General features: G+C 57.2%; 9 protein-coding genes across 13 annotated transcripts; 7 read left to right on the plus strand and 2 right to left on the minus strand.

Moving 5' to 3' along the window:
- The first annotated feature begins 8,667 nt into the window (after positions 1–8,667).
- On the plus strand, positions 8,668–18,180 carry TMED2 (transmembrane p24 trafficking protein 2). Its single transcript, XM_056131394.1, has 4 exons — positions 8,668–8,928; positions 10,523–10,715; positions 14,081–14,188; positions 16,686–18,180. Exons 1-4 carry the CDS (start codon positions 8,749–8,751, stop codon positions 16,808–16,810), a joined length of 606 nt encoding a protein of 201 aa, XP_055987369.1. The 5' UTR covers positions 8,668–8,748; the 3' UTR covers positions 16,811–18,180.
- Positions 18,181–19,285: 1,105 nt separating this feature from the next.
- Positions 19,286–27,013, plus strand: DDX55 (DEAD-box helicase 55). 2 transcript variants are annotated; one of them, XM_056131384.1, is made up of 14 exons: positions 19,286–19,393; positions 19,692–19,742; positions 19,829–19,915; positions 20,630–20,721; positions 20,843–20,905; positions 21,277–21,426; positions 21,802–21,991; positions 22,237–22,319; positions 23,779–23,910; positions 24,453–24,545; positions 25,165–25,279; positions 25,589–25,757; positions 25,940–26,229; positions 26,659–27,013. In XM_056131384.1, exons 1-14 carry the CDS (start codon positions 19,286–19,288, stop codon positions 26,830–26,832), a joined length of 1,797 nt encoding a protein of 598 aa, XP_055987359.1. In that variant the 3' UTR covers positions 26,833–27,013. The 2 variants fall into 2 exon arrangements, with proteins under 2 accessions (XP_055987359.1, XP_055987360.1); XM_056131385.1 differs by having other exon boundaries at positions 25,601–25,757.
- On the minus strand, positions 26,801–32,826 carry EIF2B1 (eukaryotic translation initiation factor 2B subunit alpha). Its single transcript, XM_056131391.1, has 9 exons — positions 32,725–32,826; positions 32,263–32,364; positions 31,498–31,634; positions 31,292–31,408; positions 29,951–30,063; positions 29,554–29,622; positions 29,259–29,334; positions 28,405–28,530; positions 26,801–27,970 (listed from the first exon to the last, which is right to left on the minus strand). The coding sequence occupies exons 1-9, from the start codon at positions 32,735–32,737 to the stop codon at positions 27,806–27,808; spliced, it is 918 nt and encodes a 305-aa protein (XP_055987366.1). The 5' UTR covers positions 32,738–32,826; the 3' UTR covers positions 26,801–27,805.
- A 350-nt stretch (positions 32,827–33,176) lies between these two features.
- Positions 33,177–43,131, plus strand: GTF2H3 (general transcription factor IIH subunit 3). Its single transcript, XM_056131389.1, has 13 exons — positions 33,177–33,210; positions 34,428–34,507; positions 35,505–35,611; positions 37,186–37,352; positions 37,927–37,989; positions 38,828–38,857; positions 38,987–39,015; positions 40,067–40,141; positions 40,274–40,327; positions 41,038–41,106; positions 41,397–41,532; positions 41,632–41,668; positions 41,759–43,131. Exons 1-13 carry the CDS (start codon positions 33,198–33,200, stop codon positions 41,826–41,828), a joined length of 930 nt encoding a protein of 309 aa, XP_055987364.1. The 5' UTR covers positions 33,177–33,197; the 3' UTR covers positions 41,829–43,131.
- Positions 43,132–44,883: 1,752 nt separating this feature from the next.
- On the plus strand, positions 44,884–61,834 carry TCTN2 (tectonic family member 2). The gene is made up of 18 exons (XM_056131395.1): positions 44,884–45,069; positions 45,165–45,272; positions 45,556–45,632; positions 46,547–46,742; positions 48,053–48,153; positions 48,717–48,904; positions 49,626–49,755; positions 51,840–51,981; positions 53,787–53,852; positions 54,154–54,288; positions 54,723–54,800; positions 56,229–56,309; positions 56,789–56,906; positions 58,024–58,130; positions 59,322–59,466; positions 60,863–60,988; positions 61,208–61,296; positions 61,670–61,834. Exons 1-18 carry the CDS (start codon positions 44,988–44,990, stop codon positions 61,789–61,791), a joined length of 2,091 nt encoding a protein of 696 aa, XP_055987370.1. The 5' UTR covers positions 44,884–44,987; the 3' UTR covers positions 61,792–61,834.
- An 813-nt stretch (positions 61,835–62,647) lies between these two features.
- Positions 62,648–88,913, plus strand: ATP6V0A2 (ATPase H+ transporting V0 subunit a2). The gene is made up of 20 exons (XM_056131405.1): positions 62,648–62,802; positions 68,788–68,866; positions 70,515–70,612; positions 72,369–72,506; positions 74,103–74,191; positions 75,520–75,646; positions 76,835–76,917; positions 78,597–78,690; positions 79,238–79,450; positions 79,817–79,967; positions 80,124–80,260; positions 80,662–80,849; positions 80,925–81,015; positions 82,558–82,676; positions 83,239–83,449; positions 83,567–83,686; positions 84,374–84,493; positions 85,308–85,425; positions 86,231–86,402; positions 86,841–88,913. The coding sequence occupies exons 1-20, from the start codon at positions 62,686–62,688 to the stop codon at positions 86,941–86,943; spliced, it is 2,568 nt and encodes an 855-aa protein (XP_055987380.1). The 5' UTR covers positions 62,648–62,685; the 3' UTR covers positions 86,944–88,913.
- Positions 88,914–89,558: 645 nt separating this feature from the next.
- On the plus strand, positions 89,559–168,527 carry DNAH10 (dynein axonemal heavy chain 10). The gene is made up of 79 exons (XM_056131426.1): positions 89,559–89,772; positions 92,533–92,613; positions 93,040–93,218; positions 94,012–94,120; positions 95,746–95,861; positions 97,424–97,640; positions 98,521–98,678; positions 99,143–99,373; positions 100,833–101,023; positions 101,914–102,112; positions 103,103–103,297; positions 105,378–105,548; positions 105,932–106,108; positions 106,644–106,769; positions 107,538–107,710; positions 108,149–108,300; positions 110,772–110,936; positions 112,475–112,682; positions 113,800–113,956; positions 114,080–114,556; positions 114,648–114,806; positions 117,745–117,861; positions 117,936–118,038; positions 119,968–120,146; positions 121,656–121,867; positions 122,384–122,537; positions 123,346–123,579; positions 125,024–125,146; positions 126,561–126,794; positions 127,439–127,662; positions 128,741–129,010; positions 129,361–129,544; positions 130,332–130,466; positions 130,924–131,076; positions 131,985–132,173; positions 132,690–132,836; positions 133,127–133,318; positions 134,313–134,431; positions 135,051–135,209; positions 135,546–135,687; positions 136,527–136,649; positions 137,755–137,889; positions 138,074–138,290; positions 139,100–139,219; positions 139,853–139,998; positions 140,379–140,531; positions 141,594–141,854; positions 143,252–143,424; positions 145,052–145,145; positions 145,372–145,539; positions 146,134–146,322; positions 147,003–147,174; positions 147,606–147,809; positions 148,252–148,332; positions 150,007–150,204; positions 150,676–150,837; positions 150,989–151,163; positions 151,661–151,842; positions 152,478–152,614; positions 153,166–153,383; positions 154,237–154,458; positions 154,532–154,679; positions 156,045–156,324; positions 156,800–157,029; positions 157,392–157,665; positions 160,649–160,753; positions 160,876–161,030; positions 161,356–161,510; positions 162,104–162,287; positions 162,813–163,013; positions 163,574–163,783; positions 163,985–164,080; positions 164,566–164,737; positions 165,643–165,774; positions 165,844–166,055; positions 166,148–166,315; positions 167,326–167,506; positions 168,090–168,235; positions 168,381–168,527. Exons 1-79 carry the CDS (start codon positions 89,559–89,561, stop codon positions 168,525–168,527), a joined length of 13,851 nt encoding a protein of 4,616 aa, XP_055987401.1.
- Positions 168,528–169,582: 1,055 nt separating this feature from the next.
- On the minus strand, positions 169,583–187,965 carry CCDC92 (coiled-coil domain containing 92). 2 transcript variants are annotated; one of them, XM_056131375.1, is made up of 4 exons: positions 187,951–187,965; positions 172,754–172,900; positions 172,063–172,104; positions 169,583–170,746 (listed from the first exon to the last, which is right to left on the minus strand). In XM_056131375.1, exons 2-4 carry the CDS (start codon positions 172,881–172,883, stop codon positions 169,971–169,973), a joined length of 948 nt encoding a protein of 315 aa, XP_055987350.1. In that variant the 5' UTR covers positions 172,884–172,900; positions 187,951–187,965; the 3' UTR covers positions 169,583–169,970. The 2 variants fall into 2 exon arrangements, with proteins under 2 accessions (XP_055987350.1, XP_055987349.1); XM_056131374.1 differs by lacking the exon at positions 187,951–187,965 and adding an exon at positions 187,670–187,733.
- A 234-nt stretch (positions 187,966–188,199) lies between these two features.
- Positions 188,200–218,681, plus strand: ZNF664 (zinc finger protein 664). Of its 3 annotated transcripts, XM_056131402.1 has the most exons (4): positions 188,200–188,355; positions 188,879–188,991; positions 208,259–208,477; positions 214,818–218,681. In XM_056131402.1, the coding sequence occupies exon 4, from the start codon at positions 215,527–215,529 to the stop codon at positions 216,310–216,312; it is 786 nt and encodes a 261-aa protein (XP_055987377.1). In that variant the 5' UTR covers positions 188,200–188,355; positions 188,879–188,991; positions 208,259–208,477; positions 214,818–215,526; the 3' UTR covers positions 216,313–218,681. The 3 variants fall into 3 exon arrangements, with proteins under 3 accessions (XP_055987377.1, XP_055987378.1, XP_055987379.1); XM_056131403.1 differs by lacking the exon at positions 188,879–188,991 and having other exon boundaries at positions 188,217–188,355; XM_056131404.1 differs by lacking the exons at positions 188,879–188,991; positions 208,259–208,477 and having other exon boundaries at positions 188,217–188,355.
- Positions 218,682–259,695: the final 41,014 nt, after the last annotated feature.

Below are 259,695 nucleotides of genomic sequence, written 5' to 3' on the forward strand. Positions count from 1 at the left end.
TCCCCCGTCCCCCGCCCCAGGAGGGTCTCTCCCGACCGCGCCCGGGGTCCGGGCCCGCGCAGACACCGAGTTTGAACCCCCGGTGTGGCTGTGTGGCCCCGCATCGGGCTGTGAGCCCCGAGGCAGAGCGATCGCGTCCGCCTCGTGGCCTAGGGCCCACCGTGGGAGGAAGGAGCGAACGGGAATCCAGCGCTCCTTTTCCCTTTCCTTAAAAGTAGAAGCCGGAGGCCTGAGCCACAGCGCACGGGGTAGGCGCCTGCCCTGCACACGCCAGACCCAGATTCCTTCCCCCGCACTGCCCACGGTCCCTTGAGTGCAGCGAGGAGTGATCCCTGAATACTGAGCCAGGATAAGCCCTGAGCATAGCCAGGAGTGGCACCTGAGCACTGAGCCAGGAGTAAGCCCTAAGCGCCGCCAGGAGTGATCCCTGAGGACTGCCAGGAATAAGCCCTCGGCACAGCTAGGAGTAAGCCCTGAATGCTGCCAAGAGTGATTCCTGAGCACTGAGCCAGGAGTAAGCCCTGAGCACCGCCAGGAGTGGTTCTTGCTCCCCAGCACTGAGTCCTCGGGCCTGATGCAGCTCGGATGCGTGTATACACACACGTAGAGGTCACAGTGTAGCAGGCCCTGTTTAATCACTTACGAGTATTTCTGGAGACCTGCACATAGGACAGCAGGGAGGCGCTGGACTTGCCCCTGGCCAGCCTGGGTTTGATTTCCAACAATTGACGTGGCCCCCAGCCCCACTGGGGGTGATCCCTGGACAGAGACAGGAGTAAGAGCTGAGCACTGCCAGGTGTGGTCTCACATCTTCCCCCAAACCTCTGCAAAAAAAAAAAAAAGATTAATAAAATGGCTTGCGACTTACTTTCAAATCACCCACAGGGAGCCTGGCTGGGCCCTGGTGAGAGGCTTGCCCTCCCGCTCAGGCCTTACCCCTGGCTCTGTGATCAGGGATTCCTTCCTTCTGGTGGGGCTCAGGAGCCCCTGTGTGGTGTCCAGAATCAGACCTGGTTGGCAGAGTGCGAGACAGGTCCCCTGTCCACTGTACTCTATTCTGCACTCCTTAAAAATATTACTTAAAAGTTTCTCGATTTGACTTTCAGGTTTTCTATCAAAATGCTCTTTAATACTATGAGATCAAGGGCTGGAGCGATAGCACAGCAGGTAGGGCGTTTGCCTTGCACACAGCCAACCCACTTTTGATCCCCATCATCCCATATGGTCCCCTAAGCACTGCTAGGAGTAATTCCTGAGTGCAGAACCAGGAGTAACCCCTGAGCATTGCCGGGTGTGGCCCAAAAAGCAAAAACAAAAACAAAAAAAAAGACTATGAGGTCAGAGGGGGGCCCAAACCACATGGTCCCCTAAGCTTCACGAGGAGCAGCCCCTAAGCACTGCTGGGTGAGCACCCCTGGTCAGGGCCAGAGACAGATGCTTTTTCACCGGGGAGCTGAGATTGCGGAGAAGTCTCTGCTTCCTGGAAACGCAGCCACAGAGCTGGGGAACCACAGGGCAGCTTCTCCCTTGGCTTACGGAGGTGGCGGGTGCTGCTGAGGTCCCCAGAGGCCTGCACTGAAGTCCTGGCCCTCAGGAGGATGGTGGTGCTGGATGGGGACCCCTGGAGGAGACTCAGGTCTCGGGGGGTGGGGAGGGCCTCCGCTTGCCCCTGCAGGTCCTGGAGGGCCCCCAGGACACAGATGGATGATGCCTGCTGGTGAAGGCAGCTCCTCGTCCTGCCACCCACCCACGGAGCTGGGAGCTGTGTGCATTTGGGGGCTCCTGCACCCCACTCCCACTGGCTCTTTCTTCCTCCTCATCCTGCTCTGACCCAAGAGGCTGGCGGTGGTCGTGGTCATGGTCTGGCTTCTGCTTCCTGTCTTTGGACACCAACGGCCTGTTCTTTTTTTTTTTAAGTTACATAGATTTATTTTATTTATTTTATTTTTATAAAATCGTTCACAAAATTTATTACATTCAATATTGCAACACCAATCCCACCACCATTATACCTTCCCACCACCATTTTTAGAATTTCTCCATCCCCCCCAAACCTGCCCCTAAAGCAGAACCCAAATAATTTCTTCTGTATTGCTTGTTATGAATAATCTGCTAAAATGATCCAAAAATATTTTCTTAGAGGAAATTGTGTGGAGATTGTTGTATCTCACTCTGGAGCCATTAAGTCTTTGTGTAAGAGATTATTAAAATGTTGTTACAGGTTGAGCCTTGTGTGCATATATATATATATATATATATATATTTGAGATTGGTTGCTTTCTACTTTATACCCCCTCAGATATGGTGTGCTACTATTGGTATTAGGGGTGTAGAGTATGACATGTTGTTCCAGGAATTCTAAAATTTTAAATAGGGTGATACAGCTGGAGTCAAGTTTTTTTTTTAAAGATTTATTTGAGACCCTCCTATGCAGCAAGATACCACTTTGATTTTCTTTTTGCTTGTTTTTGTTTTTGTTTTGCTTTTTGGGTCACACCCAGCGATGCACAGGGGTTACTCCTGGCTCTGCACTCAGGAATTACTCTTGGTGGTGCTGGGGGACCATATGGGATGCTGGGACTTGAACCTGGGTGGGCTGCGTGCAAGGCAAACACCTTACCCGCTGTGCTATCACTCCAGCCCCTGGAGTCAAGTTTTTAACTGGATAAAGATCTCTGCAGCGTGTTGGTCTCTTCTGAGATGCGACTCATGGCCTGCTCTGCACCAGCGCCTGGCACAGTCACCCTCCCTGCCTGGGTATCGAACCCAGGAGGCTGCACATGCTTCTAGAATCTTCCCAGTCCTGCAGCACCCGGCCGGAGCAGCAGCCTGAGACTGCACGTACTTAGAATGACTCTTGACTTGGATTTTCCAGGATTTGCCATTTTCCCTGATGGTGGGGCTAGAGAGATAGCCCAGGGTTTAAGGTGCTTGCCTAGTACCCCCCAAACACAAACACAGTCGTTCAAAAAGACAGATGCCACACTTGTATTTATGGCAGCACTTAGCACTGCCCGGAAGACAGGAGTGACCCAGGTGGCAGGGACAGGGAGCAGATCGTGAAGCTGTCTTTTTTTTTGGGGGGGGGAAGGGGTCATACCTGACTATGCTCAGGGGTCACTCCTAGCTCTGCACTCAGGAAGTACTCTTGTGGTGCTCAGGAGACCCTATGGGATGCCGGCAATTGAACCCGGGTTGGGTGCGTGAAAGGCAAACACCCTCCCTGCTGTGCTCTCCCTCCGGCCCTTGAAGCTGTCTCTACACTCGGTGGCTCATCACTCGAACGTGGATGGAACTGCAGGGTGTCACGTGAAGTCAAACAAGTCCAGGAATAAGAACAAATTCCAGGTAATCCTGCAGATCTGTGGACTAACAGGAGACAAACTAGGAGACAGATGATGAACCCTCAGACTTCGGTTACACAGCAGATGCCCCCGTGGTAGGGGAGATGGCATTAGAGGTGACTGAGGTATTGTCTTGGTGTGCAGTAACTTTGCACATCAGCGGCCAGAACTATTAACACTGTTGCAACCACGTAACCTAATGCAAACTCCTACTAAAGGTGTTCACTTGCCTTGCAAGTGGCTGACCCCAGTTACACCCTATCCACCTTTCTCTTTTTAATACTTCAACACTGAGTCTGACCTTCCTTTCACTGAGTCTGTGTTGGTACCTCCTGCTCCAGACACCCTCCCTCCCACTCTGATCCTCAGCGGCCTACTGACGCCACTGCGTTGGTGTCTGAGTTCGGCAAGTCCGTAATGAATGACTTCCAGGCATTGTTCCCTGTGACCTCGGAACCCATCACGGGGCTTGGGGCATGTGACCAAGATCCACTACAGTAACAGCCATGGCTGGAGATCTTTCCAGATGCTCACAGACTCCGTACTGCCGACGCTGAGTGGGGCACCTCTCTCTGTATGTTCCATGACCAGGCTGTCCTGCCTGGAATATAAGGAGAATTGCCATGATTTTCTTTTCTGTTTGGCTTTTTGGGCTACCCCTGGTGGCGCTCGGGGCTTCCCTCCCAGCTCTGCATGCAAGAATCACTCCTTCGGGCTCAGAGGACCACATGGGATGCCAGAGATCAAACCCAGCTTGGCCGCATGCAAAGCAAGTGCCCCATGGTACAAACGCTCCAGCCCCATTTTTAAAACACCCTTATTATTTTTCGCTTCTGTGCCACATCTGGCAGTTCTCAGGACTTACTCCTAGCTCTGTGCACGGGGATCACTCCTGACAGACTTGGGGGACCATATGAGGTACCGAGGATTGAACTGGATCAGCTGCATGCAGGCAAGCACCTTACTAGCTGTGCTCTCCGCAGCCCCTTTGAGATGTAATTTCTAGGTCAACTACTGATAAAAAACAAAACCCCACATTACTTCCAGCCCCACGGTGCAGTTCCACACTGGAGCTTGCCTTGCACTGGGGAAGAGCCAGGCTGTGTGCCAGGCTGCTGGGGAGCCCTGGGTCGGATCCCTGGCATCACTTCTGCTGCCCTGCTCTGGGAAACCCCCTCTGAGAAGGAACCCAAAGCAGAGAGTGTGAGGCCTGATGAGACCATGGCGCCTGGATTCAGCCGGACCTGATTCCCTTCCCTTTGCGGCTTAAGGCAGGAGAGCCTTCACCCTTCTGCTGTCCTGCTCAGCCTGAGAGGTCCTGTTTCCTCAGAACTCTGGCTCCCTCTAGCATGCTGATGCTGCTCTGTTACCATCAGGTCTTGTCTGGACAGTAAGGATTTCATGCCGCATTTTAAGCGCAGACTCTTTTTTTTTTTTCTTTTTGGGTCACACCCGGCCATGCACAGGGTTTACTCCTGGCTCTGCACTCAGGAGTTACTCCTGGCGGTGCTCAGGGGACCATATGGGATGCTGGGAATTGAACCCGGCTCGGCCGCGTGCAAGGCAAACGCCCTACCCAATGTGCCATCTCTCCAGCCCCATTAAGCGCAGACTCTTGAAACCAAGTTTACCAACCTTCATCAGCCACAATCTCCAACAGTCGCTTATTAATGAATCATGATGAAAAAAATTCGTTGCTGGTTTTTGGCCCCAGTGGGTGGTGCTCAGAGCTTACTCCTTACATTGTCCGCTGTAAAGGGTGAAATGGGGTGGCTGCTTTTCAGGGGTCAAACAGGAATTGTCTGCCTACAGATTATTCTCCTTACCTCTGTATCACTCTAGCACTGTCATGATGAAATTTGACTTAAAAAATGTTAGGGTCACTCTCAGCAGTACTCAGGGGTCACTCCTGACAGGGTCAGGGGGTGTCGAAGATGGAACCCGGGATAGAACCTGGGTCAGCTGTGTGCAAGGCCAGCGCTCTCTCCGCTACACTACTGGTCGCCTCCCATCATGAATGTTTGAGCCTTCACTTTCCTTGTTCTTCTATTTCTCACGCGGTTGAAAATTCAGGATAGAAGTTTATTTCAGCCGTAATATAGAAGCCGCTTCTCACTGTTGAGAGCACAGTAGCCGCTAACAGCCGGGGAACAAGCAGGCCCTGAATCCAGTATCTTAAATCCACACAGCCGTGATGAGGAGGAGTTGTCTTCCACGCCACTAGGCCCAGGATCCCTGCCAGGAGTGGGTGACCCTCGAGCACAGAGCCAGGAGTCGTCGGGGCTGCGCGGGTTCGACTAGGTCTCTGTCCAGTCCTCTGTGGGGGCTGCCCCTGGTCTTGACACCCTGAGGGTTCCTGGGGTGGGGGTGCCTATCTCTCCAGTGCTGCTGAGTGCCCTCTGGACTGTGCTCGTGTCGGGGGAACCCCGCGCCCCCACCCTATAGCCCATCCCCAGGAAGACAGGAGTGACGATGCCTCTTCTGGTTCCGGTCAGAAGTCACATGCCGTGTCTCTGCTGCACCACGCTGCCTGTTCTGGGGGTCCTGGGAGAGGACTGATGTTCCCACATGTGAAGGGAGGAGGAACAAGAGGTTTGCAGGTCATTTCTGAAACCTCAGCAGTGGGGACACATTACCCCCCCCTTCTCTCTTCCTCCGCCCCTGGGGTCCATGAGCACTGGGACTGGAGCACTATTGAGAACCAGGGTGCCTGGGAGACACACAGGTGGGGAGACTGAGCTCAGATGGCCCAAGGATAAGCCCAGCGCTCCCACCCTCACGTAGGATGGGTCAGGATGGGATATTGTGGCATGTCTATCCTGGCATCTGCTCTCAACAGTGTGACCTCTAAAATCTGGAACTGGAAACAATGAAAGAAAATAGCAAATTCCTGACTCAGGAGCACCCCCTCCCCCCCCAGGGACCACAGGCCGGGCCCAAGTTTCTGACTCCCTCCCCCGCCCCCCTCCCCTTTGCCCCCCTACAGATGGGAGGAATCAGAGGGAAAGAAAGCCCAAGGCCCAGGCAGAAGACGGCCCTGGCTGTTCTTGGACAAAGACCCTGGGCACAGGCCCATGAGTGTGACCAAGTCCCCTAGGCCGACCCCAGAGCCTCCTGCTCCTCGGAGCTGCTCATTTACTGCCGGGCTGACTGTTGGAGGGTGGGTATCCTACTCTCCATTCGGGGATCACTCCTGCTGAGAGGGAGGGAACCGAGGGCTGCTAACCTGGGCCAGCTCATGCAAGGCAAGCACGCCCCTCCTGCCATATCCCCCCAACCCCCAAATAGAAGAATTCCAAGGCTGCCCCAAGGACTCGGTCTCAGACCATCCTTCCATAGTTCTGACCCTTGTCCTTACGACGGGGCTGATGGGGGGCGCCGCAGGCACCCAGATGCAATCTGACATGGTTGTGACTTTCTGCCCCGTGTCATGAGGGTGTTATCTGCTCCCCAAGACCCTGGATCAGAGCCAGCATGCTGCTCTCAGGAGTGAGGTGCCCAGGGTTCAGGACTCCGAACAGTTTGAGGCTCTTCCCCAGAAACTTCTGGAAGACTGAGTGGGAGTCCATACCCCATTTCTCCCTAAGGCCATGCAGTTGCGGGAGGTCATAGTCTTTGGGTGACCAGACAGTGACTTGAATGTCCCATTCCACCCACAGGTCAGATTTCATTATCTGGTCCTTGAATGTCTGTGCCAGCTGAAACACTGGCAGATCCCAGTAAGTCCACCTTGCCTGTTCTGCGGCCTCCTCTGCCTTTGGAGTCGGCCCTGGGCCCTCTATGAAGCCTCCCTAGCCTTTCCGTATGCTCCTTGGGCACCCGGCTCTAGCATGTGCCCCGAGTTCACATGCCCTGCCACGTGTGATGTCTGGAGCCTCCCTCACACTCTGAGGAACTTAAGCCTGACTGTACAGCTGCAGGAAGGACAGTGTTCAAAGCTGCTGCCACCAGCCCTGCACCGCCTATCTTCTCTGAATCACCCTCAACTCTGGCAGCTGTGTTCCTAACTCTCCTAGCGCTGCAGTCAGGGATCATTCCTGGCAGGGACCAGGGAACCACATGTGGTGCTGGGGATCAAACCCGGCTTGGCTTCGTACCAGGCAAGGGTCTCTTCTGTAAGGACCAGATCTCCAGTTCCCTGTCGGTTTTGTATTTCTCAGTCCAAACTTACAGAAGGAGACCAGGTGTCCCTCCTTTCCTGAATTCCTTGGCTTTCTTCTTAGAGACTCAAAGCTTTCTGCTACATCAGGCTCACATCCATGGGCCTTTCTGTTCCTCTCTTCCACCCTTCTCCATCTTTTTTTTTTTTCGCTATTTATTTATTTTTGGACACACCCAGCGATGCTCAGGGGTTACTCCAGTCTCTGCACTCAGGAATTACTCCTGGCAGTGCTTGGGGGACCCTGTGGGATGCCAGGGATTGAACCTGGGCTGCATGCAAGGCAAACGCCCTACCCACTGTACTGTTGCTCCGGCCCCAGCCCTTCTCCATCCTAACCAAGCACATTTCACGAAACATGGCAGCAGTTTTTGCAGTCCGAGCTTCAAAAGCCGCAGAACTACAGATTTCCTTTCCCTTCTTCACAACTGCATACAATTGATTGGTTCACAATCAATTTCCTTTCCCTTCTTCACAACTGCATGCGCAATTGATCGGTTCTTCTGGTGGAGCCAGGCAAGCCCAGCTAGAATTCTCCCCGCTTCCTCACTAAGCCGAGAACTTTGGCTTTTTCACCTAAAGGAAGCTTCTCATGGCCCCTCCATAGGAGACGTCAGTGCCCAGTCCCGCTGCTCTCGCGCCCTGCTTGGGGCGGGGGGTGGGTGTCCCGCAGCGATCGCTGGGACCCGGTCATCGCGGGAAACCGGCTGCGCGGGGCCGCTGGACAGCGGTCGGGCCCACGCCCGGGCTGCAGCGCCAAGTCTCCGCGCAGCGCGCGCGATTCAAACCTCGCTCTCCCCAAACTTCCTATCTAGTGTTTCCGAGCTCCGGGGAGTCCGCAGCACGGCCGACCCCGGGCCCCCCCGCTTTCCCCTGCGAGGAGAACGACAGCAGCATCAGAGCCCCGAGCGCCAGCCCTGGCCGCACCCCCGTCGGCTCGGGATGACGCTCAGCCCACCCGGCGCAGGGAGGAAGCAGCACTTGGATCCTGGCCCGCGGCGGCGCGCTCACGGAGCGGCGGGGTTTGGTCCTCGCGAGCCACCGTGGCGCGCTCCAGGCGCGCGGAGCCAGCTTGTCCCTCGGCGGCCGCCGTGCGTCCGTTACGTGGCAGCGGGCGGCGCCGGCCAATCGGCGGCGCCCGCATCAGCCCCCGCGGGTGGCGCCGCCGGAAGGGGCGGGGCGGCGGCGGTGGCGGCGGCGGCGGCGGCGGCGGCTCCGGAGGCCGCACTCCCGCTCGGGCCCACCATGGTGACGCTCGCCGAGCTGCTGGTGCTGCTGGCCGCGCTGCTGGCCACGGCCTCCGGCTACTTCGTGAGCATCGACGCGCACGCCGAGGAGTGCTTCTTCGAGCGGGTCACCTCGGGCACCAAGATGGGCCTCATCTTCGAGGTGGCCGAGGGCGGCTTCCTGGACATCGACGTGGAGGTGCGGGCGCGCTGCCCGCGGCGGGCGGGGACGGGACGGGACGGGACGGGACGCGCCGCCGCCGCCCGCTGCCCTCCGCCCGCTGCCCTCCGCCTCCTGCCCCCTGACCCCTGCCAGCCGCTGCCGTCCTCCGCTCGCTGCCCTCCGCCCCGCGTTGCCCCTTGCCCGCCGCCGCCCGCCGCCCCGCGCTGCCCGCTGCCCCGCGCTGCCCCCTGCCCCGCGCTGCCCCCTGCCCCCAGCCCCCCCTGCCTGTCGCCCCGCTGCTCCGCGCTGCCCGCTGCCCCCTGTCCCGCGCTGCCCCCTGTCCGCCGTCACCCACCGCCCCGCGCTGCCCGCTGCCCTCTGCCTGCCGCGCGCTGCCCCCGTCCCGAGCTGCTCGTTGCCCGCCGCCCACTGCCCCGAGGTGCCTGCTTCCCCTTGCCCCGCGCTGCCCACCTCTGCCCGCCGCTGCCCCGTGTTGCCCGCTGCCCCCTGCCCGCCGCAGCCCGCTGCCTCCTGCCCCGTGCTGCTCACTGCCCCGCGCTGCCCCGAGCGGCTCATTGGTGGCGGCCCTGTGCCCAGGCTTTGGACCCCGCACAGGTGGCCGGAGTGTCACAGACTTTCTGGGGCGGGCCGGGGTGCCGGGGTGGGTCCGATTCTAGGCATCGGATCCGGAGCCTCCCGGAATGTCACCGCTGAGACCCCAGGAGTACACCTGCCCGAGGCCCATTCCCCCCCCCCCCCCAGGGGCGGTGATTGAGGCGCCCAGAGCAAGGGACAAACTGACCCGTACCCTTCAAGATCGTCTCCCCCTTGCTAATTTTAATTCAAAAAAATAATTCTTTTTTTTTTAGGAAACCAGGTGTAATGATATATGACAGTCACGCGTTAGTGTGATGCAGTTGAAGCGTTTCTGTTTGGCCAGAAGTATCGGTTGATTTGGGCCAAATTATACCACGGGAAGCCAACACTGAGGAGTGACTTTAGATGGGCTGGAAGGAGGGCGGGGGCACACGGTGGCCTTTCACTAGACACCGACTTGAGCCTCTTGACTAGTGGGATCGGCCTGGTCCATCTCGTCCAGTTCTTTCCCGTGTCCAGCACACCCTCCCCCAGCTCACAGTTGGTGGCCAGAGTAACTTAGGACTGCAGCTTGAGCAAGGGTCTTGGCACCCAGGGGCTCCTCTCCCTGGGGTTTTGCAGTGACCAGCCACGAGCGCCCACGGTGGTGGTGCTGGTGGTAAGGAGGCAGCGTGGGCACTCCCTGTGGAGGCCTAGTTCCTGTTTCATTTTTCTTTTTTTTTGCTTTTGGGGTCCACCCAGCGATGCTCAGGTTCCTCCTGGCTCTGCACTCAGGAATTACTCCTGGTGGTGCTCGGGGACCATATGGGATGCTGGGGATCAAAGCCGGGTCGGCCGCGTGCAAGGCAAATGCCCTACCTGCTATGCTATTGCTCCAGTTCCCAGTTCCTGTTTCTGAGGGGTGTTCGCCTAAGGCCGACCAGCAAGACCTTCCTGGTTCCCAGGCGCTTCCCAGTGCGCCACCTGCGGCCTTCGCGCTCAGAGCTGAGGCCGGTCTTCTGGGGTCCCTTAACACGTCTCTCTCCTGCTGCAGATCACGGGGCCGGATAATAATGGGATTTACAAAGGAGACCGGGAATCCAGTGGGAAGTACACATTCGCTGCTCACATGGACGGGACGTACAGGTTCTGCTTTAGCAACAGGATGTCCACCATGACTCCCAAAATAGTCATGTTCACCATCGACATCGGGGAGGCCCCCAAAGGCCAGGACATGGAGACGGAAGGTGAGCGGGTCAGGCCAGCGGCCCACTCTGAATTCCTGTTCCAGAGTCACCCGCTCTCCGTGACCACGACCCTTTCATGGATGATATACTTTTATTTGTCCAGATCTTTCGGTTTCTGCAAGATTATGTTCGTGTTTTAGTCCTTTAGTTTACAGGCCTTTTCTGGCAACCAGTGTTATCTCAACTTTACCTCATAAGCATGTAGGTTGTGTGTGACCCAGCAGTAGCGTGAGTCTGCTGACCTTGGTGTGTATAGGTGTGTTGGGCCCTATAGATGACCCGCCAAGCTCCTTTCAATTTCTGTGTGTTTGTTTTCCGTTTTCCCTTAGGTGGAGGCGACAGCTGGGATGGTATGTGGACTGCTCTCCTGGATTTTTGCAGACTTGTTTGATTCTAATTCTTGCTTTCCTTCTAACCTGAGTTTGTAGCATGAGAGTGGTTTTTTTCCTCTGGAAAGAAAAATGCAACTAATTGGAGTTTTAAAGGCATTGTTCTTATTTGATCACCAGAGAGCTAGGCTAGGTCACTTTAGATTAATAGCCTTGGCAACACACTCATTGACTTTGTAATAGTAATTCGTTGTTTGACATGAGGCCCTGAAGGGTCAAAAGGACCCAGCGTAATTGTGGTCTGAGCAAACAGGGTGTTGACTGTGTAGGAAGCAGGTTCGTTTGCCATTATTCCATGTTTCTAAGGTGGGATTTGGAAACACAGGCTGGCCGTGCCAGGACCGAGTGTTGTGCCTAAGCCCGTCAGCTATATGTTTGGTCATGTTTAATTTTTATTCTTCACCTGACCAGTGGTGAACCCTGAATTGATTTTTCTGGATAAATTACAAGGAGTCTCTTGGGTCTCTCTCCCTCCTGACCCCCGTCTCCCTCTCTGCACCTGCCCACCTGGCCCCTGCAGTCTGGCAGCTCAATAATTTTGTGATAATATATTAGCCCTAGATGTTTGAATAATTTGAGCACTTGCATGATAAAGAAGGTGGCTGTGTGGCTGTGTTAGATTTTGAAATTGGAAAGTTTAGGGAATTTGTACTAGTTAGTGATTCATGGTTTTCTTTTTCCTTTTTTTTTTTTTTTTGTGGGGGGCATACCTGGTACTGTTCAGGGCTTATTCCTGGCTCTGCTCAGGGATCACTCCTGGCAGTGCTTGTGTACCATATGGGGTGCCAGGGATTGAACCTGGGTCTGCTGCATTAGTAATTCTTTTTTTGTTTTTGGACCGCACCTGGCGGTGCTCAGGGCTTACTCCTGGCTCTTTGCTCAGGGATCACTTCTCCTAGGACTTGGGAAACATACGTGGTACTGGGGATCAAACCTGGGTTAGCTGCGTGCAAGGCCAGTGCCTGACCTACTGTACTCTGACTTTTAGTAACCCAGTGAGGGTTTTGATGAGTTTCGTGTTTATTTAGTGGAGGTCAGACTTCCCTAAAGTGAGGCGCGTCTTTTTGTCTTTTTGGGTCACACCCAGCGATGCTCAGGAGTTTCTCTGGCTCTGCACTCAGGAATTACTCCTGGCAGTGCTCGGAGGACCATATGGGATGCTGGGAATCGAACCCAGGTCAGCCGCGTGCAAGGCAAATGCCCTCTCCGCTGTACTATCATTCCTCTCCTCTTTTTTCATTTTTTTAAAAACAAATTTTGGGGGGATTTGGGCCACACTCAGCAATGCTCAGGGTTTACTCCTGACTATACACTCAGAAATTATTCCTGACGGGGCTTAGGGAACCATATGGGATGCCCGGGATTGAAGCCGGCTCTGCCCTCCCCGCTGTGCTCTCTCTGGCCATCTTATAAGTCTCAGGGACGCTCTTCAGGGTCATGTCCAGGGTCACGCTTGGCTGATTCTCCGGAAAGTGAGGGTTTTGATGAGTTTCGTGTTTATTTAGTGGAGGTCAGACTTCCCTAAAGTGAGGCGCGTTGGCTTGGGAGTATTGAGCGCTGCCTTTTGGATCTTCTAACTGCTTTTGCTTCTTTATGTTGCTGAATGGCAGCCGCCGGTCACGCTTCCCTGATAGCAGTGGTTCTAGAGTCAGCCGTGCCTTCTTGCGTTTCTTCCCCCAGCCCGTGGGAGGCACTGCAGTGAGCCCTGCTGTGATACCCCCACTGGTGCTTGGCCTGCGAGGGTCACCGGGAAGTGCCCACCTGGCCTCTGGTGGCCGGGCTCCTGTGCTCTCTTAGGAAATTCAGAATTCTGCCTTGTGTGAGGCCTGGGTCCCACCCCCTCACTGCAAAGTCCCCTGAGCCCCACTGGGACTGACTCCTGAGCATGGCTGTGGCCCAGAGAGAGAAGAATCTGGCAGTTCAGGATTCCAGACGGGGCCTCATCTTGGCAGTGACGGAAGAGACCCTTCTTTGGGTTTTCGATTTTGGGAACAGTCCCTGTGGTCCTCGGGACCATGTGCGGTGCCAAGGATAGACCCTGGGTCAGCCGTGGACAAGGCCGGCACCCTCCCGGCTGTGCTCTCTCAGCCCTGAGGAGACCGTTTCCTGGCCGTTTTGTGTCAGCACTGCCGTAGCGGGCTTGGGCAGCATGGCTCAGTGCTGAGAGCCGGGCTCACCGCCCCTCCTTGATGTTGGAAGTAGCTTGTGTGGCTGCGTCTGATCTGTTGGGTTTGGCTCGCATCTGGTGTGCTTCGGGTCTGCACCTGCCTTGGTGCTCAGGGTCACTCCTGGCTTGCTTAGGTCACCGGTGGGACTAGGGGTTGGAAGCAGGGCTGCTCTCAGCAAAGCCTTTGCACCGCCCTCTCAGCCATTTCTCAGCCTTCTGACATGTTTCGTTTATTGTATTTTGTTTTGGGGCCACACCCAGAGTTGCTCAGACACCACTCCTGGCAGGGCTCAGGGAGCCATATGGGGTGCTGGGGACGGAACCCCAGTTAACCATGTGTGAGGCCAGCACCCTCCCCGCTGAACTGTCTCTCCAGGGTTAGGGTTGTTGTTGCTGCGGTTGGTGGTAAACATTGTGTGTTCCCTAAAAGAGGAAAGTTGAGACTTTTAATTACCTTAAAATTAAATTGTCATTAGCCTTTCAAAGTACCGTTTCAGGGCTGGAGTCCAGCGAGGAGGGCGTTTGTCTTGCATGAGGCCGACCCAGGTTCAATTCCCAGCATCCTAGATGGTCCCCGAGCACCACCAGGAGTAATTCTTGAGCACAGAGTCAGGAGCAACCCCTGAGCATCGCTGGGTGTGACCCTCTCCCCCAAAACAAAACAAAACACCCAAAGTACCGTTTCAGCCATTTCTAAAAATAATTTTCTTAGAGTGCCTTCTCTGAGGTATATTCTTGCTGCTTTCTAAATATTTTTTCAAAAAGAAATGACCAAGTGTGTGCCAATCTGTTCTGAAATTCCTCCGCAGCTCACCAGAACAAACTGGAAGAAATGATCAATGAGCTGGCGGTGGCCATGACGGCGGTGAAGCACGAGCAGGAGTACATGGAGGTTCGGGAGCGGATCCACAGAGCAAGTAAGTCGGCCCGCATCCGCGCTGGCGCGTGTGGTCTGCACTGGGGGCTTCGTGGACAAAATCAAATGAAAGCTTTACAAATGACGCAGCTCCTAGTAGATGCTAGTGGGGTTTTTCACTGGACGGTTTAGTGGGGGGTCTCTTAGTTTCCCTCGCACCTTCTCTAAGGGCTGGAGGGAAGTGAAGTGGGTGAAGCACTTTCCCTGCCTGTGCCAGTCCTGGCTCCATCTCGGCTGTTCGTTCCCCTGAACACGCGGGGGTGGTCCCTGAGTACAGAGGAATAGGCTCTGAGCGTCACTGAGCAGCGCCCCAAAGCCAGGCCAGAAGATTCTGTCTATGGGCTCCCTTCCGCTCTGTGGGGGACGGAGGGCTGCATGGCCCAGGCCTGAGGACATGCAGCATGTAGGCCGCGACGGCCAGCTCTCTCTGCCCCGGTGTCATCCTAGTCCGGCGTTTCTGGGGGTGTGCTGGGGGTTTGGACCTTCCTCTTGTGCTCAGTGGTTGTGCTCGGAGCAGCTCCTGGGTTGCTGCGTGGACCTTGGGCTCGGCCCCCTGCTCGGTGAGCCATGGCGCCACATCCAGGCCCAGAGTCTGGCCCTGCGGCCTCTCTCCAGCTGCCCCGAGCTGGCCCTCCCGCTGCCAGGGCTCAGGGTGTGGACGGGCACAAGCACACGTGCCTTGACCTTGCTTCTTCCTCCCGGCCCTGGACGGGGCCGCAGACCTCACTGTGCCCCGAGAAGACGGGTCACGTCACCTGGCAGGAGATAGTCGCTCTCCTGTGGGGATGAGCCGCACTGGCGACCACAATTCCCCCCGCCTCGAGTGGGTCCCTCCTGGGCCACTGCTCTTCTGTGGGGGAATGGCATAGAAATGGCACCTCCAGCTGGGCCCGAGGCTGTTCCTGGGGTCGAATCCAGATGAATGCCTTGCGGGCAAATGCTTTAAGCCTGTTCTGTCCCGGCCCAAGTCTCTCGATCTCCTCTGAACCTGCTCGCCATGGGCGTCTTGGGCACCAAGCACGCAGCAGGAAGGGCCGCAGCACACCCAGGCCACTAGACTGCTGTTAGTGGGGTGCTCTTAGGTTTCTCAGCCTTCCTTAAAGGACTGGAGGGACCCCCTTAGGAGGGAAGGGTGCAGCCCTCCTGGTGGTGGTGATGGTGGTCGTGCAGTGCCAGGACTCAGTCCAGGTCCCGGGATTAAGACTGTGCTCGAACCCCTGAACCACTTCCCAGCTCAGGAGAAGGAGGGCTTCTTTCTGCAAGTGTCAGGGGATATGTTTTTGTTTTTGTTTTTTTTTGCTAAACAAAGTTTTATTTTAAGAGCTTAAAGAAATACTAGGGGAGAGAAAGGAAGAGAGATATACTTGTTTACGAGAGAACACGGGCTTCTCGAGGGAGAAAAAAACCGAGATAAATAAATATTTTTTTACATAGTTGCTTAATCTTTTGACACACTTCTCACCAGTTTTTCTTTCAGACAATCCTGAAAGGCTAGAAATTGGTACTAAATATAGCAAAAGTTAACTCCATGTTATAATTCGCCTTAAATTTCAATGTTGATAGCATTCTGGTTACTCTTTCTGGGCATTCTTGTTCAAAAAAAATTTTATTAAAATTTACTTGGTGTGTGGGTGGTGGGGGGGCAAGAGAGGCATACTTGGCCTCTGCAGAGACTCCGGTGCTCAAGGACTCTGCATCACAGTGCTCAGGCCGACCTGTGAAGCCTGTGCTCCCGTCTGTGGGGGACTCGGACCCACACTCAGCTCTTCTAGCTCTCTCTTTGCCCCCCAAATCTTTTTCATTTTGGCTGTTATTTTGGAAATAATATTTGAGTCCTATCTGTCCAGTAGCTAGTGCATGTGTTTTTGCACAGATTGTATGTGCAAACCTATGAAAATAATGGTAAGCATTTGGCTGATAAATATTGTCACTCTATTGCTGATTATTGTTTTGGTTATTTGCAGAAGTATTAGACACGACCTATAATTTGGGGGCTCAGGGGCAGGGAGTTGACAGGGGGCTGGTGCGCCGGCAAGGAAAGGCACTGATGTTTCTGGCTGGTGTAGGTTATGCTGTGTGTATAATTCTGATCTTGAAGTAATCTCTCATTTTTTCAGTCACTTTTCAGGTTTAACAAAAAAGCATCATGATGGGGTTACGGGCACTGCAGTGTTGGAGGTGGAAGAATGGGTAGCGTTTTAGTTCTAAAGCGGGGCCTTGGCACCTCGCACTTCATTGTGCTTGGGAAGGGGGATTCCGGATCCATCCTCAAAGTTCCACTGAAGGGGCCAGAATGTGGCTCATGAGAAAGCCTGCGGCCTGGGTTGGATTCCTGGCGCTTGTAAAAATAACGGCCCATGTACATCTAGAGTTCTCTGCCGTCTCCTCACTTTGCGTTGTTTGGAAGCGAATGAACGTGTGTAGTCCTGCGCCCCTGTAGACGGGGCGTGACGCCTGTGCTTTCCTGGTTGTTAAATTGTGTTTATTTGTCCTCACAGTCAACGACAACACAAACAGCAGAGTGGTCCTCTGGTCCTTCTTTGAAGCTCTTGTTCTAGTTGCCATGACATTGGGACAGATCTACTACCTGAAGAGATTCTTTGAAGTCCGGAGGGTTGTTTGAGAAGCCGCCTCCTCGGGTCCCAAACTCAGTTCACTGTTTACCAGACATCTTGGTTAGAGTAATGCCATTAGTTTCTCTGTTTTAATTTTCTGAACTGTACATTCACAGCTTACTTTTTTTTTTGTGATTAATAGATACTGGGGAAAAACACCTTTTTAGGAAAGTTACGGTGAAAAATTGAGATTTGATTGGCATCATTTCTTATTTGAATTCTGCTTCCATTATACAGAGCCTTTCAGAACGCCAACAACACAGATGAAATGCAGGCATATAGTCCTCACTGCTTTTCTCCTTTAACGACAGCACATGCAGTTTGGTGAGGATAGTACTTGATCCATGGTACTTTACTAAGATGGCTGCATTCTTTGGATCCTTTCCCTTGTTATTCAAGTCATTCAAGATTCGTCTTGTTGAGTCCCTAGAGAAAGAACAGTCTGAATCTTGACCTTTTCTTCCCAGCCCGATGGCATATATCTTTGAAATTTGCTAGCAGGCTGGAACTTTTCTACTTCATCTATTTTCTTTTTGCCTTAGATAAGACCACGGCTCAGCATTTTCCCCTAAATTTTAATTTTGAACTTTAGGACTCAATCACCTCCATTTAAATTGATGACCCAAGCAGGTCATAACCGTGTTTCGGTTCTAACCATCGTACCAGTCTCTGCTGAAGCCTGTTCTTGGGTGTCCAGCGGCCAGGGGCTCTGTGTGCTAGTCCTGCCACCCCGTCCTCTCCACTTGCCGGCGGGAGGTCTGCCTTCGTGATGTTGGAAAAATCTGGATTTCTGATGCCAAAGGGTTAAAGCCTCTAGGATTTAATTGCAGTGATACACAGCCACTATTTTATTTTTCATCAGTGGCATTTTGGCCACTGTTCAGTTAAGGTACTGAGCAAGCACTATCAGTACTAGGGGGTTTGTTTTTGTTTTATTTCTTGGGTCTTTCTTTTTTGGCACATGTGAATTTTGTTTTGTATAAGACAGAACGAGTTTCTTTTGATCTCTGATGATGGGTTTAAAATTTAAGGTGTAGCTGGTTTCGGTGTGGGGTGATCCAGGATTATGTTGTGACTGATGTATATTAGTTACTTGTACATTTTTTTTGGATCTTTGCAAGGGGAAAACTACAAGTAACGAGTTTTATATAATTAATTTAAATTTGTTACAGGTTTTCATGTTCAGGATAAACAATTTTTCAACCTTGGGTGAAATCCTTGCAACAGTTTAAGGTGATCGTTTTTACCTCTGGACAACTGTTGCATGCCAATTTGTGTGTGTGAAACACTTCAAAATTGAATAAAAAGATGTAAATTTAAAATTGGTTGTAATCTAATCTGCCCCAGGTTCAGTAAATAAACAGTTCTTTTAAAAAAGTCTTAGTATTGTGTTTTGTTTTAACAGTTAATTCACGTTTGTTGTTAAATATCAACATCTCTATTTTTTTTTTAACATTTCTAATTTTTGAGATCTGCCCAGGTTTCCTGCGTGTCATAAATGTCTTGGCTTTTTTATGCCAGTTTGCGGATTGTGACAAGGAGCACCCATGTCTTGGGCTATTCCCCGGACGTTTTTTTGCTAAGCCATGGAGAACATCTTAGTGTTAGTGTTCATTTGGGAGAAGCCCTCGTTCCTTCCTTCCCATCAATTGGGTCAAGGGTGTGGGAGGGGTAGAGGGCCCCCCTGCTTCCGGATGGGATGGGGAGCAGCCAGGCTCCCATCCTGCTCCCCGCCACTCGGGTGCTGCTTCACCCTCATTCTAAACCTAAGACAGGGTTGGGCACGGCATCAGGGAGCCGGAGCAGAGCCCGGGAGCAGGCGCGGTCAGCTGCCAGCACTCCCCGGTTGGCGGCTACTGACCTGTCCCCTCGTGCTGCATGCAGTGTGAGCTCAGGAGAACGATCCTGCCAGCCCCAGGTACTGGGCACCGTGTGAGCGACCGTCTGTAGCTGCCGGGGTGCGGGTGAATAGGATGCCCCGCAGCGGACACCCCTGGGTGGGGAGACAGGCCTGAGTGCAGAGTCGGCAGGGGGGCGGCCAGGGGGAGTGGGCAGCGACAGGGAAGGCGGGCTGGTTCCTAACTGCATTGGCTTCGCACGCCCCCGCCCGAGCGACCCCTGCACCCCGGGGTGACCCTCGCCCCAGCAGCCGGGGGTGACTCCGGCCCGTGGGTGTCCCTGTGCCCGTCCACGTGGCCAGCTGGGCCCCGTCCTTTGCTCTGGTCGCAGGGTGGTGCGGCCACCGTCTGTGGCGAGCAACGTGTGCCCCGGGCCCGGCTGTTGCCCAGCGGCCCGCTCGGGGTGGTCCTGCGTCCGGGCGGGGCGGGGCGACCACCCGGCAGCCCCCGCCGCTGCTCCCCCGGAATCGGTCGCCGCAGCCCGGTTTCCGCCGGGCCCCGGGGCCGCCGGACCCGCCCGACCCGCCGGAGCCGCGGCGCTGCCGGACCTGCCGGAAACGGAAGTGCGCGCCGGCAGCCCCAGCCATGGAGCACGTCACGGAGGGGGCCTGGGAGTCGCTGCCCGTAGCGCTGCACCCACGGGTGCTGGGCGCGCTGCGCGAGCTGGGCTTCCCGTGCATGACGCCGGTGCAGGTGCGGGGCCGGGGGCGCGACTGTGCCCCGCCCCCAGGCCGTGTGGCCAAGGGGAGGGAGGGGAGCCGGCACGGGAGCGGACGGGACTCGGGGCGGCCGGGCGGGCAGGGCGCAGGGCAGACGCCCCCGCGGCGCCGCTGGGCTGGGGGGAGCCCCGAGACGAGGGTGCCGCGCGACCCTGCAGGAGGACACGGCCACGGGGCCAGCAGGGCTAGACCCGCCCTCCCCGGGGCGGCGTGCGGCCGGTGTCGGCGCCGTGGCAGGGGCCCTGGCTGACCACTCCCCGCCGTGTCCCCAGGCAGCGACCATCCCCCTGTTTATGAAGAACAAGGACGTGGCCGCGGAGGCGGTGAGTGCCCGGGGCTGGGGCTGGTGCCCGCCCCGCCTTCCCGGGGATGGCCAGCGAGACGCAGCCGGGCCTTCTCCACCCCCCAGGTCACGGGCAGTGGCAAAACGCTGGCCTTCGTCATCCCCATCCTGGAGATCCTTCTGAGGCGGGAGGAGAAGCTAAAGAAGAGTCAGGTGAGGGGAGCCGGGGACGTGGTCTCACTGCCAGGGGCGGCAGGTCCTCTGTGTGACCTGGGCACTGCCTGGGAGCGGACACTGCAGCCCGTCCTCTTCGTTATGGTCCCACGTGTGACGTGGTCACTGCCCCGGGAGCGGACACGGCAGCCCTGTCGCTGCTGTCCTATACGCAACTTTGCTTTCCCTTGATGTTGGTATCCCCAAAGCCATGCTCCCACGCTGGCCATCCGTGCTGTCCCTCCCAGCTCTCCCTGTTGTCCTGAGCATGACTTCCTTTTGGGGTGTAGGGGGCCTGCCCAGCAGCAGTACCTGGTTTGGGGGGTGCTTGGGGGCCCAGTAATGTGATGCTCAGGCCCAGTGGGACAGAGGGTCACTAGGGCCCATTCAGTGGTGCTCAGGGGGCCTCCAGCCCTTGGTGCTCTCTGCTCGGCCTGTTTTCTGTGCTTCTGTTGGCGCTTTCACAGTTTGCAGTGGCCCAGGCAAAATGCTGAGGCCTGTGTGGCCACCCGGGCCCAGAAGGTGTGATGGTTTCCCGGGGGGGGGGGGGGGGGGGGGGGGGGGGGGGAGTGGCAGATGCAGTGCCACTGGCAAAAGCCTGGTGTCCCTTAGTAGCCCAGGAGCCTAGGGGGCCCTTTTGCCAGAAGGGGATTCTGTAGGGCGCGGGGCCCAGCATCAGGGGCTGCATCAGCGCGTCTCATGGGGCCCTGGCAGGTGGGGGCTATCATCATCACGCCCACGCGGGAGCTGGCCACGCAGATCCATGAGGTCCTGGCACACTTCACCAAGCACTTCCCACAGCTCAGGTAACCCGGGCGGCCCTGCCTTCCTCCCCCCTCCCGAAAGGTCCTGGCACTTCCCACCCAGCCCCTCGCACCCTCCTCCCCCTGGTGACCCGCCACGCTCAGCACCCATTTCTGGTTGCAGCCAGATTCTCTGGATCGGAGGCACCAACCCTGCTGAGGATGTGGCCAGATTCAAGGAGCATGGGTAGGTCGCCCCCAGAGCCCCTCCCCGCCCACGTGACTTTGCACACGCACAGATGCCCCCTCTGCTGGTACCTGCCCAGGGATCCCATGACCTGGGCCTTGGGGTTTTACCCCTAACCTTGCTCCTCCTCCACATTTTTCCTTTTGTCTTTCCACCCTGTGGTGTTTCTGAAGCGGGGGGGGGGGGGGGGGGGGGGCTTCCGTGCCCCCCTCTGCTCAGCGCAGCAGCTCCTGTGCACGTTCCCCTCACCCGCTTCCCCCTGCTCCTGCCCGCCCCCTCCCCCTCTGCCCGAGCTCCTCATTTCCTTCTCGGGGACTCTCGGGACACAGACTCGGTCTTCGGGACATTGAGGCAGGCGGCTTCTTCCCCAGGGGCCACATCGTGGTGGCCACTCCAGGCCGCCTGGAGGACATGTTCCGCAGGAAGGCCGAGGGCCTGGACCTGGCCAGCTGCGTGCGGTCCCTGGAGGTGCTGGTGCTGGACGAAGCCGACAGACTCCTGGACATGGGCTTCGAGGCGAGGTGCGGGAGCGGGGTAGGGAAGCCCGTGCAGTTCCTCTGGCTGCTGGGCGCTGGTGGGCCGCCCCAGGCTCTGTGCTCGGGCCGTGTCCCGGGCATTAGTTGTGGGGACCGGGTGGTGCCAGGGCTTGGACTTGGGGCTCCCCCACGCACAGTTGTGCTCCCGCCCTGTGGTTCCTCTCCGCAGCCCTGTTTTGTGGTTTTGAGTTTCACAGTTGTTAGGTCTTAATTTCTCTCGTGTAAAACAAAATTATGTGCCTGGATGGGGGAGGCCTAGGAAGTGGGAGGGTGACAGCGGTGACTTGCCGCTTGTCCCTCTTGAGGAACCCTGTGGTCTGGCGGGTTGATACGGGGGTGCTGAGCTATCCCCCCTTCCAGCATAAACACCATCCTGGAGCTGCTCCCCAGGCAGAGGAGAACGGGCCTTTTCTCGGCCACGCAGACGCAGGAGGTGGAGAACCTGGTGCGTGCCGGGCTCCGGAACCCCGTCCGCATCTCAGTGAAGGAGAAGGGCGTGGCGGCCAGCAGTACCCAGAAAACCCCATCCCGCCTGGACAACTACTACATGGTGAGAGCCGGGCCCCCTGCACCCCCTGACCTTCAGCAGTGCCCGCTGCCCACCTGGTGTCAGCGCTGAAGCCGTTTCTTTTCTGTTTCATTTTTTCGGTCACACCTCGTGATGATCAGGGCTTACTCCTGGCTCTGTGCTCAGGGCTCACTCTGGGTAGCACCCGGGGGACCTCTGGGGCGCGTGGCAAACATCTTACCTGCTGTACTGTTGCTCTGGCATCATTTAAAGTCATCCTTTTGTAGGTCTGCAAGGCGCATGAGAAATTTAATCAGTTGGTACACTTTCTTCGAAATCATAAGCGTGAAAAACACCTGGTCTTCTTCAGGTAACGACCCTCCAGGACCCCGGGGAGGTGGGGGTGCTCTTAGCCCACCCAGAATGTGCAGATGCATTTGGAATCTTTTCTGGTTGGTTTCTCAGTAAAATGCATGCTTGTAACCACAAACCTGAGAACCCAACATCTGTGGCTGGTTTTCATTTAATAGTAATTTTTTTGTGCGTTTTGTGTTTTTGGGTTACACCGGGTGATGCTCAGGGCTTTCCTTCTGGCTCTGCACTTAGGAATTATTCCTGTTGGTGCTCGGGGGACCGTATGGGATGCTGGGGATCGAGCCGGGGTCAGCCGGGTGCAAGGCAAACGCTCTCGCGCTGTCCTTTCCTCCCAGACCCTGGGGCTGTGTTTAAAGTCTGGCATGCATCGGGGTCAGTTTTTCTGCCCCTGACCTGACCTTCCTCAACAGTTTTCTCGTGATGCCAAGGTGACGCAGTAGCTGTTGTCATGGTTGTGGTGGGACGTGAAGGAGGAAAAGTGGGAGGGAGATGGCAGAGCAGGTGCTATGGCTTGCGGGGCAGCGTGCACGAAGAGCGCTTCTTCAGCTCCTCCTCCCCCTCCTCCCCCCCCTCCTCCTGTCCTTTCCTCCTTTTCCCCCTCCTCCCCCCCTCCCCCTCTTCCTCCTCCTCGTTTGAGTCACACGCAGCTGTACTCAGGGCTTATTCCTGGCTCTGATCCCTCCTGGTGGACTGCGGGAGTCCTGTGGCGTGCCAGGGATCGAACCCAGGTCAGCCCCATACACATGCCTTAAATGCTGTCCTGTCTTTCAGTCCCAGAGAGGACTTTTTTTTTTTTCTGTTTTGGTTTTTGGGCCACACCTGGCGGTGCTCAGGGAACCATAGGATCACACCTGTGTCATTGCATTCAAGGCGAGCGCCCTCCCAGCTGTGTTGTCTCTGGCCCCGGGAAGAACATTCTTTACTTCAGCTTCACTTGTGTTGGGTTTGTTTCTTATTTAGTTTCTTTTGAAATAGCAAAAGAATGTTTGGGGTGCAGGGAGATACACAGATACTCAGATACCCTGAGCACCAGCTGGGACAGCTTCGAGCTCTTTGAGGCTGTCCTTATGGGGTGACCCCACTCTGCTGCTTAGAGAGGTACGGCCTGAGGGTCATGTCCTGAGCCCTGCCCTCATGCATTCGGGGAGGAAGCTCTTCCCTAAGGTACGTTGGGCAGCTTCTAGAATTTATTTGTTTCTGCACCACGCCTGGATGAGGGCCACTTAGCCTGGTGGGTGTGTTCTGGGCCTTATGGAGCCTGGAGCCCGGGTTCACAGCCAGAGCGCGGCTGTGGGTTCTGGCCACCCTCCTCCTAGCTCTGGGTGGGAGGCCCATGCTAGCCAGCGATTGCCCTGTGTCCCCACCACGGCCCTCCATCCCCCTCAACACCCTCCATCCTTGCCACAGTGCTCTTTCCCTGTCACACGCTCCGTGTCCTGCTCTTCCTGTCGCAGCACCTGCGCGTGTGTCGAGTACTACGGGAAGGCCCTGGAGGGGCTGGTGAAGAACGTGCGGATCCTGTGCATCCACGGCAAGATGAAGTACAGGCGCAACAAGATCTTCATGGAGTTCCGCCAGCTGCAGAGGTGAGGGGTGGCCTCCCGGCAGGTTCCCCTGTCTGGAAGCTTCTTCCCCGTCTGGCCCTCAGCGCCTCTTCTCTGCATGAAACACCCTGCGCCCACCTCGGCCCTGACTCACCTCTGGCTCTGCCCGAGTCCTCAGAGCAGGCCTGCCTGCCGCTGCCGCCTCCTGCCCCTGTGTGCCCCCTCACGCCCCCTATTCTCCCTGCCTCCCCCCATCCATCACCAGGGCTCTGACAACACCTGGAGGTTTCCAGGACGAAAAACTCAGTGTTGTCCAGCTCTCACACTGGGCGGGTCTGGAAGCCACCCTCTGGATGATTTGTGGTGGCCCCTTCTACAGTATTGTTTTTTGTCTTTTTTTTTGGGGGGGGGGAACGCGGGTCACACCCAGCAATGCTCAGGGGTTACTCCTGGCTCTGCGCACAGGTACCACTCCTGGCAGTGCTCAGGGGACAGTATGGGATGCTGGGGATCGAACCAGGTCAGCCGCGTGCCAGGAGATGCCCTCCCCGCTGTGCTGTCATTCTGGCTCATTTGCTTTCTAGTGGGATTCTTGTGTGCACGGATGTGATGGCCCGGGGCATCGATATTCCTGAGGTGAACTGGGTTCTGCAGTACGACCCCCCTAGCAGTGCCAGGTACATGAGTAGGTGCCGGAGTCGGCAGGAAGAGGCGGTTGGGCAGCCAGGGCGCAGCTGGCAGGGGTGTCTGCAGGGGTTCTGCTGTGGGAGGGGCTTGGGCATCACTTGGGGGCAGCTCCTGGTGGTATTCGGGGTATCATATGGGGCTGGAGATTGTGCCCGATTGGCATTTGGAAAGCAAGTGCCTTACCCTTGTACTGTTCTTGTTTGGTTTTTGGTTTTGTTTTTTTGGGTTACACCCAGCGATGCACAGGAATTACTCCTGGCAGGGCTCGGGGTACCATGTAGGGTGCTGGTGATCGAACCCGGGTCAGCTACAAGGTGAGCACCTTCTGGTGTGCTATTTCTTCAACCCCTTCTGCATTTTCTTGAGTTTTTTTTTCTCCTTTGTTTTGTGTTTGTTCCATAGCCAAGGTGCTTGGCTGCTCCTGGCTTGGTGCTCAGGAGTCCCTGCAGTGCCGGGGATGGAACCCGGGGTGCCCTGCTGGATATCCTGCTAGGATGCGTCTCCTAGGCACTGGCTGATTCCTATGACCCCAGTGCCTGCTGAGTGGGGTCAGACTGGGCTGCGCTCGGGAGGGTCTCTCCCTGACAATGCCACCGGCGTCGCCCACAGTGCCTTTGTACATCGCTGTGGCCGCACGGCCCGCATCGGCCACAGAGGCAGCGCGCTGGTGTTCCTCCTCCCCATGGAAGAGTCCTACGTCAGCTTCCTGGCCATCAACCAAAAAGTGAGCGTCCATCCCTGCAGGAGCTCAGGCAAGGGCCGGGACCCCAGCACTGGGAGGGCGTCCCTGCTCCCTCCACTTTCTCCACCTCCCACCTGGTTTCCTCCGTGAACCCCGATCTCTTGTTGTGGCCCTGCCCCCGCATTTCCAGTCTTCTCCTGTGGCCCCCCCTGGGATATCCTGGACACCCACAGGGGCCAGAGCCCCACTGGAGAATTTAAAATACTTTTTCGATCCAGGAAAACACTTGGGGTGGAGGGGGCCTGAGGCCTAGGGCACAGGGGGATCCTGAGGTGACTGGTGGCCCGGCAGTGCCCCCTGCAGGAGATGGCGCAGCAGCAGCAACCGGCCGATGTCCTTCCGAAGCTGCAGGCCATGGCGTGTGCGGATAGGGCCGTGTTCGAGAAGGGTGTGAGGGCCTTCGTGTCCTTCGTGCAGGCCTATGCGAAGCACGAGTGTGGCCTCATCTTCCGGCTGAAGGGTGAGTGCCCGGCACCGTGTGCCCCAATGGCCGGGATCTCAGCTGGTGTCCAGCTGTGCTCAGGGACCATAGGGTGCTGGGACTGAGCCCAGGTCAGCAGCATCAAGCTGGCATCCTCCCCACTGTTTGGGCCCGTTGGCCTAAAGCCACATTCCCAGGACGCGTCGCTGCTCTGCTTCCAGATCTTGACCTGGCCAGCCTTGCCCGAGGCTTCGCCCTGCTGAGGATGCCCAGGATGCCAGAGCTGAGGGGGAAGCAGTTCCCCGACTTCGTGCCCGTGGACATTGATACAGACACCATCCCATTCAAAGACAAAGCCAGAGAGAAGCAGAGGCAGAAACTGTTGCAAGAGCAGAGAGAGAAAACAGAAACTGAAGGGAAACGAAAATTCATCAAAAATAAAGCGTGGTCAAAACAGAAGGCCAAGAAGGAAAAGAGGAAAAAAATAAACAAGAAAAGGAACCGGGAGGAGGTAAGGATCATGGTTTTATTACTCAAATTCTCAGCTGTTTGTGCTCGGCAGGAACCTGGGCCTGGCTGGGCTGTACCCCTACCCCTTGGACTCCTGAGCAGTTTTTGCTTGGGGGCCACCTGGCGACATTCAGGGGTTACTTGAGGCCCTGCACTAAGGAATTCCTCCTGGCAGGCTTGGGGACCATCTGGGGTCCTGGAGATTGAATACACGTCAGCCGCGTGTAAGACCGACACCTCCCTGCCATGCTATTGCAACGGCACTGAACCCGTTGTATTCTGAGTATCTCTGCTGGGGGCGTTGCAGGTCTTTGTCTCATCTGGGTGGTGGTGAGGGTGGGTTGTGGCAACTGATGGGAGCAGGTGTTGGGGGAGGAGACAGCGCTTGCCTCCACAGGGCCTCGGCAACGTTTCGTCCCTCTGCACTCAGGGCTCAGACATGGATGATGAGGACATGGAGGAACTTCTCAACGACACCAGGCTCTTGAGGAAGTTCAAGAAAGGCAGAATCACAGAGGCAGAGTTTGAGAAGGGACTGCTGAGTGGTGGCAAAGGCAGCTGCACACCTGTGGGCTGTGGGACCTCAGACTTGGAGGGCGAATGAGGAGGAACAGAGGGCTGGCCTGAAGACCAGCTTGCCCTGTTGGCCACCAAGGCTGAGTGAGAGACTGGGGGTGTCTCGTGCTGGACGCAGCGCTGCCCACAGCGCACACAACCCAACAGGACACGGACAGTGACTGGCAGGAACAGATAGCAGTATTTTTCTAATTAAAGGATTTGGTTTTACTGTGGCTCTTTCTACTTCTTGGGCCACCCCAGCAGTGCTCAGGACTTATTCCTGGCCCTGTATTCAAGGGTCACTCCTGGTGGGCTGGGTTGCATGAGCAATCAAACCCAGTTCAGCCACATGCAGGATAAGCGCCCTCCCCACCGTGCACTCTGACCTTTCTCATTGGTATTTAGGCCACAGCCAGTGATTCTCAGGGCAGTCTCGGAGACCATATGGGATGCCAGGGATTGAACATGGGTCGGTCTGAGCAAGGCAAACGCTGTGGCTGCTGTACTGTCACTCTGGTCCCTGACCCCAAGGCACCAAAGACATTTCCCCATTCCCGTGTGTTCTGAGCTTCCAGTGTGGCTTCTGGCCCACCAGACTCCACAGCACCGTGGCCCTTTTACAGAGGCAACATTCTCAGATACTCTGGAAGGTGCACTGTCCCGGGGGAGCTGATGCCTGCTGCCCGCCTTGGGCCTGTGCCATCAAGCACAGATGGGAGCCCTGCAGGACACTGGAACTGAGTGCCACGGTGCCTGCAAAGTGGCTGCACTGGGAGACGGCTTCCCCAGGTGCGTCTCCCCTGAGGCTTCTGAAGGCAGTCCAGAGCTCGGGCAGTAGGGACGTACTCAGTCATTTGTGAACCAGGCGAGTCCTGAAATGGGAGTTTCTGGAAACCGTGAGCAAGATTCAGCTTTAAGGGCAACCATGAACACATTCGATGACGATGAACAGAAAATTCTCCTGACGTCTTTCCTGTAAACCTCCACGTGAGGAAACTGGCTGCTTGTCCGGGCTCAGGTCAGAGGTAGAGCTTGATGAGCTCATCGCTGACGGCTGAGGGCGTCAGCACCCCCAGGTCCGTGAAGAGCAGAGTGATGAGCGCAGGCGAGGTGTAGTCCACCCACGGATGCTCCTCCCGGAGGTCCTGGCCCGTCTGCACAGACTTCAGCGTGTCGGCCTTGTACTGTGGAAACAGGAGTGGCCTAAGCCTCAGCCCCAGCCCAGGGACCCCAAGCACACTCGGGGTAATTGAGCTTTACACTGTGAGGAGCCAGTGCCACCAGGGCCATGGCATGAGGAAGCCTGGGTGCAGTGCGCGGCAGGACTGTTCCCCACCTGCTGCGTTCCAGTGACTGGAACGTCCCATCTTGGAAGAATGAACCTGCCTGAGTCAGTGGGGGCTAGTGGGAGCAGGCAGGGCTATGCCTGGGCAGAGTTGCCAACCCTTAGATGGGTGACCTGTCTCCCTTCTGACAAGGTGACAAGAGGTGGAAGGAGAAACGAACACATCAGCTATGGAGCCTAACTTGGTCACCACCCATGTCCCTATTGTGAAGGGAACAGCCCTACAGCAAAAGGCTGACCCAAACATCCCCCGCAAGCACGTGAAACTCTTGCCTTGAACTCATCTGGGACGTCCTGCTGGTTTAGCGGGAAGAGCCGAACAAACTTGAAACTTTCTGCCACCACATAAAAAGGCTTATTCTGTGCTTTGGCGCACACAGCCATCTGGTTGGTTCCGATCTGGAAAGTCAAGAGAAGGAAGATGAGCTGGGCTTGGGAAAGTGAGCAACAAATGGGGCACCTAAACTCTGAAGAGCCCAAGCTGCCTCCCTGTTCAGTTCAGGGATGGTTCTGTGCCCACGTCACTCCGGGCTCGAACTTGGCCTCTCGCATGCAAAGCATAGGCTCAGCCCACTGAGCTCAGATGAGACAGTTCTCCAGAGGCAAATGTCACTCAACACATGAAAAGCTCAAGGTTCCCGTCATCACAGAGGAGCAGCCAAAGCCAGGAAGAGACATAGGGCCAGAGTGATAGTACAGTGGGTAGGGCGTGTGCCTGCACGTAGCTGACCTGAGTTTGATCCCCGGCACCCCTAAGTCCCCCAAACACCATCAGCAGGGATCCTCGAGTTGCAGAGCCAGGAGTAACCCCTGAGCATTGCAGGGTGTGGCCCAAAACCAAGAAGCAAAGAAAATAACATGACTTCTGTCAAAGATGTTAATGTAAACTTTGTCACGTTAGTTTCTTTTATCCACACCCAGTTGTGCTCAGGGATCACTCCTGGCAGGATTAAGGAGCCACAGAGGTTCCCAGGGATTCAGCTGTGTGCAAGGCAAACACCCTAATCTATCTGCTATCCTATAACTCCGGCCCCTTGATAAAGCAACTTCTGAGGAAACCGGGAAACAGACAAATCAGCACTTGGTCCTGACCCTGCAGGAACGCGGCCATTCACCCGCACCCCTACCTTGTTAATGATCCCGCCGTTTTCAACAACGCCTTCAGCCCCGACAATGACAAGATCGACTTTCTCCATGATGTAGCTGGGAAAATGGCAAACAAACAGTCTTTGGCCATTGGCTCCTGTATGCGTAGTGTCAGCGTTCCTCTTCCGCCTCCAGTGCGCTCCTTCCTCTCAAGGGCGGGTGGCCTGCGCAGGTTCCTCACCCTGTCCCCGAGTGCACAGCCTGCAGGACTGGGGCAGTAATCTCTGCATACCGCCACCTGCCCCGCGCCCACCCACACCAGCATGGCGCGCTTACCCCACGGCCGCATCCAAGACCACAGTAACCGGGACGTTGAGTTGGCAGAGGGCTTTGGCCATTTTCTTGCTGAAAACGACATTGGGAAAACGTCAAGAGTCAGAAGCAGCCCTGTGATGGGGCATGGGGAGTCCCATGACTCACATTAGGGGGTGTCAGCAGAGAGGCAGAACACAATACTCGGGGCTGTGGAAGCAGGAGTTGGGATTCGATTTCAGGGAAACCAGGTCAAGATACAGTGACCTCCAAACTCTGGCTGTTCCTCTGGGCTAACTCCCTGGATCAAGCCCGAGTCCGGCTGGGTTTGCTGCCAGGAGGCAGAACTGACCGGCAAAGCCAGGGGTGCTTTCGGCGGGCTGTGAAGACCCCCCCGCACCTCACCACACGAGACACTTGCCCGGAGAGATCCGGCTGGGACTCCGTGATGTAGACGCTGAAACGCTTCTTGGCCGCCACGGCCGCCCCCAAGACACGCAGGACCACTCTGGAGTAGGCGTGAGTCAGGATGCGCTGCAGGCAGAGCGCGCATCAGGGGGCCCTGCTCTGGGGCTTCTGGGGGCCCCTCAATTCACCCCCAATACTGGGGTGCTTCTGGGAGCCCCTTGCACCTCCACAGCAAAAGGCATCCTGATGAGCAGTGCTTTGAGCCTGCACACAGCCTAAAATGGTTCTGGGACTCCCTTTCCCTGCCCAGTGGTGCAGGGCACCTTTAGGCTGTGGCAAGCTGGAAGCTTCTGTCTGAGCTGGGTGTGGAGATGGAGAACGGCAGCCCAGTGGAAAGCAAAGGGTCCCCACGGCCCGTCCTCTGTGAGGCCAAGCCAGAGGCACCATGTGAGCTGGCCTCTGCTGGTCCCAAATGGCTTTGCTTACAACTGGCTTTTATACGAGTTCAGCTCCCAGCCAGTAAGTCATGGGTTTAATGACACACTTCCCAGGGTGGCGAGAAGTAATAAAACAGAGGAGAAGGCTTGAGCATCAAAGTGAGAATAAACAAGGTCCTGCTTGGCGGAGGAGGCACGCTGGCACTGGCCCAAGAGGCCCTTCAAGGTTTTATTGACCCTTTACCAGGGTGGCAGCCCTGGCCTTTCTTTGCTTGATCTAGAACCACGGGGCAGCGTGGCTGCTCTATAAAACGGTTTGAACCAAAGACCGAGAGAAGATCTCGGAGCTGGAGGGAGAGCACACGGGAAGGGCATTTTGCCTTGCATGTGGGTGACCTGGGTCCAATTCCCGGCATCCCATAAGATCCCTGAGCACTCCCAGGAGTAACCCCTGAGCATCGCTGGGTGTGACTCGAAAAGAAAAAAAAAAGTGCCCATTCCTGGTTCAATCCCCAGCACCCCATATGGTCACTACCAGAAGTGATCCTTTAGCGCAGAGCCAGGGGGAAGGCCCGAGCCCTGACTAGTGTGGCCAAAAAACGAAGAAGAAAAAGAAAAAAAAACACCCATCCTGAGCTCATTGTCACAGAGAAGTGGTTCCAGGTGCTGCTCTGCTGGGACTTAGCTGAGTCTACGGCACGGACAGTCAAGGGGGGCAGGGCACTGCGAGGCGAGTCTTCAGGGTCATGCCTGGGGTGGCCCATAGTTACAGCAACGACACCCACTGGTGTGCAGATGCTCCTGCCCGTGCCCTGCTCCCGCCAGCTCTTCCACACAGCCCCCTCCTTTAGGTGGCAGGCGGGACCCTCCCGGACTCGTCGTCGCTCCCAAAGACCATCTGACGAGTCTCCACTCACCGCCCCGTCTTTGATGAAAGTATGGCACAGATCTGCGATCTTATCTCTCGACAGCGAGATTCTCTGGGTAAACAGCTCTCCCCGCTCGATCATGATCTTTTTACACTTGGAATAATCCTAGGGGAGGAGGGAGAAGCCAAATGACGTGCAGGGAAACCCCAGGCCGGGCCATGGGCATGCGCAGCCAACAAGCTTGGTGGCCGTACCGAGTACTCCAGGGAGGTAAGGCTGATGAAACGCAGGAAGAGCTCCCCACCGGAAGACACAGCCACAGATGAGTCCACACCACACAGCGTTTCTATGGCGCTCGTGAGATTCGCTCGCAGGCCCTGGATGGTCTCCCCTGAAGATCGCATGAGGAAAGTGAGGGGTCACCCCCTGGTGGGGGTCTGGCCTCACTCATGCACCCAACACTGCCTGGATGCATTACAGGTACCATGCGCTCTCAGCAAACGGGAGACGGGCTCAGCTCTGGTGGAGCCGACACTAGGTCCCGCCAGAAGCAAGCTGATGGCAGGACTGCATGAGGACAGAGAGCAGCAGGATAGGGGGAAGCCGGCTTCTGAGCCAGGGCCATGTAGAACGAATCAGGAGCCCTCAGTGAGGCACTAGGCATACACCACCGCAGGAATGAAGCCAGCACGACAGGCCAGCACGGTGACCGGTTCAGGGAGGACCACACAGCGGTAAAGAGCCACAGGGGCAGGTGGGAGACTCTGCTGGGTGGCAGCCCTGGGCCATGTGTCCTCAGTTCAAGGGGACGCAGCGGGAGGAGCCGGCTAAATGGCGAAAGGTGTGTTCTTATATCTTACACGAGGCACCACACTCTGCTCACATGCAGGGTTCGGACGCCAAATCGAAGGAATCACAAGGGCTGACAACGCTAGTGTTTTCTCCAGTCTCCGGAGAAAGGGGTCCAGAGCTTGCCCTGGGTGGGCGCCCACCACCTCCCGCACGCACTGCCCGCTTACCTTTGTCCCTCTTCAGGAACTCCAGCAGAGTCCGGATGGCGGCCACGGCCGAGGCGGTGTCGGAGTCCGCTTTCATCTGAGACTTAAAGTAGCCGATGAGCTCTGGGAAGGCGCAGGGGCGCGTCAGGCTCCTGGGGCAGGGCGGAAGCCGGGGCGCGCGGGGCCTGATCTGGTCTGATCTGCCCCCCTGGCGCCTGGGCCCGAGCACCCGAGGGTGGGAGCAAACGACCCCACTCGAAGGAGCTTCCTAGAGACCCTTCGCCCGGGGCGTTTGGCTTGGGGCACACCGACGGGGGCGCGAGAAGACCCCCCTCGCTATCTGCGAGCTCAGGTCCCGGGAGCCGACGGCCGCGGCACGGACGCCAGCCCGCGGCGGGGGGAGTCGCGCCCGGGGCCCGCCGCCCGGAGCCCCTCGGGGAAGGCGGCGCCCGCGGACACGGGGACCGGCCCGGCCCTACGTACCTTTGTTGTCCATGGTGCCCGGGGCCGCCCGCACCGCCCGGACCCGCGCCGCAACCGCGCCGCCGCCGAGCCCAGAGACTGACAGCGCGCCGCGCGGCTCCCCTCGCTACTTCCGGCGCTTGGGGCGGGGCCAGCTACGGGGCGCGGCCTGACCCAGAGGCGCGTCATCCGTCAGCACCGGAAATGGGGGCGCTCCGCCGCGCTTCAGTGTGCGTCATCTTTCGGTGCCGGAAGTAAGGGAGCACAGCTGGGCCCGAGCAGTAGGGTATCTGTCGGCGCCGGAAGTCGGGACCTGCAGACCGCCCTGAGCGGCGTGTCATCTGTCGGCGCCGGAAGTAGGGGCGCGCAGACTGGCTCAAGCTATGAGTCATCTGTCGGCGCCGGCAGTTGGGGCGCGCAGATTCGTTTAAGCGTTGCGTCATTTGTCGGCGCCGGAAGTCTTGGCGCGCAGATCCGGGCGAGGCGGAGTCGTCATGGTGTCAGACGGTGAGCACCTCCCGTGGCCCCATCCGGGGCGAGGCGGACTCGTCCCCGCCAGGACGGCCAGTGGGAGCCTGTGCCCTGGCTGCCGGCCTCGGGGGCTTCCGGGGAGAAGCTCGTGCGCGCGCCGTTCATTCGTTCTTTCATCCTGCGGCGGTGGCTTGCGTCCCCGCGGGCGTCGGGCCACCCGCAGCGGGCACCGAAGATCGTTCGTTCGGAAGCGCCTTTCCTGCAGTGTAGCTCTCTGGCTCCCCGTGCCAACGTTTTCGTGAAGGGATTTGGAAAGAGGAAAAAGAGGATGCACAGAGTCTCACGAACCTTGAGACTGGCAAAAAACCCGGCAAACGAAAGTTGCTGTTTTTGTTTCAGGCACCCCGTGCCTTGCTCAGTGCAGGCCAGAACTTGCCGCGTTGTGTGTTCAAGTGACGTGCTCGGTCTCCTTGAGCTTCATGTGCGCCGTTCCCCGGGGGGGGGGGGGGAGCTCAGTAAAGAAATGTTATGATCTCATCACTATCTCTGTATCACTGGCATCCCGTTATTCATCGATTTGCTCGAGCGCGCACCAGTAACATCTGCATTCGTCCCAGCCCTGAGATTTTGGCAGCCTCTCCTTACTCCTCCTTCCCAACGGTGCTGCATTGGAGGCTCTTTCAGGGTCAGGGGAATGAGACACATCATTGTTACTGTTTTTGGCATGTCGAATATGCCAAGGGAGCTTGCCAGGCTCTGCTGTGCAGGCAGGATACTCTCGGTAGCTTGCCGGTTTCTGAGAAGGAGACCTAGACTATAAGAGGTTATGATCTCATACCCAGGTTAAAACTAACACTGGTTATCTGGAAAGTGGACGCTGAGGATGAGGTTGAGGGCGGGGAGAGGCATCAGGACTGACTCCCTGGGTTCTGTGCAGATAGATCCTTTCAGGTGCTTCACAGGTGTGAGGATGGATGTGTGGCTCTGTTAGCCTGCCTGGGGGACCTTCTGCTGACTTTTATAACTGTGGGTCGTGATCACTGCAACTCTTCTGGGCTTATTGAGGACAAGCAGTGAAAAGCAAACAAAATCCAGCATGCCCCCTTCACCAGGAAGGTTTATTCTGGTGCCAGACTCAAGGAGGCAGGAGCTTGTTAGGAATCCAGAGCTTCACATCTCTGGTTTTACAGCGTGAACATTAGCCTTGGTTCATTTGTACAAGACTAATGTGTTTTTTCAATTAACATTTCCAGAAGATGAATTGAATCTGCTGGTCATCATAGTTGATACCAACCCAATTTGGTGGGGAAAGCAAGCACTGAAGGAGTCTCAGGTAAGCGCGCTGGAGGGGTCTGTGGGTGGCCGAGCCGCCCTGTGAAGGCACAGCTCACACAGAGTTCCTTTGCCGAGGGGCTGGCCTGACTTCTCGGTGGGGACCCACAGCCGACTTTAGCTCTTGCCGCAGCTCCGCCTCGGGAGGTTTCTGCTGCGCAGAAAGTTCCCTGGCTCCTGTCTGCACGCCATTGCTGTTCCCCCCTCCTTCCCACAGGTGGTTCTCTTTCGGTGATTCGTGGCCATGTTACACCTGGCCATGCTCAGGCACAGGGATTGCTCCCTGCAGAGTCGGGGACCCCGTGATGCTTGACCCTTCCCCCATGCAAAACATCTGCGCCAGCCCTTTGAGCCTCATTCCTGGCCCCTCTCAGCAGAGTCTGGGTTGTCTCCCCCCCCCCCCCGCCCCCCCCCAGTTTTATTGGTTTTAGGGCCACACCCACTGGCGCTCAGGACTTACTCCTGGCTCTGCACTCAGGAATCAGTCCCGGTGGTGGCGCTTGGAGGACCAGATGGGGTGCCGGGGATTGAACCCAGGTTGAATGTAAGGCAGGCTGCCTCCCGGCGGTGCTGTTGCTCTGGTCCAGGGCCCCATTTTCTTGCCTATGGATGCTTGGTGCTGCCGACTAAACAGTACGGTCCCTTTGCCACTGAGTTGCTATGGCGTTATGGCACAGCCAGGCACCAGCGCGGGCTGGTTTCTCGTATCTCACCGCCCTGTCATTGCTGCGTCTGTCCCCTGGCCCCAGTTCCACTTAGGAAGGCTGTAACTCTCCGGAAAGTCTTTGCCCCCGTCCACTGTGGTTGCGCAGGCAGTGTCTGGGCACCTCAGCTGCCACAGGCGAGCTGGGGAAGTGGCTGCAGAGCATCACTGTGCTCATGGCCTTGGGGGAAGCAGCAGCATGCCGTAGTCTGAGGTCGGACGAAGCTTCCCTCAGATCAGGGCTGGGCCCAGCGTGGGGCAGCTTACGCGCAGCCTGTTCTCTCTCTCCCAACAGTTTACTCTGTCAAAATGCATCGACGCTGTCATGGTGCTGGGGAATTCGCACTTGTTCATGAACCGCTCCAACAAGCTCGCCGTGATAGCCAGTCATATCCAGGAGAGGTACGGCCACAGGCAGCACTGGGCTTGCGCGCTTTGCGGGTTAGGGATAAAAAACGCCCAAGGCATGAGAGACACACTTAACCGGTGCAGATTCAGCTACAGAGCGAATTGGCCAACAGTGAATCCTGTGAGGGAATAGGCAGCCGTCACCCTTTCTGCTCCTAGTGGGTAGAATTGCCTCCTGGAACCTTCCATGGTGTGATACCATCCTTCTCTGTGTGATTCTGGTGTGTAGAATTAAGGCTCATTCTGGAACTCGGGTTCCTAAAGCCAAACCAGTTCCTTGCTCTGCCAGGTGAGCTCCTCCTGGCATGAGTGTGGAGGCGTGCTGGTCACAGTCCTAGTGACAGCACCCAGGTGGTAGTACACACCCCATGGCTTGGCTGTTCATCACCCTGACTATAGAGTCCGTGGTTGTGTTATGCTCTTCTGTCACGTTAAATGTCATAGCATGGTAGAAGAGCCTCTTACATGCCAGCATTTCCGTGTAAGCTCAGGGCTGTTTCTCATGTTTGCTTGGTTCCTTTTTATTTGTTTTTCCCTGTGCTGGGGATCAGAGCTGGGGCCTCATATGTGCAAGGGAAGTACTCCTGCTGAGCCACTTCCCTGGCTGTTTTTGGTCCTAGGGTCACGGCTTTAAGTGTCACCAAAGGTCCCTTGAGCCACCCAGTAAAGGTGCCTCTTACAGTTTTTCAGAATTGGATGAAGAAGGCGTTGCTTTGGCTAAGATATCAGTAAAAGCCATTATAAACTTTTTTTTTCCTTTTTGGGTCATACCCAGCAATGCTTAGGGGTTATTACTGGCTTTGTACTCACAAATTACTCCTGGCAGTGCTCAGGGGACCATAGAGATGCCAGGGATCGAACCCGGGTCAGCTGCGAGCAAGGCAAACGCCCTACTGTTTGTGCTATCGCTCTGGCCTGTATTATAAACATTTTTAATATTTGAGGAATCAATACTATTTTATACAAATGAAATTGACGAGGCTGGAGAAAGAGAAAGAGGTGAGGCGCTTGCCCTGACCTCAATTTGAATTCCCGACATGACACTTGTTACCCCAAACACTCCAGGGTGTGGTCTGTTCCTCCCCCACCCCCCCAACAAAGAAAATCTATGGACTGGTGCATGGCCAAAGGGTAAGAGTGGCGGCCGGGGTGCAAAGGCGGGTTCTGTTTCTGCCCACACATGCACCTTCCGATCGCTGTGGGCTCCAAGCAGAACTGGCTGAGTGATTGTCACCAGGACTGGCCCTGGGGGCTCCTCTCCAAAAAAAAACCAACAAACCCAAGAAGAAAAGGCATTTGTGGGGCTGGAGACGTGACATGGTAGCACACTTGCACTGCCTGTGTAAGGCCCAGGTTTGATCCCCAGAGCAGCTCTGGGAACCACACCTGTGTACTGAGCCAGGAGCCGTTCCCCACCACCACTGGATACGGCCCTGGTCACCCCCCAAACGAATGAAACTTCACGGAGGCTGTTCCAGGGCCTTGTGAGCTGAGACTTGGGCTGTCCTGCTTACTGCCACCCGCATCAGGCCCTGCAAGTCCTGCTGTGTCCGGTTTCTCTCTTCCAGCCGATTCTTGTACCCTGGGAAGAACGGAGCCCTCGGCGACCTGCTGGGCGACCCTGGCAACCCACCTTCAGAGTTCAATCCCTCAGGGAGTAAAGACGGGAAGTATGAGCTGCTAACAGCAGCCAACGAAGTCATTGTTGAGGAAGTTAAAGACCTAATGACCAAGAGTAAGCACTTTTTAAGTTTCCTTGTTGTTACTTTGCCAACAGCTGAGACCGTCCTTATCTTTTAAGGTTCTTGAGATTCTATTTGCATATTCTTTGCTCTTCAAAAGCCTTTCAATAAAATTGTAGCCCAGGGAGTCAGGGAGATAGTACAGCCGGCAGGGCGCTTGCCTGGCACACCACTGACCCGGGCTTGATGCCCACCACCCCATCAGGCTCCCCAAGCCCTGCTATAAGTGACCCCTGAGCGTAGAATAAGCCTGGAGCACTGCCAGGTATGGCCTACAAAAAAAAAAATCATTGCTTTGGGGGCCAGAGAGAGAGAAGTGGGGATTGAACCCTGCGAGCACTGAGCCACGAGTCAGCCTTGAGCATTGCTGGATATGCCTTCAAAGCAAGTGTTGATTTCCGGTACCCCCATCCCCCAAAAAAGCTAAGCATTAATCTGTGTTTTTAAACCCAGTTGTAAAATATCTATGATTTCATTATTTGTCTGAAGCTGGCTTTGCTCTAAAATGATTTCACTTCACGAAAAGAACCTGAAAACTCCCTTTTAAGTGTTCGTTTTTATTTGCAGGTGACATAAAGGGTCAGCACACGGAAACGCTGCTGGCGGGGTCCCTCGCCAAAGCTCTCTGCTGTATCCTTGGTTGGGCTTCAGTCGCGCACGTGGTGCTCTCTCTGATGTTCCTCCGAGCTGGGGTCCGCGGGCATGGAAGTGTGTGTACCCTAACATGGTTTATTCCAAGTCCCTAAGATTTGAAAGGGAAGAATGCGAACGGTTCTCGGCAGCAGATGATTCCCTAGATGCTTCCAGGCGCCTTACTGTGAGCAGTCGGGGAGGTTTTTCCTTACCATGTTTCATCTTGCAGAAGGGTTTGTTTTCTTCTGTGGGGTAGGGACAGTGCACTCCTGGCATTGCTTCAGGGCTTACTCCTGGCTCTGCTCAGGTATTACTCCTGGTGGGCTGAGGGCCAGATGAGATGTTGGGGTTTGCGCCTGGGTTGACCTCCCTGTTGTCCTGTCTCTCTGGCCCCTCTAATGGTGTTTTGAAAGCCATTTGTTGGTGCAGAATTGGTGACCGTGTCATCTGGTGTTTCACTGTCCCCGTCAGTCCATTGGTTTGATGGTTGGTTGGTTCGGGATGGTTCCAAGGCCTGGGCTCCGACTGGGCTCCTGCCCATCTGTGTGGTTTCCAGTTCATCTTGTTGCTTGGGGCTGCATTGTCGAATGCTAGGTAACATTGAATGATGGCACAAGAGCTCAGTGACGCATTTAATTTTCTGGGGTGGAGATCACTTGTGGTCAGCCCATAGCTCTGGGTGGCCCAGCTGACGGCAGGCAGCTCCATGGCTGCTGTGAAGAGGCATTTCCTCCCGCAGCCACGAGACACTGCTTAATGGAGTTCTGCAGCTTCTCTGTTTACAATAAGCATTCATGAATCAATACTTTGTATTCCTTAATGCTAAAAAAAAAAGACATTCATAGAATGAATAAAGAAGTAAAAGGTAGGAACCTGCATTTTTCTACGAAAACGAATTCTTACTAATGTGAGTTTGGTGGCTGTTAAAAACTGTGAATAACACGTGATGTTTGACTGGATCCAGTGAAATTGTCATTTGTTTTTATTTTCATAGATAATCAAGAAATGAAATCCAGGATATTGGTAAGATGTTAAAAATCAAACCGGTGTTTACCTGCCAAATGAAAGCTAGTGGGAAATTTAAACGGGGGCTGTCTCAGTAAAGCGTATCACACTGGCCAGACATTGTTCCTGTGAAATAAGTTTGTGAGGATGGGGCTGGAGAAGTAGTCCAGTGGGTAGGGGCCTTGTCTTGCATGCGGCTGAACCCAATGCTTGGCATCCCGTAGGTCCCCCAAGCCTGCTAGGAGTGAGCCCTGAGTGCAGAGCCAGGAGTCAAGCTGAGCATCACTGGCTGTGACCTTAAAGCCAAAATAGGAGTGTGTGAGGGTTGGTCCACGGGGCTGCAGCACAGGCTCAGCATGCAGCGCCCATTCCGGCTCCTGCACTGTGTAGTCCCTCATTGTCCCCCAAAATGCCTCCAGGAGTCACCCCCAGGCACCTCCAATGTGGCCCAAACTTCCGCCCCCAGCCCACCAAAACGAAAGCAGTCCATTAGCGTTCTAGAAGAGAGTAATCAGCAACTTGCTCTGATAGGCATTAAGGCACTTTTACAAAGGTGCTTTGGGACTGCACCCACTGGTCTCAGGGCTGACTCCTGGCCCTCTGCTCGGGAGTTACTCTTGGCAGAGGTGCCCGGGATTAAACCCAGGTTGGCCGAGTGCGGAAAGGAACCTTAGCGCTGGCCCTCTCCTCTCTTGAAGCATGTTTTCAAGTCAAGCTTCATTTTAGAAAAACAGAAAGCAAGTGGTGTGCAGAGGAAGAGATGGAGGTGGTTCCTCAGCATTGGGGGCCAGGCGGCTGTCCTGGGTGTCTGTCCCTCTGTCCTGGGCCTCAGTAGCCAGAGGATTAGCAGTAGCTCCTTTCTGCCCAGGAGATGGCGGTGGTCGAGGCTGCTGTCCACGTTGCTCCGCTCCTGGGCCTGGTGTCGGGGCAGGCTCACGTCCCTGCCTAGACAGCACAGCCTGCCCAGCAGTGATAAGACAGTTGAGTGTCCGAGCGCGCGGGTGCCGGGGTGTCCGGGGGTGCCTGGATGAGGGGTGTTGGTGTGAGAGGGCTGACGTGTGGCCTGTAGGTGATCAAGGCCGCAGAGGACAGCGCGCTGCAGTACATGGACTTCATGAATGTCATCTTCGCCGCCCAGAAACAGGTGAGGGCGCGGCTTCTGCACGGGGCTGCAGAGGGGACCCTGCAGAGCGGCACAGCTCTGGTGTGGGGCCGGCTGGGGTGTGAGGAGGAGCTCAGATTTGCTAAGGAGACTGTTTCTGCTGTGCCCTTCTAGAATATTCTAATTGATGCCTGTGTCCTGGATTCCGACTCAGGACTACTTCAGCAGGTGGGTTTGCGTGAGCGCTCTGCCCGTGTGTGTGCTGTGAGCTCTGACCGCCCCTTACAAACTGTTTCACATAGTGACCTTCTGTGACACTGTCCTCCCATTATTCATTGATTTGCTCAAGCGGGCACCAGTAACATCTCCATTGTGAGACTTGTTACTGTTTTTGGCATATTGAATATGCCACCGGGAGCTTGCCAGGCTTTGCCACGCAGGCGAAATACTCTTAGTAGCTTGCCAGACTCTCTGAAAGGGGCGGAGGAATCGAACCCAGGTCGGCCGCATGCAAGGCAAACGCCCTACCCGCTGTGCCCATAGTGACTTTTAGGACTTCATAAAAGTGGTTCATGCGTCAGAACAATCTGCTGTCCTTGAGTGTCAAACCCGAGTAGCCTGAGTGCTGTCGGATGTGAAAGCGAAGCAGGACTAGAGGTGCTGCTCACAGGGAGTGCAAAGGCCCGGGCTCCCCCACCCCCATAACCACAGAGCAGAGTTTTCCTTTGAAAGAGCATGAATGTTCATGGTGAGAGTAAGTTTGTGAGCGTTGTGGACAGGTGGATCGAGAGACGCACCAAGTCTTAGGGTGAGAGGGGGTGGCGGGGGATGGCGGAAGTTTCTGGCCCTCTCCATCACCTCCTCACCTTCCATAGCCCCCGGAGCGTGTGGGTCCCTCAGGCCCAGTGCGTCGGGCACCAAAGCTGTATGTCTTGCAGGCCTGTGACATCACCGGAGGGCTGTACCTGAAGGTGCCTCAGATGCCCTCCCTACTGCAGTACTTGCTGGTAGGCCGCGCCCCAGGGCCAGCATTGGGGAGATGCAGGGGATGGGCTCTGGGTGGGTGGGACTGTCCGGGCTACAGTGGAGGGTCACTCAGTGGGTGGGACTCTCTGGGCCTGGGGCCGTGTGAGATGTTGGACAGTCTGTGGCAGCCCCAAGACGGGCGCATGAGAGCCCGGTTAAGACCTTGTCCTTGACACTGACTGGCCGTTGCCTGATGTCCAGGGCTGGCTTCCAGGCACTGCCCCTCATGCCTTAAGTGAAAATTCCTTGTCTCTCCTTATTGGGAAAACAGTGGGTGTTTCTTCCTGACCAAGACCAGCGGTCTCAGCTGATCCTCCCGCCCCCGGTTCACGTGGACTACCGGGCTGCATGCTTCTGCCACCGGAACCTCATCGAGATCGGCTACGTGTGCTCCGTGTGTCTGTCCAGTAAGTCCCCCCAGCCTGGCCGCCCTGGCTCTCCTGCTTGCCGCCCCGTTGTACCGCTGCGTGGTTTTGAGACCCTCCTGTTTGTTGTTTGCTTGACAGTTTTCTGCAGTTTCAGCCCCATCTGCACAACGTGCGAGTGAGTATTGGAGGGGTGGACCAGCCTGGGTGGGCTGGCCTGGGTGGGTAGGCCTGGGTGGGCTGGGTGCTCACCAGCCCTTCTCCTCAGGACGGCCTTCAAGATCTCTCTCCCACCTGTCCTCAAGTCCAAGAAGAAGAAAGTCAAAGCGTCTGCCTGAGTGCCAGCCAGGAAGCTTCTGGAACTCAGGCAGCTTCGTGGAGGAGCCATGTAGCCCCTGGAAAGTCTGTGCCACCCTTGCTCTGCTTGGGGCACAGGTTGGTTTGAGGGTACAGCCCTCTGAGAGCTCCTGGGTGTAGTCTCCTCATCACAGTCATCACAACGGCATGCCTGCAGACTCCATTTTATTTGTTCCATTGTTATGGGGGTCCCGCTGCACATGCTGTGACAGGCGGACTCAGGAGCACAGATGGAGACGCCTCGTGATTCTGCGCCTTGACGTATACCTGACTGTTTCTCGAGCATTCTTTGGAGTGGGATGTTGTCCCCAGTAGAATTCTTTCCCTTTTTGGGGCCCGAGTGGTAGCATAGTGGCTCAGGGGTTTGCCTTGCACGCACTTGACCTGGATTCCGTCCCCAGCACCCCATACGGTCCCCTCAGCACGGCCAGGTGTGACCCCAAACCAAAACAACCCTTTTTATTTTCGAAGAAGCATTAATAACGGAGTGCCGATCTTTGGGAGGTCTGGGCTGCTCAGCACTGAAAACTTCTCCAAAATAAAAAGTTTATTTGTGATCTCAGCAGTCAAAAGGGGGCCGATGAGCTCGGGTGCTGCTGTCTCTGCCTTCAGCGGGGAGGGTGCTAGCCCTGTGCTGCTACCCAGGTCTGCTGCCTGGCACACAGATGGGTCCTCAAGCCCTGCCAGGTCTGACTCCTGTCTGCAGAGGCAGGAGTAAGCCCTAAGCACAGCCAGGTGTAGGGCCTCCTTACGCCCCGCCAAAAAAAAAAAACACACTATTTTTTCTATGTAATGAAATGCATAAAAGGCCTTTTAAATTCCAGCCAGCACAGTGTAGGAACGGTTTTTGGAAATGGTGATTCGTTTGGTTTTAAATACTAAGATTTGTTTTATTTGAAAGTATGTTGTGTATAAGACATCGTATAAAATAAGATTTAAGTTTTCTCTTTGAACCATCTGAGAAGCTAAGTTTTGTTTATCTGATGTTTGATTAGATAATTCATATTCTGAATTTGTTTTGTTAACAAGTACACAGATTTTGGTGGTAACATGACAAGTGTTTGTCCTGGGGATAGAGAATCTGTTTTCCTTACAAAAAGTACTTGATAATGTCATTGCCTAATTAAGTGTAATGGAAGTCTGCATTTTTGTTTAGGGAGTAAGGTATCCCATTGCTTAGGAAATGAATAATCTCAACATGCCAGTAAGGTTTTGTTACAACCTTTTCAATTAAAATATGTTTTCTGGCTTAGTTCTGGTTTATTTTTAACTTGTATTTATGGCTTATTTTATATGAACTTTTATAATTAAAATTCTTATATTTCCTTGAATTATTTTCTTTTTTTTTTTGATTTCATGTCTGTTCAATTCCCCAACCATTAAATATTTTTGGTTTTACTTTGGGCCACACCTGGTGGTGCATTACAGTGGTGTGCAAGGAACCGAGTGATATTGGGGGTGAACCAAGGGCTCCCACATAGAAACTTGCATGCTAGCCCTTTGAACTGCCAGCTCTATTATTTTATATTAGCAGAAATTATCACGAAGAATTTGAGGAAAATTTTCTGCTTTTTGTATGAACGTTTCAAATTTAAACATAGAAAATTGGTATAAAAATTTATAATTCAAAAATACCTTTCTACTTGAAAAATGGCTTGTGAGTCTCCCTCCAAAAACAACTTTTTTTGGGTCACACCTGGTGGTGCTCAAGGGTTACTCCTGACTCTGCACTCAGGAATCACTCCTGGCAGTGCTCAGGGGACCATGTGGGATGCTGGGAATCAAGCCCAGGTCAGCTGCGTGCAAGGCAAATGCCCTACTAGCTGTGCTATCACTCCAGCCCCCCAAAACAACTTTTGGAACACCAATTTTCTTGAATGAAAATGTTACTCTTGGGTCTGGAGCGTTAGTGCAGCAGGGAGGGCGTTTACCTTGCACGTGGCCAACTCTGGATCCCGGCATCCCATATGGTCCCCTGAGCACCGCCAGGAGTAATTCCTGAGTTCAGAGCCAGGAGTAACCTCAGAGCATCGCAGGGTGGGACCCAAAAAGCACCCCCTCCTCAAAAACAAAGATACTCTTGTGAAGGAGTGATTAGTCCATTCAAATTTTCAAACATGGGGCCTGGAGCAATCTTAAAGTGGCAGAGCACTTGCCTTGCAGGCAGCTGACTCAGGCTCAATCGCCTGCATCCCATATGGTTCCCCCAATCCCTGCCAGGAGTGCTCATGAGTGCAGAGCCAGGAGGAAGTCATGAGCACCTCTGGTTGTGACCAAAAAAAAAAAATTTTTTTTTCCAAGTATATATCAGCACCTGCATTATCACTTGAGTACGCATAGCATAGAAACAAAACAACACGTTAGTGATGCCACTTTAGAGAATCATTTTTCACTGCATTTTATTGGGATGTAGCCCACAGTCCATTTAAAGTCTAAACTCAACTCATTTTACACTGTCCAGAGTTGTGGATAATATAACTAGAACATTCAGCGCTCTAAAAGAAACCCCAAGATTCCTGCTAGGGCCCGTTTTGGTCCCAGCAGTGCTGGGTGCCACCTGAGTTGCTGGGGCATCGCGGGCTGCCATGGCTGTGCTGGGTGCCGGGCATCCACTTCCAGGCCTCGCGCGTGTTGGCGTGGGAGTTTCCCACCCAGCCCAGGTGGGAGACCTCGGGAGACCCTCACACCACGCCGGGGCGCTTCCTGCGCTTCCCCCGACTGTTCTCGAATAAAATCTCTTCTGAATCTGGGGACAGAGAGAGTTAAGTTTCCTAAGGCGTTTCAGCAGAGCAGAATTTAATTAACTCCCGGCCAGGGGACCCCCGCAGCCCTGGCTGCAGGCGGGCCTGTAGGCGGGGCCTAATACTGGGAGAGCCCAATCACGACGCGCCGCTGACCCTGCCGGCGGTCCATTGGAGGGTGTCTCTGGGCGCGGGGCTTGTGGGCGGGACCTTGTGTTACAGTTGTCCAATCACGACGCGCCGCTCGCCCTGCCGGCGGCCCATTGGCGGTTGCCATGGCTGCGGGCGTCCGCTTGACAAGATGGCGGCGACCGAGCGGTGGGGCCCGCGCGGCGGCGTCGGGGCGCCGCCAGGCTTCTAGGGGGCCGCGCTCCCGGGCGCGGCACGCGACCCCCAGGAATGGGCTGTCCGCCTTCCGGCGCTCTGCTCTGGGGGCTCCTGCTCCTGCAGAGTGTCCCGAGACCCCTGCTAGGCGACTTGGGTGCGTGCGCGGGAGCGGGGGTCAGCGGGCAGGCGGTGGACTCCCGGACCGGGGCCTCCGCGGCGCTGACCCTCCCCGTCTGCTTCCTCGCCCAGCGTTCATCCCGCCCTTCATCCGCATGTCCAGCCCTGCCGTCAGCGCGACCCTGCTCGGCGGCACCGACGGTGTCAGCGTGTCTCTGGCCTTGCTGCACGACGCGGAGGGTAAAGAGTCGGGCGTGCCGGGGTCCGGGCCGGGCGCCGTGGGGTCTCCGGCCGGCCGCTGGCCACTGCACGCTCAGAGGGGGCAGCGGGGACCGCGGCGGGGTCGGGGGAGGAAGCCGAGACAGGGATGCGGCCTTGCAGCCGCCAGGTAAGTCTGGCCTTCCCCCAGACGCGGACCTGGGGTCGGGTCCAGGCCGAGGGGGGAGGGGCTTGTCCCGGGACCCTCTCGGGGGGGCGCGTCCCGGGACCCTCTCCAGGGGCACCCGCCTGTGTCTCTCCTCAGGGTGGCTGCCGCCGCCGAGCTGTGGCGCACAGAGCAATGAGACGGGGAATTGGAGCGTGACCGCGACCCCGCTGGTGGTAAGGGCCCTGGGCCAGCCCGGGGACAGATTTCTGCAGCATCTCTTGAGCCGATGGGGCGTTGCCAGGGGCACTCAGCGCCAGCCCCTTGGGCTCCTGGATACCCTCAGCCCCAGTGCTTCCAAGGTGAAGCCTCTATTGCTGTCTGCTGGGACAGTCCGAGGGGCTGATAGGTTTGCAACTCCTGAACACTTGCAGGGCCAGAGAGTACAGCCGGTAAGGCGCTGGCCTTGCAGCTGAGGCGAGTTTGATCCCTGACACCCCAGATGGTCCCCTGAGCACCAGACTGACCTTGAACACAGAGCCAGGAGTAAGCTAAAAGAAAGCCAAACACCAAACAGAACACAAATACCGAAACACTCCCAGCCATTGCTCCTGCCCAGCTGCACTTAGGTGTGAGCCCCCAAGTCTGAGAGGCGGAACCCTCCGTGGGGCCCAAGGGTCCTGGCGGGCCTTCCCAGTGCAGAGAACACAGATGAGACTTTGCTCTTCCCAATGCCCGGGAGGGGGCGTTTCCAAGGGGCTTCCTGGGTGTGGCCAGCGAGGGATGGTAGATGAAGGGGTGATGGGCCCACGGATCTGTCAGGCCACGCTGGGCCTCCCTGAGTGTTTTAAGCCCAGGGTTGGGAGGACAGTGTCCTGGGCAGACTTGAGCCAAACGTGTCACCTCGCCTTGTGGTTCTCCTTTGTCAGAGGGACCCAGGTGGCCGTGTGCTCCTGCCACCACACACTCTTCTGGTGGTGTTTCCCTTCTTTCTGGTGTCTGGGCAGCGCCCAGCAGTGCACAGGGGCTGCTCCTGGCTCTGTGCTCACAGACCTCTGTGTGGTACCTGGGACCTGGCCAGGGTCAGCCGTGCCAGGCGAGCTGCCACCTGGTCTGTCTGGCCCTCCCAGCCGCTATGTCTTCCTTGCAGGGTGCGCTGGAAGTGACCGTGAGCCTGAGGATCGCCCCACCGTGGTGCTCCTCCGAAGGGACGGAGTCCTTCCCCGAGTCCCCGTGCCTGCTGCAGACGCTTCTGGTCACAGCAGCTCGGAATGGCTCCTGCGAGGCGCACTTGCTCATCCAGGCGGAAATCTTGGCCAACTCCTCGCCTGCCCACAATGCCTCAGGCAAGCCAGTCCTGGCCACGGGGCCCACTCCTCATGCCTGTAATGCACCTTCGGAGTGTCTGGGAACAAGACTTGGGGTGGAGGAGACAGATGAACAACTTTGTCTAAAGTGGAGTCTCCACAAACGCTTCTGTCTTTGTGGGCTAGAGCAATAATACAGTAGGTTGGGGGCTTGCCTGCATGTGGCCAACCTGGGTCTGATCCTCAGCACTTCACAGGGTCCCCCGAGCATTGCCAGGGGTAACCCCTGCGTGTGGGCCAGAGTCCCACAGAAGTACAGGGGCTGGGACTGGAGAGAGGTTTGCCTTGCACATGGCTGGCTCAGGTTCCATCCCTGGCATCCCGTATGGTCTCCTGAGCACCGCCAGGAGTAAACCCTGAGCATCACTGGGTGTGACCCCAAAACAAAACAAACGAACCCAAGAATATACAGGAGCTGGAGAGATGGTGCAGGGGTTAAGGTGCTTACCGCTTATACCTGATCCAGGCTCAGTTCCAGGCACCATTTATGGTCCCGTGAGCACGATCAGGAGTGACTCCCGTGCACAGCACCCAGAGGAGGCTCTGAGTAGAGCACAACTGCCCCCACACAAACACACACACACACACACACACACACACGCACGCACTGCTAATAGATGGTTTGTTTGTTATTCTCTGCCTTACCAAGTCATGCACCCAGGCTTGGTCTCGAGAGTTGCATCCACTGTGTTCTTTGCTCAGCTGTGAGTGTTCCCCATGACTCTGTGGTTGTTGAGTGGCTGGGCACAAGTTGAATCTTGCATTTGGAAGTGGGTTGGGAGGCCGGGCCTGGTACAGCTCAGACCTTCCCTGAAGAGAAGAGTCCCGGAGGGCCTGCGCCCACACCAGTGCTCCTGACCCTGCACCCCGAACCCCGGGCAGCTCCTCTGCCTCCCACCAGCCCGTGTGTCTGTCCCGTCAGGGCGACTGGGCAGTTCCCATTGTCCCCTCAGCACCTTGGACCCTCCTGCCGCAGATCCGGGCCCGCCCACAGCCGACCCCTGCTCTGCTCTGACGGTGGCTTCCAGCCTTGCGGTGTCCCAGCCAGGGAGGGACACAGCCCACTTATGAGCTCTGACCCTGGCATGGTCCTCTAGCCCTGGGTGATCCCCTGGGAGCAAGGGGTGCTGGGGATTCCGTCGGGCTACCCATGGTTCCTCTGTGTCTCGGGGGAGGTGGTGAGTTTGAAGGTGCCTGCACGGGGAGGGGGGGCGGAACCCGAGAGCCACGCTGGGACCCTCCCTGTGCCATCCCTCACAGCTGAGCTGCCCTGGGCTCTGCTCCTACAGAGAACGTGACCGTCATCCCGAACCAGGTGTACCAGCCCCTGGGCCCGTGTCCTTGCAACCTGACGGCTGGGGCCTGTGACATCCGCTGCTGCTGCGACCAGGTAGGCCCTTCTGGTGACCAGGAGCCGAAGTCGGGCGCCTGTGTGTGAATGAGTAAGGCCCCGAGGCATGTGCTCTCCGGACCTGGGCAGGATTGTTGCTCTCCTTCCTGCCTTCCCTCCCTCCTGCCTCCTTCCTGCCTTCGTTCCCTCACTTCCTCCCTCCCTCCCTTTCTTCCTTCCTTTCCTTCTTCCTTCCCTTCCCCTCCTTCCTTCCCTCCTCCTCCCTTCTCTGGCCTTAGCTTTCCGGCCAGCCGTAATTTGGTGATGGCTGTTGCAAAGGCCACTGACTCTTTCCCTCCCCCGCTGTATTCTCGTCTTTTCTTCTAACATATATATTAATTGGTCTGCTTTTGCATTGCCAGGAGGGGTGGACCCTGGGCTCCCCATGTGCGAGGCCGAGCACTCTCCCCCGAGCCCCTCCCGGCCCCTCTCCTGTATTTTTTGTGGCCACTTGGCTGTCGCCAGTGGCTGTTTGCTGGGTGGCTGGGAAGGGCCCGTGGGGAAACGTAGCAGGCCGTTGCCATGGGGGCATCTGGTGCCCCTCACTCCTCCCTCTCTCCCAGGAGTGCTCCGAGGACTTGCGCGGCCTGTTCCGAGAGGCCTGTTTCACCGGCGTCTGGGGCGGCGACGTGGCGCCCCCCTCGGATCAGCTCTGCTCGGCCCGTGCGGCCCCCGGTGGCTTCCCCTTCCTGTGTGTGCAGTCGCCCCCCGCCAACTCGCCTTTCCTCGGCTACTTCTTCCACGGGGCCGTGTGAGTGCTGCCCTCCCGGTCAGGCCCGTCGCTTGCCCCCAGAAGTGGCTGGCGCACTTGCCCCGGGCACAGCGACCTGTGTGTGACCCCCAGCACCACATACGGCCCTCTGAGCACTGCCAGGAGTGCTCCCTGAGCACTGATTCAGGAGTCATCCCTGAGCAGTGCTAGGTGGGCCGCTGCCCCCGGTTGCTGAGACCGCAGGGGCTGGTGGGTATCTGTGGGGGCACAAAGCAGGCTCACGGGCCACTTTATTCTTCTGTCTGGTTCAAGTTTCACAACTTTATTCCTGTCACTGTTAGTGAAGCAAAGTTATGTCACACGCCACTAACCCCTCGCCCTCCCGGTGAGACTGGGTGCAGATGCCTCTGTTGGAATGGAATGTGTCAGGGGAAGCCTGGGAGAGGCCGAGCGGGCAGCAGAGATTGAGGGCACGGCCCTGAGTCTGTCTCCGCATCTCCTGCACTGGACAGACAACGGGCATGGGCATGGGATGACAGTGGGTGGGAAAGCAGAGGAAGGGTTTGAGGGCCCTTGGGAGTGGGGGTGGGTTTGGGCTGCTCTGGGCAGTGCTCACTTGGGGGCTGATCCTGGCAGGACTGTGAGGGGCTAGGCAGGGACCCTCTGGCATGCTCCTTCCCTGGAGCCGTCTTCAGCCTCGGAGCACTTTTTAGCAGGTAGCAGCCGCAAGCTCAATGAGCGCCTTCTCTCTGCTGCACAGTTCCTCCGGACAAGACCCTTTCTCCTTCGGAGCGCATCTGCGTGCCGACTCCAGACCCCCCTCGGACCTTGGTTACAGACAGGGAGATCCAATCATCACTGAAGAAGAGGCGTATTTCACCCTTCCACAGGTAGCAAGGCCTGTTTTCATGGCCTGAATTGTTTCTTGTTTTCTTCTTATTGCTGTGAAGTCACATTGTGCTGTAGGACTTTTCCCTGGGTACTTATCTTCCTTCTGTGGACGTTTGATTCTGTGCCGATTGACGGTCTCAGGGCCTCTCTGCATTTTAATAACCAGTCTTGATGTACTAAAACTCAAACACTTTCATAAACTATCATTCTTCACTTTTGTTTAATAGCCGGTTTTTATTATTTATTTATTTATTTATTGAATCACTGTGGGAAAAGTTACAAAGCTTTCAGGTTTAGGTCTCGGTCATGCAAATATCAAACATATTTCCCTTTACCAATACTTATTTTTCACCACGAAGAACCCCAATAAACCCCCACCCCCCAACCCTCCCAATGCCTGTGAGACAGATGAATTCTAGTTAACACTCTATCTACTTTGATTAGATTCATTGTTTCGACAAAAGGTGCACCATTATTATTTAGAGTTTACACCCCCAAATCAGACATGCTGAAAAGGCATTGTGAAATCATTTGTTTTCTACAGCTGGTCACAAGAATTGGATTTCTGGTATTTTACTTATTAAGCCTGGAAGTAATTCTGCTGAGAGTCAGATAATTATGAGATTGGTTTCTGTGTTCTGGAGCCAGGGCCGTGCTGGAGAGCCGCTCGTGGGGGGCAACTCCTGACCTTGGTAGGGTGTGAAGGACGAGCCGGGAACGCCCCCATTCCCATGAGGTTTCAGTCGCCCCATCATGACTGGCTCATACCTGAATAGTCGGTTTTTAGCAAGCCAAGAATACATTATTTTTTATAGCATTCTGTAATTTTTAAAAATATCTTGTGACATCTTAATTTAAAACGATGAATTCTTGTTTTTGATTTTTTTGTTTCATGCCCAGCAATATTCAGGGCTTACTCCTAGCTCACAGCAAAGCCTGGCAAGCTCCCCGTGACCTATTCGATATGCCAAACACAGTAACAATAAGTCTCATGATGGAGACGTTACTGGGCCCGCTTGAGCAATTTGATGAACAACTGGAGGACAGTGCTACAGTGCTACTCCTAGCTCTGTGCTCAGGAGTGACCTTTGGTGGTGAAGGGAGTTTAACTGGGGTCAGTTGGATGCACAGTAAAGCACCTTAACCCCTATCCCTCTGGTCCCCAAAGCTTAGTTTTTCTGTTTTTAATTTTACGCCATACCTGATATTGCTCAGGGCAAGTCCTGCCTATGCACCCAGGGATCACTCCTGGCGGGGCCTTGTGATCAACCTGGGCCGCCAACTGACCTGTCTCTCTGGGCCCATGAAACCTTATTTTGTTATTTTGTTGTTGTTGTTGTTGTTGTTTGGCCACACCCAGTGATGCTCAGGGGTTACTCCTGGCTCTGCGTTCAGGAATCACTCCTGGCAGTGCTTGGGGGACCACATGGGATATCGGGGTGGGGATTGAACCCGGGTGGGCTGCGTGCAAGGCAGATGCCCTCCCTGCTGGACTATCGCTCCGGCTCCTGTTTGTTTTGGTGCCACACCCACACCCGGTGATGCTCAGGGATTACTCCTGACTGAGCTCTGGCGTGTTTGGGGACCATATGGGATGCTGGGGATCGAATTTGGGTCAACCACGTGCAAGCAAAAGCCTTGCCCGCTGGACTGTCACTCCAGCCACGAAATTTTTTTTTTTTTAGTTCAAAATTGTGAGGCAAAAATATTTGTAGGAAGAAAATACGGAGGCAAAAACGTTTTCCTTTATTGTTGTCATGAGTCCATCTCACTTTCTCTTATTTTTTGCTTTTTGGGTCATACCCACTGATGCTTAGGGATCACTCCTGGCTCTGCACTCAGGGATCACTCCTGGTGATGCTCCGGGACCATAGGGGATGCGGGGGATTGAACCCAGGTCAGCCGCATGCAAGCAAACGCTCTACCAGCTGTGCTATCGCTCAGGCCCCTCTTCTCACTTTCTTAGGGCCAGTATCAGTCTGGCACTGGCAGGCAGGACAGCTGTGACGCTGGCAAATGAGGGGGTAGGGGCGGGGGTGGGGGGGGCACATGCAGAGACTCAGCCTCACTCCCTGTCCTGCAGGTGTCGCTGGCGGGTCACTGTCTGCAGCAGGCCCCTGTCGCCTTCCTTCACAACCTCCACGTCCAGTGCATCACTGACCTGGCAGCGCCTCGACAGCGAGCTGGGACCCCCCACGTGAGGATCCGGAGCGTTGCCACGGGAGGTCTGTCTGGGTGGGGAATGTAACGCCGGGCCGGGTGTTCCCTGAGTCCTGGGGCCGGGGCGCAAGTGTCGCACCCCCAAGTACAGGTGGGAGCCACCGCAAGGGGTGGCCTCCAAAACAACTCCAGCCCCCCACCGAGATCACTTAAGGCTGCCTGGCACCATTGGGGTTGTCTGGGGCCCAAGCACTGGTGCGGACCCTCCCCCAACCTGACATATCAACGATAAAAGCACTTGGGTCTCTTTCTGGCTATTTTGGGTCACACCCGGCGATGCTCAGGGATTACTCCTGGCTCTGCACTCAGTAACCGCTCTTGGTGGTGCCCAGGGACCCTATGGGATGCTGGGGATCGAACCCAGGTTGGCCGTGCGCAAAGCAAACGCCCTACCTGCTGTGTTATTGCTCCGGCCCAGGAAAGCACTTTGTTGGGATGAGGAGGTGGCTCAGGGTTGAGAAACACACACTTTGCATGAGCAGACCCCCACTCAAATCCCACACCGCCCCTCCCACTACCGAGACTGGCCCTGGTGGCTTGCAGCTGCCGGCTGGGCCCCACTGTGGTTCCGGCAAGTATTGAACCGTCCAACCTGGAACAAAGCCAAGGTCATTCTGCTGGGCCAACCTCGGTCTGCATTTTAGCTGATGGGTGGGAGATTTTGGTCCTGCAAACACCTGTGGGGCTGCAGGGAGGGCAGGCGGGGAAGCCTTGCCGGGGTCCAGGTAAGGGTCCCCGAGCGCACAGGCCCACGGCCTCCCACCCAGTGCTCAGCCTGGCGCAGTCCCTGTGCCCTGACCCCTGCCCTCTCCCCAGCTCTTTGGCTGCTTTTCTGCTGGAGATAAGATCCTGCGATGAGAAACTCACCTTTCTAAAACGCAGGATTCAGAGGCGTGTAGAGCCTGGGCAGGGCTGAGCAGCCGTCACCTCACTGACTCTAGAACGTTCTGCACCCCATGCCTGTGCTCCCCTTTTGCCAACCCCTGAGCTGCTCGGTCCATGGGCCCCCTAATCTGGACATTTCTTGGGGGACCACTGTGGTGCTGGGCTCTGCCGTGAGGCCTTTGGTGACGGACTCCAGCTCCTCTGTGGCGTGTTGAGATCCACCGCCAGCACCACCAGGGTGGGAGCACCTTTCTCTGCTGAGACTCGCCCGCTGCAGGGCTGCTCCCGGCCCCTGCCCCCCCAGACCGGCTGTCTGTCCCTCCCAGGGGCTCTGCGGGACGGGAGGGTCTGGGAGGGTCTTTGTGTTACACAGCCCAGATCTTTCCCCAGACCTTTGTTTCTGAGACTGCGCAGATGGGGTGGGGGGGTGGAGTTTGCTGGAAACGGCTAGGGTGTCCAGTTCTTGGAAAACGGGAGGTGAGGTTCAGGTTCGCGGGATGGGCCCGGGGTGGGGATCCAGCCGCAGTGAGGGACACAGCACAGACCTGACACTGCAGAGCTCTGAGTTCTGTCCCCGATGCCTCCAGCCGCCGTGGCAGACATGGCCCTGTGGGCCCTGAGCACTGCAGGGCCCAGGGGAGACCTCGCACATGGGGCTGGGGGCTCGGGAGTCTTTGGCGAGTTTCTCTCAAGCTCAGGGCACTCTGCTGCCCACCTGGCTGCCCTCAGACCCCACGCTGGAGCTGCAGAGGCAGGAAGTGCCTGAGACCTGCCCTGGCAAAGGACGGACACGCAGGCCCCAGCAGATATGGCCCGTCACTCCTGCGCTTCTTGCGCTGGTGGCCGGCACAGGCCCTGCAGAGGCACTGGGGAAGGGGGAACCCTATGGGCTTCCCAGCCAGGACGCTCACCGTGGCTCTTGCAGGCTTGGTCACGCCCAACGTTGTCTATGAGGAGGCGGCCAACCTGGACAGACTCATCAGCAATGCAGGTGGGCTCTGGAAACACCCTCCCGAGCCCCCATCAGCCCTGCCATCACTCAGAGTGGGGGGCATGAAGCAGCTCTCGGGGTGTGTCTGCTCTCAGCCCCCCATGGCCTGGACCAGCAGCTCCAGGGCCGCATCCTGGCACCTTTCTTCCCCTTTAGTCTGGGGTCTTTCCACACACTAGTTTGGGGTCTCGCCATCCTTGCCCCGAGAATTGTGGGGGGAGGGGCTCCCAAACAGGAACTCTGGGGTGTTTGGGGGCCACCTCCAGCTGGGATCATGCTTGAAGGCCCCTTCTGTTTGCAGAGATACTTCTCAGCCGTGGCGTGGCCCCCAGAAGCATGGCCGTGGAGGAGCACTATACTTTTTGGTGGAACAATAACACCGTCAGTGAGGTGGACGTCAGGATCGTCAGAGCTTCTATGCATGCCCACCAGGAAGGTACCCCCACTGGGTGGGGCGACAGTGCAGCCGGTGGGGTGTTTGCCTAGCGAGTCCCCAACTTGGGTTCAATCCCCGGCATCCCATATGGTCCTCTGTGCACCGCCAGGAGTGATTCCTGAGTGCAGAGCCAGGAGTTAAGCCCTGAGCACTGCCAGGTGTGACCCAAAAAAGACAAAATTAAAAAAGAAAAAGGTATCTCCGCCAAGGCCCCAGGGAGCACTCTGTCTTTCCCACGGGGTGCTCGCTTGCTCTCTGGGGGGGTCTCTGTTTAACACAGAGCGCAAAGGCAGGTTTATTTCTTGGCTGTAGCCACGACTCGGTTCTCAGGAAGACATGTCAAAGGCGGCGGTCAGGTGAAGAACATACCAGAGGCGTGATTCCTTTCCCTGCTGAAGTGCTCGCTGCTTTTGTCTTGCCTCGTTTGCTTCTAGGGCTCCTGACACAGACATTCACGGTCCAGTTTGTCAGCTACAACGGTGGCGTCGAGAAGGAAGTGTCAGGAAACCCAGGTAAGGCCGCCCCGTTGCTGAGGGCCCCGGCACTCGCTGCTTAACTTGTGGCCTGCGTGGCCTGCTTTAGTCCTCTGTCACACTCTGTCCCTCCTTTTGCTCGCCGTCACACAGCATCGGGGTAGTACCGGTTGCAGTGAAGGCAGAGCCCCAGGAGAAGGAGTCACCGTCCAGGCCCAGGTGAAGCGGCTGGTTCCTTGACGGGGCCGGAGCCGCCTAGGCCTGTCCTGCCTCCTGACTCCCCTGCTGGCTGCTGTGCATCTGCTTATTTGGGACCCTGCCTGCTGCTCCTTGAGGGGGCCTTGCTGGTGGCCTCTGGTCCCTGCTGTGCACTTAGAAAGTGCCACGGGGACACGGTGTGATGTGGATCTATTGGTTGAATAAAACGTATTGCTCAAAGTCTTTCCACCTCAGGCCCGGCGACAGCACAGTGGGGAGGACACTTGCATGTGGCCGACCCGGGTTCGATCCCCGGCATCCCATATGGTCCCCTGAGCACCACCAGGAGTGACTCCTGAATGCAGAGCCAGGAGGAACCCCTGAGTATCTCTCAGTGTGGCCCTGAAAAAACAAACTTTCTTTCTCTCTCTGGCAATGCTCAGAGGCTACTCCCAGCTCAGTGCTCAGGGGACCCTATGGTGCCAGGTCTAAGCTGTGCACCAGCCCTTTGTGCTGTCTCTCTAGTTCTTGCTGTTTCTCTTTTTAAAAATGAGGCTACTGGGGCTGGAGCGATAGTACAGCAGGTAGGGCATTTGCCTTGCACATGGCCAACCCAGGTTTGATTCCTTCCCAGCATCCCATATGGTCCCCCAAGCACTGCCAGGAGTAACTCCTGAGCATCGCCTAATGTGACCCCCCACTCCCACCAAAAAAAAAAAAAATGAAGCTACTAGGGGCCAGAGCAATAGTACAGCAGGTAGGGGGCCTCACACACAGCTGCTCTTGGTTCAATTCCTGGCACGCCCTATGATTCCCTGAGCACTTCCAGGAGTGATTCCTGAGTGCAGAGCCCGGAGTAAACCCTGAGCATCGGCGGGTGTGACCCAAAAAGTAAAGGTAAAGGTAAAGGCCCTCCCGTTTATCGTCGATTTGCTCGAGCGGGCCCAGTAACATCTCCATTGGAGACTTTGTTGTTACTGTGTCTGGCATATCGAATACTCTCGGTAGCTTGCCGGGCTCCCAAAAAGTAAATCAATAAAAATGAGGCTACTAGGGGCTATAGCGGGGAGGGCGCTTGCCTTGCACACGGCCCATTGGGTTCTATTCCTGGTACCACATGAGCCCTGCCAGGACACAGCCCAAGGAGGGAAACACGGGGCTTGCGGTGGTGGCCCAGCAGCTTTGCCCGTGGGGGTTTCACGGCTCCGTGGGCCGCGCCAGCTGTGCCCCAGCCTGGAGGAGGGCAGCCCCATCTTTGCCTTTGTCCAGGTTATCAGCTTGGCAGGCCGCTGCGAGCTCTGGATACCAACGGGTCGAGTAATGTGACGACTTTACACCTTTGGCAACCAGGTGAGGCGACGGGGTAGTGGGTGAGGCGTCTGTGGGCACGAGTGGGAGTTGCTTTTCAGGGGCGGCCGTGAGGCCAGGCACGGTGGCAGCTCATCCGCAGGGTGCTGGTGGGTTCCTGGCGTCTGCTCTGCCTGGGTTTCCACATCATTTACTGGGAAGAGACTGAAGTAGGGCACTGGCCGAGGGAGGCCTGGTCATTGCCTCCTGGGGACAGGAGACCCGGGCTTCCTTCAAACCACTCAGCGTCCTTGGTGTGGTGGCCAGACCCCACACTGGCCACTGTGGTGTCGGTCGGGTGCAGAGTTGGCCGTTGGCCTGCGTGGGGCCTTCCCCCTGAGGAAGGGGCTTCAGTCCGCTCCTGCGCGTTAGAGCAGCCTCAGCTGCCGGACTCAGATGCTTCGCCCCTGTGGACAGTGATGGTGACCAGATGTGACATTATTCAGCAATGACAGCCAGAGGCTTGCCTTTCCCTTCTCCAGTCGGAAGCGGCTTGTGTACTGCGGCGCGTCTCAAGCCCGTCCTGTTCGGAGAGAACGCGCAATCCGGGTGCTTCCTGCTGGTCGGCATTCCGCAGGCTGAGAACTGCACTCAGCTCAGGTGGGTCACTGGGGGCGTGCGAGCACCTGGGCTGGTCAGCTTAAAGGAACGCTTCCCACGTGCTTGCTCAGACAGCAGGAGCAGGGGCTGGGGCCACAGCGCAACCGGGAGGGCGCTGGCCTTGCACTAGGCAGACCTGGGTTCGATTTCCGGCACCCCATAGGGTCCCCCAAGCCCACCAGGAGTGATTGCTGAGTGCAGAGCCAGGAATAGCCTGGGTACACCATCAGGTGTGACCCAAAAACCAAGAAAAAGAAAACAAAACAGAAAGCAAGAGTGTGGCACAAATGCAGACTAAAAAGCCAAAATAACAGGGTGGGGGAGGGAGAAAAAGTGACAGCGAAGAAAGGCAATCAGTGCCCTAGAGGTTTGAACCAAATGACTGTCAAGAGAAATAAGCTTCCTTGGGAATAATGCCACTCTATCCACATTTGTATGTTTCTCTGCTGAAGTTAATGTAGATTGTTGGAGCCTAATTCTTGTAAAGTATGAAAAGGGAGGGTATGATTAACTTGCAAAGAAAAAATTCTGAAGCCCTGTCCCACGACTTATAAAGCACTGTTTGTTTAGCTGTCTGGGGCATCCAGCAAGAGTATTTATAACTATGCATCAGTTTTCTGGTTTTTGTTCCTTTTTGGGTTTTGGACCACTCCTAACTGTGCTTCACCCCTGGTGGGCTTGTGTACCGTATGAGTGCTGGGGGGGGGGGGCGCACCTGGGTCAGCCGTGTGCAAGACAAGCGCCCTCCCCACTGTCCTATCTCTGGCCCACTGTTTTCTTTGTTAGTGGTAAAACAGTCATTTAAATGTGGAAAGATCGGTGGCATTTTAGAATATTCCTAATCTGAGCCCACAACTTCCATTTCGTTCCAACACTTTTACTTTTTGTGATGTCAGGGATGGGACCCCAGCCTTGACTCCGGCCCCTCACCACAGCTCTTGGTCAGAGGGAATTGGGGTAATGGGGAGAAGACAGGACCCCCGACCCACCCCTCCCCAGCGTTTCTCACCAGGAGGGCCTTCAGTCTGGCTCCCAGCCAGTAGCCCCTGGACATCCCCCCGGACATCCCCCAGAGGGGCTTTGGGAGAGAACTGACTAGTGTCCGACTCTTTTGCAGAGAGGAGGCCGCAGAACATCTCAAGTCATTGATCCAGTTGACCCACGTGGCCTCGAGAGGCAACTCAGACCCCCAGGACCTGAGTGACGGCTGGCTGGAGGTCATCGGTGAGTCGGAGCTGCTTGCGGCGACACTCACCTCTGCCTGAGCTGAGGCTCTTGGGGCAAGAGCTTCTTCCCCGACTCCCACTCATGAGTTTTTTTTTGGTGTGTCAAAAAGAAATGTGGCGCGGGGTTCAGAGTGCTCCCATTTAGAGCTGATCATGTCCGCGAAGGGACTCCTACACAAGGCTGTTGGGTTTCCGGGGTGTTCCAGTTCACTTGCTGGTTTTGACTAGCAGAGATGTGGGCAACTGGAACTGGAGCACAGGTACTGCAGAGAGCGCAGGGAGGGAGAAGGGAGGGAAGGGAGGAGGGGAGGAAGGAGGAGGGGAGGGGAGGAAGGCAGGGGAGGAGGAAAGGGGGAATAGGAGGAAGGAGTGGAAGGAAGAGGAGGGAAAGAAGGAAGGAGAGGAAGGGAAGAGGGAGGAGGCAAGGGGAGGAGGGGAGGAGAGGGGAGAGGGGAGGGACTTCAGAACCCAGGCAAAGCTGATCTCCTGGTCCACCCTTTGCGTGGCTGCTGGTCCTGTGTGAGACACAGCCGTAACCAGGCATTCCCGGCAGTCATGGGCTTTGTTCACAGGCCCTGTGGGTTTCCAATGGAACCTGGGAACGGGCTCGTGCCTCATGGCACTGTCAGCCAGGCTCACTGCAGGGCACAGTGGTTCTGGGTGCGAGATAGGGCATCTGTCCTTCAAACTATCTCCCGACACACATGCACACACACACACACACACACACACACACACACATGCGCACTCACAAACACACCGCTTGCATGCATGTGTGCGCTGTTTTTTTGGATTGGGGGCCATACCTGATGGTGCTCGGGGCCTGTTCTGGGCAGTGCCCTGGAGACCGTGTGCAGTTCCAGGAATGATCTGATCTGGGTGGGCCACATGAAGGCCAGGCCGTCCCCACTGTGCCGTCTCTTGGCCACCCACCCGCTCTGTTACTCCTGGTGCTGCTCAGGCCGGTGGTACCTGGGGTTGCCATCAGGGCGTGGTTGGGGATGCTGGGGGTCGGCCTCAGGGCCTGGCCAGGGCTTGGTGTCCCAACATGCTTGTCACCCACGGAAGCACTGGCAGCAGGGCTGGCTAGGAGCACCATGTCACTCGTCCCTGTTGGTGGCATTTCCTGCACCATGGCTTGGCGGCTTAGGAGGCTCTCGTGGCTCCACGGCTTCCTGTGTGTGCGCAGGCAAAGGCCCAGCGGTGAGCAACACCAGCGGCAGCGGCGGCATCTGCCAGGAGGTCCCGGCCCAGCTGCTCATCCGCGTCCTCGTGTCAGACGCTGGTGCTGTGGAAGGGATCCCGCAGGCAGCCATCCTCAGCGTAGAGACCAGGTGCGGCCCTGCCCTCCTCCCAGGGGGGATGCTCGCTGGGCAGCGTGGGTTATTTACCAAGTTGTTATTTGTCTAGGCCACATGGTTATGTGCATAAATGCGTATGGTCAGGGGTGACTCCTGGCTCTGCACTCGAGGTTCACTCCTGGCAGTGGTCAGGGGACCCTAGGGATGCGGGGGATCAAACCCAGACTGGCCGTGTGCAAGCCAGTCGCCCTCCCCGCGGTGCTATTGCTTTGGCCCCAAATGCAGCATTTCCAAACAGTGTCCTCACAAGTTTATTTGAGGTGTGCCAGTTTACAACTATGTACAAAGCTCTAAGGGGTTCTGCAAAGCATTTGTAGACATAGAAAGATAATTAGGGGCTTTCCAGCGTTGCTTGAAATCACAAGAGAGGGAACAGTGCCAGGGTAGAGAACTTAACTGTGGACAGGCGGGTTCACTTCCCCAGGTCCCTTCCCCACTGTGGAGCCACTCTCTGCGTCTGGAATAGTCCTGACGCCCCTCCGTGTGGCACTTCTGCCAACTCTAAGTGATGGGGCCCAGTGCATGCTGATGCAGGCATGAAGGGGCATGTGTTGGTGCCTGCTCCAGGGCCCAGGTGGTCCCCCTTCCTCTCCCCTCCAGGCAGGCTTGATTCTCAGGGGTGTCTAGATGAGCACCAAGTCCAGGCTTTGGACCGTGGAGCCCGGCCGGTGGGAGGGGGGTGGGGGTTCATTCTTTCTTGCCTCCTTAGAACTCCCAGGAATGTGGTTCAAGTGGTGGCCCGTGCCCTGCACGTGAGGTCCCCGGTTGGGCCATAGCACTGTGTGGTACCCGCAGCACCCCTGGCCCGGCCCACAGTCTCTTACAGCCCGGGAGACGCTGTTGGCTCACTCTGGTCCTGGCGCCCTTGGGACAGTTGCCATGGCTGGGGCAGCGGCAGGGCTACTGGAGGAAGGGACCAGCCTGGGCAGCGTGACCTCTTCTGGCCCTTTCAGCCAGGAGCGGGAGGGGTAGCTGTGCCTGGGGAATTTGGGTGTGCAGTGGCCAGGAGGCGGCAGGTGGCAGGCACAGCCCCACGTACCTCACAGTGCTGCACTGAGCATTATGAGGTATGCGCTGTGCGGCCAGGACCCTTGCGGAGACCAGCCTACACCACGGGAAGGAAAAGCGCCCCTTTCCAGTGAGGTGACAGGCATGGGCAGGACCCAGGACAGTCCAACACTGCCAGCCGTGTGTGTGGGGGCGGCAGGGGGTGGGAGGTCATGCTCCTGTGTCTCCTCCATGGGGCCGGAAAACTGTAATAGAGCAGAGGAAGCGGGGGAGTGCCTTCTGCTAGTCGCTGCCCGGGAGTGCCCCCATGTCTGGACAGACTGCAGAGGGGCCGGTAACGCCCTGGACTCTCTCCCTGCAGGTTCTCCCACGTGGACTGGCAGCTCCAGTGCGGGCTCACCTGTGAGGGCCGGGCCGAGCTCTTCCCTCTCGGAGCATCTGTGCAGTTCATCACGGTCCCTGCCCGGCTACCCCGTCCACTCACCAGGTGACTAGCTGACATGACTATTAGGGAGCACGGACACAGACAGTGCTCCCTGCGCCCACCCAGCACTCCAGACCCTCTGACCCCTCACCTGGCTTAGATAGAGAAGATCCCACACATGGACCGTGGACCATGGGTGTTTGGTTCTTTAATCGAGGCTTGATGCTTCTACAGGAGAGCATGCATGATTGTAGCTGTTGTTATCTTTGAAATGTTTTCTAGGTACCAGATAAATTTCACCGAGTACGACTGTGAGAGAAACGACGTGTGCTGGCCGCAGCTCCTCTACCCACTAACCCAGCACTATCACGGTACAGTGAAAGTTTCTGGAATGTTGTTCTGTCAATGGAAACATTTTTTAAAAATGTGTGAATGTCAGAGAAAACTTAAAACATACAGAGAAGTTTCCAAAGAAAACATTTACTGTGAGTGTTGTCCACTTAGAAATGATCAGTGCTCACGTTTTTGCCTCTGGGTAATTACCAAAGAGATAAGGGTGAGGGAGATAGCTCCTGGGGAGACACCCAAGGGACTGGAGAGAAGAGGCGTGGCATGCTGAGGCCTGGGTTCCATCCCTGCCACTTCAGGGCTCCCCTAGCACCATTGGGTATGACCCTCAAACCAACCAACCAACCAGCGACGAGGTGGAGAGCGTGCTTCATGTGGTGATGCCTTGCCTTGCAGGCGAGCCTTATTCTCAGTGCCTTGCCAAGAGCCTACTACTGGCGGCCTTCCTGATGACAGCCCTGCTCTTGAGTGACCCCTGGACCCGAATACACAGAGCTGGAAACCCCTCCACAACCTGACTCCTTAGCAGCCCTCAGTGATGTGCCTCTCTCCCTGCAGGCTTTAAATAAATAAATGGAATGCTTACATTTTGTAGAAAAGTTCATGAAGAGATCTGCAAATCAAACTTACAGGGGCAGGTGCCCTGTGGCTCACAGAAAGGCAGGACTGCATGGTTATAGCCAGGGCTGGGCCGGACTCAGCCAGACAGGCGGGAGGGTCGCCAGTGAAGGGACCGTGTTAGGAGAAGCCGGAGAACTGATCCCAGGTTACAAAGGCTTAGGCCTTCGGGCTGTATGTTGCGCTTGCCTCTGAGAGTCAATCTCTTTATTAACAAATGAATATACATATATGGCTAGAGCACTGGCCAGTTCAATCCTTTACTGGTCCCCATATGGTCCTCTGAGCCCCGCCAGGAATGACTCGTGTGCAGAGCCAGGAGTCAGCTCTGGGCACGCCGGGCGTGGCCCCCAAACAAAGCAAAAATGCCCCCAAATCCCATGTTTTTACATACACATGTATCTAGCGTTGACTACCCTCTCCCGTTTCAAAGAAAGGATCAGCGTGCATCCGCTCTAAACGGAGCCTCAGGAACGGAAGCCTCCCCGCGGCTCGGGCCGGGGCTGGGCAGGGCTGGACCTTGCCGAGGTCCCCGCCGGGAAGCACAGCTGTCCCCGCCGCAGCCGCCGGCCCGGCCCCGCCCCGCCCGCGCCCGGAGCGCGCCCATTGGCCCCGCCGCGCCCTCCGGCGGCGTCACGCCGGGCGCCCATTGGGCCGCCGCCGGGGGCGGGACCGGAACCGGCCGTCGCCGGGAGGCGGGGCCTGGCGGGGCCGCGGTGGCAGGAGCGGCGGCCGCTGCAGGCCCGAGGTGCCCGAGGTGCCCGAGGTGGGCCGGGCCGCGGGGTCCGGCCGCCATGGGCGCGCTGTTCCGGAGCGAGCCCATGTGCCTGGCGCAGCTCTTCCTGCAGTCGGGCACGGCCTACGAGTGCCTCAGCGCGCTGGGCGAGCAGGGCCTGGTCCAGTTCCGGGACGTGAGTGTGGCCGGGCGCGGGGCGCGTGCGGGGCGGGGCGGGGCGCGGCGACCCCGCGGCGGGCGGCGGCCCGAGGCTCGGCGGGAGGGGGCTTCCGGCCCGCGCTGTCACCCGCTGCGCGCCGGCGGGTGCGCGCCCACCCCGGGGAGTGCTCGCTCGGGAGTGCTCACCAAGCCTCAGGGATTGCGCGCCCGCCCCGGGTCGTGCTCGCCCAGCCTCAGGGATTGGCGCCCACCCCGGGGAGTGCTCGCCCAGCCTCAGGGATTGCGCCCCCATCCCGGGGAGAGCTCGCCCCCGGCAGTGCTCGCCCAGCTTCAGGGATTGGCTTCCACCCCGGGGAGTGCCCGCCCCCAGGAGTGCTCACCCAGCCCAGGGAGTGCTGGCCCAGCCTCAGGGATTGCGCGCCCACCCCGGGGAATGCTCGCCCCCGGGAGTGCTCACCCAGCCCAGGGAGTGCTTGCCTGCAAGGAGTGCTTGCCCAGCTCAGGGAGTGCTCACCCAGCCCCAGCCCCAGGGTGTGCTCGTTCATCCTCAGGGAGTGCTCGCTCATCCTCAGTGCTCGCCCTTCCTCTGAGTGCTCGCCCATCCCCACTGAGTGCTCGGTCCTCCGACCTGGCAGTGACAGGGCGGAGTGAAGCTTCACCTGAAGAGACTGAGAGGAGCGTCTGCTCCAAGCCCAGAGGCGCCTGAGTGTGAGAGAGGGTGAGCGTGAGTGTGAGACTCTGAGAGGGCGACAGTGTGAGTGTGGGTCTGAGTGTGTGAGAGACACTGAGGGTGAGTGTGGGAGAGTTTGAGTTTGTGAGAGTGAGACACAGGATGAGAGTGTGAATGTGAGTGAGACACTGAGGGTGAGAGTGTATGAGAGTAAGACACAGGGTGAGTGTGTGAGACACTGAGGGTGAGAGTGAATGAGTTAAGTGTGAGAGTGAATGTGAGTGGTCGCATGTGTGATCGTGAGTGTGACAGTGTGAGTGCCTGGCGTGTGAGAGCCAGAGCACGCGTGTGGCCCAGCCATGCAGAGCCACCAGAGTGGACACTTGCTCACAGTTTCTGGCTGATTTCCTCTCCAGGGCCTTTTCTGCCAGCTTAGAGGGGATCATCTTTCTCTCTTAGCAGTTCTTAACCCTAAAGGGGTCAAGGGTCAGTGGAGCTGGATAGGAGGAGCTCCTCTGCGAAGGGAAAGTTCACCTCTTTTGTGACCCCGTACAGTGCACTGGGGCCTTTCTGTGCAGGAGAATAGCTCTTGCTCTCAGTGCACAGATAAAATGTATTGCAGGGCTGGAGAGCGCTAGGCGGGCAGAGCACATGTTTTGCATATGGGAGGTGTGGGTACAATCCCCTGCACCATGCAGTCCCCTCAAGCACCAAGAGACACACCTCCAAGCACCACTCATTGTGGACAAAAAATTAATTAAATTCATAAATGAATAAAATGTACTAAGAGCCTGGGGAGAGGTTCAGAAGGCCAGAGCCCTGGGTTTCCCCACGTAGCACCACAGGGAATACTCTCGAGCACTGCCAGATAATGGCCAAAACAAACAAAAGAATTTTTTTCATAATCAGCCTTGAGTTAAGGTGATTATACTGCCATAAAAAGAAAGTAGAAGCAGGACTCGAGATCATATAGGAGGGGCTGGAGCGATAGTACAGTGGATAGGGCGTCTGCCTTGCACACATACGACCTGGGTTCAATTCCCAGCATCCCATATGGTCCCCTGAGCACCGCTGATCACACAGTGATTCCCGCTGCTATATATGGTCCCCCGAGCACCACCAGGAGTGAGTCCTGAGCACTGCCACTGTGGCCCAGAAACAAGCCAAACAAAAGCAGAAACAGCTGTGAAAGAAAACAGTGAGTGCAAGGACGGTGGTGAATGTCAGACCCAGCCGGGTTTGTATCGTCGCGCGGGAAGTTGCCGCCTCACAAAGACCCTGCTATTGGAGAGCCATCATGTGCCCTGTGCGTTAGCCAGTGCTCGATGTGGCAGAACCAGAAACAGAGAGGGGCTTTCCCTGCCTCGTTTCCCTCTCACCTCATCAGTTCCCTAAACCCGCACCGAGTTAGTCATTTGGAGCCTGAAAGTGGTTCCTTTAGGTTATCTATTATGGTGGGTGGGTGTGATTGCGATTGCTCTTGGTCTTGGTCTTTTGTGTTTCACTGGCAGGGGCTCTTCCTGCTCTGGGCCTGTCCTTGGGGGACCCTATGAGGTCCTGGGGCGGGACCCTGGCTTGGCCACATTAAGCCTTCTCTGCTGTGCTGTCTCTCCAGGCCCCCTGCTTGGCTTTCTCAGGAGTGTTCAGTGCAAGTGCTGCCAGGGTGGAGTAGAGATTCTTGCCCTTTCACGTGAGCAGGTGCATAGATTTGAAAGTAATAAACACCCAGTAGTGGGGATTTGGCTTGCTCTTCAGCTCGTGAACACGTACTGAACATGTCTCTTGCTTGCTCATCTGTTTTTTTGGTTTTTTGGTTTATTTTTTTTTGCTTTTTGGGTCACACCCGGCGATGCACAGGGGTTACACCTGGCTCTGCACTCAGGAGTTACTCCTGGTGGTGCTTAGGGGACCACATGGGATGCTGGGAATCGAACCCGGGTCAGCCGTGTGCAAGGCAAACACCTACCCGCTGTGCTATTGCTCCAGCCCCTCGTCTCTAGTTTCTTTGTTGTCTGTATTCTGTCTTGAACATTTCCTTGCTTTCTCTTCCCTCACATCTTTCTAAATCGGTTTCAGTAAAAATGATGTTGCTTCACTAAAAATAATGATGAAAAGTTTGGAGACCATGAAAATACTATATCTTTAAAAACCCAGTACCTGAAAATGAACACTCTAATTTTTGTTTTTATTTAGGGGTGACACCGCCAGTGCTCAGGGACGGTGTGGCCGGGGGTGGGTTTCCGGGCCCTCCACGTAAAGCATGCTCCCAGCCCTCCCACCACCCCAGCTCCAACACTAACTTCATGGGATGTGTTGCTCGCAGGAGTACTGAGGTTGTTTACCACAAACCCTCCCAGTGTTCCCACATCCCTGAGGGGTGCTCCCAGCCCCTCCCCGCTTCCAGTTCCATTGACCCTGGCTCAGGGTTGGTTTGCACTGGGAGTTGTCTGATCCCTTTCTTTAATTTTTACTTCACTTTGTGTGTGTGTGTGTGTGTGTGTGTGTGTGTGTGTTTGTGTGTTACTTGGTCCCTAGCTCTGGGACTTTATTTTTTTTTTTTCTTTTAATTGTTATTAGGGCTGGAGCGATAGCACAGCGGTAGGGCGTTCGCCTTACAAGCGGCCAACATGGCCGACCCAGGTTCGATTCCTCCGCCCCTCTCGGAGAGCCCGGCAAGCTACCGAGAGTATTCGATATGCCAAACACAGTAACAACAAAGTCTCCAATGGAGACGTTACTGGGCCCGCTCGAGCAAATCGACGATCAACGGGAGGGCCTTTACCTTTACCTTTACCTTTTAGTGAAACACTATGAGGTACAGTTGTAGACTTACAAATTTTTGTGCTTGGGTTTCAGTTATACAATGATCAAGTACCCATCCCTCCACCAGTGCCCATTTTCCACCACCACGGGTCCTAGTATCCCTCCCACCCCCCATCCTCCCATCTCACCCTGCCTCTGTGGCAGGGCATTCCCTTTTGTTTCCACTTATGAGTGACATCTGGCATTTGTCTTTCATGTTCTGACTCACTTAGCAAGGCCCAGTTCCATTCAGGTTTCTCAGGCTGTGACGTTTCATCTCTTCTCGTGGCTGAAAAGTGTTCCTGTGTGTGTCCACGTCCCAGAGTTCCTCGCTTCACTCATCTTTTGTTGGATACTCGGGTTGTTTCCAGATCTTGGGCTGTTGGTCGCGCTGTAATGACCATAGTAGGTCACACTCAGATCCATGTGGTAGGTCCCCAGCAGTCGAACTACTGTGGCATTTTTATTTGTAATTTTTTGAAGCATCTCTAAACCAGTTTCTAGAGCGGCTAAACCCTGCTGTCCCCGGCTAGTGAAGGAGAACTGCCTTTTTTTGTTCCCAAGCTCTTTGTCTAGACGGTGGGGTGAGGTCTCACTGTCCTTTAGATTTCCGTTTTCCGGTCCCTGCTAGCCTTTACAGTTTTTGAAGCCAAAACACTTGAACTTTTTGGTTACCCTTTGGTCAAGCTTCTTTTGAAAAAGTATTTAAAGATGTGTAGATGTATTTTCATATGTGCTGGAACCTTACCAGAACTGTCTTCCATTTTCTCCCTTGATTAGATCTTATTTTGCTTCTGGCTCAGTGCTTGGGAGTCACTTCTGGTGGTGCCAGGGCTGGACCCTGGACCTCCTGCTTGCAGGGCCTGCTCTCTGGCCCGGTGGCCCCTCTCTCCAGCCTTAGCCTTTGGAATTGACCATTGGCCTGGCTGGCTCTAGTGACGGAGCTCATGCGTATCTGTGATGCCCCAAGTGTGGTTTTCAGACACCAATAAAAAAGCAGCTCCTGTTTATTATTATTTTTTTATTTTATAAAGTAGTTCACAATATTTGATTCCATTTAATATTCATATTCAAACACCAATCCCACCACCATTACACCTTGCCACCACCATATTTCAGATGTTTCCATCCCCATCCCAGCCCCAGCCCCAAAACAGAACTGAAATATTTTGTATTGTTATGAAACACCACTGAAAACGCCACCAAGAAGTTTCCTTAGAGAAAAGAGTGTGAAGATTGTTGTATTTTACCTAGGGTAATAGAAAGACTTTATTAAGTCTTTTTTTTTTTTTTTTTTTTGCTTTTTTTGGGTCACACCCAGCAATGCTCAGGGGTTACTCCTGGCTTTGCACTCAGGAATTACTCCTGGCGGTGCTTGGGGGACCATATGGGATGCCGGGGATTGAACCCGGGTCGGCCGCATGCAAGGCAAACGCCCTACCCGCTGTGCTATCACTCCGGCCCTATTAAGTCTTTCTATAAGAAATCACTAACATGTTATTAGAGGTTGTAAAGCAGCTTCTATTAAAAAATAAAATCACCTGTTTCAAATGTATGATTTATTGGTTTTGTTTGTTTTTGAGGTCACGCCTGGCAGTGCTCAGGAGTTCCTCCTGGCTCTGCACTCAGGGATCACTCCTGGCAGGGCTCAGGGTCCATACGGGATACTGGGAATTGAACCCTGGTTGACCATGTTCAAGCAAGTGCCCTCTCTGCTGTACTTTTGCTCGCATCCTTTAAAAGTCCTTTTTCTTTGGTGGGAGGATTTGGGCCACACCTGGCAGTGCTCAGGACCTACTCCTGGCTCTGCATTCAGGGATCAGTAGGCTCGGGAGACCAGATGTGGTGCCATGGATGGAACCCAGGTCCGCCATGTGCAAGGCGAACACCCTACCTGCTGCTCTACCCTTCTGGCGATTTGTTATTTTTGGAAATCACTGAATCACACATCCACTGCGACTCCAGGTCATTCTACCATCCAATAATAGCCCAATGCTCATTTAAAACAGTCCCCATTCCTACCCTAGGCTGTCTCCAGTCAGTTTTCTGCTTCTTGATTTCCTGAACATTCCACAAATGGAGGCCAACAGTCTTGGCCTTCTCGGCCTCGCACCTTCCTTGAGCGGCAGTTTTGGAGGCTTGAGAGCCAGCAGTTACTGCCTCTTTGAAAGCTGTGGAGTGTGGCTCCCCGCCCAAGACCCTGGCTGTGGTTTCTGTGGCCTGTTTCCTGTTATTACTCATTTTTCAGTTTCTTTTCATCTCTGAGGTTGTCGCCTTCCTGAAAACCATGCCGCTAGTTTCCCTTCTGGTTACCTTTCTCTGTGGTTGCTACTTGGCCAAAGGATATTGTCAGACTTTTTGGATAATAAATGCCAAATTGATTTCTAGGAGACTTTGTCACTTCAGACTCCTGTTCAGTAGTATATATATGAGCATGCTCCCACCTTTGCCAATAATAATTCACTTAAAAATAGTGTTTATTTTTAAATTTCAGAAGATTTAAAGCCTTTTTTTTGAATCCCTTTTCAGCTTAACCAGAATGTCAGCTCTTTCCAAAGAAAATTTGTTGGTGAGGTGAAGCGGTGTGAAGAGCTGGAGCGTATACTGGGTAAGTGTATTTTTATAATTTAATTAGTATTTTATGTTGTGGTCAAAACCAAGGCCTCACACATGCAAGGCAAGCACCCTATTTGAGCTCCAACCTTGACTTGAAAGAATTATTTTCACATTAGAAAAATTTACAGGGCCATGGGGCTGGAGCGATAGCACAGCAGGTAGGGCGTTTTCCTTGCACGTGGCTGACCTGGGTTCTACTCCCAGTATCCCATACGGTCCCCTGAGACCACCAGGAGTAATTCCTGAGTACAGAACCAGGAGTAACCCCTGTGCATCACTGGGTGTGACCCAAAAAGAAAAAAAAATTACAGGGCCAGAGTGGTAATACAACAAATAGGAGCACAGCCAAGAGTAATTGCTGAGTGCAGAGCCTGGAGTAACTTCTGAGCAATGCTGGGCGTGACCCCAAAAAGCAAAACAAAACAAAAAAAAAAGGAGCAAAGGAGCAGAGCAGGGAGGTAGGAAATGATCTGAAGATTGGTTGATAACTTCCTTTTTCTCCAGATTAGTTGATAACTTGAGTCTTTAGAACTCGGCAGCTCCGGGCTATATTCTTATCAGGTAGTAAGATAAGACTTTGACTTTTTCACCTGAAACTCTGAGATAAGGAGGAACCCTGAGGGAAGGCTCCTGTCATTGAGCTTCAGTTTAGAAGCTGGAAAATGTGGAGATGGGGGGGGGGGGGCAATGGGAGTTGGGGGGAAGAAATGACTTCTTTTTTGGTTTTTGGGTCATGCCCAGCAGTGCTCAGGGGTTATTCCTGGCTCTGCACCCAGGAATTACTCCTGGCAGTGCTCGGGGGACCATATGGAATGCAAGGGAAATGTCCTCCCCGCTGTCCTGTTGCTCCTCTCTTAATGAAATAATGAGCAGCATGTCTCCAAAATATACTTTTTCTTTTTCTTTTTGGGTCACACCCGGCGATGCACAGGGGTTACTCCTGGCTCTGCACTCAGGAATCACTCCTTGTGGTGCTCAGGGGACCATATGGGATGCTGGGAATCGAACCCGGGTTGGCTGCGTGCAAGGCAAACACCCTACCTGCTGTGCTATTGCTCCAGCCCCTCCAAAATATACTTTTCCAGGCATTTTGACTTTTATAGAAAAGGACACTTTATGAAATGAAAATGTAAACCAAAGATATTTAGTTAATTTTGACTGATTTCACTTAGTTTCCAGTGTCAAGCTTTTAACTGAAGTAGGGACTTAAAAAGTAGTTTTTTCACTTCACTGCCTGTGCAAGTTGTTCTGCGTTAGAACCTTGAAGCTAGAGAGTTTAGGGGAACCCTGGGAGAACCGGGTGTCGGCCCGCGTCTCCTGGGGCTCCCCGTGTGGGCAGGGAGGGCTGGCTTCCTTGAGCTGCTTCCGTGCATGCTGGCGCGTACCCGGCAGGTCTGTGGGGGTGGTTTTGCCCCTCGAAGGGCACTCTTGTGCTTTGCTAAGGTTTTACGAATGCAGGGAATTGGGGACAGCAGAAAACCTTTATCCAGGAGTGGTTCCCTTGGGCATGGCAAGCTGACGGCTCCCGGCAGCTGCGGCGAGCCGGTTCCCATGCGTCTGGGCAGTGATTCTCAGCTGACCCAGAGCACGCGCCTCTCGTGCCATGTATGATCAGTCTGTGGTTTGACTTGTGTTCCTAGTGTACTTGGTGCAGGAGATCAACAGAGCGGATATTCCCCTGCCCGAGGGAGAGACCAGCCCTCCCGCACCTCCTCTTAAGCAAGTTCTGGAAATGCAGGTAAGTCAACCCCGAGAAATGGTCTAGTCATGCTCCAGGTGCTGTCCCTTCCTTCCTGTCTGCCTCCTGGCGCGTTCCTGCCTGTCGGCTAGGAGCCGTGGCCTGAAGAAGAGAGGGCAGCTGCGAGGTTCCTCCCTTAACCTGCAGACCTGCTGCCATCAAGTTTTGATGGCAGTTTCATTTTCCTTTAAAATGTCGGGCCTGAGAGACCATCACAGAGGGTGTGGTGCTCACCTGGCATCCTGCCCACCCTGGACCGAATTCCTGGTACCACTTAGGGTCCCCTGAGCTTCGCCAGACAAGACTGGACCCCTTCCCTCCTCCTCCCTTCCTCCACATGAGATGAATGCAAGATTCTGTCCCCTTCCTGGCGGTGCTGAGCAGGCCAATGGGAATCAGGTCATGGAATCAGGTTCTTCAGCCTCTCCTGCTCCTGCAGGTTCCTGGGCCCTCCCGGCTGGGCCTTAGCAACTCTCTCCTGGAGGCAGGAGGCGGGTCATGTTGCTGTGCCCCTGCCCAGCTAACTCCCTGTCACACCCACAGTGACTCGGAGACGCTGGCGAAGGCCACAGTCGCTTCAGACAGGCAGCAGACAGGGTTGCTTCTCCCCAGGTTCGGTTTCAGCAGGTGTTGGGGTACAGCGTGGTATGAGTGAATAGTGCTGCAGGGCGCTTGTCTCCGTGAGAGCTTTTGTTCATCTGTGATTGATTTCAGAGTCCTGCTTATATTTTGGGCTGGAGCGATAGTGCAACGGTAGGGCGTTTGCCTTGTGCACAGCTGGCCCAGCCGAGCCGGGTTCGATTCCTCCACCCCTCTCGGAGAGCCCAGCAAGCTACTGAGAGTATCTCGCCCACATGGCAAAGCCTGGCAGGCTCCCCGGTGTGCATTTGATATGTCAAACACAGTAACAACAAGTCTCATGATGGAGATGTTACTGGGCCCGCTTGAGCAAATCGATGAACAACGGGAGGACAGTGCTATAGTGCTACCTGAGTATTATAATACCTCTGTAACCAATCTTCGTGTGTGTGTGGGGGGGGGGGGGGGCTGGAGGCAGGGGGGAACACATCTAGCTGTGCTTAGTGATCACTCCTGGCAGGCTCAGGAAACCGTATGGGGTGTTGGGGATCGAACTGAGGTCAGCCACATGCAGAGCAAGCGCCTTCCCTGCTGTACTGTCTTGCCAGCTCCCTCAAGACTGTTTCTGTCCAGTCACTTGGGTGAAGCTGAGAGAAGTCACGTAAAGAAGGCAGCCACAGTGCTGTATGAGTCGGGGAAGCAGACAGCAGGCGGGAAGACAGCCTGAGAACTGGGCTGGAGGCAGTTCGGTCCAGAGTTCTCAGCAGAGCCCAGCGCTGCACACATTCACTTGAACGTCACAACAGTGACCCGAATGAAAATGAAACCATTGCTGCTGGGCCTTTGCACATTTCTTTTTCTCTTTTTTTTTTTTTCTGCCATGCCTGGCAATGTTCAGGGGTTACTCCTAGCAGTGCTCATGGGACCATCTGGGATGCCAGAGATTGAACCCAGGTTGGCCGTGTGCAAGGCAAACTCCCTACCCACTGTACTATCTCTCTGGCCCCGTACAGCTTCTTACACCATCAAACTCTCACCAGCTCAGGCTTGTTCCAGGGCCCTGAGGGTGGGGTGGGCCATGGAAGCAGGTGTCTCCCATCGCCATCCTGCAGCGCCCTCGGGTGGGGTGGAGGGCTCTAGAAGTGTCCTCCTGTAAGCAGCCACCCTCTTGATTCAGGAGCAGTTGCAGAAGCTTGAGGTGGAGCTGAGGGAAGTCACGAAGAATAAGGAGAAACTGAGGAAGAACTTGCTGGAACTGATTGAGTACACACACATGCTGAGAGTGACGAAGACCCTGGTGAAACGGAATGTGGAGGTAGGAGCTGTGTGCAGGCCGGCCTTGCTTCTGAGCGTGGGACCCTTACCGACTCCTCTAGGTACTTTGTGTTTGTGAGTTTGGCTTTGGCAGTTCTCGGGTCACTCCTGGGTCACTCCTGGCCGTGCTTGGGGGAGCCTGTGGTGCTGGGAATTGACCTGGGGCCACTCCACCATGGAGCCCCCCCTCCCCCCTACTTGGGAAGAGAGGCGCAGTTTTTTTGTTTCGTTTTGTTTTTGCTTCTTGGGTCACACCTGGGGATGCTCAGGGGTTACTCCTGGCTCTGCACTCAGGAATACCTCTTGGCGGTGCTTGGGGGACCATATGGGATGCTGGGAATTGAACCTGGGTCGGCTGTGCACAAGGCAAATGCCCTACCTGCTGTGCTGTCGCTCCAGCCCCAAGAGAGGTGCATTTTGATCTTAGCTGAAGTATCACTTCAGGTGGATCCCATGACATTAAAACAGCTTTTCAGCCTTTACCTTTTGATTGAATTTAGCAGGTGTGACATTTCCTGTTTGTAAATCACTCTCATTAGCAGCTGCAAAAAAAAACAACAACTTTTTTTATGTCTATGAGAAGAAAATTAGACCTTGGAAGTTGAATGCTAAAATTTAGTCTTATTTTCCAATTTCCTTAGCATGAAGGAAGACCGAGGGCATCTCTGATGTGCCAGGCTAGAGAGCAGCTGATGGGGCTGGAGCGATAGCACAGTGGGCAGGGCTTTTGCTTTGCATGCATCCGATCCCAGTTCGATTCCCAGCATCCCATATGGTTCCCCGAGCACCACCAGGAGTAATTCCTGAGTGCAGGGCCAGGAGTAACCCCTGTGCATCGCTGGGTGTGACCCAAAAAGCAAAAAAAAGAAAGAGAGAGAGCAGCCGATGTGGTGAGCCTGATCCCAGCTGGGCCTCAGGGGCGTCTGCCTCTTCCAGACTTAGTTTTCCTCCCTGCTCTGTCTTGAATTAAGGTCATGACAGAATGTAAAATTTTGCATTTAGGTAAATAAATGTCTCCAAGTAGGCCACAGAGCCTGGAGAATGTTCTTTGTTAGCAGAGCTGCATTTTTTTTTTCCTTTTTGGTTTTTGGGGTCATACCCGGCAATGCACAGGGGTTACTTCTGGCTCTGCACTCAGAAATTACTCCTGGCGGTGTTCAGGGGACTATATGGGATGCCGGGAATCGAACCCGAATTGGCCGCGTACAAGGCAAACGGCCTTACCCACTGTACTAGTGCTCCGGCCCCAGAGCTGCGTTTCAGCCTGAGTGAGTCATGGGCCTATGCTGCACCAGCCTCACAGTTTCAGCCTGAGCAAGTCGGGGGGTCTCTGCACCCAGAATCCACACAGCTTTGATCCTTGTGAATCCAAACTTGGAAACGTGACTAAGAAGTGCAGCGTCAGTTGTTTTTGTTTTGGTGGTCCCAACTGGCGGTGCTGAGGACTTGCTTCTGGCTCTGCTCAGGGATCACAGGATGATATAGGGCTGGAACCTGGTCAGCCACCTGCAAAGCGAGCGCTTCAACCACTGGACTGTCACTCCAGCCCACAGCTTCTGTTCTAATGTGATACTCTCGGTTTTCTCTTCCTCTGTAGTTTGAACCCACTTACGAAGAACTCCCGCCCGTGGAGAGCGAGTCTTTGCTGGACTACAACTCCATGCAGAGGCTGGGAGCCAAACTGGGGTAGGGACCCTGGGGTGCTGTTTCTACGGCCCCTCTGTTCACGGGGGTGCTGAGCTGGTGCGCAGGGCGAGCGGCGCTGCTTGAGAGCCAGAGTGGGTGGTGAGAGGGGGTGTCTGTGTAGGAAACACTGCTCCACTGTCTTTAAGTCTGAGCAGCAGCTGGCATGATTTTGCTATCCTTGTGACGGGCGCCTCCTGTAGAGCCAAGACGACATTGGTGCCCCTCGGTGCTGCCAGCCGTCTGCGATGCCCTCACTGCAGGCTCACCCCTGCGGGTTGGCATGCAGGAGCCGGACAGCTGAGCTGATTGTCCTCTGAGGGCCTCTGCTGCTCACGGTGCTGGGGTAACTTCTCACGAGTCCCTGGTGGCTTTATTATGAGCTCTTGCCCCTCTGTCTGTCCCTTACTGGAGGCATTCAGGGATGTATGAAGATGCAAAGTCTCTCCTCCAGACAGAATATAGGGTTCTGTCTGTCGGGTGCCCAGGAGCTGTCCAGTGCCCTGGGTGATGTGGGGCAGGAAGTGTTCTGCTTCCTGTCCTGTCTCTTCAACCTCTGGGTTTTTTTTTTTTAATTAGTGAAACACCATGAGGTACAGTTGTAGACTTACAAATTTTTGTGCTTGGGTTTCGATTATAGAGTGATTAAATACCCATCCCTCTACCAGTGCCCATTTTCCATCACCATGGCTCCCAGTATCCCTCCCACCCCATCCCCCAATCCCACCCCCATCCTCTGGGGCAGGGCATTCCCTTTTGTTCTCTCTCTCCTTTTGGGTGTTGTGGTCTGCAAAAGAGGCATTGAGTGGCAATCATGTTCGGTCTGTAGTCTACTTTCAACATGCATCTCCCCTCCTGGGAGGATCCTCCAAACACCCTTTATTTGGTGCTTCCTTCTGTCTGAGCTGCCTTTCCCCTTAGCATGCCTGGCTGGCCTCTAAGCCGTGGAGTAATCCTCCTGATACTTATCTTACCTCCGGGATGTTTTAAGAATGCAGCATCATGAGCACCTTGCAGCTGGAGGCTCTCAGGCTTTGTTTCTGTTTGGGGTCACACTCAGCGTTGCTCAGGGCTGACTCCTGGCTCTGCACTCAGGAATCACTCCTGAGGGTGCTTGGGGGACCTATGGAATGCCGAGATCGAACCTGGACCGGCTGCATGCAGGGTGAACGCCCTCCCCACTGTGCTCCCACTCTGGCTTGCTTTTTCCCCCTACCGTTTTGCTGTGAATGCAGGTCCTTGCTCTCCCTTCAGTGCGCTTGGTTGATGGGCTGGAGGCTGTTGGTCTCTGCTCACTGCTGAGACTGCAGCTTGTCTCCACTGCCCTGCAGGTTCGTGTCCGGCCTCATTCAACAAGGAAAAGTGGAAGCCTTTGAGAAGATGTTGTGGCGGGTCTGCAAAGGCTACACCATCCTGACCCACGCGGAGCTGGACGAGCCTCTCGAGGACCCCGAGACGGTGAGGAAGGACAGTCCCTAGCAGGCAGGGCAGGGGGATGCTGTGTAGACGGGTCCATCGGGCACGGGCTTACCTGGCATCTGAGCCTCTGTAGTCCTCATGTGGGCCCTGAGACCCAGGGCCGTCTCCTGCACGTGCCCGAAAGGCAGATGCTGACCCCCTCCGAACCCTGACCTGCTCAGGCCTCTGCTCCCCGCAGAGGGTCCAGCTCAGACCCGCACGTCTGCACGTTTGTTTAATCGTCACATCTCTGTGCTCCTTAGTTCGGACAGCTTCTCAGTCTTCTCTGGCTGTGGTGATTTTGACATTTAAAAATGACGTCAGTATGAGAATATTCCTCTTTCGGATGCTTTCTTGGTATTTTATTCAGATCAGGGTTCTTTGGTAGGGAGGACCGGAAGCAGTGTGGCATTTGTCTGTCTGCACCACGGTCTGTCTGCTAATGTTTCTGACCGTTAACCTGCTCCCTGAACCCTCCCTTCTCTTGTGAAATCAGCACATGGTGCAGGGCTTGCTCCAGACAAGTGCGAATCCCACCCAACCCATTCCCAGCGCTTCTCATTCTGTTTTACTCAGTGAGTTTCGGCCTGTGCGGTCATTGTGTATTTGCCTGTTCACCCTCTCCCTTCAGCCAGTTGGAGCTCATTAAACTGGATTTCACGTCCTTTTAGAGTGATTCCTTGCATTCCTGCATAGCAGGGTATCTGTGTCACCAGCCCTGCGACCAGCCTTCCCTGCAGGCTCCTGCACTTTCTGGATGCTGCTTGTCACTGTGAGGGTCCCTGCCCACTTTTTGGGGACAGCTCCAGCATACTCATGGCCATTCTGCGTGGCCAGACACGTGGGAAGCAAAGGCGCTGAACAGCAGGGCAGTAGCCAGATGGAACAGGACACGTGTAGGGTGACAGAGAAGATGAGAAGCAGCGTGACCTTGTCTCACCGCCGCTACAAAGCACATGTTGGTGTTAGAAACATTTGCTGAGCTCACGCTGCGTGTCAGCAGTTCACTGACAATCCATGAGCGTTGATTCGGGGTTGGGGTGCATTTTAGCTGCAGGTGCGTTTGCAGTTACATACCAAAGGTCTGCCGAATTAATTGTGTGAGTGTAACTGAGGGAGTCTGAGCAGCTGGAGGTTCTCTCCAAGTTCCACACCCAGAAGTCACAGTGCCCGCTTCCGTCATGGCAGGGAGAAGTTATCAAGTGGTGTGTGTTCCTGGTGTCCTTCTGGGGCGAGCAGATCGGACACAAAGTCAAGAAGATTTGTGACTGGTGAGTGCTTGTTCTTCCTGGGAGCGAGTCGAGTTCCATCCGGGGAGGCAGGGCGGTTGGTTTTGTTAGTTGATTTCTTGTAAGATCATGGTTCTGGGGGTTGGTTGGTTTCAGGTTTTGGGGCCCCACTGGCCAGAACTCGGGGCCTACTCCAGGCTCAGTACTGGGACTGCCCGGGGGACCGAGTGTGCAGTCCAGGCCTGGTCTCCCTCTGGGCATGCACAGGCCGTTGAGCTCCTCCCAGCTCTGTAATTTGTCATCTCTCTTGCCAGTGCAGCCTTTTAAATAAATGAAAAGTAGATCCAGGTCAGCAAAATACCAGATGGGTTGTTTCATTTCTTTGATGGGGAAGGGGCGAGTGCAGCCGAAGATCAGCCGGAGGATGACCGGGTTTCCCTCCTTTCTGTTCCCCGCCGTGCAGTGGCTCATGTCACCACTGCAGAGCACGAGGCTCAGGACATGGGGTTGGCTTGTCCTTGACACCATGAGGCAGGTGGGTGGTGGGGGTAGGGTGGGTTCTGAAGGCTCTCCTGGCTTTAGAACCCAGCTCCGCCTCCCTCACTGGGCAACCTCGAGCAAGTTTCTTCATCTCAGTTTCCTCCTTTGTTGTTCCTTCTCCCGCTGTCAGGACTGGCTGGGGGCAGGTAGTGGCCACAGGGTGTGAGAGTCAAAGCTGGATCCCCCTAGCACACCTGGCTTCTCCCCTCAAGCGTGAAAAGCCCTATCCCAGCCAGCGCTCTGGAGTAGCCCCTCGGCTCCCCACTCTGAAGGGGCTGGCGTGTCCCAGGGTGACCCCCGGCCACTGGTGACAGGAAGAGCTATGTTATCGGGACCCTCATCACTCATGTGCTTTATAAAGCTGTGGGCAGCATCACACCCACCCTTCTTAGGGCATGGCCACAGTATTTGTTGATGTTCAGAACTTAAGGATAATATGAGGGGTGGTATCCATATCACCTGGGCGGGGGCCGGAGCGACAGCACAGCAGGGAGGGCACTCGACTGCACACGGCCAGCCCAGGTTCCATCCTTGCCACCCCATATGGTCCCCGGGCTCACCAGGAGTGATCCCTGAGTGCAGCAGTCAGGAGGAAGCCCCGAGCACCTCTGAATGTCCCCAGCCCCCCAAAAAGCCAGTCAGCAAACAAACCCGCAGGCAGTGTTTCTCAGCTGGTTGCCAGGCCTCCCTGTGAGGCCCAGATCTTCCAAGGGGACCATGGTGAAAACTACCTACGTGGGCAGTAGGCATGAGTCTCGGGGCCAGCAGGTGGGACAGGAAGATGGACAGGACAGAAATAGGAGGAGACCGAGAACCGCTGCTGTAGGGTGGCCCTGGGCCTGGCTGCAGCATGGTGAGGTGACCAGTGACCCAGCGAGTCTCCCCGGTCCCCTTTCTCTGGGATGATTAACATGGCTGGTGTCTTACCCATTTTCTGCTTTAAACTTTCCCAGTGACTTGACTCCCAGCCTGAGGATGAGGCCGGGTTTCAGCAAGCTAGAACCGTGTGTCAGGAGCAGGAGTGGGGATTGGAGCCAAGAGCCAGTCTGCCCACCATGGAATCTATTAGCTGTTTGTCCGCGACACCTGCCCTGCAGAGGGCGCTCAGGAGCCTGTGATGACGCGCGTGGCCAGGCGTCTTCTAACCCCTCAGAGCTGACCCTCCTGCTTCTGTCTCGCAGCTACCACTGCCACGTGTACCCGTACCCCAACACTGCCGAGGAGCGGAGGGAGATTCAGGAGGGCCTCAGCACCCGCATCCAGGACCTCTACACTGTGAGTCTACACCGGCTGCCCATGAGCACAACAGACGTGCCCGAGCTCTTCCCCTTTGCGCCAGGAGGTGGCCAGAGACGGCCGTTGTTCCCATCCTCCTCCTTGGCAGTTCCTAGCAGTTGGTTGATGGGGGGCCTAGGAGGGGGTGGCTAGTCTTTGCACCCAGGCTGAGCTGGACTGTCACCCCCTGGAGGGCTGACTGTCACTTTACATCGGTTCAGGATTCTGCTTGTAACTGTGGGGTTCTTGGCACGGGTGATCTCTGACCCGCTTCACTGAGGGATTTCGTGGCCTGGGACTCGGTGCAGAGATTGACAGGGGCCCTATGTAGGTGTGACCCTGAGGACATGTGGCCCCAGCAGCCACCAGCAGCCCAGTGGGCGTGTAATGGAGGACAGGTGGCAGGGGCTGGCCCTGATTCCAGGCTCCTGTCCCCCTGGGTGGTGCTGGAGGGTGGGAGGAGCCCCTCTGCCCCACCGCCCAGCTGTCCCTGGACAGGGGCCAGTGCCCCCTCTCTGCACCGTTGCTGAGTGCGTGCCCTGCCCAGGTGCTGCACAAGACCGAGGACTACCTGAGGCAGGTGCTGAGCAAGGCGGCCGAGTCGGTGTATGGCCGCGTGGTGCAGGTGAAGAAGATGAAGGCCATCTACCACATGCTGAACATGTGCAGCTTCGACGTCACCAACAGGTGCCTCATCGCTGAGGTGTGGTGCCCCGAGGCCGACCTGCACTCTCTGCGCCGGGCCCTGGAGGACGGCTCGGTGAGTGCAGCCCCTCCTGGCCCAGGGAGGCCTTGCCTTGGATCCGTGCAGCACAAATGAGTCCAGATGTCATTGCTGAGCCAGAGGGATGTGGCTCCCTCTGCCTGGCCTCACTGGCCCCGTGTCCTTGCTGAGAGGTGGCCGTTGTCGTGCTTCTGTCTTAGTGACGATTCTGGGGCTGGTTTCCCATGCACATGCTCATCCTTCGCTGCGTGTCCATTCCTCCGTCCGGCCCCTGGGCTGGCCTCCTGGCACCCCTGCTGTCCTTCTCGCTTCCCTGCAGAGCCCCCAAACCCCACCGTCACTGGCCCAGTGTCCAACAGTCCCGGAACACTGGTGTTCTGTTCTTCTCTGTCACGGGAAAAGAGAGAGAGCGGCGCTACCATCCCCTCCTTCATGAACACGATCCCGACGAAGGAGACGCCCCCGACTCTGATCCGCACCAACAAGTTCACAGAGGGCTTCCAGAACATCGTGGACGCATACGGCGTGGGGAGCTACGGCGAGGTGAACCCAGGTCAGGATCCCCGTCCGCCGGCCTCTGCCCCGCCACGCACGCATGTTTGGGAGATGGGCATGTCCTCAGCGTGCCCTGTCCGCGTGGGTGGGGAGCGAGCGTGAGGCCACCCGCGCCTGCCCCTGCGGAGTGAGCAGCCGCCGCTCTTCCCCACAGCTCTCTTCAGCATCATCACCTTCCCCTTCCTGTTTGCCGTGATGTTCGGGGACTGCGGGCATGGCTTTGTGATGTTCTTGTTTGCCCTCTTGCTGGTGCTGAACGAAAACCATCCCAGGCTGAGTCAGTCCCAAGAGGTAATCTCAGCTGCGCGCTCTGGCGTGCGGGGCAGAGTGGGGGCGCCCGTCCGCATTCCCGTCTGTCTGGCCGGAGAGAAAAGTGCGAACAGTATGTTTCCGTTGCGGGCGGATGCTCCCCAGCAGTTCCCCGGGACTCTGGGCCAGATCTAGAGACGCAGTGCAGTTCCGGGTCAGACTAGGGCTGGTGGCTGGCAGCATCACTCCAGCCCGTTCAGGGGTCTCCTCGGCCCCTGAACGTTCATCTCTGCCCCTCCCCATGTAGTCTGACATATAAGAGGTGTAGATCTGTCACCCCTGGGTGAGGGGGCCCCGACCCTGGGGGGGCTGGCGTCGCCACAGAGGGTCCCTTGCGGTCCCGTGGCCGTCCCAGCATGCTCACCACGCCTTGCTTTTCACAGATCATGCGCATGTTTTTCAATGGTCGCTACATCCTCTTGCTGATGGGCTTGTTCTCAGTGTACACAGGCCTCATCTACAACGACTGCTTCTCAAAGTCGCTCAACCTCTTCGGCTCTGGGTGGAACGTGTCTGCCATGTACAGCTCCAGCCACTCCCCAGCCGAGCAGAAGGAAATGACGCTCTGGAAGTAAGTGTCCCCCGGCCCGCGGGTCCCCCGCCCCTGCCTGTGCCCACGGTCAGCCCTGCCCCTCTGCCTCCACAGCGAGAGTGTGGTCAGGCACAGCCGCCTCCTGCAGCTGGACCCGAGCGTTCCGGGAGTGTTCCAAGGCCCCTACCCACTGGGCATCGACCCCGTGAGTGCTTTTCCCTTCCATTACCTCGGGGGGCGCCTGCTGTCTCGTGGGGTGTGGCCAGGTGCCCAGTCGGGTGGCGGGTGGCAGCATGACACTGAGCATTCCACTGTCAAGGATATGCGGGGTTGCGGGGTCAGTGCTCCGAGTCAGGAAGCTGGAACAGGAACAAGCCTTTAGCCCCTAGCTTAGCACTGTGAGCCAAGGGTCTGAGGGGAGGGGCTTCAGGGGTCACCCGAGGCTTTGGTTTTGTTTTCAGAGGGATCAGAGATTGGGCCATGGTTTTCTTTTCTTTCAGCGTTCATTTTTTTTTTATCTCTTTGGGTCACACCCAGCGATGCACAGGGGTTACTCCTGGCTCTGCACTCAGGAATTAACCCTGCAGGTGCTCAGGGGCTATATGGGATGCTGGGGATCAAACCCGTGTCGGCTGCATGCAAGGCAAACGCCCTCCCCACTGTGCTATCGCTCCAGTCCTCCGAGTTCATTTAAATAGTCGTGTTCATTTAAATAGTCCTTACGGCCAGAGAGCCCAGAGAGAAATCCAGAAACACCACACTGGGAGGAAGGTTCTTTCCCCGGCTCCCGCCTGCCGTCCTTATCCTTACTCAGCCCAGCCGCTCCCTGCGGTTCTCCTCGCCTTTCCGAGTTTCTTGATGAAAATGCAGATGAGCACCGTTGGGTGTTCTTTTTCTCTCTTTTTGGCCCCAAAGTAGGTTAAGCATTAGCTTTTAGGTCTTCTAAGATACGTGGTGGTGGATTCCCGGGGTGCCGTGGGCGTTTCTCCCCGCCCCCACCTCCCACCTCCCTCGGGTGTCTGGAACACCCAGGCAGGAGTCCCTGTGCTAGGCGCCCAGCCCTGAACACCCCATCTCGCCGTCTCACTTAAACCAGGCAACTCTCGCTGTCCCCCACTCCTGACCCCTGGTGCAGGACCATGGGGCCTGGCTCTTTCTTGTCTCATAGCGAGAGATGCCCTGGCGGCCTCAGGGTCCGAGGCGGGTCTGCCCTGGGCTCTGCTGTTTCCCACTTTCCCCGTCCAGTAAGACGTAGGTGGTCACATGCCCACAGGTGAGAAAGTGGCCGTGTGTGAAGCTCAGACGCTCCCCGGACTGTGCCTTTCAGGACGTGCGGTTACTCCAGTGCATAGTTGCTCTCACGGCTGCATCCCAGGCAGTCCCCGCTGGGCCCATTGGCTCTTCGGTGAATCATTTTGTTAAAGCTCTGTGGTGGTCTCAGGTTGGAGTCAGTGTCTGTCACCATCGTTATCAGCACGTGGCTGCCTCTTCCCGAATACCCCCGACCCAGTACTGAGGCATTGAAGGAAGTCACAGATTTTTCTTTCTTCTTGTTTTTGGGCCACACCTGGTGGTACTCAGGACTTCCTCCTGGTTCTGTGCTCAGGGATCACTCCTGGTGGTGCTTCAGGGACCATATGGGGTGCTGGGGATCAAACCTGGGTTGGGCACATGCCAGGCCAGCACCATCCCTGTTGTCTTATTGCTCTCGCCTCTCACAAATTCCCCTTTTCTCATTTGTCTTTAGATCTGGAACTTGGCCACAAATCGCCTCACTTTTCTGAACTCTTTCAAAATGAAAATGTCTGTGATCTTAGGCATTTCCCACATGACTTTTGGAGTTGTTCTGGGCATATTTAACCACGTGTAAGTACAGACCATTTTTAGCAGATGCACAAACCTACGTGGGTGGTTCTTTAACTGCTTCATGAGGGCGGCGAGCTGGTGACACACTCTCCTCTGACCCGCCCCCCCTTCCGGGGTGCGGTGGACACTTTCAGGGATCCCACAGACACCTCTCGGGTCGCGGGGACTGAGCAGAGAACAGAGAAGGTCTTGGCAGCCTGTGAACTCACGTTAGTTTAGAAGTGATGCCTTTTTTTTTTCTTTTTCCCAGGAGGGTGGTGGAGTGCCATACTTGGCGATGCTTAGGGGTTTCTCCTGGCAGTGCTGGGGTGATGGGGTGCCGGGCAAACCTCCCTGCTGTGCCAGTGTCCGGCCCTCCCCATCCCTATCTCTCCAGCCCTCCCGCTGTGCTATTGCTCCGGCCCTCTTGTCTATTTTTCACAATAGAAATGTTTTGTTTCTTCGAACTGGGCTTATTAGGAATCCAGTGTCCGTTCCAGGCTTTGCTGCAGAGCTTTGCGGCGAGGCTGCTTTAACCTTAGAGCGCTGCCGTTCCTCAAGCTTACCAGCTTTCTCCCCCCAGGCATTTCCGGAAGAAGTTCAACATCTATCTGGTCTCGGTCCCAGAGCTGCTTTTCATGCTCTGCATCTTCGGATACCTCATATTCATGATCATCTACAAGTGGCTGGTGTTCTCCGCGCACACCTCCCGAGTGGCCCCGAGCATTCTCATCGAGTTCATTAACATGTTCCTGTTCCCGGCCAGTGAGACCAGCGGCCTGTATGCGGGGCAGGTCAGCCGTGGGCAGCCCTGTCCAGCTGGGAGCTGAGAGGCACAGTGGGGGGGGGGGGGGGCGAGGTGCCCGGGGCTTAGCGTGGCAGAGACTGAGCACGTCTCCCCCCACTCCCAGGAGTACGTGCAGAGGCTGCTGCTGGCGATCACGGCGCTGTCGGTCCCAGTGCTCTTCCTGGGGAAACCTTTCTTCCTGTGGTGGCTGCACAACGGGCGCAGCTGCTTGGGGGTCAGCAGGGTGAGTGTAGGGGAAGGGCCCGCTCTGGACTTGATTGCTTTATCGTCTTTATTTATTTATTTTTGCTTTTTGGGTCACACCTGGCAATGCTTAGGGGTTACTCCTGGCTTTGTACTCAGGAACTAATCCTGGCGGTGCTTGGGGGACCATATGGGATGCTGGGAATCGAACCAGCATGCAAGACAAATGCTCTACCCGCTGTGCTATTGCTCCAGGCCCCTCCTTTTTTTTCTAATAGCAAAAGAAGAGGTAGAAAATCCAGCAAACTAGTGCTCTGAAGTTCTACCTCCTATTGTAACCAGTTGTTGCCATTTAGTTAAATTTCTCCCATAGTTTTCCCTTGAATCTAGTTTTATTTGGGCGGTGAGAAGGGTAGGGGAGGTGCGCACATTTGGTGGCATTTGGGGTTACTCCCACCTCTGTGCTCGGGGACTCTCCTGGCAGTGCTTGGTGGACCGAGCAGTCCAAGGCACATCTCTTGGCCGCTGGTGTCTCGATTGTCATTTCCTTTTCAAAAATGGTAGCACTTCCATCCTGCTGGGCGAGACCCCAGCTCACTGGCAGGCCAGGTGACTCTGGGGCTGAGTGTGGCTGCGGGCTGTGCTCGAGGGACGGACGGACACACCTTAGTTGCTCTGCGGCCACAACCCTGAGCTGCGGGGTGCTGACACTGTGTCCTGCCGGCAGAGTGGCTACACGCTGGTGAGGAAGGACAGCGAGGAGGAGATTTCTCTGCTGGGACGCCAAGACATCGAGGAGGGCCGAGGCTTGCCGGAGGAGAGCTGCCGGGAGATGCCGTGTGAGGAGGTACACGATGGGACTCAAAGGCATATTTGGGCCACATCAGAGGGGGCCGCCTGTGGTACTGCAGTTCGGGCTGGGTTTTGACCCGGACCCAGGGTCCAACCTTCAGAAGTGCTGTTCCTTGGCTGCCGTGATCTGGCATGTTTACTTGTCTTCCCTTTAGACACGCACACGGCCACGTCACTACTGGGAAAACCCCTGCAGGGGACTGTGCGGCCTGGCTGCCCCCCACATCCGCAACCCCCAGCCGGGGTTGCCAGTCTGGAATATTCTGACAGGGCTGGGCCCCCCCTTTGCTGGAGCCGCTGCCAGCACATTCAGCCCTGCTCCATCGGGCTTCTGCTCATGCCACCTGGTCACTTCCAGGAATGGGGGGCACCATTTGCCCCAATGATCTGGGGGTTCAGAGTTGTGTGGCAGGAGAAGGGGCCCCATGCAGGCTGCCAGAATATGCATGCGTGCGAGTCTGCCCGGCTGTTGCTTGGGGATGTTCAGTTAAACATGGTGGAACTGGATGGTGCTGTCATGTCGGGGGGTGCCCGGTGTGGATCTGTCTTTGGACACTTGCGTACAGCCCCAGAGCGTCCCTGGCATGCGAGGCGCGTCTCCCCCCTTGCTGCCTTCCGGGTGACTCCTTCTAACCTGAACCCTGAGCACTCTGCCAGACCGGCCTGGGGTCCTGGCGGTGGGGTGTTTGGAGACTGGGCACATGCCCAGCCCTTCAGCTGAGGGAAGGAGGGTGCGGTGGGTCCTGAGGCCGGGCCGGGCCAGTAGCAGTGGCGTGGGCGTGCCACGAGTGTGCTCCTCTCATCCGCAGTTCAACCTTGGAGAGATCCTCATGACCCAGGTCATTCACTCCATCGAGTACTGTCTGGGCTGCATCTCCAACACCGCATCCTACCTGCGGCTCTGGGCGCTCAGCCTGGCCCACGCGCGTGAGTGCCACAGTTCCCGGGGCAGTGCTGAAGCGTGGTTTGAGTCTGGGCAGCCCTCGGGGGTCCTCATGCCCCCTACGGCTTCTCTTTGGGGTTCAGGGACACCGAGCACTCAGGGGAGGGTGGAGGGCACAGCACCCCCGGGCCTCTGCTGGTCAGCCCCTCCTGGTGCTGTGGGCATCCCCCACTGCTGGGCAATCTGGAGGGAGGGAGCTCGGGGCGAGAGAGTGTGTCCCAGAGAGCCCCGTGGGGCGGTGAGGACAGTGTCGGCACCTGGGAGCCAGGCTGAAGCGGCTCGAACTCAGGAGTGGGTGGCCATGTGTGATGGCCCAGGGAGCCGCTCACTCCAGGCCCAGCGTCCATGCTGCTCGGACACAGGAGACAGCGGCGCTGGCCTAGGACAGCGCAAAGCACAGGGTGTGCAGCATTTCCAGCGCTTGAAGCCGGACTGGCTGTCCCCAGAACATTCCTCAATATGCACGTGGGAGTCATTGCCACTGGTGCCCGGGGCCACTCCTCGCTTCTCAGGGGCCCGCGCCCAGCCCTCTGAGCTGTCTCCCTGGCCCCACATGGATAGTGGCAGCAGGGTGGGCCTGGCCACCTGCATGTGGGGACGAGCTGGCAAGGGCACACCCCTGGCGGTCTGCCCGCACTCCAGCATGGCTGAGGCGGGGCCGGCTCCCTTGCACGCAGGCAGTCTGTCCATCCACAGCATCCAGGCTCGTGGCTCCTTGCCCGGGGCCTCATCCAGCGTGGGCGGGCCGGCTGGCCGCTCCGGGAGGCCCAGCGCTGCTGTCCCTTGCAGAGCTCTCCGACGTGCTGTGGGCCATGCTGATGCGCTTGGGGCTCCGCGTGGACACCACCTACGGGGTACTGCTGCTCCTGCCCGTCATCGCCCTCTTCGCCATCCTCACCATCTTCATCCTCCTGGTCATGGAGGGCCTGTCTGCGTTCCTCCACGCCATCCGCCTCCACTGGTAAGCGTGAGGCTCCGCGCGTGGGCTCGTGCAGGGTGAGCCCAGCGGGACCCGAGGTGTCACTCGGCGTGTCCCTAGCCCAGTACAGCAACCTTGGCTCGGTCCTGATTTAGCTTGTTTGCCGTTGCTGAGCTGTTGGTCACTGAGGCCATGGAAGCCTTTATGCTTGTCAAATGACTAGATTCATCCTTGGAATTCATTTTCAGATGACAGACTGCTTTAATTATTGTAAAATATACCTCCTAGGTATTACACAGTCTCAGTTCCTGAGGGGCATGGGGGGCATGAACGTATTTGTGCGTTAGTCCAGGAGCAGATTATTTTGTTTTTAGGAATGTAAGACACTTTATTCGCAATTTCTATTTTGTTTTTAAAAAATGTAAGAAACTTTCTTCACAATCTTCCATTAATACCTGGATTTTTTTTCTCCCCCTCCAGGGTAGAATTTCAGAACAAATTCTACGTTGGTGCAGGCACCAAGTTTGTTCCTTTCTCATTCCGTCTGCTTTCATCAAAGTTCAGTAATGACGGCTTGGCATGAGCGTTCCGCCATAACCAATACACTTTCAGATTTCTGAAGAATTATCATGTTAGAGAATTTCACTTATGTCAAATTTCTGATAGGAAAAATTCCTTCTTTGTTGATTGCCTTATATTGCCAAATAATTCTGTAAGTTATACCTCTTCCTCATATGTTAACTATTTTGTACAGTTTGTTTTCAGATACATAAATTTCAGTTTTTATGACGAGCAAATAGAAGTCAATGCCAAGTTACAGTAAAGTGGTTTTTAAAATACAGGCTGGGGAAGGGCACCCACATTGACCCACCAATTCTGAGGGTTTCAGATACTCGATTCCTTCTCACCTGATTAAAAAAGATCACAGTTCTTTTGTCATCCAGAGTGTCAGATAATGTTTCCTGCAGCTGAAGTTCAGTTTTTTAAAAGTTTCAATAATGACTCCAATAATAAAAACTTCAATAATGGCCTTTTGTAAAAACTTCAATAATGCCCTTCAGTCTTGATGAAAAGTACAGGCAATTTTTTTTTTTATCATCATGTACTGTCTAGGGTTACAAGTGGGGGAGGTTTTTACAATCTTGTTTTAATAATTGGTGAAATGGGATAAAATGCCATGTAATGTGGCCGCCCCACATGCATCTTTTTGAAAGGGCTCATTCTGCTCTTCTAACTTAGGGCTGATGGTAACATCTGAGCCCTGTGGGAGAGAATGTGGAGCTCAGAGACCTGCACCCAGACCCAGAACCAGAAGGGTTTTTAACTGAGTGAAGGAAAGGTAGAAATTAGTGGTTGGTATATTTTTATAACAAAATATAGATTAAGATTTTTACCATGAAGAGTTTGCACCTATCCTTGAGAACAGTCATAGTTTTTTTTTAATTTTCAGACTAATTCTGAATAAAAGTCTGATTGATAAAGGCTTTAGAGTTAAACTTTCAAACACTTGATCCATTGAAAATGCTTAAGTAAGCCGTTATTTTAAGATCTTTAAATCCATCTGTTTACTTGACATACAGATTTGAATGAACGAGGCACTTGATGAACATTTTGGTCTATTCTGTATTTGTAAATTGTTTGTTTTTATCATTTTTATTCACTCCAAAGATCTGCTGTGGCGCCAGAGCCTATAGTTCAGTGGGGAAGGTGCTCACCTTGCACTCAGCCACCCGAGTTCAGTCCCCAGCACCACCTACGGCCGCTAAGCTCTGCCCCCAGACCCCAAAATAATTATAGTAGTTGTATGAAAACAATTCTTTTTTTTTTTTTTTTTCAGATTTCATTTTTCCACGTAGAGGGAGAATGGTTCATCCTCTAATGAAACCACATCTGTTTGTTTTTCAAAGATCAGTGTCATGATGGCCACAGATAAGATTCCCCCCAGCTACAGGGCACAGTTGGGTCCCACAGCGGTGCGGAGAGCCCCGAGACTTGGCAGTGAGGGCAGTTCTTTGAAAGGATCCCCTTCCCTGAGGCCACCACACTGCTTTCTGGAGGGGCACCAGCCTCCGTCACCCTCTGTCATTCTCTCATGCCTCAGAGGATGAGCCGAGGTGACTCTCGATGCTTAGGAATCCACTGTTCACTTTAGGGCCTGACTCATCGTGGACAATAAAAGCCACCTTCCACAGCTGTCTCGCAGCCTGCACTTCCAAACCGCTCCTCTCTTCATTGAGAACTAGCCAGGTCTGCTTGCATGCGTCTGGCAAAGCTCCAGGAAAGTTTTTAAAGAATATTCACTCAAGATGGGGAAGCAAAGGGCAGTTCAGCATAATTCTCTCGCAACCAGGCCATCACTGAACTGCGCTGAGAATTTCTAGAAAAACTTGAAACATTCTACTTGTTCTCTCATGGGAAAACCCAACAGGGTCAGCCTGGCAGTCGCAGGGCCCCAGCCCGGGCAGGGCTGGCGGTGGACAGCTAAGGCCACGCGTGCATGAAAGGACACGTTTGCTTCTGGCAGTCTCGCGCTTCCTTTTACTAATGACAAATAAACACATCTATATTTTTACAACTCGAGTGTTTGGCGTTATTGTATCAGGGCTGGGATGTGGAAGCCCAGCCTTGGCCCTCTGCCCCCTGCCAGAGACCCCCAGAAACCCGTCTCTCCCTCTGGAAGCCCTCGGATCCTGTCACTGCAGGCACCTCCCCCATTGTCCCGTCTCCAGACTGGCCCCCTCCCCAGACTGGCCCCCTCCCCTGCCCACTCCCAAACTGGCCCCCTCCCCAGCCCCCTCTCTGACAGGCCCCCTCCCCTACCCCTCCCAGACTGGCCCCCTCCCCTATCCCTTCCCAGACTGGCCCCCTCCCCTGCCCCATCCCAAACAGGCCCCCTCCCTATCCCTTCCCAGATTGGCCCCCTCTCCTATTCCCTCCCTTGCCCCCTCCCAGACTGGCCCCCTCCCCTGCCCCCTCTCCTGCCAGGCCACCTCTGGCGTCCCCAAGGCAGCTGGGCTGAGTCCGGACCGGTTGGTGCGGGGTCGGGGGCGGCAGGGTCCACTCCCCCCGCACAGGCCCCGCCCCAGCTTCCGTCCCGCCCCTGGTCTGCGCGCGGGGCGGTGCCCGCCGCGGCCGGTACGGGCGTCCGTTGCTAGGGGCCGTTGCCATGGACGCCCGCCCTCCGGTCCCGGCGGCGCCATGGACGACCTGCGGGTGTTGTGGATGCGCGACCGCGTGTACTGCGCCCTGGGCCTCACCGACCCGCAGCTCTTCGAGGAGCTGCTGAGCCGCGACGACGGCGACGTGGAGGACGAGGTGCTGCATTTCCTCAACCAGGCGAGCGACGAGGAGGCGGCGTCCTCGCTCTTCTTCTACCGCTCGGTGGTGCAGGAGGAGGTGGAGGTGGAGCTGGGTGAGCGCGGGGTGCGGGGGCGCAGGGGGCCCGGCTGCACCGCGGGGCTTCCCCTGGAGAGCTTCTAGGCCCTTCCCCGGAGCAGATACTCGTGCATGAAATAAAACAGGTGAAAATCACAAGCCGGCAGAGCCGTCGCTGGTGGCCCGAGACAGCCCAGGACAGGCCTCTGTCCTGACTGCCTGCCCAGGGCAGACTGGCAGACCCGCGTGTGTGCTGGCAGGAGCTGGGCTCCCAAGTTTTCATGGCCACCTGGTGAATGTCACAACACGCAGGCCCTCACAGGGTTCGAGGCTGCAGACATCTGACATCTCCAACGCCCCTGGGCCCGTGGGAATGGGGCAGAGGGCATCTGTGAACCTGCGGGGTTCTTCTCTGCCCTGCATGCTTCTGGCCATGTCTCCTTGCTGGGGAGGCTGATTTCAGCCCCCCAGGTGGTCTCGAGGTGTCCTGAGCACCCCCTGCCTCCTGCCAGGGGCTGGTAGTGCATGCTCCTGGACCGGGTGCGGTCCCTGGAAATGTCCGGAGCTTTGATCCTGAGGGCCAGGAAAGGGCTGGGGAGTGACGCCTGCTGGAGCGAGGGTGGGAGCGTAGGTCTCTGCAGGGACCTGAGGGCCTCGAATGGCCCTTCTGTTCATGTCTGTTGGTGCTTCCTCTCTTTGCCCGAGCTGAGTGGCGAGTCTGGGCTGGGGATGTAGTCCTGGTAGGCATCTGCCCTGCACTGGGCCAACAGGGGCTCCATCCTGGGCACCTTACTATGAGGTCCCCGAGCTGCCAGCAGTGATTCCTGAGCTCACCCCCCCCAAAAAAAAAGTGATATGCCTGAGATGAGCAGTGCTGGTGGGGTGGGGGAATAGGGCTCATGCTGGGAACTGCGAGGTGATGTCACCACCTTATTTCCAGCTGCTGAAAATTAAAGACAAAACAAAACATGATGTTGAAATTCCTGAAAGACTTTCTTGTTAAGGTCACTTGGAATCTGTGGAGTGAAGGTGACAGGGGGACATCAGCAACCCTCAACCTACTCCATCCAACAGGGCTGCCATGTTTGACATCCATGTTTGCTCTGCGGCCTGTCAGACATTACCCCAATTGACCCTGTGCCTACCTACTTTATCTCTTACCCAAAGACAGCACCAATCACATCTGCCCGTTTATCTGTCCGTCCGTCTGTCCATCCATCTATCCATCCCTCCCTCAATCCATCCTCCTTTTTCCTCCTCCTCCTCCTCCCCTCCTTCTCCTTGTCCTCTTCCGTTTTGGCCTAAACTCAGCAGAGCTTAGGGGTCTCTTCTGACTTTGTGCTGCGGGACGTGTGCTGTGGTACCAGGCATTGAACCCAGACCTCCTTGCATGCGTGTGCTCAGCCTATTGAACTAGCTTACCAGCTATAGGAAAAAAAAAAAACTAAGTTCTTATTTCCAATCTATTTACCAATATCTTAATATTACTAGACAAACAAAAAAGCTTTAAAATTCTTAGCCCAGATCCTTTGAAAATACATCTATCCATCCATCCATCCTCCCATCCATCCATCCTTCATCCTTCCACCCACCCACCCATCCATTCATCTATCTACCCACCCATCCATCCATTCATCCATCCACCCACCCATCCACCCACCCATCCATCCACCCATCTACCCACTCATCCACCCATCCATCCATCCATCCATCCATCCACTCACCCATCCACTCACCCACTCACCCACCCACCCATCCATCGACCCATCCATCAGTTCATCCATTCTTCCACCTACCAATCCTTCCATCCATCCACCCAACCATCAATCATCCATCCATCCATCCACCCATCCATCCATTCATTCTTTTATCCATCCTTCTATCCATCCATCCATATATCCACTTTCTACCCATTACCCACCAACCTGTCTATCCCCATTTACCTATGTACCTTTCATGTACTGCAAATCTATGCCATTTTCTCTTTACGCTCATTTATAAAATGATGATGACCTAGATGTGTGAAAATGTTCCAAAAGTCCCAGTGACAATCTTACTCTGTGTGTTCTTTTGTAACTTGACCCTGCCCCAGCAGCCCTTGGGGGTTGTTTTGTGTCACTGCGGATGGATCCGGTGACTTAGTAGATTGGAAGCTCATGGTGTGACAGGCTCACCCATCCAGTCCCCATGCTGAGATGCTCACCCGGCGTTTTACAAAGAGTGAACTGTGGGTGCCATGCTGTCTCGCAGGGTGGACTGTGAGAGTGGGGTGCTGGTCCCGGGCTACCCCTCAGTGTTAGGAAAGGCCCTGGCAGACACCAGCCACATCTGCACCATGGGGGGCATTCTTGTTACCACTGCCCTCCCCCCCACCCCCCCAGTGCTGGGCACTCTCCACCTTTGGCAGGTGAAAGGGGCCTGCACTTCCCTCCAGAATCATCAGTGGGGCTGAGCCCCTTCCTGGCTCACTGCCTTGGGCTTCCCCTGTGTCATGACCCCTGCCTGTCTTCCCCAGGGCACAGAGGGGTGGCAGGCAGAGGCAGGGCACTGCAGAGGACTCCGCAGCTCTGTGAGTCAGACAGGAGCTGAGACTTGCCTGCCCCCACCTGGGGCTCAGAGACGCCAGCCCAAAGGGCCTTGCTGGCCACTTGGTCCCTCGGTCCAGCCCAAGTACCCACAGGCAGCCCCAGGACGCCGCCGCCATTTTCTGAGTCCCCGTCCCAGCCCCCAGGGGAACCTCCATGACAGTGTATTCTCCCAATACAGTTCTCTATTCCTTCCATTTATGTGGCAGCAGATGACATTCCCATGCCTCCGGACGATGAAGAGGAGGAAGAAGAGGAGGAAACGATGAAAATCGAGTCAGATAAAGGATCAGGTGTGAGCTGGGAGGGGAGGGGTCCAGGACTAGAAGGGCAGTGAGCAGATGCAGGACCTCGGCATCACTGCAGAGCCCGCGGCCACCTCTCTGCACCCCCTAGGCCCACCCCCTAACCAGGCAGTTGCACCTCACGGCCGAGACCTGCACCTCACAGCCACATCTTGGGGGCGTAGAGGGCAGGAAGTGACACAGCGGTGAGCTGCAGGCAGTGTAGACGGGCACCGGCTCTGGCGCCAACACCAGAACCTTCATTTTATTCTGTCGTTTTGGTTCTGGTTTGGGGCCATACCTGACAGTTCTCAGGGATTCCTCCTGGCTCTGTGCTTGGAGGTCCCTCTGCTTCGGGTAACGCCTGGTTGGCTATGCTGGTGAGCAGGGACGCCTGCTCCCAACTGTCATCCTCACTCTCGCTCTTGCCCGCAGCTAAGAGCTGGCAGCTGGGGACCAGCTCTCTGTTCCCACCAGTCTCCGAAGGGGAGGAGGCGGCTGACTCTGTGGAAAGCACTTCTACCAAAGTATGGGTGCCACCGTTGGCAGCGCGGGGGTCCTGCCTGCCCGGGCTCTATGTCATCATGCCGTCCCATGAGGACTGTCCTTGTGGGGTGCCGGGGTGGGGCCCCAGGACTGAACGGGTGGCAGGAACGGCTCTAGGGCTTCCCCCTACACTGTGCTCAGATAACCCCTGGCAAGGGGGCAGGGGTGTGCTGGACCCCCAAAGAGAAGGGGCTGGGGTAGACCCAGGAAAGCAGCCCGAGCAGGAGTATGATGTGGGCAAAGGCTGCCTGTCCTGGAAGCCCACCCTGCCCAGCCCCTGCGGCTTTCACTGGAGGTTGGTTATGTTGGCATGTCGGATCTGCTCGGCTGACCTTAGTCCCTCAGTCCCCTCAGCCCCCGGTTGGCCCCAGAACCTGACTGAGAGGTGGCCAAGGGCCCTGGACTAACAAAGCATATCCCTGGGCTAAGCTCCCCAGAATGGCCTGGGCTCTGCCGTGGCTTCTCCCTGGGAACGTATCGAGAGGACCAGGCTCAGGGCTGAGTGCGGGCACAGGGTGCAGGGCAGATGGCTCTGAGGAGAGGGGCCCACCCCAGAGGAACATGGAGGTTTACCTGAGAGGAATGTTGGGAATTTACCTGAGAGGAGTGTTGGGGGTTACCTGAGACGAACACTGGGGGTTACTGAGAGGAACGTGGGAGCTTACATGAGAGGAGGGGCATTGGGGGGTTACCTGAGAGGAACGTTGGGAATTTATCTGCGAGGAGCATTAGGTTTCCTGAGAGGAACATGGTGGGGGGGTGATTACCTGAGAGGAATGTTCGGGGTTACCTGAGCACAGTGTTGGGGGGGGTCTCATTGGATGGGCCTACTTGAGCATGACTATTCCCTTCCCATTTCAGAAAATTATTAAGCGCACTGTGGAGAAGATGGTTCTTCATGTGCTTTTCACCCCTGTTCCTGAGGAACTTTTGGAACATAACGTGGTGTTTTTTCTCAGAAATACAAAAGGTATTATTTCGTGTGTGTGTGTGTGTTTGTGTGTGTGTGTGTGTATGTGTGTGTGTGTGTGTGAGAGAGAGAGAGAGAGAGAGAGAGAGAGAGAGCTGGATTCTAATCTTGACATTTCTTGAGAATATAAGGTTTTTTTTTCCTTAACTTTTTATTAGTGAAACACCATGAGGTAGACTTACAAATTTTTGTGCTTGGGTTTCAGTTATACAATGATCCCTCCACCAGTGCCCATTCTCCACCACCAATGATCCCAGTATCCCTCCCACCCCCGATCCCCCCCATCCCACCCTACCTCTGTGGCAGGGCATTCCCTTTTGTTATCTCTCTCCTTTTGAGTGCTGTGATTTGCAAAAGAGACATTGAGTGGCAATCATGTTCGGTCTATAGTCTACTCTCATCACGCATCTCCCATCCTGAGAGGAACCTCCTTTATTTGGTGCTCCCTTCTCTATCTGAGCTGCCTTTTCCCCTAGTGTGTGCGGCTGGCCTCAAAGCCATGGAGTAAACCTCCTGGTACTTATCTCGGCTGAGAATATAAGTTTTTTATTAGTTGTCAGTGCTCATTGATCATAGATTCCATTTTCCCATCATGCCCAGAGTAATCCCTGCAGGGCTTATGAGGCATTGAGGGCTTGTGCAGTGGGGCCGCTCGCCTGTTCCCAGCGGGGGGTGGGCTGCATCTTAGGTACTCAGCTGAGTGCTGTGTGCTCTTCGGTTTCTGGGCTTTGGGTCAGGCCCTCCCTGTATGGAGGGAGTCCTGCGTGAGGGCTGAGGGGAGCTTGACAGGCTGAGCGCACACTGTGTGTCCAAGAGGCCTGGTTCTATCCCTGGTATCACGTGATGCCCCACTCATCGTTGGGAGTTGCCCAAGTGCAGAGCTGTGCCTAGTTACTGAGCGTCACTGCGCATGGCTCAGAAACAAGCCCCGAACGTGGTGCTGAGGCTGGGACGCCCCTGGTCAGGCCAGCTCCAGGCAGGAGGTCAGTTTCTGTGAGCCAGCACCCTGGATCATGGAGGCCTCTCTGTTTATTTCAAGTTTTGTTTTTGGGTCACACCCTCTGAGGCTCAGCGTTTACTCCTGGCTTTGCACCAGGGACCGTTCGGGATGCCAGAGATTGAACCAGGTTCCATGCAAGGCAAGCGTCCTACCCACTGCACCGTCTCTCCACACCCCCAGAGGCTGCTTCAAACAGAAACCTGCACACAGCACACTCAGTGACAGAGCAGAACAGGACCCCCCCAACCCATGTTTCTCCTGGGAGCGCAGACTCATTTCCTCTAGATGATGACTCATTTCTCCTAACATGCTGACTCATTTCCTCTGGAACGCTGACTCACTTCTCCTAGGAGTGATGACTCATTTCTCCTGGAAACACTGACTCATTTCTCCTGGGAACGCTGACTCATTTCTCCTGGGAACGCTGACTCATTACTCTTAGGAGTGCTGACTCAGCTCTCCTAGAATGCTGTCTCAGGGCATCTGTGGCAGTCTGTGTTCGTGGCGCTCTGAGCTCTGTGTCCCTGGAGTGCTGAGTCTGGGCCGTGCGTGTGTCAGTGGCCCCGTGAGCGTTCCCTGTACCGGGAGCATGGCCCGTCCGCCTCACCGCTGTCTGCCCACGCAGAGCCCATCCCGGAAGCCAGCGACATGAAGGAGGCCATGGAGATCATGCCCGAGACGCTCGAGTATGGGGTGATCAACGCAAACGTGCTGGGCTTGCTGAGGGACATCATCTCTCTGGTGACTGGCTGGGGCGGGGGGGCATGGTGGGCGTGGGGAGGGAGGGCAACCTGAGCACTGAGGAGTCCTAGGGCGTCCCGGTTCCAGACACAAACACAGGCAGAAATAAACCAAACATTCCTGGCTCTGTAATATCCCCTGAGCCCAGCCAGGAGCCCGTTCCAGCCAGCAGTCATGGTTGTCACCTCAGAAATAAGGAGGGGAGATGAGGGCGGCGACAGTGGGTGGGGAGAGCACTGTGGCAGTGAGCAGTGACCTTGCCCTGAGCCCGTGCACCAAAACTGAGCAGCTTGAGGGCGGTCACTATCTTCCCGTTGTTTATCAATTTTCTCGAGCGGGTCCAGTAACGTGTCCATCGTGAGACTTGTTGTTACTGTGTTTGGCATATTGAATACATCACGGAGAGCTTGCCAGGCTTTGCCGTGCGGGCGAGATACTCTCGGGAGCTTGCCGGGCTCTCTGAGAGGGGAGGAGGAATCGAACCCGGCTCAGCCAGGCTGACTGCGCACAAGGCAAACGCCCTACCGTTGTGCTATCGCTCCAGCTTGATAGCAAATCTGAAAAATTATGAGCCCCATGTGGTTAGTCAGGGAGGTATTTTATGATTCCGAAAATTGGAGCCAGTGCAAAAAACCCACCAGATGGCTTGACCCCACCCTGGCTGTGGGAGGAAGCGGGAAGGAGCACCCCTGCTCAGCAAACAGGGATTCCCAGAACAGCACTCGGGTCAGCTTAAGAGCATCATTGGGAACTAAGGGACCCTTTGGGTCCCGGGGAGAAAGGAGCCTGCTTCTGACTGGCAGGGATACAGAGCCTGCGGCCAGCTCCCAGACAGGAAACGAGAGGGCTCAAACGTCCTAACTTCTAGAATGGCACACCCAGGGAAACTCTGGGAGTCAGCTGTCACTGTGACTGTCACTGTCCTCCCATTGTTCATTGATTTGCTCGAGCGGGCCCACTAACGTCTCCATTGTGACAATTGTTACTGTGTTTGGCATATCGAAGACATCACGGGGAGCTTGCCAGGCTTTGCCATGCGGGCGAGATACTCTTGGTAGCTTGCCGGGCTCTCCGAGAGGGGCGGAGGAATTGAACTCGGGTTGGCCATGTTGGCTGCGTGCAAGGCAAACGCCCTACCCGCTGTGCTATCGCTCCAGCCCGGGAATCAGCAGAGTCTCAAATTTTAGGAAAAAGGGGAAAACCGAAAACCTCACCCCCAGTTTCCAGCCAGGCCTTTGCCGTGTGTCTGGGGCTTCTCGGCCGAGCTTGTCCTCTTGACCCTCCGGGAGCAAGTTGACAGCAGGCTTGGCCCAGCCTCACTGTCCCGGGGCCAGCCGGGATGAACTACTCCCGGCCCTGCCACGGAGCCATGGGACCCTGGGCCTCAGTGCCACAGAGCCACAGGGCCATAGAGTCTGGGGCAGGTCGTTCCCCAGGGTCCGGTGAGCCAGTGCTTGCCCCTTTGGGGGCTGGGCTCCAACTTGGGTGGTCTTCAGGGCTTGTGTGCTTGTCTGGGTGGCCACACAGACTGACATCTTTTCCTCCTCTGCCGGCTGCGCCAGGTGTACCTGCCGGCCTTGTCCTTCACTCAGCACAAGGACATCCCCCTGGGCTTCCTGCACGGCGACATCCCTTTCCCCGTGGAGTACGAGATGAACCTGCCGTCGCTGCCGGGGGAGGCGGTGGAGTTCCACAGCATCCAGCTCATGCGGGATGAGTTCATGATGAACCTGCAGAAATTCGTGAGCAGCATCCAGAGAATCATGCAGCAGCTGGAGGGTGAGGCTCGCTGGGCACCATCCTGGCCCCTGCAGCTGCCTCAGGGAGAGTTGGAGCTTCCAGGATGAATACTGTTTCACTTTCATTTTTTTCCTCTAAAAAACGACTTGATCTTATACTATGTAACTCAACATATTTACTTATCCAGTTTTTATTTAGTTTTGGTTTGGGGGCCACGCCTCCTGGCTCTGTTCGGGGAGCTCTCCTGGTGAGACTTGGGGACACTAAATGGGCAGTGAGGGAACAAGTGCCCTGCCCACTGTGCTGTACTGTCTCCCCAGCCCTCACTTGGGTTTTGATTTGCAGCTGCACTGGGTCAGGATGCTGCGGCCTTTGTGCATCATGATAGGCAAGCGTGGGGACAGACTTACAATGCCGGCTCACCACGAGCAGCCTTTGGCCTGTTTTGCCCCTCCCTTCCCTCGGGCCTTGTCATCCAGAGGTTTATTTATTTACTTTAACTTCACGCACCTGTTTGGCTGGTGTTCCTGTGTCCCACAAGTGTCCCACAGGTGGAGTTCCGGATGAGACGGTTCTCACAGGCCTGACCTCTCGAAGCTCCTCCCTGTGGCCACAAGGGCAGGGTCCCCCGTGGTGCAGTGGCGGGCGGGGCCATGAGGCAAGTGGGTGAGCCGTGCTCCGTTGTGTGCACACACACTGGTGCTCCCCCTCCAGCCAGCCTCCGTCAACGGCCCTGCGGGCAGACAGTCTGCAGAGGAGCCTGGTCAGGGCTGTGAGCTATGCTCCGTCCCACTCACCTGCCCACCAGGCCTCTCCCAGAGGTCCCAGAACCATAACGGCCCCGAGTCCGTGCCCCGGCGCCTTCCAACTTGGAGCTGGAGCCCAGGACCCCGCCTGACCCTGAGTGTCCCTCCACTAGGTGAGATCAAGCTGACTCTGCCCCCCATCAGCGTGGACGGCGAGGTGTCGGCCCTGGCCGCTGACCCGGCCACCGTGGATGTCCTAGAGCAGTGTGTGATCAACTGGCTGAACCAGATCACCGTTGCTGTGGACAGCCAACTGAAGAAGACCCCTCAGGTACTCACTGCCCACTGCCCAGGCCAGAGAGAGCCGGCTCTGTGGGGGCCCTGTGGGGACGATGCTGGGCCCTCGCCTGCAGTTTGGTGCCTCCTCAGAGTTTTCTGGGGACCGCCCCAGATGTCACCCCACTTTGCACCAGATGATTCCTGGGTTTGAACCTGTAGGGAACTGGGGCTGCCGAGAATCAGAGCCCAGAGCACTTGGGGCTCAGCTGGCCCCAGAGGACAGGCAGAACACTGGCCGTGGGTCTGTGAACCGCTCAGGGCTCTGTGGGACTCCTTCCTGGGGACAGGGCGGGGGCTCTGCATGTCAGTGTGTGGCGGAAGATGGGGCGTGTCTGGCCTGAACGGGGCCAGCGCTTGTCCAGCCCTGACTCTCCCTGGCCAGGTGGCGGGGAGGAACCTGGCGCGCTGGAGAAGCAGTCCCAGACTCCAAGACCTCCTGCCCCCCACCCACCGCAGGGCAACGGTCCACTGGCCGAGATTGAATTCTGGCGGGAGAGGAATGCCACGCTCAGCGCCCTCCACGAGCAGACGAAGATCCCGGTGGTCAGGAAGGTGCTGGAGGTGATCCGGGAGGCCGACTCGATGGTGGTGACCAACCTGCAAGCAGTGCTTACGGGCCTCTACAAGCTGCACATGGAGGCGTCGGACAACGTGCGCTTCCTGGCCACGGTGGAGCGCCACTTCAAGGTTAGCATGCGGGGGTGGGGGGTTGGGGGGTGGGCTCTGAGTCTGGAGGGACAGTGCTCAGAGCCGGGAGTCTCTCCTGGGCTGTTGGTGTGAGGGTCCGAGGGGTGGTGCTCTCGTCCCTGTGGGGCGGGCCCCGCTTTGCACCTTCAGCCCTGGCTGTCAGCCTCTCTGCCCCTCTCCCTGGCTTCTGGTGGCTTTCCGAGGGCGAGTCTGTGCCCAGCATCTTCCCAGTCTCCCTCTCCCCTTTGCCATGCAGACCCTCTCCTGCTCACCCCTCCCCCGGGGGCTGGGGAAGGCCGCCGGCCCCGTTCTTCAGGCTTGAGGCTCCTTCCTGGCTGTTCTCGCCTCCGGGGACCCCACAGCCTCTCTCTGCAACCCCAGGCTCCCACAGGGGTCCCTCCAGGGCCACAGAGGGTCACTGGCTTCAGGTGCTCAAACAGCCGGCCAGGAAAGGGCTGTACCTGGAGGGGTACATCCTGCCGCCACCTGATCGTGGACGCCAGAGACTGTGCTGGGCAGGGTAGGCGACTGTTCCATTCCTATGGTGACCGACTTAGGAAATATGGCTGCCACATAGGACATGTGCTTTATGGACTTCATGCAAGTATGTGTGTGTGTGTGTGTGTATGTATATGTGAATGCGTGTAAGTGTGTATGTGGTGTGTGTGCATGTGTGTGGCTATATGTATGTATGTGAGCATGTGTATGTGTGTGCATCTGTATGAGTGAATGCATTTGTGAATATGTGAGTGTGTGTGCGAGTGTGTATGTGCATGTGACTATGTGTGTGAGCTGTATATGAGTATGCATTTGTATGAGTGGATGTGTGTGTATGAGTGAATGTGTGTGTTTGTGAATATATGAGTGTGATGTGTGTGAGCGTGGATGTGATGTGGTGTGTGTGACTATGTGTGTGTATGTGAGCATGTATATGAGTGTGTGTGAGTATGTGTGTGTGTGCATGTGTATGAGTGAATGTGTGTGTTTGTGAATATGTGAGTGTGACATGAACGTGCATGTGGTATGTGCATGTGTGTGACTATATGTGTGTATGTGAGTATGTATATGAGTGTGTATGTGTGTGTGTGCGCATGTGTATGAGTGAATGTGTGTTTGTGAATATGCGAGTGTGACTGTGTGTATGTGGTGTGTAAACATGTGTGACAATTGCAGGTGTGAGTGGATGTGTGTGTGCACTCAGTAGATTCATATTCTTCCCCCACACCCTCTGCAAAGTGTTTCATAGATTTTTTTGGTTTGTTTTTTGTTTGGGGCCCCACCTGGCGGTGCTCAGCACTTACTTCCGACTCTGCATCAGGGGTCACTCCTGGCGGGGCTTGGGGGATCCTACGGGGTGCCGGGGATTGGGCCTGGGTCTGCCACGTGCAAGGCACAGCCGTCCCCTCTGAACTGGCGCTCCTGCCACGCCCTGCACTGCGCCCGCCTCGCTCTCCCCCAGAACATCACACACGGCACTAGCTTCCACGTGGTCCTGGAGAGCATCCCGTCCATGCTGAGCGCCCTGCGCATGGTGTGGATCATCTCCCGCCACTACAACAAGGACGAGCGCATGATCCCGCTCATGGAGAGGATCGCCTGGGAGATCGCTGAGAGGGTCTGCAAGGTGATCAACCTGCGCACGCTCTTCAGGTGAGACCCCCGCCCCCGGCCCAGCACCCCTTAAGGAGGCAGCTCTGACTGCGATGGGGCTCGAGGGGGGCCGGAGGGTCCAGCGCCCGCCCCACATGCCCCCTACGAGCATTGCTGGGGGTGTCCCCAACAATACAGGAGGTGACAATGGCTGTCAGTCTCCTCACAAGGTTGTGTATCACCAGCATGACTCATTTCAAAGCATTTTCTCCATCCCCTGGAAAGAGCTTCTGTGCCAGCAGATCCCCCTCCTGGACCCCCTCCTGTCTTCTTCCTGCACCCCCTGTTCCCCTGCTCTCCCTACCCCTTGCGCCCCACAATCCTACCCCCTACCTCCTCCTCCTTAAGCTCCCACTTTCCTTCTTCTCTCCCCTCCTGTGCCCTCTGCACCCCCCTACGATCCTGCACCCCCGTCTCCTTCCTGAGCCCCCCTCCTGGCCCCCCGCTCCCTCCATGCCTGGGCAGCCTCTCAACCCTGTCCTGATGGGCCCGCCTCGCCCAGCCTTGCTGCACAGGGACCCGCCCATGGTGTGTGGCTTTGGGGTCCAGGGTGGCGGTTCTCAGGACCCCCATGTCAGCGCAGCTTCCCTCTCTCTCTGTGGCCAAGCGATGGCCCCTGTGTGCCCCGTGCATTTAGTTCCTGGGAGAGCCCCTGCTGGACCCTCCACCCTGCACCCAGGGCCTCTCCAGGGAAGGGGCTCGGGAGAGGGGAAAGAGGCAGGTCCCCCAGCCTTGGTGTCACCACTTCCCTCTGGTGTGGGCCCCTGGTCGGCCTGAGAGCTCAGCGCCAGGCCTGGGGACTGATGTGGGGATCAGGGCCGGGCCTTCCTGCCTCCTCTCGCAGGGGACAGACCCACCGACCCGGGCCCTCACGCGTCTCTGCTCCCCAGAGAGAACCGGGCGAGTGCTCAGCACAAGACCCTGGAGGCCAAGAACACGCTGCTGATGTGGAAGAAGGCCTACTTCGACACCAGGGCCAAGATCGAGGCCTCGGGGAGGGAGGCACGCTGGGAGTTCGACCGCAAACGCCTGTTTGAGAGGACAGATTACATGGCCACCATCTGCCAGGACCTTTATGACATCCTGCAGGTGGGGGACGGCATGCGGGGACTAGGACACAGTCTGGCTTTCTGACAGTGGGCCAGGTCAGGAGGGAGCCAGGAGGCGGAAGAGAAAGGGCACGCAGAGTATTCCAGAATATTCCTTTTTCAGTGACTCCCCCACCTCCCCTGCCCTGGCTCTCCTTTGAGCTCAGGCTACTCCTTTCTGAGGTCTTCCGCACAGTCTCCTGCCCCTGTCCGTCCTGTTGCATGTTCTCAGAAGGGTCTGAGACCTTTTACTTGAGGGGCTCTGCCTGCCGCAGCGGTGCCTTCCCCTCCTCCGGACGGGTGGGACGGGGGTGGGGGCGGTGGGGAGGGCCGGGGAGGAGCTGCAGCCTGGGGGGGGACACCGCGGTCCCTCAGTCAATCCCTCAGAGGTGCCAGGCCAGGGGAGACGAAGTGGCCCAGAGTCGAGGAAGTGAAGCTGAGGAACCGAGGGGGACTGAACTGAGGGGCACTGGGGGGGGCATCGAGGGGCTGAGGGGTGGAGACAAGGGGCTAAGGTGGAGGGGCCTAGGGGCGGAACCCTGGAGTTGAGGGGCGGGGCCGGGGGGCTGAGGGGACAGAGCTGAGGGGCTGAGGAAGACAGAACTGAGGGGTTGAGGGGAGAAAATTGAGCGGCCCAGGGGGACAGAGTTGAGGGGTTGAGGGGACAGAACCGAGGGCCTGAGGAAGACGGAACTGAGGGGCTGAGGAAGACGGAGCTGAGGGGCCCAGGAGGATGCAACTGAGGGGCTGAGGAAGACAGAGCTGAGGGGCCCAGGAGGATGCAACTGAGGGGCTGAGGGGGCCGGAGCTGAGGGGTCCTGGGAGTGAAGGGCATGGCACTGAGGAGAAGAGGTGGGAACAGCCGCCAGGCAGCGGGTGCAGGGCTCAGCTGCAGGCGGGTTAGCTGCATCTGGGCGCCCCTGTGCCAGGCACTGGGTGGTCAGGCGGGTGGCTGGAGGCTGGTCAGGACCCTCCCGCCTCCCTCGGGCAGGTGGTGGAGGAGTTCTACAACATCTTCGGCCCAGAGCTGAAGGCAGTGACCGGGGACCCCAAGCGCATCGATGACGTCCTGTGCCGCGTGGACAGCCTGGTGACCCCCATGGAAAACCTGACCTTCGACCCCTTCAGCATCAAGGCCTCCCAGTATTGGAAATACGTCATCGAGGACTTTAAGGTGGAAGTTCTGGTAAGAAGCACCTCGGCCCCGTGACCCTGGCTGTTCTTATCCGATTCAGTCCAATTTTACTCAATTTTTTTTTTAAAAAGCATTACTTCCTTTTTATTGAATTTTACTCAATTATTTTAAAGGAAGTGATTTTATTTATTTATTTTTAGATTTTATTTACTTTTTTTCATTGAATCACCGTGAATTACAAAGTTATTCATGCTTGGGTTTCAGGCGTCCGATGTTCCAACGCCAGCATCCACTTTCCTACAATGTCCTCAGTTTCCCTCCTGCCCCCACCAGCTTCTGTGACTTTTTCCTTTTTCCTGCCTGGGTTTGGTCTTGGTGGGGGGGGTCCAGGACTTCGCCCGGTTTGTCTCTTGGGTTCACGTGTGCCTAACCATTTCTTTCTTCAATCACAAGTAAGTGATCGTTACCCATGAAGTTACGTGGGAACGGCGCCCGGGCAGGAGGGAAAGAAGCTGGAGAGGCTCAAAGAGTCGGAGTTGGGCTCTAGGGCCAGGAGGATGGGTTTCAACCCCGGTGTCCTCCGGCACCAGTGCTCAGGGGCCCTCTGAGCAACCCCTGCTCTGAGCAGGGAGAAGGGAGCAGGTCCCAGTCTTCCTCTCAGGGGAGAACACCCGAGGCCTGTGACGCCCAACAATAGCTTTCTCACTTTAAAATCGTTTTCAAGATTAAAATCTTTCATTTGCCGCTCCTGCCTTCCCACCATGACTGTGGAGACTGATTTTGTACTGCACACCTGCCTGTGGGCTTACATCTTTGCAGGGGTGGGTGAGGGTGTCGCACGTGGTACTTACACCTTTGGGGATTCGCACCTCACCTAAGTTTGCGCCCCTGGAGTTGTGCTTATACATAAGCTTGCCAGGGGCCACACTTCCTCGCCCCGGTGCTGGCACATTTTCCTGGTGGCACTGCTTGCAGACTCACACCCTGAAATCACAGGCAGCGGAGCTGGCAGGATGGTACTGGGCGCTCATGACGGACAGGGGATTTGAACTTGCAGCCACTTGCTTGTAAGGCAGATGCTCTAATGCCCTGCATGGTTCCTCTAAGTAATTGTTTCTGTGGCCGCCCCCACCTTCACCCCAGCATCTCTCCAAGCACAACCCACAGGATTCTCCTGGGGGCTTCAGGGTCTGCCTGAATTATATCCAGGTGAACCATCTCTTTTACCTTGGATGTTATGTAATATGTTATTTTACATATTACGTATTTTGCGTGTGATTTATTTCCAAATGGAGTGTTTGACCTGTCAATCAAGTTATACCAAATGACTCATCATAAGGAAAAGCAGCCTCATGCTTAACCCCTCTCCTTCCTACTCTCACAATTTTAGATGTTTCTTCTTCTTCTTCTTGTTCTTGTTCTTGTTCTTGTTCTTCTTGTTCTTGTTCTTGTTCTTGTTCTTCTTGTTCTTGTTCTTGTTCTTCTTCTTCTTCTTCTTCTTCTTCTTCTTCTTCTTCTTCTTCTTCTTCTTCTTCTTCTTCTTTCTCCTCCTCCTCCTCCTCCTCCTCTTCCTCCTCCTGCTCCTCTTTCTTCTTGGAGGGTCCCACACTTGAAGATGCTCAGGGCTTACTCCTACCTCTGTGCTCAGGGATCACTCCTGATGGACTCAGGAGAACATATGGGGGCTTGGGGATTGAACCTGGGTTGGCTGTGGGCAAGGCAAGTTCCCTACCTGCTGTACTATCTGTTTGGCCCTAGGTATTTCTATTGTTCACTTTCAGAGATGATTCCTAGTTATGGCTCCTCCATAGCCACATGCTGACATGATTATTTTACATTTATCACATCAGCTTTAGACACCTGCAGAGTTTCCAGAGCAACTTTTTGGATTTGGTGCCGCAGCTTCTACCCATGCCTTGACCTCCCTCCCTCTCTCTCTCTCTCTCTCTCTCTCTCTCTCTCTCTCTCTCTCTCTCTCCGTCTTTCTTCTTTCTCTTTCTCTCATTCTCCTTCCCTCCTTCCCTCCCTTCTTCCCCTCCCCTCCACTCCCCTCCCTTCCTTCCCTGCCTCCCTCCCTTCCTTCTTTCCTTTCTTCCTTCTTCCTTCCCATCCCCTCTCCCTGGCCCCACAGGTGATTGAGAAAGAAGCAAAACATTTCATCGATGAGTCTTTCAAGACGCTGCGATCAGCTGAAGCTGCCTTTGACATGCTTTTAAAATTTAAGCACATCCGGTCACGGGAGGCCATTAACCGACAGATGATGATGAAGTTTAACGACATCCTTGCCCAGTATTGTAAAGAGGTGACTCAGAGCTCTGCGCACACATGGGGAATGAGGGTGGTCGGATCATGCTGTGCCCCTTTACTCCAACACCCCATCCACATTACTCCCCATACTGCCCAGACCCACCCCCACATGGGATATGCCATGGGTGACGGCATCTCAGCTGTCAGCGCAGGGCGAGGCGGTGATTGAGTATGAGGAGGGCAGGAGCCCCTCATGGGGCCCACACTTGCCTCTAGCTCGGATTCCTGCCTGCCAGCCAGTGCTGACTTTGGGTTCTGTAGTTCTGTTTCTCTGTGGGCTGGCCCTGATGTGTTTGTCCACCACGGGCCCGACATCCCCCCACTTAGGCCCAGGCCCCAGACTGCCGCTGACCACACAGCTCTGGGCTTGCTCTATAGGTGGACATCATCAACAGACTGTTCATCCAAAACCTGGACAACCCCCCGCTGTGTAAGAACCACCCGCCCGTGGCGGGCGCCATCTGTTGGGAGCGGTCCCTGTTTTACCGCATCAAGCACACCATCCTCCGCTTCCAGGAGGTAGAGGAGATCCTGGACAGCGAGGGAGGCCAGGAGGTGAGTGGGTGCCCTGGTCTCGCGAGGTCCCACCCTTCGCGCCTGCCTGCCTGTCCACTTGCACCTACCTGCACCTCTGGCTTGAGACTCGCCCCATATTCTCTGTCTACCTGTTCTCCACCCCGGCATTGTCAGTGCCTTTGCAGGGTTTGGCAAGCTTTTGGGGTGCTTCAGGACCACACGGGAGTGATGGGGCCACGTGCATCAGAGATGGAGACTGTTAGCCCTGTACTGGCTCCCAGTCCCGACAAACTTTTCTTTAAAGGCACAGAAGGAGGGAGAGGGAGGGAGAGGGGGGAGAGAGGGATGGGAGGGGAGAGGGAGAGGGAGGGAGAGAGAGAGGAAAGGAGAGAGGGGGAGAGAGGGTTGGAGGGAGAGAGAGGGAAGGAGAGAGGGAGGCAGGGAGGGAGAGAGGGAGGTAGATAAGGAGAGAGAGAGGGAGGGAGAGAGGGAGACAGTCTGGGAGGGAGGGTGAGAGGGAAAGAGAGAATACGAGCTTGCAGACTCGCTCAGACCCAGGCCACTTCTCTGGCAGGTGCGGCAGAAATACCTGGAGGTGGGCAGGAGGATGAAGGACTATGAAGACACGAAGTATGAGCAGTGGAGGGAGACGACGGAGCAGATCCTGCCGGTGCTCATGAAGAAGAGTCTGCTGACCAAGGTGTCTGCACCCCAGAGGCTGGAGTCCCCATCACGCTCAACAGAGCCAGAGGGCCAAGCTTCAGGGACATGGGGAAAAACAGAAAGGACAGATACGAAACATGTATCACAGGGTTAAGAATGCAAGAGCCAGGGCTGGAGTGATAGCACAGCGGGTAGGGCATTTGCCTTGCACACGGCCAACCCAGGTTTGATTCCCAGCATCCGATATGGTCCCCTGAGCACCGCCAGGAGTAATTTCTGAGTGCAGAGCCAGGAGTAACCCCTGAGCATCACCAGGTATGACCCAAAAAGAAAAAAAAAGAATACGAGAGCCTCCCCACCTGGCCAGTGGTGTCACCCCGTGCCTCAGTTTCCCCACGTGTGAAAGCAGTTGGGTCACAGGACAGAAGCACACAGAGGGTCAACCCATCTTCAGCTGCCCAGGAAAGAGGTTCCTGCTCCCGGGAGGCCGAGCCCTCTGTCTCTGAAACCCTCAGGGAGCCGTGTCCCTCCTGTGCCATGATGCGAGAGAGGCCCGGGCAGAGTCTGCAGGGAGGTGGACTCTCAGCCCATCACACAAGGGCAATTGACTCCCAAGGCCACATGTGCGCGGGAGCCCAGATCCCTGGGTCTGTTTGTACAAATCCAGGTGTGAGCTCAGAGTTTGCGGATGACTGTCTACATGCTGAGGCCGACAGAGAATGTTCTGGAATCCCCCACTGAAAGGGGCTGTATTGATGGACCTACTTCCTGGCCACTGCCCTAGCCCCTGACTTCTTTTCTTCAGGCCGTGACTGTCGCAGATGATGCCACCAACTCCAACAAGGCCACGGTCTTCATCATCAACTTCTCACCGGCTCTCAGGGAGATCATCAATGAAACCAAGTACATGGAACAGCTGGGCTTCTCTGTCCCCGAGCTGGCTCGGAATGTCGCCCTCCAAGAGGACAAGTTTCTTAGGTGAGAAGATCATCCCTCTATCGGACCGAGTGACAGTATAGCGGGGTGGCGTCTGCCTTGCAGGAGGCTGACTAGGGGTGGATCCCTAGCACTCCCTGGGGTCCCCCAGGCAACATCGGGAGTGACCCGTGGCGCAGAGGTTTGGCCCAGGCAAAAACAAACAGGAAGATTGTCTTCTGGAACCAGTAACAATCCTTCACATGCTCCAAAATGACCCAGAACTGCCCAGACTTTCCCGGACTGACACACCGGGCATCAAGGCCAAGGTCATCTTTGTCCCTTTACCTACAAATAACAGAGAGAGCCCAGCGGGGTTGTTGCCCAGCAAGGAGGCTGCCCTCTTTCGTGGCAGTGGCCAGCGTCCCCATGAAGGGTGGTCAGTGGGTTGGGTGGCGTTGGGGCCTGGGTGCTGCTCTGAGTGGCACTTCCGGCACACAGGTACACGGACGGGATGCAGCGCATGCTGGACCACTACCACATGCTGCTGGGCACCCTGAACAGTGCCGAGTCCCTTCTGCTGGACGACTTCTCCCAGGAGCTGGTGCGCGTGTTCTGGCCTGGGTACAAGAGGCTGAACTGGAACTCGCTTGGTAACCGCGTGTCTTCCAGTGCCCCTCGGGCTTTAGTTATTTTGTTGGGGCTGCTCTGGGCCCTTGGTGGGGCATGTGTGGGGCTGGGGTGGGATGCTTCCCCTCAGCACTCTACAGCCCCACTCTCTCCTCCGTCATGGGTGCCCCCTCAAAACCCGGTCCCTCAACCTCCCCGACTGTTTTCTTCCTGTGATACCCTTGGGGCGGCCTGTCCCTGGGGGCAGGGGATACCTGGGCTGCCTCTGCGTTTGGCAAAATGGTGGGAAAACTGCTCCAAACCTTTGTGCAGGGTCTTTATGGCCATTTACTCCCTCTCTCCTACCCTCCTCTCCTCCCTCTCTCCTCCCTCCTATCTCTTTCTCCCTCCCTCCTCCCTTTCCTCCCTCCTTCTCCTCCCCCCACAACCTCACTCGAGCACTAGGTTCTAGTCCCTAAAGTCCTCAGGGGCCCTTGTCTCTGTGGGTGGGTTGGGCAGGGACCCTTTCCGGCATGGCCCACCCCATCCAGTTCTTGCTAAGAGCCTCTGTTCTTTCCATCTGTCCCAGCAAGGAGCCCGCACCTTGCCCCTCTGATTTTCTCAGTGGTTTCCTCATTGGTCTCATTGATCTCTACACTCTTTTCAGCATGTCCCTTTGCTTGCTGTGCATTTTTTTGCTCTCCTTGCTGTGCATTTTTTTATGCTCCCTTTTAGACTCTGCAGCTGGGATCTGGGATCACTGACTGGGACTTACCTCTTTCTCTCAGCGTGTTTTTCTCTGAGCAAAGACTCAGTCTTACCTGTGCGTGCGAACGTGCTGTGTTAGTTTCCATTTAGTCCCATGAGTTAAAGCATCTCCCCGGATTACCCGTGCCCTTGCTCAGAGGGTGCTGCTCAGAGCCCAGGTGTTTGGGGAGCTTCCTGTGTCAGTCCTGATGGAATGCTGAGTCCTTTGTGCTCAGACACCATCCTTTTGCCTCATTCCAAGTTCCTCCTTCATTTATTTATTTTGGAGCCACTCTTGATGATCCTCAAGGATGCCAGGGATAGAACCCAGGTCCTTGCGCATGCAGGCCCTGTGCCAGGACTGTGTCATTGTCTGTTCTGGGGCTTGAAAAGGTGAGAGCTCTGCACTCTCAGCAGAATGTTTGTGACCATTGCCCAGACTTTAGGCCAGTGATGCCCTCGGTTCTTCCTTTTGCTCTTCGATTTTCTAACTTTGTTAATCACCAATGTAACCATTGTGTCAATTATTGATTTAGTCATTCTGTCGATTGCTGGTGTAGTTGTACTGTCAATCATTGGTGTAGCCATGCTGTCAATCACTGGTGTAGACATTCTCTCAATCACTGATGTAACTGTTCTGTCAGTCATTGATTTAGCTGTCTGTCAATCACTGGTGTAGCTGTTCTCTCAATCATTGATGTAGCTGTTCTGTCAATCGCTGAAGAGGCCATTCTGTTAGTCATTGATGTAGCTGTTCTGTCGATCACTGGTGTAGCTGTTCTGTCAGTCACTGAGTAGCCGTTCTGTCAATCTCTAATGTAGCGGTTCTGTCAGTCCTTGATGTAGTCTTCTGCCAATCATTGATTTAACTGTTCTGTCGTCACTGATGTAGCTGTCTGTCAGTCACTGATCTGGCTGTTTTATCAGTCACTGGTTATTCTATCTGGTTACTGGTTGATCTGTTTTTTCTATTAATGGTGGTGTGGTTGCTCTGTTAGTCACTGATGTAATCATTCTGTCGATTCCTGATCTGGCTATCCTATCAATCACTAAGCTAGTTATTTTGTTAATTACTGGTCTGGCTGTTTCCCACAGCCAGTTGTCCATACAGGTTGGGAGAGACCCCCAGCCTGTGGAGGTTGGCTGGCGCGGAGGCATGCAGACTTTTTGGATAAAGAAGCCTGGCCTTCTCCCCCTCTCTCCCTTCATGGCTCCAGAGCTTTTCCCGCTTGCCTCTTATCTCCTCTTCCCTCTCCTTTCTGTGGAGAACATGCATGTCCAGATGGCTCTGGAGTCAACCCTGGGCTGGAAAGGCCTCTGCACCTGCAGGACTCACACTCAGATGCTCCCCCGCTTTAGGCGGGAGGACAGGATTCAGAACATGCTCAGAGCTGAGTGCCGAGTCCACTGTCACCACTCACTACCCTAATCAAGAGGCCAAAGGCTACTGTGTGCAGGAGGCAAGGAGTGTGGGGCTGTGGGTGCTGCGGCAGCGAGAGACAGCAGGGAGCTGTCTCCCCTCCCCGCCCCCTGTGCTGGGAGGAGGTGCTTTTTCAGCCCGCACAGCAGGAATGCATGTTTAGGCTGATTCTGAGCACAGAGCAGCTTGTCCCAGGTCCCAAGGGGTGCCAGTGCTCCCTCCAAGACCCAGGGCGGTGGCACGAGGGAGGTCTGCTGTGGAAGGACTGCTGATGTTAACTTAGCCGGTGTGGCTGCGAGCGATAGTGGAAAGCCAAGGGCGGCGTCTCTCCCTGCTTCTTTCTCTCAGGCATTGCTGACTACATTACCCGCTGCAAACAGGCCATTGGGAAGTTCGAGTCCCTGGTGCACCAGATTCATAAGAACGCTGACGACATTTCCAGTAGGCTCATGTTGATTGAGTCCATAAACCTCTTTAAATTTCCGGCTCGTAAAAGTGAGGAGGAGCTCCCTGGTATGTCCAACTCCTTGTTTCTCTGATTATGGCCTGACTTAGATAATTTGCAGACACATATACAGTGCTCACACATCTGCACATATATATACAACACCCATGTACACGTGCATATAGGCATGTGGTGCTCACATGCATGTAAACATGCATGTAGTGTTCACATATGCACATATGCATAAGACACCCCATACACACATGCATGTGGCACTCACATGTGTGCAAACACAGATACAGCATTCATACACATGTGTGTTTATGCACACAACACTCATATACACATATGTATACAGTGCTTACACATGTGCAGTCACGTGCACATGATACTCATACATGTGCAGACACAGCACTCACATGTGCACTATACACATGGCACTCGTGCACATATATACAACACTCATACATACATATATGCATACAACATCCACATGCACATATGCATGTGGTATTCACATGTGCAAACACATATGCAATGCTTACACATGCACATACACACACAACAGTCATACATGAATACATATGCATGTGATGCTAGCATGTGCAAATGCATGCAGTGCTCATATGTGCACATACACATACGACACACTCATATACATAATTCATGTGCTACTCACATGTGCAAACACACATGCAGCGCTCACACACGTGCACATATCATTATGCAGTTCCTGAGATCAAACCAGGGTCAATAGTTTGCAAGGTGCACTCTTTGCCCTGTACTATCTCTCTGGTCTTCATTTTGTTTTTACAGAAGTTTATTTGGTTTCCTTCCTCCCTCCTCCCTGCCATTCCTTCTTCCCTCCCTTCCTTTTTTTCCTTATTTCCTCCCTCTCGTCCTTCTTTCATACTTTCCTTCCTTATTTGTTCTTATGGACGTTTAGAAGATTGATTTTAGATCATTATTATTATTTAATAAACATTTTCATACAGTGCTTACACATATGCAGTCACGTGCACATGGCACTCGTGTGCAGACACGCATACAGTGCTCACATGTGCACATACGTGCATACATTGCCCACAAACGTGAGCATATGCACATGGCACTCACATACACGTGAACTCACAGTGTCTGCTGTGTGCTGGCAATGCTCTGAAACCATTCCTGCCTCGTTTCCATCATTCTCCTGAAAGGGTCTGGGTAATTCTTAATTCATGTCACATTTTACTTGACTTTTTGTCACTCCTTGTCTGTGAGAACTGATAGTGTGGGTGTCAATAACTTGGCAGTGTAAGATGAATAATTTTTTTATGGCCTCACATGTGCTGGTTCAAACAAGATGTGCTATGTCATCTCAGAAGTATCTGTCAGGGAATTCAGGGCCTTTCTGGCCAGAGGCTGCCTTTCTGGATTTGCTGCGAGGGAGGCTGCTGGAGCTGGTGGGCTGGAGTGACACAGGCTATTGGCTTTCAGTCTGCGACAATGCCGAATCACGCCCTCTTTGGGATAAGGGTAGAGGCTGCTTCTGTGTCCTGAGATGGGCACTGCGGTCTGACCTGCCCTTGAATAGTACCTTGTGAGTGTCTGTCTCTGTCTGCAGGCGTGAAGGAGTTCTTCGAACACATAGAACGGGAACGGACCAAGGACGTGGACCACATGGTCCGCTGGTATCTGGCCATCGCGCCCCTGCTGACCAAAGTCGAGGGCCTGGTGGTCCACACCAACACAGGCAAGGCCCCCAAGCTGGCCTCCTACTACCAATACTGGGAGAACCGCATCTACGAGACACTTACCAGGCTCATCCTCAAGTGAGTAGGGCTGCGCCAGGGCCAGCCTTACTCTCGTGGCCTCTCATTGGTTTATGGCATTGTGTCATGTCGGAGAATGGGGGGGTTGGTGGCATGTGCCAGTATGGGTCTCATTGGCATCACAGTTCTGAGAACCATCCTGCCACTCCCTCCCCATCCTCCCCCACAGGAACCACCGCAGTTTTCAGAGTCTGGGAGTGAACTTCGTTAGTTTGCGCCTGTATTGTCACATTCCGTGTTAAGGGAGGGACACTCTGTCTGCTGTGGGCATGGCCTATGGGACGATCCAGGTGTCCCCCGCAGAGCCTCACCCCAGGGTCCGAGAAATAGCTCAGGAGACTGAGCATAGGAGTCTGGGTTCCATCACTGTTCCCACATGTGCCCCAAGCACTGCCAGGAGTGAGCCCTTATCTGAAGAAGCTACCCAGGGCCAGGAGACAGTACAACAGTTAGGATGTGTGCCTAGCATGTGCTGGATGTATTCAGTTCCTAGCACCACATGGTCACCTGAGCATTGCTGGGTGAGTGGTCCAGGTAACTCCCCAGCACAGCATTGCATGGTTGGATCATTGCATTAATGCACCAGCTCCGAGGGCTGAGCATTGCTGGTGGGGCTGCTGGGGAGGCAAACCAACCAGCCAAACCCAGAGTGTGTCCCTGATCTGGTCTTGTGCCAAACCAGGCAGAGCAGGAACCCAGACATTCATTTTTGTCAATCAGGTGACCTTTTGGAAGTCAACGTTATTATTACTGAGGCAGCTACTAGCCAAGTAGATGTTAACTTCCCCAGGATGGGCATGAGCTGTCAGTCCACATTAGACCTACATGAGCATGTGGAGTGTCCCCCTCGCTCCCTAATCCATTGTACCACTGAGACCGCTGCTCCCTGTAGAAGCGCCACTGTTGGTGCACCGAACTCCTTTTTATTTTTTGACCGCACCCAGACATGCTCAGGAGTTAGTCCTGGCTCTGTGCTAGGAATCACTCCTGGTAGTGCTTGGGGATTAGATTTGATGCTGGGGATCAAACATAGGTTGGCCGCATGCAAGGCAAGCATCCGATCTGCTGTACTATCGCTCCAGGCCTGCCTCACTCCTTTTTATGAATGAATTCCTAGAAACCTGCAGTCTTTCAACTCTCTCATCCTCGGAAATGTCCCTTTGTTCCAAACGGAAACCATTTTGACGGCGCCGGAAATTATCCTTCATCCCAACGCCAATGAGATTGACAAGATGTGTGTGCACTGCGTGCGCAGCTGTGTGGAGGTCACCAAGGTAAAGGCAGATGCCTCCTACCTGCCCACCCCCCACCTCCCTGTGCTTAGAAGTGACCCGTGGTGATGCTGTTAGGAACTCTGCGGGCTGTATGGGAACCCTGTGCTCTCTGCTCTCTTGCAGCACTTTGTCCGCTGGATGAACGGCAGCTGCATCGAGTGCCCGCCCCAGAAGGGGGAGGAGGAAGAGGTGACCGTCTTCAGCTTTTACCACGATGTCTGCCAGAACCCGCAGGTCATCCAGCAGGCCGTCATGGTCCCCCAGAATGTCCACAGGATCCTGGTCAGCCTCATGAAGTACCTGCAGAAGTGGAAGCGGTACCGCCCGCTCTGGAAGCTGGACAAAGCCATCGTGATGGAGAGGTTTGCAGCCAAGAAGCCGCCCTGCGTGGCCTTCGACGAGAAGCTGCAGTTCTACGCCAAGATCTCCGACGAGGTCATGCACCGTGTGCTGGTCAAGGATGAGCACTGCATCCGGCTGCAGCTGGCCCCTCTGGCCAGCACGGTGCAGGAGAACGCCAAGTCCTGGGTGGTCTCGCTGGGCAAACTGCTCAACGACTCGGCCAGGGAGGAGCTCTACAGCCTGCACGAGGAGATGGAGGTGGTTTCTCCCTCCAGGGTGCCCATGGGTCTGGAACCGCCGGGGAGTCTCCCACGCTCATCCCGCGTGGCTTTGGACCTTTCCTGGACAGGTCCTGGCCAGAAACCTGAGGAAGGGCCCAGATTCCCTAGAGGACCTCAAGTTTGTGCTGGCGACCATTGCGGAGATTAGAAGTAAATCCCTGTCCATGGAGCTCAGGTACCGGGATGTGCAGGAGCGCTACCGCACCATGGCTCTCTACAAACTCTACGTGAGTGGACACCTGCATTTGGGGGGCGGCCCTGCCCACGGCCCCAATCTGACCAGGCCCACGATGCGCCCTCCACCCCCCCGCCACCCAACAGGCCACGCCCCGACCACGCCCACACCCTACCCCATTGGCCCCACTTTACTGGCCCCGCCCCTTCTGCCAGCCCGTTTCCATTGACCCACCTCTTTGGTCCTGCCCTACCACAGGCCCCCGTCCTGTCGCCCCCTCTGTAGCAGCACTTCCCAGCGGGCCTGGTGCCTTTACTTCCGCAAAGCTGCCGCTAGTTATGTATAGTGAAAAGTTTAGGGGTGTTCTTTCTGGTCTTGGGCGTTACTCCCTGGTGCTGGAGGTGGAGGTGCAGGGACAGAACGCAGGGCTCCAGCTTGCAAAACGTGCCCTCCAGCCCGTTCTCCCTCTCCCCTCTGGGAGGGATGCTTCTGGATCTTGGCGGGAGATAACAATGCATTGTTCTTCGTTGGCAGAGGGCGGATGACCAACATGGATTTCAAGGCTTCTTAGAAATCCGGGGAGGGGTTTGAGGGTATCTGGGATGTGCGTGGGGGGGGGGGTCGGGGTGCTGACCCTCCTCCTTCCCACTGACCCAGGAAAGCGTTGGAAGCATTCAGGCAGCAATGCTGAAATGTGTTTTTTGGGGAGTATGCCGGGGGCCAGTTCAGAGTTGCAACCTCCCCTTAGTTTCTCTTCTCTAGTTTTTGGGGTTGATTCTTGGTGCGCATATGGGATTAGCGGTGCAATTTGTGCCAAATCCTTGCTCTCAGTCTGCCTGTCTACTTCTGTGATGTCAAACAGGGCCAGATGTGTGACCAGATCTCCCAGTGGCGGTAGATGGTCCAGGGATCCTGCCTGGCAGTTGTGGGTGCTAGGCAGGGGCTCTGACTCACAGGGAAAGTATTTTTAGGTGCAGGAGACATAAACAGTAAAATGAAACAAAGCGAATTGAATACCTCTTCACAGTGCCAGTTGTGATTCCAGCTCAGCAGCCTCAGCAAAGCATGTTGTATGGCCATGGGCAGAGTAACTACAAGCAGGGGATAGTCATGGGGAGAAGCTAGGTAGAGGTTACTTTGCCTTTTTATTTTATTTTATTTTTTTGCTTTTTGGGTCACACCCAGCAATGCACAGGGGTTACTCCTGGCTCATGCACTCAGGAATTACTCCTGGCAGTGCTCGGGGGACCATATGGGGTGCTGGGAATCGAACCCAGGTCGGCCATGTGCAAGGCAAACGCCCTACCTGCTGTGCTATTGCTCCAGCCCCTGCCTTTTTATTTTTCAAGTGTAAGAAACAACTTAGGACTGTGTTGGTGCTCAGGGGGATGTGATGAGTTCTTTTATCACCCAGAAGCTCCCTTCCTGCTCACAGACCTCCCTCTCTTTGGGTTTTTGGTTGTTAATGCTTTTGTGTTTGTTTTGGGCCCATACATGGCTGTGTTCAGGGCTTATACCTGGCTCTGTGCTCAAGAATTACTCCTGATGGGGCTCTGGGGACCACATGGGATGCCAAGGATTGAATTCAGGATGGTCACGTGCAAGACAAGTGCATTTCCTGCTGTACTGTCTCTCCAGCCTCTCCCTCCCTCCCTCTTTTCTTCTCCTTTGGCAAATATTTTTGTTTGGGAAATTAAAACACCCTAGGGAGCAGAGAGATAGTATAACATGTTAGGTTGCTTGCCTTGCACGTGGTTGCATAAGGTTTGATCTTTGGTCTTTCTAGCACTTCCAGGAGTAATTCCTGAACACAGAGTCAGGAGTAAGTCCTGAGCATCTCCGGGTGTGGCCCAAAAACTTAGAAAAGAAAAAGAAGAAGAAAGAAAAAAGTAAAGCACCTATGACTAGCTCCACGCCTATACATCTTTATTATTATTTGGAGGGTCGTGGGGTTGGTGCTTGGGGCTTGCTTGGTGGTGCTTAGGGCTTACTCCTGGCTCTGTGCTCACCATCTCTCCTGGTGGGACTCAGGGGGCCATATTCAGTGCCAAGCATGAAAGCAGAATTAGCCACATGCAAGGCAAGTGCCTTCCCCTCTGCACTGTCTCTCTGGGCCCTGCTTATGCATCCTTGAACAGCATTACATCTTTCTGCCTGTTTCAAGTTTCAATCAGGAAACTGGCTTCCTGTGTCTGTCTGTCCTGCGGCCTCCCCCTACCCTCCCCCCCCCATGACATTGGAAGCCAATATCAGTGTTGCTGATCCGTTTGTCCACTTGCCGTTGGTCATCTCTGAGTGACTGGAATGAACAGCTGGCTAGACCACCTCCTTCTGTTCTGGACTGATGGCTCTGTGGTTTTGATCTGGCTTCACCAGGACTGTCATGATGAATGTTCTGGCATGTGTCCTGGGCACTTCTTGTAAACTCCTGACAGGGATCTGTTACCATTCCCACAGCTCCTTCTAACCTGGCCAGCACTCTGCCTGGTCCCAGGTCTGCAGTGACCCGGCCCTTCTGCTCACTGAGCACTGCACCCCAGCATGGTGCAGCTCGACTCCCTGTTCACCACGTGGAAGCAGCTCCGGACTCTCCCTGGAAAATGCTCATTTTTGTTCTTTGCTTCTTTTACTGGGCAGGATGGATGAGAGGCTTGTTGTAGTCTTGCTTCTGGCACCTGGTGCCCAGGCTGCTCCAGCCTGCCAGACTAGCTGATGTTGGTGCAGCCGAGATAAACCCAGTGGAAGCTGCTGCTTAGTGAGGGCTGGTCTCGGACTTCTCTCCCAGTCCACCTGTGTTATCCACTTCCAAGGCACTTTTATCCAGGTTTTAACTGGAAAGCACGATTCTTTTAAATCTACCCACCTTTTTAAAGACAAAATGCTGGTTCCAGTGACTGGCCTGGACTGCTCTTCCCAGAAGCAGTGGGGCCTGGGGATGGTTCTGAGCTGCTGACCAGTTCCCCGGCACTTTGGTCTGTGTTTCCCACCAGCCTCCTGAGGCGGAGAGAGAACTGGTGGAGACGCTCGAGAGCACATGGTCCGCCCTGTTCGAGGAGTCGCAGAATGTGGAGCATTCGCTGGGCAGCATCAAGAGGACCTTCACGGAGGTAACTTGGGAATGACCGCCAGTGTGGAGATGGGGGTGGGGGCGCCCCTGCTGAGTGCGACCCGCTCTCCACAGTTCACGCGCATAGAGATCATGGCCTACCGGACCCAGATAGATGAATTTTCCAGACGCTTCTACCAGACCGGGCCGGGCTCTGTGGGCGAGGACCTGGACAGAGGTGAGTGCCCCTCGCAGCCCAGGCCTGGGGCACAGTGGGGTCCAGACACATGTGTCTGGGGGTCTCAGCAGTGCATGAGGAAGAGGGGCACCGTGGCCGACCACCTGGGCCCGGCAGCTGCCCGCATGGCACCTCTCCTCCTGGCCTCCTCCTGTCACAGTCGCCTGTGGGCTGCGCCCCCCGCCACCACTGCCTTTTTACCGCTCTTCCAGTCACAGAGTTTGAAGGGGTGTTGGGATGGAAGTTTATCCAGGCCACAGTGGGACCTTGGTGGAGGCTTAGTTCTCTGTCTTGGGGGGGCTAGCAGTAGAAGTAGGGTGTACGCGAAGACTGTGGTACCCCTCTGGAGAGGGATCAGGGGGTGTGATGTGACCCAGAGGAGACCAGCTCAGACTTCCCCCAGTACAGGCCCCCGGGCACAAGCGTGTTTGCTGGGCCCTGAGTTACACTTCAGCACTGTGTGTCCCAACACTGCCCAGACAGTCGCTGAGCATCAAACTGAGACTGGGCCAAAGAACAGAGGCCCAGATCCTGCCCCATCCCGATTCTCCTGGGAGGCCCCTTGGGAGTCTTTGGCCCCATGGCCGAGGCAGATCCGGAGCAAACATTTCCAGGAGAATGGAGGACTTGTGAGGTGCAGCCTGTGGGGATCTCAGGCTGGACTCGGCCCGTCCCCCATATCCATGTCCCCCATATCTCAGGACACATCCCCACAGAGATTCCTGACCTGCCAGCTAGCAGCTGCTCTCTATGCCCTGGGACACAGGATCCTTAATCCTGGTCTGGTGTTCCAGGGCTCCAGAGATGATCCACGGTGTGGCTGGACTAGTTTGGGGCCCCCAGCAGGTAGTCAGGGCTGCGCCCCCGCCTCCCAGGTGCCTGCTGCTTCCCCCTCCAACCCATGAGAAGATTTTGGTTTGGGGTCGCACTCTGACCCCTCAGCACACTCAGGAGCATTTTTATTGTTATATATTTTTTTGTTCTCTCATTTTTTTATTGTTGTATTTATTTTATTTTTCTTTTGGGCTGGAGCGATAGCACAGCGGTAGGGTGTTTGCCTTGCACGCAGCCAACGTGGCTGACCCGAGTTCGATTCCTCCGCCCCTCTCGGAGAGCCCGGCAAGCTACTGAGAGTATCTCGCCCGCACAGTAGAGCCTGGCAAGCTCCCTGTGATGTATTCGATATGCCAGACACAGTAACAACAAAGTCTCCAATGGAGACGTTATTGGGCCCGCTCGAGCAAATCGATGATCAACGGGAGGGCCTTTACCTTTACCTTTTCTTTTGGGGGCACATCTGGCTGGGCTCAGGGCTTATGCCTGACTCAGAGTTTCCAGCGGTCACTCGTGGCACTGCTGGGAATCGAACCTGGCCATGTGCAAGGCAAGTGCTGGAACCTCCCTGAGCTCCATCCAGCTTCTCACTTGGGAGAGCCCCTTGCCCAGATATTTGGGTACACCTGGAGGGAAGCTGGTGATGGTCCCTGTTCCAGAGAGGCTCCCAAGGCCCCAGTGGAGGGCGGATAAGTCGCCAAATCCAGGGGCCAGAAGTCAGGAGGGATGGCTGGGTTGCTCCTGTGGGAAGGATGGAAATGGGTCAGAGCTCTGGGTGACTCTGCACGTGGGTTCACCTGGGCATCTGGGAATGGACGGACTGGGATCTGGGCCTCAGGCATGTTAAAACCCTGGTGTGAGCTCGAATGTCATTCCAGGGCAGGGCCACTTAGCGGGAGGGACTGGGCAGACACTTCCACCCCATCCTTGCTCCTCGCTGGGCCTCGGACAATGGGGGATGAAGCCTTGCCTGGGCCCTGCCTTCCCAGACAAGCCTCCAGTGCAGAGGGACCCCAGCTCATGGTGTGGGAGTTCTCCTACACCCTTCATGCCCATGGAGTCGTTCACCGACCCATCCGTCTGTCTGTCTGTCAGGAGTGGAACTTCTGTCTGTGTTTGAAAGAGAGCTGGCAAGGCATGAGAAGAGCCGGCAGGAGCTGGCTAACGCGGAGAAGCTTTTCGATCTCCCCATCACAATGTACCCGGAGCTGCTCAAGGTGCAGAAGGAGATGTCAGGGCTGCAGCGGATCTACAGCCTCTACGAAAGCCTCCGGGTAAGGGCCATACTGGGAGGACAGACAGATGGACACTGGGGCAGAGGGACACAGTGGCACTATCCGGGAAAGGTCACCCCTGCCAGAATCGGGGGCTGGTGATGGCTCCTTGACCAAGGAGCTTGGTGGAAATTGTTGCTCTGGCTCTTGGGAAGGAGAAAGCAGGAGTGGGTTTCTGTAGGGTAACGAGAACATTTTGGAACTTGGGAGTGGTGCTGGCATGGTTGATGGACTCAGTGCTGCTGTCAGCGTGGCTAAAGTGGACTTTTATCCCACTACTACAGAAGAAAAGTCCGTGTGGAGGCGAGACTCGCTGCGGGGTGTTGGTGGCAGCCCGCAGGGCAGCTGGGATGTGGGTCTGTCTCCAAGGCTCTGACGCATTGGCTGCTGCGTTCACTCGCTCGCTCCACCTTGGCACTTCACTCTGCATCCTAGGGCCATGCTGATGCGAGTGCATTTGTGGGGGTCAGCAAGGTGTCCAGGAAAGAGTCACACCTGCCCCTCGGTTCCTGGAGGGATGGACTCCCTTGGTGGGGGCAGAGGGGGACTAAGAGAGGATGGGGGACCAGCCAAAGGAACCAAAGGGAAGTGGCCCCAGCACAGGGGAGGAAGGACACAGTGGTTCTGTGCCAACCCAGGAATGTCTGGTGAGACGTGACGTGGGCTCTGGGGTCCTGGGGTTGGTGGGAAGGAGTGGGGTGGGTAGGTGACTGCAGAGAGGAGGGGAACCATCCGTGTCACCTGGGGAGGCAAAGATGTACCACCCCTCTACCCTCCGACAAGTCCAGCAGTAGAGGATGCTGGCAGGGCATCCGCTGGTTGGGAAGGTGGCACTGTGGGGCTGGAGTTGTGTGTGGTCCTGCAGTGGACAGAGGCCCCGAGCAGGGTGCGGGGGGCAGCCTGACAGACCAGAGCCTTGAGAAACACTGACCTTGTGTATAGGCGAGGGACTCGGGAAGGATGGTGGTTCCTTTAGAATTCTCCTCTTACTAAAGTCTGCAAAAAAGGAAGTAACGAGTCATGAAAATTGACTTCAACCCAGAAAAATTCTTCACGCCTCTATTTCTTTTTGGGGGTCCACACCTGGTGGCACTTGGTAGTCACTCCTGGACATGCTGGGGGATCATTTAGTGCTGGGCGTGGAAGCTAGGCATCCTGCTCTATTCCAGATCCCTCAGCGTCCTTTTTAAGTTTGAACCAAGCAGGGAGGTCTGGGCCTGAGTGTTCAATGGCCTGAACTGCTTGTGGGCAGATGAGCCTGACAGATGCCTGACTAAAACGACTCTGGTTTGGGGTCTCCTGCCGAGCTCATGTCCCGGAAGGACAGAGAGCTTGTGGGGAGGCCGCACCGCCTCACCATCACCCAGGTCCCCTGGACTGGGGGGTCACCCTAGGTGCTGCAGAGCCTGTGAGTGGGGCTGCCTGCATGAGGCTCAGGGGACGAGGCAGTGTGCAGGTCCGGGGATGTTGCGTCCTCATGCTGACGAGACCCTGGTGATCCCTTTGCAGTCTGCCAAGGAGGAGTGGTCACAGACCCTGTGGGTCAACCTGAACGTGCAGGTTCTCCAGGAGGGCATCGAGGGCTTCCTCAAGAGCCTGCGGAAGCTGCCCCGGCATGCGCGCAGCCTGCCAGCGGCCGCCCACCTGGAGAGCAAAATGAAGGCCTTCAAGGAGTCCATCCCTCTGCTTCTTGACCTGAAGAACGAGGCGCTTAGGGAGAGGTGGGCCTGGCCCTGCCCCGGGTGATGCCTCTGCTGGGTGTAGTGGGATGGAACCAGGGCACCATGGGGGTCCCCCTGCATCAGGCCTGCCCCAAGGGTTCTTGCGCCAGTGCGATGAATGCACCCCAGTAAGTGAAGAACCGTGGACGGTGGTTTCACTCAGAGGCTTTACAAGTTCCACTCTTTGTTCCCCCTAATGACTTTCCTTGGTTCACGGTACTCTAGGATGGCGGCCATGTCTCAGAGGGCAATTGGGCAGCTGTGACAGCACCAGCGGTGTCTCCTGCCCCGGCCACCTCTGTCCTGTCCTTCCCTTGGGGTCACCTGTGTGACCTTGCCAACAGCGTCCTCCACCACATGCCTCTTGGTTTCCTCTGGCTGTTGGAGGTCGGGGTGGTGGGGTGGTGGGACACAGGTTGGAAAGATCATTCCCGCACTGTTCCCTGCTTTCCTCGAGGGGTTTGTGCCAGGGTCTGTGGGGTGACCTGCAGACATGTGGCACTGCCACTGCTGCAGGCATTGGCAGGAGCTGATGGAGAAGACAGGTGTATTCTTTGAAATGACCGAGACCTTCACCTTGGAAAACATGTTTGCGATGGAGCTTCACCGACACACTGATGTTCTCAGCCAGATTGTGACCTCAGCCATCAAGGAGATTGCCATTGAGAAGGTGAAGCCCAGGGCAGGTGCGGGCAGCCGCGCTCCCTCCCATGTGGGAGTTAAATGACCTGGTCTAGAAATAGGATGCGCTTTCCTGGTTCTGTTCTGCTTAATGGCTTATTCTTGGTTTCGCTTCTGACCTGTTCAGGGAACAATCGATGTTCATGGTGGAAAAACTGAGACAAGCAAATCATTCATAACTTCACCCCGTGAAGATAATTAGAATGGACAGTTTGTGTATCCTCTCTCACAAACATGCATGTATGCACGTGTGCACTATGCCCCACACTCCTGCATGTCACATGTACACATGTACCCACATGTATGTGCACATGTAACCACCCCCACACTCCTGGCACATCTGTGTATGCACAGACATGCATTTGTTTTGAATGTGATCATGAATGGGAGCATGATCTGGGGGTTGATTTTCCTGCTTTGCTGGGCAGAAAGCTTGAGGGCAGGTGCCCTGAATGTGTCAGAGGGAGACTTTAGACCCTAGTCCTGGCTCTGGGCATCTGTTGAACTGGGCGCTTTGCTCCCCTCTCTGACTTGGCAGCGCCTAGCTCTGTGGCCTGAGGGTGATAATCTCTCCCTCATGGGGCCTCAAAGGATTGGGGAGGTGGGTCTGGCACATGCTGGCTGGGGCCATGTCCAGCATGGGGCTGAGGGTCACCCTGGGAAAGCCTCTCTGTATCTCTCAGAGTCCCCCCCCCCCCAAGACTTGGGGGTGGAGAGAAGGCCTGCCCAGGAATGCTGGTTGGACTGGGTTGTTTGCTCTGTTTCCACATCTGGACCATCCTTTTCACCCTGCCCAGGCTGTGAAGGACATCCTGGACACGTGGGAGAACATGAAGTTCACTGTGGTCAAGTATTACAAGGGCACGCAGGAGCGCGGCTACATCCTGGGCTCTGTGGAGGAGGTGGTCCAGTGTCTGGACGACAACACGGTCAACCTGCAGAGCATCTCGGGGAGCAGATTCGTGGGGCCATTCCTGAACACCGTGCACAAGTGGGAGAAAACCCTCTCGCTCATCGGGGAGGTGATCGAGGTGCAGACCAGGCTCCTGCATGGGGCAAGCCTTCCCTCTCCCCATTTCCCTCCTGGATTTGGTGCATTCGAGTTTTTTTTGTTTGTTTGTTTTGGGCCCAGCTCGGACCCTCTTTGGTGCTGGGGTTTGAACCAGGTCCACTGTGTGCAAGGCAAGTGCCTTAGCCCCTATACTATTGCTTCAGTCCCCTAGATTTAGATACATATTTTTATAATGTATTTATTTTGCCTGTGGACCACTCCTGGCAGTAACTGGGTCAGCCAGGTGGGGATTCTCATGGCTTAGGCTCAGGGTACCCGGGGACCAGGAAGTGCTGAAGGTTGAATTCAGGACTTGGCACAGGCCTGGCATATGCTTCGACCCTTCAGGCCATGTTTCCAGGTTCATTGATTTTTTTCTTTAAATTTTGGGGCCATATCCATGCTCAGAGCTTACTCCTGGCTCTGTGCTCAGGATTACTACTGGTGGGGCTTGGGGGACCATATGGTGTGCTGGGGATGAAGCCCAGGTTGACCATGTTGGTCTCAGCTGCACAAATCAGGGTCTTTTCACTCAGTCCCTAGAGCTCTGGCTGCAGGACACTTCCAGTGTTCGAGAAAGTTCTGCCCACCACTCTGCCCAATCCCTGGTAGTGCCTGTTTTCTGCCTCTGAGTGATTCCCTCTGGGTAGGCAACATCCCAGGGTATGGCCTTGGGACTGGTTTCTCTCAGCAGCATGCTTTGATAGCTCTCTCCTGCATTGACCCGCTTAAGCTCCTTACTGCCTCTGTGGTGTGTTCTGTCCCAGTGAGTGAACAGGCTGCCCCCTGTATCTCTGTCCAGCTGCAAGGCTCGCTGGGCTGTTCCCACTGCCCAGCCTGGAGTGGACCATGGTGCTGGGAACATTCATGCATTTTGAGTCCCTGCTTTTAGTTTTTTTAAAATTTTTATTAGTGAAACACCATTAGATATAGTTGTAGACTTACAAATTTTTGTGCTTGGGTTTCAGTTATACAATGATCGAGTACCCATCCCTCCACCAGTGCCCATTCTCCATTACCACTGATCCCAGTATCCCTCCCATCCTGCCTCTGTGGCAGGGCATTCCCTTTTGTTTTCTCTCTCTGCTTTTAGGTTTTTGGGGTGCTAACCTGGGGGTGGAATTGCAGGGCACACAGTGCTGTGCTGGGCTGTGTTGAGGGTATGGTCGGGGCATCTGCATCCTCCCAGTTCTATTCACCATCCAGAACCTGCCCCTCCCTCCTGGCCCATATGCCCTGGAGTATTTTGCTTTGGCCTTTGAATGTAGCCATGAACTTAAATCTGTGAGTTCAGCTCCAGCCTGGGAATGGCAGGGAATGGCCATGGACGCCTTCAACCCTGGCCTGCAGCCAGGACCCGAGCTGATGTGGCCCACTCCCGGGTCTGGGGGGTGTCCGCTGACCTGGAGTGTCTGCCTTCACAGATCTGGATGTTGGTCCAGAGGAAATGGATGTATCTGGAAAGCATTTTCATTGGGGGAGACATCAGATCACAACTTCCAGAGGAGGCCAAGAAGTTTGACAACATCGACAGAATATTTAAAAGGGCAAGTCGGGTGGGGCATGAGGTCCACCGTGGCTGTCCTGTGTCTGCAGGGAGCACTATGCCTGACCTGTCCTAACTCAGAACCTGGGTCTGGAACTGTTGACACCCCTCCCCCAGCAGCTGGCCATGGTGCTGAAGCTTTCTTTTGGTTTAAAAAATGATCTTTGCTGATTTCAGAAAGTTGGAAGATAGAGAAATGTCAAAAAGATGCCTTTTTCCTGGCTCCATCTCTATTATAAATGCTTTAAATGCCATACACAAGTTTTTCTCTGTGCATAAGCTTAACATGTTGACACTGGTGCTTATAACCAGTGACTCACACCAGGATGAGACTCAGTTACCACAAACCACGGTGCTGGCATCAGCATGGTACAGGGAAATTTATTAGGAGTGCCTGACCTTTCCTTCCTGGCTAGTGCCTTATTCTCAGGGTTATCAACCCTACCACTGAGCTACGTCGCATCCCCATTGTCTTTTTTTTTTTTTGCTTTTGGGGTCACATCCAGCGATGCACAGGGGTTACTCCTGGCTCTCAGGATGCTGGGAATAGAACCTGGGTAGATTGTGTGCAAGGCAGACGCCCTACACGCTGTGCTATCGATCCAGCCCCACCCCATTGTCTTTTATTTTGCAATTTTCTCTTAATGCCACAAAACATTTTTTCTATTAAGATATCTGAGGAAATATTTTCATGCCTTTGTAGACTGTATCAGTGAGTGGCTAGGCACTGATTATTGAATAGTTACTGGCAATATGGTTTGGATGAAACTCTTGGCTTTTGTAAATCTGTAGCAGGTCTGCATTCTCTGTACTGCAGGGGATTGTGAGACAAGTTGCTTGAGAGGTGGGACTGTGCCAAGTTCTTCCCCACAGAGAGAGTGGAGAGAGAAGGCCCCAGTTGGGTCCTGCTCACATTCTGGGATCCTTTATCTATTCGTTGCGAATCTTCTATCCATTTGCATGAGCTCTTTGAAAAAATAATTAGGAAAATGCACAGCGATTCCGTCCTCATTCCAATTAACAGAGTCTTTAGAATTGAGGGTCTGCTCCCAGCCCTCGTTAGTTGGACCTGCCCTTCCAAATGGTTCTTTCCCTGCCACCCTAGCAGGGAGCCTGCAAAATGCCAGACAAGCAATTTTCACTTTATTACTATTTCTGGACACAGACATCCAAACGCTGGCAGCAACACTGCTGTCCCCCTGTGACTGGACATTGGGGCGTCCTCTCCTTTGAGCTCTCCAGTCTGGAATGCGCAGAAGGTTCTGGGCGGTAGGGGAGGCTGCTGGCACCACGTGGCTCTGGCAGCGGAGTTGGGCCAGGCTCCCAGGCACTGTGCCCGCGGTTGAGCTCTCAGTGCTGGTGCGCCTGGGGCAGCCCTGCGGGACCGTGACGGCGCTGCCATCTCCCCTCCGCAGATCATGGCTGAGACCCTCAAGGACCCAGTGATCAAGAGGTGCTGCGAGGCGCCGAACCGCCTGAAGGACCTAGAGAACATCAGCGACGGCCTGGAGAAGTGCCAGAAGAGCCTCAACGACTACCTGGACTCCAAGAGGAACGCCTTCCCCCGCTTCTTCTTCATCTCCGACGACGAGCTGCTCAGCATCCTGGGCAGCAGCGACCCGCTATGTGTGCAGGAGCACATGATCAAGGTGCGGGGCTGCAGAGAGGGCAGGTGCTCTCGCGGTACAGAGCACGTGGTGGGGACAGGAGCCCCTGATAGGTGGTATCTGCTCACGTGGTGCAGAGCACGTGGTGGGGGCAGGTGCCCCTGGATAGGCGGTACCTGCTCACGTGGTAAGGAGCAGGAGCACGTGGTGCGGGGCAGACGTCACCAGTCGGTGGCATGTGCTCAGTGCTGGGGATCACATGGTGGAGGGGACAGTTCTCATGAGTTGAGAGCAGGTGATATAAAGCAGCCCGCCCCCCCCCCCAGTTTTCACATGATCCAAGTGTCCTCACGTGTTTCACGTGTTGCGTGCATTCGATGACTGACAGTTTCTTTTTACATGTTTCTTTTTACATTCGCCATGTAAAAATTTTGTTTTTTAGGCTCCTCGAGGAAACCCCCGGTTAGGCAGTGAACCCCCAAGGGTCATGTTCCCAAATGTTCTGATGACCGAGCAGGTGGCCACGGTCCCCTGCGTGCACTCTCCGTGGATGTGCCTGGGTGTTGCTGGACGCGGCTTGCCCGGCTCTCCAGACTCCGTGCCGGAAAGGGCGCTGTCGGCGACGCTGCAGGGGGCGGTGCACGGAGCCCCCAACCCGCTGACCCCATGCTCCCTCCCGCCCGCAGATGTTCGACAACATCGCGGCCCTGCGCTTCCACGACCAGGACAGCGGGGAGAAGCTGGCGTCGGCCATGATCTCGGCCGAGGGGGAGGTCATGGAGTTCCGCAAGATCGTGCGCGCCGAGGGCCGCGTGGAGGACTGGATGACGGCGGTGCTGAACGAGATGCGCAGGAGCAACCGGCGCATCACCAAGGAGGCCATCTACCGCTACTGCGACGACCGCAGCAGGTGGGGCGCCCTGGCCAGCGCTGCTCCCCAAAGCGGGGCCCGGGCCGGGCATCGAGCTGGCAGGGCGAGTGGGAAGTGACCCAAACCCGCGTCGTCCCCAGCGAGGGCGGGGGGCCCGGAGCTGCTTTCCCATGCACGCGCCCGCTTCTGCTTGTGAGCCGGGTCTGCTGCGGGGACACCACCCCCCTTCTTCCTGAGCCAGCCCCCTAGGTCGCCAGGCTTCCACAGCTGTTTTCAGCAGCCTGTGCTGTAGACTAAAGGCTGAATGGCCTTTTAGGTCTGTCACACAGGTTGCACTCGGCCGTCTGGTGCAAGTCCTGTGATGGCTCACCCATATTTATTGCATGATCCTCACGGATCTATGACCCCCTTTGCCCCCTGCAAATATGTGGGTGCAACCATTAATGCAAAGCTTTAAAAACGATGATTCTGGAAGAACAGGGTATGCCGATTTTGCAGTGAAGTACGGAAAGCCAGTGCCACAGAGCCTCCCCTCATGCTGGCTGCCCTACGGTCCGGAGTGGGGGAAAAACCTTCGTCCTCCCCATATACTTGTTCCCCTTCACCTATCGCCTTGCACCCACCCAGTAACCAACCTGCTTCTGTATCTGCTTTAGTTGTGTGTCAGTTAGTTTGTTTTCCTGCTGCACTTGAGAGAAATCACACAAGAAAAATCACACAGCTGTGCTGTGCTGTGGCTCCAGCAGGAATTACAGTTTCTGTCTTTCTCCATCTCACTTGCTCCTTGTCAAATGCGGCCAGACAGTTCTGCTCTTTTGGTGTCCTAGTCAGCAAGATTTGCATGTGGTATGGGGGGGGGGATGGGGGCGGGGGATGGTCCCATGATGGCACCGTTGCCTCTTTGCAGTTCTCAGGATGTGCCACCCCCCATCTCGCTTTACCCACATCTCAGGAGGGGCTTCAAGAAGACCCTTGCATGGGACCCCCATTTATAGGCCTGAGATTTTTCTGCCAGTGTGGCTTGCCGTCTGCTGCAGCTCAGAGAGACAGACTGTTAACACGGGTCCAGGGAGAGGGCGCTGCCCAGAGATGCCCCTACCTGCCACTGCCCCCGCAGGGTCGACTGGATGCTCCTGTACCAGGGCATGGTGGTGCTGGTGGCCAGCCAGGTGTGGTGGACCTGGGAGGTGGAGGATGTGTTCCAGAAGGTGAAGAAGGGGGAGAAGCAGGCCATGAAGAACTATGGCAACAAGATGCACAAGCAGATTGACGAGCTGGTGACGCGCATCACCTCGCCGCTGAGCAAGAACGATCGCAAGAAGTACAACACCGTCCTCATCATCGACGTGCACGCCCGCGACATCGTGGACTCCTTCATCAGGGCCAGGTCAGCCCCAGGACCCAGGACCCAGGACCCAGGACCCAGACCCCGCCCCGCCCCGCCAGCACCTCCCACTTGGCCCCGCCCAGCCACATTGGCCTGGCCCCGCCCAGGTCCAGCCTGGCCACCCCCGCTGTTGCTGTTCCTCCCCCCATCCCTGCCCGTCCCGCCCCTGCTGGCCCCACCCTGTTGGCCTGCCCAGGTCCCCCCTCGCACCGCCTGCACAGCCGCTGCTGGCCCTGCCCAAGTCCCACCCCACCTACTCTGGCCCCACCATATTGGCCCCGCCCCATAGCCCCGCCCCCATCTTTCCCACCACGCCCCCTCCACCCACCCACTTCCTCCCTGGCCCACAGCATCTTGGAGGCCCGCGAGTTCGAATGGGAGAGCCAGCTGCGGTTCTACTGGGACCGGGCCCCAGACGAGCTCATCATCCGCCAGTGCACGGGCACTTTCGGTTACGGCTACGAGTACATGGGCTTGAACGGGAGGCTGGTCATCACGCCCCTCACGGACCGCATCTACCTGACGCTCACGCAGGTGCTTGGGCTGTGCACCCCCAAAGAGCTGCACGGAGCTCCTCCCCCCAGCTCAAGTCCCCTCGGGACCCAGAGAGTGACCTCAGAGGCAGGGTCTCTGCGGATTCCGTTAGCTGGGGCTGTGTGTCTGTATTTGGGGAGAGGACACGGGGTGGGGACAGAGCACAGCCGCAGACCAGGGCTCTGTGGTAGCCGCAAGAAGCTGGAGAGACAATTTAGAACGGGACCTAATTGTGCTTTTGGGGTTGGGCTGTCAAGTTTACGGGGCTCTCTAAAACTGGCCTTAAATTCTGGGCATTGCTAAAGGCTCACACTCACCTGGTGAGGCCCTTGGAGCAGAGGCCAGGGAGAGGTCTGGCAAGGCCAGCAAGGCGCCTTCGCATCCTTGCAGCGTCGCCCAGCCTGGTCCCCCACCCCCTATGCTGTTTGCTTTCCAGCCCCTCCAGCTGGAAGGTGCCATGGTGGTCCACAGCCCACCCCAGCTTGAGTCGGGCCCTGGATGTACATGAGCCTCCTTGGGAGAGGCTTCTCAGGGCTGAGATGCTGGCAGAGTCTGGCTCTCCCCTTTCGCCTCATGTTGGGGATCCTGAGCGACAGAGGCTGCGTTGTGTGGCTCTGTCCTGCCACACTGTGGAGGGGGTGGGGTGAGAATACGGGGGGAGGTGGCCCACTCGGCAGGAAACCTACTGGAAGGCGCCTGTCTGTGTCCCTGCTCTTCCTGTGCAGAGCTGGGGGCACCTCCTCCCAGGACCTAGCTGCTCAACACCCTCACCCTTGGCTTCCGACAGGCACTGTCCATGTTCCTGGGTGGGGCGCCTGCTGGCCCCGCTGGCACCGGCAAGACTGAGACCACCAAGGACCTGGCCAAAGCCCTGGGCTTGCTCTGCGTGGTCACCAACTGTGGCGAAGGCATGGACTACAAAGTGAGGCCTGGCTCTACTTTGTCCCGGGCGTGTGCTGAACGGGCTTGGGGAGGGGGGCACAGGAAGAAGGCCACGGGCCAGGAGGCCATTAGCATCAGTTGAAAGAACCCTGAGCATTGTTCTCTTGACAGCAGGTGGAGCTGGGGACTCAGACAGCAGAGGGAGGAAGAGGGGGCAGTTGAGGCAGGCGGCAGGGATCTGTGGGGACTGCGGCTACGCGGAGAGCATGTGTTTGAACAGGAGCTCGTTTGGTTCCGGTTACTCACCGTCCCTAGGGAAGCAGATTCAGTGCTGCTCGGTTTCCTGGTATTTCAAGGGAAGCCAGAAATCTTGGTTCTGTTTTTTATTTTTCCACTTTCAAATCCTCACCTTGTCCCATGGGGGAGAACCCGAAAGTCAGAATCCGTGTCGCGTCAGGGTGCTGGCTGATGGCCCTGGCCCTGCCCGTGTCCTGCAGGCTGTCGGGAAGATCTTCTCGGGCCTCGCCCAGTGCGGCGCGTGGGGCTGCTTTGATGAATTCAACCGCATCGATGCCTCCGTGCTGTCGGTCATCTCTTCCCAGATCCAGACGATCCGAAATGCTCTCATCCACAACCTCACCACCTTCCAGGTGGGCCCCGGGCGCCACCTCGGGGCATCCCTGTCCCCTGGGAATAGTGCTTGCTTGGGGCCATGGGGAGCAGGTGTTGTCCTGGCTGGCCTTCCTGCCAGGGAGGCCGGTTCACGTCTGTCTCCGGGTGGAGACTCGGGTTCTTGCAGCATCCGAGCACGGCTCAGAGCCAGAAGAAGCGAAGAGACGAGGCAAGGCACCTGTGCCACACATGGCCGGCCCCACCAGGCCCCAGCACCACACATGACACGCGCCCTCAAGCGCTGCTGGGATGAGCTGGATAATACTGGTAGTACAGTCCCGAGACCGTCATATCGAACCTCAGGCCTAGCTGGCTGACACACAAGGGGGACCGTGGACCTCCTTCAGGTGCTCCCCCTTGGGAGCACCCCCATCCCCACGCCCCAAGAAATGAGGACGTTTCCTGCAACCAGACATGCCAGGCACAGTCCAGGCCTGGCAAGGGATTTGGGACGGGAGAGGGTGGGCAACCTGTGCCTGAGAGCACCTGCAGCTTCTGTCCTCCTGAAGCCATGAGAAAGGACATGGCCAGTCTGAGTAGGTGGCGTGGACAGGGAGAGCGGCCTGGGCCGGAGAGACGGGCAGCAGTGCGGCCATGGCTTAGGGCTTGGGGTGCCTGAGCTCAGGCCTGTTTCTCTGCAGGGCAGAGTTGAAATTTGCTCTGTGGGGAGAGTGTCAGCCAGTTCCCTCACACGTGGTCTCGTCACGTGACCTTGCCGGAAAGGACCAGCCTCAGAGGGGTCATGCAGCCTGTTGGGGTCATGCAGCATCCCGAGGAGCCCTGGTGGCTTATTTTGGCTTCTGCTGCTCTGTCCCCCCGACTGGGCAGTGCGGCTACCTCTCCCCCAGCAGGCTGCGGCCTCAGCTCCTGCTCCTTTGCTCTCCAGTTCGAAGGACACGAGATCTCCCTAGACCCGAGGATGGGCATCTTCATCACCATGAACCCCGGCTACGCGGGCCGCACAGAGCTGCCCGAGTCAGTGAAGGCACTCTTCAGGCCCGTGGTGGTCATCGTGCCCGACCTGCAGCAGATCTGTGAGATCATGCTCTTCTCCGAGGGCTTCCTGGGGGCCAAGGTAAGTGAGCCCTCCCGCCCTCCCCCCTCCCCTCCTCCCTCCTTCCTTCCTCTCCTCTGTCCTCCTCTCTCTACCTCTCCCTTCTCCCTTCTCCCTTCTCCTTTCCCTCCTCCCATCCCTCCCTCTCTCCCTCCTTCCTCCTTCATCTTTCTCCCTTTTCCTTCCTTCTTTGTCAGTGCTCCCCCTTTTTTTCCTTATTGTTTTGGGGTCACACCCAGCGTTGCACAGGGGTTACTCCTGGCTCTGCACTCAGGAATTACTCCTGGAGGTGCTTAGGACGATATGGGATGCTGGGAATTGAACCCGGATTGGCCGCATGCAAGGCAAAAGCCCTACCTGCTGTGGTATTGCTCTGGCCCCACCCCACCCCCTTTTTTTTCTTTCTCTCTAGAAAAGAGTGGGGGTTTCGCACTCATGTTAGCAGTGAGTCTCCACCAGGACTGTCCATGCCAGCACATCACAGACCCACTTAATACCAGAAATCTAAAATCTTTTTTTTTTCTTTAACCCGGAAAGGCTCTGGCCAAGAAGATGACGGTGCTGTACAAGCTGGCCCGGGAGCAGCTGTCGAAGCAGAACCACTACGACTTCGGGCTGCGCGCCCTCAAGTCAGTGCTGGTGATGGCGGGGGAGCTGAAACGGGGTTCCTCGGACCTCCGAGAGGTGAGTGGGTGTGCCCGGGCCCGTGGGAAGGTGTCTCCACTGGCCCTCAGCTTCCGGTCAGCTACACGTGTTCTCTTCTCTGACTGAGTGTGGCCAGCAGGGGGGCGTGGGGGTCAGGGCAGAGGGGACGCAGGCACCCACCAGGCAAGAGCAGCTGTTTCTTCCTTCCCCTCAGAGAGGCCAGGGGGATGCTGCCTGGCCCACCGCTCGGCAGGGGTGGAGGGTGGTGGACACCCATGTTCCTGGGGACTGGCCAGTCCCATGGGTCGTGGACGAAGTTTTTCTCCCAGGACGTGGTGCTCATGCGTGCCCTGCGGGACATGAACCTGCCCAAGTTCGTGTTCGAGGACGTTCCACTCTTCCTCGGTCTCATCTCCGACCTCTTCCCGGGGCTGGACTGCCCGCGTGTGCGCTACCCCGACTTCAACGACGCCGTGGAACAGGTGCTGGAGGAAAATGGCTACATGGTCCTGCCTGTGCAGGTGAGGGGCCTCCAACAATCCCCCAGGGCCACCCGCACCACGGCAGGCCCAGTCAGGCTGGCCTCCCTTCCCAGACGTGGGGCCTCTGTGTCTGGAGGTGTGACATGTCTTGCACGCTCCTCAGCTTAGTGGGCAGGCGATGTACCCATCCTGTTTGGGGGCCCCGCATCAATCAAACTCTCCCCTTCCCCCCACCAGTCCAGAGAATTGAATCAGGTGGCATAGGCAGGATTGTGATCCCCGAGGCCTGCGGGGACTAGCTGCCCCCACTAAGACAAGGTTTTCCAAGTGCCTGTCCACGGCTCCAGCTCAAGGCTGCAGACACTAGGGGCTGCCTTTGGTCAGGGCCCCAGGACAGGAGCACCCAAGGTTCCCAGGATGGGAGCACCCGAGGCCCCCAGGAAAGGAACACCCAAAGCCCCCTGGGACAGGAGCACCCAAGGCTCCCCGGGTGGGAGCACCCAAGGTCCCTAGGACGGGAGCACCCAAGACCCCCAGATGGGAACATCCGAGGCCCCCTGGACAGGAGCACCTTTGCTCTTGATGTGGGTGTTAGAGGAGATGAGGGTGCTTTGGGGCCATGCCCTGCAGCTGCTCTGAGGCTGAGTCTGGGGAGATGAGACCTCAGCTGGGGACCTGGTTCCTGGCCCCCACATAAAGCCAGGAGAAGCTCCTGAGCTCCGCTGGGTGTGACCCAAAATGAATAAAGAGAAATAAAGTGTGGACCAGGGCCTCCAACGCCTGTGCCCAGGGAGTGCCTGGGGCTGTGACCCTGACATGCCTGCAGGTAGCCGGGCAGTAGGGAAGAAGGGTCGGACCTGCCTCAGTGGTTCTCAGGGCTGGACAGGCCAGGCCAGGTACAGGGATGAAACCTCAGGAGCAGAGCATGCGGACAGGGCTGGAGTGGTGAACGTGCCCAAGGGGCAGCTGCTCCCGGTCCAGAGGAGCTACAAGGGCTGCCACTCACCTGGCTCTTCTTCGTGTCTCCCCCCAGGTGGACAAGGTGGTCCAGATGTTCGAGACGATGCTGACCCGCCACACAACCATGGTGGTCGGGCCCACGGGAGGGGGCAAGTCTGTGGTCATCAGCACTCTGTGTCAGGCCCAGACCCGGTGAGTGACTGCGGCCCTTGCTGCAGGAGTGCATGGTTCAGCACCATGAGTGCACAGATGTGGCATGTTCCACTGTGGTTCTAGTGAATGTTCTGGAAGGCAGGGTTGGGGAGACGGCCCCACCCACATGATTCCCAGTGGGCAGTCTGTGAGTTCTGGAGACCTGGCATTCGGAGTTCACAGGCTGGCCCCGGGAGCCTGGCCTCTGGATGCTGCTCCTGTTGTCTGACCTTGAAACTGTCACGAGAACGTGCTCTGTGTGTGGCCGTGGCCTGCATGGCTCAGTCCACATGAGCCTTAGCTCCCCTTACAAAGCTGCACTTTCAGCCCTACTTCATCGGCTCCTGGCAGGTGGGGCCATGCACTACTGCCCTAGAGGGTGATGGGAGCCATTGCAGAGAAGTGCCTGACGGAGCCTGGAGTTTAGAATCGTGCCCCACGCACCACACACACACAGACACATACACACACACACGCACATGCACATACACGCACACACATAGACACACATACCCACGTGTACATGCACATGCACATACAACACGCACACACATGCACACGTGTGCAACCCCGAAGGTGCTACTGAGGCTCCACAGCCAAGGTCTCTTGTATGACTCAGGATGGGGCTGACGACCAAGCTCTACATCCTGAACCCCAAAGCTGTGAGTGTCATCGAACTCTATGGCATCCTGGACCCCACCACCCGGGACTGGACAGACGGGGTACTGTCCAACATCTTCCGGGAGATCAACAAGCCAACGGACAAGAAGGAGCGGAAGTGAGTATCGTGGGGCTGGGGGCTTCCGAGTCTGTCCAGCCAGCAGCCTGTGAACCTTGCTAGGGGTGGGAAGATGAGGCAGGCCCTGGTCGGCTCAGGTGGGCACTAGGGGCGCTGCTCAGGCCTGCGGGTGCCCCTGCCACTTGCCTGGTACCCTCAGCCTTCCCGTGGGCATAGGACTGGCACATGCTGCACTGCCACCTTTGGGAGCGGCCGGCTTTGTGGGCACAGTGGGAGGAAAGTGTCCCCGCTGTGTATCAGTTCTGCAGACCTCAGCGGATGCTGCCTGCCGTGGGGTCTGTGGGCACCGTCTACTCACGGCTCTGCTGGCTGCAGGTACATCTTGTTTGATGGCGATGTGGACGCTCTGTGGGTGGAAAACATGAACTCGGTGATGGACGACAACAAGCTGCTGACACTGGCCAACGGCGAGCGCATCCGCCTGCAGGCACACTGCGCGCTGCTCTTTGAGGGGAGTGTCTGCGGGTTCAGACTGGGCAGAGGGAGGGGCCGGGACAGGAGGAGAGTGAGGGGCTGGGACAGGACAGTGAGGGCTGGAACAGGGGCAGCATGGACAGAGGGGCTCTTCCTGGCAGTAACAGTTGTGCCCGCTTGCCCTGCATCAGTCGGGGATGTTTGCTTCGAGCTGTTTGTCCACTGCAATCCCCATGACCTCTAAGCTGTTTGTCTTATCTGGAGTTTGTGATTGTCTTTCTCTTTCTCTCCGTGATTTTGTCTTATGCTGCTTTGGTTTTCTGGGCTCTGTCCTGTTTCCTGGTGGCCTCCACCCCCCACGTGGGCCTAGGATGTCATGTTCTCAACCCTTTCTTTTCACACATGGCCAAGGCAGAGATCCAACCATCATCTATGGTAGTTTTTTCAAAATATTTTTTCTGGGACTGGAGCAATAATAAAATGGGGAGGGTATTTGCCGTGTATGCAGCTGACCTGGTTTCATCCCCGAAGTCCCATATGGTCCCCCAAGTACCACCAGGAGTGATTCCTGAGTACAGAGCCAGGAGTAAGTCCTGAGCACCACTGAGTGTGGCCCAAAAAAACTGGAAAAAAAAAATCCTTGGGGAGGTGGAGTTTGCACAACTTCCTTCTTTTTCACTTTTGGCAGATGTTTCACATTGGTGTTATGTGAGAAAACTTTAAGTGGTGAAGCAGCAAAGATTTGTTACAATCTTCCTCCTTTAAATCTAAGTGTTTAGTCAGAAGCATCAGGGATGCTGGTCAGCCTGGGGGCCCAGTGACACCCAGAATGCGTGGTCTCACATTTGCTGACGGGACTGGACTGTCCATCTCCCTCTGCAGGTCGGAGACCTCCAGTATGCCTCCCCTGCCACTGTGAGTCGCTGTGGAATGGTGTACGTGGACCCTAAAAACTTGAAATATGAACCTTACTGGAAAAAGTGGGTCAGTCAGATACCAAGCAAGGTGAGGACTGTTCCTAGAAAGAACTTCACGTCCTTCCTGTCAGGCTCTGGTTGGGTGCCCGTGATCCTGAGGGAAATTGACCACCGAAGGCCACGGCCGTGATTCACCCCAACCTGCCTGTGGCTGTGAACCTTTAATGATCCACAGGTGGGATGGAAAGCTGGGCGCCTCCCTTACTTGCTCTCCAGATCGCTCCTGCTGCTCGGCGAGTGTAGGAGGAACTGGCCAGTTTGTCTCTGTAAAGAGTGGAGTGGTTTTCTTGGCTTTGCCGGCCAGCCAATTTCTTGGTCAACAACTCCCTCTGCCTGTTGGCAGGTATGAGAGCAGCTGCAGTTCACGGAGTGTGTGGTGGGGGGTGTAGCCATCAATCAGAAGAAATCAGAAGTCTGTGGGCGTGGCTTGCGGTTGTCCCCGGGGACCCCTACTTCAACTTTTGGGGTCCCACCTGCGGGCAGCACCCAGTACCCACCTACCCAGCTCAGTCCGAGGGTCTGCTCCGTGGGAGACCTTGCTTTTCAGGTGAGGCCTTGTGACAGGTCACGCGACTGCTCTGAAGTAGACTTCGTCTCACCAATAAGCTCTGTCCATGATGTGGGGAGCAGGAGTGGGGAGGGGGAGAGGAGGAGGGGGCAGGTGACATAGGTGATGCCTGGGTCCCATTGGGACTCCTGGTCATGTTAGAGCAGGGGGGGTGCTAGTGGTCTGGGTGCACATCTTAGGGGAGACAGAGAGCTGGGAAGCCACGCCCAGTTATGGCAGAGAGGAAAAAGCCAGCCAAGCCCAGTTATGGCAGAGAGGAGGCTGAGAGACCCAGCCATTCAGGGTTCTGAGGCCAGGGGGCCTGCGATCCCGGGCAAAGGGTAGGGGTCTTCTGCCAATTTGCACCTTGGCAGGTCAGCTGTGTGGTCAGATGGGCCCTGTGACTGCCCCTGGGCAGTTGCTGAGTGCCCCCGTGGTGCAAGCATCCTGCCCACATGAAGTTTTCATGGGCTCCTCACGTACCCCCTTTATCTTTGGTCACAAGGTATGTCTCTCCCTTTCTCTCCCACCATGGCTCCTCCCCCCCACCCCCGTGAAACCACTTTGGGGTCCTGTTCTCCCACAGCAAGAGCAAAACGATCTCAACTCTCTGTTCGAGAAATATGTGCCTTATCTGATGGAGGTGATTGTGGAGGGCATCGTGGACGGAAGGCAAGGCGAGAAGCTGAAGACCATCGTTTCCCAGACGGACCTCAACATGGTGAGGGCGCTCACGGCGTCTCCCTGACCAGGGCGAGAAGGAGGCGCGTGTCCCTCCTGCAGCCCCGGGAGACGAGGCCCAGGCTCCAGGTGGCACCAAGGATTGGGGCCCTGGATGTGGGAGCAGAACAGACTCTGAGAGTGCTGCGGAACTCCGCGGCCCTACCGGCCCCTTCCATGTCCAGGTGACCCAGCTGAGCCGGATGCTGGACGCACTGCTGGACGGGGACATCGAAGACATTGACCTCCTGGAGTGCTACTTCCTGGAGGCGCTGTACTGCTCGCTGGGCGCTTCCCTGCTCGAGGATGGAAGGACCAGATTCGACGAAAGCGTCAAGAACGTGGCATCCCTGCCGTCCGCCAGCACCGATGGGGTTTGGGCCATCCCTGGGCAGCTGCCGGGTAGGAGTCGGGGGCTCTGCGCGGGACTCTGCCCGGCTCTCGCCCCTCCCCTCCCTTTGATCTGCTGAGTCTGCTGGTGCCTCTGTGCTTCCGCCCATGCTGAGTGGACAGAGGGTGCCCTGCGTTCCTGTCCCCCAGCCTGTCCGGTCTCCCTGGGCCGCTGTTCACCCTCTCTGTCCATCTGCTCCACCCCGCTTCTGTCCACCCTTCGTCCACCTCTGACCCTCTCTTACCCCTGACTACAGCACTGTCCCTCTCACACCTCCTGTCCCTGCCCCCTCCCCGACTCCCCCACTCGCCCCTCCCCCGCCCCGCCCTGCCCAAAGCAGGACTGGAGCAGCCCCCACTTGGGCCTTACTCCTTGTAGTCTTCCTGGCCACGGAGGCATCCAGCATCAGCCCTGGTGGGACTCCCGGGTGGTGGGGCAGGTGGGGGGCAGGTGTGGGAGGCAGCCGCCCAGGAAGGGACTTGCTGTGCCCCGTGGCTGGCGCTGCTGGGACAGGGGGGCATGTGTGCATGTGTGGGAGTAGCTGGTTGCAGGGTAGGACTGGCTACTGGGGACCTGGCCTGATCTGACCCCCTCACACGCCGTCTCCAGGGGCCTGGCCCTCCCCTGCTGCAGGACGAACCCTGTGTGACCGGCCTCCAGTGGGGCCCACCAGGGCCTCCCACCGGGCTGAGGTTACGCTTCTGCCTTTCATCATCAGTGCTGTTAGCATCAGCGCCAAGTGCCCGGGCAGCCACCGTCTAGGCTCGGCCATGCCCCTGGCAGCACTGACCATGGGCACCCACCGTGCCTTCCCCTGCAGCGCAACTCCCCACCTTGTATGACTTCCATTTCGACTCCACGCAGAAGAAGTGGATTCCCTGGAGTTCTCTAGTTCCCGAGTACGTCCACGACCCTGAGAGGAAGTTCATCGACATCCTGGGTGAGTCCTGGCCAACTGGGCTCTACGTCCTGTGCTGTGTGCTGGTTGCGGGAAAAGGGGCAGCATGCGCCTTGCTAGCGCTGTGTCCCCTCCCATCAGCCCACAGAGCTGGGTATGTTTCCATGGGAAGGGTGACTTGAGAGCAGACTTGGCCGTTGGGCCACCAAGGAGGCTGAATAACTCATGAAATAATGCTGGGCTCGCGTCTTGCTGGTTCCCTCCCCTAAAGCAAGGCAGTGGAAGCTTGACCCTTCTTGGAGGGGTGAGCACCCCCCAACATGCACATCGATCGGGGCTTTGCTGTCTCTTCTGAGGGCCTGACTGGTCAGAAAGACCAAGCCTGCAGCTCTGGCAGGGTGTTGGGGTGGAAACCGAGGCAGAAATGTGCCGTGTCTGAATCAAAGTCTGATGTTAGAGCCCATGGAAGGCTGGATCGTGAGGGCCACGGCAGCTGTAGAAATGGGTCAGACCCAGAAAACTCTGTGCCTGGTCCGGACAGGCATCCTAGGACTTGGTTCGGCCCCCACAAAGCTCTGAGCAGCAGGGGGAGGGCCCACAGGGGTCTCCTGAGGTAGTGAGTCCCTGATGCTCCCTGTGGTGTCTGTGACACCCCATTCTCCACCTGTGGCCCAGTTCACACAACGGACACCACCCGCATCACCTGGATGCTGGAGCAGACAGTCAGGGTCAAACAGCCCGTCCTGCTGGTCGGCGAATCGGGCACCTCCAAGACAGCCACCACCCAGAACTTCCTCAAGAACCTGAACGAAGAGACCAACGTGAGTGGGAGTGCTCTGTGGAGTACCGGGCTGTGCCCAAACCCCAGCCCATCATTGCTGGCCCCAGGACACATGTAGCTGCCTCGGCTGGTTGAAAGAAGTGGCCAGAGCCGTAGGACAGCGGGAAGGCCGCTAGTCTTGCATGAACCTGACCTGGGTTCGATCCCTGGCACCACATATGGGGCCCCCAGTACTTCCAGAAGTGATCCCTGAGCACTACCAGCTGTGGCCCCCAAACCAACGCAAAACAAATGAAAGGAAACGGAAGGGGTTCTTGCCTAAGCACCCGAGAACATGACCAGGAGCAGCCTCACGCCTGTCTTAGTCCAGGCAGTGGCTCCCAGCCGGGTGGGATTCCCCAGCTTCGCTTCCTTTTCCAGCTTGTGCTGATGGTGAACTTCTCCTCCCGCACCACGTCCTTGGATATCCAGAGAAACCTGGAAGCCAACGTGGAGAAGCGAACCAAAGACACCTACGGCCCCCCCATGGGCAAGCGCCTTCTGGTCTTCATGGACGACATGAACATGCCAAAGGTGGCGGGGGCTGGGGCTGTGACCGGCAGTGCTGTGAGGAGGTGGTGTGAGGGGGAGTGGTGCCGTTTGTACCAGCTCTGCAGGCATGGGGTCTGGCTGTGGTGTGAGGATGGGCTGTGCTTGCACGATCACTGTTTCCCGAGTCCTTGACGCTTGCGGCTGCAGCAGCCCTGGCGTTTGCTCCGCACATGTCTGCGGCCTGGTGCTCTTAACATCTGCACTTTAGGACCCGCACTCTCCTGGGGCCCCTGTGTGGGGAAATCGGAAGGACAAGAGTTTTGGGTTTACCAATGAGGGAGGCTCTGGGGTCAAAGCATCAGAGGTTTCTGTCTTTTCCCTTGAACGTCATCTCTGTGTGGGCAGGATGCAACGCCAGCTCCACGTGTGCAGACAGCCTGCACCCACATCTCTCATGCCCTACGCTTTCCTCCACCTGAGCAGCTGTCCAGCACTAACCTCGCCTCCACCCCCACCACACCCTTCTCCCTCTCCAGCCCTCGATCCCCTCCCCTCCCCCACCTCCACATCCCTATCTCCCTCTCCAGTCCCCCATCCATGCACCTCCCCCCACACACACACACACCTCCCCCTCCATCCACACATTTCTCCATCTATCTGTCCAACTATCTGTTCATCACCCACCTTTTACCCTTTCATCCACGCCCCTTGCTACTCCTCACCCATCCTCATGTCCATCTATAAATCACCTATTTATACACCCACCACCTACCATCAGCCGTCCGTCCATCTGCCTGTCCATTCCGTATCCATCTACCCTCCTCTTCACCTCTCACCCGTCTCCCTGTTTCCTTTCTGCCCATCATCCATCCGTCCATCCCACGATTTCTGAGCATCTCTTACGGGCTGGTACTCCGCAGTCTCAAGCAGAGTGTGGCAGTCCCTGCCCTGGTCCATTGTGGGAAAGGTTTTGAAAGTCGAATCACAAACTCTGAGACTCTGAAGTGAAATCCCAAGTTGTCCCGCGAGTGTTAGATGATCTCGCAGGCCTCGGAGTCCAGGCGGACGAGTCCAGCCCGACTGCTCACTCCCCTTCTGGCCCAGGTGGACGAGTACGGCACACAGCAGCCCATCGCTCTGCTGAAGCTGCTCCTGGAGAAAGGCTACTTATACGACCGCGGGAAGGAGCTGAACTGTAAGAACATCCGCGACCTCGGCTTCATCGCTGCCATGGGGAAGGCCGGAGGAGGACGCAACGAGGTCGACCCCAGGTTCATTTCCCTGTTCAGCGTCTTCAACGTCCTGTTTCCCTCCGAGAAGTCTCTGCACCGAATTTATTTCTCCATCTTGAGCGGCCACACCGCGGTAACTTGATGTCCATCAGGGTCCACCTGGGCAGGGCCTGAGCCAGGTGGGCGATGGCAGGACCGGGTGCCTTTGGCCCAGTGCTGGTAGCACAGTGCCCTTTAAAGGCCCGCAAACATGGTTTACTTTCCTTCAAAACCAGGAGGAGAGAAATAGACCTGAGCCGGTGGGATTTCAGGCATTTCAGGCCCTGGCATGGAGCATTGGCTCCACGTGTTCTCCGGCGGGAGCCATACAGTCTTGCTCGGCTCCTGCAGGCACCCTTGGGGTCAGGGGTGCTGGATTCAGGCCCCCTTGTGCTCGCGTTCAAGTTCCTCATGCTAGCCCAGCCCCTGTTAGCCGGACAGGGACAGGGTGGTGGTGCGTGTCCACTGGGCTTGGGGGATGAAAGGAGGGAGATGTATGGAGACTGTCGCTCAGTGCCTGACTTGGCCATGCTCCAGACTCCTCCCTGCACACGCTCCCCTCCCTCCTGCCTCTCCCTTCACCCCACCCAGGGCTTTGGCTTTGGGGCTTCTCCTGGACTCCCTCAGGGCCAGCAGCATGGGGTGGGGAGGCCAGGATGTGTGTGTGGCTGCAGGGTCACCACTTGAGGCGCTCTCCCTCCTGGAGCCTCTGTGGATCAGTTAAAACTCCGAGGGGCTGGACAGATAGCACAGCGGGTAGGGCATTTGTCTGGCACGCGGCCAACCCATGTTCGATTCCTAGCATCCCATATTGGTCCCCTGAGCACCGCCAGTGGTTACTCCTGAGTGCAGAGCGAGGAATAACTTCTGTGCATCGCCGGGTGTGACCCACAAATGCACACACACACACAAAAAACAAAAACAAATCCCTCCCGAGAGCTGCCCAGACCCTGGGCCTCATCTGCATGCTCCCTTGCGGGTTAAGGCGTAGCTGGGGGCCAGTGCAGGGACAGTGTGGGCGCCTCTGGCCTTCCCCATTTTCCCTCTCTCAGACTGTGACCAGGGACCGGGGAAGTGGCGTAGAGGTCTGGGGCACACGCATGCTGTGTGGGAGGCCCAAGCTTGGTCCCTGGCACCGCGTGGGCCCCAGAGCGCTACCAGGAGCAAGCTTCGAGTGATGCACCAGGAGTGGACACAGAGTGTGGGCCTCCTCAGGGTCCACCTTGCCCCAAAATGGTGCCGTAGTTCAGCTGAGTCTAACTTTACCACGTGTCCAGTTCGGTTACGGTGCTGTCTGCACCCCTGGGCAGCTCTGACCACTGTCTGTTTCCGGAATATTCTCCGCATGCCCAGTCACTGTGTTGCCACCCCGGCTGCTCATGTGCAGCTGCTTCCATGGGGTTTCCTATGCCGGCCCTTTCCTTGGCGTGGGCTCTGGCTCCCCACTCCATGTGCCACAGAGGGCGCCAACTTGTGTCCCTCCCCCCTCAGGACTTCCACGTCAGCATCGTGGCCATGACCAACTTGCTGACGTGCTGCACGCTGGACCTGTACCGCAGTGTCGTCCAGGACCTGCCCCCCACCCCGTCCAAGTTCCACTACATCTTCAACCTCCGAGACCTCTCGCGCGTCTTTAACGGCCTCGTCCTCACCAACCCCCAGCGGTGAGTGCGGCTCGTCATGCTGGAAGGCAGAGACCCTGGCGCATTCGGTTTCATGGCCCAGCCCCTTCCCTGCTGGAAGGAAGGGCCCAGCCTGGCGGAGGCCTGAGAGGCTGGGGCAGGGTGTGGGCCTGTGGGCAGCTGGGCACCCCTCAGCTGTCCTTTCTCCTCACAGCCGGTCAGAGTTTCATCCAGGGAGCCTTAGGCTCAGGCACAGGACTTGTTTCCTGCTTCCGGTCGCTGGCCTTGTGTGTCTAGGGGAGCCATCCGCACGGGCGACAGGAAGGGCCTAAGGCTTACACTTGAGCTGGTCCTGTTGAGATCAGACTGAGGTGGTCGGAGAGAGAGAACAGGCTTAAGGTCTTGACCGGCATTGGCCGACCCCAGTTTGATGCCCGGCAGCCCCTAAGGTCCCCTGAGCATCACCAGAGGTGACCTATGAGCACGGAGCCATGAGTAGCCCCTAAGCACTGCCCAGCCTGGCTCAGCCCCCGCCTGCCACGTCATAGTAAAGCCACTGCCAGCATTCACGCTGAATCCCCTCTTGTGGCTGTGCAGTGCTGGGACCCACGTTCTGAATCCACACACTGAAACAGCATGTAAAGGACTGTCCGCCTGTCCTCACAGGCTCTCTGGTGGAGTGGCCCTTGGGGAAAGGTCCAGGAAGACGGTTCCAAGGGTCAAGCAGTGGCTCAGGTGTGATTGCTGGCCCTGAACACTGCCAGGGGTGACTCCTGCCAAGAAAGAGGAGGGGGACGCAGGGGTGTGGGGTGCCATGATCAGGGATGTGGGGCCAGTCAGGACTCGGTACAAAGCTGGAGAAAGTGCCAGACCTGGGTCCAGGCGGGACTAGTTTTTTGTTTGTTTGTTTGTTTGTTATTAGTGAAACACCATGAGGAACAGCTGTAGACTTACAAATTTTGTGCTTGGGTTTCAGTTATACAATGCTCGAGTACCCATCCCTCCACCAGTGCCCATTCTCCACCACCACTCGTCCCAGTATCCCTCCCACCCCCCCATCCCCCCATCCCACCCTGCCTATGTGGCAGGGCATTCCCTTTTGTTCTCTCTCTCCTTTTGGGTGCTGTGGTTTGCAAAAAAAAGGAATTGAGTGGCAATCATGTTTGGTCTATAGTCTACTTTCGGCACGCATCTCCCATCTTGGGCGGATCTTCCCAACACCCTTTATTTGGTGCTCCCTTCTCTATCTGAGCTGCCTTTTCCTCTAGAGTGTGCGGCTGGCCTCCAAGCCATGGAGTAAACATCCTGGTACTTATCTTGGCTATTCTTGGGTGTTAGTCTCCTATTTTGTTACTTTATGTTCCCCAGATGAATGCAGTCTTTCTATGTCTGTAGACGGGACTGGTTCTTAAGAAGAGTTTCCACCGGGGCCCTGATGCTGGTCTCACCCCAGAGTGCGGCAGTGGCTGTCTGTCCCGTCGCTGTGTTTGTCAGAGAGGACATTCCACCCTGGGGAGGACTTTAGGGTCGGTCACGCATGAAACGCGTCCTCTGTCAAACACCCTGAACAGGAGGGTGCAGGGCAGGAGGACAAGGATGGGCCATCCCTGGCCTCACAGCCAGCCCTGCCAGGAGTATGCTGGTTCTGACCCCACCCGCCATCCCGCAGGTTCCATACGGTGACGCAGATGGTGCGCGTGTGGAGGAATGAGTGTCTGCGCGTCTTCCATGACCGCCTGATCAACGCAACAGACAAGCAGTTGGTCAGTATGTTGAGTCACGGCAACTGGTGCTCAGGTCTCCCCTCAACATCGTGCTTGGGGTGGAAAGCGCGGGAGTGAAAACCACAGCAGCCCGCCCTGCTCCCAACTGCAGAGGAATGGACGAGACGGGCAGAGGGGTTACACTATGGCGACTGGGACACCTTACTCCCCCGTCATGCGTGTCCATGTTGGTGACTTTGGGTCCTCCGTGGTCTGTCTTTGCCAGGTACAAGACCTCATCCAGCAATTAGTCGTGAAGTATTTTCCAGACGATGAGGAGGTGGCGATGAGGGACCCCATCTTGTTTGGGGACTTCCGGATGGCTCTGAATGAAGAGGAAACGCGTGTCTATGAAGATATCCAGGACTACGAGGCCGCCAAGGCCTTGTTCGAGGTGCCTGTGGTCCGGCACGCGGGAAAGGGCAGGGCTGGGAGCTGGGGCGGGTGTTAGACTTCTTAGACTAGGTGTCTGGCTTTGGGAGCCCCTGAGTCCTGCCAGGAGCTTGTCAGATACACAGACCCCAGGGCCCGGCCTTGACCCCATCCAGCCCATATAAGGGACCCTGGGTTCTGGTATGTTGCCCAAATTATTCTCCAGTGGAGACTTGAAACCTGTTTCCTGTTGTCAGTCGCAAACCAGCTAATGAACATTGCTTTGGTTTTATTGGGGGCTATACCCGGCTGTGCTCAGGGCTCACTCCTGGCTCTGTGCTCAGGGATTCTTCCTGCTGGGGCTCTCGTGTGCTGCTGGGGATTACAGTTGGGTCATCCGCATGCAGGACCAGCGCCTTTCTGGCTGCACGCTCTCCCTGGCCTCGGCAGATGGGAATGTTGACGGGGAGGGCAAACCCAGGTCACGTCCACCTTAGTCCTTTCAGAGAGTATGGCTTCTTGAAAAGTTCTCTGTTCTCCGTCTCTGGGGGACGGCAGGGGAGACCTTGTCCGAAACAATCCGACATCATCTAGGAGCCTTTCTTGCTTTGACCAGGAGCTCCTCGAGGAGTATAATGAGAGCAACACCAAGATGAACCTGGTCCTCTTTGACGACGCGCTGGAGCATCTGACCCGCGTGCACCGCATCATCCGCATGTACCGCGGCCATGCCCTGCTGGTGGGCGTCGGTGGCTCTGGCAAGCAGTCCCTGGCCCGGCTGGCCGCCTTCACCGCCGGCTGCGAGGTCAGTGGGCCCCGCCACCCAGCGTTAAGGCTCCTGCAGCCCAAGGCCCACAGTGGGTCTTGGGTGCAAACATGAGAGTGGAATATCACTCTGTGGCTTCTGTGTTTTCATCGAGTCGAGATTCATTTTTGGGCCAAACCGGACAGTGCTCAGGGATGACTCCTGGTTCTGTGCTCTGGGATCACTCTGGTGGGACTATGGCACCTTGTGGGGTGCCGGGGATCGAACCTGGGTCAGGAGTAAGCAAGGCCAGTGTGCTCCTTACTGGACTGTCTCTGACCCTGAGAATTGGTTTTGTTTCTTTCGCCCCCCCCCCCCCCCCCCCGCATGTCAACATATGCTTGGTCGGTCTGATCTGACCGTAAGGTGGGGCTGAGATCTGGGAGCTTATCTGTGGCTTGGTTGAGTCTGAACATCAGGTCCTTGGGCTTCCTCGCCCTGTGCCCTGCACTGATGTTCCGGGGTGGCCTCTTCCCACTGTCTCTCCTGCTGGCCCATCCTGGACACCAGTGTGTCCTCACCCTCCCTGGGTTGTGTCTCTCTGTCTTGTCCACACTCCCTTCCTTCCTCCTTGTCCCCGGAGCACTGTGTGGCTGCTGATCGGAGTGTCCAGCCAGCTCCAATGGACCTGACACTGTGGGCCGGGGCTGCTGCCACTTGGGCGCTTGCCCTCTCTGCAGGTGTTTGAGATTCTTCTGAGTCGAGGCTACTCGGAGAACAACTTCCGGGAGGATCTCAAGAGCCTGTACACAAAGCTCGGGATCGAGAACAAGTCCATGATCTTCCTGTTCACTGACGGCCACGTGGCGGAGGAGGGCTTCCTGGAACTCATCAACAACATGCTGACCTCAGGTGCGGCTTGGGACGGGGGTGGGGATCTGGGGGTCATTGCCCCCCCCTTGTCAGTCTCCAGTGTCTGATGAGCCTGAAGCCATGCTTCTCACCACGCGTCAGGGGAGATGCTGCAGAGTCCCGAGGGGTCTGACTGAGGGGATGCATGTGGGGCTGAAGCCTCACAGGATCCCGGGCTTGAGCACAGACTCAGGTATCATTGAAAGAGCGTTGAGGTCAGGAGGAGCACCAGGGCCCCAGGAGAATGAGGCCATTTCCTCCCGGGTCACTGGGTCTCTGGCTGGTAGTGAGAGCGGGACCCAGGGGCTGCGCAAACCCTCAGAGTGCAGGCACATACAGGTGCACACACACGCACACACACACGCGCGCACACACACACACACACATACACACACACACACATACACATACACACGGGCTTTGGTTCCCAGGAATCGTGCCCGCGCTGTTTGCGGAAGAGGAGAAGGAGGCCATCCTCAGCCAGATTGGGCAGGAGGCCATGAAGCAGGGCACGGGCCTAGCCAAGGAGTCGGTGTGGCAGTACTTCGTGAACAAGAGCGCCAACAATCTGCACATGGTCCTCGGCATGTCCCCAGTTGGGGACACCCTGAGAACCCGCTGCCGAAATTTCCCAGGTTAGCCTGGGCACTGCCCACAGCAAGGAGGAGGCACCAGGAGTGTCCACATCCTGGGCTGTGCCAGTGACTGGGAGAAGCAGAACGGGTGGAGGGACGGGATGGGTGGAGGGAAAAAAGGTGTAGGGCACAGAACTGGGCCCCTGTTGCAGGAGGCCCTGCAGTGAGCTGTGAGCCCGTGAGACCCTGCAGTCACCAGCAGGCCCTGAGGGCAAGGCGGGGCAGGGCCCCCAAACGCTTCATGACTACAAGCGTGCTGGGAAGGAGCAGAGAGTCCCGAGTGGGGGTGGTTTAGTCCTCTGCCCTGAAGGACCTTTGTCAGTGCTGTCGATGTGCTTGGCTGCATATCAGGGCAGGGGTGTTGTATTCGGCCCTGAGGATAGGACCGACATCCTTGTGTGTGTGAGGTCGTGGCCTGGCCAACATCTCACCTCTCTTCCAGGCCTGGTGAACAACACGGGCATTGACTGGTTCATGCCATGGCCCACGCAAGCCCTGCACGCAGTGGCCAAGTCCTTTCTCGGTGAGTGGCGGCCCCGTGGGGGCTGCGTTGTTTGTCCAGCTTTGAATCTGGCCCGTGGTTCCTTCCTCACAGGCCCTGCTGGCCAGGCCTGCCATAGCATGTGTGGGTTCACGTTGTTTTAGCCTTCAGGGCTCTCGGGGGCCACAGGACAGGGGGATAAGGACTCGACACATAGCCGGTAAACGGGTGTGGCCTGACCACCACGGTGTCGGGTCCTGACACTGCGCCCGCTGCCCCTTGGCCAGTTGCCTTCTCTTAGGCCTGGTCACTCCTCAGCGAACGGGGTTTCTATGGCTGTCCTTGTCCACCTCCACAAAGCCGAGTGCCACAGCTGTGAGCGGCCCACAGCGCTAAAGAGCAACTGGGTGGGGCCTTTCTGAGGAAGCCGCCCCGCCCCCCACGACAGGGCTGGGGCGACCGGAACCAGCTCCCCCTCCGCGTTCACCTTCCAGGCACCAGGTTGCGGGTCTTACTCTCAACCTGTCATTTAAGGAAGCGGCCGAAAGTCTTTAGGAGATTATGGGGACAGGCCTGGGCAGGACTGTGATGAGCGATGGGAACGGGCCTCAGCAGGGGTGTGATGGGCGATGGGGACGGGCCCTGGGCAGGGTTGTGACCAGTGACACATCCTCCTTGCCAGTGTGTGGTCAGTGAGCAGGTGACTTGTCCCCTGGGCAGGTCGAAGCCACTGCTTTAGTCTTTAGTCCAGTTTTAGGGACCAGGATGGGGGCAAAGAGAAGGACTTTCCTGGTGCTCCGCGGTCCCTCGGTGGCAGTGGGTTGTCCCCTAAGGAGCAGGACAGGAGGGATGTGGCCTCAGCTCCGGGGAGAGAGGCCACCAGCATAGGCAGGGGGCAGGGAGTGTGTGTGCCCTGAGCCAGGAAGGCAGGGGGTGGTGTGGATGTAGCCTGAGTGCAGCTTGGTCATCCCTGAGCAGAAGTGCCCGGGCCCAAGGGGCACCACAACCCTCTTTGTGTTGGCATGGACACGCCATCCTTTCACTGACCACCACATGTGACTGGGGACTGTGCTGGGGGCTCCCACTGAGAGCAGACTGGCCAGGGCCTGGGCCCATACACTGATAGTTGTGGGACCATTTGCAGGACTGGTCCGGGGCTGTGATCTGCGGCCAGTGTCTAGCCCGGTCCACCATACAGTGGGAAGACAGTCTGGTGGCAAAAAGCCCAGGCAGCAGTTTCCCAGCCAGCTCATCCGGGAGCTCAGTCTGGGGATTGGGCTTGGACAGTGCAGCCCTTGGTTCTTCCAGCAGCCTGGAGGGGACGGGGCGGTGGCGGGGGGGGGGGGGGGGGGGGGGAGGGGGGGGGAGGGGGGAGGGGGGGCGGCGCGCAGTGAGTGACCTTGCTGGGTCAGCACCGCTCGGCTCTCTCCAGGAAGCTCTCCCATGTGGAGGAGCGAGAACTGGCCTTCTGGGACTGCAGAGGTAGCCAGACACTGGCCACAGGGCCCCTGGGCTCGTCTCCCTCCTTGATGAAAACGCTCTTGGGCCGTGTCTCTGGTCCTTCCCAGCCTCAGGCTGCTGTGAGTTTGGCCCTGCTGCACAGTCTGAGGGGTCTCACCTGAGCAGCATGCGAGGGGCATGAACTCCGTCTGCATCTGACTGGCCGGGGGCCACCCACTCGGACCTCAGTTGCGGCTTCTCCACCCCCCCCTCCAGGAGATAACCCAATGATCCCCGGGGCCAATCTGGAGAGCCTGGTGGAGCACGTGGTGATGGTCCATGAGTCAGTGGACGACTTCAGCAAACAGTTCCTGCAGAAGCTGAGGCGCAGCAACTACGTGACCCCCAAGAACTACCTGGACTTCATCAACACGTACTCCAAGCTGCTGGACGAGAAGACCCAGTTCAACATCGGTAGGCCCAGGCGGGGTGCAGAGCCGGGAAGGGATGGGGTGCATGGTCCAGGGGATCCGGCCCACGCCCTGTCAGCGTTGGGGCTGCATAAGAGCTCGACATTTGGGTGGACATTGTGAAAGGCCTGTACAGCTGCTCCGGCTGGAGGCTGAGTCTTCGGATGATGCTCCCTGACACGGGTGAGGTGGGTGCTGGGCTGAGTCTTCTGGTGATGCTCCCCGACATGGTGGGTGCTGGGCCGAGTCTTCAGGTGATGCACCCCAACATGGGTGGGGGAGGTGCTGGGCTGAGTCTCCTGGTGATGCTCCCTGACACAGTGGGTGCTGGGCTGAGTCTTCGGGTGCACCCAACTCAGGTGGGGCGGGTGCTGTGAGGTGCTTGGGACCCTCTTGTGGAAGCTGGGCCATGGAGCAGGCCGGGCCCCCTCGCCTCTGTGGAGCTGAGAGGCAGGGCTGGGGTCTGTCTCCTTAGCTCAGTGCAAGCGTCTGGAGGGGGGCCTGGACAAGCTGAAGGAGGCCACCCTGCAGCTGGATGAGCTGAACCAGAAGCTGGCCGAGCAGAAGATTGTGCTGGCCGAGAAGTCGGCGGCCTGTGAGACCCTGCTGGAGGAGATCTCCATCAACACGGCCATCGGCAAGCGCGGGCACCGCGGGGCGGGACCGAGGCAACAGCTGGGGGCCTCTCTGCCTGGACGCCAGGGGGGCCGGAGCTGGGGGCCCCCGGGCCAGCACCAACCCCGAGGGCTGCGCCCCCCTCATGCCCTGCCCTCCCGCCCGCCCTGCAGCGGAGGAGAAGAAGAAGCTGGCCGAGGAGAAGGCCATCGAGATCGAGGAGCAGAACAAGATCATCGCGGTGGAGAAGGCAGAGGCCGAGACAGCGCTGGCCGAGGTCATGCCCGTTCTCGAGGCCGCCAAGCTGGAGCTGCAGAAGCTGGACAAGTCGGATGTGACAGAGATCAGGTGCCACCTGGGGGCTCCACACCACCACGGTGTCCCCTCCCCCAGTGACATTTTACCTCCCACACTGCCATGGCGGCGTCCATGCCCCTGCTGGCCAGGTCAGGACCCTTGGTGGAAAGTGGCCCCCATCCTGTGCCTGTCGGAGACTGACTCTTCAGGGACTGGACCGGCCAGGCTAGGGGCGGGGGGTGGGCCAGGGGCTTGTTCCCGTAGCTCCTGCAGGTGACACCCCCCAGGTCTGTCCTAATAGGGGCAGGAAAACAGCAGGTGGGTGACCCCAGGGCCAAGTCACGGCAGTGGCTGCGCTCTGGAGTCTGAGGGCTCAGCCCAGGGTGACTGCCAGCCCCAGTCCTGAACCCAGATTCAGGGGCTGCAGCAGAGGGTGCTCCCCCGCTCCACACCCACTTCTGCTGTGCCTCACGCCCTCGGCCGGTGTCATCTGCTCCTGCATCCCCAGGGCCCCACACCTGCTGTCTCACGTGGACGTGTATCCCCAGGTCCTTCGCCAAACCCCCGAGACAGGTGCAGACCGTGTGCGAGTGTATCCTCATCATCAAGGGCTACCGGGAGCTCAACTGGAAGACCGCCAAGGGCATGATGTCCGACCCCAACTTCCTGCGCTCTCTGATGGAGATGGACTTTGATGCCATCACCCAGAGCCAAGTGAAGAACATCCGGAGTGAGCATGGGGCCCAGGCTGGCTCTGCAGCCCTGTGGGGGCTGTGGGTGTGCTGGGACGGTGGTGTGGATGGGCGATGCCAAGGCACTTCTGACCGATGGTGCAGGGCCCGGCTTGCTCTCCCAGGTACCCCTGAACCCCAGCGTAGCTTCTGTGACAGCACAGGGTCAGACTCAGCGCAGGCCACCAGGTGACCCTTTGCTCAGAACTGGGCCGTTGCTCTCTGGTCGCTTGGAACTGAGTCGGAATAAGATGCAGGAGCCCCTCAGCCCCTGCCAGAAGGTTCCGGGGGAAAGGGAGGCGCAAGCTGAGAGGCCCCTCGGGGCTTGGGTTAAAGTCCCCACCGAGCCCCGGCCTGGGGGCAGTGGGTCCCCGTTGGGACTGGGCCTGGGGCGCGCTGGCCTACATGGCCTCACATCCCTTTGGAGGGAGACTTCCTGGGGATCTCGACCAACTAGGCTGGTGGCTCAGTGTGGGGGTCTGCAGATTGCCATGTCTCCCTTGCTGGTGCTGGGGGCTGCCAGTCTGTCCCTGGTGATGCTCGGGAACCTTCAGTACCCCCTGACCTTGGGCTATCTCCCTGGCCCTCCCCACGGCCCCTGGCTCCCCTGAAGCTTTGTCCCTTTGGCCTTCAGGCCTCCTGAAGACACTGAACACCACGGCCGAGGAGATGGAGGCTGTGAGCAAGGCAGGCCTTGGCATGCTCAAGTTCGTGGAGGCCGTCATGGGCTACTGTGAGGTGTTCCGGGAGATCAAGCCCAAGAGGGACAAGGTCAGACTCTGCCCGCCCCCAGGGTTAGGACTCCATGCCCAGACATGTCACCTGAGTGGCTCCTGTGGACAGGATGGGAAAGAGGGCTGGAGTCGGGGGCTGCAGGGCCCCGGGTGGCTGAGTAGAAAGTGGGGGAAAGAGGTGGGAATCGTCTGAGCGCTGGGCGGGCCCTCAGCCCGGGGCAGGTCCTGGGGGCCACCTGGCTGTGGTTCCCAGACTCCAACCCTCCCTGTAAGTGGCAGCTGGGAGGGTCAAGGGCCCTGCCACGCGCTCCCCACCCCTGCCCCTTCTTGTCCAAGAAACCTGCATGCAACCCAGGTCTCTGATGGGGTCAGAAGATCACGCAGCCCCCTGTGTGGTGGGACCTGCAGTCCAAGAATCGGGGTCCCAACACGGCCCACTCTTCTGCTTTTGCCTTTTGGTTCAGGCCGGGAGAGGCTCAAGGGCCGGGGTGCTTGTGTGCAGGCACGAGGAAGACACAGGCTTAGGGGTCGCAATGCAGGGTGCGACCCCCCAGCCCGACCCTCCCCCTGCTTCCTCCCTCCCCTCAGGTGGCCCGGCTGGAACGCAACTTCTTCCTGACAAAGCGCGAGCTGGAGAAGATCCAGAATGAGCTGGCGGCCATCCACGAGGAGTTGGCCGCGCTGGGTGCCAAGTACGAGGCGGCCATCCTGGAGAAGCAGAAGCTGCAGGAGGAGGCGGAGATCATGGAGCGCCGGCTCATCGCTGCCGACAAGCTCATCTCAGGGCTGGGCTCGGAGAACGTCCGGTGAGGGGTGCCAGGCTGGGAGCTGAGGAGCGGCGACTGCCTTGTCTGCTCCATTCTTTTCTAGGGGTCACAGGGCTGGAGGCTCCGGGGCACAGATGGGGTGAAGGTGGCCCCCCCAGCCTCAGGCATGCCGAGGCACCAGCACCCCTGCCGCATGGCTGGGTCGGTCCTGCAGTGGGGGTGTGGGGCTGGCAGTGCCAAGTTAGCCCCTAGGGGGCACAGGGAACACTCAGGGGCACCTGCCACCATGGAGCAGGGACCACCAGGGATGGGGAACAGTGTCCCACGTTCTAGAACCGGACGAAGCAAACTCCAACAACCCTGCTTCCTAGGGTCATTGTGGAGTGCTCTGACTCCCCCGGGCTGTGCTCAAGATGTGGTCAGGGGTCTGGAGACAGTGGGGTGAGACCAGCCGCTCCTGCGTGAACCCCCAGCGCACCTTTGTCCAGCCCCCTGCCGGGTGCGGGTTCTGCTGGCCCTGTGCTCTGACCATGCCTCAGATGCTGGGGCGGGCGCACAGTGAGTCTGCAGCTATTGAAGACGAGCAATGCTCAGAAGCAAAGGGTTTGCAATAGCACAGTGGGGAGGGCGTTTGCCTTGCACGTGGCCGACCCAGGTTCAATTCCCAGCATCCCATAGGGTCCCCTGAGCACTGCCAGTAGTAATTCCTGAGTGCAGACCCAGGAGTAACCCCTGAGCATTGCCAGGTGTGATGCAAAAAGACAAAAAAAAAAAAAGAAAAAAAGGAAGGATTTCAGACGAGAGAGACAGGACAACAGGGAGAGCGCTTGTCTGTAGGCCCCATAGGGTGCCCTGAGCACCCAGCCGGGAGTCACCTCGAGCACCCCCACAGGTGGCTGAAGGAGCTGGCGGAGCTCATGCACCGGCGCGTGCGGCTGCTGGGTGACTGCCTGCTGTGCGCCGCCTTCCTGAGTTACGAGGGCGCCTTCACCTGGGAGTTCCGCCACGCCATGGTGCAGGAGGCCTGGCAGGATGACCTGGTGCTGCGACAGATCCCGCTGAGCCAGCCCTTCCGCCTGGAGAGCCTGCTCACGGACGAAGTGGAGATTAGCAGGTGCGCCGCGGGCCGGGCAGCCAGGGAGGGGCCGCGCGCAGGGACGCCGTCTCCAGGGCTGCCTGTCCCGCAGGTGGGGCTCGCAGGGGCTGCCCCCTGACGAGCTTTCGGTGCAGAACGGCATCCTGACCACCCGCGCCAGCCGCTTTCCCCTCTGCATCGACCCCCAGCAGCAGGCACTCAACTGGATCAAGAGGAAAGAAGAGAGGAACAACCTGCGAGTACAGCTGCACCCCTGCCACCCGCCTGCCCTCCCCCCTGCCTCCACCCTGCCCACTCACCTGCGGCCCCACCTCCCCAGGACCCTGTGTTTCTTGCATCCAGCAGGGCCAGGACCTCAGGCTGAGCACTGCCCGCTGCATCCACAGGCAGAGCTGTGGCCTCAGCTCCCCCTCCACTCACCTCTGTATTCCCAGCCCCACTCTCTGAGGCTCTCCACCCCATGTCCACCACTTGTATCTCTGGCAGTGGCATGTCGACACCTGTGGTGTGTGGCTTGGGGCTCCAAGAGTGTTTTCTGTTCAGTGGGCTGTGCCCGGTGTTGCTCAGGAATCACTCCTGGTGGGCCTGGGGGGCCATTGGGAGGGACAGGGGGGTCAAACCTGGTTGGCCACGTGAAGGTCCTCGCTGTCGTGTTTCTCAGTCCCTGTGGTTTGTGAGGGGCCGTGAAACATTTACCACAATTGGGCTTTATTGCCTCTCAGAGGGGCTGCGGGTTTCAGCCCTTTCTCTTACCCCTCTTCCATGACACTCTACCACCCACCCCTACTTGTGGCATTGGCTTATCTTCCTGCCACACACATGTGCGCGCGCACACACACACAAATACATGCATGCCCACGTACACGCATACAGGTATGCACACACATGTATGCATGCACACATGTGTACGAGCACACCCATATACATGTGTGAGGTATGCACACACACACACATACACAAACGCACATACACACATATGCAGATATGCACGCACCCTCACACACACACACGTTGCTCATGTGTCCATGCAGGAAGTTAGAAACTGGCCCCTAGCTGGGCGTCACCCTCCCTGCTGTGTGCTCCTGCCTCTTCACGGCTAAGCAGCGCCCTCCCTCTGTCCAGCCTGCCACTCCCCTGCCCCCCCTCCCCCGCCCGCCATCCTGCGCCATTCCTGCCCTCCAATGTCAGGCATGCCTCTGGGCTGCACAACAGGAACTGGTGGCGAGAGGGGCTTCTCCTGCCCATCTGTGCAGGCCCCTTTGTACCTCAGGACATTGGTCTCGGGGCTCAGGCTATCTTGGTGCACCCCAACCTGTCAAAGACGGAAGTTCTAGCTCCAGGAGAGGCAGAGCTGCAGAGAGGAGGGTGTGGGGGGGGCAATGGGGTGACCTGGGGCCGAGGCTTGCAGGTGTGGAATCGGGGACACAAGAACCAGTGAGTGGCCATAGCAGGGCTCCTCAGTGACATTCTGCCCCCCCCCCCGCCCCCAGGAGGAAGGAGAACACTCGCCTGAGGGCTCAGCACAGCATCTGGGGGCTGATGGAAGGACAGAGGACGGCCCCCAGCACACAGCCCCCAATACGCGTCCCTGCATCCCTCCGCAGGTGGCGTCCTTCAATGACCCCGACTTCCTGAAGCAGCTGGAGATGGCCATCAAGTACGGGACCCCCTTCCTGTTCCACGACGTGGACGAATACATCGACCCTGTCATCGACAATGTCCTGGAGAAGAACATCAAGGTGTCCCAGGGGCGCCAGTTCATCATCCTTGGGGACAAGGAGGTGGACTATGACCCCAACTTCAGGCTTTACCTCAACACCAAGCTGGCCAACCCCAAGTACTCGCCGTCCGTGTTCGGGAAGGCCATGGTCATCAACTACACGGGTGAGGCCAGCCAGGCTCATTCTGCACCTGGGGTGTGTCTAGGAGAATCCCGGGGCCCAGGGCTGGAGCTGCTTCTGTGCAGCCGACACTCACCCTGGCCTTGGCTTGGTTGGGGTTCACTGCAGGGTGATCAGGGTGTGTGCGTGTGTGTGTGTGTCTGTGTATCTGTGTGTGTCTCTGTGTGTCTGTATGTGTGTCTGTGTGTGTCTCTGTGTGTCTGTGTCTGTTTCCGTCTGTGTCCGTGTCTGTCCGTATCTCTTTGTGTGTCTGTGTCTCTGTGTGTGTCTGTGTCTGTGTCTCCGTGTGTCTGTCTCTTGTGTCTGTGTGTCTGTATGTGTCTGTGTGTCTCTGTGTGTGTGGATGCACACACTCAGCGGGGTGGGGGTCTGGATCGTTTTTGTCTCTTGGCACCACTGTGTTCTTGGACACTGGGGCCAGGGTATGGGGATGCAGCAGTGAGCCCCCACCCCCGCAGTGACACTGAAGGGCCTGGAGGACCAGCTGCTGAGCGTGCTGGTGGCCTTCGAGAGGCGGGAGCTGGAGGAGCAGCGGGAGCACCTCATCCAGGAGACGTTCGAGAACAAGAACCTGCTGAAGGACCTGGAGGATTCGCTGCTGCGCGAGCTGGCCACATCCACGGGGAACATGCTGGACAATGTGGAGCTGGTGCACACGCTGGAGGAGACCAAGTCCAAGGCCACTGAGGTGCGAGGCCTGGGTGGGGGCAGGCTCCGAGCGCGCCCTTGGGGTCAACCAGCCCCTGCCCCCGGCGTCCCCCAGAGCCGTGCGCCCTCCCCCCAGGTTCTGGATCCAAAAGGGCTAGTGGGAACCTGGAGCTGGGCCCATTCCAGGTCACCCGCCGAAGCCCACCCCGGGCCAAGGAGAGCCGTGCACCCCCCGCAGGGAGTGGGGGGGCTGGCATGAGCCTCCACGTGAGGTCAGGGCGGGTCACGCGAAGGCAGGCGTTTGGCGAGTCTGGTTCTCAAGAGGGGCCCCCGAGGTGCCTGCCGCCGCCTTCCCTCCGGGCCGCCCGGTCACTCCCGCCGCCACCTGCTCCTCGGCTCTAGGTCTCAGAGAAGCTCAAGCTGGCCGAGAAGACGGCCGTGGACATCGACCGGCTGCGGGACGGCTACAGGCCAGCGGCCAGGCGCGGGGCCATCCTGTTCTTCGTGCTGTCGGAGATGGCGCTGGCCAACTCCATGTACCAGTACTCCCTTGCCGCCTTCCTCGACGTGTTCAGCCTGTCACTCAAGAAGTCCCTGCCCGACTCCATCCTGCAGAAGCGCCTGAAGAACATCATGGACACGCTGACCTTCAACATCTACAATTATGGTTGCACAGGTGAGGCCTGTGCCCGGGGCTTGGCTACTGGCCCTGGGAGTCTGTGAGCAGCCTCTGGCCGTGGGCTCACTGCCCTGTGCTCACCTCACTTCCTGCTTTAAGACATGGCAGCTCCGGGCAGGGGAGCAGCCCAGGGCCAAGCCAGGCTATGGGTGCAAGAGGCCCCCACCCCTCTGACGCTGTCACAAGTGAGTCCCCGAGCACTGAACTGGGAGTCACCGAGTCCCAATCTCCAGGTGTGGCCCTCAGACCAGGCCGTTTCTTGTAAAATTCTCCCTGCAAGAAAGTTTCTGTTTGCCCCCACATTTCAGCCAACAGAACCATGTGGTCCCTGCCGTGGTCTCAGTGTCTCTCTCTAGAACCACGTGGTCCCTGAATCTCTCCAGTACCACGTGGTCCCTGCTGTAGTTTCTGTGTCTCTCTAGAACCATGTGGTCCCTGCCGTGGTCTCTGCATCTCTCCAGGACCCGGGTTTGCCTTTGCGTCCTTCTCCTGTCCACGGTTCTTCCCACCCCTCCTTTGCAGATTGGCTGTCTGCATTTGTGGCCTGACCATGTGCTGCAAGACCATGACCATCATTGGTTTGATATTCTCCTTTTTCTTAACGTATATCTCAAAATAATACTGCCTTTGGGGGTGGGGTTCAGGAAACAAGTCTCTAAACGCCCTTCCCATCTTACCAGTTTGATTATTTTTCTTCAAAAAATGTTTCACTCTACAGCATGTTTAAGTATTTTGCTTGCTAAATATATATAAAGCATTTTTCACTTGGAACTTTTATAGATAAATGCTCCTTGTGTAAAACCTCACTCTGAAACCTTGGCCTGCAGTGGACGCTGCTGGCAGACTGTCTGTGAAGGGGTTCACACTCCTTGAACGACATTTTCAATGGGGCAATGATAATATTTTTAGCCAGTTGTTTCAAAAACAAAGTGTTTTTGCTTTGTGCTCTCTTGAAAGGCAAAAATACAGGAAAGTTTGTTTTGCTGAAAGTAACACAGTTAACTGCACTAGTGAGTGATTATTCAGATCCTAATTTAGAACTGCAGGATTTAGCTCTCATTATATCCAGACACTCAGATGCACCTTGGCTCACTCCCATGGAGCAGGGACGCAGTCTCTAGGGTGGCCCAGTGGACACTGACAGCCTGACCCCGAGAGCAGCGGCGTCTCGTCCTTGCTGGTGCCTGGCCTGTCCCTGGACTTGGAGGTCAGCAGAATGACATGTGTCTGTCTGTGCACCAGAGGATTCCAATCCAGGCACAGTTGTTTGTTTCGGGGACACACCTGGCAGTACTTCGAGGTTACTCTTGGCTCTGCCTTCAGGAATCACTCATGGTGGGCTCAGGGGGTCACACGGGGTGCCCGGGATCGAACCTGGGTTAGCAACATGCAAGGCAGATTCCCGCCCTGTTGTGCTGTTCCTCTGACCCTGGAAGCTTATTTTTCTGCTTTCTGATTTTTAGGGATTTTTTTTGGTCTTTTTTGGGGTCACACCCGATGATGCTCAGGAGTGACTCCTGACTCTATACTCAGGAATCCCTCCTGGTGGTGCTCAGGGAATCCTATGGGATACCGTTCAAACCTGAGTCAGCCGCATTTAAGGCAGATGCCCTCCCCGCTGTCCTGTCATCCAACTCTGTTTTCTGGTTTTTAGGGATTCAAGTCTTTTTGAATTAAGACAGTTTACCGGGTTCCAAAGTCAAGCTATGTCCGGGGAATTCCGGCAGCAGTCAAGAGTTCCCTGGGGTCTGTCCTGGGTCTCCTGTCTCCCAAGAGGAGCTCTTACTCCTCGTTCTGGCAGAGCATCCCCAAGCAGTGTCCTGCGGGGAAAGGCATTGTGGGAAACGTTCCCGAGACCGTGGATAGCTGGGGTGATCTTGATCCTCCTTTCCAGCTTTCTATGTCGCGGATGGGTCTAGTTTTGGAAACTGTTTAGCCCAGGGGTCCTCCGAAGCTGTTGCTCTCGCCGTCGAGCCTCATGCCATGCTGATCATTTCTCTCCTCTTGAAGGTTTTGTCTTTAGGAATCTTGACATTTCGTGATTACTTGGGCCTGTCAGGCCTCCTTTTATCCAGTCGAGAGCTCGTGTCCTGGGCCCTGCTGTGATTCTCCCCCCGTGTCTCCAAGCGTTCCCGTTAGGTGGACATTGGACCTTTGGTCTGACGCACTTCTCTTCTCTCCCACCTTTGTATCTTTGTTCCCTGTTCATCGGGGGGTGAGGTGGGCAGGATTTTCACCGCTTTATCTCCCGATCCTTTGGTTGATTTGTTCTGATCCTTTGGCGAATGGGGCTGGAGTGATAGCACAGCAGGTAGGCCTTGCACGTGTCTGACCCGGGTTCGATTTCTCTGTCTCTCTCGGAGAGCCTGGCAAGCTACCGAGAGTATCCCACCCGCACGGCAGAGCCTGGCAAGCTCCCCGGGACGTATTCGATATGCCAAAAACAGTAACAAGAAGTCTCACAATGGAGATGTTACTGGTTTCCGCTTGAGCAAATCGATGAACAACGGGAGGACAGTGCTGTATAGTGTTATGCTTTGGCTGAACAATTGAATCTTTTGAAATTCCGCAGAGAAAACCTTCATGTCCTTGTTGCAAGGACAGTGTCCTCTGGTGCAGAGTTCTGAGGCTGCCTTGCTCAGTCATTCCTGCGGGGACCAGTGTTGCTCGGTCCCTTCTGTCTGTCGTGGCCTCTGCGTCACCACTGGGAGCTTTCCTGGATGCTATCACGGTTCAGATGGGCTGCCTTGGACCCACCGGCCGGGCGGCAGCTCACGCCCAGACCCTGCTCTGGCCTGCCACGCTAGGCTTGGGCTAACGTGGCCGCACAGCCCCAGCACCACCGCCCACTGCATGGCCAAGGCCCCTCAGCTGCCCCGGGTCAGCGTCCCCCACTGGCCGCACTCTGGCAGCAAGGGTTTGGGAGCATGAAGGCCCCGGTTGCAGCGTGAGCCCGTCTCTGGCCGGCGTCTCTCTGCAGGGCTGTTTGAGAGGCACAAGCTGCTCTTCTCCTTCAACATGACCATCAAGATTGAGCAGGCAGAGGGGCAGATCCCCCAGGAGGAGCTGGACTTCTTCCTGAAAGGTGCCGGCGCACAGCGTCTTCCTTGAGGCGGGGCGCCAGGGCCGGTCTTGGGGAACAGTGCCTGCTGGAGGGGGGGCGATGGCTGCCCTGCCATCCTGCTCACCCGCCGCCCTCCGCCCCAGGAAACATCTCCCTGGAGAAGAGCCAGCGGAAGAAGCCGTGCCCGTGGCTGTCTGACCAGGGCTGGGAGGACATCATGCTGCTGTCACAGCTGTTTGCAGACAGCTTCGGGGACCTCCCCAATGACATCGAGAAGAACCTGTCTGTCTGGCAGGAGGCGAGTGTCTGCCCCTTCTCCTCAGCCAGGGCATCCAGGGACCCCTGAGACAGAGCCAATGCCTGTCCCGGGATGGGCCAGCTGCTGTCTCTGCCTGCTAGGGCCCATGTCGGCTGGTCCATTCCCCTTCTAGAAATAACTGATGGAGGGTCTGCCTGGGCACACCCCGGATGACATTGGAGGGCTTGGCCACCGTCCTGGAGTCACATTGGGGGTGCGGAGTGCCGGGATAGACACGTTCCCGAGGATCCTGCACCGGTAACCGAAGCCCTGGGTGGTGGCCTTGGGGCCCTTCCTGAGAGATGCCACCCTCTGCTCCCCGCAGTGGTACGACCTGGACTCACTCGAGCAATTCCCGTTCCCCATGGACTACGACACGCGCATCTCCCCCTTCCAGAAGCTGCTCATCCTGCGCTGCTTCCGTGTGGACCGCGTGTACCGGGCGGTGACCGACTATGTGACCGCCACCATGGGGGAGAAGTGAGTGCCGGGGGGTGTGCGCACGAGGGTGGGGGTTTGGGGTGGTGTGTGAGTGCGTGTGAGTGTGTGACGGTATACGGATGTGTGTGTGTGTGTGATGGTGTACAGGCATGTCAGTGTGTGTGAGTGTGTGTGTATTTGTTTGTGTGGGTATACCAGCGCGCTCTTCAGGGGCTGCAGATGCTCGTTCAGCACGTTGGTTTGTGAATTGTGGTGACCGTGCACACGGGCCCTCTGGGTGTGGCTCAGGCCAGTGTGGGGCAGCAGGTGGGGCAGGGATAGGTGGGGGCGGTCCTGGTCCAGCTCAAGGCCATGCGGGCAGCTCCCCAGAGGCGCTCCGCGTCCGGGTCCTGCTGAGACCCCCCCCCCGCCCTTGGTGTCGGCATTTGTGGAGCTATCAGTGGGCCCGTGGCGGGACCCTGCTCAGCACAGACCGGGTCCAGCCAGCGCTAGGTTCTGGAAGGACACGGGAGGTCTGGGCACTCAGGCTCCTGGACACAGCCTGGTCGGGGCAGGGCAGCAGCTGGGAGGTGCTGGGAGGGTCGGGCCTGGGAGGCTCCAGCAGCGCCTGCCTGGGTGCGTCTCCCCAACAGGTACGTGCAGCCCCCCATGATCAGCTTCGACGCCATCCTGGAGCAAAGCACCCCCAACTCCCCCATCGTGTTCATCCTGAGCCCTGGTTCGGAGCCTGCCAGCGACCTCATGAAGCTGGCCGAAAGAAGCGGCTTCGGGGGAAACCGCCTCAAGTTCCTGGCCATGGGCCAAGGCCAGGAGAGGGTGAGGGGCGCTGGGGAGGGGTGAGGCGAGGTGAGCACCTGGCCCCCAGAGCACCAGCAGCACCAGAGCCTGAACCCTGAGTGGTGCTGCCGTGCTGCACCCTCCCCGCCCCCCCCCTCCCTGTTTATGGGCCTCTCACCCTCCTCCTGGGCCCTCGGGACTCGCTGGGGCTGGGGGTGGAGAGGCTGAGCGCACAGTGGCCAGGACAGTGCCGGGAGGTGAGGCCCATGCCGCCCCCGACCTGGCTGGTCAGTGTGGGAACCTCCCCCCACCCCCCCACCCCCACTCCTTGTCACTGGGGCACCGGAGTTCCTGCCCTTGTGGGAAGGAAGCGGTTCTCCTTTCTCCCAGGGAGCTGGCAGGCGGTCCCTGAGTCGCGCCTGGGCATGACTGCGTGGGAACCGCTGAGGGAGGGGCACTAGTGAGGACACCCTTGGCCCCTCCCCCTTCCAGGGCCCCTGTGGTGTGCAGTGTCGGGCAGTTCCCAGGTGCGGCCCGCCACACCCTTCACGTCCCCTCCCACAGGTGGCGCTGCAGCTGCTGGAGACAGCGGTTGCCCGCGGGCAGTGGCTGATGCTGCAGAACTGCCACCTGCTGGCCAAGTGGCTCAAAGACCTGGAGAAGTCCCTGGAGAGGATCACCAAGCCGCACCCCGACTTCCGCCTGTGGCTGACCACTGACCCCACCAAGGGCTTCCCCATCGGCATCCTGCAGAAGGCCCTGAAGGTCGCCCACTCCGTCTGCTGCCCGGGTGGCTGCCAGGGCTGGGCCGTGCCCCCCGCTGCCTCTCTGCTTCCAGGGCCTGGCTGTGCCCCGGCCTGTGCGCGCCCCTCACGCGTCCCCGCTGGCTGCAGCCCCCGTTCAATCACACCCCTTTATTTTAGGGGATCCTTCCCCACACACGCATAGCAGCGCTCGTGTGCAGAAGTTCCCAGTGTTTCACAGGCCCCGTCCATTCATTCATCATCTGTTTTCCCTTCTGCTTTTTGTGCCATACCCAGTGGTGCTTGGGGGCCCATGCAGTGCTGTTGGTGGACCCCTGGGCCACACTCGGACCCTCAGGAGAACTTGGGAACGCTCTGGGGCGGGTGAATGGAAGCTCAGTGACTCATGTCTCGCTTCTGAGGGTCCTGAGGTTTGTGACCAGACCTTGGCCGGGTCATCGGGAGCGGGAGTGGGAGCCTCACGCGTCGGCCCTCTGAGGGTCCCTCACCGTGGGCCAGGGGAGAGGAGGAAGGGCGCGTCCGCCCTGCTATGCCCCATTCTCGCCGGCACTCTCCCCACAGGTGGTCACGGAGCCCCCCAACGGGCTGAAGCTCAACATGAGAGCCACTTACTTCAAGATCTCCCACGAGGCGTTGGAGCAGTGCCCGCACCCAGCCTTCAAGCCCCTGGTGTACGTGCTGGCCTTCTTCCACGCTGTGGTGCTGGAGCGAAGGAAGTTCGGGAAGATCGGCTGGAATGTGAGCTATGACTTCAACGAGTCTGACTTCCAGGTGCGGGCGTGCCTCCGTCCCCCCTCCCAGTAGGGAGCCAGGGGGACCCCCATCCTTCCTCCCGTCCCCCCCGTCCTTCCTTCCCGAGGGTGGGGACCCCAACCCCTGTTAGCCAGAGCAGCCCTCCAGTGCTCTGTTCAGAGGGTCTTGGGGAAGCTCTGGGGTCCAGGCCTCAGTGTGCCCTTCCTGGTCTGTCTGCAGGTCTGCATGGAGATTCTGAACACGTACCTGACCAAGGCCTTCCTGCAGCACGACCCACGCATCCCCTGGGGCAGCCTCAAGTACCTGATAGGAGAGGTAGACACGGGTGGGGGCAGCCTGCTCCCCGTCTGCTCCTGGCTCCCACACATCCCTTGGTGCCCTGGGATTCTCAGCGCCCCTGACTGCTTCCTGTGTGTGAGGTGGGGTTCCCAGTTGTGACCCAGACCTGCAGGCCGTGTGCCGTTGGCAGGCACCTTGCCCTGGCGTCTGGGGCCAGCAATTGTGTCTTGGCTCCTAGGACTGGGACGCTTCCCTGGGCCGGGCGAGAGGGGCCTGCTGGGGACCAGGTATGGGGGAACCAGAGACCAGGCCCAGGGTTTTCCAGGCTGTTGCTGGCCGTGTCTGTTTCTGGGCCTTTGCAAACCGCAGCCAGTCTCCCAGCCCTCATCAGGGCATCACTTTTCAGCACAGCCCCAGCAGGTCAGAGGCCAGCACAGCTGCCCAGTGACTGGGCTGCTGGGGGCTGTCCAGGGCTCAGGGACCCCGGGTGTCCCAGCCACCCACACTCCCGGCCTCACCAGGTCATGTACGGAGGCCGGGCCATCGACAGCTTTGACCGCCGCATCCTGACCATCTACATGGACGAGTACCTGGGTGACTTCATCTTTGACACCTTCCAGCCCTTCCACTTCTTCCGCAACAAGGACGTGGACTACAAGATCCCCGTGGGTGACGTCAAAGACAAGTTTGTCGGTGAGATTTCTCAGACACAAGTGTTTTCAGTCTGCCCTAGGGACCCTCACACATTCTCAGCCATGGAGGGGCTACTCTGACCCCCTGCTAGGTGTGTGTGTGAGTGTGGATGTGGGTGTATGAGTGTGTTTATGCACATGTGTGCATATGTGCATGTGTTTGCACATGTGTATTTGTACATGTGCATGTGTGCTTGCACGTGTGTGCATGTGTTTGCATGTGTGTCCATATGCACATGTGTATGTTTGTGTGTGCTTGCACGCGTGTCCCTGTGCACGTGTGCATGTGTTTGTGTATGTGTATATTTGTATGCATGTCCATGTGTATGTGTTTGCATGTGTTTGCACACATGTCCATGTGTTTGTGTGGGCAGGTATGTTTGCATGCGGGTCTGTGTGCATGCGTGTGCTTATGCCTGTGCCTGTGTGTGTATGAAAACATGCACAATGACCCTTGGCTGGCAGGTATGGTCATTTTTTTTTTGCTTTTTGGGTCACACCGGCGATGCACAGGGGTTTCTCCTGGCTCTGCACTCAGGAGTTACTCCTGGCGGTGCTCAGGGGATCATATGGGATGCTGGGAATCGAACCTGGGTCGGCCGCGTGCAAGGCAAATGCTCTACCCGCTATGCTATCTCTCCAGCCCCAGGTGTGGTCTTTCAGGAGGTCTGATGGGATCTTTGTTGCCTTCGGGCTTTGGGGTCACTGTGGGGGTCCTGCCCTGGAATGACCCTGCATCCGGTCCTTCCAACCAGGTGCCTGCCCACACCCCCCGGGGGGACGTCACCAGGTTGGGCAAAGGGACACAATTGTCTTTTGAATATGTGGGACTTGTGGGAGGCTGAGGGCCTGGAGACGAGGGGTGGGGACAGGCGCGAGGACATGACCTCTGCCCTCCACCCTCAGAAGCCATCGAGGCCCTCCCGCTCGCCAACACGCCTGAGGTGCTGGGGCTGCACTCCAACGCGGAGATTGGCTACTACACGCAGGCAGCTCGGGACATGTGGCGCCACCTGCTGAACCTGCAGCCCCAGACAGGTTGGGGGGCACCCGTAGGGCCTGTGGGGCGGGCCAGGGGCCATGCACACTGAGGGGGTCCCGTTTCAGGGGAATCCAGTAGCGGCATTAGCCGCGACGACCACATCGGCCAGGTGGCCAAGGACATCAAGAACAAGCTGCCCACGCCTTTCGACCTGGACCAGGTCCGGAAGCACCTGGGCGTGGTTGTCTCGCCCACGTCGGTGGTGCTGCTGCAGGAGCTCGAGCGCTTCAACAAGCTGCTGCTCCGCATGTCCAGGTCGCTGACCGAGCTCCAGAGGGTGAGCAGTGGCCGCGAGCTGGCATGGCCTCCCCACCCCCGCCCTCCGCGCCTCGCCTCGACACCCCTCGTGGCTCTCTGCTGGCCCCACAGGCCTTGGCAGGAGAAGTCGGCATGAGCAGTGAGCTTGATGACGTGGCCAGGTCGCTCTTCATCGGCAGCATCCCGAGCATCTGGAGGAAGCTGGCCCCTGCCACCCTCAAGTCCCTGGGCAACTGGATGGTCTACTTCCTGCGGCGCTTCAGCCAGTACACAGCCTGGGTGAGGCCGTGGCCTACCCTCCCTGCACTGGCTCCCGCCCCTGTCCCTTACCCACCCGGTCCAGTGTCCCCACCTTCACCCCTGACCGGAGCTTCGTTCAGCATCCCTGGGCCCCTCCCAAGGCCTTTCAGAGCAGGTGCCCGCCCTGGAGCGTGGCGTAAGGACAGCCCAGCCCCACGTATGCACCTGCTTCCCCAGCGGTCATCAGCGGCTGCACCTGCACTCACCCTGGGCCCATCTGTTCTCCCCGGGTGCTCCCTTCCCAGCCCTGTTCTTTGCCCACGCGGTCAGCGTGGAGTCAGATGCTTGGGTCTGAAGTCCCGGCCCCGCGCCCTCCCCGCCTCCATGTCGCTGCCTCTCCCAGCCCCACCACTGGGTCCCGTTGTCACCGTTCCAGCCTGTAGCCTCCTTTTGTCTCTGTACCACAGGGGAGTGAGTCCACTGGGCTTCCTCTCCGTTTTGCTTGACACGATGGATTTGTTTTTACCGAGTTCTCCATCTTTGAACATGAATCGTCTTAGTTTGGGCCCAGACTTGGCGGTATTCAGGAGTGACCCCTCGCCTGTGATCTCTATCTCCCTGGGCCCTTAATACGTTTTTCATAAAAAACTTGTTTTTTTTTTTGTTTTAAATTTTGTTGGTTTTATTGTTTAATTTTATTTTGGGGGCCATGCCTGGTGGTGCTCAGAGATCACTCCTGGCAGAGCCCAGGGGACCATATGGGGTGCCGGGGATTGAACCAGGGATGGACGCATGCAAGGCAAGTATCCTCTGTACTATTGCTGTGGCCCCTAAAATGGGTCTTTTTAGAGAGCTCTTGCGGCCAGTCATGGCGGCCCTGTGGTGGCATGGCCATTCTCCCCATTTTCTCAATTTTGTAGTGTTTCCCATCAGAGAGGTGTGCTTGTACGTGGTCAGACTCTCATGGGTGACTTTTCTGGGCTTTGTGCTCTCACTGGACCCCCTCACCGGGCGGCTCATGACCCCAGCAGCTGTGTCTTCTCCCACAGGTTGGGGACGGCGAGCCCAATGTCATGTGGCTGTCTGGCCTGCACATTCCCGAGTCCTACCTCACGGCCCTGGTGCAGGCCACCTGCCGGCGCAACGGCTGGCCGCTGGACCGCTCCACCCTCTTCACGCAGGTGACCAAGTTCCAGGACGCGGATGAGGTGATGGAACGTGCAGGACAAGGTAGGATGCCTCAAAAGTGGGACCCTCGCCCCCAGCTACTGCAGAGACCCGGCTCCTCCTGTGAGGAATAAGCGTGTGGGTGAGGCGAGACAGTTCCAAGACCCCAAGAAGCCAGAGAGCAGGGCCTGGGTGGCAACCCCCTCATATCCCTCGCAGCCCCTTGCAGGCTTGGCCTTGCCGCTCTGCAGAGAGGGGCCTGGGCTTCAAAGTTTCCCTGTGGGCGTCTGTGGCTCTGAGGAGTTCGGGGGGGGGGGGGATGCTGGGGGGAGAGCAAAAGTCAGCGAGGTGTCCAGGGGCTGGGCCCTCCGAAGAGCCTGACCCCATTCTCCTCCACCTGATTGTCTCCCCCGCCCCCCCTGTGGATCCCAGGATCTGGGGGCTCTGAATCCATGTCTTTGTCCTTAGCAGCGGGGGGAGGGGGGTTTGCGGGCTTTGCCATGGTCTAAGCCTTGTGCTGGGGGAGGATGCCCCAGGGAAGGCGGGGGGTGCAGGTGGGACCCTCGGATGCAGGTGTGGGCTGAGTGGGGCGTCCACCGCCTGGCCGAGGCCACTGTGTGAGGTGGTCACCCCCTGGCGCCTGCAGGCTGCTTCGTCTCAGGTCTGTACCTGGAGGGCGCTGGCTGGGACCTGGAGAGAGGCTGCCTGGTCAGGAGCCAGCCCAAGGTGCTGGTGGTGGACCTGCCCATCCTGAAGGTCATCCCCATTGAGAGCCACCGCCTCAAGCTTCAGGTGGGCTGGCCACTCCCCCCCACCCCCCACCACCACCACCACTCGGCCAGGCTGAGTCGTCCTACGAGACGCTGACCAGGGCCGGAGGCCACTTGAATCCCTGGCGCCTGCCGCCAGGGGGCGCTCACACGCCCATCCTCTGCAGAACACCTTCCGGACGCCGGTGTACACCACCTCCACCCGCAGGGATGCCATGGGCGTGGGGCTGGTCTTCGAGGCCGACCTCTTCACCGGACAGCACATCTCGCACTGGGTGCTGCAGGGCGTGTGCCTCACCCTCAACTCAGACTAGTCCCGCAGTTGGCGGGCCGAGCAGGAGCTGGGTTGCAGAGTCCATGGAGTCATTCCCAAGAGGGCAGCTCAGAGGCATTGCCCTGGACATTTTTTTTTAAAAAAGACAGTTTTAGTTTTGGATTCGAGTAAACGCTGGTGCACACTTTAAGACCAAAGGTTTCCTTTTGTCTACGAGATATGCTGGAGGAAGCAGGGGAGGGAGAAGGGGGCGCTGCAGAGGTATGGGTGGGTTGGACCCGGCCACTGAGGATCCAGGGGGAGGCGTGGCCACAGGGGCACAGAGCCCCTTCCTGATGGATGAAAGCGGACTCGGAGCAGAGTCCCCCCAGACACCTCTCCTTCCATGGAGCTCTGGCATGCTCCTTCGACACCACTGGAGTTTATGACCCCCAGGTGCTTCCAGGAGAGGCTGGATAGGGGCTCAGTGTCCACTGGACTTCACAGTTGACCTCCCTGCTGCATGACCAGAGACAAGCCTGGGTCAGGCTGGCCTGGAGTCTGGGGGATGACCAAGCACTGGGGGCTGGCCTGGATTCGGGGGCTGGCCTGGAGTCAGGGGTCCTAGGCTAACCTGCAGCCTGTGCCTAGGACTAAGTGGTCTCCAGTCACAGTAGCTTTTTACCAGAGTCCCAGAACCCTCCAGGTAGCAGTTTTGAATCAGGCACTTGTGTATGACCAGCTGTATGGACAGTGAGCTGGGCAGGGGAGGGGGACCTGGCCGTCCTTCCCGGAAGTGAGACTGCCCACCCCTCAGGTGTGCACAGCTGGGCCAGACACCACGGTTATGGGTTTTGTGTGTGGGGAACGGGATCTGTCCATCCATCCACCTTGGGTGCTGTAGTGGGTATGTGGGTGTCTGTCCGTCCATCCATCCGTTGGGTGCTGTAGTGTGTGTGTGTGGGGGGGGTGTCTGTCTGTCCGTCCATCCATCCCTTGGGTGCTGTAGTGTGTGGGTGTCTGTCCGGCTATCCCTTGGGTGCTGTTGTTTCCCTCCCTCCCCACGACCCCTCCCCTTTAATAAAGTTTTAATAAAAGAGACGACAGAAAGAAGGACGGTTTAGAAAATAAAGTTTGTTGGGATCTTGAACATTTTGGATAAAACTAAAGCTAAGACAAACTATGACCACACATCAGGTAGTGGTGTAGAAGGAGAATCATCATCTTATTTAGTTCCTGACATACACAAGCTGCTCATTCTCGGCCGCCCGGGGAAGGTGGTGGGGCAGGGTCTCTCGGCGGCTGCCCAAGGTGGACAGGCGCGGCTGGCTCACTGGGGGCTGCGTGGGTGGGCCTGGGCGTGGCGCTGGGCTGTTCTGAGCAGGGGCGGCGGCGCGAGGCGGGCGGGCAGGAGTCCTGGCAGGTCTGGAAGGCGAGTGACATGCTCGGGAGGTACAAAAGGCGCGGCCGAGTCCGGGCGGGGCCGCGGGCGCGGGCGGGCGCCTCACACCGTTCTGTCCGCCCCCGAGGGCTTCCTGGCCACCTTGCCCGCGTTCACCTGGTCCACCGCCAGCGTCTCCACCTCGGCTGGGGGCTGCGGGGGCGCGGCGTGCGGGATGCGGTGGGCCACGCCCACGTGTGCCTTGTGCGCCTTGTCGCGGCTGGGGCTGTGCGGCTCAGGGGCACCGCGGTCCGAGGCGATGGGGGGGATGACCAGGGGCCGCTCCTTGATGAGGTGCACCTCGGCCGACTCCCGCGCCAGCAGGAAGGGCGTGGGGTCCGGCATGGCCTCCACCGGCTCCCGCAGCAGCAGCTTCCGGCCCTCGGCGCCGAACCGGTACACCTCCTCGAACTCGGGGTGCAGCGGCGCCGACAGGCTCTTCTTCATGCGGCGGCGGGGCGTCTCGGGCAGCTTGTCTTTTGGGGGCGCCGGCTTGTAGCTGGCCAGCACGGGGCTCCGGGCCGGGCTGCCGTCGGCAGCGCCGCTCGAGGCCAGCAGCTGCTTCTTGGCAGCGTGCAGCTGCGTGGTCAGGTAGGCCACGGTGCCGGCCCGCTGCTCCAGCTCGCCCGTCAGCAGGCTCAGCTTGTGGCTCTTCACCTTGAGCTCCTCCAGGTACTTCTTCTCGCGCTCCTTGACCGTGTTCTCCAGCACGGCGATCATGGCGTTCTTCTGCTCCAGCGCCGCCACCAGCTCCTCCTTCTCCTGCTCCTTGGCGCGCAGCTGTGCCTCCAGCTCCTCGCAGCGCTGCCGCAGCTCGCTGCTCCGAGACGACCCCACTCCTGTGACAGGCGGGTCGGGTCAGGGGCGCCAGGGGGACAGGGACCCCGGGCCCCACATGCTCCCCCAGGCAGCTCCCGCCTCCAACGGACAGGCTGTGGGCTGCCCAAGGCCCAGCCTCGGACCCGGGGGAGGGCACCTCAGCGAGCTGCAGCTGGACTGGGCCGCGGTTCTGCCCCTCAGGGACCCGGCCCCTCCGAATGGCTCCTCCCTGTCCATGAAAGCAGCTCCTCCTCTCTGCCTGTTTATCTGCTCCCTACAAGCCCCTTCTGTCCATCTGGAGTGTAATCTCTGGCTCAGACCTGAACACTGCTGTCCCACTGGCCAGGGAAGGTTTCCCGAGTCCCTGCCTGCCAGGCTTCCCAGCCTCCCCCAGTGCCCCCAGCCTGCTGTGCATGCATGTGCATGTGTGCATGCAAGCTCTTGGGTGCGTGCGTATGATGCATTTGAGTGCATTTGAGTGCACGTGTGTGTGTGTGTGTGTGTGTGTGTGTGTGTGCGCGTGCAGGCCAGGACCCCTCTCCCCCAGGAGGGAACTGGCCTGCAGCCTCTGAGTTTCGCCAACCATTAGTCCTGATGGCAGCCCGGCCATTCACTCAAAGAGCCTGATAAGGGACAGTGTGTGGCCTTGGGCCTTGGGTTAAGACCACCCAGAGGGTCAGTGGCCTGGCTCCTGCCAAGGCCACTCCCCTGAGGCTGACTAGGTCCCTGGTGGCAGGTGGACACCCTGGCCTTCCGTTATGGCAACACCCTGCCACACCCACACAGGAAATCATGACATCTGTGTGGAGCACCAGGACACAGACCCCAGGGTGCCGACAGGAGAATCTGGGTGGTCAGGAATCTGGGGCACTGTGGGCTCTGGCTGGGCACAGCTGCATGGAACCTGCCGGGAAGGCAGTTGCTGACTCCGGTGTGGATGCTGCCCACTGCAGCCAAGACCCCGCTGCTGTCACTGGAGCTTCCTAGTTACCTGTGGGTTCGGGCTGACTGGGGTGGGGCCTCTCGGGCTCAGCCTGCAGGACTGGGGGGTGCAGGGGCATTGCCAGTGTTGGGGGAGCACATGCTGGGGGCACCACTGAGGATGGGCTGCATACACGGGTCTTGTCCGTCCTGCTGTAAGCCACATCTTTCCCTCGATTATGTAAAGGACACATGGTTGCAGGAAAGTCACAGCATCCAGAAAAGCATATGGGCACTGTGTCCACCAGGCAACTAATTTACCTCCTCCCTGTCCCGCGCGCCAACCCGCAGGGCCCTGGCACATGCGTCCATCCCTGGAAGGGCCCCCAGTGACACACTACCATGCTCCGCTTACCTGCCTGATCCGAACCTTTGAGGGTCAGTTCATAGGTCAGATCTAAAATAGGAAATGCACTATGAGTTCCTGTGATGAGGGCATATCCCCAAACCTCACCCACCCTGGCACTGCCACAGAACAGGCAGCGGGGCTTGGCACAGTGGGAAAATCAGACCCGCAGAGAGCAGCAGCCCCAGTGGACGTATAAGGGCTCAGGGGGACCTCCTGGCCCTGGGACACAGGCAGCAGCCCACACTGGCATTTCAGGAGGAGCTCTTAGGTAGGGCTCCCAGAATGCATCATTTTTCGCAGATGAGTAAAAGCTGTGAACCCTGTGGAGTAGGCAAAGGCACGAGGAACGGCTTCCAGCAGCTCTGCTGAGGACCGGGAGAACCCAGAGCTAAAAGCCGCTTTCTCCAACCAGTGAGCCCGCCCCGGCCCCGCCCACGACACGCCCACCACACAGCACTTGCCCATCTAGGCCACGCCCACGACACTGCACCCGCCCACTCAGGCCGTGCCCACCCAGGCCACGCCCAGCACACTGCGCCAGCCGCTCAGGCCACGCCCACCACATGACATCACCACACAGGCCACGCCCATTGCGCGGCCCCCACCCCACCCAGGCCCGGCCCAGCACACAGCACCCCTCCGTTCAAGCCACACCCAGCACAGAGCAGGTGCTGGCCCTTGGCGCCCCTGCCCGCACCTGTGCAGTGCTGCTGCAGCCGGCGAATCTCTGCATGCAGCCCCTTGAGGGTGCCAGCGTGCTCCCGCTGCAGGAACAGGAGGTTCTTCTGTGCGCTGTGCAGCTGGTTCTCCAGGTTCGTGGCTGCCATGCTGACATCCAGATGACCTGCAGGGGTACAGACCTGGTCAGTGCCCCAGCAAGGCACGGGCAGAGGATAGACTAGAAGAGGATTCGCCTGCCCATTTGTCCTCCGGGGCTCTGTGGAGTGGGGTGGCCCAAGGTCTGGAAAGAGGACCGCAAGTCCACAGCTTCCAGCTCCAAAGACTGCCACCCCCCCCACACACACACACAGCACTTCAAAGACCAGCCAGGGTCACCGCACAATTACAGCGAGAGCAGGCCATCCCCCAGGGACCCCATCAGCCCCCGGTGCAGGTGTGGCAGCAGGGGGTGGCTGCTGCTAAGAAGCCTTCCTGAGGGTGCCCCATTGGGCCCCAGGGGGCGGCAGGGGCTGGAGTCTATTCCCAGGCCTGCCTGCCCCAAGCTCAGCCAGCAGACAGCAGACGCTTGCACTGTCCACTCTGCTTTTACTGTAACTTGACACCTATGGTGAAGTCAATGGGTCTTTTCTGGAAAAGCTACCAGAGAAATTCAAGACAGCTTGCACAGCACTTAACGATGCCAAGGACAAAAAACGCAGGTTATTTGCTTCTAAGTTATTCTTGTAAACCCAGAGTCATTCTCCTAATTGGCCAGCCAGAGAGCCCCCCAGGGGCAAGAGGCAGTGCCCTGGACTCCTGGGGGCCAAAGATGAAAGGAATCACAGAAGCTCTGAGGTGGACATACTAGAAGCCTTGGGGAGGTCAGGCCACAGCCCTGAGGGCACTCACGGGTGAAGGGGGCTTTCACCCAGGGACCAGGTGAAGCTGGAGTTGGGAGGAAGGGGGCTGAGGGGTACCTCCCTCCGGGCACAAGGCAGCACTGCCCCGGCCATCACCTCCGGTCCTGCTCATCTGCCCAGTCACCTTCCGCCTCTTCTGTCCACCTTTCCTCTGGGGCCCAGCCCAGCCCAGTCCCCCCAGAAGCCTCTGGGCCCCAGGAGAGAGGGCACGTACTCTCCAGCCCAAGAGCAGCTGCTGGCTTACGGGGTGGGGTACGTGGGAGCTGGGCCCTGCAGCAGTGGCCCTGGTGCCGTCTGTCCATTCCGGGAAGGCCTTCAGCGACAAGCAGGGATTTGCTTGTGTTCTAGCAGGGGCAGGGCGGGGTGCCAATGTGTGACCTCACGTCTCCCCACTCCAGCCCCAGTCTGCTACGAGCTGGACCCGTAGCACACGCTTGACTAAGACGTGGGGAAGCAAGCATGGGCCACCCGGACCCTGCATCACTCACGGCCGTGGAAGCAGTGGGCCAGGAAGGGAGAGGGCTGGAAGCCCTGGCACTGTCCAGCCGCTGTCTCCCCGCGAGGACCTGGTGTTCCCGCCATTCTGTCCTGGACAGAGTCCTGCCACCACCATGACTCATCCTCAGTCAGCAGAGACAGAAGGGGGAAGGGGGTGGCCGCATCCCTGAGGGCTGGAGGAGGAAGAAATGGAGCCAAGCCCAAGGGTTTGCATGAGGGCCACCTGGGCTGTGCCGGGTGTGGCCGCAAGTGACCCTGGCCCACACAGGCCACACAAGGGGCACCAGGCTGCAGAGTGGGTGGGGGCTGCACAGGGCCAGATTAGGCATTTTCCCATGGACTTGCCCCCTCTCCCCGAGTCCCGCCCTCTGTCCCTCTGTGGGCTGTGCTCTGGACACCCCATGCTGGTGGGGACCTTGTCCAGGGAGCCCAGTAAGACTGCAACAATAGTGCTGGGTGTAGCAGAGACCCCTGCGTGGGGTGGAGGGGGCCTTGCTCTGGCTTGCACGGAGTGCAGGGAATGGTGAGCCCCGAGGAGACAACCACAGCCGCAGGCGCACTCACGTGGGGCCCCGAGTGCCTGAGGAGCTATTTAGAGATGAGTCGTGAATAAATGATAAGCCATTCGCATTTGGGGCGCCACTGGAAGGAGTGCAGCTGCCAGCTGCCTCTCAGGGCTGAGAGGGGCGGTCTCTGCTGGGGCAGCTCCCAGGGGCCTTGCTGCACTGGTGGAGGAAGTGGGGGCAGGGAGGACGGGACAGGAGTCCTGAGCGTGGTTCCATCACCCGTCCAGACTGGGGCCGACCTACAGGTATAGACAGTTGACAACCACACGGCTAGTACCACCGAGGCCGCACACGCAGGACAGGTGCTGGCCTGTCGCTGATAGACGCTGGTCTAGAAGGTTCCCTAGCAAGGTACAGCATGCAGTTTTCCAGATTGACTGACTGTGGGGAGGTACAGAGGCCAAAAGGGTCAGAGTTTGCCACTCCAGCCCCGCTTCCCAAGATGACGCCACCGAGGGAGAACGTGGCACCGGGAGCAGCGCATGTTGGAGACCAGAGGGCATGTTCAGTGACAGGAACCGTGGGCTCCCTCTAGCCCCACACCATCTCGGCTGCGTATATCTGACTTGGAGCGGCTAAGTGCTCACAGATCTTTCTCTCACATGCAGGGAGCGAACAGCCGGGCAGGGGCCCTGCGAGGCCATGAAGGCGTCTCATGGTCACCCATGGCAGGCCACTGCCGCCTGCCCATGAATGATGAGTCTCTGAGAGCGAGGGACTGTTAAACGGGGCAAGCAAAGAATGTTCAAAGGAAAAGAAAAACGTCCCTTATTTTTGAGGGGTGAGCTCAGGAGGCCTGGGGCCCCTCCTGGCCACTCTCAGGCACCCAGGTCCATGGCTCGGCGCTGCTCAGGCCCTGATGAAACAGGGTTCCCAGGGTGACCCTGGCGGTGCTTGGGGGTCCGCTGCACGCCAGGCCTGCGCCTTAGCTGTGCTCTGGCCCACTGTGTAAGGGCAGAATGCTATTTAGCAAGCAGGCTACAGAAGTCACGTCACACCCCTCATTGGTGAAGACGGACAATGTAAAGGTTGAGGAGAACTCAGCAAGGGATCATGTCTGGGTTCTAGGCCTGGTGGGGTCCAGCGACAGGTGTGGACGACACAACCGGGGCCAGGACCCCTGGGGCTCACTCCAGTAAAGTGCCTGGAGGGGTTGTGCTGACTTTCACGCCAGAGAAAGTCCCAGGGAAGGGAGTGGCGGGGCGCGTGGCCGGTGGGGCCGTGCTGGCTCTGCCTAGATCCCTGCTCCCCCGACACCCTCCTCCCGCCTCCAGGAATCACCCCAACAGCCTCGTTTCAGAAGCTAGTGCTGAAAGCGCCGGCAGCCCCAGAGGCAGCCAGTGAACTCACAGGCCCGGGCGGGCCCTGTCCAGCATGCAGCGGTTCCATCTGTTCTTCTCGTGGCCACTGTGCACCCGCACAGCTCGTGGACAGGAGAGAATCTTCGCGCATGATGACCACCGCCTCAGCTGTGCTTCTGAGGCCAACAAGACATTTCCACTCTGCAGTTTGTCGACAAGCCAGTTCCGATGACGGCTGCTCTGCAGGCTGGCATCATTACAGCACAGGTTTCGGGAAAGAGGCTATTAGCTGCTTTAACGCAGGCAGGCTTTTCCCCTATTGCTTACAGACAAGGGAAGGGTCATCACTTCATGAGCTCTAGTGGAACACATTCAGCTAGACTCAAGAAGGTGGTTATCACGCACAGGGATGGGAATGTTCGTGTCCATGCGCTGTGCCCACCTCAGAGTGAACCCACACTCGCTCTTTTCCTGGTCTAAATAGGAAGGAAGGGTGTTGGAAATCTTAGAAATGGCCAAACCATGGACCAGGCCTTTCATTTTAGGTCGTTCCCCAGCCTCCAGCAGTCCCTGCAAGACACCCGCTCTGACTGGGCATCTCTCTAGCACAGTAGGGCTCAAGGATGTGATCAGCCTTTACCTAGACCACTGGCTCCCGCGGCTTCCTGGGCAACAGCCTCACCATGTCCCTCCAAGGCGGCCAGCCCTCTGGCTGCCCACCCAGGGTGCACGGAGTTCACAGGGACACCTCGCCCGCTGAGGGTCTCCTCTTGTCGAGCATCCTATGCTGTTCCCATCAATGAGGCCCAATGCCGATGACATTTCAGAGCGGCTCCCCCACTCTCTGTGATGTCAGGGCTCGGAACTGCCGGAACCCTCGTTCCAGTCGCTACGGTAGCTGCCTGGGGGGTGTGAGTGAGGACAAACGTTGTCCACTGACTCCTCGGATGTCCAAGGGCTGGCACGTACCCCTACAACCCCTCAGCTCTGTGGCCCATAGCAAGTGGGTGAGTGATGGAGACACGGGGTTGCCTGGGGGCCTGAAGCCACCAAATGTGAGCTGTGAACTGCATTAGTGGCGGAGGCCAGGGTTGATGTGCCTTAACCCAGTTTCAGTGCACACAAGAGGTGGCATCCTGGGGAGGAGCCCGAGGTGTGGGACCCCAGGCCTCGGCACTTGCCTCTCGCTCCCCACTGGCACCAGCACTGAGGCCTTTGTTTTGTTTCCTCTCAGGCTGGGCCTCCTGCTCCCACACTCCCACAGTGGGATTAATTATAATCCTCGGTGCATGGAACATTCTTATGGGGCTTTTTTTTTTTTTGGCTTTTTGGGTCACACCCAGCCCCAGCAGTGCTCAGGGGTTACTCCTGGTTCTGCCCTGAGGAATTAATCCTGGTGGTGCTCAGGGGTTCAGATAATGTCAGGGATCACCCAGGTCAGCCGTGTGCAAGGCAAATGCCCTCCCCACTGTGCTCTGGCCCTCACCCTGGGGCCTCTTTTTATCTGGCTATTTTTAGTCAGCTGTACTCTGTGCCCACATGGGGGGACCCAGCAGTCCTGGTGTCGCATGCCCAGATTTCCCATGGGCAGGCCACAGTCTCGGCTACGAGTCAGCTGCTGCGATTGGTTCAGTGCTGGCTCAGACCTCGGGCTGGCAGGGGCTGCTGAGCTGGGCTTCTCCCTATTTCAGAAGTGGTTGCCCCCTTGGAGTGTGGGGGAGCTTGTGCCATCCCAGACCTACAGCTACTGCACACTGCATGCCATGCTCTCGGCCTTGCCCAGGGATCCACCCACCATCTAAGTGACAGTGGGGGAGGATGATGTGGAAGAGAAAATACTCAAAAGCTTTTGGGGGCACTAAGGGGAAGGCTCCCAAGTGGTGCTCCCAAGGGCAGTTCAAGGATGTGGGGGTACTTGACCCTGTGGTGCCAGGGCAGCATCCGGTCATGCTCAGGGGACTCAGGGTTGGCCATGTGGAAGGCACACGCGTCGCCTTGCTCTCCAGCCCTGCAAAGGCATTTCTGAATCATGGGGAACGGACCCACTCATAGAAACTTGGCAACTGTTCCCCTAGTGTCTGCCCCACTGCGTGGTGCCAGCCTGCTGCCTGCCCTGGCAAGACAGACTCTCTCTGCTCGGGTCTCGGCTGCTGTGCCCTCGCTTTCTCTTTCCCGGGGGGAGCTGCAGTGCACGGAAGCTGATACCTGGGAGAGCCCAGTCTGTGGGTCAGGATGCCCACAGAGCCGCCACCAGGGGGCCCTGCTGTGTGGCAGTCCCTGTGGAAGCCCACGGCGCCCGGTGGAGACGGTTCCTGGGCTCTGGGTCCCGGCTGCTGGCCTGCCACTCCCCAGACCTCACTGTCCTCCTGTGGGAAGTGGGGGGAGGTGCCCGCGGTGAGGAATCCAGGAAAGCCACGGTGCTCCCCGGCGTCCAGTCAAGTGGCCACGGGGCCACCTGAGGCAGCCGCAGCTCGTGGGTCAGGGAGGCAGTCCTTCATCTTTCGTTTACTGGGGAGTAACCCAGTCGGGAGTGGCCCTGTGTGGCCTGGGTGGCCTTCTGGGGCAGAACAGAGCTCTGCTCCTGTGGCTGGCCTCCGAGGCCGCTCTAGTGTGTCTCATGCGACACAGTCAGATGCTGCAACAATCCACTGCTAACTGTGCCAATCGCCTGCTGCCCCATTTCATTCAATGGCTTTGTGCATTTATCACAACCTAAAGCCAGGTCATTTCTTTATCTCTCTTCACAGTACTGGGAGGTAAAGGCCACAAGAACAAGGGCTGCTCTGTTCCTCCCTCTGTCCCTGGCCGCCGACATGAAGAAGGGCCTGCCTTGAGTAATCGGAGCTGGCCCTTTAAGAGAGGGATCTTTTTTGTTTGAATCAGCCGTGTCTTCCCGGGGCCATTCCCTGTCCCCAGTGAGTATCAGTGAGCTTGCGTTTAGTGTGAGAGGGCTTTGACCCCATTAGAACAGCTCTTCACTGTGCCTCTGGGGGGCGGGTGACCAGCAAGGCCCAATCATCCCGCCCTGGACACAGGAATCCAGCTGCTTCTGTGCATCTGTGCACAGTGGGGCTTCATGTCTCCAATGCGCTGTCTGACCAGGCACCGCGTACTACCCCCAGGACAGGATCTGCAGAGAACCAGCGTGTGACTCGTCAGTGCCAGTGCCATGCCACAGTGCCAGTCACAAGGACTGTGGCCACGTGCTGTGTGCAAAGCCAGGCTCAGCTTGCCCGCAGAGACCCCAAACCCAACCTCACAGAGCTCATGCTGGGCTTTCCAATGCTGTTCCCAGCAATGAAAGGTGGGACACGAAGGCAGCCCAGAGAGCTATCTGTGACGCTGGCTTTACTCAATTCAAACAGTAATCCCTTTATCTAGGAACTTCCAGTGGGGAAGTGTGCGCCTTGCACGAAGGAGACCCGGATTCGATCCCTGGCGATGCAAATCAAAACAGATGTTTAAACCTGCTATTCTGGGGCTGGAGCTATAGAACAGCAGGAAGCACTTTGCCTTTCATGTGGCCAAACCAGGTTTGATTTCCGGCATCTCATACGGTCCCCTAAGGACTGCCAGGAGTAACTCCTGAGCATTGCTGAGTGCAGTCCCAAAACAAAACAAAAAATAAATAAACCCTTCATTTGGAGCCACCCCAGATGGCCAGAGATCAGGGGAGCCCAGGCACTCACGATCATCACCAACTCTGTTTTCATTTCCCCTATAAAGGTAAAGGTAAAGGCCCTCCCGTTGATCGTCGATTTGCTCGAGCGGGCCCAGTAACGTCTCCATTGGAGACTTCGTTGTTACTGTGTCTGGCATATCCAATACTCTCGGTAGCTTGCCGGGCTCTCCGAGAGGGGCGGAGGAATCGAACTCGGGTCGGCCATGTTGGCCGCTTGTAAGGCGAACGCCCTACCCGCTGTGCTATCGCTCCAGCTGTCGCAATTATTCTGACAGGCTGGCATCCATTCCTTCTCCTACGTGTGCATTACAGCCTCAGACTCAGACAAATGGCTGTGCCTCTGTCTCTGCGACTTGGTCTCAAGTGCAAGAAAACCACAGGGAGGGAGCTGGAGAGATAGCATAGCGGGTAGGGCGTTTGTCTTGCACACGGCCAACCCAGGTTCGATTCCCAGCATCCCATATGGTCCCCTGAGCACTGCCAGAAGTAACTCCTGAGTACAGAGCCAGGCATTGCCAGGTGTGACCCAAAAAGCAAAAAAAAAAAGAAAAAGAAAGAAAACCACAGGGAGAGTGATGCGGCCAGAGATCCGGAGGCATCGGGTTGGGTGGAGGAGGATGGAGTCAGGACCTCTGCGAGCTGCCAGGGACCGTGCCGTCAGCGCCTGTTCAGTGTCCACTGCTGGGCACACAGTGGAGCACAGAGTGGCCGAGCCCCACAGGGGACTTCCCTGAGACTAACACTGAGCCTGAAAGACTGGGTGGGCTTATAGGTAGTGGGCAGTTCTGATAAGATGAACTTGAAGGCATGATGAGACCATCAGGGCAACCTGGACAATGGGGAGGGAGTTTGCCCGGCACAAAGACGACTGGATTCTACCCTCAGCACTCCATATGGTCTCCTGAGCACTGCCAGGAGTGATCCCGGAGCATAGAGCCAAAACTCGGGCCTGAGCACCGCCAGGTGTGGCCCAAAAACCAAAACCAAAACAAAGATGATCTGGAAAGACCACTCTGGGCAGTAGTGAAATATGATCAGAAAACGCTGGATTTAAGCTGCACGTTGGAAGCTGTTCAGAAAAGCTGAGAAGATAGGGTATACAGGAAACAGAATCTTCTGGGGCCTCCCCAGCTGTGCTGAGGGACCCGCGGGTCTGAGTGTGACTCCTGGACACAGTGCTTGGCAGCTCAGCCCTGATGGTAGTGCTCAGGTCTGGCTGTGCTACGGTGTCAGGGACCAACCCTGGTGTTGGACCTGCAAAGCTGGACTCATGGCTCGGTCATCTAAGATGGAACTTTTCATTCCTATGTGTTTGCTTCCTTAACTGGCTCTTACTTCATAACTCATTACTTAATAATACAATTGAGGGCCAGATAGTCCAGGGGTGAGGCGCTTGCCTTGTAGTGCCCAGCTTGATGCCCTGAGCACTGCCAGGTGTGGCCAGCCTACCCCACCCCCTAACAGTACAACTGAAACTAGAGATTCTCTGGGGTTTGGCATCAGTGTTGACACCTCTGGGCTGTCTCCATCAGGGAAGTGGCACCCCAGGCATGGAGTGGGCACAGCCCCGAGAGGCTGGTAAGGAGAATTTTTGCATGAAAGTGAAATGAAAATGAACTTGTGATCTTCCTTACACTCGCCTTATACAGCATTACTTAAAAGTAGGTAGACCTGGGCAGTGGGTGGAGGGAGGGGTGATGAACAAGTCACTAGTAATGACATCAGGACCATGGTGGAGGAACTTGAGCACTTTGGTACTTTGGTGGTGGTGACGGGGTGTTGTGACATTGACATTGTACATCATTACCATAAATATCATCAATACCATTGTAACCATGGTAATTAAACTATCATAAAAATTGTCATTGTCACTGTCAAAAAAAAAAAAGTAGGTAGACCTGGGGCTAGAGCGATAGAGTGAGTAGGGTGTTTGCCTTGCACGCAACTGACCCGGATTCGATTCCTGGCATCCCATATGGTTCCCTGAGCACCACCAGGGGAAATTCCTGCGTGCAGAGCCAGGAGTAACCACTGTGCATTGCTGGGTGTGACCCAAAAAATGAAATAAAATAAAATAAAATAAAAGTAGGTAGACCTAACCCTGAACCCTGACCTAACAGTGAACTACAATCTAAGACACTGGTATCTTTATAACTCAATGTTTAAAAACTTCACAGTATTACATACTGTATTAACCCATACACAATTACATCCAAATTAGCTTTTTTGTTTGGGGGGCTATACCTGGTGGTGCTCAGAGCTCACTCCTGGCTCTGTGCACAGGGGTCATTCCTGACAGTGCTCAGGGGCCATATGCAATACCAGGGAGAGAACCAGGGTCAGCTGCATGCAAGGCAAGTGTCTTAAACCCTGTGCTAGCTTTCCAGTCCAGCTGAGCAATATTTTAAGATGCCACATTTCTGAGACAACTTCTAGCATCAACAATTATACTAGTCTTTAAGTAAAATATATTGTCTTTCTTCCCTAATTTCTTTGGTAATTAGATGATAATACACATTTACCTAAAGATTGAGATAATGGAGCCCAAACCCAGTGCTACTCCAAATGTCATTAAATATATCAGATGTCCAAAATACACGGGGGGGGGGGGGCTCCACTCAGGGTCTGCTCCCAGCCCTGATCCCAAGGCAAGCACCTTAGCCCTGGACCACACTTGGAATCCCCCAAGACTGTGCCAGCAGGGAAATAAGCTGGTGGGCTTTCCCTCGGTGCTCCCCAGCGCCAGCCTCAGCCAGGGCCACTCACCACAGCCTGCTGGCCAGCAGCACTCTCCAGTCCCTCAGCACCTGTCCCCAACAGATGTGGCACCGAGCTTCACACTGCAACTATGGAGGACCCCGAGGGCTCCCCGAAAAAAACATCACGCTCAACTCTCAGCTCCGCTCACTGGTCCCCAACTCAGGCTCGCCTGTGCCCGACATGTGCCTTTGTCCTCCGCTGTGAAGGCGTGCGGCGCAGGGCACGGTCTGCGCTCCTGTCACGCATGTCAGAAGCACATAGGACCGTTGCTGACGGCAGCACTTTCCCCACTCCCAACCACCGCACAGTGCAGAAGCCGAGGGGCTGCGGGCTCTTTCTCCTGCCCCCTCCCAGCCCTTGCATGCGGGTGAGCAAGCTGACGTTTCTGGGGGACCTGGGACAGGGTGGGGACTGAGCCAGGGCCTCACACAGACAAGGCCAGTGCTCTACCATGGAGCCCCCACGCAGGCTACAGGAAGGGCCGGAAACAGCTGCCGGGTTCTCTGGGATGGACCAAACAAAGGACTGAGCTGACTCCTGAAGACAAAGCTCGCCCAACACCCGTGCTACTCTCTTGTCTGCGACACCCAAGACAGTCACAACTGTATCTTGTTCATCCATGTGCAGGACTTAAATATTTCTGAAAACTGGATTTGTTCCCACATACCACAGCCACTGTCATCACACCAGAGTCGGGCACTGGGCCGTGTGTGACAGCTGGAGAGGGAGGACGCAAAGGGCCTGTCTGATGCCCCGTGCGGCAGGAGTCTGAGCCCCTAATGGTCACCATTAGAGAACCAGACTGAAAGCCAGCAGGCTGTGGTAACGCCACGCCCTTTACGGGCATGGAGCTGACACAGAGAGCCGTGGTTTTCACAGAACTCTGCATTTATAGCTTAGTGCTCTCACTTCTGGGCGGTACGATACTTCTGAGAAAACCAGCACTGTAACATAGGACTCGTGACAAGTCCCTGCAATGCTGAAGAATGGGGGCTCCGAGCCTGGAGCAATGGGGCTGCGGGGAGGGAGTTTGCCTTGCACATGGCTGACCTGGGTTTGATTCCCAGAATCCCAAGCCAGTAATAACCCCTAAAACAAAAGGGTCTCAACATGCCCTGTGGTGAGTGAGGGGCAGAGGCTGTGTTAAAAAGCAGGTTGGGGGTGCCAGAGTGACAGCACTGCAGGATGGTGCTTGCCTTGCAACTGAGCTGGGTCCCATCTCCCGCGCCCTGTATGGTCTCCCAAACACCACAGGAGTGACCCCTGAGTGCCGAGCCAGGAGTAAGCCGGGGGTGACCCCAAACAAACAAAAGCAGCAGGTTGGGAAGCTGGTGGGGGGAGATGGACACTGCACATAGGAGGCCCTAATCTTAGGTCCCTGGACAGCACCAGGAGCAACCCCTGAGCAGAGTCAGGTGAGCCCCCCCCCCCCCCCAGCACTAGAGGGTGCACCCAAAATCAAAACAAAAACAACACAAAATGAAACAGGCTGGGAAGGAAATGCGAGGAGCAAACAAAAATGGACTGGACGCAGGTGTCCCCCAGGCTAGAGCCCCCCTAGCCTTCTACAGGGCTCTGTAACCCCATGCACCCTCGGGGGATAACCAGTGCACTCCTGCTCAGGCTCATGGGGAATCTCCTAGAACAGCGCCTCCAAGCCTCTTTCCAGCAACCACAAGTACAGACAATTCGGACAGACGCGTCACGGGGGTCTGTTTCATGGTAACAGTCCGAACCACCACCCCGTCCCCCGCTAGCACACTGGGGTGTTAGTGACGTATTCATGGACCCGGGCTGGGCCACTGGACACTGCCTGTCTGTGGCGGCGGGCACTGCCAGGGTGTTAATCTCCTGGAGGCCTCTCGTCCTGCTCTTTTTCAAGTCGTCGATTGCCTCGAGCAGGCCCCAGTAGTACCTGATTTATTTTTCTCTAAGAATAAAAACTAGTAAGATTTCCTTTTTTGTTGTTGTTGTTGGAAAGAAGAACTTGAACTTTTGTTGTTGTTCGCTTTTGTTTTGGAGCCATGCCCAAGTGCCCTACCTGCTGTGCCATCACTCTGTCCCCCAGAATTTGAAGCTTGGTACCCCTTCACAAATAAAACACAAATACCTGACGTATCATCTTTCGTTCAAAGTTTGAGACTCTGTCTTAAATTCTCACACCCTAATTCAGCTGGTGGATAACAGGCACAAAAGCCTGAGAGAAATTCATCTGCTAACAAAAGAGGTGATTTTAAAGATGACATAAGAGGGGTAAGAGAGAGACAGCAAGGAGGGTGCTTAACCTGCACGCGGCCAACCCAGGTTCAATCCCTGACACCCCATAAGGTCCCTGAGCCTCACCAGGAGATTCCTGAGTACAGAGCCAGGAGTAACCCCTGAGTACTGCTGGGTGTGGCCCAACCCCCTCCGCCACATAAATAAGAAACAAAGCACTCAGAGACATGAACCCAGAATAGATTCAGCCTCTTCTGAAAGCAGGGAGAGCAGTACAGCACTGGTGTGACTCAGCTGTCCCATCCCCAGCAGACTCCACTCAGACCCTTGTGTGGAAGCACTGATGGGTGTTCTGGGTCCGCAGGGACCCTTGTGTGGAAGCACTGATGGGTGTTCTGGGTCCGCAGGGCTGCCGCCACAGACAGGTCTAGGCCACCGACCCCCTTACGCCATCGGGACAGATCAGTCACCTAACTGCTGTGACTGTGGATGGAAGAGGACTCCTGTCCCTGACAAAGTCCCATTCCCTAAATAGTCTAGTGCAGATGGGACCCTCTCCCGTCCCTAAACATAAAACTCCAGTTCACCCATCTTATCTATCCACTTTAATTCAACTTCTAGTTTTATTCCAGCTGCCAACACATATTCAAAGTCAATGCAGATATACCAGGAAAAGGTCCACTGGAACTTACTGTAGGTGGCTATGACTGGACTTTTTGCAGTGAAATTTGAGTCATGTTTGAGTAATGAGACAAACAGAAGTTAAAATGCAGAGCCAGCACAACAATCAGCCATTAATAAGTAGCTTTAAAAAAGTCAGTCAGGGGCACAGTGGGGAGGGCGTTTGTCTTGTACACGGCCGACCTGAGTTCGATTCCCAGCATCCCATATGGTCCCCTGAGCATCGCCAGGAGTAATTCCTGAGTGCAGAGCCAGGAGTAACCCCTGAGCATTGCCGGGTGTGACCCAAAAAGAAAAAAAAAGTCAGTCAAAAAAAAAAGAAAATCTATTCACCTTCACAAACGACAGTCTGGAAAGAATGATTTTTATGTTTGCAAGGAGTTTAAGAGATGCCTCTGCTTGCTTTAGAAAAGGAGAGTTTTCTTCTCGATTAAATGTTTATTACAGAAAACAGAAACCAAAGAAACACAAATCAGTTATGACCCAAGTCTCTGAAAACAAAACACCGACAGCACTGCTCCCTCACGGGACGCCCCAGCTGCGAATCAGGCACAGGATCCCGCTAGAATCAGGCTGGCTGCTAGCAGCAAACATTCTGAGGCGCAGGTGGGCGTCTGGGGACATCAGGAGACAGCAGGAGGGAAAAAAGAACGACAACCTCCTCCAGTCCAGTTGTTGGGACCCCGAGCTCACCGGCTGTGGGTGACTTGGCATCCCGTGACAGCCTGGCGGGGGTCTGGCTGCACAGGGAAGAGTGGCCCCTCCCCTCCCCTCCCATGATGGGGCTCAGTTACAAGCCACTTCGCCTCTGCACCAAAGTGAAACCCACCTGTATTTCTGTAAGTACGACTCCTTCCTCTTCTGGACTCAGGAATGACACGGTTAAAACCCCTCGACCACAAAATACGGACCCCCAATTATGTGAGGACAACTAAGGACACATTTATGTTCCTGCTCAAATATCCCTGAATTTTAAACAGCCGAGGTGGAACTGTGGAGATGAGTGTCCACACCAGGCTAGATGCAAGCAGGATCTGCCTCAGTCCTTTCTTGCTCCCTGGTAAAGGGGCAGGAAAAGACACAGGGGCTGACCTCTACGGGCACTGAATTCAGCAGACACAGCGAGTCTTCATTAATAAAGCTGGAGGCTCGCTGTGCATTAGCAACTACTCAGGGCTGACCTTGTTCTACACACAAGCAAAGGTCCCTGTCTTTTCCTGCCAATAATCTGAGAAAATGGCACAGACTCTAAAAGGTATTTCTTAAAAGCATCAACACTATTAGATTGACATTGGTACTGCTGTAAATGCAGTCTGCCAATTAGGTAATAAGGATGTTGTAATGAATTTCTCCAACGAATAACAGATGAAACAGTCAAGAATCCAGATGAACACTCCATACAGGCAGGGAAATGAGTTTTTAAAAGCGTTAATAAGCCCTCCTACCCCAATTTCCTAGAAACCTGTCTGATGTACAGTACAACTATAAAATTTTGACATGCACAAGTAATTGTCGTGGACTTTAGATTTTATTTGCATCTCAAAGAAATTTATTAATTGTGGATGATGCAGAGTAATAAAAACTACCTCATGATTGTTCAGTAGTGTTTCTGCAAGCCGAAGGATCTCGCCTAAGATCAACGTTTAGCCAACGGAGATGTGCTCAGCCCAAGACGTGGTGAAAATCACTCTCGATGTTCGCATCGTTCCCCTTCCTAAATCCACTCTGACAGGGAAAATTCTTGATGATGCAAAACAAAGGGCAACCGTTCAACGACACAACCCAAGCTTTTGAAAACAAATTTCGGGTTTCTCATCCCCGCCACGACCGCGCCGACCGCGTCAACGCTCGCTTGCTCGCTCCCTGGCCCCGGCTGGCTCGGGGCAATGCGCAGGACGCGAAGCCCGACAGCCCGGCAGGCTGCAGTTCCCAGAAGGATGCTCTGCAGCCCAGACCGCAGCGCGCGGCCGCCCCCGGGCCCCTGGCCGTCCCGCCCGCGACAGCCCCGAGCTGACCGGGCCGGGCGCCGGCAATGCGGCTCGGCCGGGCGCCCGAGTTGGAGCCGCTTTCGGGCGGCGGGAGCGGCGGGGCGGGCGAGCCCGGGCTCCGCAGCCCCCGCAGCGCCGGCGCGGGGTCGGGGCGGGCGCGGTCCGAGGCGGGCGGCGCTCGCAGAAAGGCCCGGGGACGACGCGCGGCGCGGGGGTCCCGGGGCGGGCGCGCCCACCTCACCTCCGACGACGCCGGCCGCGCCCCGTAATGCGGCGCGTCCCCCCGCGAGGCCGCGGCGGGTCCCCGGCCCCGCCGCGACAGGTGCCTCGGCGGCCTCACCTGCGGGCGCGGCGCGCGGCTCCAGGCGGCGGCGGCGGCGGCGGCGGCGGGCGGCGGCGCGGCGGGCGGCGGCGGGCCAGGGGCGGGGCGGGGCGGCGGGTCCGGCCCTGCCCGGCCGCCCGCCGCGGGAGGTCAGTCGGGCCGTCAGTCAGGCCGTGGGCGCCGCCCGCCCCGCGCAGCCCCGGCGCCCCCACCCGCGCGCCCGCGCGGTGCACGCCGGGAGCGGCGGCGGGCGGAGGGGCGGCGGCGGCGGCGGGCCGGGGTCTCGGCGCGGTACTCACGTGGCGGCGCCCCCGCCCCCGGCGGTGGCGGGGCCGGAGCCGGGGCGCGGGGCCGGGGGAAAGGGCGGCTCGGCCGGCGGGACGCGGCGGCGCCGGCTCAGGTGCGCCCGCACTGCGGTTGCCCCGGTAACGCGGCGGGCGGGGCGGGGCGGGCGCGGGGGCGCGCGCCGGGCGCGGGGACCCGGCGGGCTGGGCCGGCCGGGCGCGCGGCGCGCATGCGTGCGGCCCCCGCTTCCCCGGGGCGGCCGGCCGGGCGGTGCGCACGCGCGCTGGCCCCCGGAGGCGTCTGGGTGTGCGGAGCGCGCGCGCGCGCGGCTCGGAGCGCACCTGTGAGGCGGCCCCCGAGGAGCGGGCGGCGCGGCGCGCGGAGCCCGCGGCCTGGGGCGCTTCCAGCGCGCACTTGGAGTGAGTTCGCGGCCGGCGGCCGGCGGCCGGCTCCGTCCCGGGGCTTCCAGCGGGCGCCGCGGCCGAGCGGGGGGCGGGCGGCGGGGCGCCGCGGCGCTGAGGCGCTGAGGGGGCGAGGCGCCGAGGGGCTGAGGCGCCGAGGCGCGGAGCGACGGCGAAGGACGACCCGTCAGTCGGGCCGGGCCTCGAGCGCGGCCGGCGCCGGCCGCCCCGGGGAGGAAGGTCAGAGGCGCTGCCCGCCGCGGCCGGCCCCCCACGCAGGCCCCGGCCGGACGCCTGGCGCCGGGCCCGGGGCGCGGTGGGGGCGGGGGCCCATGGCGGCCGGCGGCGGGCGCGGGCCCCGCGGGAGCCGGACTCCCGGGCCGCGCTCCATTGTTGTCGGCGCGGGCCGGCCGGGGGAGCCGGCGGCCGCGCCTTGGAGCCGGTCCAGGCGGGTCCCGGGAGAGGCGGTAATGGCCGCGCCGGGGGAGCGGCGCGGGGTCGGGGCGCGCGGCGGCTGCAGGCGTGCCGTTGTGTGTTGCAGAGCCGGGCGGGAAGCGCGCGCGCGGGGCATGAGGGACCCCCGGCGCCCCCCGCGTGCGACGCCGCCGCCGCCGGACGCCTCCATTGTCTGACCCGGGCCGGAGCCTCGCGCAGGTAACCGGCCGCGGCGCCGCCCCCCGCGCGCGCGCCCGCCGCGCCCCCCGTCCCCGCCCGGATGAACGCCCGCCGCGCTCCTGCCGCCCCCCCGCCCCCGGCTCCGCTCCTTTCCCCCCCGCAAAACTCGGCCCCTTTGTGACCGGGGCCCGCGTGGAGGAGCCCGGCCCGTGCGCGCCTCGCGGGTACTTGGCTGACCAGGTATTTTTCTCCCCGGGGCCCAGCCGGCGCGGCGGTCAGGGCCGTGGGAGGACCCGGGCGCGTCTTGTCCCCCCGCGCCGTTGCAGTGGCCCGAGTCCCTCCGCGCGATCCCCGCTCTCGTGCAGAGCCGCACGCACCTTGTCCCACCCACAGGTCCATGCCAGCAGCTAAGGTAGAAGTTAGATGAGGAAAGTGGCCCGTTTTTTTCCGTGTCCAACGGAAAGCGTGGTCCCGGTGGCTCAGGTGCGACCACAGAGCAGCTGCCAGGCGCCTGGCGCCTTTAAGGTACTTCAGAGTTCACGCGTGGGCAGGGTGGCGTCGTTCCGCGAGTACCTGTGAGGCGGGGAAACGGGGACTGGCCCTTAGAGCCCGGCTGCGTGCTTGGGCATTCGAGGTCCCCTCGGACCCTGAACCCCAGATGTGAGCGAGTGGTTCTCCTGGACAGCAGCGCAGACGCTCAGTCGCGGAGGTGGGCGTTGAGGATGGGGGTTCTCCGGGACCAGAAAAGGTACCCTGGGGAGGCGTCCCCCCCTCCCCTCCTGCCCTGACTCCTCGGGCCTGCGACCCTGCTGGACACTTCATCACTAAGCGGCAGGGTTCTTTTCTATAAAAGGTGATAATTCTCGCTCTGCTTACGCGAGTTCAGCGGTATGTGTGAGAGTGCTTTGGACACCATATTGTAGCTTCGCTAGGCCTCATGATCAACGAGGATTTTTTTTTTGAATTGGCGATATAATTTATATATTCTCTTGGGCCAGGTACTTATATTACAGATCATGAGACTGGTGACTGTCAGTTTTGGGTGCTTCTCTAACTTGTAGTTTTGTTATGATGACTTTTGTCAAGTAATGTTGATATATTAGCCTTCTTAAAAGAGTATTTTCCAAATATATTTTCCCTAGTGCTTCACATGCCTGATTTAAGTTGAATAAAGTATCAGGAAAACTGACACTCTGTAAAACAAAACTATCTCAGTGTTACCTAGTGATGTATATTTATATATGGATTTGTGTGTGGTTTTTTCCCCCCCCCCCAGTGGCAATAGCAGACTAGGTTAGTTCTGCCCTTCAGGTAAAATGGAAGTTTCATTTAAGTACTAAGTGTTGAGGTATTACCATTTTAATATATGAGACTCAATTAGGACTTTTGAAACTTTTTTCCCCCATTCAGGAATGATTGAATGTTTATAGTGTGGTCAGCAAATTAAGCCTTGTCTCTGGTCTTTCTGAGTTTATAAGCCGCTCTTTGTTGTTGTTGTTGTTGTTTGCTTTGGGAGCACACCTGGTGGTACTCAGGACTTATTCCTGGCTTTGCACTCAGGAATCACTCTGGTGGTGTTCAGGGTGGGCCAAGGATTAAACCCAAGAAGGCCATGTGCAAGGCAGCCTCCCTACCTGCACTGTACTATTGTTCTGACCCCTGTCTTTGTCTTTTTGAGTTTATAATCTGTGGCAGTCATCAGAAACTAACTATTGCCCCACAACAACACGTGTAATCACAAACTTGGATTTCTGCAATGAAAGTTAAGCCCCGATATAGAGTGTAAAAAGGGGAACATACTTTAGATTGGGGAAAGACATTTTGCAAAAATAAGATTTGAGCTGAGTGAGTGGGTGTTAGTATAGAATGAAGTGGGGGATAATTTTCCACCCTGGGGAGAGGCTGTGGGAAGGCCCTGAAGGGGGAAAAGCTTGGCCAGTCCTGGAACTGAAAGTGTGGCTGGGAATAGATTGGAGTAGGTGGAGAGAAGTGTGGCCAGGCAGGGGGCCAGGTCATGTCTGGTCTTGTAGGGCAGGTTAAGAATGTTTTATTTCATCTTGCGTGAAATGGGAAACCATTACAGGGGTTAGGTTTTAAGCAGGGGGTGACATAATAAGGTTTGCATTTAAAACAACCTCTCCAGCTGCTGCATGCAGAGATGTGGGGGTGTTGCGGGGTGGAGAGTTGAAGTGGGGGAGACTGCATATACCATTTCACAGTTCTCTCTAGAAGCAAGAGCTCTTTCCTTTGGAGAGCCCATTGAATTGGGCTACCAACTAAACAGGTAAAAATTTAAAGGGTGCTTCTTTTGCAGAAAAAAAATACAAATGTTAAACTTACTCTACATTAATCTTATGGGAAAACATCAAAATTAAAGAATTGGAATATTCTATAACATGGTTTTTACAGATTTTTCTGAGGAGTAATAAAGAGTGACCTGAGGATCTAACATAAAGAGAAGGGAAGTACATGCATGTTGTGGACTACAAGAATGAGAAGAACAGCAAAAGCCATTCCACCTAGAGCATTTAAGGGCACTCTGCATTTATACAATTAATAGCTTTCTGAATACCAAATAGCAGAAACTAAAATGCAGGAGAAACAAGACCCAAACCCAGCCAAATTCTCTGATCACAAAACACAACCGTGTAACCATAACCTGATTGAGAGGTCAGGGAGAAGGCTCAGAAGACTGGAGTTATATACTTTGCATGCAGCACTCCCAGTTGTGGTGCTTACCCCTCACCCCTCACCCTCACGATTGAGATAGGGCTCTTCATGGAGACCATGAAATCACCAGGAAGTCTGGCTGTATATCTGAATGCAATTTTAAACACTATGGGGAAATGTCTGTTTTGGGGATGAACTGGATGAAATAATTATGGGTAGTGAACTGGGTCACGTTAATATTTTGTAGAGTCACATTCCTTTAAAAAGTACTGACACTGAAGAGTCACAAAAGTACTGACATTTATAGAGTCCCATTGACTTAAAAAGTACTGACATTGAAGTCTGCACCATACTGACATTGGAGTCTGCACCTCACTGAGTCCTTTTCAGCACCCAAATACAAATGACGTGGGAATGTGATAAGTAATGAGTATCCCAAATCCTAAGAACATACGGAGAGAAATAAGGCTCATCTGGGAGAAGAAGCCACTGTAGTTGAGACAGTTGAGCAAGGTCTCCACACTCAAACATACCTGGACTGGAACTTTTTAAATGAGGAAAAAATACCCATTGAGCAGGTGTTACATGGGAAAGAAAGTCCCAGCACCTCTGTGGCACTCAAATCTATTCTAGCACAGTGGGTAGGGCGTTTGCCTTGCATGTGGCCGACCCAGGTTTGATTCCTCTGTCCCTCTTAAAGAGCCCAGCAAGCTACTGAGCGTATCCCCCCCGCCCCCACAGGGCAAGGCCTGGCAACACCCTGTGGCGTATTTGATATGCCAAAAACAGTAACAACAAGCCTCACAATGGAGATGTTAGTGGTGCCCATTCGAGCAAATTGATGAACAATGGGAGGACAGTACTACTTAAAAATATACAAGATGTTTAAGGAAAAAGGGAAAATAAGACCCAGTGGCTAAAACTGAAAGGGAGGAGAATCTTTGTCACAAGTACAAGTAAAGAGTTATCACGTTCAGCATTTAAAGACCTTCCAGGTCAGTGAGGAAGATAAACTCCACCAACAGCTGGATATGCATCAACCCATTGACTAGAAATAGAATTTCTTAAACATTTAGAACAATGTATAATCTCACTGATACATAATAGTAATTACTCTTACCAAAAAATAAGTATTTTCGAAAACAGTAAAATGAGATAGTTCAGAATAAAGCATAAATAAAGTATTTGGCTGGAGCGATAGCACAGTGGTAGGACATTTGCCTTGCACGCAGCCAACATTGCCAACCCGAGTTCGATTCCTCCTCCCCTCTCGGAGAGCCTGGCAAGCTACTGAGTATCTCGCCTGCACAGCAAAGCCTGACAAGCTCCCTGTGACTATTCGATATGCCAAACACAGTAACACCAAAGTTTCCAATGGACACATTACTGAATGGGAGGAGAGTGACAGTGAAAATATTTGTGAAGAAGGGTAAAATCCCTTATCCAAAGAATTCAAAAGTTCACCTAAGTAGATAGGCGCATGTTGGGGCTGGAGTGATGGCACAGTGGGTAGGGCGTTTGCCTTGCACGTGGCCAACCCGGGTTCGATTTCCAGCATCCCTGAGCACTACCAGGAGTAATTCCTGAGTGCATGAGCCAGGAGTAACCCCTGTGCATCGCCAGGTGTGACCCCCCAAAAAAATCAATAGATAGGCGCATGTTTCTGAATGGGGCAAATCATTATGGTCATTACAAAGTTTGAAGTACCCTGCAAGTCAGAATTTTCATATTCTAGTGGGACTTATCTTTTTATATACCCATGATAAATTATTTCTAAAATGCGCCTAAGAACTCGATGGGGCTAGAGTGCATACCTGGGCTCAGTCTGTCGGCCCATATGGGTCCCTCAGCAATGCTGGATGTGTCCTCCAAATCCAAAATATAATTCCTCCAGAGGAGTAAATGTGGTAGAATGACTGAAATTTTTCGAATGGAAAAATAGTGATGCGCAAGTTAATTCAAAGAGGGATTTGGGTTCCGAAACCAGGAACTTGTAATGTGGTGACAAGATTGCAGACTTAGGCTGGGAAACAGTACAGCGGGGAGGGCTGGACAGGAGTTTGCAGTTGACCCAGGTTTGGTCCCAGGCACCACTGAGTGTGGCCTAACCCCTCCCTACATAAAAATGATTGAAAATCAAGATTCAGACTATAGAGGAAGTAAGCAAATGGAGAGGGGAAGCAACTACAGCATGAAGTTACTTAGAAGTTACTGAGTTGAAAATGATGGCAGATTTGCTTTTCCAGATGTTAAAACTACTGTAGGACTGGAGAAGAGATAGGACAAGGGTCAAGGCACTTCGGTCTGCACACAACCAACCATTTCAATCCCTTACACCACAAATTGTTCCTTGAACACTGTCAGACCCCCTCAACATCCCCCCATCCATGCCCCAAAACACAAACTCACTGTAGTGCTGCAGTGATATTAATGGGGAGAAGCAGAGTAGACAGCGTACAGAACAGTGAACCCTAGTCTGAGACTTGCTTATAAGAGTTTTCTATAAAGTTGGTCATTTGATCAAATGACCATACAATGTACTGTAAATGGCTAAGAGGGATGCAACATCCCCATGTTCAAAATGACTTTAATTTGGGTTCGAGAAATAAAAAATACATAAAGTATTAGGAAAAAAATGTGAGAAATGGGTGGTTTGGCTAGAGCATTTAGGTAAGACCAAAATCTAAATGCTTGAAAAGTTTTATCATTGGATCACTGTATCACTGTCACTGTCATCCCATTGATCGTCGAATTAACTCGAGCAGGTGCCAGTAATGTCTCTATTCCTCCCAGCCCTGAGATTTTAGCAGCCTCTCCTTACTCGTCTTTCCCAACGATTGGAGGCTCTTTTAGGGTCAGGGGAATGAAACCAGTTGTCGTTACTGTATTTGGCATATCAAATACGTCACAGGGAGTTTGCCGGGCTCTCCAAGAGGCATATATTTATATAATACATCATTGGTTATATTTGATATTTCTGACATATCAAATACAAGGTGGGACTGGAAAGATAGGACAGCAGTTAGAACACTTCCCTTGCTATGTGACCAACCCAGGGTTGGCTCCCAACACCAAATATGGTCTCTTGAACCCCCCTCCCCAGGAGTGCCTGAGCGCAGAGCCAGGAGTAAACTGAGCACTGTTAGGAGTGCTTAACCTCCACACCCTTCCAGTTATTACAAGCTGATGGAAAAGTAACATAAACAGATAAAGGATTAACAGAATTGACACAATTAAGAAATGAAGGTTATGAATAATTCACACAAGTGAAAGTCAGCATTGAAAAGGAACTCAAACTCACTGATTAGAATTAAAAATAATTCTGAATAGTTTCCTTCAGGGAGCTATCAGAAATTAAAAAGACAGCCAAGGGTGCAAAGGAAAATGCACCTCATTATTGGGAGCATAGAATTGGCTCCAACTTTTCAGATAATGCTGCTTCAATCAAAATAATGGGTGCTTTGATGAAGCTCATACGCTTGACAGTTTGTCTCTTAGGAGGACAGACTGGTTGAGACAAAGTCCATTGTCCCCTCACTTTGAGGAAAAGGTGAACAAATTTCTAGTACTTCTGGAGTGTTATGTAGCTTTTTAAAAGCGATCGATTTTTCTTTTTTTAAATAAGAAAAAGATTGATTTGTATGTGTTGATGTATCCCGAGTTGGTGTCTGGAATATATTATTGAACTAGTTTAATTCTACTTGTAAGGTACAAAAGTGTGTGTGTTCTGAATAAGAATGGAAAAGGATCTAAAAGCATTCAAAGAACTCATGACTAGTGGGGGAAGCCCATAGTGGGACTGGTTTGTTTTGTGTGTGTGTGTTTTAGGGCCACGCTTGGCAGTGTTCAGGGCTTATTCCTGGCTCTGCGCTTGGTCACTGCTGGATCTTATTGGTACCAAGGACCAAACTGGAGTTAGGTGTGCCAAGGAAAGTTCCTTACCTATCTTTTCAGCTTACTTTTGTTATTGAGGTGTTACAGTTTCTCTCAGTTTAATAAAGGCATCGGGTTTTTTTTTTCTTTCTCCTAGGAGAATGTGGTAGAAGTGTCACGCTGTTACCATGGCTAGTTTATCAAGAGCCTAAAAAGTATTCATAGTTCTTGATGTGCCATTTGTCTAAAAACCGCTCAAGGGACTTATTTAATTGCATTCTTCACCCTATGCAGAATTAGTTTTCCTTTGATATTTATTTATTTATGGTGCTGAGAATCAAACCCAAAGCGCAACATATGTGAGAGCTCTGCCGCTGAGCCATTTCTCTGCCCTGCAGAATTGTTTCCAAGGTCACAGTAGTTATGTCTGCCGGGCATACTATATTGCTATTGAAGTGTCTAAAAGGAAAAAAGTGTTAAAATGCTTTGGCAATGATAAGTGGAAGGAAATTAGGATATAAAACTGCACACCTGATTGAAACTCATAAATGTAAATCCCAGCAACCCTCCAGAATAGCCTGTAATGGGAAAATATCTGGAAGAAATTAGGTTTAGAATATTAAAAATTGTGAACTTTAGGCCTGGGGCATGCAGCTCAGTTGTAGAGCATTTGCTGGACATGTGTGAGGCCCTGCATTTGGTCCCTGCACTGAATAAATAATAAATTGTGGACTTTGAGTGGTAGGAAGTTAAGTGACTTTAAAAAGTAACTTTCTGAGGAGGTTGGAGTGATAGTACAATTTTCCTTGCACGCAGCAGATTGGGTTCATCCCACGCATCAGTATGGTTCCCTACGAACTGCCAGGAGTGATCCCTGAGCACAGCTGGGTATGGCCCAAAAACCAAAAAGAAAGAAGAGTAAGTAACTTTTAATATTTCCCAAGATTTTACTTTTTACATTATAATGGAACATTTAATGTTTAAAAGATAATGAGTACTGGTGGAGGGATGGGTACTTGATCATTGTATAACTGAAACCCAAGCACAAAAGTTTGTAAGTCTACAACTGAACCTCATGGAGTTTCACTAATTAAATAAATGAATAAGTAAAAAGTAAAGTAAAGGCCCTCCCGTCGATCATCGATTTGCTCGAGAGGGCCCAGTCTCTCCATTGGAGACTTTGTTGTTACTGTGTTTGGCATATCGAATACGTCATGGGGAGCTTGCCAGGCTCTGCCGTGCGGGCGAGATACTCTCGGTAGCTTGCCGGGCTCTTCGAGAGGGGCAAAGAAATCAAACCTGATAATGAATAAATAAAAGATAATGAGGCCTAGGTTAGCTCCATAGTTAATAGATGTATATACTTTTATTATTTTTATTTTTGCCTTTTGGGTCACACCCGGCGATGCTCAGGGGTTACTCCTGACTCTGCACTCAGGAATTACTCCTGGCGGTGCTCGGGGACCATATGAGATGCTGGGAATCGAACCCGGGTTGACTGTGTGCAAGGCGAACTGTGAATAGCTGTGCTATTGCTCCAGCTCTGTATATACTTTTTGTTTGTTTGTTTTTGCTTTTTGAGTCACACCCAGCGACGCACAGGGGTTACTCCTGGCTCATGCACTCAAGAATTACTCCTGGCGGTGCTCAGGGGACCATATGGGATGCTGGGAATCGAACCCGGATCGGCTGCGTGCAAGGAAAACGCCCTACCTGCTGTGCTATCACTCCAGCCCCTCTGTATATACTTTTATAAATAGACTTGCCCTATCATATATTCATTGTCACTGTCCTCCCGTTGTTCATCCATTTGCTCGAGCGGGCCCAGTAACGTCTCCATTGTGAGACTTGTTACTCTGGCATATCGAATACATCATGGGTAGTTTGCCAGACTTTGCCATGCGGGTGAGATACTCTTGGTAGCTTGCCAGGCTCTCCGAGAGGGGCAAAGAAATCAAACCTGGGTTGGCCAGGTTGGCTGCGTGCAAGGCAAACGCACTATCTGCTGTGCTATTGCTCCAGCCAGTGTATACTTTAAAACCATATCTAGGGACTAGAGCGAGAGTACTGTAGGTAGTGTTTGCCTTGCACACAGCCAACCCAGGTTCTATCCTCAGCATCCCATAGGGTCTTTGAGCACCACCAGAAGTAATTTCTGAGTTTGAAACCAGGAATTACCCCTGAGATTACCAGGTGTGGCAAAAGAAAACAAAAATCTAAAGAGGTTTTATGTTTTGTTTTGTTTTTGAGTGATGTGCTTGGGGTGTTTCAATTTTGTTCCAATATTTGAAGGAAAATTACTTAACAGTGTGCAGGGAAAAATTCAAGTTTCTCATTTTATGTCTGTAGAATAAATGCAGAAACTTAATAAGTGCATGAGCCACAGAGCTTTTTAGTTTGATTTTTTCTCTTTCTTTTGGGGATCACACCGGCGATGCTCAGGTTACTTCTGGTCTGCACTAAGGAATAAGACTTGGCAGTGCTCAGGGGCCATATGGGATGCCGGGAATCGAACACAGGTCGGCCGTATGCAAGGCAAATACCCTCCCCGCTCTACTATCACTCTGGCCCCGAGTTTGACTTTTTAATTGTCAAGTAGCCGTGTTTCTAACACACAGTTGTGGTGACACACAGCTGCATTTAACAAATTTATTTATTTTGGGGAGTGACACCCAGCAATGCTCAGGGGTACTCCTGGTTCTGGACTCAGGAATCACTTATGGCGGTGTTTTGAGGGACCACATGGAGTGCTGGGGATTGAACCCAGGTCGGCCATGTGCATGCTAATGCCTCCTCTAGTTTCTGCTTGGTCTCTGTTTAACCGAGTGCCTTGGACTCAGCGCAGAAGGCCAGAGAGCCTGGCTGTGGTTCGGGCTGTGGCATGTAGTTCAGCCAGAGTGGGGCTGAGCTCTAGGGCGCGCAGCGTAGGTGGGACTGAGGAACGCACCCACAGTGAGGTATGGGTTTGTTTGCTCGTCCAGCATTGCTGTGTACCTGCTCTGAAGGGCAGCAGAAACGTGCTTGAACACTCAGGGAAGGAAACAGGGTCAGAGGATGAGGCGTGAGGAGAGGGGCAAGCCAGACCTGGGCAGTTAGGGAAAGTTAGGCGTAACCTTCTGCAGGTGGGAAGTGGTGAGCAAGGAAATGGGGTGGGATGGGAGGGGGCGCGTTGGAGACAGATGGCTGGTATTGTTGGGGTTAAAAGCCAGATGAACAAATTTGGGAATAACATTGAAAGTTAAGAGAACCAGTCCAGTCTTCATTTTAGAATGATGATGTGGGAGAGTTTATGGCTTAGGGAGAGGCCAGACTGGAGTCAGTCAGGACCGTTCCCAACTTACAGCCGACAGGACACATTAGGAGAGAATGTTAGTTGACTGTTGAGGGACTCACACTCTGCTGTAGTGGGTTCAGTGAGAAGATGACAGTCAGTTGGGACACAGTGCAAAGAGATTGTAGGACACGGAGGTTCTTCTGAAAGGGTTTGCAGGAAGTGCTTTGTTCTGATGAAAGGAAAGCTTTTACCCAGGCCACGTGCTGGGCTCAGATTCGTTCCTGAAACAGAATTCAGATCTCTAAACTGTTGAAGGTTGGGGAACATACATCTGCTTTAGAATGGACTTAGCGTCTTTCTCCTGGAGTAAAAAAACTGCATGTGCTTCTTCAAAGTCCACAGGACGAGAGACTGCCTCTCTGAGCAGGTGTGGAGGATTCGCTAAGAATGCTAAGCATCAGCTGGAGAGGTAGGAAAGGCCAGCAGCACTTGCCTGCCTGTGGCCAACCTCAGTTTATCCCCAGGACACCTGCTCTGAACAACAGCAACAAAGAATCTGAGCACCCTGTTGTCTGATTGTTGTGATTGCTGTCACTGAACTGGTTCCTGCACATAGGAGCAGACCAGGATAAAGTCCTAGTGGCAGTGCTGGACCTGGTGGCCCTCTGTTCAGACTGTGACAGACTCCCAAACACAGCAGTCCCTCATGGTGCAGGGTCGGAAGCCCAAGGCCAAGTTGCAAGTAGGCTGTGCGCTGCCGAGACCCGGGAAGGAGAGGGAGCTCTCTAGGGTGGCAGCACCGTCATCACCTAACTGCCTTCCCACCTCCCACCGGGCTTAGGTATGGGAGTGGGCAGGGTCTCAGACAGAGTTGAGATCACTCCGGGCAGGCCTTAAGCTGTGGGAGCAGGGAAGAGGGCACCAGGCAGAAAGCCTGGAGCAGGGCCAAGTGTGGGCGTGTCAGAGAAGCTGAAGGAGAGGGAGTGAGGCTGCCTGGCCAGGTACAAACCTTACTTGAAAGAAACTCCACTTGATGTGGCCCGCCGGGAGTTTCCGAGCAGCTCCTGGGCATCTGAGGGCTTCCTCAGCTGGGCTGCTAGTGCCTGCAGAGCCCCTGGGGCAGCTCACTCCACCCTTGCTCAGGGGTCCTACGCACCTGCTGCGGGTGGGTCTGCAGAAGCACACCCACCTTTTCAGGGTATCTGAGCTCTTGTGCGGCAGCAGTAGTGTTGATGGCTTCCAATGTGATGAGAGGCAGATTGGAGACATTTCAGCTCTTTGACAGCTGAAAATGAGCTCTGAGACCAGTTTATTCTTGCGAATCAACATCAGGTCTGATGCTGATTCGCAAGTAGAAAAAGGTTGAAACCACTGATTTAAAGTGTTAGAGTTAATCCAAGAGGAAGACTCACTCAGTGGATAATGCATGCCTTTGGTGCATAGTCATTTATATAGAAGTTGGAGAGAGATTTTCAGTGGAATTTAACTGTGGAGTAGGTCTATGAGAACCATTCCAAGTTTGATCTTTTTGTGTGTGTGTATGTGTATGTGAACTGTGTTTTGCTATGGATTGAACCCAGATCTTCCACATGCAAGGCAAGCCAGCCCCAAAGGTTAATTTTTTTAAAGCAAATTTTTTAATTGCTTTTCAGCACCAATGTATTTCTGTCCTTATCTCGCCCGCACGGCAAAGCCTGGCAAGCTCCCTATGACGTATTCAATATGCCAAAAACAGTAACAAGTCTCACAGTTTGTTGTGAGAAGTTACTGGTGCCCGCTCGAGTCTAACTTTGGAATGTGCCATGTCTCTGATACATTACCACTGTAGCACTGTCCTCCCGTTGTTCATCGATTTGGTCGAGTGAGCACGAGTAATGTCTCCATTGTGAGACTTGTTACTGTTTTTGGCATATTGAATACGCCACAGGTAGCTTGCCAGGCTCTCCGAGAGGGACAGAGGAATCAAACCTGGATTGGCCGCGTGCAAGGCAAAAGCCCTACCCGCTGTGCTATCCCTCCAGCTGAAACAATAAATTTGGTAAAATTATTGTAGATTATTTTTCAAGCCTTGTAACTTTATAAAGTTATCATAGCTATTGCCACAGCTTATGTTTTAGCACCTCGTGTGATGGGGTGTCAGGCCTTCTGAGGCACCCCTGTGTAGCTTCAGTGAGCTTCTCCCCCAGAGACAGTAACAATAAACTCCTACAGGAAGGGACCTGGACCCTTTACCTTCTGAACAGTCGACCCCATTATTCCCTCTGGCTTTCAGGATTACTTTAACATGTGCACTCAAACACATGGGTGTGGAATTAAGCTTCATGGGGGTTTCGAATACTTTAGTGATTCAAAGGGCCTAGCAGACATGAGTCCGGTTTCTCGGCTGGGATTTCAGTAAGCGATTACCACAGCTCTGTCTTATGCTAGGCTTAGAAGTGTCGAATCAGGGAGCCAGTCGTACCGCGGCTCACGATGCAACTAAAGGAGGTAACCCATGGTGAAATGCAATTCAAGATCTGATACTGCAGGACTGCTGGCAGAAGGTTCCCCGGCAAGTGTTGGAGCGCCCTCTGGAGGCAACAGAACTGCCAAAGGATGGGCGCCTAGGACAGGCTGGATGGGAGAGCATTGCAGAGATGTAAGCGGGGAACAGGGGAGAAGGCCAGGGCAGAGCCCACAGGTTGAGTGAGGTGGTAGTTGTCAGAACGGGTCTGTCAGCAGCCTGGGTGGAGACTGGGCTGGGGAGAGGGACGGGGGCTGAAGGAACTCTGAAGGGTCTTTTGTAGCCAAGAGCAGTGCTTCCTTCAGACCATCTGAAGAATGGCATGTGTCAGAGACTGCATGTGGGCCGGGCAGCTCAGTCAGGCCGTGGATGTGGCCTGCTCTCTTTTCTGCCTCCCCTCTGGTGCACTGTTTGCTTGTTCCATCATCTCTAATGATGCACTTCCTCAGGATTCTGGTTTGCCTTGCTCCTACCTGGCCTGTCCAGGTCCTGGGTGGCCCAGCCTCCAGCCCATGGCCTGTCAGCTCGTTCTCAGTAGGGTCAGAGTTCTGAGAGTGAGCAGCTGGGGGTTTGGCTTGGTTGGTACTGTTGGAGGTCACTGTGAGGGTCTGGCTGAGGAGTCCACCCTGGGTCTCATGGGCATTAATAGGGGGAGAGGCCACATTGACTAGGGGGCCTGGACCCTCTTCAAGGCACATCCTCTGTGGCCAGCAGGCACTTGAACTGGCAGGGGCGAGCATCGGGCCCTGATTTCATGATGTCTTCCTGCCCTTAAATAGATTCTATTAGCAGCCTTTGTTCCTCGTCACCTCAGTTCCTGTAGAGAAACTAAGACCCTACATATATTGAAGGTATTTTCACTTTTCCATTTCCTTCCTGTGATATTTCAGGTTTGTTCAGGATAAAATTCTATTCCTCAAGTCAGTCATTTTGCTGAAAATGATACAGCTGCTTCTGATAGCTCTTGTTGAAGTTGGATCGTTATTATTTCATATCATGCCCATATTTCCTTTTCCTCCAAATTCTGGGGAGTCATACAGTAACAGTATTGTCCTCACATTGGCAGAATTGCAAAATGAACACTGCATCGGGTATAAACATGGCAGCAGTCTGATTCCTAGTTCCTTGTGTCCGGAGTGAGTGAGGGGACGACAGTAACCGTCCATTAGTCCAAACTCCTGCAGCTTGGTTTTAGGGGCGCCTCCAGTATCAGCCTTTTGGGTGCTTGAGTACCTTGTAAGGTAACCTTCCATGGCGTACTCTGCTCTTTGCTCCTTAGAAAGGGGGAGCACCCAAGTGGGACCCTGCCCGCCAAGCCCAGTCTGTCCTTCCTGCTCTCGGGATTGCAGGGCCTTCCCAGCACAGCCCTGTACCTGGGCTCCTGTACCTGGTGCAAACTCCCCCGCCTTCCCTCTCAGGATCTCAGGCTTCCTCACCTCTTTGACTGCATGCCTCGAATCCCATATTTTGATACAGACCCCGGGAGTGAGTTGGCTGCCCGTGTCTTCCCTCGTTCGTCAGCATGAACCCAGATCTGGAATCCCCGCAGGGCCCCTTCTGCCGCCTGTGCCCACTGCAGACACTGCCTCTCTGCAGCTGTGGGAGTGTTGCCTGTGGCCACATCATCCCTCATAGCGACTCTCTTCAGGAAGGTTCTGTTGGGTGCTGTAAGCTTGTGCCCTTGGGGTTCAGTGAGGAAGAGTCCCCCTTGCTTCCGCCCCCTCATGCTTTCCTCCAGCGATGCCCTGTGGGGTTGGAGTGCCCCCAATTTGGGGCTGCCTCCCAGCGCTGAGGACAGCAGCAGCATCTTGTTCTCCTCTCCATGGAGACCTGTGGTCAGCCAGGCCTATGTCCCAGCCAGACCCTCCATTTTCTTGCCTACACTTCCTGTCTTTGCCACGATAGCAAACCTTTAAGAAAGCTGAGTTGGGTCGTCCCTTAGTTTCTGGTTCTCTTTCCCTTAAGCCTGAATGACACCTTAAGTATAACTTCCTGAAGATCCTCTTACCTGGAGATTATGGATTTACGTCGTCTCTGGGCAAATACCACCATCAGTCTCTGTTCCAAGCATTGTTTCCTCTTGATTTTCTTTTAAGCGTTCATGGTGATTTCCTCCCCTCTTCGGTTCAACCCAAGAGGAGAACATGGATCGTAGATAGGCGAGGTATTTGTTCTCTTTATTTAGTTTTTTTCTGAAATGAAAACACTAATCGAGCCCATAGCCCTGGAACTCTGTGATTTAGGTACGTAGTAAAACTACACATTTTTTCCACACACAGCTGGGAAACAGGGAAAACCATGCCTCCATCCCTGTTGGCCTTGTGAGATGGGGCTGGGGCTTGGGGTCTCCCCTCCCTCCTGCCCTCTGACACACTGCAACTTCCAAGCTTGGGCCTTTCTTGCCGCTGAGAGAGGGTCAGGCCCAGCAGGAGCCAAGAGCGCATCGGCCCTCACCTTTGTCTCCTGCCCTGCCGAGGCTTGTCAAATGGACCAAGTCTGGGTGGAGACCACAAGCAGGCCAGTTGCTTGCTGCAGCTCCTTTGTACTCCCTCCCAGGGTCCTGACTGTCCTGAAAGGCCTAAGTTCCTTTTCAGTGCCCCCACCCAGTGTGAGAATGAAAACTGGGATGCTGGCTCATCCCTAATTTGCAGTGAGTGTGAGATTGTTTTCGCTTGATGACCAGGCAAGGCTGTTTTATGTACCAGTAAACAGAACAGAGGCCATGGGAATGAGTGGCCTGTGGTCGCAGCTATTCTGTCAGATCGATGATTTGAACTTACGAATTTTGACCATGTCCAGTATTCTACACGAAGTTATGATTCTCCTGGGGTTTTTTTGTTTTGTGTTTTTTTTCTTTTTTTTTTTTTTTTGATTTTTAGGTCACACCCGGCGATGCACAGGAGTTACTCCTGGCGGTGCTCAGGGAACCATATGGGATGCTGGGAATCGAACCTAGGTCGGCTGCATGCAAGGCAAACGCCCTACCCACTGTGCTATTGCTCCAGCCCCCATGATTCTCCTGTTTAGGAAGGGAGCTGGGCCACTCCTGGGTTGCTGGAATGCTCAGGGCTTTCTCCTGCTTCTGTGCTCATGGATCACTTCTGGAGATGCTCAGGGGACCATGTGGAGTGCCAGGGTTTGGAACTGGGGGTCAGTTGGAGTTAAGATAAGCGCCCTACCCCCTTAGGTAGGCTACTACCTAAGGTACTTGCTGTATTCTCTCCAACCCAGTGATGATTCTTAATGCCTACATGTTACACATTTACTAGACACATATGATAAGCTTATGAACCCCTTGTATGTGGGGCCATCGTGGAAGCCAGTTGGAACTGTGTTGTCACTAGGCGTTTCTGTGCGTTGTATCCAACTGGGAAGTGGAGGAGAGTCTGAAGTCAGATGAATGGTCCCTGAGCCCTGCGCGAGAGGGGTCGGGGAGGAAGCTCTGGGCAGACCGGAGGTGCAGGAGACGGGAGGAAAGAAAGCAGCGTTTGACTTTGAACAGAAGAGCCCTAATTACAGGGAGGGAGATCATTGGTCCCGGAAGCCTCTTCCTTGTGAAATGCCGCTCTTGGCAAGCGCGTGAATGTGTCATGCCCTAATTAAAATTGGGCAAATAGGCAAACGCATATTTACGGAGTCTCAGCTATGCTGTGGGCACTCTGATAGGTACTTTCATATTTATTATCTTTAATTATCACAGCCAAGCGGTGAGGACATTATTCCCATCTCTTTACAGATCAGTCTGCCTTCAGCCGCAGTCACAGAGCAAGAGGTAGAGCCAGGCCCCACCCCACTGTGTCATTCCTGGCAGAGAGAGTGGTCCTGTGTCACCCTCTCACCTTGATGACAGGTGCAGAAACTGGGCATCCTTCCCACCATCCTTGTCCTCCTCCCAGCCAGATTTCAGTCTTTGTGGCGGGTTTTGGTTAAGGGATACTCAGCAATGGCTTCTTCGCTTTTTCTGTTTTTCTCTCTTACGAGTCATTGAACCAAGTCCCCTGAAGAGCAGTTTTCCCAGGACAGCGGAGAACAGCGCTCTGTGACTCCGTTTCAGGGGACAAAGTGGCAAAGCACGGGGTGGAAGCGGGGGGTGCATCCCCAGTTGCTCTCTCAGGGGTCAAGAGTCGTGCTGAAGAGACTGGCTGTCTGGGAGCCTCTGGACCACCAGACCGTTAGTACCCAGAGTAGGTACAGGAGGGGTACCCAGGAGGGCAGGCACTTTAGTCCTGGCCAGGCTGTGCTGCTCAGACACAACGTGAACAGCAGCGGCCGTGGCCATAAGAGGTCAAGGGCACTGTGAGAGAAACAGCCTTCAGTTTCCTGTTGCTATCGTAGCCCTGCCAGTGGACGCAGCTGAAGGGCTTGGTGGAGGGGCCTTCCGGGGTGCTGGAAAGGCATGAGGCATAGACAAGGGCAGGCCAAGAGGTGTTTCACGGGTGGCCCTGCATGGAGGCCGAGGGGCTGCCCTGAGCAAGGGCCAGCCCTGACTCTCGGGTAGGAAGCAGGTGGCTCAGGCTGCTCTTCCTGGCTGCAACTTCTTGTCTGTGCTGGTGGCGAGGCGAGCGCATGTGGCACAGATGAAGCGGACAGGCTACAGCCCCTCCATCGTCTGCACCGTGTTTGTGTTTCCTGAAGGTGTGGATGGGAGCGAGGGAGGAGGCTGCCTTGCTGCGAGACGTAGGTCCCTGTGGCCGTGGGCAGGACAGATAGCCTCTTGGCTAGGTTTCTTGGCAGCATGCAGGCCGCAAGGATGTGAACGATTTTTTCCATCTGCTTTTTGTGTGCCATGACCTGTCCAGAAAAGCCACTCGGGGCTGGAGCAATAGCACAGCAGGTAGTGCGTTTGCCTTGCACACGGCCGACCCGGATTCGATTCCCAGCATCCCATATGGTCCCTCAAGCACCGCCAGGAGTAATTCTTGAGTGCATGAGCCAGGAATAACCCCTGTGCATTGCCTGGTGTGACCAAAAAAAAGCAGGGGGAAAAAAAAGGCCGCTCAGAACTGTCGCTCTCTTTGGAGCTAATACTTGACAGATCTTCCTCATGACAAAATCTGTGAGGAGGCAAAGTTCCTGGCCCAGTTGAGGACATGTTCTGGGTGTGATCCAAGAGCAGGGGCCCGTTACATAGTCCAGGAGAGAAGAGAGCAAGATTGACTTCGCATGACTGGGACCAAGACCATGTTCTTGCAGGAACCCACTTCTAAATCTGTTTAACCAAATCATACTCTGTCCCTTCTCTGTGCAGGACAGTGTTGTATGTGAAGAAACGGTGACGATGGTGGGAATTGGTAACTACTAGTAACTGCCTCCTACAGTTAATTCACATACTTTTGGAAGTTGGTTCACATACTTGGAAGCTTTGAAAAACATGGGTTTAGGATGGAATCTAAACCACTTTTTGATCTCAGGACCCTTCTACTAAAAAATGATTAAGGACACCTGGAGCTTCCTGTTTATGTGGGCTCTGAAGCAAGTGGTGTCATAATAGAAGAACAGAATTTCACAAAAATATTTATTAACTAATTATAATAAAATGCTAATCCCATTTTCATGTCAACACAAATGACAATTTTATGAAAAACAGATATTTTGTGAAACAAAACATTTAGTAGCAGGAGTAGCAATATTTACATTTTGGCAAATGTCTTTAAATGTATGAGGCTTAAATAAAAGACATCTGCTTCCATATCCAGTTCCTTGCAATATGTTGTTTAGTTGAAGTAGATGAAGAAATCCAGGCTCAGGCAGAAAGTGCAGTTGCTCATCTTCTCAGTCCTGTGCGTCCATCTGTGCCATGGCACCAGCTCTGGACAAGTGGCGAGTCGGATACTTCTGAGAAACCTGCAGCTCTGCAGGGTTGTCCCTTAATGCCCACCGTCTGCCTTCTGTCTGGCTGTCTACCCTCCTTCATCCCTGCTTGCTTACTTCCTTCTCTCCCTCCCTCATTTTGTTCCTTCCTTCCTTCCTCCTTCCTTCCTTCCTTCCTCCCTCCTTCCCTCTTTCCCGCCCTTCTGTCTTCTTTGTTTCTTTCCTTCCTTCCTTCCTCCCTCCCTCCCTCCCTCTTTCCCGCCCTTCTGTCTTTGTTTCTTTCCTCATCCTCCTCCTCCTTTTCTTCCCCCTCCCCAGTGTTCAGGGCTGCTCTGGCTTGGAACACAGGGCTTCTGCCTGTGCACTCCAGTCCTTGGAGCCCTGGCCCACTAATATTTCACACATCATTCAGGAACTTAGTTCACTGAGTCAGCAGATCTTGCCAGTGTTCCTATTTTGTGGTGTGGAGAAATTATATTCGCGTCCCTGTTTATTTAAAAAACCCATCCAATGGGGCCAGAGTGATAATACAGCTTGCAGGGCAGTAGGACGTTTGCCCTGCATGCGCTGGTTCGATCCCCGGCGTCCTATATGGTCCTCTTAACCCCACCAGGACTGGTCCCTGAGTGCAGAGCCAGGAGTCAGTCCTGAGCACCACCAGGTATGGCCCCCTTCCCACAAAGCAAACCACCCGCTTTGGGGTAGCGCAGAGCTCTCCAGCAGGCACACAGCTGTGTTCCCCTCAAAGACCAGATTTGACCATTGGTAACCAAAGCCGCTGGCCGTTTCCTGTACCGAGAGCCCCTGTCTCTCTGTTCAGAGAGAGCACAGGCGTGCTGGTATGGGACCCACTAGTGACGTGCACTTGTGCTTACTGTTCCGAGTACACTAAGGGACAGATTTGGTAAAAGTTGAGCAGATGCTTTCTGTTCCTGTTTCACGGTGTTTTGGAATGAAATTGTCTTTACCTGAGACTGGCGGTGAAGAACAACGTGAGCTGCCAGAGCCGTGGGCACCTCTGCATGGCGGCGTAGGTGTGAGCAGCACCCCAGAGGCATGGAACCAGTCAGCGTTGAGTGCTCTCCTGCATCTGGAGCACAGTTCTCTGTGCAGTGAAGACAGAGAGTGGTGTCTGAGTGTTCCCGGGAAAGTTGTTTTGCTATTGTTCCGTCAAGGTTTTAGGGCCACTGGCAATCTGCAAGTCACGTTTGGGGCAGTGCATGTCCAGGCCGCCGTTGGGAAACTTAAGCTCACTTTCTCAAGGTGGACAGGTTACTCAGCGTCTCCTGTGCTCCCAGGCTGGATGTCTGCCTTCTGGCTCTGAAGGAGACTCCGCCTGAGGCTGCTCTCCGCTGGCCAGCATGTGACTTGTAAGGATTTGACTGCCTTGAAGGGTGAGTAGGCGACAAGGGCCAGAGGGTCTGTGGCCTCACATCGTATACTTGGTTACCTGCTTTCCTCCCCCCCCACCCCACCCCCCGGAAGGTACTTGGCTTCTGTCCTAGATGTTTCTGATGGAGCAGCCTGGTACCGGCAGGAGGCCAGAGGGCAGACCGCGAGGGGCGTGGGCAGAGCTGAGCACAGGCCCTCAGCATCTCTTCCTGACCCAGATGCAGAAGTTCTATCAAGCCAGGGCATCACACAGCGTTTCGTTCTATAGACAGCACGTGTGTGCGTGTGTGTTTTCTGGTTTACCAGAGGACCTAAGTAACCCTGAGGTCATCTACTAGGCCCCCATTTGGATTATTTGTACCATAGACACTTGGTCCCCTGAGCCCACTCCATGCCAAGCTCTGTGGTTCATGGTGTAGAGGACAGAGCCTGCTCCCTGACACTGGCTGAAGACAGCCTGTGAGGGGAGGTGCAGATTGTAATCAAAAGTCTCCATCCGGAGACCCATGGAGGAAGCAGGGTTGCCTCTGGACAGAGGCAGCGGGTGCCCAGGGGGTTCAGGGACCCGACTGAGGATTGGGGCAGTGGTCAGTGACCTCGCTGAGTTTGAGGATTGTGCGGTGTCCTCTCTTGGAAGTTAGAAGTCGAGTTGGGTGTTCTTGCCCCTTCATGGTTTTTAAAGTGTTTCCACATTCAGTATCACACAGTCTGACTCTTGCTCAGGTGCTTGCCAAGATCTGCACTTAGCGCCGGCTGGCTTGGAGATTCAAAGTTTACCCTTGTCACATCCCTGGTATTCTTGTTAAAATGCACTTTCTGACCAAGTAGGTCTGGAATGGGGCCTGGGGGTCTGCGCTTCTGGCCCTTCCCGGGTAAGGCTGACCTAGGGGTCACATTTAGCAGTCAGGATTCCAGAGCCAGTTTTCCTTGGCCACATGGTCTTGATCCATGTGCGTGAGTCCCAGTCGCTTTGAGCCTTGCAGAGGAGAGGATGAGGTGGGTAGAGATGCATCAACGAGCAGTGAGTGCAGAGAAGGCCCCGGCTCACGGAGTGGAAAGAAGGAACTGCAGGATTGGAGTGTTGCTCCGGGCCCAGTGATCGGGCTAAAGCTCACCCCGTCCCTTAGCAGGAAGTCTGGCCAAGTCAGTGCAAAGGAAGCGTGAGGACCCTGTCTTTGCCAGTGGGGCTCTGGGGGCTGCTTCCAGAAGGCGGGTGAGTGGAAGCGGGTGCAGTGAGAAAGGGCACAGACCACGACCAGCTTCGAGAGCCTTTCCCCGGCCAGGAAAGTGCTGTGCTGATTAGCAGCTGTGCAAGTGGTGGAGAGAGAAAGCAGGGTTTGTCCTGTTAAGCCTCAGGGTGGCCCTGGGAAAGATCACCGCGTACCATTTCTGTTACCCTCGCGGACCTTGAGCAACTCGCTTTAGTCATGCCTTTATGCTGCAGCTCAAGTGGGGGAAGCTGGCCTGACCCCAGAGGACGCTCTCCAGAGCAGCACTCACGTGGGGCCAGACGGGGCCTGCGCCCTTGGCCCATTATGGATGACAGAGTCTTTGGACGGCTCAAGTGGGTGATTTTTTTGACAGGCTTCGATTGTTCTGTTGAAGTCGGCCGTTGTGCAGAGGAGAGGGACATGGACGCGTGACCGGAGCTTCGTGGTCAGCTCCCTCTGGACCTCCACAGAGAAGCTTGAGGCAGCCTCTGGGTGTTTCCTTTCCTCACAAGTCACATTTGGTCCAGTTTTGCATCTGCTGGCCTGTACATGCCTCTATGTTTCTGAACTCCATCACAGTTCGCCCTCCCCCACACCCCCCCACCCCCCGCTAGTCACAACCGTCTTCCCACACACACACCTTTTGTGGGGCTGGGGAATGTAGCTCAAGGGAATGGACCTGGGTCAGCCATGTACAAAGCAAGCGCTCTACCCACCGTGCTATCTCTCCGACCCCCATCACCACCCGTCCCCGTGCAGTGTGACACTCACTCCCAGGGAGTCTGACTCAGGGAATTGGACCTCAGCTGCCCGTGAGTTCCTGACCCCTGCAGGGAGGGAGCCGCACTGGTGCAGACATGGCTGAGCCCTGGGTCAGGCTCTGCTGGCCCTGCTGTGTGGATGGACACAGAGCCCAAGACCCGAGTGCTGGGCCGGTGCCAGCCTCCGAGCATCAGGGAGAGGCGTGGGCAGGAGCCCGGGAGGCGTCTGCTGAGGGGAAACCAGCCGGGCAGGTTTGGGGGCTCAGCAGGGAGAGGCAGCAAGGTGTCCGGGGAGGAGATGAGGGCCGCTCGCGTCCAGCGGCACCAAGTCCAGCAGGCCATCATGCGCGTTAGTGACGGTGCGCGCTGGGGCTGAGTGGAGGAGGCAGGTGAGGGCGGTGGGGCTGGCCATGGCGGGGTGTGTCCTGCGCTGTATCCCTCACAGCCGGTGCACATGCTGGGAACAGACGTTTAGGTTCAGAAGTGCCGAAGAGCCCCAGTTGGGGACCTGCACACCCCAACGTGGAGAAGCTGAGAAGCGGCAGTCAGCGTGGTGCCAGGGCGGGGACATGGGAGCTTGAATGGATGGACTGTGGCACCGGGGAGGGGTTGCCCATCACCCGCCGACTGGGGACTGGGGCGGAGAGTGGCAGAGTGTGTGCACATGTGCGAATGGGGCTCGAGGGAGGGAGTGTGGGGCGTTGGGGGAGAGAGAAGCTTAGGACCCCCCAGATTCAGGGGCCCAGGGACCACGGGAGATTTGGGGTGAAGAGTTCCCTGAAGTTGCAGTTGCACAGTCGCGGGCAGGGGCACAGCAGGACTAGGCAGAGAGGCAGGGTGACGTCAGGGGCAGAGTGAGGGGCTGGGGTCGGGGGAGAGGCGGGGAAGGAAGAGCTGGAGCGTGCTGTGGGCTGCACAGGGCGGTGTGGGTGCTGGTGCCGGCAGCAGAGGCTGATCCCCAAAAGGCAATGGAGACAGACAGGCCTGAGCAGGGGGCCGCAAAGATGGGAAGACTGGAGCGTCCGCAGAACCAGGAGAGACAGACGGCTTTACCCAGTGGGTCGAGAATTCTCAGGGAGAAGAATGTTGTCAGAAGCCAGAGTCTCGGCCAGAGAACCTGTGTGTGAAAGGAGGATGTGAGGGGTTATATGTGCGCGGGGGTGAGGGGTGAGGGAGTATGTGTGTAGGTGTGTGAGGGGGATGTGATGGTGTGGGGGTTGTGTGTGTGAAGGGAGTGTGAAGTTGTATATGAAGGTTATGTGAGGGCTGGGTGCATTGGAGCATGTTGTGAGGGGGGTGTGGTAGGGGTGCATGACAGGCCTGTTGCAGGGCTCCTGCATCCGAAGAAACTTTAGTGACAGATTTGCTGTCGATTGTGGGACTAGCAGAACGTTCTTCGACCCTCTCCCCACACCTGTCCTGTTTGGACTTGATTCATACAGCGTTTGCGCCTCATTCCACTTCCAAAGGTGACACTAAGAGCCTCACCTCAGATCTGTCCTTGAGCCTCAGACACGTCCCTGACGGCAGCTGCTCTATGATCACTTGCGTTCCCGGAGTGCCGCTAGTCTGTCTCCTGATGACTCGGGGCAGCGAGGCCATGCATATGTGGGTCACCTCTCAGCAACGGGCAGGCTCCTGCTGGCTCGCAGTGACGGCACTGCTCCTATACCCACTCGGTCCGTGGGAAGTCAGCACCTTGATGCCCAGACGGGGAAAGGCCGTCCAGAGTTGGCCTCCTGTTCGCTCACGCAGCAGCCGAGGCAGGACTGCCCTCCGGCCCTCTCCTGACCATTGCCCCTCCTGCCCCACAGGCGCATTTGCCTCCCGGGAGCCTTGGCACCCTGTGTCGTCCATCCTGTCCCCGGCCCTCCCATGCCGGGCCTCCACTCGTGTCTCCCAGCAGGGGCTGCAGCCGGCCAGTGCTCATTGTTTGCCTCCTTCAGTGGCCGCAGTCTGGCTGACCCTGTTTTAACAGTGCCGAGAAACAAGTTCAGTGTTTTTCCAGGGAGGGAAGGCATTAACCCGGGGCCGAGTCGCGTGTGTTTTTCCTCTCCTCCGTGGAGAGCCGCAGTGCTCTAGAGGGCACAGCACAGCCACCGGACACAGGACGCTGGGCAATGCCTCTCTTCGTGGCTTTTTCCCTTCATCCTGGAGATCGGTGCTCCCTCCCCGTCCCCCATCTCCCTGCAGTGAGGCAGATTCAGGGTGTCCCCTTTCCACTGGACTGAGCCTCTCCTGAAGCCGCTGTAGCCACACTCTGACCCTCCCTCAGGCCGCTGACCGCAGCCACAGTGCTCACTATGCTCCCTGCTCGGGTCGGGGTGTGTGTGGGCTGGCTCTGGGCTGCCTGCAGGAGCGGGGTCCCGGGGGCTACGGGAGGGACGGGCAGGGAGGCCTCCTGGACTCGACACTTGCACCTGCCATGTCGCTCTCTTGTCCTCTTGGCTTACACAGACCTGAGCATGCACCTTTGGCCCTGCTGTCACGACTTGCATGGTTACAGTGGGACTACCATGGAGCCTTGTCCTTGTTGGAATTGGATCCCCTTCCCTCGTGGCACCTCACAGTCGTCCCCCTTCACAGCTGCTTCTTGGACTCGGTTTCCGAGAAGCTCGCTCGCGTTACCGTCACTTCGCCTCAGTCTCTCCCAGCTGGAGCGGTGCCCCAGCTCGGCCCACGCCCTTGGCTCACCATGTGCTGCTGGCACACCCAGTGTTCTTGCTGGCTTCCTGGCCCTTCTTGGCATTGGAAGGAGTCCTGAGGCTTGTAGCATGCCCCTTGCAGGACCCCATGTGTCCAGTCAGCCCTCTGAGTAGGCAGCAGCCCTCAGCATGCCTCTCGGCACGGTCTTTTCTGTTTCCCGTCAGAGCCTAGACTCTGTGTATCGTTAGGTAGCGGGAAGATGGGGTGTCAGGACTGGTCTGCTCTCCAGGGTTGGGGCCTTCGAGACCTTCCTTGCGGCAGGATCCTGCCTCTCCCCAAGATGGTGTCCGCGTTCCCTGCTCACAGCTCCAGCCTCTGTCACATGCCGCTCAGGCCTTGACACTTGCCCTTAAGACCTCGAGCCTTTAAGTGGAGAAGGGATCTCAAGGTCCACATTGTTTCCAGGCCTTTGTGATCATCACTGTCATCCCGTTATTCATCGATTTGCTCGAGCGGTAGTAACGTCTCCATTTGTCCCAACCCTAAGATTTTAGCAGCCTCTCCTTACTCATCCTTTCCAATACTGCTGTATTGGAGGCTCTTTCAGAGTCAGGGGAATGAGACCCATTCTCGTTACTGTTTTTGGCATATTGAATACGCCACGGGGAGCTTGCCAGGCTTTACCGTGCAGGCGAGATACTCTCTGTAGCTTACCTTTGTGGTAGTCGGAGCTAAATATGACACTAATTCAAGTGGGTATGTCTTGTGTGTAATACAAGACAGGTCATGTATTACGGAATTTTTCCCTTAGTGTTCACTTTACAGTCAAACAGCATTGAAGGCACATCGAGAGAACTTACTTCTTCCTCTTGTCCCTTTTTTGGGGGAAGAGGACCCCCTCAGCAGTGCTCATGAGACCTGCCTCCCCTGCCTCCAGTTGATTCTGACCAGCTGGGTTCAGAGCGAGGGTATGATGTGTGATGCCACCTGGGCCCCGCAGGGTTGGGGGTCAGGGGCCTCCAGGGCAGTGCCAGCAGTGCTGAGGGGGAGGGAGTGGGGTCAGTTCCTGCCGGGCACGTGCCTTAACCCCTCTGCTGCCTCGACCCCATCTCCTGTAAGACGAGTCACATTTGTCTAATTCACTTTTGTGTTATGGGACATCACAAGTTCCGTGCGCTTTGAAAAGAATCTTGGCCAGGACCCTTCTGTAGGACGGGAAAGGGCTTCTGACACAAAGTTCCATGCAGTAGGACCCTGGAAGAGCTTGAGCAAAGGTCCTGGGGCAGGTACCAGCTTGGGTGTTTGAGAACTGAAAAAAAGTACAGTGTGGAGGGAGTGAGCGCCGTCATGTCACATGGTGACAGGGTGTAAATAAGCATGGTACGCCGGCCCTTCGGCCTTTGTATTCTCTGGCACCAGGTGAAGGATTTGGATTAAGTATAGCAGGAAATTCGGAGACAGTGAGGCAAGAAGACCTTGGCTACGGTGTGCTGCACGTTTGTGGGTGGGAAGGGAGTGGAGTGCGGGTGAGATGCTGCCCCCAGAGCAGCAGTTCTGCCATCAGACTGGGGGTTGTCCCGGCAGGACAGCTGCTCCTCACGTGTAGAGCTCTCGGGTGTAGCCGAGACAGCCCTGGGGGTTCAGGAGTCGCAGTAGGTGGAGGGAATTGGGCGACGCGCTTGTACTGGGAACAGAGCGTAACATCTCCATGTTCTCTTCCTCAGATCCGCAAGTTCAAGAGATGCATCTTTCTGGAAGATAAGAGAGCCGCTTCCTCAAGATTAAAGAAAAGGTCTGTGTTATTGATGTCACGTTTCATTAACGTAGTGAGGAAATCTACGGCAGTTTTCTGGACGGAAAGACGCGTCCGCACATTTATGGGTGTGTGTGTTGCAGGAGGCCGGAGTGGACCGTGTGGACTCTGGGGACGGAGCCGCGTGTCTGCCTCCGTGGAGCCGGCACCCTGGGGCTGTCCGACGCGCGGCCAGCCCCGTGTCCCCGAGCCTGACCCCGCCGCCAGCGCGCAGCAGCTCCCCCTCCACCGCAGGGACCTGGGAAGCGAGAAGCACAGCCTTGTTCGACAGGAGGAAGATTCTGGGGGCTGAAATTGCAAAGGTTTGCACCTTGGCGGCCCCTTGGAATGTTGACAACTCAGGACCTGCCAGAGAGTTGTGTGTTACTGAGTCGCAGAGTCCATGGGAGTAACGGTCACTTTATGGTCGGTAGGAGTACTGGGTGAGGGACATTATGCAGGAGGAAGCCTTCCTGAGACAGGCAGGGAAAAACGGGGGCTGGCCCCGAGCCCACCCAGTAGAGCTCGCCTGAGGCAGACTGCCGGCAGGGCGCTCTGAGACTTTCCAGATAGCAGCCCTGTCGCTAGAGTAGGTGTAAGGGACTTTTCTCCTGAATCTCGCTCGATACCAAATAGGAAAGATGATCTACAAATGCCCCATGTGTCGGGAGTTTTTCTCTGAGAGGGCAGACCTCTTCATGCACCAGAAGACCCACACTGCTGAGAAGCCCCACAAATGTGACAAGTGTGACAAGGGTTTTTTTCATATATCAGAGCTCCACGTCCACTGGAGGGACCACACGGGCGAGAAGGTCTATAAATGTGAGGATTGCGGGAAGGATTTTAGTACCACAACAAAGCTTAATAGGCACAAGAAAATCCACACGGTGGAAAAGCCCTATAAATGTTACGAGTGTGGCAAAGCCTTCAATTGGAGCTCACATCTTCAGATTCACATGCGAGTCCACACAGGCGAGAAGCCCTATGTGTGCAGTGAGTGTGGAAGGGGCTTTAGTAACAGCTCCAACCTCTGCATGCACCAGAGAGTCCACACAGGAGAGAAGCCCTTTAAGTGTGAAGAGTGTGGGAAGGCCTTCCGGCACACCTCCAGCCTCTGCATGCACCAGAGGGTGCACACCGGAGAGAAGCCCTATAAGTGTTATGAGTGTGGCAAGGCCTTCAGCCAGAGCTCCAGCCTGTGCATCCACCAGCGGGTGCACACGGGGGAGAAGCCCTACCGCTGTTGCGGCTGTGGCAAGGCCTTCAGCCAGAGCTCCAGCCTGTGTATCCACCAGCGGGTGCACACGGGGGAGAAGCCTTTCAAATGTGACGAGTGTGGGAAGGCCTTCAGCCAGAGCACCAGCCTCTGCATCCACCAGAGGGTGCACACAAAGGAGAGGAACCATCTCAAAATATCAGTTATATAAAGCGTTTTTGCTCAAGAGTTAAAATCCTGAAACCCATAAGTGCCACTAGGAAGGAAACCCTGTAAATACCTGCATTGACCCGAGAAATTTTTACAGCCAGCCCCAGCAGGACACTCTTTTTGAAGAGGCGTATGTGAGGTGGATTGTTTCTTTTTGCTTTTTTTTTTTTTTTTTCAATTCATGCCAAGTATATTCCACTTGACTCTGAATCTGGAATCCCTCTGACTGTCTCCCCGAGACAGGCTGTGAGACCCGGGTGCACATGTGTTTCTCGGGCTTCTGGCTTGATGCCTGAGTGGTATGACTGGGTAGTGGAATGACTGCACGAGACCCCTGACGGTTGCCCAGCCCTGCAGGCGCGTTGTCTGCATGTGGCGTAGGCGGTTCCCCAGACACTCCCGCAAGAGCTCATGCCCTTCCTTCCTTTTATGGCAAGCATACTGGTCACTGGTCACCGCGTTTGGACATGGACGCTCCGCTCCAACCATGCTCCTGTGCTTCTGACGGGACGGACTCTGGGTGCCGCCCGACTAGCATCCCACAGAGCCCGTTCTTTTTGAAGCCATTTTACCTCTCTGTCCTCAAGTACCCGTAAGTCCCCACCCTTCCTAGATGGCATTAAATTTCATCTTAGATCTTAGTAACTCGGTTTCCATTCACTTGTCCTGTGAGAGTGACCTTGGCAGGCATAGGTGCCCTTGAACTTCTCAAGTTTTTTTTTTTTTAATTCCATGGATCAGCTAATCACTGTCTGTCTCTCTGTGTGCCAGAATTTAGTGACTACATCACCTATTTTTAAGTTAAAAAATTTTTTTGGAAATAGCTGAATGTAAATAGAGAGGAAGAGGAGAGCAAGCTCAGCGCCTTCTTCGTGCAGGGGCGCCACGTGCTCCCGTGCCGCCGGCAGAGCCCGCCTGAGCCGGGGTGGTCAGTTTTGGCCTCTGGGGTTTCAGGCAGTGCCACGAGGAGGCCTCGCCCCTGCCCTGGAGGACAACCGGTCTTGCTTGGCGGGAGCATGTCTGTGGTGAATCTGTCATCATCCTTTTCTTTCCTCATTCATCCAACCAACCAAGACTCATTGAACGCCGCCTCCACGCGGGCGCCGTGCCTGGTGCCCGGAACACAGAGGCAGTTGAACAGGGCCCTGCTTCTGCGGGGGAGGCGAGCGTGAGCAGGAAACCAACCCATGACGTAGTTTGAGGTAGTGATTAAGTGCTATGAAGAAAATAAACTAGGGTGGTGGTGTAGAGTGGTGGGGGGTGGGGGGCAGTGTTAGCTAGCGGTCAGGGAAGGCCTTTCTGAGGGCGCAGAGTGGCCCGGGAATGGCCACTGCGAGCAGGGAGACGGTGGGCAGGTGCCGAGGTGCCCAGCTGCCTCCTTGCACCGCCCCTCCCCTTTTTTTTCTTTTCTTTTCTTTTTTTTTTTTTGGCAAGATTTATACTAAAAGCTCATGTGAAGGAACTCAAGGAAGGTTTAGAAGACCAAAAGTCCCCGATGACAAGAACAAAAAGCAACTAACTTTTGACTGTTTCTCCTTTCGTTCCTGTCTTCATTGATTCCCACATGTAGCCCTTTGCTCAGGAAGTCTTTGGGGGAATCAAGGATCTTTGAAGCTCTGAAAGGGGCGATTGAGTTAGTATCTGTCCGCGTCAGAGGCTGGGAACGAGCCGCCCAGAATCGCCGTCCAAGTACTGAAACTAAGCTTGAATTTTGCTTCATACATGGATCGATTTCTTCTGCGTGACTGGAAAGGGTTTTTGTGTGACTGAACCCCCCTCCCACAAGCAAAGGGGATTTCAGAGGCGCACACAGTTCCCAGGGTGGCCACTCAGCGAGGTGGGATTTGGGGGGCCGCAGAAGTACCAGTCGAGACCCCAGAGACTGGCCCGCCCCCGGTGGCCTTGTTTTGCGCAAAAACCCCTTCCAGGCCTAAACTCCTCAAGCCCCATGTACTGTCGTGTCTTAACACCCATGTCCCGTAGCGCGGAGCGTTAGAGAGAGCCTGGACTCGTAGTTGGTAGAGAGCCCATGGGAATATCACGAATAGAATTTTAGTTTTAGGAAGAATCGGCTTGATTTCTAGATTTATGACTTAATTAGGTACGTGAGCTTGGCAGGCCGCTTAGCCCGGGAGCCTGGTTTCCCCTCACAGGACGAGGCGGCCGGCGGCCAAGCTCTCGGCTAGTCCTAGAGTTCTATATTTCTACATAGTTGAATTATTTTATCACACTGTTCTGGGGGGACGACTAACACTTCTGAAGCTACTAATCTTATGTCGAGCTTTAAAGTCCATGATTGTTACCTTTGGAAAATATTATTTGACCTACAGTATGTCCAAATCAATTTAATAAAATCACTTTATAACAGGGCTCTGTGCCTGACGTGTGGCCGCATGCCGGTGTCCAATGTGTCTACGCCTGCTGAGTCACCGCTCAGACCGGGCACTGAGGGTAGAGGACAGCAAGCACACAAGACCTGGCCCGCGGGTCCTTGTGTGGGTCACCCCAGTGTCCCTCCTCGGGGAGCGCTGGCTGGCTGGCTGGAAGCAGGTCCAGGTCCCATGCTCTGTGCCCAGCCCCTCTAGCGTCCACAGAGGGCAGCTTGCACACTGGCAGCCTTCGCAGCCAACAGGAACAGACCTTGTCGCCCAAGGGCCCTGCACACCGGCTCCCTTCCTGGGCCCCCTTCCCCTGCACGGAGCAGAGGATGGGGTCACTTGCTTACCTACACACACACCCCCTCGTGCAGCCTCTGTCCCCACTGGTGCCCTTCCCCCATCCTCCCATCTGCAGGGCTGGGGAGTGGACTGAGACGGGTGAGATAACGCCTGCTGCCTGGCCACTGGGGAAGGGAAGTGATTCCACCTGCCCTCCCGAGCGAGCGCTGTGAATTCTGGGGGAATGTGGCTGAAGTGCAGGATGGGTTGGTGACAGATCCCAGCTTGAAGTAGGGTGATGGCAGGCAGGGGCTGTGTGGGGACTCCCTGCAGTCAGGGCTGGCGTGGGCTGGTAGGCCCAGGAGGGTGCCTTACTGAGGTGGCAGACAGACCCAGTGAAGTTCTTCCTGGTGCAAATGAGCAGGTCCCCCCCCCATACACACCCCTCAGGCCTTACTAGCCACTACAGGCTGCAGAAGACGAGCTTCTGGGGCATCTCTGGCTTCATGGAAAACAGTTGCAGGGTATGCCTGACGGGAAGCCCTGCCCATGTGCAGGCGGCCAGGGTGCAGCTGGGGCGCAGCTCAGGGTGGACAAGTGACTTGGGAGTGGATTCTAGTCACCTGCCTTCACCTTGGGGTTGGCATGCCATGGTCCCCTTCGCACTGTACAAGGGAGGAGAGGGACGGGGCTTGGCACGCTCACAGATAAGTGCTCACTGGGCTCTATCTCGCTTGGGGTGTCTGCCTTTGGCAGCCTGGCACTGGGGGCAGATAGTGCTGTGGCCTGGAGAGCCAGGCGGGCCGGCCAGGTCTCTACACACGGCTCCAGCGAGGCTTGGCTGTGCAGGCCCCGCAGGGCTGCAGGTGGGGCTCAGCCCTCCTGCACCCTGCCATGCACTCTGGGTCTGTAGGCTCTTCCACCCTCAGAGTTGTGACATTCCTAAATCAAACAGAACCAACCTGAGAGACACTTGATTAGCATGACCGCTAATAAAGCCAATAATAGTAACACTAGGATAAAACTGTTAATGATCACAAGCTGGCACATGGACAGCCCAGGTTCAATCTCTGACTTCCCATAGGGTCCCCTGCGCACTGCCAGGAGTAACCCTGAGCATGGCCTGGTGTGACCCAAAGTAAAAAGTCAGAAACCCAGTCTCTCTCTCTCTCTCTCTCTCTCCCTCTCTCCTCCCTCTCCCCTCTCTCCTCTCCTCTCTCCTCCCTCTCTCTCTCTCCTCTCTCTCTCTCTCTCCTCCCTCTCTCTCCCCTCTCTCTCCTCTCTCTCTCCCCCCTCCCCCCTCCCCTCCTTTCGCTCCCCTTCTTCTTTCCCCTTCCTCTTTCCTCTCTCAGATGGGTTCTGTTCAGCCACGTGAGTGGCGGAGTCTCCCGGCAGAGTGAGTGGGAGGGTGGTCCGTAGGATTTGCAGGTCAAACCCTGCAGACGCCCTGTCTGGCTACCGCCCTTGGCACCTGCGGTACTGTTTGGTGGGCGAGCTCTAGGCTGATGACTGCCGCAGTGCGCGCTCTGCATCCCCGGTCCACCCACACTCCCGGCTCTGGGAGGACCGTGCCTGTGTCAGCCTGAGGCCGCCAGGGGGCGCCGAGTGGCCGCAAATTAACTTCCCCAGAAGATCACCTGTCAAAAGACGCTGGCCACATTTTTACTCAGCTTAGTAGCCATGTGTCCAGTTGTCCCGTAAATATTGATCAGTGCGTCTTGTCCACCCTAGGTGAGGCCTTGAGAGAGGTGGGGAGTAAACTGCCTGGGTCCCTCCCAGGTGTCTCAAGTCCTATCCTGACCCAGCGCCTCCCCCTCCCCACCCCGTTGTCAGTGGATGCATCCTCGGAAACACTGACCCTTACGGGTCTCAGTGCCCCGCACAAGGGCCCAGGTGGCCGGAGTCCGTCCATCCCCCACTTTAGCCCCATGTGTTCTCATGGGGACACGGACTTGAGAGTGTGGGGCAGGTGCGGGTGGCCCCTGGGGGAGCAGGCTGTGGGGCCCTTCCCGGCTCACCCCCAGTTACCTTTGTTGGAAGGGGGTCTCTCCCACCCCCACCATGGACAATGGCCCAGTCGCCCGAGTCTCACCCTGCCCCGGCTCCCTCCCTCCTGGCTCACCTAGGTCCTGGGTTTTCTGGGGGACCCAGTTCAGCTCCTTCCCAGGAGGCCCTGACAGGATTAGGTCCGTTCAGCCAACCTGCTCCTCTGACAGCAGCAGGACAACTGGGTGGCCCAGGGTGGCCGGAGGAACAGCGCCCGCTGACCACTGGCTGCCTTCAACCTGCGCCAGCAACCACACTCACAGCCTGAGGGCCTGAGACAGGAAAGGGATACGGAGGGCACAGGGTGAGAGCCCAGCGGCAGGACAGCCGGACACTGTGGTGCCCAGTGGGGAGACGCCTGAGGCTCAGGGTGGGGGCCAGGATTATCATCCCTGGAACAGCCCTGAACACACACACACTTTCTCTTCCATACTCATGCACACACCCCCTCACTCTCACACCTCACATACACTCATTCACCCACCCACACGACCCATATACACACAGTGATCCACTCTCGCACATACACAAACACGCACTCTCTCACGCTTAACTCACTGCCACAGGGCCTGGCTCACCGGGTCCCCACAGTCCTGCTGCTTACCTGGGACCCCAGTAGACGGGCCGGAGCTGGGCCAAGGGAGGAAAGGACACCCCCAAATACCCATTGGCCTCCTCCCAGCAGGGTGGCCATCCCCACCACCACGCCAGGAGCCAGGTCGCCTTCAGGGAGACTCAGGCTGAGAAAACCATCCAGGACCCTGCAGAGCCCCGAGCAGAGGCGGCTTCAGGGGCCTCCCTCCCGTCTCCCACCCCTTTCCTCTCTCTCCCCTTCTCCTACCTCCCTATCTCCCCACCTCTCCCGCCCCTCCCCAACCCCTCCCCACCTCCTCTCTCTCTCCTTCTCCTCTCCCCTCTCCCCTCCCCCTCTCCTCTCCCCTCCCACTTGCTCTCCGTCTCTTTCTCCCCTCCCACATCTCTCGCTCACTACCGGACGCTGTCGCCAGGGGGCACCCGAGCACACATTTAGGGGATCAGGCCTGGGCATCGCACAGTCCTGCCCGTGGAAGGAGGGACGTGTGGGGAGAAGGGCCCAGGGGCAGGACCAAAGACATGGGGGCCCACACAGGGGACCCAGTGATTCTCATTAGACTTCCAGGGGGTCTGGGGGCCGTCTGCAGTGCAGGGTCCTGGCTGTGGCGGGCTCCGGGCCCAGGGGCCCTGGGCGTGGGCTGTAGATCACAGGTCACAGGAAGGCGCGTGCTGTGTGACAGGGCCTGAGTCCTGGCTGGGACCGCCCCACCTAGTCCACACCCCCAGGCCAGATGGCTCCAGGGACACCCCCAGCCACCCTCATGCCTGCTGGCCACTGACCGATATCTGTCAACTGTTGATCACCATCAGACACCGTGACCAGTTTTTCTACTAATCAGCTGTGCATTGTCTGTTGATGAGCCATCTGCCATGAGTTTGTCCGTCCATCTGTCCATCCATCATCTTATTTGCGCTTTTTTTTGGTGTTTTTTTTTTTTGTTTGGTTGGGGTTTTTTTTGGGTTTTTCTTTTTTTGCTTTTTGGGTCACACCCGGCGATGCACAGGGGGTTACTCCTGGTTCTGCATTCAGGAATCTCTCCTGGCGGTGTTCAGGGGACCATATGGGATGCTGGGAATCGAACCCGGGTCGGCTGCGTGCAAGGCAAATGCCCTACCCGCTGTGCTATTGCTCCAGCCCCTTATCTGCGCTTTTGAAAGCAAGTTATAACATCCTGACGCTTCTCCCTATGCACTCCCTCACAAGCATGTAGCACTGCCCCCTGGGACATACCCCAAAGCCCACAAGTAAAAGACTCTCCCGGAGCCAGCAGCCTTCACCACTGGAGGACACCTTTCACCCCTGACCCTCGGACTTCTCCAGCTCACGAAACGGCTTCGGGCCTCTCTGCTTCCAGCCAGGAACGCAGGGGAGCAGCTCTCTGCGGCCTTGTGGCCTGGGCCCAGCCTCTGAGGACGCTGCTGGGGGGGCGGGCTTGCTTTGAGGTTTTGTTTTTTGGGGTTCAGGGACAGGGATGCTGTCCATCCTGGCAGTGCTCAGAGCTGACGCCTGGCCACGTGCTCAGGGGTCACTCCTGGTGGGCTCAGGACACCATATGTGGTGCCAGGGATGGAACCGGGATCCATTGTGTGCAAGGCAAGCACCCTCCTCGCTGTACTGCCACTGGGGTGCGAGGGCGCTCCTGGATGCAGTTTGGATGCAGTTTCAGCCACCTGTGCCCTCCGGGGTGGAGCGGGTAGCACTGCCCCCTGTGCCCACCCCGGGCCAGGTAGCTCCGTTCCCCATGTCCACCCCGGGCTGGGCAGGCACCCAGTACTGTCTCCTCTGCGCCCCCAGAACCCTCGCAGCAGCTGGGGCGCTGCCCACGCAGTGCTGGGGACCCTCCCCAGCGAGGCCAGGCCCCTCCCTCCTGGCCCATAGAAGCTTTTCCTCCGTTTCTCCGCCCAACACTCTTGCAAGGCCCTGCGGCATTGAGACGGGGACCAGGATATCCCGTCTCTCCCTTGACCTCAAACGGGCCAAGTTCCAGGGCAGGGGCTGGGCTGTGGGTGGGGGCCGTGGTCTGGCCTCTCCCCACCCCTCCTGCCTGGGCTGTGGAGTTGGGTTCTTCCTGGCCCAGCTCACCTACCCATTGGGGGCTTTATGTTTTCTCAAATGAAATTAGGTCTTGGGCTCTCTCCTCGCGTTCATCAGAACATTCCCAGGCGCGTGAAGCGGCTTCCTGGGGAGCCCGTGGGTGTCCCACGCGCCTGGCAGGGGACCTGGGGCCTCACACTCAGGTTCCTGCACCACCTGGAGTTGCACTGAGATGTTGGCGGGACATGCAGAGCCTGGAGCCGAGATCTCCCCCGCAGCCAGCGCCGCCTCCTGTACTCCAGGGCGCTGGAGGGGGAGGCCGAGGCAGCACCCCGGAAGCAGCAGCCTGTCATCGCAGCCCTGCACGTGCTCTCCTGGGCCGCCACCTTGCTGGGCGTTTCTCCGGCCTCCTCGGTGTCATTGGCTCACTTTGCTTGATTTGCCTTAGGGAGCTGAGCGGAAAGGAAATGTTGCTTTTCTCTCTCCTACCTCCTCAGGGAAAGACTGCAGGCTAGAGAGACAGACTCAGGGATGGAATAGCTCTGGGACATACCCCAAAGCTCACAGTCGGACCCCACCTCCACGTTCTCACCTGGCTTGTTCCTGGCCCTGTGGTCAGCGGTCACACTGGCCCAAGACCAGACCTCGCGCTGGAGACTGAATGGGGCCAGCGCATGCCGGGCAGCCGCCTTCTCCCCATCCTGTCTACCCAACCCTCTGCTTTCTTTGAAGCCAAACGGACGCCTTTCCACCCAGAACGTCCACATGTCCCGCCTCTGGCAGCCGCGTCTACACAAGCTTGTCCGGATCACATGGCCGGAAGTCAGTCAGGGGGAGGGTGGGATGGACACCGCTGGCTCACCAAAGGCAGGTCCGAGAGGGAGATGACAGAGAAAGGAGCTTGTGGGAGGTCCCGGGGGTACCCACTGGCCCCTGCCAGGTCAGTGCGTCTGGGGTGCACGCTTTCACCCCTGTGCATCATTCCCAGTCCTCCAGATAAAACAGGCCTCCGAGGGCGTCTTCCTGCCGGGAATGAGTCCAGAGCAAAAGAGAGTGGCGTGGGCCTGCCCACACACTTCCGGGACACTTCTCCCACAGGTGCCCTGCACGGCGGCCAACGGCCGGAGGAGGACGGGCAGGACACAGATTCCCCCTGCCTGTCCCTGCCCCTTCCTCCCCACACCCCTGCCTCTCCCCCTCCCCCTCGCCATTCATATCTTGAAATAACGGACTCATCAGAGAGTCACACCGTCCCTCGCTCGGCGGTCACGGCTCCTGCTGCAGCGCTACCCGACCCTGGGGCCAGCGCTCAGTCACTCAGTCCAGCAGTCTGGAAGTTTCCTTCCTCCATCTTCGCCTCTGCACTCGCTCCGTGAGGAATGCAGTCTCCTTGATTCTGCTGCTGAGCTCCTCCGGGTACCGGGTACTGTGACTGCACTGGCCCTGGGATGCCTCGCACCCCCTCTCCCTCTGTTCCACTCAGCAGGTGACAGGAGGCGCCTGGCTCTCTCCTTCCTCAGCAAGAATGTTCGGGACCATAGGCAGGCACCTGTCAGCAGGGCTGTCCAGCGTCTGGGTCACTGGCCCATAGGCATGGAGCTGCCCGCTGGGCCCTCTGCAGGGAGGCGGGGTGTGGGTGCAGGCCCTGCCTACCCAGAGCCTCCTGGGGCCCTGCAAGGGTGGGTGGCCCCTACGCCCTTTCCCTGCACCAATCACAACTGTCATCACTTGGGGGCACCAGGTGGGGGACCAGGGGGTGCTGGCCAGGATGCCCGACTGCCCAGAGTTCACCTGGTCAGCTGCAGCTGTGGAGCCCTGAGTGGGCTCTCAGGAAGCTGGAGAATTCTCTGGAATTCTCCATTCTGGGCCAGCAGGAAGCGCACGGTGTGGGCGGGGTGTTGAGAGCCCGCCCTGTGAGGCATCTGTCCCCGTGGTGTCCTCCCCTGGGTGCAGAGTGGTGGCCACTACATGTGGCTGACTCTGCATCTGTGTGCGACCCTGCAGGCTGTGTGTCCTCTCGCTTGCAAACAGGCGGTGTTCAAGGTCGTGGGGATGGAGGGCGTGGAGGGTCCTGGGGACACTCACTGACCCCCCCCCCAGGAAGGTCCAGGCCCAGAGCGGCAGGGGACACCACCGCAGCTCCTTCCCTCTGGGGCAGGGGTGGGCTTGAGGGTCATTACTCATGCTCTTGCCGAGACTTGAGACACGGGCAATTTATAACCCGGGAGCGGGAAGTGATGTCGGGGGAGAGATCAGATCGCAGGGCGCGGGGATGGATGAAGGCGCCAGGGAGGCTGATAGCCGGGCAGTGCTCGCCTTAGAGGGGGCGGGAGACAAGGGGGCGGAAATAAATGAGCCGCAAAGCACACGGGTCAGAGCTGAGGCTCAGGGCGCCGGCGGGGCGAGCAGGCAGGAGGCAGGCAGACAGCAGGCTGAGGAGGGGACAGAGCCAGGCCCAGCAGAGCCCCTGGGTGGACGCACTCAAGCAACCTGCAGTCAGAGGGGCTGCGGCTGGCCAGCCAGGCAGTGGTCACCATGCCCCAGAGCAAAGAACCATGAGAAAAGGCCCAGAAGTTGCCGCCGACCCCGCCCCCCCCACCTGTTTCTGCAGCTCTGGCTGTAAGAAGCCACGTGAAGACCCGCATGTGTGTGTGTGGGGGGGAATCCCCCGAACATGGAACCTGCCCCAGGGAAGAATGTGGAGAAGCCTGTGGGGTCAGGCTGGGCAGCTGCGACCCCGCACCCCGCACCCAGACCAGCACTCCCTGGAGCCTCGTGCAAGATGAAAAGGCGGGGCCCTGGGTGCATTTTTTCTCAGCGTGCCATGGTGCCACCCCACTCAGACCCTGGGCAAGTGGGGTGAGGCACGGCTGGCCAGGCGCTCCTGATGCAGCAACGAGAGGCCAGCCCCCCTCGCCATCTCTTCCCCAGGGCCCATGGCAGGCACGCTTATATCTTGCTTCCTGGAAGTCCTAGAGGGTGCTCAGTCTGGGCCCCCCCACCCCACCCGGGGCTCCGCTCCAGTCTCCTCTCGCCTCTCTCCCAGCCCTGACAGCCCCCAGCTCCAGTCGCTGTGCCTCGGACCACCCTTGGACCACCAAGTCCGTCTGCAGCGAGGCAGCCCGAACTCCCCCTGGCAGGAGGCTCCACGCCCGCCCTGGCTTTGCGCTCAGGAGACCGTCGGGCCCGCCGGCCCAGGCCGCACTGCTGGGCAGCCCCACGACGCGTGCTGGGCTGCGCCTGGACGGAGCTCTGCCCTCCCCGGCCCCAGGGCTGGATGCACATGGACGGAACTTGTTGCGTCCGCACTGGGGCAGGAGGAGGAAGAGGGCACAGAGAAGCCCCACGGCCACGGGCACAGGACATAGGCTGGGTTAATGGCATCGGAGCCCGACTGCCCGGGCACACCCTGCTACCCATTGCCAGGCTTTCCTGGGGCTGAGAGGGGCTCCAATGGGGCCCTGGGGCGGGCGTGGTCAACTCATGGGCGTGGCCGGCCAGGCGTGGGCGTGGTCCTCTGGATGGGCGTGGTCATCTGTATGTGGGCGTGGTCTCTGTGTGGGCGTGGTCAGTCAGGTATGAGCGTGGTCGGCCCAGGTGTGGGCAGGGTCATCCTTATCACCCAGTAAGCCTCCTTGTGGGCGTGGTCGGCCCCTTGCGGGCAGGATCAGCCCCTGTGTGGGTAGGAACAGCCCTGATAGGCGGGCTTAGTCTCTGGGTGGGCATAGTTAGACTATTCTAGAGTAGCTCTCCAGAAAGTCTCTGCGAGCACTGGTTCCGTGAGTTTCCCCTCTGTACTTCAGATGGCTACTGGGTTTCTGTGAAGTTCTGGAACTTCAGATCAGTGACGCTGTCAGGATGCTTCGTGCAAGGTTCCTGCCTTGGCCTAAAGAGCAGCAGGAATCTAAGCGACAGTGATCCTGAGGAACGACTGGGGCCACTTGCAGGGTTCCCAAATGCCCGTTACCTACCGACCCTTTAGAGGAAAAAAATAAAGTGACTTGGTGCAGTCCTGCCTTCTTTATTTTTTTTTAAATTTATTTATTGAATCACCGTGAGAAGTCACAAAGCCTTTCAGTTCAAGTCTTGGTCTGTCATACAATGATCCAACACCTGTCCCTTCACCAGTGCACATTTTCCACCACCAAGAACCCCAGTATAACTCCCCTCCCACCCACCCCCACTTGTGTGCCACAAAGACATCATTAGAAAATTTGTTTTCTATTGCTGATTATGAAGAGCATATGATGTCGTGGGTCACAATAGCGGCCACGCGAACTTGGATTTCTGATATCTCAGTAATAAACCTAGAGGGATTACTGCCAAAAGACCCTGGGTTCCGAATTGGTATGTGTGTCTCTGGGTTCATGGTCGGTCAGAAGCCAGAGGAGGTGTTTGAGGGTGGCAACCCAGAGCATTGTCATGGCAGGGAGCAGGGTCGATTCCACCCCACCCCATCCCATGAAGCCCCACATGCCTCGTCAATGCAGTCTCATACTTTGCTGTTCATTAGGCTCTAAAAGATGCAGCCCACCATGTCACCACCACAAAGGGGGACAGAGTCCTGCCTTCTTTAAACAATAGGCCAGGATGACGGTAGAGTAGGGAGGGCATTGGCTATGCACGTGGCTGACCCGCATTCAATCCCGGCATCCGATATGGTCCCCCCAGCACCACCAGGAGTGATCCTCAAGTACAGAGCCAGGAGCAACCCCTGAGTACCACCAGGTGTGACCAAAAACAAAAAAAGAAAACAGAAAACAAAGTGCTGCAGACCAAGAAGTGAAACTTCTGACCAAGTCTAGTCACGTGGACACAGGAACAGGGTAGGGAAGAGGTGAGCTGGCATTTATCAGCCAAAGCACCTCCCCGATTCTAACCACAGTGGTGGCTTCCTGAGGGTGGCCGTGCTGTAGTTGGAGCCGTGGTTTTCCCCGGTAATGTTTCCTAGTGAGGTGTTGGTCAGTCGGGCGCCTCCATCTGGTTCTCTCTGGTTTTAGACCTGGGGTTCAACATCTGGTGTTGACGAATTTCCCCCCCTTTTGGCTCACAGGGTTACTCCTGGCTCTGCACTCAGGAATTACTCCTGGCAGTGCTTGGGGGACCCTATGGGATGCCGGGGATCGAACCTGAGTTGGCGGCGTGCAAGGCAAATGCCCTCCCCACTGTGCTATCGCTCCGGTCCCATCTGCTGTTGGCATTTGTAACTCATTTGTTTGGCTGGTTGAAACATCCCAGGCTCTGGGTTGGAGAGATACGGCACAGCAGGGAGGCGCTTGCCTTATACCTGGCTGACCCAGGTTTGACCCCCTGGACCCCATAAAGTCCCCAAGGCCCACCAGTAGTAATCCCTGAGCACCACAGGGGGGTGTCCTCAAAGTAAACAAAGATGAAAAACAAAACTATCCCAGGCTCTCAGCCTTTGTGTGCAGGTTTCCAAGAACAAAATTAGCTCAAAGATGGCAAGCATCTGGAAGGGACGGGGCCTGGTGGGTCAGGATAGACTCCGGCAGTAGCTGGGCCCACCACACCGTGTTGTGCTGTGTGGCTGCATGGGGGGACGGCTCCCAGTGGGAGACAGGGTCCTGACTCCTGCCCTGCCTCGGGAAGCCCTGGCCCAGAACTGTCCGGGACATTCCCTCCGAGGCTGCCATCTCTCCCGCACCCCTTGGCTCTGAAGGTGTCTGCACCCGCGGGCGAGCAGGTCACGCAGTTCGGGTCTCGCAGGAATCCAGGGGGCCAACGGGATCAGGGATCGCCTGCGGACACGGCATGGATCAGCTGCCCAGTGGTGAGGAAGGGACCGTCCCAGGCATGCAGGGGTGGGCAGGACAGCTCAGCCCATGGCAGAGGGTGAGCACAGCCATCAGCTTTGGAGGTCCACGCGAGGAAACTCCCACGAGGATGATGCATCCATGGAACGGACCCGTCCTTCCTTAGAGCTGCTTTGCGGGCGGGTGGGGGCTGGGTTCAGTTTTACTCGGCCTGGTCCATCTTTCAATTCTGTCAGAGCTAGAAGGTCAGCCTGGTGGCACCCTGTCCACGTTCCTCTTCCCAGGGACACGCAATCGCCCACCAGCCGGCTCGGAAAGCCTGTGGTCGATCGTTAAATGGGCTGCGCCCCCTCCACCCTGGCCCCCTCTCAGCAGACCTTCCTGTGGTCTTGTGAAAAGGTCTTCTGTGCGTGTTAAAAATGCAAAATATCGACCGGGTGCCAAGGTCTAGAAGTGCAGAAACGTGCCGAGGGGTTGGTTTTGAAAGGTTTGCCGTGACAGCTGCCACAGCGGCGCCCATTAATATGCAAATTCCACGGGCTGAGAAGTTTGCCCATTGGGTCATAAATCGCCTCTTTCCTCCTGAAAACCCATCTGCATCCACAGCCTGTCTAGACAATGGAAAGATTAACACCACGAAACAGGATCCTTGAAGAACCTTCGGAATCAAATGTTGTTTGAAAAGTGCACCGTGAGAAATGTGAGCCCGGTTAGTTAATTACGAGCGAACCTTGAATAATAACACCCACATTTGAGTCGCGTTTGAATGCTCAGCGCTCCCCCCTCCCTTGGACCCTGTGGACCGCGGCTGCCCTTGTGGCGTCCACACCATGAAGGCCACCAGGAGGCGTCCCCAGCCCTGTGGCCGCCCCTCACCTCACCTTCTCTTTAATGAATTCACTTCTGTCGGGAAACTGCTGCCTCAGCTCGCCCAGAGAAAAGAAAACCACTCAAGAATCTTTGGGTTTTTTTTTTTTTACTTCTCAAAATCCTTCAGTGCCTTCCTGTGCCTTTGAGATAGATCCGGGTTGGGACCTCCCTCCCTCCTCGGCAAGATCTGGGCCCGTCCGTGAGCCAGGGCCTTGCTCAGACCCTCCTGTGAGTCCCCTGGCGCCGGCCTCCTGCCCCTCATCCCGGCGCCTTCCCTGGTCGCGGCTGTGGCCTCGGTGCCCAGACTACAGCAGACCCAGATTCTGGGTGGCGCGAGTCACGGGACAGTGCTCCTTTGCGGCCCCTGTTTAAAGCTGCAGGGCTCCCGGGCTCACCCCGAGGTAGAGTCAGGGCCACAGCAGCGCCGGCCTGCCCCAGCCCTGCCCCGTCTCTGCACTTCCACCTTCGCAGTTTGCTGTCACTCCGCCCGGGCCTCAGCTGTCCTGCCCAGGGCCGCCTGCTGCACTGATGCCCCCCAGCGTGACCGAGAAGCCGCTCCCAGGCCACGGAGCCTGATGTCTGGATCCGTGTGTGCTGTGAGATGCTGGCGCAACCAGGCTGCCACCACCCACGGCCGCCCGCTCCCGGGAGGCCAAGCGTCCCTGGGGCTTCGTGGTGTAGGAGCCCACACACACCTGACAGCCACAGCCACCGCATGTTCTATGCGGGCACATGTGTGTAACTACCCAGGCACGTGTGTGCGTGTGTAGGTGTATGTGTATGTGTCTCTGTGTTTGCATACTTGCATGTGTTTTGTATCTAGGTGTTTGTGTATCTATGTCATGTATGTATATTTGCATATGTGCTTGTGTACATGTTTATGTATGTGCGTGTTTTTGTGTTATTGTGTTTCTGTGCATTCACATGTTTACTTTTGTGCAAGGGGCTTTATACATACGTGCATGGATTTGTGTTTATATGTGTATGTGCAATGAATATATACGTTTGTGCACTTGTGAGTTGTGTCCATGTATTTTGTGTTTGTGTGCCTGTGTTTGACGTGTATGCCTCTGTGTGTGTTTATGTGTATGTGTGTTTGTGTGTATGTGTGAATGTGTTTGTGTCTCTCTTTTTGTGTATGCATGTCTCTTTGTGTCTGTATATGTGTTTGTGTGTTTGTGTCTGTGTATATGTGTCTGTGTGTGTTTATGTGTTTGTGCCTATGTATGTGTTTATATTTGTGTGCTTATGTATGTATCTCTGCATGTGTGTATGCCTCTGTGTGTACCTCTGTGTGTATGTGTGTGTCTGTGTGTGCGTGTGTGTGCACGTGTTTTTGTGTGCATGTGTGTGTCTGGAGTTGTGTCTGTATGTGCATGAATGTGTGTCTGTGTTCTTCTGTGCATATGTGCGTGTATGCATGCGCATGTGTGCCTCTGTGTGTGCATGTGTGCGCGTGTGTGTGCCTCTATGTGTGTGCATGTGTGCGTGGTGTGTGTTTCTCTGTGTGCGTGTGCATGTGAGAGTGCCTCTGTGTGTGTGTTGTGTGTCTGTGTGACTGTGTGTGTGTTGTGTGTGTGCACGTGTGTGTGCGTGCATGTGTGCATGCTCTGTGTGTGAGGGCGCTGTGAGCCTGTGGTCTCTGTCCCGTCACATCAGAGCAGCCTATGGGCACCCGTCATGCCCGCTGCCACGCTCCCTTCCTCAGCCCTGAGCGTCCGAGCTGGGTGTTGCTTCCTGTGGGACATGCTCTCCTCTTAGGTCTGTCCTACCACCAGCTGTTACCTGAAGGGGACAGAGACACCCTGGTACGCCCTGAAGGACAGGGTGGGGCCGCAGGCAGCATCTGTGCCTGGACATTCCCCAGTATCAGCTGTGGCCAAGCTGCCCTGGAGTCCTGGGTGTGGGGGGGGGAGGGAGCAGCGTGTTGTGCTGTGCGCTTGTCCTGGTCGTTCTCCTCCTCGGTCTCCCTGGGCCTGTCCTCCCCAAGCAGGCCGGTCGCAGGAGCACCCCCACCCTGTCCCTGGGGGCAGACACGGCAGCCCTGATTCTAGGTCTTTCCGGACAGCCCGAGAGGTAGCACAGCAGCAGGGAAGGCGTTTGCCTTGCACGAGGCCAGGCCCACACGGGTTTGATTCTTGAGCACCAGGAGTAATTACTGAGCGCAGAGCCGGGTGTAATTACTGAGTCTTGCTGAGTGTGGCCCCCACACGCCCACCTCCAAAACACCCACAACCCCCAGCAGGAAGCCCTGGTCTCGGCTTCTCGCCTGCGGCCTGGGCCCCACCCTGCCCAGAGCCATCTAATCTCTCCCTGCAGTAAACCTGGACACTGCCCAGGGGCACAGGAAAGTAGCAGCCAGGCAGGGAAGCCGTGGACGGGACCTGACCGGCCAAATAAGTCTCAGATAAACTATCGAAGTGGGCCCCCACCTGGCCTGCGGGTGGGTGGGTGGGTGAGTGGGTGGTGTGGGTTTCCCGGTTTCAGGTCCCAGAACCAGGAAAACATTTGATAAGTTTCAGAGAAACCAGTTTCTTTGAAACTGACCAAATGTTTTCCTAGCTAGGGTGGAGCCCGAGGTGCCAGGACATTCCTCGCTGACCGAAATCAGGGTCAGCTTCCCAGGAGGCCTGCGGGGGACTGCAGAGACCCACCTGAGCTCCCCCTCAAACAACCTTAACTGCCTCAGACGGAGCCGAAGAAGAAAGCCCTTCTCACTTCCAAACTTCCAAATTCCTACCAGTGGAATTTTTAAGATTATTTACACACTCGGGGCTGGAGCAATAGCACAGCGGGTAGGGCATTTGCCTTGCACGCGGCCGGCCCGGGTTCAATTCCCAGCATCCCATAGGGTTCCCCGAGCACTGCCAGGAGTAATTCCTGAGTGCAGAGCCAGGAGTAAACCCTGTGCATCGCCGGGTGTGACCCAAAAGGCAAAAAAAAAAATCATTTACACACTCGACTGTGAGCCCTTTATACAGGCTCGGCAAGAAGGCGTGGAGCCCTGGTCCCACAGAGCAGGGTACGGTCGCTCCTTCTCTCCTTCAGCCCCCAAGGAGGTGGCTTTTCCGAAGAGAAGCTGGTTTCAAGGCCTGGGGGTGCTGTCTGCTCCCAGCACCCAGTACATAAAACCTGCAAGGCTGGCTCGCCCGTGTCCCAGCAGCGGCCGGGCCAGCCTTGAGGACAGGACCAGCTCCCATTCAGCACTGCCCAGCACGTCCACTCCCTGCCGTGCTACCCCGGGCTGCCTCCTGGAGCCCTTCTGCATCATGTGTGACCCCGATGGATGCGGTCTGGCCCCGCCCTTCTCCAGCTCCCCGACCCCCCCCCCAGATCTGCTGCTCTAGCCCCTGCCCTCTGGTTCCCAGGGTCCCCCTCATGAGGCTGGGGCAGGTTCCCCATGTAGAGACCCCCCGACACCTCTCCAGACATTCCGTGTCCATGGAGTCAGACACCCCGTGACCTTCGGTGCTGGCCTCCCCTTGGTGTGGGGCAGAGAGGCTGGAGGGGGGAGCGGCAGGAGTCAGGCGGTCCCGACGAGTCTCTCGCGGGTATGGCTGGACCCACGAGAGGGCGGGTGGGATGCAGCTGCTGTGAGGCTCTGGGTTCCTCCACAGATGGAAAGAGCCAGAGGTCGAAGCTGCCAAGGCGGGAGTCTCCGAGTGACCCTGAAGAACTGGAGTTGGAGGGAGGGTGCGGTGCCCTCAATTCAGGGCTAGGGCTGCCAGCTTCAGGATTTTTATTTTACTTATTTTTTAGGTTTTGGGACCACACCTGGCGATGCTCAGGGCTTACTCCTGGCTCTGCACTCAGGGTCACTCTTGGTGTTGCTTGGGGAACCCTATGGGGTGCCAGGGATTGAACCCGGGTGTGTACAATGCCAACGCCCTCCCCGCTGTGCTACAGCTCCAGCCCAGCCGGGATCTTATTTTTATTTATTTATTTTTTATTTTGCTTTTTGGGTCACACCCAGCGATGCACAGGGTCACTCCTGGTTCATACACTCAGGAATTACTCCTGGCCGTGCTCGGGGGACCATATGGGATGCTGGGACTCGAACCCAGGTCGGGCTGCGTGCAAGGCGAACACCCTCCCTGCTGTGCTATCACTCCAGCCCCGAGGATCTTATTTTTAAAGGGAATCAAACCCTTCATTTTGTAGAATCCTAAGAAGTTGGTTCTGCTGTGGGAACTGGGTCCCAGAATCAGAACTAGCTGGACCCGCCTAGGCAGAGCAGAAGGCCCCTGGCCTTGCTCTCCGTTCCTCAGAGCTGTGGACGCCCCAAACGATGTGGGGAGAAACGGTTCCCGGGAGCCTCGGCCCCCGACCCTGCCAGAGGGGAGGAGGTGGAGGAGGCCAGCGTGGAGGAGGCGGCAGGCATTGCTGGGCAGCAGAGGCCCCGCTGGGCAGGGCAGTGAGGGGCGGGTGGCCCCGGGGTCCCCCTCCCGTCTCACCCCTCCCGCTGCTCAGGCCACTCGTCCTGTAGCCCCCCTGGTATCTTGGTGCTCCAGGGTGGGCAAGGCCCCTCTTTCCCGGGGCAAATCTCACTGCCACCTCCTCAGGTCCCTGGGTCAGCTCTGGGGGGGCTGTGTGTCGGGGTCTCCTCACTGGGGAAGGGACTTGGGAAGCGCCACCCCTCTTTCTGCTGGACATTTTTTCCTTTTTTTTTTTAATTTATTGAATCACCGTGAGAACAGTCACAAAGCCTTCCAGTTCAAGTCTCGGTCAGTCATACAATGATCAAACACCCGTCCCTTCACCAGTGCACATTTTCCACCACCAAGAACCCCAGAGTACCCCCCTCCCACCCACCCCCTGTCTGTGTGGCAGATTTTCACTTTACTCTCTCTCTCTCTTTCTGTTGATCATATTCAATATTACAACAAAAGACCCAACATTGTTATTTGAAATTTTCCCCAACATTCAGACCTGCCACAAAGACATCATTAAAAAATTTGTTTTCTATTGCTGATTATGAAGAGCATATGATGTCGTGTGGCCACAATAGCGGCCACGCGAACTTGGATTTCTGATATCCTAGTAATAAACCTAGAGTGATTACTGCCAAAAGCCCCTGAGTTCTGAGATTGGTTTGTGTGCCTCTGGGATCATGGTCATTCAGAAGCCAGAGGAGGCATTTGAGGGTGGCAACCCGGAGCATTGCCATGGCAGGGAGCAGGGCCGATTCCACCCCCCCCCCATCCCATGAGGCCCCTCGTGCCTCGTCAATGTAGTCTCATATCTGGCTGTTCATTAGGCTCTAGAAGATGCAGGCCACCATGCAGCCACCACAAAGGGGGACAGGCGAGGGACAGACACCCTTCCCCTCCCAGGGTGGCATTCTGCTAGACATTCCTGTGCACCCACCTGCATCTTCCAGCCGCCCCTCCCAGGGCAGAGAAGGAAGAAAGGAGAGGGAGCGGCAGGGTGAGCGAGAGGGCAGCGGAAAGGGGCTTCCTGCGGGCTGCAACCTGGGGTCCAGCCGCGAGTCAGCCCTGAGCAGTGCAGGGTATGGCTCAAAAGGAGAGAAGGACAGGGACACAGGGTGCGGGGGGGAGACAGAGAGATGGCGAGACAGGGGGACAGGGGACAGGGGGACAAGGGGACAGGGGACAGGGGGACAGGGGACAGGGGACAGGGGACAGGGGACAGGAGACAGGGGATAGGGGACAGGGGCCTGGGTTTTGGCTGCTCTGTCCCTGAAGTGGCTGGGTGGACAGTCTTTATTCTGAAGCTGAGAGACACTGTCTCTCAAGGACACCCTGGAACTCTGAGTGCTGAGGGGAAGGACAGACAGACTGGAATTGAGGCACAGACGGTGGCAGGAGGGGCAGGGGAAGCTGCGGGAACAGGCACAGGCCCAGCCGCCACCACTGCAGTGGACACGGGGAGATCGCCCACCCCACCCCTGCCCGGCTGGGAGTGGGCCAGCCATCTCTCCTGGGTCTCGCTCAGCTTCTGGGTTTGCCGCAAATGAAAATACCCGTGGAAGAGTCGACCCGAGGAGAAGCTCTGATAGAGGTGGCCGTCCTGGGGGCAGCGTCGGCAGAACTCAGGGCCAGGACGAGGAGGGAGGCGGCCGCGGAGCAGCAAGACACCAGTGTTAGGGTCGGAGCGATAACACAGCGGGGAGGGCGTCTGTCTGCACGCGGTCGACCTGGGTTCAATCCCCGGCATCCCATAGGGTCCCCCAAGCACCGCCAGGAGTGATTCCTGAGTGCAGAGCCAGGAGTGACCCCTGAGCATCGCCGGGTGTCTGACCCAAAAAAGACAAAACTACTGTCACTGTCACTGTCCCCCCCATTGTTCATCGATTTGTTTGAGCAGGCCCCTCCCGCTGCTCAGAGACTTGTTACTGTGTTTGGCATAATGGAATACGTCACGGGTAGCTTGCCAGGCTTTGCCGTGCTCAGTAGCTTGCTGGGCTCTCCAAGAGGGGCGGAGGAATCGAACTCGGGTCAGCCATGTTGGCTGCCTGTAAGGCAAACGCCCTACCTGCCGTGCTATTGCTCCAGCCCAAATAATTCTTTATTCCTATTTAAGGATCTTAACTGTCACTGTCACTGTCCTCCCGTTGTTCATCGATTTGCTTGAGTGGGCCCAGTAACGTCTCCATTGTGAGACTTGTTACTGTGTTTGGCATATCGAATACGTCACGGGTAGCTTGCCAGGCTTTGCCATGTGGGCAAGATACTCTCAGTAGCTTGCTGGGCTCTCTGAGAGGGGCAGAGGAATCAAACCCGGCTTGGCTAGGCCGGCTGTGCGCAAGGCAAACACCCTACTGCTGTGCTATGACTCCAGCCCAAGACAAAACTAAAGAAATTAAAAAAAAAAAAAGACATGAGTATGAAGGGGCATTTGCATGAGGGAATGAGGGACAGGCTCCCCGCCCGTCACCCATGGCGCCGACCCCAAGACAAACTCAGGAGAGCAGGGGCAGGAAGGGGCGTGGGTGAACCCCGGACTTGTTTCCGGGGCCCCATGGCGATCGTCCTTGCTGGGGGAAGGGTCAGAAGTGGCTGAAGTCGGTTCTGTCGGTGGCGAAGTCTGGGGATCGGACAAGCTATGAGGAGGGGTACCCGTGTCGGCTCCTCGGAGCCTCAGCCGACCAAAATCAAGGTTGGAGGGGAGTGCGTGCCCGCGGCCACCTGCTGGGCCCCACACGGCCACAGGCCACCCCTCCGGCCTCCCGTGGCCAGCCCACCTGCCCAGGAGCCTCTCAGCCCGACAATGCCTTCCCTTCCCTCCGTGGCCTGTGGCCGCAGCCCCAGCCAGCTCCCAGGGAGGGAGCAGCGTGTGGCGTGCCCGGAGGTCTCGGCTGTCTCTGTCTCTCAAGCCAGAGACTCCCTACGCTCGCGCAGGGGCCCCTGGCTGTCTCCCTCCAGCTCTTCTTCCTGCCTCAGCAGGAGCATGGGTCCCAGGGGCCCCGTCAGCCCCACGCCACCCCCCTGCCCACTGACCAGTCCAGCCCAGCTCCCCGCGGGTTGGCCAGGCCCCTAACCTGCAGCCCCTCCCCGCACGCCTTTCTCCTGTTCCTCCTCTGGGCCTTGGGCTCGGCTGTTCCCTGGACACGCCACGCTTGTCCCCTCACCCAAAGTCGCCCCAGAACTCTCCAGGGCTTCTCTCAGCCCAGTGCGGAGCCATCCCCGGGTCCCCCTGAGTCTCTCCCCACTCCACCCCCTTTCTGGTGGATTTGTCTGTTCCTGCCACCCCACCAAGGCCTTTACATCATCTATCTGCCTTAGGAAACGCAAACTCACAGTTAATCATTTTTGCTTCATGGTGAGAAACTGGCAGCAGAGACCGGCCCAGGGCACGGCGGTGTGAGGGCCACGGCGGGCATCACCGGCCCCTCTGAGCCCCCACAGCTGGGCCCTGGAAGCCTCTACCTCCTCTGTGATTTCCCTCCTTTCATTTAGTTTTGGTTGGGGGCCACACCTGGCAGTGCTCAGGGCTACTCCTGGCTCTCCTGGTGGCCCCAGAGAGCTCTCTGTGCACTGGGCCAGAACCCGGGCTGAACCCGTGCAAGGCAAGTGCCCAGACGCTGCCCTGTGGAGCCCCACACGTGCACCCTGGGCTGCGGGAAGGGACACCCCGTGTTTTCGTGTCTGAAACAGCTCCAGACGCAGAGCTGAGTCTCCTCCAGCGAGCAAGCTCATGCCTGGGACCCGCCTCACGAGACCCTCCCCTGCTCAGTCAGCCTCCTCCAGGCAGGCCTTGGGCTTCATGAACATCAGCATGCATGGCCGAGGCTCTGGCTCATCGCTCCTGCCCGTACTCCCTAGAGCGGGCACTCCTGGTCGTTTCCCCTCAAGGACCCGGGTCAGACCTGAGGGGTGAGCTCTGTGCTCTGTGCCCACCCCCGCGAGCCGCTTCCCCCTCTGGATTCTGCCAACACGCAGCCCAGGCACGGGTCTGAGCCCCGAGTGCTCAGCAGCCCCCAGACAGGCTTTGCAGCCGGGGCCCTGCGCCCTCCCTGCAGCCTGCAGGTACGTGAATCAGACTTTCTGGAACGGCCCGGAATATTCCCTGGCAGCGCTCAGGGCCCAGCCAGCCAGCCAGCCAGCTGTGGCCGACCCGACTGGCCACACCCTGACGCCCAGTCGTGCTGCGTCCGGTGGCAGCCAGGAGCGGGCAGGAGCCGCGGGTGCCCCCGGGGCCGGGACGCCAATGGGCCCTCTGTTCTCAGGCCAGGCCGGGCCTGCACGGCCGAGGTGCTGGCTTGGCCCGCTGACAGCTGGGGTGGGCGGCAGCTGGACTCAAGGAGCCAGAGGCTTATCAAAGGCCGGGGGGTGGGGCTGGCCCGGGCTTCTCGGTTGAAAGGACCTTCCTGTGTGCCTGCGTGTGTGGACGCGCTCTGTGCTGGGGGCCCGGGTCTGGCTGCACATGCGTGTGCTCGCGTGTGGGTCTGCATGCCTGTGCACACGCCCGTGTTCGCCCCATGCACGCCTGCTTGGGCCTGGGGCAGCATTTGAAGCCTCTGGGGAAGGACCCGGGGACGCACGCCGGGAGGTGCCAGGCACCCAAGACATGTGGCTCCACTTCCTGGCAGGGATGGTGTTGGGGGCCCAAGCCCGGGGAGGGGTGTGGGGACCCCCTTTCTCCACCCACCCCAGTGGGCGAGTCTGCTGGGGTCCTGGGGGTCTCCCGGGACACGATCGCAGATGGAGTCAGAGCTGGGAGCACAGGGCGACTTTTGCGCCTCTGCGTGTCCATGTTCAGCCCCGAAGTACGGCCCCAGGGCAGGGTCCCACTGAGGCCCTGGGGGAAGCAGAGTTGGAGGGTCCCAGGATAAAGCGTGTGGCAGGCACGGTGGGCCCGACGGTCACTTCAGCTGAGCGTGGCTGTGGGGCTGGGGGCAGAGACGCCACTTGCTCCCCACCATGGCCCAGTGTGGCGAACGAGCACAGGGTTGGGGCAGCCGAGTATCTCCTTCCCTTTCTCCACAGAGGGCCCAGCGGCAGAGGCCTCTCCGCCACTTGAGGGAAATAAGCCTAAGAACCTGCACAAGAGCAAATCTCTGGGGTTTTCTGAAAAAGTTCTCAGAGAAACTTCCGGGTTCCTGAGTGCCCACTGGGTGCAGCTGGGCAGGCAGCCACTGGCCCTGCTGAGCTCTGGGCCCTGCGTGTCCTGTCCCTTTGCTGGGCCCTGGGGACAGCGTGTGTGTCCTGGGACCACCCCCCAGGCCCTGTCCGGCTCGGCCATGGTATCAGATCTTCCCGAGGACCCAAGGCCACGCTGGCAGGGACCTGGGGCCCCTCACAGCCTGCGACCACTCGGACAGGCGCGAGGCCAAGAGTGACTGTTCCTCTTGGTGAGGACGCCCGGGCGGAGCAGCTGGGCCTCGACCAGGGTCTGCTCCGTGGGGCTCAGAGTCGGCCGTGGGCAGCATCCCCGTGGCAGGAATTTCCATGGTGGACACTGCCCGTTACTGGGCTTCCTGGGCAGAGCTGGGTGGGAGAAGCTGGCCGGCATCTCCTCAGCTGCAGAAGGCAGGCGAGGGTGGAAGTGACCGTGGCGGAGTGGCCGAGGCCTCCCTGCCCTGCGGCAAGCCCCCTGCAGGCCTCGGGGCTGGTGCCCTGGGGGGGGACCCTGGCTGTCCTGTCTGCCCTGGCCAGTGGGCACTGAGCATGCTCAGGCTCCAGCATCAAGCGAGCACGGCCAGCCGGCCCGAGTGTTTGCTGAAGGTTCTGGACGCGCCCTGGTAGCAGGCCGTCACCCTGGGGCCATCTGTCAGGTTTCTGGACGTCTGGGAGAGAAGAAAAGGCATCAATTTTCCCGAAATAGCACCGACAGGATTTCCTGGCGGGAGCCGGGCGGCTGCTGGAACCAGGAACTCAGCTCAGGCACCACGGGGGACCCAGGGAGGCCCGTGTCCCGCGGTGGCCGCCACTCGGCCTGACCTGAGCAGGTGGACGCAGCGGGCAGGAGCAGCCTGGCCTGGCCTGTGCCAGGGCTGCCTGCCGTCTCTTGCTGACCCAGTGCTCTGCGCCCACACCCGGGGCCTAGTGGGGGCACCCTGTGCCTCAGTTTCCCCATGTGGCCCTGCGTCCCGGGGCTGAGACGATGAGAGGGTCTGCAGCTGTGTGTGCTGACCCTCACTGGCCCATCTCCACCCCGTCCTGCTGCAGCTCCCGGTGGCCACCTGGCGCAGCCTCCCCTCCTTGTCCCCCCCTACGAGGACACATGTCATGCACATGACGGGGACTCGCCCTGTGTCTTGTCCTTCACCACAGTAGGGAGAAGTCGGTGAGGGGCTGTGGCATGCCGGCCTCCCGCACAGCCTCCTTCCCTCGGGCAGTCAGTAGGGAAGACGGCCCTGCCCGGGTGGGCACCTGTGCGGCTGACCCGGCTGTCCCCAGAGAGGACATCAGGGCAGGCTCTGAGGACACCCCCGGGGTCCAGGGCTCCCAGCGTTCCCGCTGGGCGCGGGAGGGAGGATGGCAGGCGAGGTGTCCGGGAGGCTCAGCCGGACACAAATAATTCTTTATTCCTATTTAAGGATCTTAACTGTCACTGTCACTGTCCTCCCGTTGTTCATCGATTTGCTTGAGTGGGCCCAGTAACGTCTCCATTGTGAGACTTGTTACTGTGTTTGGCATATCGAATACGTCACGGGTAGCTTGCCAGGCTTTGCCATGTGGGCAAGATACTCTCAGTAGCTTGCTGGGCTCTCTGAGAGGGGCAGAGGAATCAAACCCGGCTTGGCTAGGCCGGCTGTGCGCAAGGCAAACACCCTACTGCTGTGCTATGACTCCAGCCCAAGACAAAACTAAAGAAATTAAAAAAAAAAAAGACATGAGTATGAAGGGGCATTTGCATGAGGGAATGAGGGACAGGCTCCCCGCCCGTCACCCATGGCGCCGACCCCAAGACAAACTCAGGAGAGCAGGGGCAGGAAGGGGCGTGGGCTCTTGAGAGCAGGAGCATGGTGTGCGTGCCGGACATGCAGGAGGGCAGAAACAGCCACGGACAACTGTGATGGGTGGGGGGAGAGAAAGGGGAGAAAGAGACGAGAGGGAGAAGGGGAGGGGAGGGACAGGGACAGGGAAGGGAGGGGGAGGGGGTCCCAGCTGGTGAGCACCTGGCAGGTGAGCGTCCGTATCTGTGCTGGCAGCGGGTCCTGCCGCTCCCACAGGGCCGGGCTGCCTGGGCGCCCGCTGGACAGGCAGTGGCCCTGACCGGTGCTTCTGCCCCTGCGTGGCCATGTCTGGCAGCGGCTCAAGGCCCAGGGGCCATAGTGTTGCCTGAAGTGCCTGTGGGGGGAGGGGCGGGCAGCTACTCCCCATGCCTGCCCCTGCTCTGGGATCCTCTTGGTGCAGGGTGCTCCTGGCTCAGTGCTCGGGAGCCCGTGTCTGGGACTCGAGCCTGGCCGGCACCTCTAAGCGGGCCCTGGCCTCCTGCCCACCCTGGGCGGCCCCTCAGCTCCTCCTGGGGGCGCAGGAAGGGCAGGAAGCGGCTCTCTGCACCCCCACCCATCCCAGGACCCTGGAGCTCACTGCCCTGATGGCCATACCTCGTGCCCCCTGGACTGCCAAGGCCCCTCTGCCAGTCCAGGGCCAACACTGGCTGGGCCGCGGGTCTCAGCCGAGGACAGGGCAGGGCGGCCGCTCGGACAAAGGGTCCAATGTTCCAGTGGCCAGAGCTGCTCCCAGACCCCCAGCACCGTCCAGAAGGTGCTGCCCCTCCCATATCCAGCCATCCTAAGGCCCCACCGCAGCCCCCAGCCCCAGCCCCCGCCCTTGCGGGCACACAGACCCCTCTTCCTCACCTCCTCCCAGCCGGGGGTCTCAACGGTGGGGGGGAGGGGAGCCGTGCCCAGCATCAAGCCTGTTTCCAGCACAAGCGGCTGGATGGTGTTTCTTCTCCATCTGGGGGACGCAGTGACCAAGGGCAGAAGGTGGACGGGCAGCTCTCGGGGTCGTCCTGTCATGTGTCAGTCCTGGTTCCCGGCCGACCTGGGCAGGTGAGGGACAGCAGCTCCGGGTCGGGTCACGGCCAGGCTGGGGGCACCCAGGGCAGGGGACGTGGGCCCGGGAAGGGTGAACAGGGCCTGGTGGGGGAGGAGGACGTGGGGGACCCCGACAGTCCAGCCCCGTGTTCAGGCTGTTCTGGGATGGGGCTCGGTCCAGACCCGACAGGGAGCAGAGGCCGAGTGCGGGCATGGCGGGTTGCGGCAGGGAAGGGGTCCCATGCCACGTGGGGAGGAAGCTGGGCTGACATGAGACCCCTTGTAACTGGTGGGGGGGGGGAGGCGAGGGGCCAGGTCTGTCCCCTCTCACTTTCCTGTCCTGCTTCTTGCCCACCTTGGGGTGCCTGGCACGGAGCGGCTGGCACAGGGCCCTTCGGGTGCCCCAGCTTTGGGGCGTCTCCTTGATGCACCCCGAGTCTGGGCGGTCCCGTGCACCTCCTCATCGCGGCTGCCTGCCACGGGGTGTGTGTGGAATGAGGGGCATTTCCGGTACCTGCAGGAACGTGGCGCCTGACGGCCCGGCCGCCCACAATGGTGCTTTCACGCTGCCGGGGGTGCGGCCAGGGGGGCCACAGAGCCGCCTTGTTCCCGCCCCCCCACCCCGAACCCGCGGGCAGGCAAAGCCCCACGAGGCCTCCTGGCTGGTCGGGGAAGGGCCGCGGGGGGCTGACCGTGCATCCCGTGGGTGGCTGGCCGAGCTGACCGGAAGCTGGGCCCAGCCGGGTCGGGGCTCCCGGCAGCCGCTCTGAATAAGGTCTTTGTTCCCGCCACGCCTCCACAGGGACCCGCAAAGGACATTTTCTTAGTGAAATGACCCCAAAGGAGACACGTCCAGGAAACAGCCTGGGCATTTCTGGCCCCTCCCTGTCCCTGTCCCAGGCGTGGGTGGCCAGAGGACAGTGGCGTCCCCAGCCCGGCCCTTCCCTGCGCTTCTCACTCACATCCACTTTGGCGTCCACAGGAGCCGGGGCTGCCCCTCGCTCCCTGCGGTCAGCACTGCGGGGACCCTGGACACTGCTGGGCCATGTGGGCAGGAGTAGAGCCAAGAAGCCAGACAGTGGAGAAACGGGCCATCGGGCGCCTCAAGACCTTCACGGCCGGAAGGGAAGTGTCAGCCCACATCACATGGCCCCTCGGCAGGACTCGTGGACGGGTCCGGTTGAGGTCGGGTGGGTAGAGTGGGCACTGTCCAGTGCCGGACCCTTCAGTTCTAAAGGCTGCGGTGGGGGCACTCAGACCCTTCTGGACAGACGTTTCTGCACGTGACCATTGTTGCACGTCAGGATTCGAACCCCGCCCCCCCACAGGCAAGGCCTGACCCTGTGGCTGGGCCACAGCCCTGGGCTGGGATGAAAGCCAGGGGGCGGGGAGGGGAATCCTTTCCCATCGTCCACGCCTCACCCCACACACGATCACGTGTCTCTGGTTCCCAGGTGTTGTCTTTGACATGTTTTATTGTGTTTATCTCTTTTTGTTGGGGGGGTCGGGGGGGCTAGGTCACACCCGGCGATACTCCGGGTCAGTCCTGGTTCTGCACTCAGGAATCACTCCTGGCGGTGCTCGGGGGGACCCTATGGGATGCCGGGGATCGAACCCGGGTTGGCTGCATTCAGGGCAAACGCCCTCCCGCTGTGCTATCGCTCCAGCCTCATTTCTGTGTGTATCTCTTGTGCTGGGCTCCACCCGACAGTGCTCAGGGATGACTCCTGGCAAGGACAGGGGTTCAAGCCTGGCTAGCTGGCTGCAGTGCCAGTGCAGTGCAGTGCCAGCAGCCCGTGTCCCGCCCCCATGCCCTGTGCCCCCTTCCTGCTCCAGGAGGGACGATGGTGCCTCAGTGAGAAGCCTCTGGCCGTGGCTGGCCCAGGCCTGCAGCGGGGACGCTGGGCGTGTGGACGCTCTCAGCGACCTTGGTGGCTAGAGCTGCCCCAGGGACAGCTGGGGGCTTCGGGCCCTGCTCTGCAGTCCAGCCCAACCCCCCATCTCTCTTCCAGAATTGGGGGTCTCTGTCCCTCCCCAGGCCCATTGGTGAGAATGAGGTGGGTGTGGACTGCCCAGCTCTGAGGCCTTGGGCCAGTGCTTCAAGGGCCCGTGAGAGTGACCGGGGCTCGGCGGCCCCGCGTGGGCCCCGCGGGACACCTGGCTGGAATGTGTCCCCCCTTCCCATCCATCAACACGGCGAGCTGACAAAGGTGCTTAGAAACCCAGCAGCCCAGCGCGGGCGGCCGCAGAGCAGACGCGGGGAACAAGGGCCCCTTATTCCTGGAGTTCACGCGCCGGGCAGGGCTGTGGCCTGAAGCCTCCTCGTCCGGGCCTCTGGCGCCCCTGCTGTGGGCCAGGCGGGGCTGGGCCCTGGGGGGTCCTGGCTCCTCCTGAGGAAGCTGTGAGGGGCTGTGGCACGTGTGACCCCGCAGGAGTCAGTGAAAGGCGGGAGGGAGGGGGGCTCCCTGCTTCTCAGCCCTGACATCGGCTCTGGGGACACTCTGACTCCCAGCGCACCCACCCTCCCACCCACACACAGTGGACAGGGCAGGACGCAGTGGTGCCCGGCACACGCCCCCTTCTGTGTCCTTGCCCCGTGTGTGTGTGTGTGTGTGTGTGTGTGTGTGTGTGTGTGTGTGTGTGGTGAGGCGGGGGGCGCTGCTCTGGGCTGTAGAGCACTGAGCCATCCTGACTCCCGGTCAGGGCCAGAGTCAGTATGGCGGGGAGGGCGTCTGCCTCGCACGCGGATGACCCGGATTCGAACCCCGGCACCTCACAGGGTCCCCCCAAAGCACCACCAGGTGGGATTCCTGAGTGCAGAGCCAGGAGGAACCCTGAGCACTGCGGGGGGTGACCCAAAAACAAACTGAACAAGACAGCGAGAACAGAGGGGGGGGCTCGGCGCCTCAGGGGGGATGCCGCGGTGCCTTTGCTTATTGCTGAGTCAAGTTCAGAAACGGATTTTTTAGGCTGGTTCTAAGCCGGGGAAGCCCGTCAGGCGCTACAAGCGGCAGTTTCCTGGCAGACCCGACACAGGGCTCACGGGGCTCCTTGGGCGAGGGTTGGCGAGGGGGCCTGGGGGGCCGGCCTGGCCTGGCCCCGCAGCAGGGGTTCCCGTGTTCTTGCTGGATCTGGAGAGACCCAGAGGGTTGGAGGAAAACAGCCCCACCTGGAAACGCTCGTCTGTCACCTCAGGGTGAAAACACACATGGGACACCCCCAGCTCGCTCAGACCTGGGACTCCTTTATTTTGGCTATTTTGGGGGTTGGGCTGGGGTACACCTGGGGTCCCTCCTCCGAGGCTTCACTTGCCCTTGAGTAGGGGGTGGGATGTGTCCGAGCCAGAAGCCACAGTCCGCCCCTCCCCCCCAGCACAGCCAAGCCTGGGCCCCCAGCCCTGAAGCCAAGGACAGGGACAGTTTCAGAAGCACGTTGGGGAGATGCCGGTGGCTGGGACTCTCCCCTGGGCCCTGCCGGTGTCTGCAGCCCAGAGCCGTCGCGAGGGGCCTTATTCCCAACGTTATTCTTGGCCCCACGTTGTCTGAGACACTCATGGGCCCGTCGGCAGAGAGGTGGGAGCCTGCGAGGGCCAGAACCCAGACAGTGAACAGATTCCAGGGGGCACGAGTGGGGGGCTGCGGTGTCTAGGGGCCCAGAGCTCTCCTGGGCCTGTCGGGGTCAGGGGGCTGAGGAAGGAGCCAGGTGAGGAGGGCGGGTGGTCTGCTCCATCCTGTGCCATGCTGTGAGGGACCCCCAAGGACACGCAGATACAGGATAGACACAGGATAGACAGGTGGGCAGGGCCGAAAGTTGGGAGGGACAGGGGCAGGCTGGGGGCGGGGGGTGGGGCTGTGCCGATGGGGGTGGGCCCAGGTCCCTCCAGGGTTCCCACCCCGCAGGCCCCCGACTCAGCACTCGCACCTGGGACCGGACTGCCCCGAGAGCCGACTGCAGTGTCCTCACAGAACCAGCCGTGCAGGAATATGCACACGTGTCCCCTGGGCCATCGGGGGCAGCCCAGCACCCCATGGACAGACAGCCCACATGGCCTGTCCACCCGCTGGCAGGGCTGCCCCAGAGAGGATCCAGCTCCGCCCTGCTCGGGGCCTCCCACACAGAGCCCCGGTGTGGGCGCCTGTGGCAGGTTGTGGCCTCAGGCCGGCACCTCGTTTGCACTGATCTGGGGGCGGCTGGGGCTGACTCTCCAGCCAACAAAGGGTCTCTGTGTGGCCCCAGGCAAGGCCCCATTCACGGCCCACCCACCCCTGCTGGAACAGGGGCCCCAGGGCCCGGCCGGGCTGGCCTTTCTCCAGGTGGTTCTGTCTTGGGCTCAAGTGTGCAGACCTGCCTTGCGGTGCTCAGGGCTTCCTCCTGGCTCTGCACTTGGGAATCACTCCTGGCGGTGCTCGGGGATCCTATGGGATGCCGGGGATCGAACCCTAGTCCTCTGCATGAGGTGAACGCCCTCTGTCCTCCCCGCTGTGCTATCACTTCAGGCCCTGCCCAGAGCTCAGCCGCCCTACACCCTGCCAGGCCTCCGGCTCCTCTGGCTGGGGCCTCTGTCTGTGGGAGGGGTCTGACTCCAGGGGCGCGGGGCTGGGTGAGGGGTCCGGGGTGTCCTGCTGGGTGTTGCCGGCCTGGAGCTGCCCGAGCAGGCTGTTCCTGTGGAGGACTGTGTGCTCAGCACCTCAGCAGGGGCCCCGGGAGGTGATGGCAGAGCTTTCCCAGTCCCCTTGGTCCGGCGGCCCCCTCTGCCCAACCCCTCTGTGCCGCCCTGGCCCCCCGTGCCCCTCCTCTGCATCCAGCAGCGGCCACTCTGCCCCATTGACCCTGGCGGATGGTATCTGCCCCCTGAGAGGGCTGGGCAGGGAGGCCCCATCTCTCCTCCTCGGGCTTCACGGGGTCCTGGGTCCCCGACTTTGGCAGCAGCTGGGTACCAGCGCTGGTCCCTGGGGGCAGGACCTGGTGGCTGCCCATCTCTGCGGCCAGGGAGGGCTCGGTCTCCCGGACCGTCCAGGTGTCTGGGGCCCCGATGCCACCGTCCAGCAGCCCCTACTCTCGCGGGACCTGAGCAGGCAGGGGGGAAGGACTTGGCGGGAGAGTCGCCTGGCTCCTGTTCTCTGAGTGTCGGAGCAGGGGTGGGGGAGCGGAGCCTGGTGCTGATGAGTCCCTCCCCCCACTCCCCTCCTCCTCTAACGGGGAAGGTCTGGCTCTGGCGCCAGCACCGCCCTCCTGGTGAGAATTCAATCATCTCCTTTTCTGGTTCATTTTGCAGTGCTCGCCTGGGACGGGCAGCCAAGTTTCCGCTTAGAGGATGCGGGAGAAATTTCCCATCAAATTAACTCTTTTCCCCCAAGAAATGGTGAAAACTATAGAAATTTTTGAAGAAATGAAGCGTCAGTGGGACCATTGCACTGTCGGCGTCTGAGGAGGGCGGTTTGGTCCCTTTGCTCGCTGCGTCCTGGCTGCAGGAACTGGCCATCACCTATCCAGTAGAGTTGGGGGTCACAGGGGACTGTGAGAACTCGAGGCAGGGTACCCCCGAGTGTCCCCTCATCCCTTTTCCTTGCCCACCAGGGTCAGGGTTTCTGATGTGACTTGGGACCTTTCCTGGGCTCCCTTTGTCCTCCCTTGACTCCAAAGACACTCTTTTATTTAGCGATTATTTCAGAGCAGTTTCTCCAGCCAGTTCAAAAAGGGCCGAGCAGGGGCTGGAGCGATAGCACAGCGGGTAGGGCATTTGCCTTGCACATGGCCGACCCGGGTTCGATTCCCAGCATCCCATATGGTCCCCTGAGCACCGCCAGGAGTAGTTCCTGAGTGCATGAGCCAGGAGGAACCCCTGTGCATTGCCGGGTGTGACCCAAAAAAAAGCAAAAAAAAAAAAACACAAAAGGGGCTGAGCAGAATTCTGAGCTGTTTGTGTGTGTGTGTGTGTGTGTGTGTGTGTGTGTGTGTGTGTGTTTAATTGGATCTTTTCTCTTTTTTTCTGTTTTCAAGAAGCACTTTTTAGCGCAGATGCTGCCTGAGCCCATGTGCGGCTTGTGCCCATGTGGCCGAGCACATGTGTCGCCCGCATCTCCCCCCTTGAGACGTGTACTTTCATGCTTTTGTGTCTAATGCTGGGATGTGTCTAAGGGCTCTCTCCGCCCTTGGAGAAGCCCGTGTTCTCTCTTGAGCGTGTTACTCTCTCTCTCTCTCCCCCTCAAAAACCCTCCAAAAAAAAATCTGTTTACTTCAAAAAAAAGAAGTGCTTTTTTAAAAAAATTTTCTTGGGCTTTTGCTTGTTTGTTTTTGGGCCGCACCCAGCGCTGCTCAGGGGTTCCTCCTGGCTCTGTGCTCAGGATTCGCTTCTAATGGTGTTTGGGGACCGTCTGGAATGCTGGGGATTAAGCCCGATCGGCCGTGTGCCAGCCAGCTCCCTCCCCACTGTACCTTCGCCCCAGCCCCTACCTGGGGTTTTTATCAGAGAACAAGAGGAACGGTCGCGGGGGGGGGGGGGGGGGGGGGGGAACAGCTCACACCCAGTGTCACTCCTGTTGGTCGTTGCCACTGCCCCCTGCCACAGCGCCAACCCCACAACTCCACCTTGCCCGGGAGCTAGAAATATCTCCTGGTGCCACACATGGTCTGGGCACAAAGCGTCCCACAAGCCCGCCAGGCACCAGCTCCCTGGTCACAGGCTGAACACACACAGGTCAGTGCCGTCCCCTCGAGGGAGATAAAGCTCCCCATGACTTTGCACAAATTACTCTCCCGAGCACTGTGATTGGGGAACCCGGACCTTACGGCCACGTGGTTCCCAAACACGTCTCTGAGACTCGCTTTCCTCTCTCCTTATTCTCTCACCCTAATTCAGGCACTTAGAGGAGACCCAGAATTCAGGGAGGGAGTCCCCGAGCCGGCAAGCAGGGCCCAGGGAAGTGGGGGGGCCAAGACACACAGTCCCGCCATTGCCGTGAAGCTGGTGGCTTGTGGCTCAGATGCCAGACTGGGGGCACGGGGAAGCTGAGGGGGCGCAAAGCGTGTCCCCCGTAGCTTTGAGCTGTTTTTCCACAGCAAGAGATTCTCGTGAGGATGGGGGACACGTCCAGAAGGCCAGGCCCAACCCGCCGCCAGCCAGGGGGAAGCCCATGCTCGGCCAGCGACCGGCACGGCACCTGCATGGAATGGCCAGGCAGGGAGGGAGGGGACACAGCGTGTGGCAAGAGGCGGGAGCTGCAGCCGGACAAGGACAAGGATGGGACGTGCTGGTCATGCCCAGAACTGCAACTCCCACTCGTGGCTGGTAGTAGAGCTCACACGGTGGCGCTGGAGATGGTCCCAGGGCGGGACAAGCTCCAGTTTATTTATTTATTTATATGTCTATTTATTTATTTATTTTCGGGGGGGTCACACCTGGCGGTGCACAGGGTTTACTCCTGGCTTTGCACTCAGGAATTACTCCTGGTGGTGTTTGAGGGACCATATGGGATGCTGGGAATCGAACCCGGGTCGGCCACGTGCAAGGCAAATGCCCTACCCGCTGTACTATCGCTCCAACCCCCAAGCTCCAGTTTAAACATAGAAATAAGCCAGTTCCAGAGGCTGCCAGTCATGGGTTTTGGGGAGACAGCCAAGAAGCTGATTCTGGGGGAGTAGGGGGCTTCCAGGCCTGGCAGCAGGGGAGGCCGCCTGCCACTGGGGGCAGGTACGTCTGTGCCCCTCACAGCCTCTGACCCTCTCACCTCCTGATGCTTCCTGGGGGGTCTCCCCGCTTCACTGCAGCTTCAGGGGCTGGGGATGGCTCATGGGGCACGCTGCTGTCCTGAGGGGGTCAACCACATTGCTTTCCTGTGGGGGGGGGGGTTGACCTGCCCTTGGCTCATCACCAGGATCCCGTGGGGAGGAGGGACTTGAGGAACCTCGGCGGGGCACAAGGCCTGGCGCGCCCCTCGTCCGGGGAGGGGTCCGGCCTGACTGACGGGCCCTCACATCCCCCTCCCCAGCGTCTCCTGCACAGCGCGGCCTTTTCTGAGGGAAATGGGGCGTTTCCCACCTGCCACTCACACCTGCGGCCTGTGGGCGGGCTCACAGCTGTGCCCAAACGTGCCCCACCGAGACAAGCAGCAAGACAGGGCAGATGGGGGGCGGGGGGGCAGCAGCACCAGCCCCCAGCTGCCAGCGGCCCCACACGCGTCCGGCTCAAGCCTGTTTGGGCTCAGCGGGTCATTGGGGGCAAGTGCGTAGCCCCTCAGGAACCCAGTGTGTTAATGTGCCTGCACACGTGTGTTCACGCGGGCACCGTGTGCCTGGTGGGTCCAAGTGCACGTGCATGTCTGTGTGCCTCATGATTGTGCAGGCAGGAGAGCTGTCTACGCAGTCCATGTACAGTCCACGTACATATGCAGTACACGTGTAAACCCACGTGCGTTCCTGCACATGCCCGTGCACATTTTTTTATCTTACGTGTGTGTGCTTGTCCATGTGGGTTGTGTTCACGTGTGCCTGTCTCGTGTGAGCACATGTGAATGCATGTATGTGCCTGTGCGTGTACATGTGTGTGCACACAGATGTGCAAACTGAGCTCACGTGTGTTTGCACACGTGTCTTTGCATAGGCGTGTATGCATGCGTGTGTCTGTGTGTGCATGCGTGTGTCTGTGTGTGTGCATGCGTGTGTGCTTGTGGGGGCCGCTTCTTGTGCTCTGGGAGCGTGGGTGTGTCTGTCTCACCAGGCTGGGCCTTTGCCCCACTCTGACACCCCCAGTGTGGTCTCGCAGGAGGAGGGTTTCACCGGGAACGGGCTAGACGAGGACAGTCAGGCTGGCTAGGGCCCGGCCTCTCCCCATGGCTGGCGTTTGGGTGGACACGGAGGTGCGGAGGCCAGAGAGGTCGTCGAGGCGCCAAGGGTGCGTCTGGCAGCCGGCAGAGGCCCCCAGTTGGCTGCCAGCCTGCAGGCGCTGCCTTGGACATGAGTGCCCGCCTTGGCCGCCTGGGAACCGGCAGCCCCCATCTCTCCCGGTGCTGCTCGGGCGACTGAGACCACAGGTGCTGCCCCCTCTGCCCGCTGCCAAACTCCACATCTTCAAGAGCCGCTGCGTCCTCCTGCCGTCCACCTCTGTCTGAATGGCCAGAGTCGGGTCTTGGGGACAGTCTCAGAGGCGAGGTGGCAAGGGGGGTGGGGCTCAGGGCACGCTGAAGGGGCCTGGTGCCACCTCTCACAGGTCCCCAAGCACGATGGGGTGTGATCCCCAAACAGACAAAACAATGAAAAAAAGTCAGAAAAACGAAACTCAAGGGGAAGGGAGGGGGCGATGGGGAACGCGGTGGAGAAAGCCCGGGAGCTACACGGGAACCAGCCATAGGAGCCGGACGCCCGCCCACGTTTGCTGCCCCAGTCTGCGATATTCACTGGGACAAACGGGAACTGCACCGAGCCCGTCACCCCCATGCCTGAAGATGGAACCAGCAGGAATGTGTCTGAGTCTGCGTCTGTGTCTGAGTCTGTGTCTGTGTCTGAGTCTGAGTCTGTGGCCACCCGGGGCTTGGATTCCATCATCGCCACTCCATCCCTCTGGCCTCTCCTCAGGTCCCTCCACTCCCCACCAGCCCGTCCTTCCGTGTCTGTTCGTCCATCTGCGGGAGAGGCCACACCCTCTGCCCACCAGAAACAGGCTTCAGGCTGGAGCCAGAGGACGAGCGGCGCTGGCCGGAGGAGTGGCCTGAATGTCCCTGGAGTGTCTAAAGGCAGACACCCCTCAGGGAGTGAAGCGTCGCTGTATGCTTCCTGCACCCCCAAATGCACAGGCTGGGGGGCACGGCCCAGAGAGCCCCCCACACCACCCGGCGATGGCTGGCCCGGCACAGCAGCATGAGGGCTGATCTCACGCTATGCCTGCTTCTAGCAACAAAAAATTAAAAACATTATTTCGGAATTTTGACTTTGGGGCCACATGAAGCCTCGTCAGGCCAGGGGACACTGCGGTGCTGGGGCCCTGGTGTCGGGGGAGCCTGGCCTCCCGACACGAAGCACCGCCGAGACCCACCCACAGAGCCTCTGGGGCCCAGCCCCCCGCCCGTGCCAGGAGCCCGGCCTGTAGCCCACACTGTGACCAGCTCCCTCGAACTCCTCCCTGCCCCTTGAGCCCAGGAGACTGTGGGGGGACTGGTGGCTCTAGGAGGCCACAAAGTGCCCCCCAGCAGCCCCTGCAGACCAAGGCCCTCCTGCTCAATCATAAGGGGTGGGCCCATTTCTCGGACCGACCCCAGCTCCCCTCCAGGCCCTGCTCACGCACCGAGGCTGCTGTTCCCTGGGCCTCGTCCCAAGTTCTCGGTGGAGGCGGGGGGCCACGGGGGTCCACCCAGGCCGCCCATGGTCCAAGTGGCCTCGCCCCCACCCCTCAAGCCCGCGGCAGCCCCTGGAGGCTGAGAAAGCCCCCCACCCAGAGACCCTTTCCCAGTTTCCTGGCTCCCTGAGCCCAGCCCCGTCAGAAGGGCACCGCCAGCCCCCGAGAGCCCAGTGCGCATCTCTGCCCGGGACCGCCTCCCAGTGTCCTGCCTCCCCGGGCCGTGGGCGCTGTCAGCACTGGGTTGAGTGACTGTCAGTGCTGGCCATCCTGGGGCTGAGCCAGAAAAACGCCCACTGTCTGGAGACTTCCACATGGAGCCGAGTGGACACAAGAGAGGCTGCGCAGGGCTGCCCGCTGCCTGCCCAACTGCTGAAGCTCCCTGCTTGGTGCTCTCAGGGCTCACCTAGGGCTGGTTGAAAAGAACCTTCTGGAAGCAAGTTCAGTGTCTGTCCCACTCAGACTGGACAGCAGGGCGGGGTGTGGGGGGATTTTGAACCTGAGCTTGCTCGGACTCCAGCTCGCACATGGGTCTGGGTGTGGGTTCGCGGGAGGGTTCCGACTGCCCCACACAGGCGCATGTGAGCTGTGCCCGCCTGTGCCCGGCCGCAGGGAGCCCTGAGCATCTGGAAGGTGTCGGGTTTAATGCCCAAGGCTCTGTTTGCTCCGGCCGCAGCTGTGCAAACTCCACCGCCGGCTGCCGGTCCCCCACACAGTGGCCCCTTTGTCCAGCTCGTTCCCGTCCCCCGGTTCAGAGGCGCTGGCCGGCCACGGGCCCGCCACAAACAGCTGCGGGCGGCGAGTGTCTGAGGCTGCATTTATTCCGCGGTGAGAAGGGAAACACCGGAGCCGCCCTCACCCGCGCCGGGCCCAGCCCCCCACCCCCACGCCCCACTCCCCCACCGGGAAATCTCTCCCGAGGGTGGGGTGGGCTTGTGTGGGCGTGACAGGAACAGACAGCTCCGTGTGTGCTGAGTGCATGTGTACACATGCGTGCCTATGAGGCATTGTGCACCTATTATGTGCCCACAGCCCATGTGTGCGTGCGCGTATGGACCCGCGTGTCTCCTCCCTGCGTTTGTGTGTGCATATCTCCATGCACTGGGTCCACATGCATGTGTGTGCATGTACATGCGTGTGTGTGTGTGCATGTGCGCTGGGGTGTGGTGGGGAGTCTGAGCCGACGGGTGACCCGTGACCCCAGTCTCGGCACTGAGCAACCTCAGGCACCTGAGTCCATTTGCATTTCTGTTGCCAGGCAGCACGCAGTGTTGAGGGACAGAGAGTGACCCTCGGTCCCAGCAGCATGGGCGGGAGGCGAGGAGGGGCTGGGGGGCGTGTGGGGGCACTGGGGGTCCAGGCCAGCTGGGCACTGCTGTGGTGTTGGACACAAGGGGCCGGAGCCCCGAGACCCAGGAGAAGGCTGTGGGCTGGCGGCCGGTGGGGCTGAGGACAGGCTCGGGCCTGCCTCAGTGGACACGCGGGTGAATGTGCCCCTCAACCACGGCCAGCAGGCAGGTCGCTGTGAGGCCTGGGCTCGTGTCCCTGAGCCCCGCACCGTGGATCATTCTAGAGCCTGTGGGCTGGGCGGTCTGACGCCTCCCGGGGTGGCAAAGCTGGGTTCTCATGACCTGGCTACCCCACTCAACCTGTCCTGGCTGGACCGTGGGATTCACTTAGCCGATAGAGCCATAGTGATGCGATCCGGCTCTCTGCTGCTGGGATGAGGCACAGAGCCCGTCCTGGCCCCTCCCTCCCCCCATGTCCCCCAGGACGGCCCTCCCTGGGGGAGTCCCAGATGGGTGGGACGGTCAGCGCCCCCTGGCACCCTGAGGCTCCTGGGGGGGGAGGTCAGCAGGGCTGGGGACAGACGTCCTTGACAGTGCAGGTCGCTGGGGCCCGAGGCCCAGTGGGAGGGTCCCACAGACTCAGGTGCCCGGAGTCCAGCAGGAAGAGGGTGGGATCTGGGTGCTGGACCTTGGTCAGGGCGGTGGGTTTCGGTGCAGAGCCTGGTGGGGGAGACCAGCTGCCCATGCCCTGCATCCAGGTTCTCTGTAGTGGCTGATGAGGCAGCGGGTGCCCACTGCCCATGGCGCCAGGGCTGAGAGGGCCTGGCAGGGTGGAGGTGGACACCGCAGAGGGTCAACAGGGCAGAGGTAGATGCCACAGCAGGTCAGCAGGGCGGAAGTGGACACAACAGCAGGTCAGCATGGTGGAAGTGGACATCACAGTGGGTCAGCAGGGTGGAAGTGGACACCACAGAAAGTCAGCAGGGTGAAGGTGAAGGTAGACACCACAGCAGTTCAGCAGAGAGGAAGTGGACACCACAGCGGGTCAGCAGCGCTAGGGCCCATCACAGCAGCTGGACCAGGGCAAGAGAGCCGAGTCCTGGGCAGCTTGAGAAGGGGCAGCACCTGCGTGGAGCTGGGACTCTCAGGCCCCCGGGACCCTCGGGGTCTGGGCAGTGTTGACCCTGCCCGCCCGCACTTCTGAGTGGGCTGCCCCATCCTTCCACAAACCAGCGGGCGCCCTTCCACAATCCTGCTCGCTGACCCTCCAACCAGGTGACGCCTGCGCTGGCCGAGGAGGCCCAAGACACCCAGCCCTGCATGTGCGGGTGACCAGTGGGTGCTGCCTTCCAGGGCCGTCCGCTGACGGGGAAAGAGAGGCTGGGGGAGGAGGACAGGGCAGTGCGCAGAGGGCCAGGGAGGCAGCCGGAGTGGACAGCAGGGAGGGAGGGCCCCGGAGGACACGTCCCCGCTGCGGGCCAGGCAGGGGGCACGGGCAGGGGAGCGGCCAGAAGCTTCCAGATGTCCCGCTGACTGGCATCTGGAGAAGACCCCCCAGCGTGTCCTCACTGGGCCCCAGACTCCAGCAGGGCTGCAGCCCGGTGTCCAGGGGCTGGGTCTGGTGAGCGCCCGCGGTGACCCCTGAGGCTCCCGGTGCATCTCGTGGGTGCAAGCGTGGCTGCCCGGCCGCTCCCGCTCCTCCTCCGGTTCCTCCTCAGACCCTTTCTCCCGGGCTCCTTCCCTGGCTCCTGTTACTCTTCTCTTTGTTTGGCTTTGCAGCAAAAACTTCCTACCCACGGCGCTGTTTTCCCCATGAATGGCTAAGTAGGCTAGAAAAACAGCAGTAGGAAGTGGAGTGGGTGGCCGGGATCAGGGCAGACAGCAGCGGGGAATGTTCCAGAAGAACCAGGTCAGCACTTCCAACCTGGGCTCCTAGCTCTTGAGCCCATCCCAGGGAGGGGACCCCCCCTCAGGAGCCCCCGGGGTGGGTACGGCCCCCAGGCCAGTGAGGACGTGCGGGGAGGCCTGTGGGAAGTGGACCTGAGTGAAAGGCGGGTGCTGGTCACTCCTTACTTACTTAGTGGGAGTGAGTCTTCCTGGCCGGGAGTCCGAGAAGTGGAGAAGGGGAGCGGGAGCCCCTGGACTTTGGGGGTAGGGGGAAGGGGAGGGGAAGGGAGGGAGGGGAAAGAAGGACCCAGCAGCAGTGTAAGTGGACCAGGCTGGCGGGCACCTTGGAGGCCCTCACAGCCCCACATGTCCTGGGGAGGGGCACGGGGGTCCATCTGCCACTTCTCCATCCCTCTACTCTTCCATCCCACACGCTCACCCCCACAGCCCTGCCCGCCTTCCGAAAGTGCCCCCTTTTTCCCAACAGCCAGCAGGCCGCATGGGGCCCACAGCTAGAAGGAAGCTCAGGGCTGGAACACAGCACAGCGGGGAGGGCGTCTGCCCTGCACGCCTCTGACCCAGGTTCCCTACCAGCATCCCATAGGGTCCCCTGAGCACCGCCAGGTGTAATTCCTGAGTGCAGAGCCAGGAGTGACCCCTGAGCACTGCCGAGTGTGACCCAAAAAGAAAAAAAAAAGAAGGAAGTGTAGAGGTCTCAGGGCCAGGAACGGCCCAGCACAGTGGCTTGTGCTTTGCAAGCAGCAGATTTGCAGATCCTGGCTCGAACCCCGGCCCCCCATATGGTTCCCCCACACCTGCTAGGCGGGACCCCCGAGCATAGTCGGCATCAACTCAGCCCCAAATCAACCCCTGAGCAGCCGGGTGTGGCACGAGCGCCCCCAGGGCTGAGCGGTGGCACATCCTCTGCGCTTGCAGTGAACCACCCGGCCAGGTGGTCGCGAATTTGGAAGGGGCCCAGGACCCTGAGACCCCCTCAAAGAACCAAGAGCCCAGGCTTCCTACCAAGCCCCCGCACCTCACCCACCCCTCCCACTGCTGCTCGCTGCTCCTTCCTTTCCCTCTCGACTCCCTGTCTCTGTCCCTTCCCACTCTGCAGACATCACCTCCCTCACAGCTGCCCCAGGGCCTTTGCACCTTCTGTGCCCTCTGGGCAGAGAACCTGTGCTTGCTTCCGTCCCTCGCCCACCCTTCGCTCTGGCCCTCCCACCATCTAAAGCCCGGCTCCTTGGGCTTCTCCGCCCGGCTGTACCAGGTGGTCTCGCTCCCTGCAGGACCCGGCTCGGTGCCTCTCTCCCACCTTCCCACCTGGGTGGGTTCCACATCTGGCTGCAGGTGTGGACAGAAGGGGGTGGCCACGCCTGTCCCGGCGTCCAGCCACCCCTGCCTGCTGCTGGCGCCTCTTCTCTGCTTCCGACCTCCGCCCTTGCGGGCACACTCTCAGCTAAACCACCACAGGGACCCTGCCCGGGTGTGGCCGTGAGGAAGGAGCAGAGACACTGTTTGCTCGGACCCGTACCCCTCCCTGGTCTGCCTGGGCGTCCACCTGCCCTTGGCCCCCGGGCACTCAGCTCCCCACCTTCAGCTTGGTGGCCGCTGGAACGGTCGTTGGCCTGTTGACACTTGCTCTTTGAGAAAGGACCTATGGAGGGTGGGGCTGGGCAGCACCCACCATGTGTACGACACCCCAATTTCTGGACAGAGAAAAGAACTGGAATAGGCCAGGATGGCAGGCACCTTTGAGACCCCCCACCCCCTGCACACACACTGTCCCAGGGAGGGGCACCGGGGAGTCTGGACATGGAGGTTTCTGGGTGTGAGTCTGAGGAGGCCCAGGGGGGTGCCCCCGACTGTCCCGGGGGAGCTCCATGGCGGAGGAAGATGAGACGTGGCCAGCCTTGGCCAGGGCACGAGGGAGCAGAGAAGACTGGGGGGCCGATGTCCCTCAGAGTCTGCGTGCGGCTCCACAGTCCAAGGGCCACATGCCCTGCTTGCTGGGACATGACCTGTCCTGTCTGGTCCTGGATGAGATGCGGAGGGAGGTGACGGCGTCCCTGGGTCTCTCTGAGCCTACCCAAAGGAGCTCTGCACGGTGCGGGGGCCTGGAGCCGTGAGCGAGGCAGCCGCCTCCTGCCTCCCGCACAGGGCCTAGACACCCCCTGGACACCCCTGGGCAGAGGCAGAGCCCAGCGCCCAGTGCCGGGACCCTCCAAGGACATTCGGGAGTCGTGAGACCAACCACCTGAAGGAGGGGGCTCTGGGAAGTGGGCGCGCGGGCAGGCCCGTGGGAGCTCGGAACAGCCCCCCCACACCTTGCCTGAATGTCCACCCACGGCTTCTGGCCAACTGGGGGGTCTGTGTTCTTGGGTCATCGGCATCCAGAGACCTCTTCCTGATCCCAGGCTTCCTGCGACCCCTACGTCCAGTCACGTGGCCCCCATCCCAGGGGACCCACAGTTGAAGAAGCTGGATTTGGGGGGAATCTTGTTCTCAGAGCCGTGTCAGAAAAGCCGGGGTGCCGCGTCATGATGTCTGTCCATGCAGGCCAGATGTGACGCATGTGCACGCAGAGACAGTACATGGGTCACACATACACTCAGCACACGTCTGTTACATGCATGCTCCTGCAGACACGCTAGCGGTGAGGCCCGGAGGTGAGGGGCGTTGAACTTCCAGGTCTGCGGCTCCTCCCAAGACACCCCCCCCCCAGCGTCTCCCCAGCCTCCTGCCCTGCCTTAGTGAGGGCAGAAATCAGGGTTTGTCTCTCGGCTTGGGAGAAGATGCAGAAACGGCCGCTTTGGCTCAGGGCTCTGACACAGGAAGGTGCGGGGCGCGGGTGCCCGTTCCCGAAGGGGAAGGAGCCCAGAGTTCCTGGTCAGGGTGTGCCCGGGGCACAGGCCCTGAGGCGGGGCCCAGCTTCTGGCGGGAATCCCAGTGGGGGCCCTGCACAACGCTCGGCCCGGGCCATGCCCACACACACCTCGCCTGCCTGGCCCACCTCTCCCTCCCCGGCCACGGGTCATCACAGGCTGGCCTTCCAGGCGGACACCGGCTCCTGCCCCCTACCCCGGGCGCCCCGCCCAGCCTGACAGCTGCCCAGCAAAGACAAGGCCTCGGGCTAGGAGAGGACACGCTAAAAACGGAGTGTGACTCAGGGCTCGGCGTGTCCCTGACCCGCGGGCACGTCTGCCCAGACGTGCCCGCGGGGACCTCGGAAAGTCCTGGGGTGAGCAGGGCAAGCGGGGAAATGAGCGCGGGGACTCCTGGCATCGCCCTGTCATACCCTGCTCTTCCTTAAAAACGTTCAAGTGCCAAGTGTGTGTGTGTGTGTGTGTGCACATGCGTGTGTGTGCATGCATGTGTGTGCGTGTCCAGAGTCTGGGCGACTCGCTGCGCTGAGCTGGGAGGGCGGCACCATGTGGGGTTGGCAGGCACT

This window comes from Sorex fumeus, unplaced genomic scaffold (genome assembly GCF_029834395.1).
Source record: "Sorex fumeus unplaced genomic scaffold, SorFum_2.1 ptg000087l, whole genome shotgun sequence".
Classification (NCBI taxonomy): domain Eukaryota; kingdom Metazoa; phylum Chordata; class Mammalia; order Eulipotyphla; family Soricidae; genus Sorex; species Sorex fumeus.

Coding starts and splice junctions, on each gene's coding strand:
- TMED2 (XM_056131394.1), top strand. CDS start 8,749: ATGGTGACGCTCGCCGAGCTGCTGGTGCTGCTGGCCGCGCTGCTGGCC. Junction 8,929..10,522: donor TCCTGGACATCGACGTGGAG/GTGCGGGCGCGC, acceptor CTCCTGCTGCAG/ATCACGGGGCCGGATAATAA. Junction 10,716..14,080: donor CCAGGACATGGAGACGGAAG/GTGAGCGGGTCA, acceptor ATTCCTCCGCAG/CTCACCAGAACAAACTGGAA.
- DDX55 (XM_056131384.1), top strand. CDS start 19,286: ATGGAGCACGTCACGGAGGGGGCCTGGGAGTCGCTGCCCGTAGCGCTG. Junction 19,916..20,629: donor AGAAGCTAAAGAAGAGTCAG/GTGAGGGGAGCC, acceptor GGGCCCTGGCAG/GTGGGGGCTATCATCATCAC. Junction 26,230..26,658: donor AGAAAAGGAACCGGGAGGAG/GTAAGGATCATG, acceptor CTCTGCACTCAG/GGCTCAGACATGGATGATGA.
- EIF2B1 (XM_056131391.1), bottom strand. Junction 31,635..32,262: donor GTTCCTGAAGAGGGACAAAG/GTAAGCGGGCAG, acceptor TGCGATCTTCAG/GGGAGACCATCCAGGGCCTG. Junction 30,064..31,291: donor CTTTCATCAAAGACGGGGCG/GTGAGTGGAGAC, acceptor CTCTGCCTGCAG/CGCATCCTGACTCACGCCTA.
- GTF2H3 (XM_056131389.1), top strand. Junction 37,990..38,827: donor CCTCGCCAAAGCTCTCTGCT/GTATCCTTGGTT, acceptor TAAAAAAAAAAG/ACATTCATAGAATGAATAAA. Junction 40,142..40,273: donor TCTTCGCCGCCCAGAAACAG/GTGAGGGCGCGG, acceptor GTGCCCTTCTAG/AATATTCTAATTGATGCCTG.
- TCTN2 (XM_056131395.1), top strand. CDS start 44,988: ATGGGCTGTCCGCCTTCCGGCGCTCTGCTCTGGGGGCTCCTGCTCCTG. Junction 46,743..48,052: donor GCCTGCCCACAATGCCTCAG/GCAAGCCAGTCC, acceptor CTGCTCCTACAG/AGAACGTGACCGTCATCCCG. Junction 56,907..58,023: donor GAGAACTGCACTCAGCTCAG/GTGGGTCACTGG, acceptor ACTCTTTTGCAG/AGAGGAGGCCGCAGAACATC.
- ATP6V0A2 (XM_056131405.1), top strand. CDS start 62,686: ATGGGCGCGCTGTTCCGGAGCGAGCCCATGTGCCTGGCGCAGCTCTTC. Junction 80,850..80,924: donor AAGGAAATGACGCTCTGGAA/GTAAGTGTCCCC, acceptor CTGCCTCCACAG/CGAGAGTGTGGTCAGGCACA. Junction 84,494..85,307: donor GGGAGATGCCGTGTGAGGAG/GTACACGATGGG, acceptor TCTCATCCGCAG/TTCAACCTTGGAGAGATCCT.
- DNAH10 (XM_056131426.1), top strand. CDS start 89,559: ATGGACGACCTGCGGGTGTTGTGGATGCGCGACCGCGTGTACTGCGCC. Junction 93,219..94,011: donor ATGAGGACTGTCCTTGTGGG/GTGCCGGGGTGG, acceptor TTCCCATTTCAG/AAAATTATTAAGCGCACTGT. Junction 143,425..145,051: donor GTCCTCACCAACCCCCAGCG/GTGAGTGCGGCT, acceptor GCCATCCCGCAG/GTTCCATACGGTGACGCAGA.
- CCDC92 (XM_056131375.1), bottom strand. CDS start 172,883: ATGGCAGCCACGAACCTGGAGAACCAGCTGCACAGCGCACAGAAGAAC. Junction 172,105..172,753: donor GCTGCAGCAGCACTGCACAG/GTGCGGGCAGGG, acceptor TTCCTATTTTAG/ATCTGACCTATGAACTGACC. Junction 170,747..172,062: donor CAAAGGTTCGGATCAGGCAG/GTAAGCGGAGCA, acceptor CGCCTGTCACAG/GAGTGGGGTCGTCTCGGAGC.
- ZNF664 (XM_056131402.1), top strand. CDS start 215,527: ATGATCTACAAATGCCCCATGTGTCGGGAGTTTTTCTCTGAGAGGGCA.